The sequence below is a fragment of the Syngnathus typhle genome, linkage group LG3 (assembly GCF_033458585.1).
Source record: "Syngnathus typhle isolate RoL2023-S1 ecotype Sweden linkage group LG3, RoL_Styp_1.0, whole genome shotgun sequence".
NCBI classification, from domain to species: domain Eukaryota; kingdom Metazoa; phylum Chordata; class Actinopteri; order Syngnathiformes; family Syngnathidae; genus Syngnathus; species Syngnathus typhle.
The window spans coordinates 19908412-20196769 of NC_083740.1; the positions used below are offsets into that span (position 1 = coordinate 19908412).

Consider the following 288358-nt stretch of genomic DNA (forward strand, 5'->3'; position numbering starts at 1 on the left):
GAGGAAATCGCACACTGCGGGGAACAACACATTGCTATGACGATCCCATTAAACTACATAAAAACATAAAGTTTAAAACAAATCGGCCGCCTGCGGCATGTAAGGCTAGATGGCAGTGCTTGTCACCGCCTGAAAGCACTCCGCAGCAAGGTGCATCTTTGACTGACTGACTGACACAGGGGTGGGTCAAACATAACAGAGCTACATCTCCCCCTATTGAGGTAAAATAAAACTGATTGTCAAATCTCTGCATGAGATGCCAAAACCTGTGGATGAATTCAGTGAAACATGTAAGACCAAATATATGAATGCCTAATAGAATCCTAGAAGAATATCAACAACACTACTGACAATAAAATCAGCTTCAAAATGAAATGGCCGTTTTCCACCTTATCCATCCAACCAATCAGCAATTATCTTATGCTCACAAAAGTTGAGGTTGTGATGGTGTCTCGTCCAGCTATCCTTGGACGGTATAAGCTGGGTACACCCAGAACTGGTTGCTAGCCAATTGCAGATATATCTCACATTTAAAAATCAATAAAAGGTTCAAGATTCGAGAAGTTTATTGTCCATGTTTGGGCATGCCAAACAAGGAATTTGACTCCGGTAGATCTCAGGCTATGTTCAACATTTAGGTGACTAACAACATTCAGGACATGTGCGAAAATTGACAATTATTCTCAGACATTCCCTGATCTTAAACTCCCAGGAGGGCAAGGAAAAACTCAAAACTCCTACTAGGGGAAATAAAAAACTTTGAGAAGACACCACAGATGGGAAGATCCCTCTTCCAAGATGACCAGGCTGCAATGGATGCAGAAAGGACACATAGTACACGTAGTATAGACAATTCAAAGATAAAGCGTCGAGAGCAGGATGTTATTGCACAGCAATGACTCTGAGACTGTATGAGTGGTGTGAGTTTATCAGAGCGACAGCCTGGGGGAAGAAGCTGTGTCTGCTGGTTTTGGCGTACAGCGCTCTGTAGTCTGCCATTCGCCTGTTGTCAGCTGGGATACTCAAGCACCCCCAGCGATCCTGGACAGGGTAAGTGGTGCTGGACAGGATAAGCAGACAGGATAAGCCGTCCGACGCCGTCTGTGGTGAGTCTCCGGGCCAGGCAGCAAGCAGTACACACACAGTACGCGGCAAGCCTGCTTGCTTTGCGGCGTGCCGGCCCGCCAGTAAACTTTAGCTGCTGATTGACGGCGGGGGTCTGCGACACAAAGCCCCATGTCTGGCTGGTAATAAGTCAAAATCCTTCTGCTAATCTTGTTTTTTACATTCTCAGATTTTTTTTTGTCACTTACACACACATTCACACTGTGACTCACACACATTCATACCATCATACGTGGGAATCAACCTCACGGTGTTGGCACACAAGACAAGCATGTGTACCCCTACACCATCAGCCACTCCCTCACTCTCAGATTGAATTGGACTGTGCATTTCAGACACCTGATGAAAACATAAAAAAAGCAATTTTTTCTATAGGCTAGAATTCATCCCATCACTTGACTGACACACAGGTAAGCCTGTCGGGAGGCAATCACAGTGAACCGCACATGTACAATAGACAGTGACCACACCCCTTCACCGCAGCATGTTTGGCTTCGCATACACAAACCCGGCGCCAAAGCTAACAAGCTAATCAATGCATTACGCATCAACGCATGCACTCGCTTTTTTTTTTAACTAAAGAAAGTTTATGACCATCAAAAATGAGTGGGGTTGCTAGACCAAGTAAGAAGCTAAACCGTATCAATTTCATACGGAATGGGAGTTGGACTTTTTTTACCTCATTGACTGGGTTGACATTCCCTTTAGCACAACTCCATCTAGTAGATGCATGACGCAACCCTAGTCAACCCGAGTTTAATGCAATAGCTTCCATTCTATGCGCCTTTTAACCCGGTGCGCCCTATATATGAAACCATTTCTAAAACAAAAAAATCAAGGTCCGCCTTATAATCCAGTATGCCCTATAGTGCAGAAAATACTGTACTTTAATTCTGAACTGCTTATAAACACTTTTGCTCCTTTATTCCAGCTTGTTCCGGTGAAATACTGGGAAAACAAATGACATCTTGTCATGGACTGACACGATTACTCATGAACCTAAAACTGCTTAATTCTTTACATTTTATTTGATTATATTATTTCTTTATGCCTATATGAGATACAATATAATATAATGCTATTTTCCTTCTGGAAAACACATTGTAAATATTTCTGTTTTGGGGGGAAGCCTGGAACAAATTCATGGCATTTGCATTCATTGAAATTGAGAAAGATGATACAAGTAATTTGTTTTACAAGCATAGTCAAGGAAAAAATAAAACCCATATCTTAAGACACCTCTGTGGCACTGAAAACTGGAATGTAGAAAAATTGAGTAATGGAACTTGTAGGTTCCAGAAGACAAGCATAAATCAGATGAGATCCTCATCTTTCAGAGTTAACACAGACAAAATCAGTTGCCCCTCGCATGTGAGTTTTAACAAAATTTGCTTCAGAAAGTCTGTGTATGGTTTGCCTCATCACTCCAACACATAAAACACGTCTTATCAAAGTGTTTCAGTTGAGAGACTAAATTGTGTGCATGCTTCTATTTCATGACAGTGATGGAAGTCTCAGAGGAATTATCCTTTCATCAGCTTGTGAGTGTAGCAGAGTGTATTTGCATGTGTGTCTATCTCTCATCATCTCCCCATTTTACACCTTGCACCTACAGTTAGCTGGGATGAGCTCCAGCTCACCCGTGACGCTAAAAAGGACAAGGGACTGAAAATGGAACGAGTGACTAAATTCTACTTGTAGGCTGCTGGTTATTGTCAGTATCTGTTACTACCAAATTACTTTGCAGTCAGCAGCAGTTCTGGGCTGCTTTGATGCATTCCATAAACAAAATCTGCAGAAAATACCCTCTATGAACTATGGAATTAAATGATCAGCAGAATGCAAATGCACGGCTGAGAGTGTGCGTATGGTGCATTTCCATATCAAACAGAGATCAATTTTACAGCTTGGCTGGAAGTGAAATGTGGAAATACGAGTGTGTGTGCATCGGAGTGAAAATACGCAATAAATTGAATTGATACATCCTTTTTTTTTTTTCTGTGTCTCTATTAACTATAGATATAGAGCAACATTTGTGTCACCACAAAAAAAGGAACTGTGAAATAATGAGCAAAACATACTACAAAGGCTGGTAAATATCATACAATTAGAAGAGTAGTGTTTACTGTCTTCATTAGAATGTGAGTATATATATATGTATCGTATTTTCCGGACTATAAATCGCTCTGGAGTACCAGTCGCACCAGCCATAAAATAAAGTTAAAGTCCCAATGATCGTCACACACACATCTGGGTGTGGTGAGATTTGTCCTCTGCATTTACCGTTTTTTTCCATGTATAGTGCGCCCCCATGTATAGTACGCACCCCTAACAATGGCATGCTGATGCTGGAAAAAAGCTTGTACCCATGTATAATACGCACCCAATTTTTATGATTTTTTTTTAATTTTTTTTTTTTTTTTTTAAGTCCCAAAGATCGTCACACACGCAGGGAGGCAATGGGTCCCATTTTTAAAGTCTTTGGTATGGTCTTAACTAGGCTGGATGTCATTTTTTTTGTTGGCGTTGATTTCTCCGACTGCCCCTAAACGCACCACCGCGCTCCGTGCGCACACGGCGGCTCTGTATGGGAGAGACGTTGAAGAGGAATAAAAACACCCTTGGAAACCAAAACTTGCCCCTCGTCGTGACTCGGAGCCGCAACAAATGTTTCGGATTTGTGTAGGGTACATTGTGAGACAGCAAACGAGCAGGTGATCGAGCAAGCCTTGTCTGATACGAGAGCATTGCGGTCGTATGGAGCGTGTTTGAAATGAACAGCAGAGACGAAAGGAACAAGGCAAAGTGTTGTGAAATAAAATATTACCTGTAATACGCATTTTGTTATTTGCTGATTGAAACTGCTAATTAAACTGTGAATTGAAACTAATAGGTGGAGAACTGAACTCTCGCTCTTTATATAGCTGACGTGTCTTGCGCAACCGTTCTGCGCATCTGTAATGGCGGCCTCCGTATGACGTCCGGTCCGCGATGGAGATTAAAAAACAAACAATATTTGACAATAACACACCATCGAGGATTGCACCATCGCATCAAACGATGTGTCGTCAATTATGAATTTTACTAAGTGTGTTGGGCAGGATGGCTGAATGCGATGCGCGATTGACAACAAACAAGAAGAAAGGTGAGTTTTATTTCGGGGGAGATTTGTCATGTCTCGTCCCCAGTTTTGCTATGTGTCTTGGTTGCCATAGTTTCTGTTCGTGTCACCCCGCTCTTCCTGTGTCACCTCAATCGATGTAACGTGTTTTGTATTTAAGTCCTGTCTGCCCCTCGCTCACCGTTGGATCATTGCATGTGTTACTGTCATTCTGTTCCTGTCTTTGGTAGTCACCCTGTCTTTTTGTTCCACGACTTTGTCGGTCAGTCCTGCTGTTGGTTTTGTTGTACCATGACTTTATTTAAAAAAAAAAAAAAAAAAAAAAAAATTAAAAAAAAAAAAATTTAAATTTTTTTTTCTTTGTACCCATATATAATACGCACCCCAGATTTTAGGACAATAAATTAGTAAAATAATGCGCACTATACACGGAAAAAAACGGTAAGTCATCCCCGTGTGATTTTAATCCATCCCCTGGGTGAGAGGGGAACAGTGAGCAGCAGCGGTGCCGCGGTCGGGAATCATTTAGTGATCTAATCCCCCAATTCCAACCCGACGATCGGACAGACATTGAGGAGTATACTGACTCTGTTTCCTTCTACATCAGGAAGTGCATTGATGATGTGACTCACTCAAAATCCATCGTCACTCGGGCTATCCGGAAGCCATGGCTGACGGGGGCTGTCTTCAGGCTGCTGAGGGCCAGGGACAAAGCCTTTAGAGCGGGGGATGAGGCTGGCTTGAGGACTGCGAGGGCCGACCTGTCCCGGGGCATCAAAGAAGCGAAGAGGGCGTTCTCTTGCAAAATTACCGCCCACTTCAAGGACAGCATGGACACACGGAGCCTTTGGCAGGGCATTCAGACCATCACGGACTACAAGCCCGCGCCGCAGAGCTGTGAAGGAGACGTCCGTCTGCTCAATGACCTTAACCGCTTCTTTGCTCGCTTCGACGCTCAGAACAGCACTTGCCTGCTGAAGGCCACTCCCCCTTCACACGAGCTGCCCCTGTGCCTCTCCGCCGACAGCGTGAAGAGGGGGCTTGCCGCTATCAACATCCGTAAGGCGGCAGGGCCTGACAACATCCCGGGTCGAGCGCTGAAGGACTGCGCTGGTGAGCTGACGGATGTCTTCACGGACATCTTTAACACTTCCCTGCAGCAGGCCATCGTCCCGTCGTGTTTCGAAGCTGCCACCATCTTACCTGTGCCAAAGAAACCTGCTCCGTCCTGCTTCAATGACTACCGCCCCGTGGCACTTACGCCCATCATCATGAAGTGCTTTGAGCGGCTTGTCATGGAGCACATCCGTTCCGTTCTCCCCCCCACCATTGACCCCTTCCAGTTTGCGTACCGAGCCAAACGGTCCTCTGAGGATGCCATCTGCTTCGCCCTCCACTCGGCCCTCACCCACCTGGAGAGAAGGGACTCGTATGTGAGATTGCTGTTTGTGGACTTCAGTTCTGCCTTCAACACCATTGTGCCACAACGTCTCATCAGCAAACTTGACAAGCTGGGCCTCAGTACCTACCTCTGCAACTGGCTACTGGACTTCCTCTGTCAGAGGCCACAGGTGGTACGTGTTGGCGACAAAATCTCCGCCAGCATCATGCTGAGCACAGGGGCCCCCCAAGGCTGCATGCTCAGTCCGCTACTCTTCACCCTCCTGACGCATGACTGCACTGCAACCCACAGCATAGTGAAGTTTGCTGACGACACGACTCTGGTGGGTCTCATCACCAAGGGAGACGAGACTCAATACAGGCTGGAGGTTGACCTTCTGACCACGTGATGCAGGGACAACAACCTCCTGCTGAACGTCGACAAGACCAAGGAGATTGTTGTTGACTTCCGGAAGGGTCACACCCAACACCTGCCGCTGACCATCGACGGTGCTGTGGTGGAGAGAGTGAGCAGCGCCAGGTTCCTGGGGGTGCACAGTGAGGATCTCTCCTGGTCCACCAACACCGCATCACTGGCGAAGAAGGCCCAGCGCCGCCTGTACTTCTTGCGGAAACTCAGGCGAGCGAGCGCTCCTCCGGCCGTCATGACTACATTTTACCGTGGCACCATTGAGAGCGTCTTCTCCAGCTGTATTGCTGTTTGGGGTGGCGGCTGCACTGACTACAACTTGAAGGTCCTGCAGCGCATAGTGAACACGGCTGGTAAGATTATTGGTGCTTCACTCCCCTCCTTGAAAGACATTTACATCTCCCATCTCACCTGCAAGGCGACCACGATTGTGAGTGATGTGAGTCACCCCGCTCACTCTTTGTTTGATCTTCTGCCCTCTGGGAAGAGGTATAGGTGCCTGCGCTTCCGCACCACCAGACTCAACAACAGCTTCATACTCCAGGCTGTTAGGATCCTGAACTCGCTTCCCCTTTCTGCGTAGCGTCCTGTACGTTTGCGCTATGCTTACTGTCTGCTGTATGCACACTGGCTCCGTTTTGCTCCTCTTATTTATTGTGTTATCTGTTTATTTATTATTTATTCATCACTCTTATTATTTATTGTTTGTGCCTTCTTGTTTTTATATTGTGTTGTTTACTTGTATGTCTATCGGGTAATATGTCTCGTCACCGTGGGATAAAGAAAACGTAATTTCGGTTTCTTTGTGTGTCTTGACATGTGAAGAGATTGACAGATTGAAAGCTGACTTTGACTTTGACTTAACGCTGAGTGCCAAGCAGGGTGGCGAGGGGTCCCATTTTTATTGTCTTTGGTATGACCCGGCCGGGGCTTGAACCCACAACCTTCCAGTCTCACAGCGGACACTCTACCACTAGTCCACTGAGCTGGTGCACAATACGTAAAGAAAAAATAAAACATATGTCACACCTCAGTATGAATCGCATTTTGGGAGGAAATTTACTTGATAAAACCTAACACTAAAAACAGATATGTCATCTTGAAAGGCAATTTAAAATAAAAAAAGAATAGGCAATAACAGGCTGAAGGTAGGGCATACTAACGTTACATAAAAACATAAACAAGGAACTGAGAATGTACCTGACATAACATATTAAGAGTTATTCAAATAACTATAGCATACATAACATTCTAACAAGTTTATTGAACCATCCACGTCACTCCAAATCATTAAATCCAATGAAATCTTCATCCTCTGTGTCACTTATGAACAACTCCGCTAACCCCGGAAATAGAAGATGCAGCGGTTCCCCTTCTACGTGGCTTACGTCAGACTCATCGTCAGTTGCAGTTCCAATTATTCCACAGGCCTAGAGTGCCTTCATGCGGTTTAGTGTGAAAATAACATGTGAAATTATAATGTGTTAACAATTTCACACATAAGTGACACTTGAGTATAAGTCGCCCATAAAGACATCGTCTTTAGACGTCAACGTGCCGAAAATGTCACTTGACAAAAAAACGTGACATCACTACTTCACTCGACTGAATGTAGATTACGTCATCCCATGATGTCTCACTATTTATTCCATGTTCTAAAATGAAGGGTTCAGTCAGTTAGTAAAAAGGTGTTTTACCTTTTTTAACTTTGCTGTTTGTCAAAAACAAATTGTTTTGTTGAAGTTGCACCACAGCTGAAATAGTTGTGTTCATTAAGATCCAGTAAAACCACTTCTTCTGCAGCGTGTACAACCAACGTTAATACTATTATACTGCACTTCCAGCTTGAAAAGGCAAACATCTCTACTTCTTAGACGTCAACATACTGAAAACGCGACTTGGTCCCAAAATAAAAAACAAAAAATAACGGGACTTGGAGCATGAGTGACGGCACGACCACCAGCCGACGAGGAGTAGATGGCTTTTCTTATAGTACTTTACTGTTTAAGATCAAATCTTTTCCCTTTATTTCGTGTTCCAAAGTTGTTTGTTGTGTGCATATTAGGTGGTACTTAGCTGTGTTCTACCTTTTGTATTTTATTTTGTAGAACTTAGAATAAAAATCTTAAAACACCTAAAATAATGTTTGCTTCTTACTTCACTCTGGAGGATGGTGCTTGACACTAATTATCATTATGAGGGCCGAAGAGTAAACCTTCCTCATTATCCAGTTACAAGGCCAGGACATTGCAAAAGATTATGTGACTGACGGGAATAGAATGTACTTTGAAAGTAAGTCATTTCAAAACTCTGCGGCCGTCCTTTGGATCTGCTCCGATGACATACGGCCTGTGGCCCCACCCTGCTCCAGAGATGAATGCCAACTATCACCCAACTCACATGCTTTCCGGCCTTCGGATGTCGGACGAAATTCGGTTGTCGAACCTCGCGAGACGAGCCAAGAAGACCCGCATGTAAACTGACTCCGTTCGTTATTACATTCTCGTTACTCTGAGGATTGCATCAACTGCATCGGACAAAAATGCGCAAATGAAAACTTGGAACGGATTAAATTTTCTTGCATTTGTAATGGGAAAACATGATTCTGAATTCGAACAATTCACTTCTCGAACAACCTTCTGGAACGCATTGTGGTCAAAAACCGAGGCTCCACTGTATTCAGTTCCTTGATTTCTCTAAGGGTGGCACAGTGGAGCACTGGTTAGCATGTCGTCTCACAGTTCAGAGGTGCCGGGTTCTTTTACAGAAGGCCTACTTTTCTTCCATGTCTTCTGCACCCAGCCGTGCTCTCTGTTGTTACTATGATTTTTGTATACAAAGACTTTTATTTTTCAACTTCTGTGTTGTGTCTGCTTCTGGGTCTAAATCCTGCTCCACACGTGACAGGGTCCTCATTTTGAAATATTTCATAATATAGTTCCAATCAGTTAGAGCAGTATGATCATAACAAAAAGGTTTAAAACTATTGAGCTTAAAGTAAAAAAAATATAAAGAGAAGATATGTTTTGTGTTTTTTTTTAACAATGCAGCAGCGTCAATAAAGCACTGTAGTCTACTAATTTAAATTTTCATTTTTATGTTACACTTGTTATTGAAATACATACTGTATACTATTAACAGTTTGACATTCGGGATTTACAAATTAAATAATTAACATCAAGAACAAATATATATTAATATGAATAAATAATTACTGGCGCTATTTGCTCCACACACACCATATAAGTCTCCTCAGGTAGGCAAAACTAATACATTGCTTCTTATGACATGTGTCACCTTTCTTGATCATGCCATCATTGAAATGTTGGTATGGCTAGTAAAAATTACGATGTAATAAAAATAAAATTTATTGGCTATATGTTTAAAGAAAAGTTTCCTCTGGTTTGTAATAGAGTACACTATATGTCAGCACAGTCCAACATGCACAGGTAAAAAGCTAAAAAACACATTATTGTCCAACATTATTGAAAACAAATGTATGATGCAGCAGTAGTGGTGTTCCAGTCCATAAATTAGACGATGTACGAGGGTAATTCAGTGGAGAATTTCGCATGAACATGTGGTTTCTTACATCCTAGGGAAAACAAAGCAACAATGTCATTTTATCAAATGCAAAACTTTGCACACGCGATTAGGATTTTGGGGTGATATATTTTAGGGCACATGTGTCAAATTCAATTGATCAGCTCATCAGCAAGCTCTCCAGGAACTTGATCAAGTCTGTTGAAGAAGCGAAACATCTAAAACATGCAAGACAGGTCCTCGAGGACCAGATCAGGTGAAAGCTAGCACACAATAATATAACATCTTGGCAGCAGTGAGATTAATGAATACCTTTCATCAAAAAGACATTCTTTCAGGTTAACCACAGGTCTTTAGTTTAAAATGTTTAACACAATCTCCCAAAAGATGAATGAGTACATTGTACATCATATATAAGAACAACATTTGATTCATATATTTTTTTTATTAATTGTCATTTTGGGGAATTTCTAGATAAGAGAAATGGAGTGCCTGTTGTAATAGGGAAGCAACGGAGGCCAGGCCAAGCAAGGCCAAGTTCTACAGTATTTTGTTAATTCACAGAGATCTAGTTGTTGTTGTTGTTGTTTTTTAGGCATAGTAAATGAACTTAGACACCAAGATAGGTTTATTATCACACCCACCCTGACACTACGACAAGGGTTAATATAGTGTATGCATTGGTCAACTGTGAAAGAATGTGCTTTTTTAAAATTTTATTAAGGGCTGTATAAATAAATTTGACTTAACTTTGTTGATAGCAATGGTAACAGTAAATACATGCAATGTCTGATCATATTTATAAAGCGCAAAATAATCCATTGCTGAAAGAACTGTAGTTTTTGCCAAAACTTCTTATTGCCATAATATTTAATATTATTATTTTAGTTATTGACTTAAATATTGACAAAAAATGATTGGTGAGATGGCGATGGTAGAGAGAATATTAGCTCAATTTGATATATCTGAACTAAGGCGCTATATTCATAAATAGCACAGATGCGCTTGAGTGTAAAAACTGGCACATATTGATTTCGTGCAAGCCTCATGTAGTGTGTTTAGGAATCTGGCAGAAGGGTGGCATGCTTTGGGTTGCGATGTACCAAGGGTGTTTAATTTGACACGTTCCCATTGCAACTGAGAATTTGAAGGCTGAATGTAGACTAAACTTCACTCCTGCTGGTAGCAGATCTGAATATTGCTACAGGTAATGGATAGAAATTTGGATTCTGAAATGTTGGATTCTAAGAGGATACTGGATGTGTGGTGGATGTCATGGGATTTCATTCCTAAATATGACAACAACTTCGGAATCATCGTAGAAATAAATTAATTGAAAGCATTATTATTATAGTTACAGCAGTGATCTATGATTGGTTTAGCCAACTTTAAATCACCTGCTTGACAAGGTTTACTCACAGTTCCTTACAAACATACTTTGCATGCTTCTGCCTTTCGCAAATCAGTTTTTCTGCCATGTCAAGGATGGTGCGTCTTGTGCACTGATTTTATAGGTAATAAGAGGAGACATTTCAATTGGCTGCAAATCAAGTCAGCTATATTTACTCCCACAACGGTGCCAACTTCTTGCTTGCAAACGCATTAAGTTGTGACAATACCAACACTTGGTGGCGCTGCATATAATTAGACCTGTGCTGAGCACGAATATAAAGCTCTTAGGATTCACAGATGCATTGCTCATCATACTCATTTTGGTTTTACGTTTCCATGCACTGCTGGACTGGATCACTTAAGTTCTAATAAATAAATAAATACAAAAGTGAATTTCATGAGAGAATCTGTACACAATCACAGAGGTATGACAAATCCTTACAAAACTGAAACTCCATAAACATGTTTACCGATGAGCCGTGATTTAAACGCTGTGTCCAAAGTCTCCAAAGATTGAATCACGTCCTGCTGGGAGCTTGGCGTGGCTTTTGTTGGATTAGCTGGACTTATCATTTCTTGTTCCTTTTCGTTCTGCATCTGCGCATAGATGTTGAGGCCTGGGATCTTCCTTGAAAAAATATTTACATTGAGGCAAATGGATAAAGGGTGGAGGGCAACTGAAATAATAAAAGTGGGGCCACATCTCACATTTGCTGTGTGTTTTTGGGACTATGTCAGCAATTATCCGTAAAGGTGATAAGGTTTTCCTTTTGATTGTCTGACTTGTCATGATACCTACTGCCCTATTACTGTGCAACAACACATCTGTGAGAAGACGTTTAACATTTGAGAAAGGTTATCTGTCTACATTTAAAGGGCTTATTATCGATAAGCTATGACGACTGACTGACATTTATTTTGAAAAGAAAGACCAAATCAGACTTCCACAAAAGTTCAAAATGTGTGCGGTGAAGATTATTCATCTCCATCGAATTGTGCTTAAATTATCAACACAAAATGCAACCTCACAAGATGCTGTTTACATAGCTGTCAAATTCCACATCAACAAGCTGCAACACCTTTCTTCTCCTTCCCATGTGAACTCCTTATACTCAGGGCATTTCATGAATATTTTACCTCTTGAATTTATAGATGACAAATACAGCTAAACCCACAACCACAACTGATAGCAACATCAACATGGCAGGGGTACTGTGGTTCTCGCTGCTGTCCACAAGCGGTGCTGCGGAGGAAACATAACACGGAAGTAACCATCGTAAATGTCACGAAAAAAACAACTTCATTTCCATGCAACTAAATAATGTGTGACATTTCAATTCTGGAATAGCACTGATTCTAATACTTTAACTTGTCGAGTAGGGAGTTTATTTACTCTTACTAACTTCATCAGGCACAACAGTCACACTAAAGCCGAATAATACTAAATTTCTCCACATGATTGCTTCCCGTATAACCACAACCTGTCACAGGTCTCAGGTCACAACCAATCACGACTCACCAGTTTTTGGAAGCTGGGCTGTGGTTTGTTGTGACCTGAGACCTGGCAATTGTGATTTTTAGTCGACAGCAAGTAGCAAAATGGCCACCCCCTGAGATGGATAAAAATGTGTGTATTTTGTTGCTTGACTCATATTACACAAACACATTATTAATCAGAATGCTGTGACTAGGGAGGGCACATACAACATATTGTAACGAAAATTTTAGGGTTGACTTCTTTAATAAATAATGATGTTGGCATATATGTACTTATACATTATACAATCCATATCCACAAAATAATAGGTCAGACAGCTTCCCAAATGCTTTCTGTAAGTAGGCACCAAAAATGCTTAGTTCACACTTCATTGAAGGAAGGATCGGAAAAATAGTTTTACACTCATGGCTGTGTCATTACCTGCTGATAGGTGTGCTGCGTAGACTGTGACCTGGACTCCAGGCCGCAAGGTGAACTGAACCAGATTTTGATTCAAGGCACTTAGCATCATCTCGGAGAGCTGTTGGTACAAAGAATGAAATGTGGTTTGATTGCCTAACCCTAAAACAGTTTTGTATCATACATTCAATTTTTTTCACACGTTTTTTTCCACACCAGAACAATCTTTGTGTTCATGGAATTTTTATGTGGGACTGTCTGCATTGTGACTTTGTCAAAAAGATGGAATTACCTAAAGTACATGGTTTATTTCCTAAAAGGATTTTAAACAACAGTCTTTAAAATGATTTCCAATGGGGAAAATTGCGAACTCTTCCTTCCAAGATAGATAGATCTTTATTTGTCATTGTAACATCCATCCATCTATCTATTTTCTGAACCGCTTAGTCTCCACGGGGGTCGCGGGCGTCCTGGAGCCTATCCCAGCCGTCATCGGGCAGTAGGCGGGGGACACCCTGAACCGGTTGCCAGCCAATCGCAGGGCACACAGAGACAAACAACCATTTGTACTCACACTCACACCTAGGGACAATTTGTAGTCTTCAATCGGCCTACCAAGCATGTTTTTGGGATGTGGGAGGAAACTGGAGTGCCCGGAGAAAACCCACGCGGGCCCGGGGAGAACATGCAAACTCCACACAGGGAGGGCCGGAGGTGGAATCAAACCCGCACCCTCCTAACTGTGAGGCGGACGTGCTACCCAGTGCCCCACCGAGCCGCCCTTCATTGTAACATGTACAACGGAATTTAAAAAGTGCCAACCGATCCGCGCATGAGATAAAAAAATAAACACAATAAATATAATAAAAGATTTAAAAAATACAAGCTAAAACCCACAGAAGAAGAACATACACAGGCATAATCATTTACGTTTAGCTGCATTCAATGCAACTACTGCTGTAGGGTAAAAACAGCCTAATTGCTCTGTAGCGTCTGCCTGATGGCAACAGTTCGAAAAGGGAGTGGCCAGGGTGGGAAGTGTCCTTCAGAATGTTCTGTGTTTTTTTGAGACAGCGGGTTCTGTGTAGCTCTTCCAGTGTGGGGAGAGGGCAGCCAATGATCTTCTGTGCTGTGTTGATGACCCCTTGGAGTTTTTTCCTCTGAGCAGCAGTGCAGCTGGAGTACCAAACACATATGTATATGCAGTATGTTAAAGTGCTTTCTATGGAGCAGCGATAGAAGGACACCAGCAGTCTTTGTGTAATGCTGTGTCTCCTCAGCACCCTTAAGAAGTAAAGTCTCTGCTGGGCCTTTTTAAGCAGCTCAGAGGTGTTCACGCCCCAGGTGAAGTCCTCCTTGATGTGGACACCCAGGTAGCGGAAGGAGGACACCCTCTCCACACAGACCCCGTTGATGATAAGTGGTGGAATGTCCGTTTTATTTTTCCTCCTAAAATCAATGACCAGTTCTTGGGTTTTAGCCGTGTTTAGGAGCAGATTGTTCTCTCTGCACCACCCCGATAGCCGGACCACTTCGTCCCTGTAGGCAGACTCATCCCCCTTTGAGATGAGCCCCACCACGGTTGTGTCATCCGCAAATTTCACGATGGTGTTGCTGCGGGGGTGCATGCATGTGTGTAGAGCGTGTAAAGCAGTGGGCTCAGTACGCAGCCCTGTGGGGAGCCGGTACCAAGACTGAGAGGTGTGGATGTATGACGGCCCACTCTCACCCTCTGGCTGCGACCCGTCAGGAAGCTCTTAATCCACCTACAAGTATTGTGTGGAAATCCCAGGCCCTCCAGTATGTCTATCAGTCTGTGGGGGAGGATGGTGTTAAAAGCAGAGCTAAAGTCCACGAACAGCATCCGCACATAGCTCCCCGGCTGCTCCAGGTGGGACAGTGCAGCGTGGAGGGCTGTAGCTACTGCGTCCTCTGTGGATCTATTTGGCCTGTAGGCAAACTGGTGGGGGTCAAAACCTCTGAACAGGAGTGCTGTGATGTGACCCCGTACCAGCTTTTCAAAGGACTTCATGACCACCGGGGTGAGTGCGACTGGCCGGTAGTCATTAAGGCTGGTGATGTGACGTTTCTTGGGCAGGGGGACTATAGTGGAGGATTTTAAGCAGGATGGGACGGTGGACTCGGTAAGGGACTGGTTAAAATTTTTTGTGAAGACTCCAGCCAGCTGATCTGCGCAGTCCTTCAGAACACGCCCAGTGACGCCGTCAGGACCCGCAGCCTTCCTCGAGTTGATGGTCCGCAGCGTGCGCCTCACCTCGTGCTCCTTCACTGTGAAGGTGAAGCTGCTGCGTTCTGTGGGATGTGATGTGGCCGCTTCAGGTGGCTCGGACTCGAACCGGGCAAAGAAGGTATTGAGGACCTCTGCCAGTGAGGCGTCCCCTTCAGCAGCTCCAATGGTGGTTCTGTAGTTGGTGAGATGCTGAACTTCCTGCCACACCTGCTTGCTGTTGTTGCTGTCCAGGTGATCCTCAATCCTCTTTTTGTAGTCAAGCTGGGCCTCTCTGATGCCTCTCCTCAGGTTGGCTCTTGCTGTGCTGTAGAGCCCCGTCCTCAGACCTGAGGGACAGAGCGATGTCCCTCTCCTCCAGCAGCCGAAGGACCTCCCGGGTCATCCAGGGCTTCTGATTGGGGTATATCCGTATAGGCTTGTCCACTGTGACAGTGTCTGTGCAGTGCTTGATATAACACAGAACACTGTCTGTGAACACGTTCAAGTCCCGGTGTTCAAAGATGTCCCAGTTAGTCCTGTCGAAGCAGTCCTGCAACTGCTGAGAGGCGTCATCAGGCCAGGTTTTGACATCATCAACCAGGACCCCGCCATGTCTTGGTGTGTGGCTCTATTTGTTAATAAAAGTAGATGTTTTTAAAGGAATTTGTTGTTTCATTATTTTTCCAAAATGAATGGATAAAACACTCATTTTTTAACTTTTTTCAATTTCCTGCTAAAAAATAAATGCACTGGGCTAGTTAGTGAAAAATGAACCATTCTCGGTAAACCTTCCTTTAAAAATTAAGTGTGTCAAGTCACATGGTCCTCAAGAAATTGTTTCATTCCAATCCTCTTCAGGACATGGGAAAGCCAAAAGTGATTTCACAATTTTTGTGTACATACTGCACTGTACAGAATTATTAAGTGCGTATTTTGACCGTATGGTCATTTTTATTTATATTTTCCAACTCTATGCTGCTGTATAATCTTGAATGCTTACTTGATACAACCATATGAAGTGATGACGTGTATTTATATAATGAAAGATGGTAGGGCCTCAGCAGATCAAGATGCTATATATTCCAATCCTGCACCAGCGGACAAAGTTACATTCTCCACTGTCCTCATATACGTATGTCTGACTGGAAAGGGAGGGGCACATCTTGCGGCCTGGAGGGAGTGGGATGTGAAGTATCTCATTTGCAATTAAAGAGGCCGCACTAAAACGGCTTGCTCTGCACCTCAGACCAAGTATAAAAGAGGGACCTGTGACGCTATCAAAACAAGGAATTCAGACAAAAGCATCGCTTTTTCACTTTATATAGACTGCTGTAAAGATCACACAGGCCTACTTCCTATTATCTAACGCCTTTAAATCTGTGACGGAAATTCATTGAATCATTAGCGCTAAGGTTTACACGCTAGTCATTTAGCATCGTAGGGTCTGAAGTGGGTGAAACAGCAACGCGTACATATTTTGTTAAGTTAGACCAGGGGTCACCAACACGGTGCCTGCGGACACCAGGTGGCCCGTGAGGACCGCATGAGTCGCCCGCAGGACTGTTCTAAAATGAGCTCAAATAGCGGCACTTGTCAGTGAGTGCATCTAGTATTTATTTTACAGTCAAACCTCGGTTTTCAAACGTCCCGGTTCTCGAACAAATCGAGATTTTTTTGATTCCGTTGTCGAACAAAATTCGGAGTTCGAACCTTGTGAGATGAGCCAGGAGGACCCAAGAAAACCCGACCACGCGGCCCTATACGTTGTTATTGTATTTTCGTTACTTTGAGGATTGTATTAACCTGTAATCATGTCTCCAAAAAAAGCAAGTGGGAGCAGTAAAGCCATCCTAAAACACAAAGACGCCTTTAAAGCAATGCGACAGTGAGCGCCCGGCGCGCTGCGGTTGCGCGATCGAACCAAATTAAGCATTGTGCGCACTGAGGTCCACTTAAATTTTGGAAAGTACATCAGGACTTTAAAAATATTTTCTAAATTTTAGCAACGGCTTTGTCACAATAATGCGACCAGCGCTGTGCAGTTGCGCGGTCGGCGACGCACTATGGTTGCACGTTCGACGGTGCGCTGCAGTTGCACGATCGGACAAATATGCGCAAATGAAAAAAAAGCTTAAAAAAGGCGGGGGGTTTTGTCTTGAAACGGATTATTTTTTTTTCCATTATTTGCAATGGGAAAAATAGATTCGGAATTCGACCGATTCGCCTCTCGAATCGCCTTCTGGAACAAATTTTGGTAAAAAAACAAGGTTTGACTGTATTTTTCCTATTCTTGTTAAAATCACACTTACATGTGAACTGGAAATGACAATAACAACACATAGTGAAAGCCAAATTGAGCAAATTGGCTATTTCAGAAGTCTGTGTCAAACTGGTAGCCCTTTGCCTTAATCAGTACCAAGGAAGTAGCTCTTGGTTTAAGAAAGGTTGGTGACCCTTGAGTTAGACAAACTCGTACTTTTTCATGTTCATATGTGGGCAAATATTATTTTATATAAACATAACTGCTCAATCAGAACACAAATACAGCACACAGAACTGTGCAAACACACACACACGCACACGCGCGCACACACACGCACACACACAGGGTGGGTTACTCCACCACCCTCACAGGTACCAAATGGTCAGGTGACGCTTTCCTGCCTTTTCCGGACAGTATAAAACAAGCTGACCTGGAGAAGGGAACTGTTGTTTCATCTGCTGCCGTGCCTCGTGTACTGGCCGCCATTAAACAACCCAAGATCTTGCCAATAAAGAATCAACTCTTACTTCACATCTTTGTTTTCTTTGCTCAACAACAGACATCCCAAACAACATGCAACAGGTCCTTATATGTATCATCCATTTAGAATACAACTTGAAAACATATTTATGACACAATTGGGGTCCACGACCAAACCACATTCGATAGAAAGTCACGTTGGATCGAAGCGAGTAAAATCGAAATTAAGGTGCACAGTGATCTCTTGCAATTTCGCCCGTTCGCCTTTCGCGGCACCAGTGCATCGCGAGTTTTTAAGAATATTAAAAATTGCGGATATTTCGGTGCACCGCGCCTTGCAGCGTCACTTGGAGCTTTGCAGATTCCTATGCCCCTGTCTGCTTCGACGACACGCGCTCGCTGACCGCCTCGTCAGCTTGCCTCGTCATCCTGCTTTGCCGGCATTCCAGCCCTCCTTGTCTCTGTTTCTCTTTCCCCAAATAAAAAGCCTGTGTTGTGTTTGGTTGTCCTGCCTCGTTCGTGTCACTGTGGTTGTTGCTGCACAAAAAATGTATCGTCAACAGATCAAGAAGCTGACAGACTCCATGGATGGAAGTTGGTTAAAAACGGGTGGATTTTGCTGCTTAACTCGTATTCCACCAACAAAATGTTAATCATATCCCATGTTTAGACTATTGGGGACATATAGTTATAAAGAAACCTTTTTGGTTAGACACCCCAAGTAAAGAGCCTGTAAATTGAATTCATGTAGTGTTTCTAAAGACTATACATCTTTGAAAACGTGTGCTGAAAATGTGCAAAAACCAAGGAGTATGTCATCCTCAATTGAGGATATAATCAAAGTGTGACTTTAAACCCTGGCATGAGTCACTCTATTGAAGAAAAACCTAGACAATTTCATTTTCCTCTGTCGTTAACCTGCACAATCTGCGACTGGAATAGACCATAGAATAAAAATGCGGCATGTCTTTCCAGCGCAATAAACGACTGCGTCTCTCACAATGATGCATTACAACAAAATTACTGACCCTGTGTTGGGTTTTGAGATTCTGCGTACAATATAATAATACTTTTGTTATTTTCCGTGGAAGTGGAAGGCAAAAAAGCGAGCAAATGGTCTATAATTAAGAAGAGTGTGGATATTTTGAGAGGCCGTCGCCAATAATTAACATCCCATCCAATTGGCTTTCACTCCACAACAAAAAAATTTCACTTGAGAAGGAATTTTAACTGTTTGTGGTGGTGGTAGTAGTGGTGCATGCGTATGTGTGTGTGTGTGTGTGTGCGTGTGTGTGCGTGTGTGTGTGTGGAGGGGATGGTGGGTAATTAGAGACATATGCCGAGACAGACAAAAATTGAAAGTCTTTAACTAAACCTAACATTTTGGACCGATGTTCATCAGTCCCCCAATCAACTGATTTACTCTGCCCGTTCTGCCCCTGGCCTTCGTGCCAAATTTTGCATATTTCTCATATCTCACAAACAGTCAGATACAAACACAAAATTATTAAAAACAACTGAAAATAAGATCAATTTATTATGGTCACGTCACATCATGAATGTTCCCTCCATGCGCTGACCTAATGTTCTTGCGGATGTGCTTTGATGCTAACACTGTTTGGGACTGTGGGAGAAATTCAGAGTAACCAGAGAGAAGCACTCCAAACAAAACAATGAGCTGTATGCTTGAGCTATTTCTGCTGTGAGGCACCCTAAAGTAATAACATATTTGTTCTACTATACATTACTGTACTGATTAATTTCCATTATGTGTAAGCCACTTCTCTCATGTATCTCACGTAGTCATTAACGGTTCTTTGTAGATTAAATTGAGTTGCTTGGTCCCAGTGTCTAACAGTTAGTAAATGTATCTATGAATTTTAATAGATGGAGTCCCTTTATGATAAGAACATTGAATAAAGATTTATTGCTGGATAGAAAGGGGAAAATGACCTTTTCCACGTGATTGAGCACATGCAAGCGAACGAAATTGATTTCGTTTGCAATTTCATATATCACTCATTCATGGGAATTTTCCCACAGATAGCAGGAGATCAAAATTGATTACAATCAATTATTTGAATGTAGAACTCAAAGATTCTCTTATTCCCCCTTTAGCCAGAAATGATTCAGTGGTTTATCAATCAATCCGGACAATATCTATCTCCTTGTTTGGCTCCCACAAGATGTGCCAAAGTAGAGTTTCAAGATCATTCGCCCGGATAATTTTCAGATATATATCAGGTTTTATATCCATGAATATAATGAAGCGATTACTCAAGGATGGTCGCGCACTAGTGTATCAATCCTGACATCTACTGGAAAAAGACGGAAGTTATTTTTGCTTATTTTTCAGGACAGAATTGACCTACACAAATATTGTCAAGAACTAGAAAAAAAAAGGTCTGATCTGCAAACATGTTGACAGACAATGTACTCTACTAACAATCTTACATGATTTAAATGAGCAGATTTTTCCTTGTGTTCTTCTTCAATCAGCTGTCCGTCAAGCAGGAGGAAAAATTCTGCTGTTGTGGGCAAACCTGGGAGGACAGTTACCAGAAGATAATCCCCTTTCACACCTGTGGCCTGGCAGAGAACATATAGAAAATAAGTCAGGGTAATTCATAATGTGCAATTCCACTCTGTGTGTGTGTGTGTGTGTGTGTGTGTGTGTGTGTGTGTGCGTGTGTGTGTGTGTGTGTGTGTGTGTGCGTGTGTGTGTTATTTTAGTGTTGGTCTGTTGAGAGGAAACCGTACATGCATACTAATTAGATTTTCAACAAGAATGTATATTAATAATTTTCTATTGAATTTGAAAAAAGTATTACCGTAATTTTCGGACTATAAATCGCGTTTTTTTTTCCATAGTTTGGGTGGGGGGCGACTTATACTCAGGAGCAACTTATATACATATATATGCTTTTTTTTCACTTTTTTGGGCATTTTATGGCTGGTGCGATTTATACTCCGGTGCGATTTATAGTCCGAAAATTACGGTATTTGCAAAGGTTTCATTTAATCTAACCATTGTTAGCATCACACTGAGACTACAGAAAGATATATAAAACGGAGTTTCTAAATGTTGACGAACGGTGGGTTGATACAAACCTATCTGACCCACTGTAAAACAGTAATTGCTCCCGGAACCTAAAAGCGAGTTATGCCACAATAACTGAAATAAAATGTTTGCAATAATCGGTAATGATTCTTTCACACCTCTGTAGAGGAATTTCGGGGAACTTTTATTTGCAACGCTTGCATTTTGGATTTGCATATATTCAACTTCGCCATATTTTCTAGCATGAACTGTCCGTTTAAAGCAGGGGTGGGCAAACTACGGCCCGCGGGCCACATCCGGCCCACGGGACCGTTTAATCCGGCCCGGCAACCCTGAATAAATTGTATTAAACATTTTTTTGGGTCGTATTGCCAGCAATGACTGCGTTTCCCCAGTAGATGGGGAAGCGCTCGCCTGCGCATTTACTACCGGAAGCCGTGTCAGAAAACTCGGTGCACACTCACAAGTGCGTGTACGTACTCAGTAGGACGGACATGGCGCACTCGCGCTCTATTTGTATCAGTCCCGAATTTAGAGCGTGGGCTGTGACGAGAGCATTCTTGTAATTTGCGCGCTGAGCTTTCAGATGCAGTTTTGCGCTAAAGCCACCCACAAACCTTCCCCTGGAATCCTTCCATTAAAATGAGTCGCCCAAGGAAAAGCAAGGTGGACACAGTGCCGAGCGTTTAAAAGAGAGTGGCCAATTTGGCTCGACGTACGTGACGTGACGTTCAGCCACATGAACGTCAACATCAACCCGTCACAGATCGAGGTAAACGGACCAACACCTCGGATCTCTCCTAAGAATTGCCACAACAAATTTTACTCCAAACTATGACGCACTAGCAAAAAAGGGAGACCAACAACACTGTTCCCACTGAAAATGAAGGGGAGGCATTTTGAATATGATTTGTACGCATAGCAGGGATTGAAACTAGCGACCATTCTCATTCTCAAACAATGCAGGATGCTCAAGGACATTGATACACCACCTGTTTGCGACTAATCTTAACCTGTAAAGTTCTTAAGGCTTACTTTAAGGAAGTGTTTCCCGTTTCCTCACCTCTGTTACCAGGTGTTTGCGAGTTAAAACTCTGCTCTGATTTTCAGATACCCCTCACCGTGTTGCCGTTTTGATTACTTTATTTGGGTGTATGCTTTCACCGATTCTTCAAGATGATATATTTGGTCAGAATGTTTGCCGTTTGATGTGATCTCATAAGATAAACATCTTTCATTAATCTGACCTGCAGGCACTGAAGTGATGGAGACTGTTATTCATAATATGCCGTATTTTATGAGAATCACTGATAGCGTTTTTTTAGTGAATTATTTTTTTTTTTTTAATGCTGTTGATAAATGCATTTGTTTTCAAAAAAACTTGTTTGGAATATCCATGCTTTACTACCTACTAAAGGCCAAAATCTTTTATGCAATGACCTTTACAGGTCGCTTATATTACTACACACAAACGCATCTGCTCCTGGTTCGGCCCTCCGGCCCAAATTTAGAACCCATTTCGGCCCGCGAGTCAAAAAGTTTGCCCACCCCTGGTTTAAAGTCACCTCACAGCACCTTAATTGGATTTAAACCCGGACTTTGACTTGGCCACGATAAAACCTTAATTGTGATCTTTTTGAACCTCAGAATGGTTCAAAAAGATCAAAATTAAGTTTTTGGATCTTCTTGATCTTTTTGAACCATTCTGAGGTAGACTGCAATTTTATATATCCTTGGGTTTTCTCAGTGTGATATTGATATCAATATGATGAAATGAAAATGATGAAATGAAAATGATAAATATGCAAACAACATAGAAAACAGGAAGGGAGTGAATACTTTTTTCATAGCACTATTTATAACACATCAGACATACAATGTATACATAAAGTGGCAAAGTGAGCTGCATTATATGCCCAATGTCATTTAGATATTACAAACGATTGGATGTGTTTTATATATTGCAATCGACACGAGTGTTTTTACTCGTTCTGGTCATTGCACTCCAAATATTTACTCTTATGCAAGTTGCTGTCACGATCTGTCTCCGTTCGTTTCGTCGTTTTAGTGTTGTCATGGTTTCTGTAAGCGTGTCTGTGTGCTCGCCCCTCTACTCCTGTGTCTACTCACAATCTATGTACTAATCACAGTCACCTGCCTCTCGTTACCTGTCACGTATTTAAATCCTGTCTGTGTGTCACTCCCTTGTCGAATTATTTCACGTCTCTCGTCTTTCAGTCCTGTCTAGTCTTGTTTCTTTGTTTCAGTTGCTCTCGGTCTGTTTCTGTTTGCCGGTTCCTGTTCGTTTGTTCCCCTCATCTTCCCTTCCAACTCCCTTTTCCCTCAAAAAACCCTGGTCCAAGCTGCATTTGGTCGCCTTGCTCCATGACAGTTGCAGGTGTGTGTTTTTTTTTCATCTTGTCATATTTTTGATCAGATTTTTTTTTCCTAGCTGGAGGAGTCATGGAAACTGATGCTAATAATAAATAACAAAACTGACATAGCGGCTAGGAGAAGGAAATACTGTGCATAGCTTTTGGGCTCCAAGTGGATTTTTTTCAAGAAACCATGGGTAGGAATGATGCAAGATTATTACAATTATTTAAATGTATTGCAGATACAAGGATGTTGCAATAAGAAGACAATTAATAAGGCAAACTCTGTACTTACATGACTTAAGTTTGAACTACATCTCTTGCTTGACAAGCAGCAACAGCATTTAACTGCAACCGCCGCTTTGGGTATGAATTTTTTTATGCTGATGCCGATATTTAAAAGAAACTATTTGGAACATCCATCCATCCATCCATCCATCCATCCATCCATCCATCCATCCATCCATCCATCCATCCATCCACTCAGATGCCATTAAGCATGTACTGAGTGCGGACGGTTGTTGGGATAGGCTCCAGCGCACCCGCGACCCTCGTAAACAGAAAGCGATTCAGATTATGGATGGCTGGATGGACGGACAGACAGACAGACGGACGGATGGAATTGTTAGGATTTGTTTTGGATTTCTTTATTGTAGTGTTTAGTTAGTGGGTCTGGGTACAATTAGATGTCTTGTTTGTTGTTTTGGCCTGGTCTTACCCTGAAGCAGAGGTTCTTGTTGTGTCCTGTTTTGTATTGTTTTGTGTCTGTGGTATTAAATTCACTGCTCTCTTAACACAACAATGATTGTGTGTGTGGTCTCACTTTGTGTTGAGTTGCCTAACCCATGACTAGGCCATAACAGAGGGCAACACAAATGTTTTTAAACTATTAATCTCCCTTGCACTCTCTGTCTTGTGATCCATCATCATGAACGTCAAATTCACTTTCAAAGCCTCAGAGAGGTCATGCTGCAATTACAGACTGTGAGATATTCAGTCATGGTGACAGTAATAAACGCACCACTTTCCATGAAAGAAGCTAATAATTTTTACCTGGATAAGTGAATTCTTGATGACTCGGCTCACATCCAGCCTCCACTCTGGAACATCAGGGTTGTGGTCGTCCAAGTTTGAAGAAAAGGCCAGCAGATGAGATTGGAAATATTCTGTATGAAAAGAAAAAAAATACACCTTTACCTTTTCATTACAATTTTCAGATTCAATTAATCTGGATCCATTTTTCTTTTGTCTGGTTCCGCTCTTTAACAGGACAAGAGCCAGATTCTTATGTGAATAACTTGACTGAGTTCTTTACAGAATCAATCTTGTACTCCACTGTGATCTGCTTGGGAAATTGGGACAATTGAATATAATACTTCAAGCTGATTGGATGATGTGACGAATTGTGCAGCCTACCCAACTTTTGTTTTGACCAATCACGGTAACGGAAATCCTATTCTAGAATGTAAAGAAGCACAAATGTCTTTTCCAGATAAAAAAGCACACAAAACCTCTTACTGCTCTTCTTTCAAAAGGAAACTGTGAGTAACTCAGCGATAACGGAATTAATTACAGTGTCCATGCATTCGTCCACCGGTGTCGCTAGTTTGGTGGGTTTAAAGTGAGAATTCTGACTTTAAAGTTAGAACTCTGACTTTATTCTCAGAATTCTGACTTTAAAGTAGAAATTCTGACTTTATTCTCAGAATTCTGACTATAAAGAGGGAATTCTCACTTTAAAGTCAGAATTACGACTTTAAAGTGAGAATTCTGACTTTTTTTCTCAGAATTACAAACTGGGTTACAAACTGGTAAACAATTATTGAATGGCCGGCGCTAAAAAAAAAAAAGGGTGCATGTTTCATGCTGCAGGCCAAAACCCAACGGCTGTTTGGTGTGTTTTTCCTCCGTTGCCGGTATTCCTATCTCTTAAGCACAGCAGGACCAACATGTAGAAATGATGAGCAGAGCAATCATTGCAGGTTGCAAATATACTTTGAAAATTATATTAAAGACCTGACTTGATCCAGGCTGGCATGACATTGTTTCATGTTTCTTGTCATGTTTCCTACAACAACAGAATCTCACAAACAGTTAAAAAAGTTGTCTCACCATGGATGGAGATGGCCTTTCGCTCCTGCAGAATAGTATTCCCTGCAGACACCTGCACGGTGACTGTGCTGATGCCTTCCTGGGAAAATGTGCATGTCACACTTGCCTCAAGTGTGATTATGGGTTGCTGGGAAAATAAAGTCACAGAGAAAGTTGAAGAGATTTAAGAGAGAGTGAGAATCAGAACATTAGGGCTGCCATAGAAATGTCAGAGAACCTTATCAAAAGCTGGTTAACATCCCACACTGTTGTTTAAAATACAGACACGTCAGACACACAAACATGCACACCGCGGGCACAAACACACACTCGCACGCACACACACACGCACGGGCGGACACACGCCTAAAGCTATTCCCAAAATATAGCTCCCTCCGACGGGTAATCAAACCCCAGTTTTCCCTGTGATAGGCAGAGATACCGTCCACTATACTATCGAATACGGCTTTGTTGCAATGCCCGGTGGAAGTGGCAGTTACCCAGCAGGTAAAGGTACACTGCCACTGTCATACCAAAGAGTTCTCCAGTGTAGTTATCACATTCGCCTAACACGTGAAAGTGAAAATGGCACGGACGTCAGTCCGTGATGCCACTTTTTGCAAAATGCCTCTCCAAATTTAGCCAGGGCAGTTTCCATGGTGTAGTGGTTATCACGTTTGCCTCACATGCAAAACGTCCCAGGTCTGAAACTGCTTGGAAACAAGCCGGCTGTATCATTTTGTCAGCCCATTTGAAAAATTCGTCTCCGGCGCCAGTCCGTGATGCCAGTTTTTGGAAGACAGCTCCCATAACACAGAAAGGCAAGGTTCTATAGTGTAGTGGTTATCACGTTTGCCTCACATGTGAAAGGTCTGTGGTTTGAAACCAGTTGGAACCAAAGACTTTTTGAAAGACGGCTCTCGACCGATTATTTGGCAGTTTTCCATAGTGTAGTGGTTATTGCGTTCGCCCCACACGCGAAAGGTATCCAGTTTGAAACTGCATGATTCTTTTTGTCAGCCCATTTGAAAAATTCGTCTCCGGGGCCAGTCCATAATGCCGGTTTTTGGAAGACGCCCCTCATCCAACAGTCAAGCAAGTTTCCATAGTGTAGTGGTTATCACGTACACCTTACTTTTGTGTCAGCCCATTCAAAAAATGTCTCCAGGGCCAGTCCGTTATGCCACTTTTTGCAAGACGGCTCTGAGGTAACAGCCAGTCAAAATTCCATAGTGTAGTGGTTATCATGTTCGCCCAACACGAGCAAGGTTCCCTGATTTGAAACTGGGTGGAATCAAGCGTAACAAAAGTTTTTGTCAGCCCATTTGAGAAATTCGTCTGGCGCCAGTCCGTGATTGGACTTTTTACAAGACTACTACCGTGCAGCAATCAGACAAGTTTCCATAGTGTAATGGTTATCATGTGCACTTTTAATGCAAAAGGTCCCGGTTTTGAAACTAAGTGGAAAGAAGCAACATGAACTTTTTGTCAAGGGATCTCGTGACGTAACATGCAGGGACAATTCTTGATCCCTTTGTAGCCAACAGGCCGCTAGGGTGCACTTTGTCCATATGTAATTAACATTAACGAGGGGCTTACTCTGGAGTTGAGATGTAGCGTTGGGTTACAAATTTGATTTTGTAGCAAAATTGTGCAAATTGCCTTCAAGATTGATTGAAGATTGGGATGGAAAGAATCGCTATACATTTGATGTATTAAAAACAATTTGTAGCAAAAAAGGTGTAACCAAAATGTGTTTCATTTCATCAATACCGTTAGCCTCACATGGAGTGAATAATGTGTCTTTAAAAAAAGCAGGTGGTGTGGTATTAAATTAGAACTTTGAGATTTCTCTGAAATCTAAAGTGCGATATACTACTATTACTACTACTACTACTACTACTACTACTACTACTACTACTACTACTACTACTACTACTACTACTACTACTACTACTAGAAAACAGGGACAAATGTTTGCAATCTAACAGAGTGATACACATTTAATTTCCAACTACACATTTAGTTACCTATAATATTTCAATTTACCGTTTTTTTCCGTGTATAGTGCGCAATATTTTACTAATTTATTGTCCTAAAATCTGGGGTGCGTATTATACATGGGTACAAAGAAAAAAAAAAAAAAATTTTTTTTTTTTAATTTTTTTTTTTTTTTTTTTAAATAAAGTCATGGTACAACAAAACCAACAACAGGACTGACCGACAAAGTCGTGGAACAAAAAGACAGGGTGACATTACCAAAGACAGGAACAGAATGACAGTAACACATGCAATGATCCAACGGTGAGCGAGGGGCAGACAGGACTTAAATACAAAACACGTTACATCGATTGAGGTGACACAGGAAGAGCGGGGTGACACGAACAGAAACTATGGCAACCTAGACACATAGCAAAACTGGGGACGAGACATGACAAATCTCCCCCGAAATAAAACTCACCTTTCTTCCTGTTTGTTGTCAATCGCGCATCGCATTCAGCCATCCTGCCCAACACACTTAGTAGAATTCATAATTGACGACACATCGTTTGATGCGATGGTGCAATCCTCGATGGTGTGTTATTGTCAAATATTGTTTGTTTTTTAATCTCCATCGCGGACCGGACGTCATACGGAGGCCGCCATTACAGATGCGCAGAACGGTTGCGCAAGACACGTCAGCTATATAAAGAGCGAGAGTTCAGTTCTCCACCTATTAGTTTCAATTCACAGTTTAATTAGCAGTTTCAATCAGCAAATAACAAAATGCGTATTACAGGTAATATTTTATTTCACAACACTTTGCCTTGTTCCTTTCGTCTCTGCTGTTCACTTCAAACACGCTCCATGCGACCGCAATGCTCTCGTATCAGACAAGGCTTGCTCGATCACCTGCTCGTTTGCTGTCTCACAATGTACCCTACACAAATCCGAAACATTTGTTGCGGCTCCGAGTCACGACGAGGGGCAAGTTTTGGTTTCCAAGGTTGTTTTTATTCCTCTTCAACGTCTCTCCCATACAGAGCCGCCTTTTTCACGTCCGCAGCCCATGCGCGCACGGAGCGCGGTGGTGCGTTTAGGGGCAGTCGGAGAAATCAACGCCAACAAAAAAAATGACATCCAGCCTAGTTAAGACCATACCAAAGACTTTAAAAATGGGACCCATTGCCTCCCTGCGTGTGTGACGATCTTTGGGACTTAAAAAAAAAAAAAAAAAAAAAAAAATTAAAAAAAAATTCATAAAAATTGGGTGCGTATTATACATGGGTACAAGCTTTTTTCCAGCATCAGCATGCCATTGTTAGGGGTGCGTACTATACATGGGGGCGCACTATACATGGAAAAAAACGGTAATTAAAGCCACAGTGGCAATATCTTGCTGATCAATTGTCCTTTCATGCTTCTGCATCCATCCATCCATCCATCCATCCATCCATCCATCTTCTTCCGCTTATCCGGGGTCGGGTCGCGGGGGCGGCAGCTTCAGGAGGGACTCCCAGACTTCTCTCTCCCCAGCCACTTCATCCAGCTCATCCCGGGGGATCCCAAGGCGTTCCCAGGCCATCTGAGAGACATAGTCTCTCCAGCGCGTCCTGGGTCGTCCCCGGGGTCTCCTACCGGAAATGCGGACCAAACTCTGGCATCGGTGATACAGGGACCGAACCGCCTTCATCATTTGGCTCGGTACCCCGTACTCCTGAAGCACCCCCCACAGAACCTCTCGAGGGACACGGTCGAACGCCTTCTCCAAGTCCACAAAACACATGTGGACTGGTTGGGCGAACTCCCATTCACCCTCGAAGATCCTGCTGAGGATGAAGAGCTGGTCCACTGTTCCACGGCCAGGACGAAAGCCACACTGCTCCTCTTGAATCCGAGGTTCGACCTCGTGACGGACCCTCCTCTCCAGCACCCCTGAATAGACCTTACCAGGGAGGCTGAGGAGTGTAATTCCCCTGTAATTGGAACACACCCTCCGGTCCCCCTTCTTTAAGAGGGGAACCACGACCCCAGTCTGCTAATCCAAAGTCACTGTCCCCGATGTCCACGCAATGTTTTAGAGGGTTGTCAGCCATGACAGCCCCACAACATCCAGAGCCTTTAAGAACGCTGGGCGGATCTCATCCACCCCCGGGGCCTTGCCACCGAGGAGTTTTTTTAACTACCTCAGTGACTTCGACCCCAGAGATTGGAGAGTCCGCCTCAAAGTCCCCAGGCCCTGCTTCCACAATGGAAGGCGGCACACGACGTCCCGAGTCGAGGTCACCAGCACGCCATCCCCACTGTAAACGGTGTTGACGTTGCACTGCTTCCCCCTCCTGAGACGCCGGATGGTGGACCAGAATTTCCTCAAAGCTGTCCGGAAGTCATTCTCCATGGCCTCGCCAAACTCCTCCCACCCCCGGGTTTTTGCCTCAGCAACCGCCGAAGCCGCGTTCCGCTTGGCCATCCGGTACCTGTCAGCTGCCTCCGGAGTCCCGCAGGCCAAAACAGCCCGATAGGACTCCTTCTTCAGCTTGATGGGATCCCTTACCGCCGGTGTCCACCAGCGGCTTCGGGGATTGCCACTGCCACTGCAGTTACATAATAACTACTGCAGTGGTTTTTGTGTGACAGTTTGTGTTAACTGCAGGCACCCCAGTAACTAAATTATAAATTATAAATCACTCACTCCAGAGACTTCAACTAGTCCAAAACTCCGCTGCCCGCCTCCTTACCCACACCCGGTCCCGTGAACACATCACTCCTGTTCTCCACTCTCTTCACTGGCTCCCCATGAAGGAGCATATCATCTTCAAGATACTCCTTCTCACCTTCGAAGCACTTCACCACCTGGCTCCCACTTACCTATCCGACCTCCTTGTCCCCTACTGCCCCAACCGTCCCCTCCGATCCTCCAATACTTCACGTCTGACAGTCCCAAAATCCAAACTCAAATCCTTCGGTGACAGAGCCTTCTCCTGCACATCACCCCGACTCTGGAACTCTCTCCCCCAGTCTGTCTGTGACTCACCCACACTCCCCATATTGAAGTCCCGTCTAAAAACTTACCTCTTCTCCCAAGCGTATGACCTCCCCTACCCATAACTGGTTTCCTCTTCTTAAGTTTAGTCTGGCCCGGCCACCAGATGCTCGCCTTCGAGCCCCGCCTCCAGGCCTGGCTCCAGAGGGGGGCCCCGGTGACCCGCGTCCGGGCGAGGGAAAACGAGATCCATTTTTTTTATTCGTCATAAGGGGCTAGTGTGCTTTCATGCTTCTGGTTATCAAATTCAAGCGCATCAGTGGTTCTTAACCTACCACTACACGGCCGGTTCTAGTTAATTAAATGTGTTCCTCGTTAGTATAGTGGACAGTATCTCCGCCTGTCACGCGGAAGACCGGGGTTCGATTCCCCGACGGGGAGTTACTTTGTTTATGGGAACTATTGTTGGGTATGCTGTCTACCGAATGGTGTTAACCTGTGTTTGCAGTAGTTATGTAACTGCAGTGGTTTTTGTGTGACAGTTTGTGTTAACTGCAGGCACCCCAGTAACTAAATTATAACTCACTCACTCCAGAGACTTCAACTAGTCCAAAACTCCGCTGCCCGCCTCCTTATCCACACCCGCTCCCGTGAACACATCACTCCTGTTCTCCACTCTCTTCACTGGCTCCCCATGAAGGAGCATATCATCTTCAAGATACTCCTTCTCACCTTCGAAGCACTTCACCACCTGGCTCCCACTTACCTATCCGACCTCCTTGTCCCCTACTGCCCCAACCGTCCCCTCCGATCCTCCAATACTTCACGTCTGACAGTCCCAAAATCCAAACTCAAATCCTTCGGTGACAGAGCCTTCTCCTGCACATCACCCCGACTCTGGAACTCTCTCCCCCAGTCTGTCTGTGACTCACCCACACTCCCCATATTGAAGTCCCGTCTAAAAACTTACCTCTTCTCCCAAGCGTATGACCTCCCCTACCCATAACTGGTTTCCTCTTCTTAAGTTTAGTCTGGCCCGGCCACCAGATGCTCGCCTTCGAGCCCCGCCTCCAGGCCTGGCTCCAGAGGGGGGCCCCGGTGACCCGCGTCCGGGCGAGGGAAAACGAGATCCATTTTTTTTATTCGTCATAAGGGGCTAGTGTGCTTTCATGCTTCTGGTTATCAAATTCAAGCGCATCAGTGGTTCTTAACCTACCACTACACGGCCGGTTCTAGTTAATTAAATGTGTTCCTCGTTAGTATAGTGGACAGTATCTCCGTCTGTCACGCGGAAGACCGGGGTTCGATTCCCCGACGGGGAGTTACTTTGTTTATGGGAACTATTGTTGGGTATGCTGTCTACCGAATGGTGTTAACCTGTGTTTGCAGTAGTTATGTAACTGCAGTGGTTTTTGTGTGACAGTTTGTGTTAACTGCAGGCACCCCAGTAACTAAATTATAACTCACTCACTCCAGAGACTTCAACTAGTCCAAAACTCCGCTGCCCGCCTCCTTACCCACACCCGCTCCCGTGAACACATCACTCCTGTTCTCCACTCTCTTCACTGGCTCCCCATGAAGGAGCATATCATCTTCAAGATACTCCTTCTCACCTTCGAAGCACTTCACCACCTGGCTCCCACTTACCTATCCGACCTCCTTGTCCCCTACTGCCCCAACCGTCCCCTCCGATCCTCCAATACTTCACGTCTGACAGTCCCAAAATCCAAACTCAAATCCTTCGGTGACAGAGCCTTCTCCTGCACATCACCCCGACTCTGGAACTCTCTCCCCCAGTCTGTCTGTGACTCACCCACACTCCCCATATTGAAGTCCCGTCTAAAAACTTACCTCTTCTCCCAAGCGTATGACCTCCCCTACCCATAACTGGTTTCCTCTTCTTAAGTTTAGTCTGGCCCGGCCACCAGATGCTCGCCTTCGAGCCCCGCCTCCAGGCCTGGCTCCAGAGGGGGGCCCCGGTGACCCGCGTCCGGGCGAGGGAAAACGAGATCCATTTTTTTTATTCGTCATAAGGGGCTAGTGTGCTTTCATGCTTCTGGTTATCAAATTCAAGCGAATCAGTGGTTCTTAACCTACCACTACACGGCCGGTTCTAGTTAATTAAATGTGTTCCTCGTTAGTATAGTGGACAGTATCTCCGCCTGTCACGCGGAAGACCGGGGTTCGATTCCCCGACGGGGAGTTATTTTGTTTATGGGAACTATTGTTGGGTATGCTGTCTACCGAATGGTGTTAACCTGTGTTTGCAGTAGTTATGTAACTGCAGTGGTTTTTGTGTGACAGTTTGTGTTAACTGCAGGCACCCCAGTAACTAAATTATAACTCACTCACTCCAGAGACTTCAACTAGTCCAAAACTCCGCTGCCCGCCTCCTTACCCACACCCGCTCCCGTGAACACATCACTCCTGTTCTCCACTCTCTTCACTGGCTCCCCATGAAGGAGCATATCATCTTCAAGATACTCCTTCTCACCTTCGAAGCACTTCACCACCTGGCTCCCACTTACCTATCCGACCTCCTTGTCCCCTACTGCCCCAACCGTCCCCTCCGATCCTCCAATACTTCACGTCTGACAGTCCCAAAATCCAAACTCAAATCCTTCGGTGACAGAGCCTTCTCCTGCACATCACCCCGACTCTGGAACTCTCTCCCCCAGTCTGTCTGTGACTCACCCACACTCCCCATATTGAAGTCCCGTCTAAAAACTTACCTCTTCTCCCAAGCGTATGACCTCCCCTACCCATAACTGGTTTCCTCTTCTTAAGTTTAGTCTGGCCCGGCCACCAGATGCTCGCCTTCGAGCCCCGCCTCCAGGCCTGGCTCCAGAGGGGGGCCCCGGTGACCCGCGTCCGGGCGAGGGAAAACGAGATCCATTTTTTTTATTCGTCATAAGGGGCTAGTGTGCTTTCATGCTTCTGGTTATCAAATTCAAGCGCATCAGTGGTTCTTAACCTACCACTACACGGCCGGTTCTAGTTAATTAAATGTGTTCCTCGTTAGTATAGTGGACAGTATCTCCGCCTGTCACGCGGAAGACCGGGGTTCGATTCCCCGACGGGGAGTTACTTTGTTTATGGGAACTATTGTTGGGTATGCTGTCTATGAATGGTGTTAACCTGTGTTTGCAGTAGTTATGTAACTGCAGTGGTTTTTGTGTGACAGTTTGTGTTAACTGCAGGCACCCCAGTAACTAAATTATAACTCACTCACTCCAGAGACTTCAACTAGTCCAAAACTCCGCTGCCCGCCTCCTTACCCACACCCGCTCCCGTGAACACATCACTCCTGTTCTCCACTCTCTTCACTGGCTCCCCATGAAGGAGCATATCATCTTCAAGATACTCCTTCTCACCTTCGAAGCACTTCACCACCTGGCTCCCACTTACCTATCCGACCTCCTTGTCCCCTACTGCCCCAACCGTCCCCTCCGATCCTCCAATACTTCACGTCTGACAGTCCCAAAATCCAAACTCAAATCCTTCGGTGACAGAGCCTTCTCCTGCACATCACCCCGACTCTGGAACTCTCTCCCCCAGTCTGTCTGTGACTCACCCACACTCCCCATATTGAAGTCCCGTCTAAAAACTTACCTCTTCTCCCAAGCGTATGACCTCCCCTACCCATAACTGGTTTCCTCTTCTTAAGTTTAGTCTGGCCCGGCCACCAGATGCTCGCCTTCGAGCCCCGCCTCCAGGCCTGGCTCCAGAGGGGGGCCCCGGTGACCCGCGTCCGGGCGAGGGAAAACGAGATCCATTTTTTTTATTCGTCATAAGGGGCTAGTGTGCTTTCATGCTTCTGGTTATCAAATTCAAGCGAATCAGTGGTTCTTAACCTACCACTACACGGCCGGTTCTAGTTAATTAAATGTGTTCCTCGTTAGTATAGTGGACAGTATCTCCGCCTGTCACGCGGAAGACCGGGGTTCGATTCCCCGACGGGGAGTTATTTTGTTTATGGGAACTATTGTTGGGTATGCTGTCTACCGAATGGTGTTAACCTGTGTTTGCAGTAGTTATGTAACTGCAGTGGTTTTTGTGTGACAGTTTGTGTTAACTGCAGGCACCCCAGTAACTAAATTATAACTCACTCACTCCAGAGACTTCAACTAGTCCAAAACTCCGCTGCCCGCCTCCTTACCCACACCCGCTCCCGTGAACACATCACTCCTGTTCTCCACTCTCTTCACTGGCTCCCCATGAAGGAGCATATCATCTTCAAGATACTCCTTCTCACCTTCGAAGCACTTCACCACCTGGCTCCCACTTACCTATCCGACCTCCTTGTCCCCTACTGCCCCAACCGTCCCCTCCGATCCTCCAATACTTCACGTCTGACAGTCCCAAAATCCAAACTCAAATCCTTCGGTGACAGAGCCTTCTCCTGCACATCACCCCGACTCTGGAACACTCTCCCCCAGTCTGTCTGTGACTCACCCACACTCCCCATATTGAAGTCCCGTCTAAAAACTTACCTCTTCTCCCAAGCGTATGACCTCCCCTACCCATAACTGGTTTCCTCTTCTTAAGTTTAGTCCGGCCCGGCCACCAGATGCTCGCCTTCGAGCCCCGCCTCCAGGCCTGGCTCCAGAGGGGGGCCCCGGTGACCCGCGTCCGGGCGAGGGAAAACGAGATCCATTTTTTTTATTCGTCATAAGGGGCTAGTGTGCTTTCATGCTTCTGGTTATCAAATTCAAGCGAATCAGTGGTTCTTAACCTACCACTACACGGCCGGTTCTAGTTAATTAAATGTGTTCCTCGTTAGTATAGTGGACAGTATCTCCGCCTGTCACGCGGAAGACCGGGGTTCGATTCCCCGACGGGGAGTTATTTTGTTTATGGGAACTATTGTTGGGTATGCTGTCTACCGAATGGTGTTAACCTGTGTTTGCAGTAGTTATGTAACTGCAGTGGTTTTTGTGTGACAGTTTGTGTTAACTGCAGGCACCCCAGTAACTAAATTATAACTCACTCACTCCAGAGACTTCAACTAGTCCAAAACTCCGCTGCCCGCCTCCTTACCCACACCCGCTCCCGTGAACACATCACTCCTGTTCTCCACTCTCTTCACTGGCTCCCCATGAAGGAGCATATCATCTTCAAGATACTCCTTCTCACCTTCGAAGCACTTCACCACCTGGCTCCCACTTACCTATCCGACCTCCTTGTCCCCTACTGCCCCAACCGTCCCCTCCGATCCTCCAATACTTCACGTCTGACAGTCCCAAAATCCAAACTCAAATCCTTCGGTGACAGAGCCTTCTCCTGCACATCACCCCGACTCTGGAACTCTCTCCCCCAGTCTGTCTGTGACTCACCCACACTCCCCATATTGAAGTCCCGTCTAAAAACTTACCTCTTCTCCCAAGCGTATGACCTCCCCTACCCATAACTGGTTTCCTCTTCTTAAGTTTAGTCTGGCCCGGCCACCAGATGCTCGCCTTCGAGCCCCGCCTCCAGGCCTGGCTCCAGAGGGGGGCCCCGGTGACCCGCGTCCGGGCGAGGGAAAACGAGATCCATTTTTTTTATTCGTCATAAGGGGCTAGTGTGCTTTCATGCTTCTGGTTATCAAATTCAAGCGAATCAGTGGTTCTTAACCTACCACTACACGGCCGGTTCTAGTTAATTAAATGTGTTCCTCGTTAGTATAGTGGACAGTATCTCCGCCTGTCACGCGGAAGACCGGGGTTCGATTCCCCGACGGGGAGTTATTTTGTTTATGGGAACTATTGTTGGGTATGCTGTCTACCGAATGGTGTTAACCTGTGTTTGCAGTAGTTATGTAACTGCAGTGGTTTTTGTGTGACAGTTTGTGTTAACTGCAGGCACCCCAGTAACTAAATTATAACTCACTCACTCCAGAGACTTCAACTAGTCCAAAACTCCGCTGCCCGCCTCCTTACCCACACCCGCTCCCGTGAACACATCACTCCTGTTCTCCACTCTCTTCACTGGCTCCCCATGAAGGAGCATATCATCTTCAAGATACTCCTTCTCACCTTCGAAGCACTTCACCACCTGGCTCCCACTTACCTATCCGACCTCCTTGTCCCCTACTGCCCCAACCGTCCCCTCCGATCCTCCAATACTTCACGTCTGACAGTCCCAAAATCCAAACTCAAATCCTTCGGTGACAGAGCCTTCTCCTGCACATCACCCCGACTCTGGAACACTCTCCCCCAGTCTGTCTGTGACTCACCCACACTCCCCATATTGAAGTCCCGTCTAAAAACTTACCTCTTCTCCCAAGCGTATGACCTCCCCTACCCATAACTGGTTTCCTCTTCTTAAGTTTAGTCCGGCCCGGCCACCAGATGCTCGCCTTCGAGCCCCGCCTCCAGGCCTGGCTCCAGAGGGGGGCCCCGGTGACCCGCGTCCGGGCGAGGGAAAACGAGATCCATTTTTTTTATTCGTCATAAGGGGCTAGTGTGCTTTCATGCTTCTGGTTATCAAATTCAAGCGAATCAGTGGTTCTTAACCTACCACTACACGGCCGGTTCTAGTTAATTAAATGTGTTCCTCGTTAGTATAGTGGACAGTATCTCCGCCTGTCACGCGGAAGACCGGGGTTCGATTCCCCGACGGGGAGTTATTTTGTTTATGGGAACTATTGTTGGGTATGCTGTCTACCGAATGGTGTTAACCTGTGTTTGCAGTAGTTATGTAACTGCAGTGGTTTTTGTGTGACAGTTTGTGTTAACTGCAGGCACCCCAGTAACTAAATTATAACTCACTCACTCCAGAGACTTCAACTAGTCCAAAACTCCGCTGCCCGCCTCCTTACCCACACCCGCTCCCGTGAACACATCACTCCTGTTCTCCACTCTCTTCACTGGCTCCCCATGAAGGAGCATATCATCTTCAAGATACTCCTTCTCACCTTCGAAGCACTTCACCACCTGGCTCCCACTTACCTATCCGACCTCCTTGTCCCCTACTGCCCCAACCGTCCCCTCCGATCCTCCAATACTTCACGTCTGACAGTCCCAAAATCCAAACTCAAATCCTTCGGTGACAGAGCCTTCTCCTGCACATCACCCCGACTCTGGAACTCTCTCCCCCAGTCTGTCTGTGACTCACCCACACTCCCCATATTGAAGTCCCGTCTAAAAACTTACCTCTTCTCCCAAGCGTATGACCTCCCCTACCCATAACTGGTTTCCTCTTCTTAAGTTTAGTCTGGCCCGGCCACCAGATGCTCGCCTTCGAGCCCCGCCTCCAGGCCTGGCTCCAGAGGGGGGCCCCGGTGACCCGCGTCCGGGCGAGGGAAAACGAGATCCATTTTTTTTATTCGTCATAAGGGGCTAGTGTGCTTTCATGCTTCTGGTTATCAAATTCAAGCGCATCAGTGGTTCTTAACCTACCACTACACGGCCGGTTCTAGTTAATTAAATGTGTTCCTCGTTAGTATAGTGGACAGTATCTCCGCCTGTCACGCGGAAGACCGGGGTTCGATTCCCCGACGGGGAGTTACTTTGTTTATGGGAACTATTGTTGGGTATGCTGTCTACCGAATGGTGTTAACCTGTGTTTGCAGTAGTTATGTAACTGCAGTGGTTTTTGTGTGACAGTTTGTGTTAACTGCAGGCACCCCAGTAACTAAATTATAACTCACTCACTCCAGAGACTTCAACTAGTCCAAAACTCCGCTGCCCGCCTCCTTACCCACACCCGCTCCCGTGAACACATCACTCCTGTTCTCCACTCTCTTCACTGGCTCCCCATGAAGGAGCATATCATCTTCAAGATACTCCTTCTCACCTTCGAAGCACTTCACCACCTGGCTCCCACTTACCTATCCGACCTCCTTGTCCCCTACTGCCCCAACCGTCCCCTCCGATCCTCCAATACTTCACGTCTGACAGTCCCAAAATCCAAACTCAAATCCTTCGGTGACAGAGCCTTCTCCTGCACATCACCCCGACTCTGGAACTCTCTCCCCCAGTCTGTCTGTGACTCACCCACACTCCCCATATTGAAGTCCCGTCTAAAAACTTACCTCTTCTCCCAAGCGTATGACCTCCCCTACCCATAACTGGTTTCCTCTTCTTAAGTTTAGTCTGGCCCGGCCACCAGATGCTCGCCTTCGAGCCCCGCCTCCAGGCCTGGCTCCAGAGGGGGGCCCCGGTGACCCGCGTCCGGGCGAGGGAAAACGAGATCCATTTTTTTTATTCGTCATAAGGGGCTAGTGTGCTTTCATGCTTCTGGTTATCAAATTCAAGCGAATCAGTGGTTCTTAACCTACCACTACACGGCCGGTTCTAGTTAATTAAATGTGTTCCTCGTTAGTATAGTGGACAGTATCTCCGCCTGTCACGCGGAAGACCGGGGTTCGATTCCCCGACGGGGAGTTATTTTGTTTATGGGAACTATTGTTGGGTATGCTGTCTACCGAATGGTGTTAACCTGTGTTTGCAGTAGTTATGTAACTGCAGTGGTTTTTGTGTGACAGTTTGTGTTAACTGCAGGCACCCCAGTAACTAAATTATAACTCACTCACTCCAGAGACTTCAACTAGTCCAAAACTCCGCTGCCCGCCTCCTTACCCACACCCGCTCCCGTGAACACATCACTCCTGTTCTCCACTCTCTTCACTGGCTCCCCATGAAGGAGCATATCATCTTCAAGATACTCCTTCTCACCTTCGAAGCACTTCACCACCTGGCTCCCACTTACCTATCCGACCTCCTTGTCCCCTACTGCCCCAACCGTCCCCTCCGATCCTCCAATACTTCACGTCTGACAGTCCCAAAATCCAAACTCAAATCCTTCGGTGACAGAGCCTTCTCCTGCACATCACCCCGACTCTGGAACTCTCTCCCCCAGTCTGTCTGTGACTCACCCACACTCCCCATATTGAAGTCCCGTCTAAAAACTTACCTCTTCTCCCAAGCGTATGACCTCCCCTACCCATAACTGGTTTCCTCTTCTTAAGTTTAGTCTGGCCCGGCCACCAGATGCTCGCCTTCGAGCCCCGCCTCCAGGCCTGGCTCCAGAGGGGGGCCCCGGTGACCCGCGTCCGGGCGAGGGAAAACGAGATCCATTTTTTTTATTCGTCATAAGGGGCTAGTGTGCTTTCATGCTTCTGGTTATCAAATTCAAGCGAATCAGTGGTTCTTAACCTACCACTACACGGCCGGTTCTAGTTAAATAAATGTGTTCCTCGTTAGTATAGTGGACAGTATCTCCGCCTGTCACGCGGAAGACCGGGGTTCGATTCCCCGACGGGGAGTTATTTTGTTTATGGGAACTATTGTTGGGTATGCTGTCTACCGAATGGTGTTAACCTGTGTTTGCAGTAGTTATGTAACTGCAGTGGTTTTTGTGTGACAGTTTGTGTTAACTGCAGGCACCCCAGTAACTAAATTATAACTCACTCACTCCAGAGACTTCAACTAGTCCAAAACTCCGCTGCCCGCCTCCTTACCCACACCCGCTCCCGTGAACACATCACTCCTGTTCTCCACTCTCTTCACTGGCTCCCCATGAAGGAGCATATCATCTTCAAGATACTCCTTCTCACCTTCGAAGCACTTCACCACCTGGCTCCCACTTACCTATCCGACCTCCTTGTCCCCTACTGCCCCAACCGTCCCCTCCGATCCTCCAATACTTCACGTCTGACAGTCCCAAAATCCAAACTCAAATCCTTCGGTGACAGAGCCTTCTCCTGCACATCACCCCGACTCTGGAACACTCTCCCCCAGTCTGTCTGTGACTCACCCACACTCCCCATATTGAAGTCCCGTCTAAAAACTTACCTCTTCTCCCAAGCGTATGACCTCCCCTACCCATAACTGGTTTCCTCTTCTTAAGTTTAGTCCGGCCCGGCCACCAGATGCTCGCCTTCGAGCCCCGCCTCCAGGCCTGGCTCCAGAGGGGGGCCCCGGTGACCCGCGTCCGGGCGAGGGAAAACGAGATCCATTTTTTTTATTCGTCATAAGGGGCTAGTGTGCTTTCATGCTTCTGGTTATCAAATTCAAGCGAATCAGTGGTTCTTAACCTACCACTACACGGCCGGTTCTAGTTAATTAAATGTGTTCCTCGTTAGTATAGTGGACAGTATCTCCGCCTGTCACGCGGAAGACCGGGGTTCGATTCCCCGACGGGGAGTTATTTTGTTTATGGGAACTATTGTTGGGTATGCTGTCTACCGAATGGTGTTAACCTGTGTTTGCAGTAGTTATGTAACTGCAGTGGTTTTTGTGTGACAGTTTGTGTTAACTGCAGGCACCCCAGTAACTAAATTATAACTCACTCACTCCAGAGACTTCAACTAGTCCAAAACTCCGCTGCCCGCCTCCTTACCCACACCCGCTCCCGTGAACACATCACTCCTGTTCTCCACTCTCTTCACTGGCTCCCCATGAAGGAGCATATCATCTTCAAGATACTCCTTCTCACCTTCGAAGCACTTCACCACCTGGCTCCCACTTACCTATCCGACCTCCTTGTCCCCTACTGCCCCAACCGTCCCCTCCGATCCTCCAATACTTCACGTCTGACAGTCCCAAAATCCAAACTCAAATCCTTCGGTGACAGAGCCTTCTCCTGCACATCACCCCGACTCTGGAACTCTCTCCCCCAGTCTGTCTGTGACTCACCCACACTCCCCATATTGAAGTCCCGTCTAAAAACTTACCTCTTCTCCCAAGCGTATGACCTCCCCTACCCATAACTGGTTTCCTCTTCTTAAGTTTAGTCTGGCCCGGCCACCAGATGCTCGCCTTCGAGCCCCGCCTCCAGGCCTGGCTCCAGAGGGGGGCCCCGGTGACCCGCGTCCGGGCGAGGGAAAACGAGATCCATTTTTTTTATTCGTCATAAGGGGCTAGTGTGCTTTCATGCTTCTGGTTATCAAATTCAAGCGAATCAGTGGTTCTTAACCTACCACTACACGGCCGGTTCTAGTTAATTAAATGTGTTCCTCGTTAGTATAGTGGACAGTATCTCCGCCTGTCACGCGGAAGACCGGGGTTCGATTCCCCGACGGGGAGTTATTTTGTTTATGGGAACTATTGTTGGGTATGCTGTCTACCGAATGGTGTTAACCTGTGTTTGCAGTAGTTATGTAACTGCAGTGGTTTTTGTGTGACAGTTTGTGTTAACTGCAGGCACCCCAGTAACTAAATTATAACTCACTCACTCCAGAGACTTCAACTAGTCCAAAACTCCGCTGCCCGCCTCCTTACCCACACCCGCTCCCGTGAACACATCACTCCTGTTCTCCACTCTCTTCACTGGCTCCCCATGAAGGAGCATATCATCTTCAAGATACTCCTTCTCACCTTCGAAGCACTTCACCACCTGGCTCCCACTTACCTATCCGACCTCCTTGTCCCCTACTGCCCCAACCGTCCCCTCCGATCCTCCAATACTTCACGTCTGACAGTCCCAAAATCCAAACTCAAATCCTTCGGTGACAGAGCCTTCTCCTGCACATCACCCCGACTCTGGAACACTCTCCCCCAGTCTGTCTGTGACTCACCCACACTCCCCATATTGAAGTCCCGTCTAAAAACTTACCTCTTCTCCCAAGCGTATGACCTCCCCTACCCATAACTGGTTTCCTCTTCTTAAGTTTAGTCCGGCCCGGCCACCAGATGCTCGCCTTCGAGCCCCGCCTCCAGGCCTGGCTCCAGAGGGGGGCCCCGGTGACCCGCGTCCGGGCGAGGGAAAACGAGATCCATTTTTTTTATTCGTCATAAGGGGCTAGTGTGCTTTCATGCTTCTGGTTATCAAATTCAAGCGAATCAGTGGTTCTTAACCTACCACTACACGGCCGGTTCTAGTTAATTAAATGTGTTCCTCGTTAGTATAGTGGACAGTATCTCCGCCTGTCACGCGGAAGACCGGGGTTCGATTCCCCGACGGGGAGTTATTTTGTTTATGGGAACTATTGTTGGGTATGCTGTCTACCGAATGGTGTTAACCTGTGTTTGCAGTAGTTATGTAACTGCAGTGGTTTTTGTGTGACAGTTTGTGTTAACTGCAGGCACCCCAGTAACTAAATTATAACTCACTCACTCCAGAGACTTCAACTAGTCCAAAACTCCGCTGCCCGCCTCCTTACCCACACCCGCTCCCGTGAACACATCACTCCTGTTCTCCACTCTCTTCACTGGCTCCCCATGAAGGAGCATATCATCTTCAAGATACTCCTTCTCACCTTCGAAGCACTTCACCACCTGGCTCCCACTTACCTATCCGACCTCCTTGTCCCCTACTGCCCCAACCGTCCCCTCCGATCCTCCAATACTTCACGTCTGACAGTCCCAAAATCCAAACTCAAATCCTTCGGTGACAGAGCCTTCTCCTGCACATCACCCCGACTCTGGAACTCTCTCCCCCAGTCTGTCTGTGACTCACCCACACTCCCCATATTGAAGTCCCGTCTAAAAACTTACCTCTTCTCCCAAGCGTATGACCTCCCCTACCCATAACTGGTTTCCTCTTCTTAAGTTTAGTCTGGCCCGGCCACCAGATGCTCGCCTTCGAGCCCCGCCTCCAGGCCTGGCTCCAGAGGGGGGCCCCGGTGACCCGCGTCCGGGCGAGGGAAAACGAGATCCATTTTTTTTATTCGTCATAAGGGGCTAGTGTGCTTTCATGCTTCTGGTTATCAAATTCAAGCGCATCAGTGGTTCTTAACCTACCACTACACGGCCGGTTCTAGTTAATTAAATGTGTTCCTCGTTAGTATAGTGGACAGTATCTCCGCCTGTCACGCGGAAGACCGGGGTTCGATTCCCCGACGGGGAGTTACTTTGTTTATGGGAACTATTGTTGGGTATGCTGTCTACCGAATGGTGTTAACCTGTGTTTGCAGTAGTTATGTAACTGCAGTGGTTTTTGTGTGACAGTTTGTGTTAACTGCAGGCACCCCAGTAACTAAATTATAACTCACTCACTCCAGAGACTTCAACTAGTCCAAAACTCCGCTGCCCGCCTCCTTACCCACACCCGCTCCCGTGAACACATCACTCCTGTTCTCCACTCTCTTCACTGGCTCCCCATGAAGGAGCATATCATCTTCAAGATACTCCTTCTCACCTTCGAAGCACTTCACCACCTGGCTCCCACTTACCTATCCGACCTCCTTGTCCCCTACTGCCCCAACCGTCCCCTCCGATCCTCCAATACTTCACGTCTGACAGTCCCAAAATCCAAACTCAAATCCTTCGGTGACAGAGCCTTCTCCTGCACATCACCCCGACTCTGGAACTCTCTCCCCCAGTCTGTCTGTGACTCACCCACACTCCCCATATTGAAGTCCCGTCTAAAAACTTACCTCTTCTCCCAAGCGTATGACCTCCCCTACCCATAACTGGTTTCCTCTTCTTAAGTTTAGTCCGGCCCGGCCACCAGATGCTCGCCTTCGAGCCCCGCCTCCAGGCCTGGCTCCAGAGGGGGGCCCCGGTGACCCGCGTCCGGGCGAGGGAAAACGAGATCCATTTTTTTTATTCGTCATAAGGGGCTAGTGTGCTTTCATGCTTCTGGTTATCAAATTCAAGCGAATCAGTGGTTCTTAACCTACCACTACACGGCCGGTTCTAGTTAATTAAATGTGTTCCTCGTTAGTATAGTGGACAGTATCTCCGCCTGTCACGCGGAAGACCGGGGTTCGATTCCCCGACGGGGAGTTATTTTGTTTATGGGAACTATTGTTGGGTATGCTGTCTACCGAATGGTGTTAACCTGTGTTTGCAGTAGTTATGTAACTGCAGTGGTTTTTGTGTGACAGTTTGTGTTAACTGCAGGCACCCCAGTAACTAAATTATAACTCACTCACTCCAGAGACTTCAACTAGTCCAAAACTCCGCTGCCCGCCTCCTTATCCACACCCGCTCCCGTGAACACATCACTCCTGTTCTCCACTCTCTTCACTGGCTCCCCATGAAGGAGCATATCATCTTCAAGATACTCCTTCTCACCTTCGAAGCACTTCACCACCTGGCTCCCACTTACCTATCCGACCTCCTTGTCCCCTACTGCCCCAACCGTCCCCTCCGATCCTCCAATACTTCACGTCTGACAGTCCCAAAATCCAAACTCAAATCCTTCGGTGACAGAGCCTTCTCCTGCACATCACCCCGACTCTGGAACTATCTCCCCCAGTCTGTCTGTGACTCACCCACACTCCCCATATTGAAGTCCCGTCTAAAAACTTACCTCTTCTCCCAAGCGTATGACCTCCCCTACCCATAACTGGTTTCCTCTTCTTAAGTTTAGTCTGGCCCGGCCACCAGATGCTCGCCTTCGAGCCCCGCCTCCAGGCCTGGCTCCAGAGGGGGGCCCCGGTGACCCGCGTCCGGGCGAGGGAAAACGAGATCCATTTTTTTTATTCGTCATAAGGGGCTAGTGTGCTTTCATGCTTCTGGTTATCAAATTCAAGCGCATCAGTGGTTCTTAACCTACCACTACACGGCCGGTTCTAGTTAATTAAATGTGTTCCTCGTTACTATAGTGGACAGTATCTCCGCCTGTCACGCGGAAGACCGGGGTTCGATTCCCCGACGGGGAGTTATTTTGTTTATGGGAACTATTGTTGGGTATGCTGTCTACCGAATGGTGTTAACCTGTGTTTGCAGTAGTTATGTAACTGCAGTGGTTTTTGTGTGACAGTTTGTGTTAACTGCAGGCACCCCAGTAACTAAATTATAACTCACTCACTCCAGAGACTTCAACTAGTCCAAAACTCCGCTGCCCGCCTCCTTACCCACACCCGCTCCCGTGAACACATCACTCCTGTTCTCCACTCTCTTCACTGGCTCCCCATGAAGGAGCATATCATCTTCAAGATACTCCTTCTCACCTTCGAAGCACTTCACCACCTGGCTCCCACTTACCTATCCGACCTCCTTGTCCCCTACTGCCCCAACCGTCCCCTCCGATCCTCCAATACTTCACGTCTGACAGTCCCAAAATCCAAACTCAAATCCTTCGGTGACAGAGCCTTCTCCTGCACATCACCCCGACTCTGGAACTCTCTCCCCCAGTCTGTCTGTGACTCACCCACACTCCCCATATTGAAGTCCCGTCTAAAAACTTACCTCTTCTCCCAAGCGTATGACCTCCCCTACCCATAACTGGTTTCCTCTTCTTAAGTTTAGTCCGGCCCGGCCACCAGATGCTCGCCTTCGAGCCCCGCCTCCAGGCCTGGCTCCAGAGGGGGGCCCCGGTGACCCGCGTCCGGGCGAGGGAAAACGAGATCCATTTTTTTTATTCGTCATAAGGGGCTAGTGTGCTTTCATGCTTCTGGTTATCAAATTCAAGCGAATCAGTGGTTCTTAACCTACCACTACACGGCCGGTTCTAGTTAATTAAATGTGTTCCTCGTTAGTATAGTGGACAGTATCTCCGCCTGTCACGCGGAAGACCGGGGTTCGATTCCCCGACGGGGAGTTATTTTGTTTATGGGAACTATTGTTGGGTATGCTGTCTACCGAATGGTGTTAACCTGTGTTTGCAGTAGTTATGTAACTGCAGTGGTTTTTGTGTGACAGTTTGTGTTAACTGCAGGCACCCCAGTAACTAAATTATAACTCACTCACTCCAGAGACTTCAACTAGTCCAAAACTCCGCTGCCCGCCTCCTTATCCACACCCGCTCCCGTGAACACATCACTCCTGTTCTCCACTCTCTTCACTGGCTCCCCATGAAGGAGCATATCATCTTCAAGATACTCCTTCTCACCTTCGAAGCACTTCACCACCTGGCTCCCACTTACCTATCCGACCTCCTTGTCCCCTACTGCCCCAACCGTCCCCTCCGATCCTCCAATACTTCACGTCTGACAGTCCCAAAATCCAAACTCAAATCCTTCGGTGACAGAGCCTTCTCCTGCACATCACCCCGACTCTGGAACTATCTCCCCCAGTCTGTCTGTGACTCACCCACACTCCCCATATTGAAGTCCCGTCTAAAAACTTACCTCTTCTCCCAAGCGTATGACCTCCCCTACCCATAACTGGTTTCCTCTTCTTAAGTTTAGTCTGGCCCGGCCACCAGATGCTCGCCTTCGAGCCCCGCCTCCAGGCCTGGCTCCAGAGGGGGGCCCCGGTGACCCGCGTCCGGGCGAGGGAAAACGAGATCCATTTTTTTTATTCGTCATAAGGGGCTAGTGTGCTTTCATGCTTCTGGTTATCAAATTCAAGCGCATCAGTGGTTCTTAACCTACCACTACACGGCCGGTTCTAGTTAATTAAATGTGTTCCTCGTTACTATAGTGGACAGTATCTCCGCCTGTCACGCGGAAGACCGGGGTTCGATTCCCCGACGGGGAGTTATTTTGTTTATGGGAACTATTGTTGGGTATGCTGTCTACCGAATGGTGTTAACCTGTGTTTGCAGTAGTTATGTAACTGCAGTGGTTTTTGTGTGACAGTTTGTGTTAACTGCAGGCACCCCAGTAACTAAATTATAACTCACTCACTCCAGAGACTTCAACTAGTCCAAAACTCCGCTGCCCGCCTCCTTACCCACACCCGCTCCCGTGAACACATCACTCCTGTTCTCCACTCTCTTCACTGGCTCCCCATGAAGGAGCATATCATCTTCAAGATACTCCTTCTCACCTTCGAAGCACTTCACCACCTGGCTCCCACTTACCTATCCGACCTCCTTGTCCCCTACTGCCCCAACCGTCCCCTCCGATCCTCCAATACTTCACGTCTGACAGTCCCAAAATCCAAACTCAAATCCTTCGGTGACAGAGCCTTCTCCTGCACATCACCCCGACTCTGGAACTCTCTCCCCCAGTCTGTCTGTGACTCACCCACACTCCCCATATTGAAGTCCCGTCTAAAAACTTACCTCTTCTCCCAAGCGTATGACCTCCCCTACCCATAACTGGTTTCCTCTTCTTAAGTTTAGTCTGGCCCGGCCACCAGATGCTCGCCTTCGAGCCCCGCCTCCAGGCCTGGCTCCAGAGGGGGGCCCCGGTGACCCGCGTCCGGGCGAGGGAAAACGAGATCCATTTTTTTTATTCGTCATAAGGGGCTAGTGTGCTTTCATGCTTCTGGTTATCAAATTCAAGCGAATCAGTGGTTCTTAACCTACCACTACACGGCCGGTTCTAGTTAATTAAATGTGTTCCTCGTTAGTATAGTGGACAGTATCTCCGCCTGTCACGCGGAAGACCGGGGTTCGATTCCCCGACGGGGAGTTACTTTGTTTATGGGAACTATTGTTGGGTATGCTGTCTACCGAATGGTGTTAACCTGTGTTTGCAGTAGTTATGTAACTGCAGTGGTTTTTGTGTGACAGTTTGTGTTAACTGCAGGCACCCCAGTAACTAAATTATAACTCACTCACTCCAGAGACTTCAACTAGTCCAAAACTCCGCTGCCCGCCTCCTTACCCACACCCGCTCCCGTGAACACATCACTCCTGTTCTCCACTCTCTTCACTGGCTCCCCATGAAGGAGCATATCATCTTCAAGATACTCCTTCTCACCTTCGAAGCACTTCACCACCTGGCTCCCACTTACCTATCCGACCTCCTTGTCCCCTACTGCCCCAACCGTCCCCTCCGATCCTCCAATACTTCACGTCTGACAGTCCCAAAATCCAAACTCAAATCCTTCGGTGACAGAGCCTTCTCCTGCACATCACCCCGACTCTGGAACTCTCTCCCCCAGTCTGTCTGTGACTCACCCACACTCCCCATATTGAAGTCCCGTCTAAAAACTTACCTCTTCTCCCAAGCGTATGACCTCCCCTACCCATAACTGGTTTCCTCTTCTTAAGTTTAGTCTGGCCCGGCCACCAGATGCTCGCCTTCGAGCCCCGCCTCCAGGCCTGGCTCCAGAGGGGGGCCCCGGTGACCCGCGTCCGGGCGAGGGAAAACGAGATCCATTTTTTTTATTCGTCATAAGGGGCTAGTGTGCTTTCATGCTTCTGGTTATCAAATTCAAGCGAATCAGTGGTTCTTAACCTACCACTACACGGCCGGTTCTAGTTAATTAAATGTGTTCCTCGTTAGTATAGTGGACAGTATCTCCGCCTGTCACGCGGAAGACCGGGGTTCGATTCCCCGACGGGGAGTTACTTTGTTTATGGGAACTATTGTTGGGTATGCTGTCTACCGAATGGTGTTAACCTGTGTTTGCAGTAGTTATGTAACTGCAGTGGTTTTTGTGTGACAGTTTGTGTTAACTGCAGGCACCCCAGTAACTAAATTATAACTCACTCACTCCAGAGACTTCAACTAGTCCAAAACTCCGCTGCCCGCCTCCTTACCCACACCCGCTCCCGTGAACACATCACTCCTGTTCTCCACTCTCTTCACTGGCTCCCCATGAAGGAGCATATCATCTTCAAGATACTCCTTCTCACCTTCGAAGCACTTCACCACCTGGCTCCCACTTACCTATCCGACCTCCTTGTCCCCTACTGCCCCAACCGTCCCCTCCGATCCTCCAATACTTCACGTCTGACAGTCCCAAAATCCAAACTCAAATCCTTCGGTGACAGAGCCTTCTCCTGCACATCACCCCGACTCTGGAACTCTCTCCCCCAGTCTGTCTGTGACTCACCCACACTCCCCATATTGAAGTCCCGTCTAAAAACTTACCTCTTCTCCCAAGCGTATGACCTCCCCTACCCATAACTGGTTTCCTCTTCTTAAGTTTAGTCTGGCCCGGCCACCAGATGCTCGCCTTCGAGCCCCGCCTCCAGGCCTGGCTCCAGAGGGGGGCCCCGGTGACCCGCGTCCGGGCGAGGGAAAACGAGATCCATTTTTTTTATTCGTCATAAGGGGCTAGTGTGCTTTCATGCTTCTGGTTATCAAATTCAAGCGAATCAGTGGTTCTTAACCTACCACTACACGGCCGGTTCTAGTTAATTAAATGTGTTCCTCGTTAGTATAGTGGACAGTATCTCCGCCTGTCACGCGGAAGACCGGGGTTCGATTCCCCGACGGGGAGTTATTTTGTTTATGGGAACTATTGTTGGGTATGCTGTCTACCGAATGGTGTTAACCTGTGTTTGCAGTAGTTATGTAACTGCAGTGGTTTTTGTGTGACAGTTTGTGTTAACTGCAGGCACCCCAGTAACTAAATTATAACTCACTCACTCCAGAGACTTCAACTAGTCCAAAACTCCGCTGCCCGCCTCCTTACCCACACCCGCTCCCGTGAACACATCACTCCTGTTCTCCACTCTCTTCACTGGCTCCCCATGAAGGAGCATATCATCTTCAAGATACTCCTTCTCACCTTCGAAGCACTTCACCACCTGGCTCCCACTTACCTATCCGACCTCCTTGTCCCCTACTGCCCCAACCGTCCCCTCCGATCCTCCAATACTTCACGTCTGACAGTCCCAAAATCCAAACTCAAATACTTCGGTGACAGAGCCTTCTCCTGCACATCACCCCGACTCTGGAACTCTCTCCCCCAGTCTGTCTGTGACTCACCCACACTCCCCATATTGAAGTCCCGTCTAAAAACTTACCTCTTCTCCCAAGCGTATGACCTCCCCTACCCATAACTGGTTTCCTCTTCTTAAGTTTATCCGATTGTTTCCTCCCCGTCCCCCCCCCTCATGTATGTCTTTGCCTTGTTCCCTGTAAGCGTCTTTGGGTTCTTGAAAAGCGCTATACAAATTTAATGAATTATTATTATTATTATTATTATTATTTATTTTATTCATCATAAAGGGCTAGTGTGCTTTCATGCTTGTGGTTATCAAATACAAGCGCATGTGAAAATGCTATATAATTAAAGATCATGTTGGCACATCTGTTAAAAACAAACATCTAAATCAGTGGTTCTTAACCTACCACTACGCGGCCGGTTCTAGTGACAAGTGACAAAAGACCCTCTGTCAGGGTTTTCCAAAACTATCTTGATCATATGATTATGTTGGAATGTATGTAACCAGTAATGAATAACCTTGGTAGATTAGTTTTATGCTTATGTTGGTGTGTAACCAGTAATAAATAACCTAGCTTGTTCCATCCTACACAATGTCGTAAAACATCCCCTGCCCTGCTAATCTAGAGGTCAAGGGCCTTTTTTACTTTTCTATTCAGTCCACTGTCACCCCCACCCTTTTTCTCCTAATAAAGATGGTCTTGTGGGAAGCGAGAGTCAGACGTCATTCGATCATTGCTGTACGCACAGTGACGAATGGACTCTCCGCCTGCAGGTGCCCAAAACGACTAACTTGTCTCCGAGTGGTTCTTGCAAAATAAGTTAGAGTGAGCACCACCCTAACATTTTGGTGCCGAAACCCGGGACCCTCATACCCGCCATCTGACTGACGGAGGAAGACGTGCTGCATTGTCGACAAGCCAGCGTCCATTAGGAGGACCTGGAAAAGAAAGTCCTGGGAAGAGAACTTCTTCGCTGGGCCAGCATCTTAAGTCTGCCTTCGTCTGACAGAGGTGGTTGACGGGACCCGGAAATGCAACGAACCAGGGGTCAAGTGAGTTAAAGCCCTAAAGTTGTGTGATTGTGTTGTTGTGAAACGCGTAAAAGTGCACAGGAATAAAAATAGGCAAGACAGAGGATAAGAAGTCTTGTGGAAGGAGGGGGTGTTGTAGAGTCCCCCTCTGGATGAAGTGGCTCTTCTGGAGCAGTGGTTTTCAAAATATTTTGTCAAATCTCACGTACCTCCGTGTACCCTGATTTGACAACCACTGTTCTAAGGGGACAACTTCGCGTTGGCAGGGCTGGGTAACTGGACGGTTGTCTTTAGTTCCCAGGGAAGGAAGGGGTGTTGTAGAGTCCCCTCTCCGGATGAAGCAGCTCTTTTTATTTTTTTAAAAAGAGGACTTCGCGTTGGCAGGGCTGGGTAACTGGACGGTTGTCTTTAGTTCCCAGGGAAGGAAGGGGTGTTGTAGAGTCCCCTATCCGGATGAAGCAGCTCTTTTATTTTTAAAAGAGGACTTCGCGTTGGCAGGGATAAGAAATTTGTGTGGTTGAGAAAGTGTGACTGGTAGGATAAATTGACTAAATAGCAGTTCTAGCATTGATCCACGGAAATAATACAGGCTAGTAATTGTTCAAAGGTCAATTTAAACTTGCATTGAGGATCCTCAAAGAAAAAAAAAAATTAATAATAATAATAATAATAATAATAATTGTATAAACCTAAAATACCAAATTAAGATGGGAAATAAAAACGATAAATCTCTAGCTCTTGAAGGAGATGAGTTCATGGCGAGTAGATTTCTTGATTGTATGTAATACATGCTGAAGTGGAAAAAGAAAAGAGAGAGAGTTGAATTGTGCTAGACTGTGGTTGAAAGCTTCACAAGAGAGAAGAGAATAAATCCAAAAGACAGAAAGTTGAAAAGTGCTGCGACCATGTTTGTCAGGCCGGAAGACAATGAGGCCACAGTGCGCAGGCGCACTGTCCCGGCCACGGCTCCAGCCGCAGCTCAAGCAGGAGAGCAAGAGAGGCATTCCGCTCGTGTGCAAAACTTGTATACAACAACTATGCAGTGGGGCAGGCATGCTGAAAAAGTTATCCAAAAAGGCAAATGTTCTGATGTATTTCATCTAGATGATGATAATGATCTAAATGAAGATACAACGATCTTCTCCCAAAGTTCCCAAAGGGGAGAGGAAGAGAGAGAGACCAACAAGGCTGAAGGCCACCATATAATTCAAAACCCCCATCAGATTCTGACAACTGTTGGAACTGTGGGAAACGTGGACACTGGTCAAGAGAGTGTTTTAGAAAAAGAAAAACGGTGCCAGTCAAGGGGCAGAGGAAGAGGCAGAGGAAAAGTCACATTTACAGCATGACAAGCTTCCTCTCCTTTGACCCCTCATGCTAATACAGAGAAAGAAAGAATAGATGCCCATATGACAGCAAAACATGTCATTGTCAGATTATTGGAACATTTTTTGGATTATTAGAGCTCTTGTCCATGCAAGAAGTATGACAATGCTGTTTGTATGCCCAATGACAAATGACCAGAGATCAAATTGTGTGTGTACACTAAAGTTAGAATTTGCAAATCAAGTGGTAAATGAATGCAACTTGAAGATAAATAAAAAAAAAAAAATTAGAATGTACTGTCCTTGTGTGCGTGGGAGGGACTAGCTCATGATCGACCACAGGAAATGGCCAGCCTGTGACGAATCATTGGTGCTGGGACCTGCCCTACGCGCGCGAGAGCTGTGCATGTGTGTTAAAATGATGAAAATTGGCTAAACTTTCAGTGTGAAGAAATTTGTTAGACTGTGGTCTATCCAATTTGCACCGCAGAACAGAAACGATTTGGAAAGATAAAAATGAGAGGAAAAGAGAAAAATGTGTTTGCGAGCAGAAATTTATCCACACTAGTGCATGTTAAGTGTTGAGCCCTCATGAGAAATTTGAAAAAGAAACGACAGAACATGCTTTCAGGAATTGGAAGAAGCAAAATTGTGAATTTAAGACATTGCAATGCTACATTTAATAGGAATAATTGATTGATGGTGTTATAAAATTATATGCGAGCTAAATCGGAGAAATTGAGTTCTTTAAATTTAAAAACAAACGAAAAATTCAGATTAATTTGCCAGTAGTTTTTATGAGTTGAGTTTTTTTTTTGGATTGGTGGATTGTTCTATCAGGAACCTTGAGTTGAAAATGGTATATGGATGTTGTGTGGTGAGCTTGGATGAATTGAGACCAATGTGATGGTAAGACTCCTTTTTGGAGACTGTGTGTGAGATGCAAATGAGCATTGATGAATGATTGCCTTGAATGATAGGAAAATACAGGTTGAATGGTTGAAGCTGTTGGCGACTACTATGGAAAATTAGTAGAGCGACTTTGCTGAAAGAGTGGTTTTGAGTAAGTTGAATGCTAAAATGAAAAACATAGCTTTTGGATTAATGATTAACTAGAGAAAAAACTGGAGAACCAGTAACACATGCAGAAGATGTGTGAACTGGGAAATTGAGAAGCGTTTTGAAAAGAAAGTCAAATTAAATGATGGAATCATATGTAGTAAAGAACACGTTCTCCCAAAACGTTTGTCAAGGTGTGAGGCATGGGCGTTGTCAAGGAGGGAGTGAATAGGACAGATAGTGGAAGATAGTAATAATACAAACCTTTACGACATATGGATTTTCCAATACATTTAGTGTCATACTGTGGTAAAATTCTATTCTGGTATCATGCAATGTATATCTCACTAGTAAGCCTAAGTGTGACCGGGTCATGTTTCGGGTCAGGTTCGTGCGGGATTGTTTGGGCCTTGGTCCATGATCTCATTGGCACGAGACATCTGGTTTCCATTAACAACTGACAAGATATGCACCCGAGTGAGGAAAGGGAGGCTAACTCATAAATAATGAGGAGATATTGGGAGTAATCTGTTGGTCCTTTCTTTAAGACCCTTCCTGGTGCAGATAGGTTAGCAACAAGAGAGATTTAGAGGTTCAACAGAAAGACAGTTAAAAGAAAACAACATTATTAATTTGGATAGTTGCGGGCTAACAGGAGCATGAGAAAGAAGAGCTAAGAAGCGGGATCCAATTTGATCAGGGAGATTGGAAATTCACAACACCATATCCTAAGTCACATTTTTGAGCAAGCATGACACAGGTAATAACGTTTGAGAGGTCAAGACATAGATCAGGGCTAGATGTGGAACGCAGACCTCGTTGAGTTAATTTTAAATAATGATACCGAAGACAATGTACTGTCTCATTAAATAGGAACTATAGACGAAACGTAGCTCGATAATAGGATGAGTTGCAGGACTTACAATATAAAGACGAGATCGCTGTTACTAGGAGAATTTGAAGTTTGGTAAACAAACGTTACTAGCGAACTGATGGCAGCAGCTACATTTGGTTACAAGTTTGATGTCCCAGTCTGTCACTCTCAGTGCCAGGATCCCTGAAAACTCGATCCCGAGACTCTGCCTGCAACCATGGACGTCTACAAAACGGTGCCTGGCTTTGAGGCACCTTTGACCTTTGGCAAGGACAAAGAAAGACTGTTGTTGTACTTGTAGGGGGGCAAGTACACTCTGGAAGAAAGACGACATCCTCGGGGACGAAAAAAGACAGTGAGAAGTGGAGGAACTCACAATGTTGAAGAAAAAATGGACATTTGAACAATGGACTCATTCGAGAGTGATGGATGTGTTGACTCTGAAGCAACAACAAAAGAACACCATCTTGAGAGGGTGAGGTGCGGCAAAAGATATGGACTTGAAATGTCCAACGACCAAATCGCACTCCGTGCTGTGGCGGTGCTGAAACTTCGTGGGGCTTGGGGTAAAGTGGAAAGGAGCTTCATTGTGCACTGGGTTTGACAGAACTGAGGAGATTTGATAAAAAATTGAATAATGCGTAGAGCTACAGAGTAACGCATCATAATCGGAGACTGAACAGATTTGGATAGGACAAATAGGCTAAAACGGAGAGAAACAAGAGCGAGATCTGATGTTTTGGCTCATCAGGCATAAGAAGTAGAAATTGAGTTAGATACATTTTAGAATAGGACACTTGGACTAAAGTGAATTCAGTCAAGAGGAAGCTAGGTTGCTCAATGTACCTACTCAATAAAATAGTAAGTTCGTTGCACCACAGTGGAGTTTGGGTGGTCAAAAAGTTGGATACGTTCAATTTTTGACTTTCACACAATCATGCATAGGAGTCGCACAAGGCGACAGTTAACAAGACAATGACTGCAATAGGGATCGGTTACGACTGCACCGACATGGAAAAGTAGAAGCAAGGGAGTTGAGTAAGGGATTATATGCAGAACAGTCCGCTATACAGTTACCAATAGGAGGTTCTATCAAAAGAAGCTACATGAGAGATGTATAGAATCCCTTTGTCTGTGTTCTGTGTTTGTGCGTAATCTCTGTAAAGTTGTGTCAGGCTGTTGTCGTTTGTCTGAGCCTTGGGTGCGCGCTCGGTGTGTGTGTGAACGTGTTAGGAAGAAGACGGCATGGATAAGGGAATCTCCTTTAAGACAGGAGGCAATAAATGGGAAAGCCCCTGTCATGAACGGTCTTTGGTTAGGAGGAATCATTAGGAAGTGCTCAAACTCTTCTTTCAAACACTCCTATCTGCCTCGTTAAAAAGGGCATTACAATTGACTACAAGAGTTGCAAAAAGCAGATGAAGAACATAGGTAGCATGATCAGGGCCCTCAGGCTGAAGGATGTGTCAAATGCAAATTTACTGCCGCCTGATCTTTCCTCCTCACAGGTCGACAACCCCATCAATCCAGGAGACTGGGTCTACATCAAGGTCATCAAAAGAAAGAACTGGGCCAGCCATGGTGGGAGGGACCATTCCAAGTCTTGCTGACTATCCCCCTCCGCAGTGAAGATCGCTGAACGACCCAGCTGGATTCACCTTAGCCACTGCAAGCTACGAGGAGTGCTGGACCCCTCATTTCGGGACGGTGGCAAAGTCTGCGAACAACGATCCCAACTCCGCTAGGCGGGGGGATGTCTCGGTGTTCCAGTCATCTTGGTAGCAACGGGGCTCCACATGCCAGGTGGATCCTCTGCTGCGTTGTGGTTGGAGCATGCTATGGTCTATGGACACATCTGAACAGACCAAGTGATAATGTTGACCGTGGGAAACGATGGTCACACGATGAGAACTTTGAGGACTGGTCATGAGACCCCAGAAACCCATACGAAACCAACGCTTGGTACTGGTATGTGAAGGTCGCTGTGAGAGCGCACACACAGGAGGGATGTTATCTGTGTTTCCAAAAACTCCCCTTGCTCCACACAAGTTCACTTGGAGGCCAGAGCAATGAATGTCACTGAAGCGAAATGTATGGCATCCATGGGAGGAGATTGATATCAACACCGTACTGTCAGTCAGTGACGCTACCTCTACCGCCCTGGACTCGCAGGAATGAATCTGTGATCAAACTATTTTGGATTAATCCCAATGTGACTGTTGGAGGACGACAGATGCCACAAGTGGCCTAAACCAGGACGCTACCTGGAATGAACTACACGTGTTTCATCCAAGAAAACAAGACCCACGGATGCATCCACGACAACTGCTCTCCAGGAGGGAACTGGATGGGAGCTTTGGACATCACCGCTGTGTGCCAGGATGGGAGAGCCATTTCAAGGTGTAAGGGCTCTCCTGCCAACATGGCTGTACCATTGGACGGGTCCTACTTCATTCGGAACGGATCGTGACTTTATTTATATTTTCTTATTGATAGCATTCTGGTCGCCTAAGGCAGAGGGACCGTGTGAGACTTTTCCTGCGTATTAACATCGGCCAGCAGGTTTTTAGACCACACAATAAGTTTAATCTGGAGTATTGAGGAAAGTCCTCATCTTCACTGGAAGTTGTTGCTATCATTGTTTGTTGTTTTTGTCATGTTTCACCCTACACGCTCCCCAGCCCATTCGCTGTCATCTCAGTTTTTTTTATTGATTTTTTTATTATTGTTTTTACTATTCTTCTTTATATTTTCTTACTTATGTTTTATTGATCTGGTTCACATAATCGTATGATAAAACAGGAGGGAGATGTCAGGGTTTTCCAAAACTATCTTGATCATATGATTATGTTGGAATGTATGTAACCAGTAATGAATAACCTTGGTAGATTAGTTTTATGCTTATGTTGGTGTGTAACCAGTAATAAATAACCTAGCTTGTTCCATCCTACACAATGTCGTAAAACATCCCCTGCCCTGCTAATCTAGAGGTCAAGGGCCTTTTTTACTTTTCTATTCAGTCCACTGTCACCCCCACCCTTTTTCTCCTAATAAAGATGGTCTTGTGGGAAGCGAGAGTCAGACGTCATTCGATCATTGCTGTACGCACAGTGACGAATGGACTCTCCGCCTGCAGGTGCCCAAAACGACTAACTTGTCTCCGAGTGGTTCTTGCAAAATAAGTTAGAGTGAGCACCACCCTAACACCCTCTTTGCAAAATGTGTTCCTCCTTAGTATAGTGGACAGTATCTCCGCCTGTCACGTGGAAGACCAGGGTTCGATACCCCGACGGGGAGTTACTTTGTTTATGTGAACTAGCGTTGGGTATGGTGTTAACCTGTGTTTGCAGTTGTTATTATGTAACTGCAGTGGTTTTTGTGTGACAGTTTGTGTTAACTGCAGGCACCCCAGTAACTAAATTATAAATTAATTAGTTTGCTCATTTGTTACTCCATATTCGCAACAGAAATGGTGCCTCAACGGAATTGAAGTGAACTATGACGTTGGTAGATTTGGAGTTTGGAGAGCACACCGCACAGAGCTGGTTGAAACATCACAAATATACGTATCTGCAACTATCATAATTGTATGGGCTTTTCATAAAAAAATCTGAATATGTTTACAGCTCCGATCTATTTTAGCTTTTTAAACCGACGGCTTGGGTGACCCTACCAGGAGTGGGTCATGGAGATGCACAAAGTGCTTCACCACGATAAGGTGGTGTTCCCGTCGAGACACACACAGACACGCACGCACGCACGCTCGCGTTGTAGCAAACAGGCCGCTAAGGTGCACTTTGTCCATATGTAATTAACATTAACGAGGGGCTTACTCTGGAGTTGAGATGTAACGTTGGGTTACAAATTTGGTTTTGTAGCAAAATTGTGCAAATTGCCTTCAAGATTGATTGAAGATTGGGGTGGAAAGAATCGCTATACATTTGATGTATTAAAAAAAATTGTAACAAAAAAGGTGTAACCAAAATGTGTTTCATTTCATCAATACCGTTAGCCTCACATGGAGTGAATAATGTGTCTTTAAAAAAAGCAGGTGGTGTGGTATTAAATTAGAACTTTGAGATTTCTCTGAAATCTAAAGTGCGATATACTAACTACTATTACTACTACTACTACTACTACTACTACTTCTACTACTACTACTACTACTAGAAAACAGGGACAAATGTTTGCAATCTAACAGAGTGATACACATTTAATTTCCAACTACACATTTAGTTACCTGTAATATTTCAATTTAATTAAAGCCACAGTGGCAATATCTTGCTGATCAATTGCCCTTTCATGCTTCTGCATCCATCCATCCATCCATCCATCCATCCATCCATCCATCCATCCATCCATCCATCCATCCATCCATCCATCCATCCATCCATCCATCCATCCATCCATCCATCCATCCATCCATCCATCGGGGGCGGCAGCTTCAGGAGGGACTCCCAGACTTCTCTCTCCCCAGCCACTTCATCCAGCTCATCCCGGGGGATCCCATGGCGTTCCCAGGCCATCTGAGAGACATAGTCTCTCCAGCGCGTCCTGGGTCGTCCCCGGGGTCTCCTATCGGAAATGCGGACCAAACTCTGGCATCGGTGATACAGGGACCAAACCGCCTTTATCAGTTGGCTCGGTACCCCGTACTCCTGAAGCACCCCCCACAGAACCTCTCGAGGGACACGGTCGAACGCCTTCTCCAAGTCCACAAAACACATGTGGACTGGTTGGGCGAACTCCCATTCACCCTCGAAGATCCTGCTGAGGATGAAGAGCTGGTCCACTGTTCCACGGCCAGGACGAAAGCCACACTGCTCCTCTTGAATCCGAGGTTCGACCTCCTGACGGACCCTCCTCTCCAGCACCCCTGAATAGACCTTACCAGGGAGGCTGAGGAGTGTAATTCCCCTGTAATTGGAACACACCCTCCGGTCCCCCTTCTTTAAGAGGGGAACCACCACCCCAGTCTGCTAATCCAAAGTCACTGTCCCCGATGTCCGCGCAATGTTGTAGAGGGTTGTCAGCCATGACAGCCCCACAACATCCAGAGCCTTTAAGAACTCTGGGCGGATCTCATCCACCCCCGGGGCCTTGCCACCGAGGAGTTTTTTAACTACCTCAGTGACTTCGACCCCAGAGATTGGAGAGTCCGCCTCAAAGTCCCCAGGCCCTGCTTCCACAATGGAAGGCGACACACGACGTCCCGAGTCGAGGTCACCAGCACGCCATCCCCACTGTAAACAGTGTTGACGTTGCACTGCTTCCCCCTCCTGAGACGCCGGATGGTGGACCAGAATTTCCTCAAAGCTGTCCGGAAGTCATTCTCCATGGCCTCGCCAAACTCCTCCCACCCCCGGGTTTTTGCCTCAGCAACCGCCGAAGCCGCGTTCCGCTTGGCCATCCGGTACCTGTCAGCTGCCTCCGGAGTCCCGCAGGCCAAAACGGCCCGATAGGACTCCTTCTTCAGCTTGATGGCATCCCTTACCGCCGGTGTCCACCAGCGGCTTTGGGGATTGCCGCCACGACAGGCACCAATGACCTTACGGCCACAGCTCCGGTCGGCCGCCTCAACAATGGAGGCGTGGAACAAGGTCCACTCGGATTCAATGTCCCCCACCTCCCCCGGGACGTGGGAAAAGCTCTGCCGGAGGTGGGAGTTGAAGCTCTTTCTGACAGGGGATTCTGCCAGACGTTCCCAGCCGACCCTCACAGAGGGTTTGGGTCTGCCAGGTCGGACGGGCATCTTCCCCCACCATCGGAGCCAACCCACCACCAGACTACAAAGTCGATCATCAAACTGCGGCCTAGGGTGTCCTGGTGCCAAGTGCACACATGGGCACCCTTATGTTTGAACATGGTGTTCATTATAGAAAATCCGTGTCGAGCACAGAAGTCCAATAATAGAACACCGCTCGGATTCAGATCGGAGGGGCCGTTCCTCCCAATCACGCCCTTCCAGGTCTCACTGTCATTGCCCACGTGAGCATTGAAGTCACCCAGTAGAACGATGGAGTCCCCAGAAGGAGCGCTCTCCAGCACTTCCTCCAGGGACCCCAAGAAGGGTGGGTACTCTGAGGTGCCGTTTGGTGCATAGACACAAACAAGAGTCAGGACTCGTCCCCTCACCCGAAGGCGAAGGGAGGCTACCCTCTCATTCACCGGGGTAAACCCCAATGTGCAGGCGCCCAGCCGGGGGGGCAATAAGTATACCCACACCTGCTCGACGCCTCTCACCGTGGGCAACTCCAGAGTGGAAGAGTATCCAGCCCTTCTCGAGAGGGCTTGTACCGGAACCCAAACTGTGCGTGGAGGCAAGTCCGACTATGTCTAGTTGGAACTTTTCTGCCTCGCACACCAGCTCGGGCTCCTTTCCAGCCAGAGAGGTGACATTCCATGTCCCAAGAGCCGGCTTCTGCAGCCGGGGATCAGACCGCCAAGGTCCCTGCCTTTGGCTGCCGCCCAGCATACACTGCACCCGACCCCTTTGGCCCCTCCCACAGGTGGTGAGCCCATGGGAAGGGAGACCCACGTTTTCTTTTCGGGCTGGGACCGGCCGGACGCCGTGGGCGAAGTCCCGGCCACCAGATGCTCGCCTTCGAGCCCCGCCTCCAGGCCTGGCTCCAGAGGGGGGCCCCGGTCACCCGCGTCCGGGCGAGGGAAAACGAGATCCATTTATTTTATTCATCATAAGGGGCTAGTGTGCTTTCATGCTTCTGGTTATCAAATTCAAGCGCATGTGAAAATGCTATATAATTAAAGATCATGTTGGCACGTCTGTTAAAAACAAACATCTAAATCAGTGGTTCTTAACCTGAGACTACGCGGCCGGTTCTAGTGACAAGTCACAAAAGACCCTCTTTGCTAAATGTGTTCCTCGTTAGTATAGTGGACAGTATCTCTGCCTGTCACGCGGAAGACCGGGGTTCGATTCCCCGACGGGGAGTTCTTTTGTTTAAGTGAACTAGCGTTGGGTATGCTGTCTACCAAATGGTGTTAACCTGTGTTTGCAGTAGTTATTATGTAATTGCAGTGGTTTTTGTGTGACAGTTTGTGTTAACTGCAGGCACCCCAGTAACTAAATTATAACTCAATTATTTAATTAGTTTGCTCATTTGTTACACCATATTCGCAACAGAAATGGTGCACACACACAACACACTCTCAATCACGCACTCACACACAAAATCCTTTTTGTGACAAAAAATGTTCCGAATTTTTTTTTTACATTTCCTACCATAACTGATGACCTATGCACCTCAATTAATTTTCTTAAATAAATCTTTTGAACAAAGAAGTAAAAAAAAATCTAATAAATAAAACAAACAATAAACAAAGAAATAATAAACACAACAGAGGTGCCAACCAATAAAAACTCACTTCTTCAAAAGATTTATCTGAACTGTCATTTTTTATTAATTCTGTCAGGAATGTTAGAGCAGGACTCCGTGAGTGTGTTTTTTGGATTTGATCATATGACCTTTGTGAGTGAGCCATAATTGGTCATTGGCAAAGCTTTGAGCAACTGTGATGTCAATTCGGCAAGTGGCAAAAAGGCTGCTCCATGAGATGAATAGGAATTGGTGGATTTTGTTGAAAGAAGTTATGAACACAATTGGTGACAAAGGGAAACTTTGGCTGAGTCCAAACCTGGAAATGAATCTTACTGACTGCTGGCAATGTAATTGCACTAAACAAATGAGATGGAACAAGTAAACCATTATGCTGCAAAATATTATAGTATATGATCAGAGGATTCAGTACAGACATTGAAACTGACTGTAGGTACTAGGGGTGTAACGATTCATCGATACACATCGATTAATCGATATAATGCTCTACAATTTATTGGCATCGATGCTAAACGTAAACATCGATTTATATCGCCGTGTTTGATTTCGGACATTAGACGCAACTTTATTTTGAAATCCAGTTCATTGTTGCTTGCTTCCTCTTTCCGGGAGCAGTGCGCGGCGTTGTTGCGTTGTGAGCAGAGCAGGCACGTGAAAGGGGAGTCGACAACTAGTACGCGGCTCCTGGGCTGGTGCTATGGCTAGTATCCAAAGAGACGAGGAAATTTGCTCCCCTTTAGGCTTCCAGTCATTCGTTTGGAAGCACTTTGGATTCCAAAGAAAAAATGGCTCAACGGACAAGACACGTGCAGTTTGTAAATTCTGCCATGCGGTGATCAAATATTCAGGGAGCACAAATCTCGCCGCACATTTAAAGAAAAAACATGACATCAAAGTTCAGTGTTAAAGTAAGCACTTTGTATACTACAATACTCTTGTAATTTCCTAAATAAAGAGTTTGCAGTACCTTGTTGATTTTGTGTATGAATTGTTATAAATCAGGATATTGTTCTATATTTCTTATTAAAAAAAATATATATATAGATCGTAGAGCACTATATCGTGATATATCGTGAATGAATCGCAGCAGGCTTTAAGATATCGGCAAATATCGTATCGTAGTTCTTTGTATCGATATGATATCGTATCGGGACAAAACCCGCGATTTAAACCCCTAGTAGGTACACATTACCTCAGTGCTATTTCCAATCCACCAGATATACGTAACTGTTCCCACTTGGTTAGGCCACAGAATCGCTGTGAGGTTCACTTCCTTGTTCTTCACAGCTACAAAGGGAGCTGAGAGATGGATGGATTCCAGCGGACCTACTCAAAAACAAAAATAATTGTACATAAATAGATTAATTTTAGTCCAGATTTTTTTTAAATAAATATGTTGGTCAGTTCTGAGAATTATGTCTGTATTATTTATGATCAGCAGCATCCTTAGCCTGTGGTCTACCAGTGTGGATTTTCAGAATAGGTAGGTATTTTAAAGCATAAAGTAATATATTCAGTAGTTATTTTAAAAAATAAAAACTCGAGAGAAATTTAATTTACACACTTGTCAATATAAATATAAAATTCTGGATATCTCACAGATTATGTGTAGATAGAGAACCGCAGTCTCTGTTCCGAGTCTATTTTTTCCTGCTGCAGTCACCCGGTAGATCCCCACATTTTTGTAGATGTGTTTGATCCCATCCTCAATGGAGCTCAGATTGGAATATGTCAAAGCGTGACCATCTCCAAAGTCCAATGTGACGCTTGTTCGTGTAGCATCACCCTGGAAAGGAGACAAGAGACCCAAAGGTGTGTTCTGCAGTGTACAAAATTATACGCCATTTTAAGTATGATGTACAATTTTCTATGAGGTGATTGGTAGTTACCAAACATACCCAAAATGTTGGGGCAAGCCAAATTCTTGATTTTTTTTATCTTAATCACAATAATGCATCAGATTTATGTAGCACTTCCTGAGCACGACGTTAAACTGCTACCAAAGACTGACTCTCGGCAGGAAGCGCTGAGGAAACCCTCAGAGGTTCAACGGGCCGATCGGCGACACCAGCAAGCTTTGTGGAGCGCTGCGGGCTGGATGCATCACTCCATCCACTGCACCCAGCTCCATCTCCAGCCGTCTTGACTCTGTCTTACCACTGGATACAGGTGGACTCGGGCGAGAGAGTGAGGTTGGTGCTGCGCAACCCACCCTCACTTAAATCCAATACACCGCGCAAGTCATAACTTTACACACACAGGCACACGCACACGCACACACGCACACACACACTCCCCGCAATTGCTCCCCTTGCAAGTCAAGCGGCGTCGGGCAAGTGGCGAAGTGACTGGTGTGGACTTCACTGGAAGCTATAGTCACAAACTCGCACCCAGGCGGCTCGGGCCATAGGGTCGTTGTCCAGTGAACCGAGGCAGCACTGGATTCCGGCAGCCCCCCGAGCGACTAGGCAGCCCTATTTAGGTTTGCACTGCCTAGCTCCTGGCATGAGGAACAGGCTAAGAAAGGTGCCTCAAAAATTGCCTGCCTCACCTCTTACTGGCCAGCTGGCCGCGGCAGGTAGGAGTCCCAATACCAGTGGTAAGAAACAAGGAAACAGGACAAAGGTGACACCAATCACCCTTGGCGCATCGAATGCGCGCACACTTCTCGATAGGGCTGACACCACATCAAGACCTGAGAGAAGAACTGCCCTGATCGCGAGAGAGCTGGACCGGTATGGCATCCAGATCGCTGCCCTCAGCGAGGCCCGTCCAGCTGGAGAGGGTCGGTTGACAGAAGCTGGTGCTGGCTATACATTCTTCTGGATCGGTCGCACTGAGGCAGAGAGACGCGACGCAGGAGTCGGCTTTGCCATCAAATCCAACTTGGTCAATAAGCTGGCTGCGCTTCTCAAAGGCGTCAACGACCGTCTGATGACACTGCGCCTGCCTCTCCCTGGCAAACACTTTGCCACACTCATCAGCGCCTATGCCCCCACGTTGACTAACCCAGACGATGTGAAGGAGAGGTTCTACGAGGACCTGACAGCCACGATCACCGCATTGCCTAGGGCAGATAAGCTCATCATTCTTGGCGACTTTAATGCCAGAGTCGGCACCGACCACAACTCCTGGGAAGGGGTCCTCGGCAAAAATGGGATGGGCAGCTGTAACAGCAATGGCCCCCTCCTGCTGGACACCTGTGCGGCACATGAGCTACTGATCACCAAATCAGTCTTCTGCCTGCCAAAGCACAACAGGGCCTCCTCGATGCACCCCCGCTCAAGACATTGGCATCTACTGGACTATGTCATCGTCAAGCAACGGGTCAGGATGTCAGGGTCACTAAGGCAGTGAGTGGTGCAGAGTGCTGGACTGACCACAGGCTCCTGGTATCAAAGCTGAACATCAAGATCCACCCTCCCAGAAGGCCTCAAGGTTCCAAACCCCCAAAGCGTTTGAACGTCTCCAGGCTCGCCAACGCCTCTGTGAAGCAATCCCTGGATGAAGAGCTCGCCAGTGAACTGCAAGACCTGAAACCTTCAGGGAACGTGGAGTTGGACTGGGCTGCATTCAGAGACACTGTTCACACACTGTTGCCTTCAAAGCAGTAGGACCTCCAGTCTGCAGGCAGCAGGACTGGTTTGACGAGAATTATGACCACATCAAAGATCTTCTCCAGGAAAAACATCGCCTACACAGAGCACACCTCAGTAATCCAACATCCTCTCAAAAACAGTCTGCCCTCAAGAACATCAAACCAACCACCCAGCGGGAGCTACGTCAAATGCAGGACAACCGGCTTAGCAGGAAGGCTGATGAGATCCAGTCCTATGCAGACCAGAATGACAGCAAGAACTTCTACAGCGCTCGCAAAGCCATCTACGGTCCCACCTCTTCAGGATCTTCCCCTCTCCTCAGCTCACATGGCAACACCCTGGTCACAGACAGAGAGAAGATCCACAAGCGCTGGGCTGAGCACTTCAACGGCATCCTCAACCGCCCCTCAGTCATCACTGATGAAGCTATTGCGCGCCTCCCTCAAGTGCCAGTCAACACTGCTCTTGATGAGCCACCAACTGAAGCTGAAGTCACCACGCTGTGGCCCTCTTACATTTAGTAAATTAAATAATTAATTAAATGTCTGCGTAGCGTCCTGTACTTTGCGCTATGCTTACTGTCTGCTGTACGCACACTGGCTCAGTTTTGCTCCTCTTATTTATTGGGTTACTTATTAGTTGTTCATCACTCATTTTAATTATTTATTTATTATTATTTAGTGTCTGGGCGGCTCGGTGGCGCACTGGGTAGCACGTCCGCCTCACAGTTAGGAGGGTGTGGGTTCGATTCCACATCCAGCCCTCCCTGTGTGGAGTTTGCATGTTCTCCCCGGGCCCGCGTGGGTTTTGTCCGGGCACTCCGGTTTCCTCCCACATCCCAAAAACATGCTTGGTAGGCCGATTGAAGACTCCAAATTGTCCCTAGGTATGAGTGTGAGTGCAAATGGTTGTTTGTCTCTGTGTGCCCTGCGATTGGCTGGCAACCGGTTCAGGGTGTCCCCCGCCTGCTGCCCGATGACGGCTGGGATAGGCTCCAGCACGCCCGCGACCCCCGTGGGGACTAAGCGGTTCAGAAAATGATGGATGGATTATTTAGTGTCTGTGCCTTCTTGTTTTTATATTGTGTCGTTTACTTGTATGTCTATTGTCCAATATGTCTCGTCACCGTGGGATAGAGAAAACGTAATTTCGGTTTCTTTGTGTGTCTTGACATGTGAAGGAATTGACAATAAAGCTGACTTTGACTTTGACTTTGATATAGTGCGAGGAATAGAAAGGAAAACACAATAGGTATTTTTCTGGACTTATCTAAGGCATTTGACACGGTCAATCACCATATTCTATTGCAAAAACTGTCTCATATTGGAATAGAAAATAATGCGCTTCTCTAGTTCAAGACAGACAACAGTTTGTATCCTACAATGGAACCAATTCTGCAATCCGGAGTGCCTCAAGGATCAATTCTTGGGCCTTTGTTATTTTTGATATACATTAATGACCTGTCACATGTCTCAGATAAACTGTCCAAAATTTTATCTGCAGACGACACAAATGTCCTGTACTCTCACAAAGATCTCAACACCATTATAAGGGTCTTAAATGAGGAACTTGGTAAACTGTCCATTTGGTTTTGGTGAAACAAATTATCACTTAATATTAAAAAAAAAAAAACTTCATATGTTTTGGTCTCAAATCTTATATATTTAACAAATCACCAGCAATATATATTGATAACATCGCTATTACTAACGTGTGTTCTACACGATTCCTTGGCATTATGATTGATGGATCATTGTCCTGGAAATCTCATATCATGACTATTTCCACAAAATTGGCCAAGAGCCCACGGGACCGTTTAATCCGGCCCGCCAACCCTGAACAAATTGTATTATTAAACTGTTTTTTTTTTTTGGTCATTTTGCCTGCAATGACTGCATTTCCCCAGTAGATGGGGAAGCGCTCGCCTGCGCATTTACTACCGGAAGCCGTGTCAGAAAGCTCGGTGCACACTCACAAGTGCGTGTACGTACTCAGTAGTACGGATATGGCGCACTGGCGCTCTATTTGTATCAGTCCCGAATTTAGAGCGTGGGCTGTGATGACAGCATTCTTGTAATTCGCGCGCTGAGCTTTCAGATGCAGTTTTGCGCTAAAGCCAACCACAAACCTTCCCCTGGAATCCTTCCATTAAAATGAGTCGCCCAAGGAAAAGAAAGGTGGACACAGTGCCGAGCGTTTAAAAGAGAGTGGCCAATTTGGCTCGCCTTTTGCGACGTGACGTTCAGCCACATGAACGTCAACATCAACCCGTCACAGATCGAGGTAAACGGACCAACACCTCGGATCTCGCCTAAGAATTGCCACAACAAATTTTACTCCAGACTATGACGCACTAGCAAACTTTAACAAAAAAGACAGCGGTGTCTACAAGCCTACTGGAAACTACAAAATGATTATAAGGAAGGAACTTATAGAGAACTTTAAGAGACTGCTCATATGTGTCAGAGAGATTCTGCTCTGACAACTGAGCTGAACTTTTATCTGTTAAGATTGTGCATGGCACAACAGAAAGTTAATGTTCCATGGCTTTTTTTTCTATGAAGAACCCAGAGAGAGTTATTTAGTTATTATTTATTTCCTGTTTTTTCTGTGAAGAACTCAGAGAGGGTTATTTAGTTATTATTTATTTCATTAATAGTATTATTTGTTTCCTGACTTTTTTTCTGTAAAGAACCTGGAAAGGGTTACTAAATAACCGTTATTTGGTTATGTGTGGCTTTCTGGAAAACAATAAATTTTTTAAGCTCCCCTACGAACGCCACACTTTTTCTGTTACAAACTGAAAGAGAAGGGAAAGGTTACCGTTTTTTTCCGTGTATAATGCGCCCCCATGTATAATACGCACCCTAAAAATGGCATGTTGATGCTGGAAAAAAGCCTGTACCCATGTATAATACGCACCCAGATTTTGACTCCTACTCAAGTCCGTGAACGTAAAATTATTTCAGAAAAAAGATCATCTTTGGGAACAACCGGATGTTCTGCCGGTCAGTATCACTGCGCATGCGCTAGCATACTCAATAGGGAAGAAATGTTTCGGATTTGTGTAGGGAACATTGTGACAGCAAACGAGGTGATCTAGCAAGCGTCTGATACGAGAGCATTGTGTTCGTATGGAGTGTGTTTGAAGTGAACAGCAGAGAAGAAAGCACAACTGTAATGTATGATATCCGGATTTAAAAAAAAAATAATAATAATTTTGAGATTTTTTTTTTTTGTACCCATGTATAATGCGCACCCCAGATTTTAGGACAATAAATTAGCTAAATTTTGCGCATTATACATAACGGTATGTGGCCCTCACAGGAAAAAGTTTGGGCACCCCTGGGCTAGACCATACTTGAGCCTATGTATCTTCTGCAGAAACGAGCTCTAAGAGTAATATGTTGTGTACATCCAAAACATTCATCTCAGCCTCTTTTTACTCGGCTAGGTATCCTCACTGTTTTCCAAGTCAATCATCTTCAAATTGGTCTCTTTGTTGATGGCTCATTGGGGAGAACCCTTCCCCAATTTTTTCAAAACTTATTTAGACATAATTGTCAGGTCCAAAATTACCCCACACGCAGCTCAAATGACCTCAGACCACCAATAGCCCGTACAGCCCAAACTCAATTTAACATAGGCTACAGAGGGTCAACGATTTACAATTCGCTGCCACTATTTTTATGGGACTTGTCTTCTCACCAATTTAATAAAGCTCTGAAATCACTTCTCTTAGACACTACCGTTTTTTCCGTGTATAGTGCGCAAAATTTAACTAATTCATTGTCCTAAAATCCGGGGTGCGCATTATACATGGGTACAAAAAATGTTTAATTTTTTTTTTTTTTTTTAAAGAAAGTCATAGTACAACAAAACCAACAACAGGACTGACCGACAAAGTCGTGGAACAAAAAGACAGGGTGACATTACCAAAGACAGGAACAGAAACCACATCATGACAGTAAGACATGCAATGATCCGACGGTGCGCGAGGGGCAGACAGGACTTAAATAAAAAACACGTTACATCGATTGAGGTGACACAGGAAGAGAGGGGCGACGCGAACAGAAACTATGGCAACCTAGACACATAGCAAAACTGGGGACGAGACATGACAAATCTCCCTCGAAATAAAACTTGAAATCACCTTTCTTCTTGTTTGTTGTCAACCGCGCATCGCATTCAGCCATCCTGCCCAACACACTTAGTAAAATTCATAATTGACGACACATCGTTTGATGCGATGGTGCAATCCTTGATGGTGTGTTATTGTCAAATATTGTTTGTTTTTTAATCTCCATCGCGGACCGGACGTCATAAGGAGGCCGCCATTACAGATGCGCAAAACGGTTGCGCAAGACACGTCAGCTATGTAAAGAGCGAGAGTTCAGTTCTCCACCTATTAGTTTCAATTCACAGTTTAATTAGCAGTTTCAATCAGCAAATAACAAAATGCGTATTACAGGTAATATTTTATTTCACAACACTTTGTCTTGTTCCTTTGGTCTCTGCTGTTCATCCTAAAACACAAAGGCGCTCTTTAAGCAATGCGACAGCAAGCGCCCGGCGCGCTGCGGTTGCGCGACCGCACCAAATTAAGCTCCCTGCGCAGTGCGCACTGAGGTCCACTTAAATTTTAGAAAGTACATCAGGACTTTAAAAATATCTTCTAAATTTCAGCGACGGCTCTGTCACAATAATGCGACCAGCGCGGTGCAGTTGGGCGGTCGGCGGCGCGCTACGGTTGAGCGTTCTCTCTCGCACTCTCTCTCTCGCTCTCTCTCGCTCTCGCACACACGCGCACACACGCAAACCGGATATCATACGGAGGCCGACATTACAGATGCGCAGAACGGATGCGCAAGACACGTCAGCTATATAAAGAGCGAGAGTTCAGTTCTCTACCTAAATCCGTATTACAGGTAATATTTTATTTCACAACACTTTGCCTTGTTCCTTTCTTCTCTGCTGTTCACTTCAAACACGCTCCATGCGACCGCAATGCTCTCGTGTCAGACGCTTGCTCGATCACCTGCTCGTTTGCTGTCTGTCACAATGTACCCTACACAAATCCGAAACATTTGTTGCGGCTCCGAGTCACGACGAGGGGCAAGTTTTGGTTTCCAAGGGTGTTTTTATTCCTCTTCAACGTCTCTCCCATACAGAGCCGCCTTTTTCACGTCCGCACGCCTTTTTCTAATGTGCGCACTGAGCGCGGTGGTGCCTTTACGGGCAGTTGGGGAAATCAACGCCAACAAAGAAAAATACATCCAGCCTAGTTAAGACCATACCAAAGACTATAAAAATGGGACCCATTGCCTCCCTGCGTGTGTGACGATCATTGGGACTTAAAAAAAAAAAAAAAAAAAAATCAAAAAAAATCATAAAAATTGGTTGCGTATTATACATGGGTACAGGCTTTTTTCCAGCATCAGCATGCCATTTTTAGGGTGCGTATTATACATGGGGGCGCACTATACACGGAAAAAAACGGTAAATACTTTCCATATAGTATGCTAAATGAACCTGGATCCATTCATTATTCTCTTTGGTTACAGTTTCGATGTGTTTTTTCCCTATTGTTATATGTTGTATGCCTTATCCCTGTTATTAATTGTTCTTTTTTTTCATATGTATGACATGTATTAGGATGCATATTTCTCTATCCATTGAAATGTTACCTTAAATATATTCATATTTATAGAAAATGCCACTTCCCAAGACCCTGGAGGGTTTTTTAGACATTCAAAGTCAAAGTCAAAGTCAAAGTCTGGTTTATTGTCAATCTCTTCACATGCCAAGACACACAAAGAAATCGAGATTACGTTTCCACCATCCCACGGTGACAAGACAAAGTACACAACATACATACAAACAAACAACACAAAATAAAAACAATAAGGCACAACCAATGAATAATAAGAGTGATGAATAAATAATAAATAAACAAATAACACAATAAATAAATAAGAGGAGCAAAACGGAGCAAGTGTGCATACAGCAGACAGTCAGAATATAGCGCAAAAGTACAGGACGCTACGCAGAAGGGGGGAGAGAGTTGAGGATCCTAACAGCCTGGAGTATGAAGCTGTTGGTGAGTCTGGTGGTGAGGGAGCGCATGCGGTTGGTGCTGTAGGTCGCAGCGCAGTCATGCGTCAGCAGGGTGAGGAGCAGCGGACTGAGCACGCAGCCTTGGGGGGTCCCCAACACGTACCACCTGAGGTCTCTGACTGAGGAAGTCTAGTAGCCAGTTGCAGAGGTAGGTACTGAGGCCCAGCTTGGCGAGTTTGCAGATGAGTCGTTGGGGCACAATGGTGTTGAAGGCAGAACTGAAGTCCACAAACAGCAATCTCACATACGAGTCCCTACTCTCCAGGTGGGTGAGGGCCGAGTGGGGGGCAGAGCAGATGGCATCCTCAGAGGACCGTTTGGCGTGGTACGCAAACTGGAAGGGGTCTATGGTGGGGGCTAGAATGGATCTGATGTGCTCCATGACAAGCCGCTCAAAGCACTTCATGATGATGGGCGTCAGTGCCACGGGGCGGTAGTCATTGAAGCAGGACACGGCAGGTTTCTTCGGCACAGGTACGATGGTGGCAGCCTTGAAACACGAAGGGACGACGGCTTGCTGCAGGGAAATGATGAAGATGTCCGTGAAGACACCCGTCAGCTCCCCAGCGCAGTCCTTCAGCGCTCGACCCGGGATGTTGTCAGGGCCCGCCGCCTTACGAGTGTTGATAGCGGCAAGCGCCCTCCTCACGCTATCAGCAGAGAGGCACAGGGGCTGCTCTTGTGGGGAGGAGGAGGGGCCTTCAGCGGGCAAGTGCTGTTCTGAGCGTCGAAGCGAGCAAAGAAGCGATTGAGATCGTTGAGCAGACCGATGTCGCCCTCACAGCTCTGCGGCGCGGGCTTGTAGTCCGTGATGGTCTGAATGCCCTGCCAAAGGCTCCGTGCATCCTTGCTGTCCTTGAAGTGGGTGGTAATCCTGCAAGAGAATGCCCTATTCGCCTCCTTGATGCCCCGGGACAGGTCAGCCCTCGCTGCCCTCAAGCCAGCCTCATCCCCCGCTCTGAAGGCTTTCTCCATCACATTTATTTAATCTATGTACATTTTAAATGTTTTTGTATGTGAAAACAAACAAAAAACAAAACCATTCATTCATTGAACGATTCGTTTGAACGAATCTTTTGAGTGAACAGATTCTAAAGATTCAGTTCACCTAAAATAACTGGAATGCACATCACGAAGCAGAACTCTATGCAGCTGGTCGACCTCCCCTGGCCAAACATCTGACAGACCCTTTTTTTGCACCATGAGCCAAGGGAAGCTACCACAGGAGTTCAAAGATACCTCTATCGTCCACCTATACAAGCAAAAGGGCAACCGGCAGGACTGTAACAACCATCGTGGCATTGCTCTGCTGTCTGTAGCAGGCAAGATCCTGGCCAGAATTCTGCTGAACCGTCTGACAGAACATCTTGAGTATGACATCCTCCTCCCAGAGAGCCAGTATGGATTCAGGCAGGGTCGTAGAACTGTTGACATGATCCTTGCTGCTCGCCAACTCCAAGAGAAGTGTCGTGAACAGAACGTCAGTCTGTACTCCAGCTTTGTAGATCTGACAAAGACCTTCGACACTGTTTGACGTGAGCTCTGGAAGAGCATGTCAAAGTTTGGCTGTCCCAAAATCTTTATCCAGATGGTCCGCGAATTCCATGATGGAATGCAGGCATGAGTCCAAGACAACGGTGCATACTCTGAGCCCTTCCAGGTGAAAAACGGAGTCAAGCAGGGCTGTGTTCTGGCACCCACTCTGTTCAGCATGATGTTCTCAGCCATGCTGACAGACGCCTACCGTTTTAGGGACATGGGAATAGACCTGCGCTACAGCATCAATGGCAAGCTGTTGTACCTACAGAGACTACAGGCAAAAACTAGTGCAGACGACCACAGTCCGTGACTTCCTCTTCGCGGACGACTGCGCACTCAATGCATCCAGCCAGATGGAAATGCAGCAACTGAGCATGGACATCTTTGCCACAGCATGCTCTGACTTTGGCCTCACCATCAGTACAAAAAAGACAGAGGTGATGTACCAAGATGCTCCTGGAGCCCTTAACACTGAGCCCCTCATCAGCGTGAATGGTGAACATCTCAAGGCAGCTGAAAAGTTTGTCTACCTAGGTAGCACCCTGTCCCGTACGGCCAATATAGATGAGGAAGTCATCCACAGGGTGGCACATGAGAGTGCAGCCTTCGGCAGACTCTGCAGCTCTGCCTGGGAACGTAGAGGGCTCAGCCTGTAGACCAAACTGAAGGTCTACCGTGCTGTTTTCCTCCCCTGCCTGCTCTATGTCTGTGAGACATGGACCGTCTACAGCCGACATGCAAAGCAGCTCAATGCCTTCCACATGAGATGCCTCAGGAAGCTACTGAACATCAGATGGCACTGAGGTTCTCCACAGGGCAGAGATGGAAAGCATCTATGCCATCCTCAAGTACTCCCAGCTGAGATGGGCTGGTCATGTCTGCCGCATGCCAGACGAACGCCTTCCAAAAAGGCTTCTGTACAGCGAACTACACCTTGGCAAGCGCTCTTGTGGCGGCCAGCGGAAGCGGTACAAGGACACGCTAAAGGCCAGTCTCAAAAGCTGCGGTCTGGACCCAGAGACCTGGGAGGCCGATGCCCAACACCGACCAACTGGTGCTCTGCAGTCAAGCACGGCGTTGCAGACTTTGAAAAGCGACACATCCACGAAGCGGAACGTAAACGACAGCTTTGCAAAACCAAAGACAGTTTTGCCCTCCTACCCAACCAGCCCTCAACCCTAACCTGCCTCCACTGCAACATTCCGTGCAGGGATTGGCCTCATCAGCTATCTCCGCACACGTAAGACACTGTGAAGTCACATGGTCATCTTCGAAAGCGAAGGACGAACATTCATTCGATTGTTAGTTGCCAAACATACACAAAATGTTGGGACAAGCCAAATTCTTGATTTTTTTTATCTTAATAACAATAATGCATCAGATTTATGTAGCGCTTTTCTGGATACTCAAAGACGCTTTACTATGAATACATTATTCCTACACTCACATTATGGTGGTGGTAAAGTACGTAAGAACCCACAGCTGCCCTAGGGCAGGCTGACGGAGGCTTGGCTGCCAGTGTAGATTGATTGATTGATTGATTGATTGATTGATTGATTGATTCATTGATTCATTGAACAATTATTGATCCCCAGGGGTGGCTCTCATAAGGCTGCCACACAACGGCGCCACAAAGAAAGCCAGAAAGTGCGAAAGATAAAAGCCATCAAAGCAAAGCAAAGCAATAAGGCATAGGAAAAAAAGGAACAGCGGCCAACCAGCACCCCTCAATATCAGAGAACCCCCCAAAATACACAAAATAGCCTCCACAAGGTCCATAGACAGGTGTAAGGGCAGTCCAGTTCAACGGCGCCTAATGGATCATGGTCGTAAATCGGTGAAAACATCCCAAAGCAGGCAAACGTGTGAGCAGCGTCCTGGGCACTCATTCGGGGCACGTGCAGATGGTCACCACGGGGCTAGCGCGGCGAAGGTCGTTGGTTCCGACGAGCACGAGGGAGCGGACTCCCTACAGGGGTCGGGGCTGCGAAGCCAAGGCGAGGGACCCGGTCAGCACCGGCCGGATAAGCAGGAAGCCGTCATAGATTTATGCCGGTCTCGACCGATGTGCGCAGCCATCCCGGCCCCAGGGAAAAAAAATATTACTGCTCCCACTTGCTTCCTTTGGAGGCATGATTAGAGTTGAAGCAATCCTCAGAGTAACGAGAATGTAATAACAAACGGAGTCAGTTGGCATGCGGGTGCTCTCGCGAGGTTCGACAACCGAATTTCGTCTGACAGCCGATGTATATATATGTATATATATATATACACACTTATCTGTCAGGACAGCAAAGGCAGGGCAACCAAGTGCAGCACAATCCTTTATTGCCAAAAGGGGAAATGGAACGCCGGACCTGCGGTCGGGCTGGCGTGGCAGAGCGCAGCGCGTAGGAGTAGTCGGTGGCAGGCAGAAAGTCGAAGGACGAGCACGTTGTCAGGACAGGCGGCGAGCAGAAGCGTGGTCGAAGGGCGAGCTGGTTGTCAGGACAGGCGGCAAGCAGAAGCGTGGTCAAAGGGCACGGAAGCAGGTGGCTACAAAGCTCGGTTCGGGGAAAAAGGCAGGAGTATCACAGGCAGGGTAAGCAGACGAACTGACAACCACTGGCAGCACACCGAGAGGTTAAGTAGGGAACCTAACGAGCCGTAGCAGGTGCGGGTAATTCACTGAGTAGGGCTTGGCTGGAGGTCAGGTGACGCGGAGGCGTGACATTAACTCCAGCTCCACACTTATATATTATTATATACTGTATATGCACTTTTTTTGTCAAACGGCAACGATAATGTATCATCCTGTGCAAGCGTTCAGGAACTTGGCGTTGAATCACAACTTACTCTTGAAGAGAGTATTTCTGTTGTTTCAGTAATTTATTTGGGCTTTGCACCTTTACCTTTGTACTTTTATGTCCCACATTCGCAAGTGTATTTTAATCTTCATGTGTTTCCACACTTGAAAAGGAAGGATTTGACTAGACTGGGATTTCACTCTTTGTTCGGGTTTATTGAGCGAAACAGTCAAGGTGAAAAACTGGTACCGTTTTTTTCCGTGTATAGTGCGCCCCCATGTATAATACGCACCCTAAAAATGGCATGCTGATGCTGGAAAAAAGCCTGTACCCATGTATAATACGCACCCAATTTTAAAAAAAAATATTATTATTTTTTTTTTTGGACGAGGGGCAAGTTGTGGTTTCCAAGGGTGGTTTTATTCCTCTTCAACGTCTCTCCCATACAGAGCCGCCTTTTTCACGTCCGCACGCGTCTTTCCCGTGCGCGCACGGAGCGCGGTGGTGCGTTTACGGGCAGTCGGAGAAATCAACGCCAACAAAAAAAAATTACATCCAGCCTAGTTAAGACCATACCAAAGACTATAAAAATGGTACCCATTGCCTCCCTGCGTGTGTGACGGTCATTGGGACTTAAAAAAAAGAAAAATTAAAAAAAAAAAAAAAAAAATGTGTACCCATGTATAATGCGCACCCCAAATTTTAGGACAATAAATTAGTTAAGTTTTGCGCACTATACACGAAAAAAAACGGTACTCCCTTTGGTCTCCTCTTCCCATGAGTTTTTCTCCTTTATCCGTGGAGCTCAGTGCTGTTTGCTGCTGCTGCTGCTGTGTTGCTCACTGAACAAAAAGCTTGTGTTGTTTGCTGATGTACACTGGTGTGTGCGCGCTCCTAATCAGGAAAAATTGCGCTCAGCTGTTGAGGCGCTCTGTGGAGCTCTGCTGCGGGCTGCACGTTCACGTCACACACTTGCAGTGACCCCTTGTGGTCACATGCACCCACAGACAGGCGCGCACCTCCCAAGTTGCCGCAACACACATTCTAAATGTTCTCGTTTTTTGGGCAAACAAGACATAATACATTCACTAAAAACAAAAAAATAGTTAAGGCAAATATATGTTGTTGTTTTTTGTTTTTTTTTGTACGTTGAATGCTTCATTTGTACATGCTTCGTTTCCAACCTTAGTCTGGCACCTACAGCAGATATTTTGTGTTTGTACATTCTGGAGCAGAGTCATGTTTTGGTTTCAATTCACGATTCCAAGCAATTTTTTCTTGTATTTCAGAGTGTACGGTGATAGCACCTGGATACTAGTGTGAATGGACCATAATTGTGTAAATAATCGTGATTTCAATATTGAACAAAATATTCATGATTAGGATTTTTATCCATAATCGAGCAGCCCTAATTGAATTGACTGTTCATTAGATTTTATAGCGTAACGGGTTACGTTATAGAGCACATCCTGAAAAATCTAATGTGATCATACAAAATCAAATGCAAATTTTGCAGAGGCATTTCTTTTTCCCAGTAGATTAACAGTAAATTAACCCATCAGGTTAACTGGAATACGTGTTACAGTTCTGTTTTTTTGCCACTTGATGGCGACGTTGATCCATTTGTTAAATTAATAACTGTTTATTCAAGTATGGAATGAAATCTAACAATCAATCAATCTGCTTTATTTGTTTGGAACAGAAACCCCCATGCCAAAAAAGTTAATGTGGCAATTAACAACGCCCTCCGAACTATAACAGGATGCCTGAAACCGAGCCCTGTGTCCCTCCTGCCTGTCCTCGCAGGAATAGCGCCAGCCAACCTTCGGCGAGAGGCTGCCACCCTCGTTCTCGCCAGGAAGGCAAAAAAGAACAACTGGCACATCCTGCACAACACTGCAACAACTCCAGCTCCACCAAGCAGACTCAAGGCACGCCACCCCTACAACATGGCAGCACAAGAGATGCTCAATTCCATCCCTGAAGACATCTCCAGAGATGCCTGGCTGACAGCAGTTTGGAAGCAGGAGTGGGAGGCAGCTGGCCCCTCCCTCATGCACCGTTATGTCTGGGAACCAGGAGCTGGCGCCATAGGAGGAGACGAACTATCTCACCAGCAGTGGACCACACTGAACCGCTTAAGAACTGGTGTTGGGCGCTTCAACACGTCTATGCGGACAGTGCGGCATGCGAGTGTGGGGCCCCCGAGCAGACAGCCGACCACATCATCAACACCTGCCCCCTACATAGACCACCTTCAGAGGCCGACCTCTTCGACCTGGGGCCAGAGATGCTGGCGTAGCTCCACGGCACCAAGTTGGAGCTCTGATGTTACACAAGAGAGGTAATCTGCTTTATTGTTGTTACCAGGCAACAAGACATACCTAATATCTCAATTGGCACAAGAAACATGAAAAACAATGACCAAAAAGGGGAGACAATGCATACAGGCCTGCCGGAATTTGCCGCAACAGTGCTCCGAGATCTCAGAAAGAGAACACAAGAGAAGAGTTGGGGTTCAAACTACTCTCTTTGATGGAGAGTATTTTGAGTCCAGAAAAATCCTCACACACACAGCATACAATCAAGGATAAGTACAACAGATCTTGAGACAAAACATGTCATGGGCCGAGAAGGTGGAATGTTAGGGGCGTGACAGAATTGGGCTGATTAGCAGCTCAGAGCAGGAGCGCATTCGTAGCTCTGATTTTGTCCCGGGGGTCCAACAACGGCAGTGATGATAGAAGGGTAGTGTATGTGTGTGTATGTGCTCGTATCAGAGCGTCCACAGCTGCTTTGCCAGTCTTATCGTCTCGTTGTTGTGGAGACCTCATTGGCATGATAGTCTTGGACGGGAGATAGGGAGGAGCAGGAGCAGAGCAAGAAGCATCCGCCTTTGTTCAGAGCCAAGCAAGAAAATCCAGTACTGTACAGTGAATAAATTGTGTTAAATAACTGTTGGTGCTTCTGGTGTGTGTCGTGATGGTGGAGCTTCCGGTCCTACTACAGCCTTTTCCCATTGAGTTTTCATCCACTCTATTACGTACTGTCAGGATAATTTCCTTTCACCCCTTTTTTCCACAGTCGCCCAAGTTTTGTACACTGTGACTTCTGCCGCAAGTCTTTGGCAGTTGGAAAACATACCCAGGTATCTGAAGCAATAACCGCCTGTCACAGTTTTGCCCATCATGCCCCCCAGCATTGTCGCCATGGCCTGCAACGGGCAATACTGGGAATATAGTGTGGCCACAAGGCCACACAAATTGTTTATAAGTTTTTTAAGAATTAAAACAAGAACTGAAATCAACTTATTGTTAAAGCAAATATCTTATTGCTGTTGCTTTAACCACCTTACCAGATAGAATTTAGATAATGCAGTGTATCAGAATGCATGGTAGATTAACTGAAACCAGCAATAACTGTCCACTTCATCTGTTTCAAGTGAGCATCTGATTGCAATGTTGGAAACAAAATAAGAAGGACTGTTTGTACTATGTGTCCTCTCTGCATCCATTGCAGCCTGATCATCCTGGATAAGGGACCTTCCCATCTGTGGTCTCTTCTCAAGGTTTCTCATTTCCCCTGGCTGGAGTTTTGAGTTTTTCCTTGCCCTTTTGGGAGTTTAAGATCAGGGGATGTTTGAGAATATTTGCCATTTTCACATGTCCTGAGTGTTGTTAGTCACCTAAATGTTGAACAGAGGGTGTGATTTACCAAAGTCAAATTCCTAGTTTGGCACGCTCAAACATGGCGAATAAGAAACTCTTGAATCTCTTGAATCTTTAACATCCTCTTACAGACACATAAGACACACAGACGTACACAATTATGATAAATGGATAACATCAGAAATACTTTTTGGGATTATATTGCTAAACCAGGGGTGGGCAAAGTTTTTGACTCACGGGCCGAACTGGGTTCTAAATTTGGACCGGAGGGCCGAACCAGGAGCAGATGGACGTAGTGTTTGTGTGAAGTAATATAAGCGACCTGTAAAGGTCATTGCAAAAAAGATTTTGGCCTTTAGTAGGTAGTAAAGCATGGATATTCCAAACAAGTTTTTTGAAAACAAATGCATTTATTAACAGCATTAAAAAAATAATAATAACAATTCACTAAAAACTGCTATCAGTGATTCTCATAAAATACGACACTGCTATTATGAATATGAGTCTCCATCACTTCAGTGCCTGCAGGTCAGATTAATGAAAGATGTTTATTTTATGAGATCACATCAAACGGCAAACATCCATCCATCCATCCATTTTCTGTACCGCTTAGTCCCCACTGGGGTCGCGGGCGTGCTGGAGCCTATCCCAGCCGTCATCGGGCAGTAGGCGGGGGACACCCTGAACCGGTTGCCAGCCAATCGCAGGGCACACAGAGACAAACAACCATTTGCACTCGCACTCACACCTAGGGACAATTTGGAGTGTTCAATCGGCCTACCAAGCATGTTTTTGGGATGTGGGAGGAAACCGGAGTGCCCGGAGAAAACCCACGCGGGCCCGGGGAGAACATGCAAACTCCACACAGGGAGGGCCGGAGGTGGAATCGAACCCACACCCTCCTAACTGTGAGGCGGACGTGCTACCCAAGTGAACATTCTGACCAAATATATCATCTTGAAGAATTGGTGAAAGCATACATCCAAATAAAGTAATCAAAACAGCAACACGGTGAGGGGTATCTGAAAATCAGAGCAGAGTTTTAACTCACAAACACCTGGTAACAGAGGTGAGGAAACGGGAAACACTTCCTTAAAGTAAGCATTAAGAACTTTACAGGTTAAGATTAGTCGCAAACAGGTGGTGCATCAATGTCCTTGAGCATCCTGCATTGTTTGAAAATGAGAATGGTCGCTAGTTTCAATCCCTGCTATGTGTACAAATCATATTCAAAATGCCTCCCCTTCATTTTCAGTGGGAACAGTGTTGTTGGTCTCCCTTTTTTGCTAGTGCGTCATAGTCTGGAGTAAAATTTGTCGTGGCAATTCTTAGGAGAGATCCGAGGTGTTGGTCCGTTTACCTCGATCTGTGACGGGTTGATGTTGATGTTTATGTGGCTGAACGTCACGTCGCGTACGTCGAGCCAAATTGGCCACTCTTTTTTAAACACTCGGCACTGTGTCCACCTTGCTTTTCCTTGGGCGACTCATTTTAATAGAAGGATTCCAGGGGAAGGTTTGTGGGTGGCTTTAGCATAAAACTGTATCTGAAAGCTCAGCGCGCGAGTTACAAGAATGCTGTCGTCACAGCCCACGCTCTAAATTCGGGACTGATACAAACAGAGTGCGAGTGCGCCATGTCCGTACTACTGAGTACGTACACGCACTTGTGAGTGTGCGCCAAGCTTTCTGACACGGCTTCCGGTAGTAAATGCGCAGGCGAGCGGTTCCCCATCTACTGGGGAAACGCAGTCATTGCAGGCAAAATGACAAAAAAAAAGTTTAATAATCCAATTTATTCAGGGTTGGCGGGCCGGATTAAACGGTCCTGTGGGCCGGATGTGGCCCGCGGACCGTAGTTTGCGCACCCCTGTACTAAACCATTACGGTAATTGCTAAGCTTTACGATTGTCAGGACAGGGCATTGGGATAATTATCCTGACGTGAGAAATGAGCTTAACCTGATTTTATGGACAGGAAACGTTTTCAAGTCCTGACGAAGCTGGCTAAAGTTCTCGAGAGCAGTAGAAAAGAGGCCAACAACCAATCTGCATCCAAAGAGCTTCCTGTCAGGTTTCTGAGGGCAGGGTAAAGCAGCGGAGACACCAGCTGACGTGGCCAACGGACTGTGTCGTCCCAGGCAAGGGATGAGAACATGAGAGCCGACATCCTCAAACAGCTGTTCCCCCGTGAAATCACCACCACTTCACTACAGCCAGACATAGTGCTTTGGTCTGCTGCTACTGCTAAGTCTGCCATGCTCATAGAGCTCACCATCTCCTGGGAGGAGGGAATACAAGCTGCCTACGAGCATAAAGCAGCCAAATATACAGATCTGGCTGCCGAGTGTGAAGAGTCAGGTTGGTCCATCATCAGTAGAAGTGGGCTGTCGGGGCTACCGACGACACATCGACGACAAGGCTGCTTCGAGATGTGGGAACAACTGGCGCTAAACTCCGAAAGGTAATGAAGGCTTCTAGCTGTAGCTGAGGAGGAGGGATACAGATTGGGGGTCAAGGCAGTAAAATGGGTCAGCTGCAGGGGGTCGTCACTGCCACCGCTCCACCACCAGGTTACGTTCCGGGATTAAAGTGAGTGAAGCTCAGATGAGCGGTGGTCCCCGGATGACGACCCTGCAGCTGACCCAAGGCACAGTAGGAGGTGCAACAGGCATATGTGCCCTGCAGAAACAACCCCATACCTGTACAATCAATATATCTGACATCACCAAGGCCTGTGAGAGCAACTTAATGAAAGAAAAAAATCCGTCACATTCAAGGGATTTTCTCACAGCCCTGCTTCGCCTGCTACCAAGCCAGTAGTTTTCCCCTTGACGTCAGTCGTTAACAGCCACGCCCACGTAATTAGCTAACCACCTGTTCCTGCTTGTTAGATGGCGCTATTTAAACCCTGAGTTTGTCTGTGATGTCACTCGTAAGATAACTGTACTCTATCCGTCTGACTGTTGACAAATTATTTTGATCGTATGATTATGTTGGAATGTTGACTAGAATCATTAGCTTTGTTAAAACCTTCCACCTGCCCTTGACTCGTGGAAATTTTCCACATCTAGTTGTTGAAACTTTCCAAATGATTCAAAAACATTCTTTCTTAGTTAACTAAAATGCTCCACTAGTATCTTTTTCCACAACCTTATAAAATAAAGAGCTAAGACCTTCTGCACTGATTAACCAGTTTGCATTGGAGACCCCTGAAACATGTTCACGCGCACCCCCACCCAGCTTTCTCTCAAATATTCTCTTGCAAGAAGCGAAAGTCAGACTGTTTTCAAGCACTTCTGTATCCTATAAGGTGATGAAGGCTTTCTCCACTTCCAAGTGCTAAAAAGGGCAAACTGTCTCCAGTGTGGTTCTTGGAAGGAAGGTAGAGTGAGGAACACTCTTTCACTGACCCCGTTGCTAACCTTGTCTGTGCACTGACCTGATCGCAGCCCGTCCTGACCAGTTGCCCATTCTTGACCACGCTTTGCTCACTGCCCGCCCTGACCACTTCCCTGTTTTTGACCATGCTTTTCTCGCCGACTGTCCTGACGACTTGCCCGTCCTGACGGCTTGCCCCGTCCTTGACCACGTTCTGATCACCGCCCGTCCTGACCGCCCGCTCGGCCCTGACCACGATTACGCGTTGCGCCCCGCTGCCCTGCGCACTTGCTCTACTGCGCTCTCCGCCAGAATCGTTCCTCTTACCTGTCAGTTACTAATTACCGTCAGTCAAACGAGCCGAGTTTTCCACTTTCCCTCATTTCACTAAAGCTTGCATCATGCTGCACTTGGTTGTCCAGACCCGTTTGTCCTAGTTTGGGCCACTGTGAGACTCTTGCGATAGAGCCAAAGAATCAATCAACATGTCTAAAAAGGGTTGCTGCAGAACTTGCTTTGTTCAGTGTGTGAGAAGAGGTTATAGTTGTGCCAGGACATCTTTTGGCTTCTCACCATGTCAAAGCACCTGCTCAAAATACCCTGAGCATCCAACACTTCCTCTCTGAGAAGAACATTAGCTGCTGGAGCAACCTCGTTTGCAGTAGTGATAAACTGCACTGCACCAATATCCAGTATTCATTGAGTCTGTAAAGTTGAGAAAACAAAGTGTTACCTGCTCCAGAAAGACGAGAAAGGTGACATTGGTGCCCAGTACAGCTGACAGTGTACCCTCACTGGTGACCAGGTGAAGTCCTTTGGGGGCTTGCATGGGACAATACTGCCTTTTGGCTGTGTACTCCACAATGACCCCATCTGTACAATTGTTTGAGACCACCTTCCTGTAACTAGTTTTGGGAAAAATAAAAAATACAAACATGGGTATGACTAACACAATAAATGCCAGAGTAAATGCCAAATCATTCATACCATTCTGAAACTAAGCAAATTGGAGTCTAGATAAAAAAAAAGGGGTTGTATCTAAAAGAAAACAAAGTTGGCCTGATTTTCCGCACCATAGGGCGCACTTAAAAGCCTTTAATTTTCTCAAAAAACGAATGGACCGAATTCCAAAATCTGTAAATGTTGTGTGACTGCCGCCACACAGGGCCGTATTATGTAGACGTAATATGGTGACCCGATGAATCAATCAGAGGATATTACATTTTACGTAGATCGGGGTTGTAAACCAATCAGAGAACTTGTATGTACCTCTGCTGCAATTGTTAAATAAATACTAGGGGTGTAACGATACATCGATACACATCGATTAATCGATATAATGCTCTACGATTTATTGGCATCGATGCTAAACGTAAACATCGATTTATATCGCCGTGTTTGACCTCGGACATTAGACGCGACTTTATTTTGAAATCCAATTCATTGTTGCTTGCTTCCTTTTTCCGGGAGCAGTGCGCCCGGCGTTGTTGTGTTGTGAGCAGAGCAGCCACGTGAAAGGGGAGTCGACAACTCGTACGCGGCTCCTGGGCTGGTGCTATGGCTAGTGTCCAAAAAGACGAGGAAATTGGCTCCGCTTTAGGCTTCAAGTCATTCTTTGGAAGCACTTTGGATTCTAAAGAAAAGATGACTCAACGAACAAGACACGTGCAGTTTGTAAATCCTACCACGCGGTGATCGACGTCACTGACGTCAAAGTTCAGTGTTAAAATAAGCACTTTGTATACTACAATAGTCTTGTAATTTCCTTAATAAAGAGTTTGCAGTACCTTGTTGATTTTGCGTATGAATTGTTATAAATCAGGATATTGTTCTATATTTTTTATTTTAAAAAAAAAATCGATCGTAGAGCACTATATCGCGATATATCGTGAATGAATCGCAGCAGGCTTTAAGATATCGGCAAATATCGTATCGTAGTTCTTTATATCGATATTATATCGTATCGAGACAAAACCCGCGATTTACACCCCTAATAAATACTATTGGTTTGTGCAAAGCAAACAGCATTAGGACCCACTAAAATGGCATCAGCAGAGAGACATACTTACGAGGCACAAGTCAAGGTTTGGAAAGCCGGGATCATTGCCAAATATCAATGTGACAACGAGACAATTACAAGAGAGAACTTGTAATGTTTAATGACAAATTTTTCCAAGTGTTTAATTTGGATCCAGGAGATGACTTTGATGGATTTGCATCTGAATATCGTTTAACAATAATGTGAGTACAGTAGAGTACATGGTTAAATACTAGAACGAAGTAAAACCGCACTCACTGTTTATTTTTTTCTTTACCGTAAATTATAGCATACATGCACGCCATAATCCGGTGCGCCCTGTGTATGGATTAAATCCAAACGAGCCCCCGAAATTGAGTCTGCACCTTTTAAAGCAAAGCGCCTTATGATGCAGAAAATACGGTAAAATAAAAAAAAACTGCATTTATCTCACAAAATGCATTTAAAAATCCTTATGGAAAATATGAGTCTCAAATCCATAGAGCAAATGTGGAAAAAAGTTAAATCTACAAAGACTACAGGATAACAAGCTCATTGCTGTTGTCATCTTTCTGTGTGATTACAGAAAACATACATGAAAGCAATGGTTTCAAAACAAGATGACATCCAAAACATAAATATTCATTACATACAGAGCTGATTTAGTTTTATAAAAGATATATCCACAAAGCCAACATTTTGTAAATACAAGCATGCTAAAATAGGAGTAACAATAAATATAATTTTCTTTAAATAAAAATAGAAAATACGACCGTTTCTTTAATTAAATTGAGAATAAAGTGCCTTCAAATACTGCTGCAAGCTTCCATCTGCCAAATGAACAGTTGACTTCCTAAATCTTGCCTCGGGAATCTCATTGCTATGCTGACATGTTAATCGGTGAGCTTGTCCACGACCAGCTGGCACTCCTGGACGAAGTGAATGGCATAAAAGAATAAATGTAGCATTGAAGTAATATACAATTATTCTTATTATTATATGTATGGTGTATGGATGTATGGTTTTGTATTGACAATTATTTGAGACTAGGAAGGAATGTCCCATTACTACTGCTCGATTCTAAGGGCATCATCTCAAGTTTGGACTGCGAGAGGGAAAATGACATTTTAAAATATGAAGGGGTGCTACAATAAAAGTGTGTTTTTTTTACCAAAATAATAATTAAGTTAACATTTCGACCCAAACACACATATTTCACGCATTAGCTCCGGAGAGTCGGTTTGTCACAGCTAACCTGCTCACGCGCCCTCTGTGCTCAGGGGCACGCATCACCAGTACGTAACTGCGCGCGCTGATCACCTCCACCAGTCCCATGTTACCCGGTGATTAGGGCATGTATATAGCTCAGTCGTCGACGTTTCGTCTGTTTTGACACACGTATGCCTGCCACCTGATTCCTGCTTGCCTGTGACGCTGTGTAACGAAATGGACTCTGGGCCAACCTTCTGCCTGTCCCCGACCACAAGCTTTTTTTGCCCCTGTTTGCCGCACACGACGGGAGCTCTCTGACTTGCTCGACCCGGCTCGTCAGTCGCCTCGTACACCTGCTCTGCTGGTATTCCAGCCTCCCTTTTCCCTAAATGAAGAGTCCGTGTTGCACATGGCTGTCCTGTCTCATTCGTGACAGGCTGGCTGCCTCGCTTCTCGTCTTCAGTGATGCGCATTGCTCAGAAGTACGCCCCGCACAGCTGATATTTAAATGTTGTTTTCCCATCACTTATAAACCCTTAAAGTAGCAAATACGTGATAGATGAAGCGCAAAGTGGCGAGGGATCACTTTATAGCCCACAGCCCCCATATCCCTCAACTTGAATGTAGGTTGAGCAACACATTTAACAACAGCCTGTGAATCAGTTCGCAGCCTGTGTTTACCCAGTGCTGTTCAGGAAGGTCATCCCTGTGGGGCAACTCCGGGACATCGCTGATGGATAGAACCAAAAGGCAGGAGTACACTTGCCATCAGTTCGTCGGTCATAGCCATAATCACTGTAAGAATCCAAGCACAGACAACACCATTATCCAAAAAAGAGATTTCACAAACTTGTTGTAGTGTGTAAAAGGTCGGTTTAGGATAAGGGATGATGGAAATGCGTATTTGTTAAAAAACAAAAAAACAAACCCAACCCTTTTCGTGAACATAGCATAAGTTTCACTCGAATAACATTTTTTAATCACAATTTCGTTCAAAACGTTATATTTCGTTATAGCATCTTTCTGTATATGTTGCTACGTATATCAGGCTAATACTGCCAAATCAATGCTATTCGTTATGCTTTCGAGGTCGAATTAGCAGTAAGGCTGGTATCGGGTGTCAGTATCAGAGCATTTTTATGAGTACAAGCAGAGACAAAATATTGGCACCAGCATCAATAGTAGTATTGGTGCAGCCCTAGTTGTAGTAGCCATTGGTGTAACAGAGGCAGAATAACGGCAGCCACGTCCAAAGGGTGGAAAGTAATCATCACTATCGGCTGACATTGCCACATGACTGTACTTATCTCACCGTGATTTTCCATGCATAATACGCAAAATTTAATTGTCCTAAAATCTGGGGTGCGCATTATGCATGGGCACAACAATTTTTCAAGAAAATCTCCCTCGAAATAAAACTTTAAATCACCTTTCTTCTTGTTTGTTGTCAATCGCGCATCGCATTCAGCCATCCTGCCCAACACACTTAGTCAGTAAGATTCATAATTGACGACACATCGTTTGATGCGATGGTGCAATCCATGATGGTGTGTTATTGTCAAATATTGTTTGTTTTTTAATCTCCATCGCAGACCGGATATCATACGGAGGCAGTATCACTGCGCATGCGCACTATGGATCCGATGCGCAGAACGGATGTGCAAGACACGTCAACTATTTAAAGAGCGATAGTTCAGTTTAATTAGCAGTTTCATCAAAATGGTTAAGAGAGCAAGTTATAGTATAGCATTTCAAAATAAAGTCATTGAAGTGGCAGAAGAATTAGGCAATAGGGCAGCTGCGCGCCAATTTGATGTCAATGAATCAAACACAAGACTCTGGAGGAAGAAAAACAATAAATTTGATACAGCGAAGGCTTCAGCAAGAGCACCTGGAAGAGGAAAGAAAGCGGTTGTTCCCAAAGATGATCTTTTTTCTGAAATAATTTTACGTTTACGGACTTAAGTAAGAGTCAAAATTTGGCTGCGTATTATACATGGGTACAGGCTTTTTTCCAGCATCGACATGCCATTTTTAGGGTGCGTATTATGCATGGGGCATATTATACATGGAAAATTACGGTAATTGGTTAAGCTGCAACCGATGCATGAACCTGCACTTTTGACATGTATGGTGCGCTCTGTCTGAAATAAGTCTTCCTTCTGATATACCAATTTACAGGGAAGCCACTGTGAAAAGGGCTAGCTTTGTATTCCAAAAAGAGTACTTCCGATTTAGTATTCTGTTAGTATTGAAAAATCACAGGAAAAATGAAATATATAATTTGCGTTCATAAGTAATAAAATTACAGTCTGCACTTGTGTTGAGTAATAATCTAATGGTACAACAGCAGTCTTTCGCTAAAATGAAAAAGAATCGTCCTAATAATTTTGACGAGTACACAGATGCAAATGTGGTGTCATTCCAGATTTAAGTTATTGTGCTTTGTGATTAAAAAAAAGAAAGAAGAGAAAGAAACAAACAAAAATGGTGTGATGAGCAGCCTCAATCTGTGGACTTGCAGGCACAGGATGGAAGAAAAGAAGCTGGTTGAAAATGTTTTACTTTTGCTTCAAACAAAGCTACAGTTAGTAATGACATCTTGGACATGGGCAGCTGACGAAAAGCGGAGCTACAGAACCCAAGTGAACTAGTCACCAGTCAATTTGTGATGAGGTGTTGGGTGTGAATTAAGGCAAAATAATTGGCAACCAGTTCAGGGTGTCCCCCACCTACTGCCCGATGACTGCTGGGATAGGCTCTAGCACGCCCGCGACCCCCGTGGGCACAAGCGTTATAGAAAATGGATGGACGGATGAATTTTAAGGAAAGAATTGCATTGCCATTTTTCTGCCAAATATTACAATTTAGTTGTGATTTTCTTGAACTCAAGCTTCAATTCATTATTCATAATGCGGAGTAACTTCGAAACATGACAGACAAGGACATCATACCATTAAAAATGTTAAAATCTATGACTAGACGTAAAAGTAGTTCCAAGTAAATCCATAGGTCCGGGTTAAAGGCAAGCGCAGAATTATTTGAGTCAAACGCCATAACTCCATAACTACTTGTAATTGCTCCACAAAAGCCTAGTTGCTTCCAATTTCTTTTCCACTACTACTGCTGTGAATAGTAAAAAAAATGAAGAATAACAATAACATTTTCAAGAAAATGAATTATTCATCAAAAAGCTTACCATTCAAAGTCAGCCTCTGTGCAGTCACAAGGACCTGATGACATTGAGACCGAGTACAGTTTTCCCATAACACACCTGGATGTGGGCTTCAACTTTCTATAGATTCTTTTCACTCCCATCAGGCAGGGCTCTCCCTGTGGGTCAAAAGAAATGCCAAGGTGAAAGATGCATAAAAGAGGTTTTCAACTGTCACATCTGTCGTAAAACCTTTGAGGAAAACATTCATGTACACCATGAGGAATTGCACATTTGCATCGTTAATATTCACTGTAGAATGGCTTGCATATCTGTTTTGGGATTATGCTGTGCTATGCTAAACATCTGTACACACCTCTTGTGCCTCATTCTGCAAAGTGCTTTGTTAGGGCAACAGCTGTTGTGAAAGTGATTTTTAAATAAAGATGTATTGCATTTTGAGTTACAGTATTTTTGTGCATTTTTTTCCATTGCACAGCTTTCTTTAAGCACAACATTCTGCTAAGTGTGATTGACTGAAAGTCAATGTAAAAGAAAGGTATTGGTTTAAATCTGTTCTGTGTTACATTTCAAATCATTAGCAATCTGATCATGTGGATGCCTCGTTTAAAAAGAGCTAACTATAGAGAAGGAAAACAAGTATCCGGTTAGGCTTCAGGTGTGATCAGGTTGATGGCTTCCTGTGTATACAGAAAAAATATTTTAAATGGAGCACATATCAGATGTGACTGTATGCATGTTTAGCGTTTAGAGAGCTCAACATCGGAAATCACAGTCCAGGGTATCTTTCTACATTGTGAGTGTTGATGGTGAAATGTTTAGCAACACACTGCTTTGTATTTTTTCCATTTTAAAAAGTGAAGACAGTTCCTAAATTTCACTGGATCTCCATTGCCTAATACTATTATGAAAAGCTTTCAATCAGACCTAAAATGATCTGTGTCTGAACAGTATATTGCATCTCTCACAAGATTACAATCACAAAAGTCACAGAATTGATCAAATGTCTTTAATTTTATTTGATTGTACAGGTCTACAATGTGTAGCAGTCAGTGAGTGTTTGTTTTCTCAAACTCAGTTACTGTCTAAAAGTATTGTAACCTATCCAATCAAATCCTATCCTATCCAGTGTATCTTATTTCAAGAATTATTCTCTTGATTGATGCATTTAACCCAATTCAATTCCTTAATGAATGTCTCTTGTAATAAAAGAGAAAGCATTGAACCCCCCCCCCCCAAAAAAAAAGATGGCTTTTACGTTCCTGAAGAACCTGTGATAAAGAGGCCTAAACGCTAGAGATCAATTGTCTACCCTAAAAATCACACTACAGTCTCTACCTTGTTTTTTAGGTCCCACAATTTGGTTGAGAATCGGTAGAGTACGTGAACAAAATGCAAAATTGCTTTTCTTTCGGGTGAGCAGGAATAAATTCAAAGACAATAAAATACAAATTGCTAGCAATACATTGACACTGAATTTGAAATTGACACAATATTGTAGACAAGAAACTGCAAATATCACAAAAAACATGTAAGTGTATATTGTATTACAGATTATTTTCAAGAAATTAACCATCTACGAAAGTGGACAATCTGAGGTATTACATGCACACATTTGAATGCATTTGTTACTGCTTTAGCATGATCTTGAAAGCCCGGGTGAGTTGAGAACATGTACTATGACTCTGCTATGCATGATTACACGACTATAAATCAGTATTCCTGTGCTGGTATGATACCTGATCGTGAAGGTGCCACGTTTGATAATCTGCCTCTGAGCATCTCCTGTTGAAAATAGACCTGAAGTCTATTTTAACCAACTGCCACTCCGAGCGATGACTGACGTGGCCAAATATCCTGTGAGAATAAAAAAACTGTATATAAAAAGTATCTTCTTTCCCACTGTTACAGACTCTGACAATAGTGGTATTGGGCAGATAATTAGGTAGATACTATCTACTAGATACACGATGATGTCCATTACTTTAAGACAAAATAAACTACTTCAAGATGTGAGTGATCAGCAATAAATCCCATTCGAATGACATATTTTTCGAGCATTCGATTAATATGCCCATCGCTAAAATTGCAAATAATAAATGACATCCTATTTAAGTGTAGTTCCTAGGACAGTCTTGAGCTAAAGACTCCTATTTTATATTTGAGTGATTAACCCTATGGTTACGTATTCCCTTGAGAAACCTGACTACTCTTGTCATGCTCAAGTATTTAGATTTAAAATTTGAAGAAAAAAAAGAAAACGTAAACAAAAATTAGAAAACATTTAAGCAGTTAACAACCAAACAAATAGTTACTGAAATGTAAATGGACCTTATCATGTGTGTGTCCCCATCCAGACTAAAACTAGATTAAGAATAAGATAACAGAGGCTGATAGATTAATTATACATTTGTGTGTTTTTGTTTTCGGAGAAGAGAAACCGCTGGAAAACCATTTTCAGTTGAAACCCAGCAAATTGTCACCACCTGTGTTTTCTCCATGATTAGAATGTGGGACATTTTCTGTTTGTTCACTCCAGTTGTGCCCTGCCAAGTCTTCTGTGATGCTCTTATACATTGACGTCATATCATTAGAATCCCAGCCAGATTTTGCCTTTCTGCAATCTACAATGTTCTACAATGCCATACAGCACACTCACACACTGGCTATTGTAATATTGTGAAAGAACACAAAAGGAAGGGTCGCAAATGTAGTTTCGAATGCAGTAAGTCGTTGCCTCAGAGCTACCCTCTTTTTCATGCAGTCAAAACCTTTTAAAGGAAATTTTGTAGGACCACATCAATGACTTTTGTGTGGGTTTCAAATGTACATTTGTGCTGTTGCTGTTTGTCATTGCTTGGGTCCCTTGTGAACATAAACTGGGACAGTTTCGAAGTTGCCAAGACCTTGAGAGGAACCTTATTTCTTTTGAAAAGAGAACAGTGAGGAATGATGGGTGTCGTGGAAACAGATGCAAACATCTTATTGGGGGTTAATACATAGGACAAGCATGTTTGTAGTTTGTTGTGATGTGTGGTGGATTGATTTCTGTGATGACAAATTTCCACTCACGTCATGATTAGAGTCTCTTCCCCTGGCTCTCCCAGCACACCATCGACGAACAGAGGAGTACTGGTGAAGCTGTACTTGTTCCACTGCCGTCCTTCATCAAAGCTTAACCTGGGAGCACAAACATCAATTACATTTGGGACCCACACTGTATGCACAAGCTAATGACCCTGAAAGTTGTCTAATCACTTTATTCCCAATTCTGCACGGGGCTCAGGTGGTACGCCCAAATGAAGATTGATCAGGGGTAGTTAGATTCGAGAAATTTGAAGACAGGAAGGTGCAATCAAATGATTGTCCAATGCAGATTACCTAGTCTAGAGCCTTGAAAGGTGTTCACTCTATTAAAATAAGGTCTCCTGGTTAGACGATAAACTAATTATTTTTTGTTTGATGAACTTAATACTTTATAGGAATGAGTCATGGTAGATCTTCTCTCACTATGACTCACCACAAGTGCCTGATGGGAAGTGGAGTATGCCTTATTGCAACTAAGGCTCCTCCTTGGTCAAGGTACAAGACTGCATACTCCCCATTGAAGATCTACAGGCCAAGACAAAAATTGGGAAGAACGAGTCAAATTCTGAAGTATTTTTTTAACCACTTGCAATCCTAACAAAGTACTAAACGTGCTCTGATCTGACTCTCATCTGTTACAAAAAAACCTTAAAAAACTAAATTCAATGGAAATAAGTCCCGGTTAAAGGAGCCATATCATACTGACTCAACTACCGTAATTTTAGTTATAGTTTGAGTGGGGCGACTTATACTCAGGAGCGACTTATATATGTTTATTTTTCAAAAGAAAAAAAAAAAAAAGTGAGACCGCGATAAACGAACCGCAATGTAGCAAGAGATTACTGTAATTTGAATTTCAAGTGACGACAGCAGCGCAACGTCGCGTCAGCAGCAGCTCGTCGAGTCAATCTTTGTCCTTTATGTAAACAACCGCCGCGCTGCTGACGCAGCGTCGCAACAACAGGCTAAACAATAGGTATGCTAACGTGACATAGACACAAACTAAGAGCTGAGAACGGCCCTGACGTAAAATTCAGAGTTATTCATAAAACTATTACATAAATAACACGTTAATAAAACCATCTGCGTCACTCCAATTCATTAATCCATCAATCGTCCTTTGTCAACAATGCGTGCGCGCCGCTGACGGCTCTTGCACTTCAAAATATTCCACAGGCCCATATAACGATATATAAATTATATATCAAATAACTATTACATAAGCAATAATGTTATCAAACTGCGCACTCTAAATCATTAAATCCATCGACCAAATTCCTCGTCCTTTGTCAACATCGCCGTGCGTGCGCCCTGACGTCAGCCTCGTTGTTATTCCACAGATCTACTATATAACTATATTGTAGCGTTAACAAAGTTAAAGACGTGGGTTTGATAAACGGCTCTTTATTTAACAAAACAAACTTACAGGCAATTTTGTTGCAACTACTAACAAACCGATCTTTGACTTCCAAACCAAAGCACCAGCTACTCTGTCATTCCCTGTTCGTCTCGGTGCATTAGCAGTGTAAAAACAAATATAATGTAGTTGAGTATGTCTCCTAAGACTATCAATATAAAACTCGAAATCATAAAGGAGCATGGCAAAGGCATGTGTATCGTCAAGTACGGCCGGTGTAGGTATCCCCATGAAAATTCCCTGCTGTAGGAGCAGGCACGCATTGAGTGAAAGGCGGAAGCTATTTCCGTGCGGCAGAGAGAACCAGCTTGTTTACAATAAAAACATGAAGAACACACTTTTATGTTTGTCAATTTCCATCTTTAAAAGCTAGTTTCTCCTTACAAACCCGATCGTAGAAGTTTGTAAGTAGAGGTACAAAAAGCTCTTATCTACCTTAGATTTCAGTTAAATCCAAGTACAGGTCCAGCCTTACTAATGAGCATCTTCAAGCCCTACTAAGGGTCTCAACTGCTTCCTCCCTCACACCAAACGTGGCTCAGCTATGCGAGAGGAAGCGCTGCCGGGTCTCTAGCAGCAAGAAGTAGGCAGAAGCCATGTTCAGAACAATGTTCCTTCCAAGGTTAAAGAACTGCTAATACCGACATGTGAATGTAAATAATAATACATTTCTCTAGTCAGCAACTGCTGTAATTTCTGGACTATAAACTGCACCTGATTATAAGCCGCACCAGCAAAAATTGTATTCATGCACAAAGCGCTAAGTTACATTCAACTAGCGAGCTACACTTATAACTCCAGAGTAGACGTGACCAGGAAATAAATAAAGATAAAGGGTGACGCAACGAGATGTCATCAACAATAGCCCAGTGCCCCCTAGTGACCGGAAGTAACCTCTACAGTGGATGAGCAGCTGTAGTTCCTATGTTAAGAGCCAAATCGACTGCCTTTAACTTAAATGCGGCATGATATGCATTTTTTTTGCCCCCCATAATGAGGGTTTGTGTCTAAAAGCTTCCTTTCATCAGTAATGTGCGTCTTGATCTCGTTCTGTCTCTTCTTTGTGTCAATTACACGGCACTATTTGCCTGGCGGATGGACACGCGATCAAACACTACCCTTCTCCCCAGTCAAACACCACTCATATCCCTCCGTCCAGCAAAGCGGTGGCGGACAACAGCGGTCCACAGCCTTTTTTACGAGTGTATAAAAGTGATAAATTCATCACAAAAAACACGAAGAATCCATAGGTACGCTGCACCGGATGACAAGCCGCAGGGTTAAAAACTTGAGCAAAAAGTAGCGGCTTATAGTCCAGAAATTATGGTTTATGCGGTTTCTTCAATTTTCTATGGCTGCTGTATTAATATTGTTTTCATTATTCTAATTGTATTTATTTATTACTGTTTGATAATTATTTTTCTTGCATATGATAACGTTAAAAGTTTTTGGTCAAGCATGAAAAAAACCAATGCGGCCCAGCCTCACGCCAGACTCTACCTCCAGTGGCCCCTAGGTAAATTGAGTTTGAGACCCTTGATATGTAAACATGCCTATAACATGCTTATAATTTACTGTGGAAAGCTTAAAATAGCATGATGCAGTTCCTTGAAATGAACAGCTCTTTTAAATGATCAATAGAGCTCCAAGCTCCCGACCGACACTGAACAAAGTTACTCCTCCAATTTAAATTGCTTGTGGAATTCAGATGAACACCAATGAAAAAGTTAATGGATCAAAACAAGATTGAGTGTGACAATGTGGGCTAATTTTTCATCTAGCAATGATCGACATGTGATTGAGATAATTTACATGGTATGTCGTGCACTGGTTATTTGACTTTCTCGAGGTTGTTGCTCAACAGAATTTTGTCTTGCTTGACTGATCACTGATTTGGGCTCTTCTGACATAACCAAAGTTAGGATTTACATAGTTTTCTGATTTGGGCTAATAATGACTTTTCATGGCCAGTCCTACGTGTCTTTCTAATTGCTGGCTTCGTTCTAAATATTATGTCTGCAACCACAAAAGCTTGTCTCATTTTTCTGTAATAGTGTTCCAGCATAAGATTAGTCTATCATCTCAATTCCTCTTGACAGGTTTTGACCGGTGTTGAATTGTTTTGACCCCCCCGTTCCCCCCGAATTGTTTTTAACTTTTTACCTGTAACTTACCAGAGTAAGCTGTCGTCATATTTATCTACAACCACCACAAAATACATAATGCATAACAATGTTGCATAATAGCAATGTGTGTGTACGCCCACCTGTCTCCATGTGTTTCCTGCATCCGAGGTTATGTACACACTGACATTGCTGGTGGTCAGCTCAGAACCAGAGGAACCTTTAATGCAAGCAAATGGCAAAGTGTGAACAGAGAATGCTTGCAAAAGTGTTCAACAAATTCAGTTAAATGCGGTGAGGAGACAATAACAATGTGCAATTGTGAGCACTGCTGCATGGTGCTGCAGATTTAAAGATAAATATAGCATATACGTATGTAAGATTGTACAGGACATTTACTCTGCTAAATATCAAATAAATCCTGAGTAATACATCTGTCTTTCAAAGTGGTTTCAATGTGCATTCCCAAATATGTAGACTGCCCTAATCCATATTAATTCTCAATACTGTTGTGAAATGTATACATTAGCTAAGTAACAGCTGGCATTACACTTGAAAGACTATAATATGTTCCGATTACTGTTATCTACATCCCTATTCGAGGTTAGGTCATTGCTACAGACTATGGACTGAGAGAAACAGAGTGTTTTTGTTTAGTTTTTTTTACAAGATAAGCAGTTAAAAATGTGACAAGATTAGGGAGATGCTGAATAACATTTTTGCTCATGATTAGCGACGCCAGGACGTACCCCTGCAGCCCACAGGTCGCTCAAAGGGCCAAATTTGACATGCTTGCGCATTGACTTTTCAGTCGTTATAACGTTAATTTTTATAGTGCAACCATGTGACGCACTGTTTAGCACATTCACCACACAGTTCAGAGCTTGCGGGTTCGATTCCACTCCCTCCCTGTGTTGAGTTTGCATGTTCTCCCCGTGCCTGCATGGGTTTTCTACGGGTTCTCCAGTCGCCTCCCACATCCCAAAAACATGCATGGTAGGCTGATTGAGCACTCCAAATTGCCCATAGGTGTGAGTGCGACCGCGGATGATTGTTCGTCTCTGTGTGCTCTGCGATTGGCTGGCAACTGGTTCAGGGTGTCCTCCGGCTACTATCCGATGACTGCTGAGATAGGCTCCAGCACCCCCGTGGTACAGAAAATGGATGGATGGATATATATATATATATATATATATTAACATTATATATTAACATTATATATTAACATTTAAGAGTATGGACTGGAAGCCCCAAGTTCAAAGTGGGAAGCACCCCCTAAGGTGACAGAGAATGGGCGAGCCAAGATCCTGTGGGACTTCCAGATCCAGACTGACAAGAAGGTGATGGCGAACCAACCGGACATTGTGGTGGTGGATAAACAACAGAAGAAGGCCGTGGTAGTGGATGTAGCAATACCAAGCGATGGCAACATCAGGAAAAAACAACTTGAGAAGCTAGAGAAATACCAGGGCCTCAAAGAAGAGCTTGAGAAGGCCTGGAAAGTGAAGGCCTCGGTGGTGCCCGTGGTCATTGGGGCACTTGGGGCAGTGACCCCCAAACTGGAGGAGTGGCTACAGCAGATTCCAGGAACAACATCAGACATCTCAGTCCAGAAGAGTGCAGTGCTAGGAACAGCCAAAATACTGCGCAGAACCCTCAAGCTCCCAGGCCTCTGGTAGAGGACCCGAGCTTGGAGTAGGGAGACCACCCGCGGAGGGTGAGAGGGGAATTTTTTTTTTTTTTATATATATATATATATCTATATATATATATATATTTTTTTTTTTTTTGTTTGTTTTCATGTGCACATATATGTTAGCATTCAAACTGACTCTGGGGGAAGGCGGTTACTTGATTATTGGATGGAAAAGTTGTTAGGGTAATAGATTTTAAAAGCGACCCTCATAAAAAGTATACAAAGATTAAAATGTAGTTTTTATCTCCACTTACATATTTCTTACACTTATTTGAGTTAAGGTTCATACAACCGCACTTTTGAAGAAAACTTGGCCATCTCCAGACACCTGCGGCATGTGCTGCTGAGTTATTGACACTGAGGATTCATGTGGGAGTAAATATCACAGAGTTGTGAATTCACCCGGGGGGTTGGTAGTCTCATTTTCTGGTAGTTTTTACTTTTTTTCCACAGTGAGACACTGAGTATTTCCTTTCCTTTTTTTTCTGGCAGAAAACAGGGTGAAACATTGCTGGTCTGAGGCAGAAATGAAATGACGGTGAGGTGTCACGTGTTGCAATGTACATGTTATATTCTCTCAAATAATATACAGCAAGTTAGTGGCTATGATAGTGCTGAGGTGTGGCGCTAAAAGTTAAGGTGACAGACAGACCGACAGACAGACAAACACAGACAGGAGGCTGGGTACACACTGAAGTGGTTGGCAGCCAATCGTAGGGCACATATAGATGGACAACCACTCACCTCGGAACAATTTTGGAGTTAGCGAGATGATTTTGGAGTAAGCGAGGTGTAAATTTATCAATTTATTATCAGCCACCAGGGCTGATTAGATACAAAAGTGAGTTCAGAGTTTATGTCTCCTTCTTTAAAATTGTGTATAACATAATACAAGTATGTAAAGGTAAAATTCACATTTATATCTCTGTGTTTTTCCCATAAAACTCACTGAAGCGGTACATTTTTATGTTCGTGTGGGTGTTCACAGAGCAGCTGGCTTCCTGCAAATACGATATATTCAGGAATTGCCAGGAGGGCTAGTAAAACCTGGGTGGATAAAGTCCTCCCTATTTTTTGCTCCTACCTTCCGCTGCAACTCAAGCAAGTTCAGGCACTCAAAGGGATAACTTTTAAAGGACTCAATCACAACAGGATAATCTACAGTGGTTTGTACTTGTGGGAAGAGCAATGGCCTTGCTGTCACCCTCTGGACACTGAACATTACCGTTGCAAGAAAACGATCTAAACGTGAATCGACCAACATTGCTTCATTTACTCAATGAGTATATTACCTGACTTTGTATTTTGGGTATTTTTTACTTATGTTTTTATGGGTTTTTATTTGGTGTTTTTTTAGTTTAGTTTTCTATTGCTTGATAGTATTAGAGAAACAGAGTCAAAAGGAAAATGCTTCGGGAACTCACCTGATGCCACAATGATCCCAGGTGCTGACTCCCTACTTGCTATGCTTCCTGATGTGTAGGGATTTGCAGAGACATGAAGATGAAGATGCAATGAACAATAGGGCTGTGTAAACAAACAAAAAATAGTCACAACCTCAATTATTCAAAGTACCGTAATTTTCGAACTACGAGTCACGCTTTTTTTCATAGTTTGGGTGGGGGTGGGCGGTTTATACTCAAGAGCGACTTATATAAGTTTTTTTTTCACAAATTTTTACTTGATCATTAAGACATCACTTACTTACAAGTATAGTTGACCACTTCACATGTTATTTTTAGTATAGTTGATCACTTCACATGCTTTGATATCTTTATCTTGAACATATTCAAAACATGAAAAATAGAGAGAAAAAATCAAATAAAGTAATTAACACTTTAAAGCGCCATATCCTCTGGACACGTCCTCTGTCACCAGGATGACATAAAGGACGATAAATTTGATCAATGGACTTAATGATTTGGAGTGACACAAATGGTTTGATAATATTGTTGTTTATGTGATAGTTATTTAAAATATAGTTTATATATCGTTGTATGGGCCTGTGGAATAATTTGAACTGCGATCGATGGATTTAATGAATTGGAGTGACAAAGATGGTTTTATAAACGTGTTATTTATGTGATAGTTTTTTTTAAATAACTGAATGTTACGTCAGGCCCGTTCTCAGCTCCTCGTTTGTGTTTGTCACGGTAGCACACCGTATCGTTTAGCCTGTTGTTGCTCGTTCATGTCTGTTCTTGGTGTTGGATTTTGTCGAATAAATTGCCAAATTATGGCTGGTGCGATTTATACTCCGGTGCGACTTATAGTCCGAAAATTACGGTATTAGGCCCAACCAAAATCAAAAAAAAAAAATCCCAACAGATGAAGCAACACTTTGGCTGTGCAACCCTCACATTCAATGTATCGCACATGCCTTTTCTCTATTGGCTCGGCGCACCATTAGTTTTGATTCGGTTAACCTTTAACGGCACAATTCTCATCACGACTGAGCAAAATGCCGGTGATGCAGGCTATGAGGTGACAGGCTGTTCAGGGGTTTATTAAAGCGTTGACATTTCCTGACAAATTGCTGTATAATATGGGTAGAAAGAAGGCAAGACATGCTACATAATGGCAGGCTTAAGAAAAAATACTTTTGGTGTATGAGGCCATGTTTACAAAAGATTTGCAAACACATAAGTTCATCAATGATATCCAATTATATGTATATACCATTTTTCGCTGTGGTCTGAGAATGCCGAATAAAACACATCAGAGTTAAATTGCTTATAATCAAATATTTCCCATTTGCTGAAATGTAAATGTAAAAAATGTAAAAAAAAAACTGATTTATTACTTAGACTTGATTTATTTTCTAGCTATTTTTTTTAAATCATTTACCCATCCAAATCATGTCAAATGTAGCCGACATTGCCAAAATAGACATACAGATGCAAATAAATAGCCTGTATGAGTCTATCCTCCTTCAGTGCAGAATAAAATAATATTCCGCCAAAGCAGTGGTCCCCGAGTTGCTTATTGGTTATAATGGTGGTCCCATGGATAAAACCAGTTCAAAGCTCCTGGCTCAGTCTACCCTCACACCCACCTTCCAGCCGGTCACTCCTGTTGCTTTGATGGCCCCTCCAGACCATAGGAAACTAAAATCTTTTGAACTATATGCAAAGGTTGCTATGTTATATATATACTTTATATGTTGTACTGTATACATGTTAGGTGTGGAACTGTTCAAACCTTTTAGTTCAGTTTGTCTGTGTACTGATTGGTCTGTTCACAAAACTCTTCTGTTTTTCCTAAGAAACACTCCAAGATGGTGGCACACATGGTTACGACGCGTCATAATTAACACTAAAGTTTAAGGGAGGACATGCTGTGAGTCATAATATCCTTCCAGCAACGCGGCAGACAATCTTATTGCAGCAGCGCCAGCACAACCAAGTCTCCCACTCTCTCCCTCTCTCCCTCCCTCCGTGTGTGTGTGTGTACGTGCATGTGTGTGCATGTGTGTGCGCGCGCGTGCGTGTCACACACACTCTGGTACAACTTTGAATTTCAACTCACTGGAAAACGTTTTTTAGGTTCCATACCGATTATTACCGTATTTTCCGGACTATAAGTCTCAGTTTTTTTTCATAGTTTGGCCCGGGGTGTGACTTATTCTCAGGAGTGACTTCCATGCATCTTCTTCCGCTTATCCGGGGTCAGGTCGCTCCAGCGCTTCCTGGGTCGTCCCCGGGGTCTCCTACCGGTGGGACATGCCCGGAACACCTCCCCAGGGAGGCGTCCAGGAGGCATCCTGATGAGATGCCCGAGCCACCTCATCTGGCTCCTCTCAACGTGGAGGAGCAGCGACTCTACTCCGAGTCTCTCCCGGATGACCGAACTTCTCACCCTATCTCTAACGGAGAGCCCGGACATCCTGCGGAGAAAACTCATTTCGGCCGCTTGTATCCGGGATCTCAATCTTTCGGTCACGACCCATAGCTCGTGACCATAGGTGAGGGTAGGAGCGTAAATCGACCGGTAAATTGAGAGCTTTGCCTTTTGGCTCAGCTCTCTCTTTACCATGACGGACCGGTACAGAGTCCGCATTACTGCCGACGCTGCACCGATCCGCCTGTCGATCTCGCGCTCCATCCTCCCCTCACTCATGAACAAGACCCCAAGATACTTAAACTCCTCCACTTGGGGCAGGATCTCATCCCCGATCCGGAGAGGGCATTCCACCCTTTTCCGATCGAGGACCATGGACTCGGATTTGGAGGTGCTGACCCTCATCCCGACCGCTTTACACTCGGCTGCGAACCGCTCCAGTGAGAGCTGGAGATCACGGCCTGAAGAAGCCAACAGCACCACGTCGTCTGCAAAAAGCAGAGACGCGATGCTGAGGTCCCCAAACCAGACACCCTCAACATCTCGGCTGCGCCTAGAAATTCTGTCCATAAAAATTATGAACAGAATCGGTGACAAAGGGCAGCCTTGGTGGAGTCCAACCCTCACTGGGAACGAATCCGACTTACTGCCGGAAATGCGGACCAAACTCTGGCATCGGTGATACAGGGACCGAACCGCCCTTATCAGTTGGCTCGGTACCCCATACTCCTAAAGCACCCCCCACAGAACCTCCCGAGGGACACGGTCGAACGCCTTCTCCAAGTCCACAAAACACATGTGGACTGGTTGGGCGAACGCCCATGCACCCTCGAGGATCCTGCTGAGGGTGAAGAGCTAGTCCACTGTTCCACGGCCAGGACGAAAGCCACACTGTTCCTCCTGAATCCGAGGTTCGACCTCCTGACAGACCCTCCTCTCCAGCACCCCTGAATAGACCTTACCAGGGAGGCTGAGAAGTGTAATTCCCCTGTAATTGGAACACACCCTCCGGTCCCCCTTCTTAAAGAGGGGAACCACCACCCCAGTCTGCCCACCAGAGGCACTGTCCCCGATGTCCACGCGATGTTGTTGAGACGTGTCAGCCATGACAGCCCCAGAACATCCAGAGCCCTTAAGAAATCCGGGCGGATCTCATCCTTGCCATCGAGGAGTTTTTTAACTACCTCAGTGACTTCGACCACAGAGATAGGAGAGGCCGCCTCAGAGTCCCCAGGCCCTGCTTCCACAATGGAAGGCGTGTCGGGGGAATTGAGGAGGTCTTCGAAGTATTCTCCCCAACGACACACGACGTCCCGAGTCGGGGTCAGCAGCACGCCATCTCCACTGTAAACAGTGTTGACGTTGCACTGCTTCCCCCTCCTGAGACGCCGGATGGTTGACCAGAATTTTCTCGAAGGCTTCCGGAAGTCATTCTCCATGGCCTCACCAAACTCCTCCCACATCCGGGTTTTTGCCTCAGCAACCGCCGAAGCTGCATTCCGCTTGGCCATCCGATACCTGTCAGCTGCCTCCGGAGTCCCTCAGGCCAAAACGGCCCGATAGGACTCCTCCTTCAGCTTGACGGCATCTCTTACCGCCGGTGTCCACCAGCGCGTTCGGGGATTGCCGCCACGACAGGCACCAATGACCTTACGGCCACAGCTCCGGTTGGCCGCCTCAACAATGGAGGCGCGAAACAAGGTCCACTTGGACTCAATGTCCCCCGCCTCCCCCGGGACGTGGGAAAAGCTCTGCCAGAGGTGGGAGTTGAAGCTCTTCCTGACAGGGGATTCCGCCAGACGTTCCCAGCAGACCCTCACAGAGCGTTTGGGTCTGCCAGGTCGGACCGGCATCTTCCCCCACCATCGGAGCCAACCCACCACCAGGTGGTGATCAGTTGACAGCTCCGCCCCTCTCTTCGCCCGAGTGTCCAAAACATGCGGCCGCAAATCCGATGACACGACTACAAAGTCGATCATCGAACTGTGGCCTAGGGTGTCCTAGTGCCATGTGCACACATGGACACCCTTATGTTTGAACATGGTGTTCATTATAGAAAATCCGTGTCGAGCACAGAAGTCCAATAATAGAACACCGCTCGGGTTCAGATCGGGGGGGCCGTTCCTCCCAATCACGCCCTTCCAGGTCTGACTCTCATTGCCCACGTGAGCATTGAAGTCACCCAGTAGAACGATGGAGTCCCCAGAAGGAGCGCTCTCCAGCACTTCCTCCAGGACTCCAAGAAGGGTGGGTATTCTGAGCTGCCGTTTGGTGCATAGACACAAACAACAGTCAGGACCCGTCCCCCCACCCGAAGGCGGAGGGAGGCTACCCTCTCGTTCACCGGGGTGAACCCCAATGTGCAGGCGCCCAGCCGGGGGGCAATAAGTATACCCACACCTGCTCGACGCCTCTCACCCTGGGCAACTCCAGAGTGGAAGAGAGTCCAGCCCCTCTCGAGAGGGCTTGAACCGGGACCCAAACTTTGCGTGGAGGCAAGTCCGACTATATCTAGTCGGAACCTTTCTGCCTCCTACACCAGCTCGGGCTCCTTTCCAGCCAGAGAAGTGACATTCCATGTCCCAAGAGCCAGCTTCTGCAGCCGGGGATCAGACCGCCAAGGTCCCTGCCTTTGGCCGCCACCCAGCTTGCACTGCACCCGACCCCTTTGGCCCTTCCCACAGGTGGTGAGCCCATGGGAAGAGGGACCCACATTTCCTTTTCGGGCTGTGCCCGGCCAGGCCCCATGGGCGAAGGCCCGGCCACCAGACGCTCGCTTTCGAGCCCCGCCTCCAGCCCTGGCTCCAGAGGGGGGCCCCGGTGACCCACGTCCAGGCGAGGGAAATCTGTGTACATATATCTTTTTCATCATCAGGGGCTTTTTGAGTCGTGCTTTGTCTGGCCCCTCACCTAGGACTCGTTTGCCATGGGTGACCCTACCAGGGGCATGAAGCCCCAGACAACATGGCTCCTAGGATCATAGGGGCACGCAAACCCCTCCACCACGATAAGGTGACGACTCACCGAGGAGTGACTTAAGTGTGAAAATATTAACACATTATTTTATCATTTCACACATTATTTTATCATTTCACTTGTTATTTTCACACTAAACCGCAAGAGGGCGCTCTAGGCCTGTGGAGTCTGATGTAAGCGACGTAGAAGCGGAAGCACTGCATCTTCTACTTTGGAGTTGGTGGAGTTGTTTTAAAGTGACAGAGGATGAAGATTTCATTGGATTTAGTGATTTGGATTGACATGGATGGCTTGGTAAACTTGTTAGCATGTGATTTGTGCTATAGATATGGGAATAACTCTTAATATGTTACGTCAGGCACGTTCTCAGTTCGTTTTTTATGTGTCATGTAATGTTAGCACACCGTACAATTATTCAGCCTCTTGTTGGATTTTGTGAATTGGAGCGACACGTTTGGTTTGGTATTAGGGGTGTAACGATACATCGATACACATCGATTAATCGATATAATGCTCTACGATTTATTGGCATCGATGCTAAAGGTAAACATCGATTTATATCGCCGTGTTTGACCTCGGACATTAGACGCGACTTTATTTTGAAATCCAGTTCATTGTTGCTTGCTTCCTCTCTCCGGGAGCAGTGCGCCCGGCGTTGTTGTGTTGTGAGGAGAGCACGCACGTGAAAGGGGGAGGCGACAACTAGTACGCGGCTCCTGGGCTGGTGCTATGGCTAGTGTCCAAAGAGACGAGGAAATTTGCTCCCCTTTAGGCTTCAAGTCATTCGTTTGGAAGCACTATGGATTCCAAAGAAAAGATGGCTCAACGGACAATACACGTGCAGTTTGTAAATCCTGCCACGCGGTGATCAAATATTCAGGGAGCACAAATCTCGCCGCACATTTAAAGAAAAAACACGACATCAAAGTTCAGTGTTAAAGTAAGCAATTTGTATACTACAATACTCTTGTAATTTCCTAAATAAAGAGTTTGCAGTACCTTGTTGATTTTGCGTATGAATTGTTATAAATCAGGATATTGTTCTATATTTTTTATTTAAAAAAAAAAAAATCGATCGTAGAGCACTATATCGCGATATATCGTGAATGAATCGCAGCAGGCTTTAAGATATCGGCAAATATCGTATCGTAGTTCTTTATATCGATATTATATCGTATCGTGACAAAACCCGCGATTTACACCCCTAATTTTTACATCAAACGTATGCCTAAACTACAGTATGGCTTGTACCGTTTACATTTACACACTGTATCATGCAACTGAAGGAGAAAACTTTGTTTCAGTCGAAACCCGCGATTTACACCCCTATTTGGTATACTTGTTAGCATTATATTTATGCTATAGTTATTTGAAGAACTCTTAATTATGTTAACATACCAGGCACGTTCTCAGTTCATTATTTATGTGTCACGTAATGTTAGGATACCGTACAATTATTCACCCAGTTGTTGCTCTAATGCCATATTTAATTAATGAATGAAACATGTATTTAGCCAGACATCTATTATTATTTTTTATTTAATTAATGGCAGTTGTAATTAAACATTTCATGGTGTAATTATTTATTTAATTTTTACACTTTTGGTCCTATATAGAGCTGAGCTAATTCACACGGTTATTATCAAATAAATAGTAATAACAAGCACAATAATGACATTTGTAATTAAACATTTCATGGTGTATTTATTTATTTAATTCCAACACTTTTAGTCCTCCATAGAGCTGAGCTAATTCACATATAACTATTATCAAATAAATAGTAATAATATGCACAATAATTATTCTAGGCCAGGGGTGGGCAAACTTTTTGACTCGCGGGCCGAACTGGGTTCTAAATTTGGACCGGAGGGCCGGACCAGGAGCAGATGGACGTAGGCGTTGTGTGAAGTCATATAAGCGACCTGTAAAGGTCATTGCATAAAAGATCTTGGCCTTTAGTAGGTAGTAAAGCATGGATATTCCAAACAATTTTTTTGAAAACAAATGGATTTATTAACAGCATTAAAAAAATAATAATTCACTAAAAAACTGCTATCAGTGATTCTCATAAAATATGACACTGTTATTATGAATAACAATCTCCATCACTTCAGTGCCTGCAGGTCAGATTAATGAAAGATGTTTATCTTATGAGATCACATCAAACGGCAAACATTCTGACCAAATATATCATCTTGAAGAATCGGTGAAAGCATACATCCAAATAAAGTAATCAAAACAGCAACACGGTGAGGGTATCTGAAAATCAGAGCAGAGTTTTAACTCGCAAACACCTGGTAACAGAGGTGAGGAAACGGGAAACACCTCCTTAAAGTAAGCCTTAAGAACTTTACAGGTTAAGATTAGTCGCAAATAGGTGGTGCATCAATGTCCTTGAGCATCCTGCATTGTTTGAAAATGAGAATGGTCGCTAGTTTCAATCCCTGCTATGTGTACAAATCATATTCAAAATGCATTTTTTTACAATAAACTTGAGAGCCTCCCGTTCATTTTCAGTGGGAACAGTGTTGTTGGTCTCCCTTTTTTGCTAGTGCGTCATAGTCTGGAGTAAAATTTGTTGTGGCAATTCTTAGGCGAGCTCCGAGGTGTTGGTCCGTTTACCTTGATCTGTGACGGGTTGATGTTGATGTGGATGAACGTAAGTCGCGTACGTCGAGCCAAATTGGCCACTCTTTTTTAACATTCGGCACTCACTTCTTTTTTTTCAGGCCACTCATTTTAATGGAAGGATTCCAGGGGAAGGTTTGTGGGTGGCTTTAGCGTAAAACTGCATCTGAAAGCTCAGCGCGCGAATTACAAGAACGCTGTCGTCACAGCCCACGCTCTAAATTCGAGACTGATACAAATAGAGCGCGAGTGCGCCATGTCCGTACTACTGAGTACGTACACGCACTTGTGAGTGTGCACCGAGCTTTCTGACACGGCTTCCGGTAATAAATGCGCAGGCGAGCGCTTCGCCATCTACTGGGAAAACGCAGTCATTGCAGGCAAAATGACCACAAAAAAAAAGTTTAATAATACAATTTGTTCAGGGTTGGCGGGCCGGATTAAACGGTCCCGTGGGCCGGATGTGGCCCGCGGGCCGTAGTTTGCCCACCCCTGATCTAGGCCAATATGGATTATGATATATCTCAGTCTAGTGGCATCATACAAGGCTTATTGGGAGAGTGATTATGATAAGATCCGTGTTTGACAACCTGCTGAGCCAAGGCACCTATTTTACATAAGAGAAACCTCACAGCCAACCTTCAAACGAAAATATCCTAAAAATAATGGATTTAAAAAATATCTTGTCTCAATTTAGCCAAAGATGTACCAATTTAATGTGAAAATACAAAAGGTGAAATATTTGCATGGAACCATGATTTACTGTGTCTTGTCATTTATTTGTTATGAGAGATAAATATATATATATATATATATATATATATATATATATATATATATATATATATATATATATATATATATATATATATATATATATATATATATATATATATATATATATATATATATATATATGACACAATAATATTAATTGTTGGTCTGTATAGAAATGCGTATTGTATTGTATTGTATTGTATTGTATTGTATTGTATTGTATTGAATTGAGGGACAAGTACGGAAGATGTATTGTAGTGTGTTGTATTGTATTGTAATACTGTAAAAATATGCTTTCACTTAGAACAGTGTTTGTACAGGTGTTTGTGAAGTTGTCAACTGACTGGCAACATGTCCAAGGTGTACTTTGCTTCTCGGTCTTTCTAAAGACAGAGTGGAATACGAAATAGATAGGTCGATAAATAAATGCAGACACTCACTGGCATACAGTGTATGCTATTGCCTCGCAGATCTTTATTTGGTGCCTGTAATAACCTCCAGTCTCTGCCTCTGTTGTAGGTAATATGTGTTTTCACTTGCTTATCTGTCTTTTTGTTGGCCAAGAACATGCCTTTTATTCCTGCCACCTGTAAAGACAGAAAAAAACACTCAGAAACAACATCAACAACAAGTACAAGTGCTTAAACATTATTTCCCTCAGTCACACTAATAAAAATGAAAACTACCAAAAATGACAATCTCCAAAGTAACACAATCACATCTGCTTCGCTCTTTTATATTTCCAATAAGACTAAACATAGCTACAAACACAGAGGGGCAAATGATTGACTAGCTGGGCATTTGTAAGTGTGTTTCAAAACTATTTTAGACTGCTGGTTCAAGGAGGGGTAGGAAGTGAGCCAGAGGCAGTTTCATCAGACAATGTAACACCGCGTTCATAAATGGCATGTGCTGCAATCTGTCCCAGAGGAAGGATTTTGAATATCCTACAATCTGGGTGGTGACCCCAATCAAGAGTAGATTTGATTCCTTAGCCCAGGCCAAAGTAAGATATGAGCAGTATCCTCAGCTGCTTAATTATTTCATTCATGTGGCATTTGAGACCCAAATAAGCAATAACTTTAAATTAAGTTTTTGGATTAGATTATGCTTGGTGTAAAAAATAGCATTTTTACTAGGGGTGTAATGATACATCGATACACATCGATTAATCGATATAATGCTCTACGATTTATTGGCATCGATGCTAAACGTAAACATCGATTTATATCGCCGTGTTTGACCTCGGACATTAGACGCGACTTTATTTTGAAATCCAGTTCATTGTTGCTTGGTTCCTTTTTCCGGGAGCGCACTGCGCGTGAGGTGTTGTGAGCAGAGCACGCAAGTGAAAGGAGAGTCGACAACTAGTACGCGGCTCCTGGGCTGGTGCTATGGCTAGTGTCCAAAAAGACGAGGAAATTTGCTCCCCTTTAGGCTTCAAGTCATTCGTTTGGAAGCACTTTGGATTCCAAAGAAAAGATGGCTCAATGGACAAGACACGTGCAGTTTGTAAATCCTGCCATGCGGTGATCAAATATTCAGGGAGCACAAATCTCGCCGCACATTTAAAGAAAAAACACGACATCAAAGTTCAGTGTTAAAATAAGCACTTTGTATACTACAATATTCTTGTGATTTCCTAAATAAAGAGTTTGCAGTACCTTGTTGATTTTGCGTATGAATTGTTATAAATCAGGTTATTGTTCTATATTTTTTATTTTTAAAAAAAAATCGATCGTAGAGCACTATATCGCGATATATCGTGAATGAATCGCAGCAGGCTTTAAGATATCGGCAAATATCGTATCGTAGTTCTTTGTATCGATATTATATCGTATCGTGACAAAACCCGCGATTTACACCCCTAATTTTTACATCAAACGTATGCCTAAACTACAGTATGGCTTGTACCGTTTACATTTACACACTGTATCATGCAACTGAAGGAGAAAACTTTGTTTCAGTCTGAACTGTGCTATAAACAGAGAGTGTGTATGATTAACATCTAGGAGTGAAATACTAGAATGCAATGATACTATGGTGCCATGCATTCTTAACAATGCTGGGTTAAAAACAATACAAATTGGGTTAAAAACTGGACTGGCCTAGGAAGATAGCCATATCAACTCAAGTGTCTCATTAAACCTCAGACATCTGAAAAAAAAATAAACCTGCTATAGTAAGTCTGAATATCACTAATGTTCAGGGCTTTGTTCCTTATATTTAAAGTTTAAATGACCGTGTGTAATGTTCTCGCTAGCACGCACTGGTTCACTCTGACTGTTGGGAAACTAAGAGTGTTGCTCAAATTTGTTGATTATTCACAGTACACCAAAAATAGAGTGCCAGTTCGTGCATGAGGCACTCAGCTTCGGAAACAGCGCAATAATGCTAGCTTCATTTGGAATTTATTGGGAGCGGAGCGGAGCGCACGCTGCCTTTAGGAACACAAGCACTGGGATAGACGACTAACTAAACTCTGGAGACATAATGCAATATCCTGATGTTTGTAGTTTTTGATTAAAAAACAAAAGCTTGACTTCAATGTCTGACATCGTGAAAGCGGCGCACATGGATTCAAAGTGATCTCTTTTAATCACTTCCACAACTACTTTTTTGTGCATGAATTACACGAGCCACCACCACTTCCTGTTTTAATTATTTGTGCCAAAATAGGGAAAGATTTTCACAATATGAATCGCTTTTGATTCATAGGAGTGTCATTATTTTATGGTAAATGTGAGTTCCATAGTATATGAAAGGGAAGTTTACTCTCTTTTTACTATTTATATTTTTCAAAGAAACATGTATTTTTCCATCCATCCATCCATCCATCCATCCATTTTCTGAATCGCTTAGTCCCCACGGGGGTCGCGGGCGTGCTGGAGCCTATCCCAGCCGTCATCGGGCAGTAGGCGGGGAACACCCTGAACCGGTTGCCAGCCAATCGCAGGGCACACAGAGACAAACAACCATTTGCACTCGCACTCATACCTAGGGACAATTTGGAGTCTTCAATCAGCCTGCCAAGCATGTTTGGGATTGCATGCTAAAGCCCACATGCGAAATATCCCATATAATGTTGATGAACACAATTGTACTAAATTAACGACCTAAAGAAACTGCTTACCTCATATAGATCAACCATGACGTTTCCTTCAAGGCCCATGCTACTGACAACATCCTCCAAAGCCAGAGTATAATAGACACCTGATGTGTCAGACACATACAAATTATAGGTTTCATTCTGGTTCCACTCCTGTACTGCTGCCACAACACGATTTTCATCCGTACTGATGACATGCAAGTCCTGCAAGAAAGGTAAAGTCATTAAATGTTATGCCTTTTTTCATTCCATTTATGTTTCTATTAAAGTGATAAATGTTACGATAACAAATGCCTTAAATTTACTGCATATGTATGTAGGTATAACGAGTGATATAATTGAAACATTCGGCTTGGAGTAACTTTTTTGATTGATAGTGTATATTAAAAAAATATCATTAGACACTATAAACCAAATACATACATGAGTGAACATTATTGTTATGTTTATTTAATATATAGTTTATGTATAGTTATACAGGTGGTGGCTCCTTTTGGCTTTTCCCCTCAGGGGTCACCACAGCAAACCATCAGGTTTTTTTGTCCAGGTCGTTCGCATGAGATGTTTTTGTCACAGTTTTTATGCCGGATGCCCTTCCTGACGCAACCCGCTGCGTTTGTTCAGGCTTGGGACTGGCATACTGACATGTGCCTTATGGTTGCATATGGTTCTCTGACCCAGAATCGGACCCAGGCCATGGCGGTGAAAGCGCCGCATCCTAACCACTGGACCGTCAGGGATGTAGTATGTAGTTATATAGGCCTGTGGAATAATCGGAACTGCAACTGACGATTAGTCTGACGCCAGCGCAGCATTTACTGCCGGCGTCAGTGGAGTTGTTTATAAGTGACACAGAGGACGAAGATTTCAATGGATTTAATGATTTGGAATGACACGGATGGTTTGATCAATTTGTTATCTATGTTATACTTATTTAAATAACTGTTAATATTTTACGTCAGGCACGTTCTCAGTTCCTCGTTTGTGTTTATGTAACGTTAGCATAACGTAGCTTGTTGTTGCCTATTCATGTCTGTTTTTGGTGTTGTATTTTGTCAACTGAAGTTACCCCTAAAATGCGACTTATCCTCCGGTGCGACTTATATATGTTTTTTTCTTCTTTATTATGTATTTTATGGCTGGCGCGACCTGTACTCCGGAGCGACTTCTAGTCCGGAAAAAAAGGCAGATGTCTTTTAAATATCATTAAAGCTATGTTGATTGTAGGATTGGAACCCCACCAAAATTGATTGAATTTGTTGTGATCCCCAGTATCGGTAAGCAGAGATGAGGGGTAACAAAGTGCAAGTACTTTGTTGTACAAAAGTTTATAATTATTATTATCATTATTTTTTTTTACTTACTTATCAGACTAGGGGGACCCGATCCGATATTCTTATTGGATATCGGTCCTATATCAGCCAAATAAATAGAACCGTCTACATCCAAAATCTCAGATATTAGTACTGTGGTATGATAATTTTTCGGGCAATATTGGTATAGGGGAGAACACCCTTATACCAGACTACTTTTACTTTTACTTGTCACATTTTAAAACCAATATTTCTACTTTTTACTGAGTATGTTTCTTTAACTTTTAATGCCTGACAACAATTAAAATAATGATTACACCTGAAAGAAAATGCTCTCATCCCTGTCCCTTGGCTACGACAATCATTTGAATCTGTTGAGCTACGACATGATACATATCCAAGTGGCTCGTAAAACATAGACACACTACACAGTTTCTGTAGGCAGCAGTGAGTTGAGTTGAATTAAACACAGCATGCTCCTGCTGGTCCACTGCAGTGTGTGGAGCTAATTTTTCTAAAACTTTGGATGAAGAGGGTCGGCAGCACTGCCAACTTAACTTGACGATCCGGCAGATGGATTTTTCGTTGGAATATCATCATTCTTTTAATTGAAATATTGTAATTACTTTATTAATCATCAGGAAATGTTGATTACCTTGGGCAAAGTGTACTTCGGCAGTTTCATTGGTGTAAAGACATCTCTCTTTGCAGAAACATAGTAGATTGGCTTCCCTGTAGTCGACACCTATAAGTGATAATTGCGTGAACAGGACACAAAAGAAAAACAGATATAAATTACCGTATTGCCCCAAATATAAGACGGCCCTGATTATAAAACGCCCCCCTCTTTTTCAAGACTCAAGTTTGAAAAAAGACTTTTTGAACACCAAATTTAATTTTTCTGGAGAAAATTATTACAGTACATCTGAAACAAATGATTATAACAATATATTTGAGAGAAAAACTGTGTTATTTTGCCTCATTCAAATCATGCAAAAACTCTATCACATCTTAATATCTTCGTACTACCGCTATTTTTATTTTTATTCTTCGTGACAGGGGTTCGTTTTGGCCTGGGGAACTAAGTTCAGCATTCGCTTTTAAGATATCTGGCGCCATCTAGCGTTGTGAATCGGTATACTTTCTAGACCCCGAATAAAAGACGACCCCCACTTTTTCAGTCTTATTTCAATGCAAAAGACACCGTCTTATGTTTGGGCCAATACAGTAATTTAGATAATTGTCACGTGCTTACGCCACCTGCTACTCGACCACGCCCATTCTATCAACGGAATCGCCGCCACCTGTCGCATGCTCATTGAGTGCGCTATATTAGCGCAGCCAGCGCAAACCCGCTTGTCAGCCTGTCTTGTGATGCCGCTTAGCTCACCCGTCCCTGACTACCCTTGCCATTTTGGTCCACTCTTTGATCTGTCTGTCTAGTGACTAGTCCGTCTGTCCGTGCTGCCGGTTACTCTTTTCCTAGGAGTCTGCCAGTCCGGAGCCAACCCGTTCCAGTGAGAAGCCCAGCAGAGTGCTCTTCCACCAGGTTCGCCATTCAGCAACTCTCGCTTGACAACCACACCCCACAATAAAGTCTTTGTCGCTCAGCATTTGGCTGTACTGTCTGTTTCATTACAATGACTTTAGAATGTCTAAATCTTCACATCTTTCACCACTAAAATATTTTCATTGTGATGCTGAACTTGAAAATCACCCACCTGGACAAACACATACTCATCTTGAACCACCAGAGAATTGGCGTCAATGTAGCCAGGGAATGGTTTTCCCTTGTTGGCATCTGTGCAGTTCTGCAGCTTGCAGGTGACATACAGTGCCTCTGCTCCCAAACACACACACAAACAGACACACAAACACACATAGAGACATCAGTCTTGGTGCTAACCAATGAAGATAGACAACCTTTCCATGAAGCCAGAAGGCTTTTTCGACCTTTCCATATTACTTGTGTCAATAAAGTGGTTTCACTAATCTTGATGCTAGTTGGAGGTGAAGATAAATGACCAAAGAGGCCAATTGCGTTCTTTGCCTTCAATTGGATTCCGTGGAGAGAGTCGGGCGCCAAAAGCGATCTACCGAATATGCGCTGGCTCTCTCCACATGCACATGATCAATAGTGATAGTCTCTAGTCTCTGATTGGAATATCAGACATAATAAATGTTGTAAGTTGGGCTTGTATTATTGGCTTTTCTCTGTTGTGCTGATGTCAAAAGAGGCATTGATTCCTTGTTCGATAATGCTTCAAGCAATATTTTCACCTCACTTGAAAACATTGTAAATATTCCAGAGTTGTAGGAAACTTGGACAATTTTATCAAAAACATAATTAAATTAAAATGAATTAAATTAGAAATTGCACATGTAATGTACCGTTTTTTTTCGTGTATAGTGCGCCCCCATGTATAATACGCACCCTAAAAATGGCATGCTGATGCTGGAAAAAAGCCTGTACCCATGTATAATAAGCACCCAATTTTTATGAATTTCTTTTAATTTTTCTTTCTTTTTTTTTTTTTTAAGTCCCAATGATCGTCACACACGCAGGGAGGCAATGGGTCCCATTTTTATAGTCTTTGGTATGGTCTTAACTAGGCTGGATGTAATTTTTTTTGTTAGCGTTGATTTCTCCGACTGCCCGTAAACGCACCACCGCGCTCCGTGCGCGCATGTGAAAAAGGCGTGCGGACGTGAAAAAGGTGGCTCTGTATGGGAGAGACGTTGAAGAGGAATAAAAACACCCTTGGAAACCAAAACTTGACCCTCGTCGTGACTCGGAGCTGCAACAAATGTTTCGGATTTGTGTAGGGTACATTGTGACAGACAGCAAACGAGCAGGTGATCGAGCAAGCTTTGTCTGATACGAGAGCATTGCGGTCGTATGGAGCGTGTTTGAAGTGAACAGCAGAGACAAAGGGAACAAGGCAAAGTGTTGTGAAATAAAATATTACCTGTAATACGCATTTTGTTATTTGCTGATTGAAACTGCAAATTACCGTTTTTTTCCGTGTATAGTGCGCCCCCATGTATAATACGCACCCTAAAAATGGCATGCTGATGCTGGAAAAAAGCCTGTACCCATGTATAATACGCACCCAATTTTTATGAATTTTTTTATTTATTTTTTTTAAGTCCCAATGATCGTCACACACGCAGGGAGGCAATGGGTCCCATTTTTATAGTCTTTGGTATGGTCTTAACTAGGCTGGATGTAATTTTTTTTGTTGGTGTTGATTTCTCCGACTGCCCGTAAACGCACCACCGCGAGAGTTCAGTTCTCTACCTAAATCCGTATTACAGGTAATATTTTATTTCACAACACTTTGCCTTGTTCCTTTCTTCTCTGCTGTTCACTTCAAACACGCTCCATGCGACCGCAATGCTCTCGTATCAGACGCTTGCTCGATCACCTGCTCGTTTGCTGTCCCGTGCGCGCACGGAGCGCGGTGGTGCGTTTACGGGCAGTCGGAGAAATCAACGCCAACAAAAGAAATTACATCCAGCCTAGTTAAGACCATACCAAAGACTATAAAAATGGGACCCATTGCCTCCCTGCGTGTGTGACGATCATTGGGACTTAAAAAAAAAAAAAAAAAATTAAAAAAAAAAAATTAAAAATTTTTTTGTACCCATGTATAATGCGCACCCCAGATTTTAGGACAATAAATTAGTTAAATTTTGCGCACTATACACGGAAAAAAATGGTAAACTGTGAATTGAAACTAATAAGTGGAGAACTGAACTCTCGCTCTTTATATAGCTGACGTGTCTTGCGCATCCATTCTGCGCATCTGTAATGGCGGCCTCCGTATGACGTCCGGTCCGCGATGGAGATTAAAAAACAAACAATATTTGACAATAACACACCATCAAGGATTGCACCATCGCATCAAACGATGTGTCGTCAATTATGAATTTTACTAAGTGTGTTGGGCAGGATGGCTGAATGCGATGCGCGATTGACAACAAACAAGAAGAAAGGTGATTTCAAGTTTTATTTCGAGGGAGATTTGTCATGTCTCGTCCCCAGTTTTGCTATGTGTCTAGGTTGCCATAGTTTCTGTTCGCGTCGCCCCTCTCTTCCTGTGTCACCTCAATCGATGTAACGTGTTTTGTATTAAAGTCCTGTCTGCCCCTCGCTCACCGTCGGATCATTGCATGTGTTACTGTCATGATGTCTGTCTGGTTTCTGTTCCTGTCTTTGGTAATGTCACCTTGTCTTTTTGTTCCACGACTTTGTCGGTCAGTCCTGTTGTTGGTTTTGTTGTACCATGACTTTCTTTAAAAAAAAAGAAAAAAATTAAAAAAAAAAAAAAATTTGTACCCATGTATAATGCGCACCCCAGATTTTAGGACAATAAATTAGTTAAATTTTGCGCACTATACACGGAAAAAAACGGTATGCATATTGAGCAGCACGTCCGCCTCACAGTTCAGAGGTTGTGGGTTTGATTCAAAGTTCAAAGTCAGCTTTATTGTCAATCCCTTCATATGTCAGACACACAAAGAAACCGAAATTCCGTTTCCTCCATCCCACGGTGACGAGACACAATACACGATAAACATACAAGTAGACGACACAAAATAAAAACAAGAAGGCACAAACAATAACTAATAAATAATAAATAAATAAAATGAGTGATGAATAAATAATAAACAAATAACCCAATAAATAAGAGGAGCAAAACTGAGCCAGTGTGCGCACAGCAGACAGTAAGCATAGCGCAAAGTACAGGACGCTACGCAGAAAGGCGGGGCGAGTTCAGGATCCTAACAGCCTGGAGTATGAAGCTGTTGGAGAGTCTGGTGGTGCGGGAGCGCAGGCTCCTGTACCTCTTCCCAGAGGGCAGAAGCTCCCACAAAGAGTGAGCGGGGTGACTCACATCACTCACAATCGTGGTCGCCTTGCGGGTGAGATGGGAGGTGTAAAATTCCACCTCCCTCCCTGTGTGGAGTTTGCATGTTCTCCCCGTGCCTGCGTGGATTTTCTCCGGGCACTCCAGTTTTCTCCCACATCCCAAAAACCTGCATGGTAGGTGTGAGTGTGAGTGCGGATGGTTGTTAGTCACTGTGTGGCCTGCGATTGCCTGGCAACCAGTTCAGGATGCCCCCCACCTAATGTCCGATGACTGCTAGGATAGGCTCCAGCATGCCCGTGGCCCCGTGGGGACAAGCAACACAAAAAATGGATGGATGGATGCATATGTACAGTCAAACCTTGGTTTTCGACCACAATCCGTTCCAGAAGGCGGTTCGAGAAGTGAATCGTTCGAATTCCGAATCTATTTTTCCCATTACAGATAACGGATTTTTTTTTAATCCGTTCCAAGACAAAACCCCCCACATTTTTTAAGCATTTTTTCATTTGCGCAGCCGAACGCACAACTGTAGCGCCCCGCCGACCATGCAACTGTACTGCGCTGGTCGCACTATTGTGACAGAGCCGTCGCTGAAATTTAGAAAATATTTTTAAACTCCTGATGTACTTTCCAAAATTTAAGTGGACCTCATTGCGCAGGGAGCTTAATTTGGTCCGATCGCGCAATCGCAGCGGGCCGGGCGCTCACTGTCGCATTGCTTTAAGAGCGTCTTTGTGTTTTAGGATGGCTTTACTGCTCCCATTTGCTTTCTTTGGAGGCATAATTAGGGGTTAATACAATCCTCGGAGTAACGGAAATACAATAACAATGAACAGAGTCAGTCGGCATCCGGGCCGTGCGGTCGGGTTTTCTCGGATCCTCTCGGCTCATCTAGCGAGGTTCGACCTCCGAATTTTTGTTCGACAACCGAAGCAAAAAAATTTAAATTTTTCGTTCGAATTCCGATTTGTTCGAGAACCGGGACGTTCGAAAACCGAGGTTTGACTGTATTTGTAATTAAACTATTACTCTCATTAGTTGAGTGGACCAAAAAGAAACAAAAAAAAGGCAAAATCTTTGCCCCGCGGTTTTGTAAATTCATACTGTCCATGTTATGTGGCCTGCTTCGTGCAGGAATCATTTCTCCATTTTTCCAGACCGTTATTGTACTCACACTACTCTGTGTAAAACGAAGAGGGTGCGTTGAGAGAGCAGAGAACCTATTCATAAAAGAGCAGGATCTTCGCCTCAACACAGGGTGGCAGATGATGGGAGCTAGTCAGCTAGTGAGCTCCAAAGAATACAGCTGCTGTCAGCTGGTGCCAGGCAATGATAATGAGTGAAAAAGCTACTCGGGCTTTACTGCTGTCCTGGGTATGATTAGGGTTCCTGGTTAAAGGAAACCAGTACAATTCCATGCCAGCCATTTGTTTACCCTACTTTACTTACTAAATAAAGTATACATATATATACATATATATATATGAACATTTGTATATGTATATACGTATATAAACATTTTTATATGTACATATACCTAGAAATATATAGTGAACGGATGAACTCGGATACTGAGTGCTAATATACAGCGTATATTCTCTCAAAGCCCTCTCAACCAAACAAACAAACAAAAAACAAACAAACAAAGTCCAGGCAGATGGCATATATATATATATATAAAAATTATATATATAGAGTTGATATACACTTCAGCAACAGTGATCCTGGAGATGCTTGGTTACAAGAGCAATATCAAGCATGAGATACAAGACCCACCATGGAAAAGAAGGTTGGAGGCTAAGATCAAGACAGTGCGGAGAGACGTGAGCCAACTATCAGAGATCCAGAAAGGTGCAATGAAGAAACCAACACCCAAGAATTACAGCCAGATGAGCGTACCTGAAGCACTGGAGACTGCCAAACAGAGGCTCCTAGCCCTGTCCAGCCGCCTAAAGAGATACACAAGAGAAAGTGAAGCCAGGCGAATAAACAGGCTCTTCACAACCCAACCAGGAAAAGTGTACTCTCAATGGCAGTGTAACAACAGCAGAACGGACCCACCAAGGCTGGAGACTGTGCAATACTGGAAGGGCATATGGGAGAAGGACACATCACACAACAGTGAGGCACAATGGCTAGTCTCTCTAAGAGAAGATCACAGCAACCACCCTGAGCAGAACCCAGTTACCATCACTGTGGCAGACATCCAAGAGAGAGTCTCAGGTATGAAGAACTGGACAGCACCCGGGCCAGATATGATCCATGCCTACTGGATTAAGAAGCTCACTGCACTCCATGAGCGCCTAGCAGAACAAATGAACCAGCTACTAAAAGTTGGAACTCACCCTGAATGGTTAACTGAAGGACGCACAATCCTGATCCTGAAGGATCCCGCAAAGGGTACAGACCCATCCAACTATCGGCCAATAACCTGTCTCCCTACAACATGGAAGATCATGTCAGGCATCATAGCGGCTAAGATAAGTGTACACATGGCTCAATACATGAGCACAACACAGAAAGGCATAGGCAGCAATACCAGAGGAGCCAAACACCAGCTGCTGGTTGACGGAACAGTCGCCCGAGACTGCAAGACTCGACACACCAACCTGTGCACTGCCTGGATTGATTACAAGAAAGCCTACGACTCCATGCCACACTCATGGATCACTGAATGCTTGGAACTGTACAACATCAACAGGAACCTGAGAGCCTTCATTGCAAACTCAATGGGACTGTGGAAAACAACCCTTGAGGCCAATTACAAGCCAATTGCACAAGTCTCCATCAAATGTGGCATATACCAAGGAGATGCTCTGTCCCCACTGCTGTTCTGCATAGGTCTGAACCCCCTCAGCCAAATAATCAACAAGACTGGCTACGGATACCGACTCAAAAATGGGGCCACCATCAGTCACCTCCTATACATGGATGACATAAAGTTGTATGCCAAGAGCGAACGAGACATCGATTCACTGATCCACACAACCAGGATCTACAGCACAGACATTGGAATGTCATTCGGACTAGAGAAGTGCGGTCGCATGGTGACAAAGAGAGGGAAGGTAGTCCATACAGAAGGGGTCTCACTCCCAGAAGGAACAATAACAGACATTGAGGACAGCTACAAGTACCTTGGTATCCAACAAGCAAATGGCAACCTCGATGAAGCCACAAGGAGAGGAGCCACAGCCAAATACCTACAACGAGTAAGGCAAGTCCTCAGAAGTCAGCTAAATGGCAAGAACAAGATCCGGGCAATAAACAGCTACGCCCTGCCAGTCATCAGATACCCTGCAGGAATAATAAGCTGGCCAAAGGAAGAGACGCAGACCACAGATGTCAAGACACGGAAGCTCCTAACCATGCACGGAGGGTTCCACCCTAAGTCCAGCACCCTGAGACTGTACACTAGCCGTAAAGAAGGAGGCCGAGGACTACTGAGTGTGAGAGCCACTGTTCGGGATGAAACAGCCAAGATCCATGAGTACATCAAGGAAAAGGCCCGAACGGATGACGTGCTCAGTGAATGTCTCAGACAATGGCAAACAGAGGAAGAGTGGCTAGAGACACCATCATGGGAGGACAAACCCCTACATGGGATGTACCATCGGCAGATAAGTGAAGTGGCTGACATCAAGAAATCCTACCAATGGCTGGAAAAAGCTGGACTGAAGGACAGCACAGAGGCACTCATCATGGCTGCACAGGAACAGGCTCTGAACACCAGAGCAATAGAGGCCAAGATCTACCACACCAGACAAGACCCAAGGTGTAGGCTGTGCAAAGAGGCCCCTGAGACAGTCCAGCACATAACAGCAGGGTGTAAGATGCTAGCAGGGAAAGCATACATGGAACGTCATAACCAAGTGGCTGGCATAGTGTACAGGAACATCTGTGCAGAGTATGGACTGGAAGCCCCAAGGTCAAAGTGGGAAGCACCCCCTAAGGTGGCAGAGAACGGGCGAGCCAAGATCCTGTGGGACTTCCAGATCCAGACTGACAAGATGGTGATGGCGAACCAACCGGACATTGTGGTGGTGGACAAACAGCAGAAGAAGGCCGTTGTAGTGGATGTAGCAATACCAAGCGAAGCTAGAGAAATACCAGGGCCTCAAAGAAGAGCTTGAGAAGGCCTGGAAAGTGAAGGCCTCGGTGGTGCCCGTGGTCATTGGGGCACTTGGGGCAGTGACCCCCAAACTGGAGGAGTGGCTACAGCAGATTCCAGGAACAACATCAGACATCTCAGTCCAGAAGAGTGCAGTGCTAGGAACAGCCAGAATACTGCGCAGAACCCTCAAGCTCCCAGGCCTCTGGTAGAGGACCCGAGCTTGGAGTGGAAAAACCACCCGCGGAGGGTGAGAGGGGAATTTTATATATATATATATATATATATATATATATATATATATATATATATATATATAAACCGCAATATATGTATATATATATATATCACTACATCGCGGATTTTTTTTGCAAATTAAAAAAAAAATTAAATTCAAAATTAAATTATGGCACGAAAGTTGCCCACACGCCAGCAGAAGGCAGGGAGTGCCCACACAATTGCAGTGCGTACACTTGTGACTTTTTAGTTATAATAATAAGAGTTCTAAAAACATATTTACAGTGTTGTACATTGTTATAGAAAATTTGTTATAATAATAAAATAGTTCTAAAAACATATTTACAGTGTGTACAGTTGTACCATATTAAAGAAAAAGTTATAATGATAAAAAATGTTTTAAAAACATATATACAGTATGTGTTAAGAATTCTCCATGTTATGTTATTCAATCGTGCGTTGATTTGAGGTAGGGGGCTTTATTTTGAAAGCCGTTTTCAGGCGATACCACTTCCTTTTTCACGTTCTCGTACATACATGTTACAGTGGTACAGCAGTCATTGACGATGTAAGTGGGCCTCATAACAAGAGAAACGAACAATCACAAATGTCTAACCTTTAGGACAATTTAGTATTGCTCCAAATGTTGTTTTACAGTCCTGGAGGTCCGTTTTTGCGTGTTAGCACGATCGCGAATTCTTTTTGCTAACTCGTTAGCCTGCCCAGTACTTCTTAACATGTTACACGCACATGTATAATATTTATATTTTCAATATTTATACAAAATTTCCTGTATGTTATTTATACTATTAATGTATTATTTACATGTTTGAAACAATTATTTAATGTTTTAATAATAAAATATGCATTTAAATGGTTTCATATACATTTATTGACACGCAAAAAATGTACAAATGAGCCAATTATCCGCGATATAGTATATATATATATATACTCTGTCGCGTCAATAAATGTATATGAAACCATATATATATATATTAGATTTAGGTGTAAATCGCAGGTTTTGTCACGATACGATATCATATCGATAAAGAACTACGATACGATATTTGCCGATATCTTAAAGCCTGCTGCGATTCATTCACGATATAGTGCTCTACGATCGATATTATTATTTTTTTAAATAAAAAATATAGAACAATATCCTGATTTATGAAAATTCATACGCAAAATCAACAAGGAACTGCAAACTCTTTATTTAGGAAATTACAAGAGTATTGTAGTATACAAAGTGCGGATATTAACACTGAACTTTGATGTGTTTTTTCTTTAAATGTGCGGCGAGATTTGTGCTCCCTGAATATTTGATCACCGCATGGCAGGATTTACAAACTGCACGTGTCTTGTCCGTTGAGCCATCTTTTCTTTGGAATCCAAAGTGCTTCCAAACGATTGACTTGAAGCCTAAAGGGGAGCAAATTTCCTCGTCTTTTTGGACACTAGCCATAGCACCAGCCCAGGAGCCGCGTACTAGTTGTCGACTCCCCTTTCACGTGCCTGCTCTGCTCACAACACAACGCCGCGCGCACTGCTCCCGGAAAGAGGAAGCAAGCAACAATGAACTGGATTTCAAAATAAAGTCGCGTCTAATGTCCGAGGTCAAACACGGCGATATAAATCGATGTTTACGTTTAGCATCGATGCCAATAAATCGTAGAGCATTATATCGATTAATCGATGTGTATGGATGAATCGTTACACCCCTAATATATATATATAAAATTAAGTTCCTGGGATTGACTGCCTGGACCCTTATGGGTTGATGAGTTCAACTAAAAAGAAAAACATTTCCACAGGCCGCCAAAAACACACCTGCGTATCCTCCTTCGGGTTCAATAGCAACTTCTCGTTGGTTCGACGATGATATGTCTTTGCTTCAAAATAGGAGTAACAATTTTAGTTAGTTAGTTAGTTAGTTAGTTAGTTAGTTAGTTAGTTAGTTAGTTAGTTTGACAGGGCTTTGAGAAAATATACACTGTACATCAGCAGAGTATCTGAGTTCATCCATTTACTCATTCATTTTAATTCATACATTTATTCATTGTAATGTTTTTCTTTTTTCACCACATGAAGGGGACTGCATTGTTCCCCTTGGTTTACATAACATTGTACATCCAAACTACGGCCCGCGGGCCACCAGTTTTTATTGGCCCGCAGCATATTCTGAAAACATAATTGAATATGGCCCGCACAAGAAGCTTGAGCTCAACTCTGTTGCGCTTCTCAGTTTCAACACTAGATGGAGCCCGCAACACAAACGAAATCAAGCGAAGAAAAACTTTTACCACGAGTCCCCAGAAATGGCTGCACCGAAGAAACGCAAAATAGCAAGTCAAGTCAAGTCAAGTCAAGTCAAGTTTATTTGTATAGCCCCAAATCACAAGCAGTCTCAAAGGGCTTCACATAGACAGAAATTGACAATTATTCTCAAAGCATCCCCTGATCTTAAGCTCCCAAAAGGGCAAGGAAAAACTTAAAAACCCCTAGCAGGGGAAAATGAGAAACCTTGAGAAGGGACCACAGATGGAAGGATCCCCCTTTCAGGATCACCAGGTTGAAATGGATGCAGAGCAAGTGAGTGTAGAATATTTCAAACACGTTGGGAAAATGAGTATTTCTTCAAAGAAATCAACAGAGAGTGTGTCTGTTTGATTTGTAATGATGTTGCTGTGATGAAAGAGTATAACTTCCGCGCATTTACTCTCGGGAGCCGTGTCAGAAAGCTCGGTGCACACTCACAAGTGCGTGTGCGTACTCAGTAGTACGTAGTAATTTCATCTATCAGTGCCGAATTTCGAGTGTCGGCTGTGACGTCAATATTCTCGTAATTTGCGCGCTGAGTTTTCAGATACAGTTTTACGCTAATGCCACCCACAAACCTTCCCCTGGAATCCTTCCATTAAAATGAGTGGCCCGAAGAAAAGAAAGGTGGACACTGATCCTGATTGGCTGATGGCTCTGTGACGTCACTTGGACACTTCATTAGGTACACACCCATTTTCAGGTGTACCTCCTGATTGGCTGTTGAATATGTGACGTCACTCGGACACTCCATTAGGTACACAGGCTTCAGGTTTACCTAATTTTTTTTTTTTCTTAAATAACAGGCCACTTGATTAGGGAAAAGTCACGATCAAAGCTTAAGTGAAAGTGCCAATTTTAAACTCATGTAAATGTAAGGTATTTCAAACAGTTTGTTCAATGTTATCTGACTTGTCAGATATGAATGAGAGGCAGAATTTGTGTTTTTAGAGTTGTTCACCCCCTCCGTGAGTCGTCACCTTATCGTGGTGGAGGGGTTTGCGTGCCCCTATGATCCTAGGAGCCATGTTGTCTGGGGCTTCATGCCCCTGGTAGGGTCACCCATGGCAAACGGGTCCTAGGTGAGGGGCCAGACAAAGCACGGCTCACATTACCCCTTATGATGAAAATAATTATTGAATCACGTTTTCCCTCGCCCGGACGCGGGTCACCGGCGCCCCCCTCTGGAGCCAGGCCTGGAGACGGGGCTCAAAGGCGAGCGTCTGGTGGCCGGGCCTTTGCCCATGGGGCCCGGCCGGGCTCAGCCCGAAAAGGAAACGTGGGTTCCCCTTCCCATGGGCTCACCACCTGTGGGAGGGGCCAAAGGGGTCGGGTACATTGCAAGCTGGGCGGCGGCCAAAGGCAGGGACCTTGGCGGTCTGATCCCCGGCTGCAGAAGCTGGCTCTTGGGACATGGAATGTCACCTCTCTGGCTGGAAAGGAACCTGAGCTGGTGTGCGAGGCAGAAAAGTTCCGACTAGATATAGTCGGACTTGCCTCCACGCACAGTTTGGGTTCCGGTACAAGCCCTCTCGAGAGGGGCTGGACTCTCATCCACTCTGGAGTTGCCCACGGTGAGAGGCGTCGAGCAGGTGTGGGAATACTTATTGCCCCCCGGCTGGGCGCCTGCACATTGGGGTTCACCCCGGTGAACGAGAGGGTAGCCTCCCTCCGCCTTCGGGTGAGGGGACGGGTCCTGACTGTTGTTTGTGCCTATGCACCAAACGGCAGTTCAGAGTACCCACCCTTCTTGGAGTCCTTGGAGGAGGTGCTGGAGAGCGCTCCTTCTGGGGACTCCATCGTTCTACTGGGTGACTTCAATGCTCACGTGGGCAATGACAGTGAGACCTGGAAGGGCACCCTAGGCCGCAGTTCGATGATCGACTTTGTAGTCGTTTCATCGGATTTGCGGCCGCATGTTTTGGACACTCGGGCGAAGAGAGGGGCGGAGCTGTCAACTGATCACCACCTGGTGGTGGGTTGGCTCCGATGGTGGGGGAAGATGCCGGTCCGACCTGGCAGACCCAAACGCTCTGTGAGGGTCTGCTGGGAACGTCTGGCGGAATCCCCTGTCAGGAAGAGCTTCAACTCCCACCTCTGGCAGAGCTTTTCCTACGTCCCGGGGGAGGCGGGGGACATTGAGTCCAAGTGGACCTTGTTTCGCGCCTCCATTGTTGAGGCGGCCAACCGGAGCTGTGGCCGTAAGATCATTGGTGCCTGTCGTGGCGGCAATCCCCGAACCCGCTGGTGGACACCGGCGGTAAGGGATGCCGTCAAGCTGAAGAAGGAGTCCTATCGGGCCGTTTTGGCCTGTGGGACTCCCGAGGCAGGTGACAGGTACCGGATGGCCAAGCGGAACGCGGCTTCGGCGGTTGCTGAGTCAAAAACCCGGACGTGGGAGGAGTTTGGCGAGGCCATGGAGAATGACTTCCGGACGGCTTCGAGGAAATTCTGGTCCACCATCCTGCGTCTCAGGAGGGGGAAGCAGTGCAACGTCAACACTGTTTACATTGGAGATGGTGTGCTGCTGACCTCGACTCGGGACGTTGTGTGTCGGTGGGGAGAATACTTCGAAGACCTCCTCAATTCCACCGACATGCCTTCCATTGTGGAGGCAGGGTCTGGGGACTCTGAGGCGGACTCTCCAACCTCTGGGGTTGAAGTCACTGAGGCAGTTAAAAAACTCCTCAGTGGATGAGATCCGCCCGGATTTCTTAAGGGCTCTGGATGTTGTGGGGCTGTCATAGCTGACGCGTCTCTACAGCATCGCGTGGACGTCGGGGACAGTGCCTCTGGATTGGCAGACTGGGGTGGTGGTTCCCCTCTTTAAGAAGGGGGACCGGAGGGTGTCTTCCAATTACAGGGGAATTACACTCCTCAGCCTCCCTGGTAAGGTCTATTCAGGGATGCTGGAGAGGAGGGTCCGTCGGGAGGTCGAACCTCGGATTCAGGAGGAACAGTGTGGCTTTCGTCCTGGCCGTGGAACAGTGGACCAGCTCTTCACCCTCAGCAGGATCATCGAGGGTGCATGGGAGTTCGCCAAACCAGTCCACATGTGTTTTGTGGACTTGGAGAAGGCGTTCGACCGTGTCCCTCGGGAGGTCCTGTGGGGGGTGCTTCGGGAGTACGGGGTACCGAGCCAACTGATAAGGGCGGTTCGGTCCCTGTATTACCGATGCCAGAGTTTGGTCCGCATTTCCGGCAGTAAGTCGGATTCGTTCCCAGTGAGGGTTGGACTCCGCCAAGGCTGCCCTTTGTCACCGATTCTGTTTTTTTATGGATAGGAATTCTAGGAGCAGCCGAGGCGTTGAGGGTGTCCGGTTTGGGGACCTCAGCATTGTGTCTCTGCTTTTTGCAGACAACGTGGTGCTGTTGGCTTCTTCAGGCCGTGATCTCAGCTCTCACTGGAGCGGTTTGTAGCCGAGTGTGAAGCGGTTGGGATGAGGGTCAGCACCTCCAAATCCGAGTCCATAGTCCACGATCGGAAAAGGGTGAAATGCCCTCTCCAGATCCAGGAGTTTAAGTATCTTGGGGTCTTGTTCACGAGTGAGGGGAGGATGGAGCGCGAGATCGACAGGCGGATCGGTGCAGCATCGGCAGTAATGCGGACTCTGTACCGGTCTGTCGTGGTAAAGAGAGAGCTGAGCCAAAAGGCAAAGCTCTCAATTTACCGGTCGATTTACGCTCCTACCCTCACCTATGGTCACAAGCTATGGGTCGTGACCGAAAGAACGAGATCCCGGATACAAGCGGCCGAAATGAGTTTTCTCCGCAGGATGTCCGTGCTCTCCCTTAGAGATAGGGTGAGAAGTTCGGTCATCCGGGAGAGACTCGAAGTAGAGTCGCTACTCCTCCACGTTGAAAGGAGCCAGATGAGGTGGCTCGGGCATCTCATCAGGATGCCTCCTGGACGCCTCCCTGGGGAGGTGTTCCGGGCATGTCCCACCGGTAGGAGACCCCGGGGACGACCCAGGACGCGCTGGAGAGACTATGTCTCTCAGCTGGCCTGGGAACGCCTTGGGATCCCCTGGGATGAGCTAGATGAAGTGGCTGGGGAGAGGGAAGTCTGGGAGTCCCTCCTGAAGCTGCTGCCCCCGCGACCCGACCCCGGATAAGCGGAAGAAGATGGATGAATGGATGGATTGTTCACATCTGCCTGAATGGCTTATATTTGGTTATTTTGTCATTTGAAAAACAAAGAAAATTGTGACAATGAAATTTGTTTTATAACAGTGTGTATTTGCATGAAATGTTTGTAGTTAAAAAATGTCTAAAAAAACCATTGGCCCCCGGGCCCCTTCACTTTACTAAATCTGGCCCTCATTGCAAAAAGTTTGGACACCCCTGTTGTAATGCAAACTACTTTTTCTACTCCATTTTCATTTCGTGATCCATACTCATTCAATCACCCTTCAAATTATTTCTCCACGCAACTTCAATTTATCTTATTTTAATTAATCTCACAATACATTACAGACATTAGAGAATGGAGTGCCAAACAAAAGTAAATTACTCACGTCCTTCACCGATGGTGGTTTCCAGGTGAATCAAACCTGGCTCCTTGTCCAAACCCATTTTTGACCTGAAAGGTGGAAAATTGTGTTTTAACAAGGCTGAGGGCAGCTTTACCCTCGCTGTGCAATTTTAACATAACATGCTTCCATATGAGAAAAATATTTATATCAGGGATGAGAATTTTCCCCGGATCCGCGGATTTCCGTGTTTTTTTTCTGTTGAAAGTATCATTTTCGTGAATCGTGTAAATCTACAGCTTGTTCTTCCCAGCCTGATCGCCGATCCAGCGCCAGCTCCAGCTACTCCCACCTTACCCCACGCCTGCAATAAAGTCTCTATCGCTACGCACTTGGCTGTACTGTCCAATCCCTTACATATATGTATATATATATATATATTTATTAATACAACAAACGATCAGTGATTAATTTGGACCTGGGTTGGGGATTAATAGTATCTCTAATGACTATTGTACTTTTTTAGCTGTAGTTACATTAAGAGTAAGTAATGTTGCATTTTAATTTTGAATGACAGGGTTCATGATTAAATTACTGCACAACAAGCCCAGACTAGTGTCACCAGTGTGGCAGCTTGATGTTTATTTCAGGTCTTGCAAGATCACGTGTTATTGGTTTTCTACGGCAACAATACGTGAAAAGTGTACACATTTTATCAGGCCAAATTGAGCTTTAATCACGCGATTTAAAAAACTAAAAATATAAATGAAAAATAAAAAAAATAAAAATGGCGTTAAAAGGTGGGTCGATTCATCGCGTTAACGCGTTAAACTGACAACACTTTCAAAAGATTACGTGAAAATGTTCCTTTTTACTGCAATTTAATATTCACTTAGAATAACAGTTATCAGCCTTTTTAACCAATAATAATCGTTATCGGCCCTAAAAAGAAAACCCATATCGGTCTATCACTATGTTTATGACACATGTTTTTCTTACTGTGACGAGAACTGATGAAATAATAATCATGATTACAATATACTCATGATTATTTGTTGCACAATACAAAATACAGTAATGTCATAATCATTAAAGTCCTTTAAGTCCAAAAGTATTTTTGAGAAGGGGGAAAAAAGGTGTTTAACTTTGCTATTCAGAGTTAAATTCTCAAAAAGCTACGGCATTTTGAACCGCCCACAACTTTTTTGACGCAAATCTCAGCACTTACCAGTAAAATCGATTTGGAGTCACTTTCTCGTGAACCAGTTGCCACCTCCTCCCAAACTCCACTGAGCTATAGAGCTGTATTCAACACAAAACACATTTCAAAGGTAGGGCAAACCTGAGCAAACAGGTGATGGAACAGCAAAGGGAAGACATGACGTCAGAAAAGCAACATGTTCAAGTCGTGGGAAGCAAAGTGAAAATGTCTTCTTTTAAAAAAATGCTTCCAATGCCAATAGCTGCTGGGGTTTTATAATGACAAACCCGTCTGGTCATTCAAAACCGAGTTTAATGCTGAATGAAACACCCATTGTCCCGTCAGTCCGTCATTTTGAATAGATGGACTTCCGCCACCAAAAAGTGATGATTCTCACGAAGAATATGTCATAGAAAATAAACGAATTTGTTTGCACGGTTTGTTTGGAGTCAAGGGTGGGCTACCATGATGAAACAAAGTGGGTTTGGGTTGCCAGGCTTGGTATCTTGTTGTAATATTATATTTAACAGAAGTACCTTCTGAAAGTGTTTTGGGATAGCAGGGTACCTACTAGTAACTTGTAAAAGTATTTTCAGAAAGTAACCTTTTCCAAAAGGTCATAAATAAGTGAGTAACAAGTTCCATGTGGGATTCAATGGGGTGTGGGGAATCACATTTGGTTGATATGTTAATTGACAGGAATGCACAATCTGTTTTAAACTTCGAGTGTTCGCAGAAAGTTTTTTATGGGAATATATGAATATGGTTGACCCTTGTCAGGTACAAAATAATGTACACTGTATGACATCACAGTAGGTGCATGCTTGGTTTATAGTTCTGAGGTCCGGAGTTTGAGTCTCAAATACAGATTTCCAATGCAGAGTTTGTCTGCATGTTCTTCCTGTGCTATCCATTCTGTATGGGTAGTCCAGCTTCCTCCAAAATTCCAAAACATACATGTTAGACAAGACCTGAGTAAAATATGGCCCTTTGTGCGTCTCTGTCCGGCCCGCATGAGGCCAATAATTAATTACATTTGATTACAACTTAATTTTAGAAAAGATCTGTGTTATGCGTTCAATACAACTGTGCTGCTTTTATTTTGAAAGGTGTTGCACTTCCGTGTAGCGTACGTGTATGTGAGCTGTGGGGGGCAATGGATCAGCGTTCTCGTCGCGCGCCCCCTATCAGTACCCGGGCTTGCGCAGGGAAGCAAATGATCCCACCAGCAGACTAAATTCCAAGAGACGATGCCTGAGAGCCAAGTCAAAGAATCCTAGTCAAAGTCCCAAACCCGACAGCAAACAGCCTCAAGAGCACCTCGCTGTGGGACCTGCCGTTTGAATACTACAACTAAATGTCGAAGGCCTTTCTGCAGCCAAGCGAAGCCTTATTGAAGTCCTCGCCTTCCAACACTCGATTGACGTTATCTGCCTCTAAGAGACTCACATTGGCGCAGAGGAAGCAGGCCGCTTCACCATCAAAGGCTTTGACCTCCTGTGCTACACCCCACATGCCAAACATGGACGGGCCACCTATGTATGTGCGCTCTTGACAATTCTCATGGCTTTTGCGCTATTGCCTGGGAATTTCTCCCGTCTTTGCAGTGCATCTGCTAATGTTAACTGCTGTGTAGGTCCACCTCCCGCTCCCTTTGATCTGCTCAACTGCTGGAACTCTTGGTGCTCCGTTGCGTGGTGTTACTGGAGATGCTTAATTAAATTGGTAGTACTATAACTGGCAGTACTACCACCACCCCTGGCAACATTAGCTTTGCAGACATTACAAACTGCCGTCGAGCTAGTTGGCGTGTTCAGTTTAAAGTAACTCCACACAGCTGACTCTTTCGTTCGCTCCATGTTTGCGTTTGTTTAGAAAACTCTTGTGGCATGCGGCACACGTGCTGCTGACGTATGACGTAGCCCGCGTCCCAATAGATAAAGGAAAGGATCGGCTCACAGATCGGCTGCATTTTCCGATACCCGATCCATCTATTTTGTTGATATCGGGGCCGATATCCGATCCAGATATCGGATCGGTGCATCTCTAATACCCAGCAGCGGATAGCGATGGGGAGGCACTTTCAGACTGGGCATCTAGAAATGACCATGCTCTGATACACGATCCCAAACAGAAGAGCCTTCCACTCTGCCAGGTGGAAAACTACTCTCCTGACCTGTGTTGGGTTAGCTCTTTGAATGGAAGGCCCTGCTCAGATCCTCATCCTTGACGACTGTCTACACAGTCAACACCGCCCCTTGCTCGTACAAGTTGGCCTACAGCTCCCAGTCATAAACAGCCCAGGGAAGATGCATTGGAACATCCGCAAAGCCTACTGGAAGAAATACAGTGAAACTTTGGATAGGAGTGTTGCCACATCCCACTCCACACCATCACTGTAGATGAAGCCTACAACTGCTTCTGCAGCACTATCTACAAAGCTGCCTACTCAGCCATCCCACAAGGCTACCGACCCCTGTACAACCCATGCCTGGATGAAGAAAGTGCTGCACTCCTACAAGCCTACAAAACATCAAGGGACCCTGAGATAGCAGACCATCTCATTGAATCGCTAACTACAGCTCGGTGAAGAAAATGGGAGGAAACAGTAGCTGACCTGAGCTTTACACACTCTAGCAGGAAATGCTGGAGCCTCATCCGCCGTCTAGGAGCTGCACAAAAGCCCCCCAGCCAAAACCGAGCATCCGTCACACCCAATCAAATTGCATCCTACCTACTGGCAAAAGTAACTCAAGACAAACCCACAAGAAGAGCAGTTTCATCTGAGCTAAAGAAACACTAACAAGTGCTCAGAGAGGATAGAATTCCCGAGCCTTTTGAGGTTGATGAACCTGAGAAAGTCCTGCAGGGCCTGAAATGTGGAAAGGCAGCAGGATATGACAACATCTCTCCAGAGTTTATGAAACACTTTGGCCCCTGAGCTCAAACCTGACTGACACAAACTCGATCCCAAAGAAATGGCGGACAGCAAAATTTATTACCATACCAAAACCTGGCAAAGACCACAAACTGCCAGCCAGCTACCACCTAATTTCTCTACACAGCATTCCTATCAAAATCTTGGAACGACTAATTTTACAACGTATTTCGTCAGGAATAGAGGAACTTCTTTGTGTGGATCAGGCAGGTTTCCGCAAGGACCACAGCACAGGAGAACAAGTACTGGCCCTATCCACCTTCATCGAAAATGGTTTCGAGAGCAGACTGAAGACAGGGACCGTGTTTCTCGATCTCACAGACGCCTATGATACTGTCTGGCACAAAGGCCTCCTACTCAAACTCACAAAAGCGCTCCCTGCCTGGGCAACGGCAATAATACAAACTCTGCTGACAAACAGAAGATTCAGAGTTCACCTCGGTCAGAACACGAGTGCATGGAGATGGCAGACAAACGGGCTGCCACAAGGCTCAGTTCTAGCTCCAACGTTCAATCTCTACACAAATGACCTACCCACCACCAAATCCCGGAAATGTATCTATGCAGATGATATCTTTCTGGCATTTCAAGCACCAGACTTTGATCAACTGGAACGGGTGCATCCAGACGACCAATTTGGAAGAACATCCTACCAACCGACTTCACCATCCAGTTGGTTTGGAAAACAGAATGGGAGTCCAAGGAGGTCCCAAACAAACACTTGGTGCCAGACTCCAACCAACAGGTCCCTGGCACTAACCTCACAAGATAAAAGTGGTCCACACTCAATCGTTTCAGGACTGGACATGGCCCCTGTTTTGCCAGCCTTCACAAATGGGGCAGTAATCCCACCCCACTGTGTGCTTGTGGAGAGGAGCAAACCATGAAACACATCATAGAAGTTTGTTCTCTTCAGACTTAAAGGACGGTTAGTCACCCTCCATACAGCAGACCAGGAGACAACTGCTTGGCTTAGGGACTTTGCATTCGCTAAATAAATAAATGTGAGCTGTGTGTGAAGCTGAACAGCGCGAAGTAATGCTGCCCTCAAAATGTGTGCTGACGCTAAGAAAAGAAAAGTTGACAAGGAGTGCCGTGTTTTCAACAAGACATGGACTGCCAAGTATTTCTTTACAGAAATGAAAGGTAAAGCCGTGTGCCTGATTTATATAATTTGAAATATAATTTGAGTCGCCACTACACAACCAAGCATGAGGAAAAATACAGAAATCTATCTCATAAAGATTACAGATAAAGAAACATTAAAACATTTTTTGTTGTATTGATGTGTTTCTATAAATGTGTTATAATTCACAGTTTGAGGAAAAGTTAAAGAAGTTAAGAATAAATCGTACTGATTAATACTTTTTTTAAATTTGACCTATACAGCACAATTTCACATAGCTTAATATAAATATAAACAGAATAATTGTAATCTTCTAATTACCAGTACCAGCTATTTAAAATAAATAATTTAGTGCATTTTACAGTGGAAGAAAATTGAGCAGGTTTAAGTTATCGTTGGTATGGCCCTCTGACACGACTCAGGTTTTTCATGTGGCCCCTTGTAAAAATTAATTGCCCACCCCTGTGTTAGACAATTTGAATACTCTATGTTGTTTATCGGTGTGAATCAGTCGAAGATGATTGTCTATACATATATGCCCTGGGATTGATCACTCCTTGCTAAAGTCAGGCAAGAAAGTCAAGCAAACTAAGCTTTCCACCAGATCGTAGAGCCATCACTTGTTGTGAAAGTACTTCGAAAATTGTTTGTAAATCAAGTTGTCTAAAATGGCTCATTTGCTTTCAATAACTAATTTCAACAGATTTGCTCTAACGCGTTAGAGAATTTGATGTACAACCCCTCTTCCCACCAAAAATAGTGTGAAGGGTGCTGTGCAGTGGTTGACTGGTTATTCGGTCCACAGTGCAGAGGTTGTGGGTTCAATTACCGCTCCAGCCTTTCTGTTTGGAGTTTGCATTTTCTCCCTGTGCCTGCGTGGGTTTCCTCTGGATTCGCCGGTTTCCTCCCGCGTTCAGAAAACATGCATGGTAGGCCGATGGAGTACTCCAAATTGCCCATAGGTGTGAGTGCAAATTCGTTACTGTGCGCCACCCAATTGGCTGGCAATCAATTCAGGGTGCCCCCCGCCGACTACCCAAAGTCAACTGGGAAAGCCTCCAGCATGCCTGCGACCCTTGTGAAGAGAAGCAGTTCAGAAAATGGATGAAGTTGAAGGTGTTGCTGGTTAATATGGATTACAGTTCTTTGGATAAACCAAGTTTGTTGATTGAAAATGGTACATAGTCTGCTCAGATCAACAACTTTCTTACAGCAAAACACTTGATTTTTTTTAAACTAAAGTTGTGATATTCTATGAACAATCATGTACCAATCGGTTTACTTTGCAGCTTACAGTTTTAATGTGGTCCTTAATTGCACAATTCGTATAATTTTCCCTTTGAAAGCATGAGCACCTATGCATAATGTGTATACAACTATTAATTTGTGGGTGCCTCCCCATTTTATTTTGGAATAGAATGCCCTTTATTCACTAACCATTTTTTGAAAACTTTCTAAACTTTAGATGCTTTAGTTATCAATGCTTTTTAATTTTTTTTTTCTTGCTTTATTTTAAATTAGATAAAAGTACCCTAATTTAACATTTTCTTATATTTTTCAAAAGAAAAGAATACAACAGAATGTCGGCTACACGGCTCTGTAAAAAAATGTAAAGTGTGAAGTGTGCACGTCTCTGAAACTTAGTAGCAATTAGTATTTAGCATTTGTTAGGGTTTGCAGAATATCTTCATCGTATGATTATGTTGGAATGTAACCTGTAATAATTTAACTAGCTTGTCCTGTCTTAACAAAAGTAGTAGACCAAAGTGCTAAGATCTTTTCAACTTATTGACTAGCTGCAGAGGAAGCAATCAAAGTTGCTTTGTTTACAGAACGTCGTAAAAGGTCCCCTGCTATGCTTTGATCAGCAGGGGACCGTCTTCACCTTATCCTGTGTGTTCCCACACCCCCACTTTCAACCCCACTCTGTTTCTCTCAATAAATAAGCACCTGACGAGGCCTGAGTCAGACTTCATTCGACCATCGCTGTAAGCACAGCGACGAGTGAACTCTCCGCCTGCAGGTGTCTAAAATGACTTGCTCGACTCCTGTGTGGTTCTTGCAAAATAAGTTAGAGTGAGCACCACCCTAACAGCATTTTACTTCTCTTAGTTTTAAATTATTTCAATGTTGGTTTGTATTTCTTAAACAAAGCAATACTTTTATCCATTTGTGTAGCTTACGTGATGTCATTACAGGAATGCAAAGCTGTATCAAGCAAGAAGGCTGAGAGGCTGGGCGGGTCGGAAATCACTTTTGCTAATTATTTTTGTGGAAAGAATAACTGGGTGGTAAAGCAAGTGACAGCAACTTGACAGAGAGCATGATATTGAGTAAACAAAAGAGTGACAATTTTACAACCTAACTATCTGAGAGGGTCCTCCAATCAACAAATGCACCATCACTGCTAAAAAAAAGGGTGAGGACAATGAAAGGGAAGCAGTTTTTGGGTGACCTGGCGAAATAGGAGTGAATATTTTAACTATAGCAACTTAATAACAATTTGTGGCTGTTTTCCATCAGTGATGAATAGGGGTGTAAATCGCGGGTTTTGTCACGATACGATATCATATCCATACAAAGAACTACGATACGATATTTGCCGATATCTTAAAGCCTGCTGCGATTCATTCACGATATATCACGATATAGTGCTCTACGATCAATATATATATTTTTTAAAATAAAAAATATAGAACAATATCCTGATTTATAACAATTCATACGCAAAATCAACAAGGTACTGCAAACTCTTTATTTAGGAAATTACAAGAGTATTGTAGTATACAAAGTGCTTATTTTAACACTGAACTTTGATGTCGTGTTTTTTCTTTAAATGTGCGGCGAGATTTGTGCTCCCTGAATATTTGATCACCGCATGGCAGGATTTACAAACTGCACGTGTCTTGTCCGTTGAGCCATCTTTTCTTTGGAATCCAAAGTGCTTCCAAACGAATGACTTGAAGCCTAAAGGGGAGCAAATTTCCTCGTCTTTTTGGACACTAGCCATAGCACCAGCCCAGGAGCCGCGTACTAGTTGTCGACTCCCCTTTCACGTTCCTGCTCTGCTCACAACACAACGCCGCGCACTGCTCCCGGAAAGAGGAAGCAAGCAACAATGAGCTGGATTTCAAAATAAAGTCGCGTCTAATGTCCGAGGTCAAACACGGCGATATAAATCGATGTTTACGTTTAGTATCGATGCCAATAAATCGTAGAGCATTATATCGATTAATCGATGTGTATCGATGAATCGTTACACCCCTAATGATGAACTATGTGTTTTTAGATGTGAATACACCGTGGTAACATTAATTAGGTTAAAGGTAACCTCAAAGATTTTAGTATGGCCCTTAGATTAATGAGCCTGGTTTTAATAGAAGTTCACCAATGATAGTGGTCGCTAACTAATACTAATTAGCACTGTTTTATAGAACGAAACAACATTTGTCCAACTGAGTATGAGGAACAAAACCTGAAGCCTTTTTCTTCTTGTTGAGAATGTGAAAGAAGCCTAAACCAATTCCCTTACCTTTTGTTCATGACTGTAAGCCAGAATCCAGTCCTCTTGCTCGGGATGGAAAAGTAAGCTGAGGATGTAGAAGTTCAGTCGATACTTTTGGTATGTTGCACCTTCATCAGAACTGATCAGAATACTGTTCTCCACTTCGGTGTCCGTTAAGAGCATAATCTTTGGAAAGAATAAGATACGTAAAACAAAAATTGAAAGTTAACAGCATAATCTTTGGAAAGAATAAGATATGTAAAACAAAAATTGAAGGTATCCATCCATCCATCCATCCATCCATCCATCCATCCATCCATCCATCCATCCATCCATCCATCCATCCATCCATCCATCCATCCATCCATCCATCCATCCATCCATCCATCCATCCATCCATCCATCCATCCATCCACCCACCCAGCCCCACTTTCTACTGATTATCCGTAGTTGGGTTGTGGCTCAGCAACTTTAGCATGGACATACGTACATAGTACATACATACGTACATACATACATACATCCACCCACCCATACACCTATCTATCCACCCAACTCATCCATTCAACCATCCAACCAGCCATCCATTCAACCATCTACTCACTTTCTACTGGTTATCTACTGGACATAGTCTCTCCAGCGTGTCTTGGATCGTAAGACAATTTTTATTTTTATTTTAATTGGGAGGAAGCGGGCGGGGTAGGGAGGGATCCTGCTTTACACGTTCGGCACTCAGCTTCATATGCATCACGACCCACATTTTGGCGTTTCAGTCTCCACTCGCTGGCAAGCACTCGCCTACTTCCTCCTCATGTACACACACAAACACACACAGACACGCACACACACAATCAGCAAGGTGGCTAGATTTGAGGAGAAGGGCGTGACTTATTTGCAAACGATTACAGAGAAACCTGGAATAGAGTGAAATGGAACGAAGTGGCAATTCTATTGACAATGTACTGTACATGTGAGGCAGTCGAAAAAAATCCCGGACAGTTTTGGAAATTTCCTCAGGCAGATTTTTGGGGCTGGAAAGTAGGACATGTCCGGGGAAAAGAGGACGTCTGGTCACTCTACTTCGTGCACCTGTTCTGCTGGCATTGCAGCCTCCCTTTAATCAGGCATTTGTAGAATTAAAACACAAAGTGCATACTGTAGTTGTACATTCATTTTGGTTATACTTATTTTGATTAGACCGTATTTTTTGTTATATTACTTGAATACACAATTATACATCACAGTGTTTTTTGTAAAAAACAATACACCTCCTAACAGTTTGTCTTGGTAGATGTCGTTCTATGATTACCCTTGTTTATAAAAGCAAGTGGCAGGGCGGCACGGTGGTGCACTGGTTAGCACGTCCGCCTCACAGGTGGTGGGTGGTAGATTTACATGTTTTCTCCATGCTTGCGTGGGTTTCCGTTTTCCCCCACATTCTAAAAACCTGCATGATAGGTAGGGATGGGCGATACCAATGATTTTGGAATCGATCCGATACCAAGTATTTCCTACCCAAAATACCCGATATTCGATCCGATATCGATACCGGAAGTGTAATTTCCCGCCAAAAAAACAATTTAAATGCAGTGGCATTCTTGCTCTTGGAGAGTCATCTATTGAATTTTGTAGAAAAAAGTATTACGTCATGTACATGTATTATTAACCTTTTTAGACATTAGTGCATTAGTGGAAGATGCATATTAATAGTATAACTTTAATAAAAAGGAGCTATTCTTTACTTTTTTCTCTCTCTCTCTCTGTTGTTGGTACCAACAGAGATGCAGGGCTTAATCGTCATGAGCAGCAAAACTATCAATTTGTAAAGCCACTGGATACTTACATTTAATATTGTAATACTTTAGTGTTGTTTATAGGAAGTGGAGTTACAAATAAAACGTATGGCGTTCGACCACAACTTGAAAAGGGGAAAACTTTATTTATAAATGACTGACTAAAGCGTAGTAATTATTGCTTCAAATAGCACATCAACCACAAATGCTTACGATTTTTGGTTAGCACCTGATACCTGGATATGTCTTGCCTTTCTGAAACTCTAAGGTACTTTGGTACCTTAGCCTCGGTGTGGCTGCAGGGTTTTCCGTCGCTGCCTTAGTGTCTGCGGCACGTTTCAACTGCAGCTCTTCATGAACCGTGGGGTGAATTTTGCTTAAATGTTTTGTCAAGTTTGTGGTGTTGCCACAATATTTAATTGTTTTGTGACATATTTCACATTTTGCCTCGTTGTTATTAAGTAAAATATAATATCCCCAAACCAGACTTCTCTTGCGTTCGGACTGGGCCGCCGCCGTGGCCATGCTTGTTTGTGTTTGTTTGGATTGGAACGGGGGGCGGAGGAGGAGGGCTTGGCTTGTGAGAAAAGGGGGCGGGAGCAGAGCAGAGCAGGACACGCCGGTGCAGCAGACGGAAGGAAAAGTAGTGCTAGCATGAGTGCAAGTCGTCAAATTGGAGCAGAAAAAAATGAGGAAAAATATAATTAAATAATTGTTAGTATCGATATTTTAGCTAGGGAGATCGATACTCAAAAATAAGCAGCCTGGATCGATATATCGATATTTTGGTATCGATCCGCCCATCCCTAATGATAGGCTGATTGAGCATTCCAAATTGCCTGTAGGTGTGTGTATGTGCGCGTGTGCGTGTGTGCCCGACTCGCAATTGACTGTCTCCCGCCAACTGTCCGTCGACAGCTCCAGCACGCCTGTGACCTTCATGAGGATAAGTGGTTAAGAAAATTGATGTATTCACACAAAGAAAACTCAAATAAAACAACAATAATTCCATAAAATTCATTAATACATATAAAACTGAATCACGCCTGCGACCCTCATGAGGATAAGTGGTCAGGAAAATGGATGTATTTACACAAAGAAAACTAAAATAAAACAACAATAATTCCATGAAATTTAACATATATATGAAATTGAATCATATTAAATGTTAGTAATACATAAAATGAAGAAAGTTGCAGAATTAGTAATTGGCTACCTGTACTCCTGTATTAGAGGATGGGCATCTGTGTAGTCATGTGGAACAAACTTCCTCAAAGTTTTTGTTTCTTACTTTCTTCTTTATTAATTGACAGCATATCATAAATAAGAGTATGGCTACTTGCTGCACTGAATATTCATTTAACACAAGGTAACTCTGCCATTCTGTGTGCCTGTAAATCTAGCACATGAAAGCAAAAGCAGTTGACACACTCATCAGAATTATGACTTGGTTTATTTCTGCTGCATCGGTGAGGTGCTACCAGATGTTTGATCCAGTGGATGAAACAAACGCAGCTCTTTTGATGTGAGGCATTTACTGTCAGGGCTCATGGAACACTGACTTGACATTTTAGCTCACCCAGACCCCTAACAGACCTGACAGACTTAGTTCCTGCCTTTCCCTTTAATTGGCTTCCTTTCTCATTTTGAACACACTTGTATGTAATGCAGGGATAGTGCTACACTGGTTTGATAGCCCCAACAAAACCTGTTTAGTCTCAGTTAAGCCGCTCCAGCATTTTGTTTGATATTATAAAATCAGAGTTAGAGTCAGCTTTATTGTCAATTCCTTCATGCCAAGACACACAAAGAAATCGAAATTACGTTTCCTCCATCCCACGGTGACGAGACACAGTACACGAGTAACATACAAGTAAACAACGGGGGAGAGAGTTCAGGACCCCAAAAGCCTGGAGATCACAAACTTCGCCAGAGGCGAGCAGTGCTTGCATCCCACTACAGAGTCCCAGCACCATTCGTCACGGATGTAGATGCGCATTCCACCTCCTCGCAATGTTCCCCCTCGTACAATGGCCCGGTCCGCCCGATAGCACGCTTGCCGCTCCAGATGCACAGCAGTTACGCACTGTCCGGTTTGTAGATCTCAGCAGGCACGTTGATGCCCAGCGATCGAACGTTCGCCAGAAGAAAGGAAGGCACGGCCGGGCGAGCTGGGTTTATGAATTACTTTATGAGCCCCCTTGTGTATCGGTCAAGCCCCCTTTTAGCCCCGGGAGAGAGAGAGACATAATCTGGAGCCGTTCCTCATGTACCATGTTTTTCCATGCATAATGCGCAAAATGTAACTAATTTATTGTCCTAAAATCTGGGGTGCGCATTATGCATGGGTTGTTTTAGGAAACAAATTAATTTATTAACAGCATTAAAAAAAATATTTCACCGAAAAACTACTATCAGTGATTCTCATTAAATAAGACACTGTTATTATGAATAACAGTTTCCATGACTTCAGCGCCTGTAGGTCTGACTTATGAAAGATGTTTATCTAATGAGGTGAAATCACATCAAACGGCAAACATTCTGACCAAATAAATCATCTTGAAAAATCAGTGAAAGAATAGAAGTTTGGGTGGGGGGGGGCGACTTATATTCAGGAGCGACTTATATATGTTTTTTTTTTACAAATTTTTACTTGATCATTAACACATCACTTACTTACAAGTATAGTTGACCACCTTACGTTATTTTTAGTATAGTTGATCACTTCACATGCTTTGATATCTTTATCTTGAACATTTGGATTTTGTCGAATAAATTGCCCCCCAAAATGCGACTTATACTCCGGAGCGACTTATATGTTTTTTTTCACATTTTTGGGCATTTTATGGCTGGTGCGATTTATACTCCGGAGCGATTTATAGTCCGAAAATTAAGGTAATATAGAAATTACTAATAAAGAAATCAAAAAGGCAACACGGTGACAGATTTACTGAAAATCAGAGCAGAGCGTTAACTCACAAACACCTGGTGACAGAGGTGAGGAAATGGGAAACGCTTCCTTAAAGTCGGCCTTAAAAACTTTAAAAGTTAAGATTAGTCGAAAATAGATGGTCCATCATAAACTTGCCCCTGTACTTGACTTTTGATCCGCAGTTTGTCGGTGAAAAAAGTTTTGCTGAGTCTTCAAATTAGCTGTCAACCGCTCCACTGTAGCCGCTCGTTCATGTGTTGACTCCTAGCATTGTTAGCATGCTTCGTAGCAAAGTGACGGATAATATTGTACTCATTGCAACCGTTTCTTGGCATATCAGACATAACGGCATTGATCGGACTTCAACGAAAAAATATTTTGTTGTCAACTCTTTTATAAACACTCGGCACTCAGTGTCAACCTTTCTTTTCCCTGAGCCACTCATTTTGATGGAGGGATTCCAGGGGAACGTTTGTGGGTGGCTTTGGCGTAAAACTGTATCTGAAAGCTCAGTGCGTGAATTACAAGAATGCTGACGTCACAGCCCACACTCGAAATTCGGCACTGATAGAAATACAGCGCGGAGTGTGCCGCGTTTCTCTATCTATTGGGGAAATGCAGTCATTGAAGGGAAAATGACCCAAAACAATGTATAATAATACAATTTATTCAGGTTTAGCGGGCCTTAGTTTGCCCATGTCTGATCTAGACCATTGAGTCTGGAAATACACAATTATTCTTATTATTATTGTACATCCAACCATTATCAGTATCGCTTGTCCCCAGAAGGGTCGCAGGCGTGTTGGAGCCTATCCTAGCGGGCGGTAGTCGGGAGACAACCACCCTGGTTGCCAGCCAATTGCAGGGCACACAGGACAACCATCCACACTCGTCCTCACATCTTTGTGAAATTTAGATTTCCAATTTCCATTATCTACCGCTTATCTGGGATCGGGTAGTGGAGGCAGCAGCTACAACAGGAAATCCGAACCCTCCCTCTCCCCAGCCAGGCCAGCCGATAAACATAGTCCCTTCAGTGTGTCTTGGGTTGTCCCCTGAGTCTCCTTCCGGTGGGACATGGCCAGAATACCTCACCAGGGAGGCATCCTAATTAGATGCTCGAGACACCTCATCTAGCTCCAATCAGATGCAGTGGACGGGGGGGTGGAGGCTTTCACATCACATGCAAATCTCACTAGTGTGTTTGGAACCGTAAGAGTTTATTTGGCAATTGATTTGGTCTGCACCATGGTGTTAATCCCTGACCAACTGACTGCATTAAGAAGGATATAAGTGATGGTTTAAATTAATATGAAGTAAAGTTTTTTTTGTGGAAAATGTCCTCCTGTAGTGCAGTGCAGTGTTGCCACTGCATTGCACACTGTTTTTAAATATGAATGATATGCAAGAATACATTTTTATTCATAATGTCCTTCAAAGTCGGTGAACAGGAATACATTTTAGAGTACCTCCCTTTCCACAGTCTTGAACCCTACGCAATAGATGGCTGAATGTAAGCTATTTGGTGCTCCAGGCAGGTGAGATACTGTACATCTGATTGGCAAGTACAATATTGTAATCAGTCGGCACAATTCTATTCTGCAGTCATCTGCCAGTTGGGGTCGGCTTTCTGCTGGGGTGGACATGTCGGGAAACTCCCCAAATTCCCAACGGCCACCACACCCCTGTTGACCTGAGATGCATGATCAGTATGGGCAAACAAGGGAAATGTACAGCAGTCCACACAGTACACCTCATCATCAATCTTTTTATTTTTTGATGTAATAATGAAAAACGCATCCCCTTGTAAGAGCAGTTCCATTTCTTATTCACTGGATGACTATCAAAGAGAGAGGTGGCATCGAAAGCGCTGTTCTATGATTTATAGTTTTAGGTCATTTATTGTATCGAGATCCCCTTTTACTGAAAAATCAATGTGCAGTCATTCTTGACATGATGTTTCTTATCGTTTGATCATAAGAGCGGATGAGGATGACATATCTACTGAACTAACGTGCCGCTGCCTTGGTGTTTGGCAAGAATATAGACTCCTTTGAAAAGAATCATAGACTGAATTCACTCATTCATTTATCTTCCGAACCGTGAGGCCCAATACAAAAAAATATATACATATCTAAGCAAATTGTGTAAAGTGAGTAAGTGTAAAAATGAGAATTTAAAACTTGGGAAAACACTCAATGAAGCTGAGGCTAAAAGGCCCAACTTCAATCATTTGTTGCAGTTTATGTTTTTTTTATAACTAAATCAGTTGACTTTGCAAGTCATTTTAATCATTTTTTAATCAATAAAGTACCGTAGTTTCTGGACTATAAACTTAAGTATCAGCCAAACCATCTAAGATTCAGGGAAAATACTGTTTTGTTCATATATAAGCCGCACTGGAGTATAAGCCACAGTTTTTTAATTTTAAATTTCCATATGTAAGAGGATATTCACAAACTATAGAATATCATCAAAATCATGATAAATACATAGATAAGCCGCACTGGACTATAAGCCCCAGGGTTCAAAGCTTGTGCAAAGAGTAGCGGCTTATGGTCTGGAAAATATGGTAACCACAATTAGAAATCATATTTCCTGTTAGTGGTATGATTTCAAATTGCATTGCAAAAAATAAGATTACCAAAGACAAGGCATGTATCTTTTATGAAGATAGAAGACGAATTTATGAAGTTGTGCCACGTGGGTAAATGGCCTACCAGCAATGCACCTTTTCGTGTACTTCCTGAGCATGCAAATTGTTGAATTGCCATGTTGCCTTTAGACTTTTGTCCCAGAAGTCCTGGGTCATACCTCTGTATTACTACTTTACTCATGATTCACTTTCTTAATGCATATTCAGTAATTGCCTTTTTACTGTATTTGCTGTCTCCCCATTTTCTTGAATGACTTACTTCATTCTCTTGTTCTTCTTTTACTTATCTGTCTTCTCTATCTGCCAATGCCCTTCAGCACTTTTCTCCCTCAATCCCCAGCAGCAACAGAAACCTAATTTACTTGCACTACATTGGCTCAATAGAGACTTTTGTTTGCCAACAGCAGCGGTCACATGGTATCACGTTCAGGGTCAGAGAACATGCAGGGTTGGAAGTTTTGAGGAGCTATTTCGAGTTTAGAGTGTATTTTTGCTGTTGGTTCATCGAAACCTATCTGAACAATTTGCATATAAATGGGATTTAGAGATGGAGTGGAATAATTTTGATTATATTTACAAGAGGTAAGGTTTTAATTAAAAAAATGTTGACTGTACAATCAAGAAGTTACAGACATTTTATGAAGCTCACAATACTTACATTCATAGGGGGTTAAAAGTATTTGGACAAAGTGACAGCTATTAATATAATGCATTTCTTATTACTTGGATGAAATCCTTTGCTGGTTAAGCTCCGGAACCTATAGATACAAACAAATTCAGAATTTTCTTCCAACATATGCTTTGTCCGGTTTTCCATTCCGTATGTACATCAATTTGCTTAAAGTGTCAACTATTTTGTTATACACTAAAACTAAAAGTTCATAAGCTAAGGTGACCACATACAATACTTGAATGTTATTAAACAAGATAGCAGGAACATTTAGAGGCCATTAAACGCACTATCCATGTTCAAGTGGTCCTGTGTAGGTGGTGGGCAATGATCATGTTCTCGGTGACTCATGATGTAACATTGAATCTTGAGTGTGACATTTTTTTTAAACCCCAATTGGTAGGAGCACAACTGATTTTTGATTGGCATTTTTAGGACTATTGAGATCCTGAGGTGCCACCAGCATACTCTCTGAAGGCGCTTGTGTTGCTGGCCAAGAAATAACAATAAAATGCATTGCTTGATATTGTGAAATCTAGTTACAGTATTTAAACAAAGTATGTAATAAATGTGCAGTGTTACCTTTCTTTTGTTGTTTGGGCTCACGTACAAATAACTGAGTATTGTCTTTGCTCCAACTTTGTCATTCAGTTTCTGGTATGTTGCTCCATAGTCAGTTGACCTGAAATTTGATCAGAAAGGTCTGGTGAACATTTGAAATATGACTTGCTGCAATTAAAAGTGATAGTAGGGTTTGACATGGATTAAGGCACTGATATAATTAAGTCCCTATTGAGCTGAATACATCAACAGGCTCTCCCCCAGGATTGCAATGCTCACGTTACAATGGCCACAGTACTGTCTTTCTCTGTTTCATTATTACATACATAATGTGCCCTGCATTTGAGATTTGAATTAATGTTACATAAATTCTGAGAAATAATAACGCTAGTGGGGAAAAAAAAATACATGCATGTAGTTTGAGCACGAATTGAGGTTTATGCAGACATTTGTGTTCTTTATCTCACATTCAGCTATAAAGGCCTCTACGCTAAAGTAAAGGAAAACCTAAAAAACAAAATGGGTTTGAGTCAAAAAAATTTATAACGGAACAATAAGTCTGTCTGTAAGTATGTGTGTCTGTCTCTCCGTCCATCCGTCTGTCCGTCCGTCCGTCCATCTGTCCATCCATCCATCCATCCATCCATCTCCAGCTCCATCCAAGCCATCATAGTATATTCCTTGGTATACAAGTATTGTATTGTCTACACCCCCAACCGTACGTCCCCACCCTTTTTATTCCCTGTAAAGCGTCTTTGGGTCATTGAAAAGCTGTTAGAATAATTAGTTTTGCTGAAGCGCTGGTCGGCCTGAAACCGGAGGTCACATATCTTCGCTCAGGTCAACATGTGCCAGCTAGCCTTGGGGAGTCCTTATACTCCCTTCCTTGTCTTATCTGTGAGAGGCCCTCACTAGTTAGGAACAGAAAGAACATCTTTGTTCTTTGTTCTTTGTTAGTTCAAGAGAAGTCCTTTCTCTTTTGATTGTTTTTGTCCAAGACAGTTTTTTAGTTATCCCATATTTACTCAATGTTTGTTTAAGTAGACTTCATGCAAGTTATCTCACATCTACTTAACGTTTACTGGAGTGTATGCACAAGAGGGACACGGCATCCAGGTTTGGAGATTGCAGCCGGGAACGAGGCTGCCAACCATCTAAGAACAGACTCTGCATTCCTGGGGTCACGGATCGGCCAAGGCCATGCGGCCTCGCACCACACAACATTATTAGCTAGCTGAACAGCGTTGCTACAGTCACTCTCTCCCCTCCCTTTAGTGTAGCAACGCCTCTTGTAACCAGGGCAACCCAATATAAAAAGAGGAGATGACGGTAGGGCAGGGCAGAATTGGTGGAGGACTGTGAACTGGGCCCTCTACCTAATTCTCCTCGCGAGCAAAAGAATACTGGTTGTCTTCTCCTCTTTGTTTCCAGTTTGTAAATAAATGTCTGATGGTATTTAGACCTGACAAGAGCGCTATATAATTTACCGTTTTTTTCCGTGTATAGTGCGCCCCCATGTATAGTACGCACCCCTAACAATGGCATGCTGATGCTGGAAAAAAGCTTGTACCCATGTATAATACGCACCCAATTTTTATGAATTTATTTAAAAAAAAAATTTAATTTTTTTTTTTTTTTTTTTAAGTCCCAAAGATCGTCACACACGCAGGGAGGCAATGGGTCCCATTTTTAAAGTCTTTGGTATGGTCTTAACTAGGCTGGATGTCATTTTTTTTGTTGGCGTTGATTTCTCCGACTGCCCCTAAACGCACCACCGCGCTCCGTGCGCACACGGCGGCTCTGTATGGGAGAGACGTTGAAGAGGAATAAAAACACCCTTGGAAACCAAAACTTGCCCCTCGTCGTGACTCGGAGCCGCAACAAATGTTTCGGATTTGTGTAGGGTACATTGTGACAGACGGCAAACTAGCAGGTGATCGAGCGAGCGTCTGATACAAGAGCATTGCGGTCGTATGGAGCGTGTTTGAAATGAACAGCAGAGACGAAAGGAACAAGGCAAAGTGTTGTGAAATAAAATATTACCTGTAATACGCATTTTGTTATTTGCTGATTGAAACTGCTAATTAAACTGTGAATTGAAACTAATAGGTGGAGAACTGAACTCTCGCTCTTTATATAGCTGACGTGTCTTGCGCAACCGTTCTGCGCATCTGTAATGGCGGCCTCCGTATGACGTCCGGTCCGCGATGGAGATTAAAAAACAAACAATATTTGACAATAACACACCATCGAGGATTGCACCATCGCATCAAACGATGTGTCGTCAATTATGAATTTTACTAAGTGTGTTGGGCAGGATGGCTGAATGCGATGCGCGATTGACAACAAACAAGAAGAAAGGTGAGTTTTATTTCGGGGGAGATTTGTCATGTCTCGTCCCCAGTTTTGCTATGTGTCTAGGTTGTCATAGTTTCTGTTCGTGTCACCCCGCTCTTCCTGTGTCACCTCAATCGATGTAACGTGTTTTGTATTTAAGTCCTGTCTGCCCCTCGCTCACCGTTGGATCATTGCATGTGTTACTGTCATTCTGTTCCTGTCTTTGGTAATGTCACCCTGTCTTTTTGTTCCACGACTTTGTCGGTCAGTCCTGTTGTTGGTTTTGTTGCACCATGACTTTATTTAAAAAAAAAAAAAAAAAAAAAAAAAAAAAATTAATTTTTTTTTCTTTGTACCCATGTATAATACGCACCCCAGATTTTAGGACAATAAATTAGTAAAATATTGCGCACTATACACGAAAAAAAACGGTAAATGAATTATTATTATTATTCCTTGACTACAAAAGTAAGAGTCAGTTGTATAAACATTCCAATTGAGTTTGACTCTAGTTTTAAATTAGACTGAAGGACTGTTAGAGAGACCCCTGAATGCAAAAGAGAAATATCCATGCCGTGCTTGCGAATTTACTGTCCCTTTGTATATATCACTGCCTGGTTTGTGGGTTCCATGGTAAGGATTCAATTTCCTCAGGGTGCACTATTCCGCATGACTCCAGAATCATCAACCCTCTGGTCCATGGGATAGTGACATCGGGTTATTGATCTGCTCTTCAGAGGCTTCTTTAGACGAACCATTGAAGGTATGACTTATTTTCAGTGTCACAGCGACTTTCACAGTTGACCAATAAAACAGTCCAAACTCATCAGATTACAAGATGATGAAAGATGCAATAAATAATAAATTATAGTTTCTAAGGGAGAATGATCCCGACTGATAGGTATCCACCTAGCAAGCGACTCTTTATTTACTGCTCACAGATGTGTGAAGTTGGACTGTGACTCAGATATAATCTTGTGAAATGGAAGTTAATGAAATTGATATCCGGTAATGTGATTTGGATCTCAGAGGAAAATGTAATTACTGTATATTTTAAAAAGAGACAAACATTCTATTGCTCATACACTTGCGGTGTAAACTGAGCTCAGTCCTTGCTCTAGCTGAAATCTTAAATAAAAAGAAGACCACTGAAGACTATTAAGCCATTACAGAATAGTTATTGGTATTAGTATAGTATCTATAGTACTCCACAAAAAATACATCCATCCATCCATTTTCTGAACCGCTTAGTCCCCACGGGGGTCGCGGGAGTGCTGGAGCCTATCCCAGCCGTCATCGGGCAGTAGGCGGGGGACACCCTGAACCAGTTGCCAGCCGATCGCAGGGCACACGGAGACAAACAACCATTCGCACTCGCAATCACACCTAGGGACAATTTGGAGTCTTCAATCGGCCTACCAAGCATGTTTTTGGGATGTGGGAGGAAACCGGAGTGCCCGGAGAAAACCCACGCGGGCCCGGGGTAGAACATGCAAACTCCACACAGGGAAGGCCGGAGGTGGAATTGAACCCGCACCCTCCTAACTGCGAGGCGGACGTGCTACCCAGTGCCCCACCGAGCCAAACAATACAGATTATCTGTAATCTGGATATTGTTTCTTTTAGAAGTAGTAATCAAAACAAAAAAAATAAAGCACAATGCAATTGGTTTGAACATCACATTTTCTTCATTTGATCATTTAATAGTTTGCATCTTAGTATATATTTTTTTATTTAACACCAAGAGAAGGATCACACAACACACTAAAAATACTGACTTGTGGTATTGTTTTATATCAACCACACGAGGGAACCCTTTATTTTTTATACAACCTGTCATGCGTTTTCTTCCATTTATCCGGGGTTGAGTCACAGAGGCAGCAACCCAAACAAAGAAGCTGAGACTTTTCTCTCCACAGCCAATGCATCCAGCTCTTCTCGAGACATTCCCAAACCAGCCATGAGACCAGAGCCTTAAATTTGGCACAGGGTGTGTTCTAAATATATGCAAAATTGGGTTGGACCGGGTGTAATTTTTGCAAATGCATGCAAATCGGCGTATTCAAGAAAGAGTACGCTCATTAAACTCAGAATGCTGGCAACCTAAATATGTCTGTGGACCTTTGACGGTGTCATAGCAGGCATACATATGCCTTGGAGCATTTCTCAAATTGGAATCTGCTGGACATAAGTATCTTCAAGGATTTTACATGCTAAATTGGCAAACAGGCATAGTGAGATTTGGGGCTTGTACTGAGGTCAATATATGTCAGCTTTTCCGCATGTGCCGTCTATGAAAATACAGTCTGTTTAGTATGTTCTCTGTCTTGCCCAGGAGGATATGTGTACTAAACACCTCACCACTAAGGAAGCATCGGAAGCCATTTCATTTGGCTCCTCTCAATGGCGGAGAGTGGTTCTACTCTGTACACCTCCCAGATGATCCAACTTCTCACCCTATTGAAAGAGAGAGCCCAGACACGTGATAGGGAAATGCATTTCAACTGGGTGTATCTGCAATCTCATTTTATATTTTGTTCACAACCCAGAGCTCGTGAATATTAAGGAGAGTAGGAACAATGATAAACCGGTGAATTGAGAGCTTTGCTTTTCAACATTGCTCCTTCTTCACCAGGAGAGACCAAAATGTGGACTACATCACAGAAGACACTGCACTCGCATTTCCCCCCTCACTCATTTTCAGACGCAAAATACTTGAGTCCCTCCGCTTGGGACAAGATCTTATTCCTATACATTGGGTTGTTACACTGCTCAAAATTGGATGGCCACTGGCTAAATGCTGGCCTTTATCCCGCAGATCAGATGCTCAGCGTCTCTTGAGGTCTGTGAGGCAGTAGGCTGTTCTGCATGATGAATCTGACTGAAGCCCAGCTGAGCTTCCCCACATTTGAATTACCAGCAGCCTCCACTCCTGCTGGTGCTGCTACCAGAGCACCGTGAAGAAACCCATAGAGATGTTTGTAAAACCTTATTCAGGCCGTCACAAAATTATAATACCATTTTTTTCCGTGTATAATGCGCAAAATTTAACTAATTTATTGTCCTAAAATCTGGGGTGCGCATTACACATGGGTACAAATTTAATAAAAAAATAATAATAATATTTATTTATTTATTATTATTATTTTTTTAAGAAAATCATGGTACAACAAAACCAACAACAGGACTGACCGACAAAGACGTGGAACAAAAAGACAGGGTGACATTACCAAAGACAGGAACAGAAACCAAACAGACATCATGACAGTAACATGCAACGATCCGACGGTGAGCGAGGGGCAGACAGGACTTAAATACAAAACACGTTACATTGATTGAGGTGACACAGGAAGGGAGGGGCGACGCGAACAGAAACTATGGCAACCTAGACACATAGCAAAACTGGGGACGAGACACGACAAATCTCCCTCGAAATAAAACTTGAAATCACCTTTCTTCTTGTTTGTTGTCAATTGCGCATCGCATTCAGCCATCAGGCCCAACACACTTAGTCAGTAAAATTCATAATTGACGACACATCGTTTGATGCGATAGTGCAATCCTTGATGGTGTGTTATTGTCAAATATTGTTTGGTTTTTAATCTCCATCGCAAACCGGATATCATACGGAGGCCGCCATTACAGATGCGCAGAACGGATGCACAAGACACGTCAGCTATATAAAGAGTGAGAAATCAGTTTTCTTCCCATTAGTTTCAATTCACAGTTTAATTAGCAGTTTCAATCAGCAAATAACAAAATGCGTATTACAGGTAATATTTTATTTCACAACACTTTGCCTTGTTACTTTCTTCTCTGCTGTTCACTTCAAACGCGCTCCATACGAACGCAATGCTCTCGTATCAGACGCTTGCTTGATCATTTGCTCGTTTGCTGTCACAATGTACCCTACACAAATCCGAAACATTTGTTGCGGCTCCGAGTCACGACGAGGGGCAAGTTTTGGTTTCCAAGGGTGTTTTTATTCCTCTTCAACGTCTCTCTCATACAGAGCCGCCTTTTTCACATGTCCGCACGTCACTTTCCTCTCTTTTCATCTGATCGCGGTGGTGCCTTTACGGGCAGTCGGAGAAATCAATGCCAACAAAAAGAATTACATCCAGCCTAGTTAAGACCATACCAAAGACTATAAAAATGGGACCCATTGCCTCCCTGCGTGTGTGACGATCATTGGGACTTTAAAAAAAATAAAAATAATTGGGTGCGTGTTATACCGTTTTTTTCCGTGTATAGTGCGCAAAATTTAACAAATTTATTGTCCTAAAAACTGGGGTGCGCATTATACATGGGTACAAAGTTATTATTATTTTTTTTATTTTTATTTATTTATTTTTTTTTAAAGAAAGTCATGGTACAACATACGACCGCAATGCTCTCGTATCAGACGCTTGCTCGATCACCTGCTCGTTTGCTGTCTGTCACAATGTACCCTACACAAATCCGAAACATTTGTTGCGGCTCCGAGTCACGACGAGGGGCAAGTTTTGGTTTCCAAGGGTGTTTTTATTCCTCTTCAACGTCTCTCCCATACAGAGCCGCCTTTTTTACATGCGCGCACGGAGCGCGGTGGTGCGTTTAGGGGCAGTCGGAGAAATCAACGCCAACAAAAAAAATTACATCCAGCCTAGTTAAGACCATACCAAAGACTATAAAAATGGGACCCATTGCCTCCCTGCGTGTGTGACGATCATTGGGACTTAAAAAAAAAAAAAAAAATTTAAAAAAATCATAAAAATTGGGTGCGTATGATACATGGGTACAGGCTTTTTTCCAGCATCAGCATGCCATTTTTAGGGTGCGTATTATACATGGGGGCGCATTATACACAGAAAAAAACGGTAATTCAAAACTAGTGACATTATTCTTAACCCCTCTCAAACTATTTGCCTTTCTGTGAAATTCTGAACTTTTTCATTGATAAGTCAAAGTCAAAGTCTGCTTTATTGTCAACGTCTTCACATGCCAAGACACACAAAGAGATCGAAATTACGTTTTCTCTATCCCACGGTGACAAGACCTATTACACAATAGACATACAAGTAAACGACACAATATAAAAAACAAGAAGGCACAAACAATAACTAATAAAAGTAACAATAAATAATAAATAAACAGATAACACAACAAATAAGAGCCAGTGTGCATACAGACAGTAAAAGTACAGGACGCTACGCAGAATGGGGAAGCGAGTTCAGGATCCTAACAGCCTGGAGTATGAAGCTGTTTGAGAGTCTGGTGGTGCGGGAGCGCAGGTTTATGTACCTCTTCCCAGCGGGCAGAAGCTCGAACAAAGAGTGAGCGGGGTGTCTCACATCACTCACAATCGCGGTCGCCTTGCTGGTGAGATGGGAGGTTGAAATTTCCTTCAAGGAGGGGAGCGAAGCACCAATAATCTTACCAGCCGTGTTCACTATGCGCTGCAGGGCCTTCAAGTTGTAGTCAGTGCAGCCGCCACCCCAAACAGCAATACAGCTGGAGAGGACGCTCTCAATAGTGCCGCGGTAAAATGTAGTCATGACGGCCGGAGGAGCGCTCGCTCGCCTGAGTTTCCGCAGGAAGTACAGGCGGCGCTGGGCTTTCTTTGCCAGTGATGCGGTGTTGGTGGACCAGGAGAGATCCTCACTGATGTGCACCCCCAGGAACTTGGCGCTGCTCACCCTCTCCACCACAGCACCGTCGATGGTCAGCGGCAGGTGTTGGGTGTGACCCTTCTGGAAGTCCACAACAATCTCCTTGGTCTTGTCGACGTTCAACAGGAGAATGTTGTCCCTGCACCACGTGGTCAGAAGGTCAACCTCCAGCTTGTATTGAGTCTCGTCTCCCTTGGTGATGAGACCCACCAGAGTCGTGTCGTCAGCAAACTTCACTATACGGTTGTCGCTGTAGGTTGCAGTGCAGTCATGCGTCAGGAGGGTGAAGAGCAACGGACTGAGCACGCAGCCTTGGGGGGCCCCCCTGCTCAGCGTGATGCTGGCGGAGATTTTGTCGCCAACACGTACTACCTGTGGCCTCTGACAGAGGAAGTCCAGTAGCCAGTTGCAGAGGTAGGTACTGAGACCCAGCGTTTCAAGTTTGCTGATGAGGCGTTGTGGCACAATGGTGTTGAAGGCAGAACTGAAGTCCACAAACAGCAATCTCACATACGAGTCCCTTCTCTCCAGGTGGGTGAGGGCCGAGTGGAGGGCAGAGCAGATGGCATCCTCAGAGGACGGTTTGGCTCGGTACGCAAACTGGAAGGGGTCAATGGTGGGGGGGAGAATGGATCGGATGTGCTCCATGACAAGCCGCTCATAGCACTTCATGATGATGGGCGTAAGTGCCACGGGGCGGTAGTCATTGAAGCGATGGTGGCAGCTTTGAAACATGACGGGACGATGGCCTGCTGCAGGGTAGTGTTAAAGATGTCTGTGAAGACATCCGTCAGCTCACCAGCGCAGTCCTTCAGCGCTCGACCCGGGATGTTGTCAGGGCCCGCCGCCTTACGGATGTTGATAGCGGCAAGCGCCCTCCTCACGCTGTCAGCGGAGAGGCACAGGGGCAGCTCGTGTGAAAGGGGAGTGGCCTTCAGCGGGCAAGTGCTGTTCTGAGCGTCGAAGCGAGCAAAGAAGCGGTTGAGGTCATTGAGCAGACGGACGTCGCCTTCACAGCTCTGCGGCGCGGGCTTGTAATCCGTGATGGTCTGAATGCCCTGCCAAAGGCTCCGTGCGTCCCTGCTGTCCTTGAAGTAGGCGGTAATTTTGAAATTGCTAACGCTCGTGCACCCTTTTCAAACTATTTGACCTCTTGGTTGACAGTGTTAAATTCTTTTGAAACTGTTTCCTTGATGTTTTTAAAGGACATGGCTTGACAGATTAAGACGTCCGACTACCCTCATGACTCCGTAAGGAGGTCCTGTCGAGTATTGGTCAAAGGGTTTGGGCCATTAACAGCAGTCTGTATCCTAAACATTAAAGGACCCAAAACTGAACCTTGTGGAACTCCTAATGTAACATGACACCAGGGGGATTGAGCACCACTGACAACTCGCTATCTGTGATTAGATAAGTATGACGCAAGCCACTTTAAGAAGTTGCCATGAAATCCGTAAGACACTCTTCACAAGGTTCGTGGGCGGGCTTGAGCCTATCCCAGCAGTCTTTGGGTGGAAGGCGGAGGACACCCTGATCTGGTCGCAAGACAATCGCAGGGCACACATAGACATCCAATCATCCATACTCACAATCATGCCTATGAACATTATAAAGTGGTCAATGGGCCTACCATACATGTTTTTGGAACGTGGGAGGAATGAATGGATGTCTAAAACGATTCTGAAGAATTGGCCGATACAGTTTCTATACTTATGATTGAAATAAGATGACATGCAACACGCACATTTCACTGAGCGCTGAATCTGTCTTCTTGCGCCTCAATCAAATCCACCAAAATCATATTATGAAAATCTGTGCCACTACTGCTTTTTGCCACTTTAAAATCTAGTCTACTTTTTGTCACCAAGTTTCCACATGACCTTTCCACCTTGTAAATTTGCGTAGTTTTGGATAAACTAAAAAATTTCAAACAGTTTAAAGATTTTCTCAATATTTATTTACAATAACGATGTTTATTTACAATCACGTTGTACTCTACAGGGCATTTTTACATTGCACAGAACTACAAAATATTTTTATACGTATGGGGTGTTTTTAGACCTTTTTTTTTTTCTTAAATCTAGATTCCACTCTATGTGCAAATACTTTCCTTGCAGTATCTGACATTTCTTTCAGTATTGTCACTAAGTATTGTCTTGACATTGCCTAACGTTTGCCTTCTTATCCCTGGAATCATTTTTTGTTTTGGGGGTCAAACTCTTCAGTCTACTGAATGCATGAATGATGAGTGTTTCAATCTGAAGAATACTGTTGTAGTCAGTATGCCCAATGGTTTTGCAATCATTTTTCGGGGGGGCGTTGGTCTGGAATACGTAATTTTAAAGTTCCATCATTGGCACTTGAAAATATAAATAGCTTACCTCCATAGAGAGCTCTCAGTAACACTGTTGAGGTTGAAGTCAAATAATTTGGTCAGCATCAAAATCACCTGCAAAAGATGACATAAATAGATTATTTAAATATTTTGAACACTGGAGTGATTAGTTCTACCATAGTCAATTGTCTGTTATTATTCAATATATAATATGGATCAATATTCTTGTTGAAGGTGAGAGCTACCTCTTTGTGATTTTTTGTGATCCATATTTTATGGCAATGTGATTCATATTTTTTGTTTAGAGATCATTTTCATCATTACTTCACTGCAATATAAATACAGTAATCTGTAGTTTATCGCAGATAATTGGTTCCAAGACCACCCGCGATAGGTGAAAATCCCCGATGTAGAGAAAAATATTGTTACAATATCCATTAAAGACTTTTATGAACCTTTATTGTAGTTTATGTATTTATAAGCACTGTATATTGTACTTTTAAATGCTTTTTGTATTTTCAAACACTTCAGTAAACATTCTAAAGTCAAACTGATTTTCATAAACATTATTTAAATAAATAGAAAAAAAATGAGTAAATACATTGTTACAATATCCGCACAAGACTTTTATGAAACATTATTGTAGTTTTATACACTATTGTTTTTTTAAAAAAATGTTTATTTCAAACTGACGTGAAGAAACATTCGTATTTATTTAAATCAATAAGAAAATAAACATGAGTACCGTAATTTTCGGACTTTAAGTCGCACCGGAGTATAAGTCGCACCAGCCATAAAATGCCCAAAAAAGTGGAAAAAAAAACATATATGTATAAGTCGCTCCTGAGTATAAGTCGCCCCCCCACCCAAACTATGAAAAAAAAAACGTGACTTATAGTCCGAAAATTACGGTAAATATATTGTTACAATATCCACACAAGACTTTTATGAACCATTTTTGAAGTGTAAATGTGTCTGGCTCCTCTCTGCTCGTGCTGGCCGACTGCTGGCATCCGCACAAGACTTTTATAATTTTATAAAGTGGCACCGCAAAAAGCCGCGACGCAACGGGGAGTCGCTGATGGTGTAGGGGTGCACTTGGCTGTCTTGTGTATTTCATTTCATATGACGGTGTGAATGTGTGTGTGTGTGAGACTCCGCGATGCACCAAATCTATCCCCAATTTAAAAAGAAAAACGTGATGGACCGCGGCCACGATAGGTGAACCGCAAAGTAGCAAGGGATTACTGTATACAACCTTAACACTTCAAGCACAAAAAAATGTCACATGGCATATGTAGCTGTAAACAATTAGTCACTGTATTTATACAAAAATAAGCATGGTAATCCAATCTATCCCCTATCATTCATGTGTGCCCTTTCCAGGAGCTGTTTGTAATTGGAGTAGTTGAGAAAGTGTGTGACTTAAGTGACTTTGTTAGAGATTTCCACCAGCATGTCATTCCTGTGAGTACAAGCTTAACAGATGCACCTCGGGTGGAATTTCATTGCTTGGGGCCTGTGTGATATCGCTTATTAAGCATGAGGTAACATCTGCAGTCCTCAAAATACTCAAATCGTGCAGTGCATTTGGCCAGCTTTGGGCTATTAAAATGTGCAGAGGAAAATAACCACGAGGATAACAGCATTAGTAAAGAGTGTTTATTAAGAGTGATTTAGGAAGAGCATGTTGTCGGTGTAGTGGAGAATTGGCCTGGGGAATGAATAACCTTAAATGTCTAGACTAGACTAGACCTTTGCATGCTAATGACTGAACAAATGCTTTCAGCTGCCCAGCTGGAGGCTAAATTGACACTTGCTCCACACAGCTTTTCACTTCCACTGGATTTATTCACTTCCTCCTCCACATTCTTTTTTGAAGTTAAGCTGATGTAAACTGACATACAGTCAAATAATTCGTCAAATGTTCTCAAGGTCATCCAATTAGGAATTTGACCTGGATTGTCCACCAAACATCTAAAGCAGGGGTGTCCAAACTACGGCCCGCGGGCCAACTGTTTTTATTGGCCCGCAGCAAATTCTGAAAACATAATTGAATATGGCCCGCACAAGAAGCTTGAGCTCAACAGCTTGAGCACTTCTCAGTTTCAACACTAGATGGAGCCCGCCACACAAATGAAATCAAGCGAAGAAAAACTTTTACCGCGAGTCCCCAGAAATGGCTGCACCGCCCCCCCGGAAGAGAAGCAAACACGCAGCGTTTGACGTCCCATTAACCACCACCCCCCCCCCCCCCCACCGGAAGAGAAGCGAACACGCAGCATTTGGCACCCGGGCATCTTCACGTTACTAAATCTGGCCCCTGATCTAAAGCCTGCATTTAAAGTTGCAGAAACCTCTAGAGTTCAAACCAAAGTCTCACATGACCTCACACATGCTGTTAGTGTAATAACAAAACTTTACCTCAGTGAGCAATAATGGGTCACCTTTAAGGGTTTATTCTGGCGAAATCATCTAAAATGATCCATTCAAACAAGTAAAAAAAAAACTATTTACATTGAGAACTCATATATGTATGTAAATCATCTTTTCCATGTTGTTTTCAATAAAAAGATGAAGAACTCACGTTTGCGTCAGTCAATTTTAATTTTTATAAAGGATTATTCCCATTTTATGTCTTTAAATTCATCCGCGTTCTGCCATTGAAGCGGGGTGATTGATGACTGATGCCAAAGTCTAACAACCTTTTTTTTCTTTTCATTTTTGATCTCACTGTCATCTTTGTGGGTGATGTCACCAGACTGTATGGTAAATGACTATACATAGTACAGTTTTTTTCCGTGTATAATGCGCCCCCATGTATAATACGCACCCTAAAATGGCATGTTGATGCTGGAAAAAAGCCTGTACCCATGTATAATACGCACCCAATTTATTTATTTTTTTTAATTCCCCAAAAGTCCCAATGATCGTCACACACGCAGGGAGGCAGTGGGTCCCATTTTTATAGTGTTTGGTATGGTCTTAACTAGGCTGGATGTATTTTTTTTTGTTGCCGTTGATTTCTCCGACTGCCCGTAAAGGCACCACCGCGATCAGTGCGGACATGTGAAAAAGGCGGGTCTGTATGAGAGAGACGTTGAAGAGGAATAAAAACACCCTTGGAAACCAAAACTTGCCCCTCGTCGTGACTCGGAGCCGCAACAAATGTTTCGGATTTGTGTCGGATACATTGTGACAGAAAACGAGCAGGTGATCGAGCAAGCGTCTGATACGAGAGCATTGCGTTCGTATGGAGCGTGTTTGAAGTGAACAGCAGAGACGAAAGGAACAAGGCAAAGTGTTGTGAAATAAAATATTACCTGTAATACGCATTTTGTTATTTGCTGATTGTATTAAACTATCACATTCATCGCTCATTAGTAAATAGCTGACGTGTCTTGCGCATCCGTTCTGCGCAGCTGTCCCATAGTGCGCATGCGCAGTTATACTGCCTCGGTATGACGTCCGGTCCGCGATAGAGATTAAAAAACAAACCATATTTGACAATAACACACCATCAAGGATTGCACCATCGCATCAAATGTGTTGTCAATTATGAATTTTACTGACTAAGTGTGTTGGGCAGGATGGCTGAATGCGATGCGCAAGAAGAAAGGTGATTTCAAGTTTGATTTCGAGGGAGATTTGTCATGTCTCGTCCCCAGTTTTGCTATGTGTCTAGGTTGCCATAGTTTCTGTTCGCGTCGCCCCTCTCTTCCTGTGTCACCTCAATCGATGTAACGTGTTTTGTATTTAAGTCCTGTCTGCCCCTCGCTCACCGTCGGATCATTGCATGTGTTACTGTCATGATGTCTGTTTGGTTTCTATTCCTGTCTTTGGTAATGTCACCCTGTCTTTTTGTTCCACGACTTTGTCGGTCAGTCCTGTTGTTGGTTTTGTTGTACCATGATTTTCTTAAAAAAAAAAAAAAAAAAAATGTGTACCCATGTATAATGCGCACCCCAGATTTTAGGGCAATAAATTACCGTATTTTCCACCCTATAAGGCGCACCTAAAAACCTACATTTTTATCAAAAGTCAACAGTGCGCCTTATATGTGGATCAAGTGTTACCAGCTCAGTGGCCTCGTGGTTAGAGTGATGTTAGAGTGTCCGCCCTGAGACTGGAAGGTTGTGTTCAAACCCCGGCCGGGTCATACCAAAGACTGTAAAAATGGGACCCTCCCTGCTTGGCACTCAGCATTAAGAGTTGGAATCAGGGGTTAGAAGGAGTGGAGCTCTTTACAAGCCCTAGGCTTTGTCTCCCTCCTTGCAGTTATTGATGTAATAATATGTGCTAAACAATAAACTAAACTAAATCCATCGATCGTCCTTTGTCAACAATGGGTGCACGCTGCTGACGGCGCTTGCACTTCAAAATATTCCACAGGCCCATATAACGATAAATAAATTAGATATGGCGGCGTGGACTTCCTGCCACGGAGGTGGAAGAGAGATCCATAGAATAGGACCGGGCGTGCGTAAAAGCCATGATCGAGCCCCATCCACCGTCCCCTGACAGCCACCCGGCCGAGCGCCGGCCCCCGACTTCTATCCACGGAGGTGAAAGAGTGCTCCGTAGAGTAGGACCGGGCGTGCGTAAAAGCCATAACAGTTTTTCAAACCTTCTGTGTCACTCCAAATCCTTAAATCCTTGCAACTCTTCATCCTCCGTGTCACTTAAAAACAAAGCCGCTAATGATGCCGGTAGTACGTGGGGCCCTTCGTCATCTTCGGCATCCCGTGATCAATCTTTGTCCTTTTTGTAAACAACCGCCGCGCCACACCGCGTCGCGCTGCTGACGTCACTTGAAATTCAAATTACAGTAATCCCTTGCTACATCGCGGTTTGTTTATTGCGGTTTCACTTTTTTCTTTTTTTTTTTTTTAATTTTAGAAAAAAAACACATAAGTCGCTCCTTATAATTCCCCACCCCACCCAAACTACGGTATTACGGTAAAATTAAGGTATTTTAGATTTTGGGTAATACCGTAATTTTCGGACTATAAATCACGTTTTTTTTCATAGTTTGGATTTATTCTCAGTAGCGACTTATATATGTTTTTTTTCACAAATTTTTACTTCATCATTAACACATCACTTACAAGTATAACTGACCACTTCACATGTTATTTTTAGTATAGTTGATCACTTCACATGCTTTGATATCTTTATCTTGAAGATATTCAAAACATGAAAAATAGAGAGAAAGAATTAAATAAAGTAATTAACACTTTAAAGCGCCATATCCTCTGGACATGTCCTCTGTCACCAGGATGACATAAAGGATGAGAAATTTGATCGATGGATTTAAAGAATTGGAGTGACACAGATGGTTTTATAAACATGTTATTTATGTTATAGTTTTTATTAAATAACTGAATGTTACGTCACACCCGTTCTCAGCTCCTCGTTTGTGTTTGTCACGTTAGCATACCGTATCGTTTAGCCTGTTGTTGCTCGTTTATGTCTGTTCTTGGTGTTGGATTTTGTCGAATAAATAGCCCCCCAAAATGCGATTTATACTCCGGAGCGACTTATATATGTTTGTTTTTTTTAATTTTTGGGCATTTTATGGCTGGTGCGACTTATACTCCGGAGCGACTCATAGTCCGAAAATTACGGTAACAAAACATTTTTGTATGACAATTATAAGATGATACAATATATGGGATATATTATCAATATAAATGAATAAATCAGGTTGTAACAGTATTTTTTATTATGGTTTTATAAAAATTGCTCAATATTAATATTAAGAATTACCTCTGGGCATAAAGGATTTTTTATGGTGTCAATTTGACCTTATTTCTATTTCTATAATTTCCTTTGTGAAAATGCGCTCCAAAATCCGAAAGATCAGAGATTATTCAGCACACAGGAATGGGCTGTATTCATTAATTTATTAATTAATTAATTCATTCATTCATTCATGATTTTGAGTCTCGAGATAAAAGTGACAAAGCAATCACTGCATTTCAATGTGCACAAAGATGGGGCTTTTGCGGCCCTCATGTCCCTTGTGGCTAATATATTGTACTCAATGCTTGAGTGAAAATAGTTGAGTACGTGTCTGTACACTGTACAGGAAAGAGCTGTAAAACCAACTAATAGGTGGAGGTATAAGTCTCGGCTTCATTAGTTGAAGGGCAGTGTGCATATGGGGCCTTCTGTCTCACACATATGGAGACAATGTGGGCAGTCCTCAGTGAGAGGTCCTGTCAGTTGGACTCCCACTGGAAAGTGCATATGCTCCATCACAGTCCATGCCAATTAGGCTTATGGGCTTTTCCTACTGTAAATACAACAAAGTCAGGGCCAGCAGAGATGGCCTGCTGTCAGAGCTACCCTCTCCAATGTGACGCATTTGGTGAGATTTTATTTGGCACATTTCATTTCTTCATTTGGAATTTACAGTGCATATGCATAAACGGAAACTGAATAGTGTTGTTTCAAATCAGTCTTCAATTCATAAATACGTAACACCCGCTTTTTGAATAAAATGATTTAAAAGATTATTAGCGTTATTATGTTTTAAATATTGCCGATTGGCTGGCAACCGGTTCAGGGTGTCCCCCGCCAACTGCCCGATGACCGCTGGGATAGGCTCCAGCACACCTGCGACCCCCGTGGGGACAAGCGGTATAGAAAATGGATGGATGGATGGATGGATGGATGGATGGATGGATGGATGGATGGATGGATGGATGGATGGATGGATGGAAGTATAAAAATTAAAAACCCTCTCTGTGTGTCGTCACCTTATTGTGGTGGAGGGGTTTGCGTGTCCTAATGATCCTAGGAGCCATGTTGTTTGGGGCTTCATGCCCCTGGTAGGGTCACCCATGGCAAAAGGGTCCTAGGTGAGGCACCAGACAAAGCACGGCTCACAAGAACCCCTTATAATGAATACAATAAATGGACCTCGTTTTCCCTCGCCCGGACGTGTGTCACCGGGGCCCCATCTGGAGCAAGGCCTGGAGGTGGGGCTCGAGGGCGAGCGTCTGGTGGTCGGGCCTTCACCCATGGGGCCCGGCCGGGCACAGCCCGAAAAGGAGACGTGGGTCCCCCTTCCCATGGGCTGACCACCTGTAGGATGGGCCAAAGGGGTTGTGTGCAGTGAGCTGTGCAGTGGCCAAAGGCGGGGACCTTGGCGGTCCGATCGCCGGCTGTAGAAACTGGCTCTTGGGACATGGAATGTCACCTCTCTGGCTGGAAAGGAACCCGAGCTGCTGTACGAGGCAGAAATGTTCCGACTAGACATAGTCGGACTTGCGTCCACACACAGTTTGGGCTCTGATACAAGCCCTCTGGAATTGCCCACGGTGAGAGGCGTCGGGGAGGTGTGGGCATACTTGTTGCCCCCCGGCTGGGTGCCTGCACATTGGGGTTCACTCCGGTGAACGAGAGGGTAGTCTCCCTCCGCCTTCGGGTGGGGGGACCGGTCCTGACTGTTGTTTGTGTCTATGCACCAAATGGCAGCTCAGAGTACCCACCATTTTTGTAGTCCTTGAAAGAAGTGCTGGAGAGCGCTCCTTCTGGGGACTCCATCGTTCTGCTGGGTGACTTCAATGCTCACATGGGCAATGAAAGTGAGTCTTGGAGGAGCGTGATTGGGAGGAACGGCTCCCCCCGATCTGAACCCGAGCAGTGTTCTATTATTGGACTTCTACACTCGACACGGATTGTCTATAATGAACACCATGTTCAAGCATAAGGGTGTCAATGTGTGCACTTGGCAACAGGACACCCTAGACAACAGTTCGATGATCGACTTTTTAGTCGGGTCATCGAATTTGCGGCCGCATGTTTTGGACACTCGGGTGAAGAGAGGGTCGGAGCTTTCAACTGATCACCACCTGGTGGTGGGTTGGCTCCGATGGTGGGGGAAGATGACGGTCCGACCTGGCTGACCCAAACACTCTGTGAGGGTCTGCCTGAAACGTCTGACAGAATCCCCTGTCAGGAAGAGCTTCAACTCCCACCTCCGGTAGAACTTCTCCCACGTCCCGGAGGAGGCCGTCGACTTTGAGTCCAAGGGGACCATGTTCCGTGCCTCCATTGTTGAGGCAGCCGACCGGATCTGTGGCTGTAAGGTGGTCGGTGCCTGTCGTGGCGGCAACCCACAAACCCGCTGGTGGACACCGGCAGTAAGGGATGGCTTCAAGCTGAAGAAGGAGTCCTATCGGGCCGTACTGGCATGTGGCTGCCTGAGCGGTGTGGTTGCCTGAGGCAACCGATGTGATTTTCGGATGGCCAAGTGTAACGCGGCTTCGGCGATTGCTGAGGCAAAAACCCGGGCGTGGGAGGAGTTTGGCGAGGCCATGGAGAATGACTTCCGGACAGCTTCAAGGAAATTCTGGTCCACCATCCTGCGTCTCAGGAGGGGGAAGCAGTGCAACGTCAACACTGTTTACAGTGGAGATGGCGTGCTGCTGACCTCGACTCGGGACGTCGTGAGTCAGCAGGTAGAATACTTTGAAGACCATTTTTATAATTATTAGCATTATTATTTTTGTTGTTTACTCACTTCCGCTCCACGCTTAGGATAAAAATACATTTATCACCAAAACAACACTGGCAAAAACAGGTTGTTCTGATGACACAAGAAAAAACACGAGAGGCACATGCCGCCAACCGAAAGACTACCTAAATTCAAAGGCTCGTGTATTTTAGCCTTATAACATCTACATTTATACTAGTAGCAGTGACAACCACGGCGAGGTAAAGTGACACTTTGTCGCTAGATTATTATGTCCACTAATACTCGGACAATACAGTGGAAGCAAGAGTATTTATTTAGCCACCGATTGTGCAATTTCTCCCACTTAAAATTATGACAGAGGTCTGTAATTTTCATTATTTGTAGCCTACACTTCAACTGTAAGAGACAGGATAGGAAAAAACTGAATGAGTGAATTAATGAATTTATACTGAATTCCAAATACCGTTTTTTCCCATGTATAATGCGCAAAAATTATTAAATTTATTGTCCTAAAATCTGGGGTGTGCATTATACATGGGTACAAAAACATTTTTTTTTTTTTTTTTTTTAATCCGGATATGATACGGAGGCCGCCATTACAGATGCGCTTTCTTCCCTGCTGTTTACTTCAAACACGCTTCATACGAACACAATGCTCTCGTATCAGACGTTTGCTCGATCACCTGCTCGTTTGGTAATAAAATATTACCTGTAATACGCATTTTGTTATTTGCTGATTGTATTAAACTATCACATTCATTGTCAGTCAAGAAGAGGACTATTCGCAATCGGATCCATAGTGCGCATGCGCAGTGATACTGCCTCGGTATGACGTCCGGTCCGCGATGGAGATTAAAAAACAAACAATATTTGACAATAACACACCATCAAGGATTGCACCATCGCATCAAACGATGTGTCGTCAATTATGGATTTTACTGACTAAGTGTGTTGGGCAGGATGGCTGAATGCGATGCGCAAGAAGAAAGGTGATTTCAAGTTTGATTTCGAGGGAGCTTTGTCATGTCTCGTCCCCAGTTTTGCTATGTGTCTAGGTTGCCATAGTTTCTGTTCGCGTCGCCCCTCTCTTCCTGTGTCACCTCAATCAATGTAACGTGTTTTGTATTTAAGTCCTGTCTGCCCCTCGCTCACCGTCGGATCGTTGCATGTGTTACTGTCATGATGTGGTTTCTGTTCCTGTCTTTGGTAATATCACCCTGTCTTTTTGTTCCACGACTTTGTCGGTCAGTCCTGTTGTTGGTTTTGTTGTACCATGACTTTCTTTAAAAAAAAAAAAAATAAATAAAAAATAAAAAATAAAAAATGTTGTACCTATGTATAATGCGCACCCCAGATTTTAGGACAATAAATTAGTTAAATTTTGCGCACTATACACGGAAAAAAACGGTATTTGACAATTACTGAAATCATAGAAATAAATGTAAAGGATTGATCTGTTTGGTATTGATGCACTTGGCTCAATCTGCACAGCCTGAAAGAGAATCTGGTTTAGGGTGAAGTGGAATGTTCTGAATTCTGAGGCACACAAATATCTGTTCAGGGTTGGGCTTATCTAAGTACTATACATGTAAAATGCAATATTGTTAGAAGAGGCCTTTCTGGCACATGTGATTAGCTAGGTAGCTTGAGCTATGCCAGGGGTGGGCAAACTTTTTGACTCGCGGGCCGAACTGGGTTCTAAATTTGGACCGGAGGGCCGAACCAGGAGCAGATGGACGTAGTGTTTGTGTGAAGTAATATAAGCGACCTGTAAAGGTCATTGCATAAAATTTTGGTAGGTAGTAAAGCATGGATATTCCAAACAAGTTTTTTTTAAAACAAATGCATTTATTAACAGCATTAAAATAATAATAATAATAATAATTCACTAAAAAACTGCTATCGGTGATTCTCATAAAATACGACACTGTTATTATGAATAACAGTCTCCATCACTTCAGTGCCTGCAGGTCAGATTAATGCAATGCTTCTCAAATAGTGGGGCGCGCCCCCCTTGGGGGGCGCAGTGCTATTCCTGGGGGGGCGCGTGTGACCCTTGGGAACAGGCTTTTTTTTTGGCAGTACTAGAATAAAGTGTAATTCCGCGTTTACTACAGCAGGGGGCAGTGGCGCTCTCATTGTTACTTCTGTCACGTTTGCGACAGTGCAACATTTTACGACTTACAAGACAAGTTAGGATAGTCACGGTGGGGAGGGGGGGCGCGAATAGATTTCTTCTTGCTAGGGGGGGGGGGGGGGCGTAACAGAAAATAATTGAGAAGCACTGGATTAATGAAAGATGTTTATCTTATGAGATCACATCAAACGGCAAACATTCTGACCAAATATATCATCTTGAAGAATCGGTGAAAGCATACACCCAAATAAAGTACCGTTTTTTTCCGTGTATAGTGCGCAATATTTTACTAATTTATTGTCCTAAAATCTGGGGTGCGTATTATACATGGGTACAAAGAAAAAAAAAATTATTTTTTTTTTTTTTAAATTTTTTTTTTTTTTTTTTTTTTTTATAAAGTCATGGTACAACAAAACCAACAACAGGACTGACCGACAAAGTCGTGGAACAAAAAGACAGGGTGACATTACCAAAGACAGGAACAGAATGACAGTAACACATGCAATGATCCAACGGTGAGCGAGGGGCAGACAGGACTTAAATACAAAACACGTTACATCGATTGAGGTGACACAGGAAGAGCGGGGTGACACGAACAGAAACTATGGCAACCTAGACACATAGCAAAACTGGGGACGAGACATGACAAATCTCCCCCGAAATAAAACTCACCTTTCTTCTTGTTTGTTGTCAATCGCGCATCGCATTCAGCCATCCTGCCCAACACACTTAGTAAAATTCATAATTGACGACACATCGTTTGATGCGATGGTGCAATCCTCGATGGTGTGTTATTGTCAAATATTGTTTGTTTTTTAATCTCCATCGCGGACCGGACGTCATACGGAGGCCGCCATTACAGATGCGCAGAACGGTTGCGCAAGACACGTCAGCTATATAAAGAGCGAGAGTTCAGTTCTCCACCTATTAGTTTCAATTCACAGTTTAATTAGCAGTTTCAATCAGCAAATAACAAAATGCGTATTACAGGTAATATTTTATTTCACAACACTTTGCCTTGTTCCTTTCGTCTCTGCTGTTCATTTCAAACACGCTCCATACGACCGCAATGCTCTTGTATCAGACGCTCGCTCGATCACCTGCTAGTTTGCCGTCTGTCACAATGTACCCTACACAAATCCGAAACATTTGTTGCGGCTCCGAGTCACGACGAGGGGCAAGTTTTGGTTTCCAAGGTTGTTTTTATTCCTCTTCAACGTATCTCCCATACAGAGCCGCCTCATTCCCCTGCGCACGGAGCGCGGTGGTGCGTTTAGGGGCAGTCGGAGAAATCAACGCCAACAAAAAAAATGACATCCAGCCTAGTTAAGACCATACCAAAGACTTTAAAAATGGGACCCATTGCCTCCCTGCGTGTGTGACGATCTTTGGGACTTAAAAAAAAAAAAAAAAAAAAAAAATTAATTTTTTTTTTAAAAAATTCATAAAAATTGGGTGCGTATTATACATGGGTACAAGCTTTTTTCCAGCATCAGCATGCCATTGTTAGGGGTGCGTACTATACATGGGGGCGCACTATACACGGAAAAAAACGGTAATCAAAACGGCAACACGGTGAGGGGTATCTGAAAATCAGAGCAGAGTTTTAACTCACAAACACTTGGTAACAGAGGTGAGGAAACGGGAAACACTTCCTTAAAGTAAGCCTTAAGAACTTTACAGGTTAAGATTAATCGCAAACAGGTGGTGCATCAATGTCCTTGAGCATCCTGCATTGTTTGAAAATGAGAATGGTCGCTAGTTTCAATCCCTGCTATGTGTACAAATCATATTCAAAATGCCTCCCCTTCATTTTCAGTGGGAACAGTGTTGTTGGTCTCCCTTTTTTGCTAGTGCGTCATAGTCTGGAGTAAAATTAGTTGTGGCAATTCTTAGGCGAGATCCGAGGTGTTGGTCCATTTACCTCGATCTGTGACGGGTTGATGTTGACGTTCATGTGGCTGAACGTCACGTCGCGTACGTCGAGCCAAATTGGCCACTCTCTTTTAAACGCTCGGCACTGTGTCCATCTTGCTTTTCCTTGGGCGACTCATTTTAATGGAAGGATTCCAGGGCAAGGTTTGTGGGTGGCTTTAGCGCAAAACTGCATCTGAAAGCTCAGCGCGCGAATTACAAGAATGCTGTCGTCACAGCCCACGCTCTAAATTCGGGACTGGTACAAATAAAGAGCGAGTGCGCCATGTCCGTACTGCTGAGTACGTACACGCACTTGTGAGTGTGCACCGAGCTTTCTGACACGGCTTCCGGTAGTAACTGCGCAGGCGAGCGCTTCCCCATCTACTGGGGAAACGCAATCATTGCAGGCAAAATGACCAAAAAAAAAAGTTTAATGATACAATTTGTTCAGGGTTGGCGGGCCGGATTAAACGGTCCCGTGGGCCGGATGTGGCCCGCGGGCCGTAGTTTGCCCACCCCTGAGCTATGCCGTTATCTTGCTGTGAGCCTTCTCTTGCTTTCAGTGGTTTTCCCTTTTCTATGACACTCTTTGCACACATGTTGATCTCAGTTAAGACTGCACGGTCATACATTATCCCACAGGCTAGGCAGACTCGCCCCCTTGCAGGTGGGCACCCAAGTGTAGTATAAGAGTCGGGATCTTGGACCTTGCTCCATAATCATGAAGAGAAGGCTCCACAGTTGTGTCTCGATCTTTCTACCATGCATTTAATAGTTAAACGGAGAAGACAGCCTCCTGGTAATTATTATTAGCATAGCATTAAAGATAAAGAACTGGGACAAAATATAACAATACTACTGGTAAAAACCTTGTTTTGTAATAAGATGATCAAGAACCACCACCCTGGGAGTCTGGTGTTTGCAAAATAAATAGTACACGACTGCCCCCAAATAGTGCTCAAATCAAAAGCTCTCCTAATATGCGGTGGTACTGTTAAGAATCAAAAGTACAACGTAATGAGGTACTGCTACACAGCAGCAACAGCAATCAGTCAGAAGAGTTGAAACAAAGCCGTCAGACTCAACACACTGCTGCTCCATTAAGCGATTGGTATATTTCCATCACCTCATGATACTGATCTTGATGAGGATACAACACAGCTCATTCAAGAAGATGCTGCACAACATTCTATAGTGTTTGGCTTGTATGAACAAGGTGAGGCAGATGGCTGTATGCTCCCAATTGAAACAATATATTCATAAGCAAATGAGCAATCCGGAAAAGGCTGAAAGGAGAGCATGTGATTAAAAGACGTTGGGAAACTTCCTTCTTTGCCTTTTGTGCGGGTATTGTCAAAAGCATTGGGAAAAAAAAAACACACTGCCCTGCATCAAATTGTTTTCCAGGAAATCCCCTTCGATGGAGTTGTGAATAATTAAATACCCCTCAACAGCATAATAAGATATTTTTGACTAAAAATGTATTTTCAGAGGAAATGAGTTTGAAACATGTTTGCAGAGTGAATTTCTTATAATTGAGTGAGGGGCATTTCACACTGCACTTGCTCAGAGTGGAAACATTCGTGCAGCGGTCCTGCACAGGGGTCCTAACTGCAAGAAGAAACAAGAGAAGCTTTTTGTCAAGGTTTGAGCAAAATGGTAGCATTGTTGTAAAATAATAACATGGTTTGACTATTTTAAGGATGAGAAAGAGACGTGCAGAAGAATTAAACAGGGAATGGCTGTGTCTCATAATAATGCCATGGTAGAAACTTGGAGAATTTAATAACCTCACCACATTGTTTGGGGCTTCCTTCATTTTCATCATACCATTTGATGTAAAAGTACACCAAAATAGCACTCGGCAGCAGCTTCTTGCCGTGCCGTGCTGTGACTCGACACAGCTTTGCACAGTACTGCACTGTTAAGTGCAGTGTGAAAAGGCTATCTGAAATGCAGAGCTCAAGGTAAGGTATTCAGGGGCATTTACGACAATGTGACATTTTCGAGAATGCAAGCATTTTTCATGTGTATTGACAGCCAAATTCAACCACATCAGTCTCTTATCGAACAAGGCTATTGTTTTGTATTTCAGTAAAAAATAAAAATGCCAATTTCCACTTGTCCTCGAAGTGACAGACCTCTCTGTCAACCTTCCTTTTCTTCGTTACAATTCCGTTTTAGAAATGGGCTGGAAATGGCCACACAAAAGGTATGCGGCGAAGGTTCTGTTTGACACCTAACACAACTTTGAGAGTGGTGTGTTCGGGTAGGCTGAAAGCACCCAAAAGCACGGCCACAGGTCTGCTGCCATTTTTGGTCGGAAAAAAAAAGAAGTTTATTTCCTGCAGCGGTCAACAGTGCTGATGGGCCACACATGATTAATGTTAAGCAAGAGCCTCTGGGCTGTTGGAAATTTGAAAACAGAGTGTATTTGGCTAACGAGCCTGATTTTGGATGAGGAAAATGGATGGAGAGCAAATATTGTATTATTACTGTCATAACAGTCATTAATACCTTTTGGAATACAAACGGCTGTGGATCGTTGGAATGCAGCAATACTGAGAGATAATTTTATTCATCTATTTTGGTCCTTGAGAATGTATTCTGTCCATCCATCCGTCCGTCCGTCCGTCCGTCCGTCCGTCCGTCCATCCATCCATCCATCCATCCATCCATCCATCCATCCATCCATCCATCCATCCATCCATTTTCTATACCACTTGGCCCCACGGGGGTCCCGGGCATGCTGGAGCCTACCCCAGCGGTCATCGGGCAGTAGGCAGGGGACACCCTAAACCGGTTGCCAGCCAAATCCCAATATTTAAAATATAATAACGCTAATAATCTTTGAAATCATTTTATTCCAAAAGTGGGTGCAATTTATGAATTGAAGACTGATTTGAAACAATACTATTCAGTTTCCATCCATCCATCCATCCATCCATCCATCCATCCATCCATCCATCCATCCATTTGTCCATCTATCAATCTGCACCCTTGCCTGAACTTGCCAAAACTGTATATCATCGAAACACGAGAAATGGTGAATTAAAATGTTTTTACCAAAAGCTACTAAACTAAAAGCTAAGCTTAGAAAACTGACTTTGAAAGATCGGTATAAAAACATCATCTTTCGGGATTTACGATGTGAAATAATAGTATGAAATCATTACATAGTAATATTAAATTCCTCTTGAAGGAGTAAAACTACTCTGGTGGACAAGTCTCTTTGTTTTATTACAATTAAGTAAACAATCTGAGCATATTGATATTCCCTTCATAGGCAAGGCAAATCTTGGAAGCATCCCCTAACACTCCATTATGTCACAAAAACAGCACAAGATGATGCGTAATTAGATGTCTCCAAGGTGAAAAATGCCTCAGCAGCTAGAAAAACAGCTGGCAAATGTGATTATAAAAGTATCAAGGTGCAGGAAATCTGAATTAGTTTAGGGATGTTTTTGGAGGCACAACAGATGTTATTTATAGTGGAGAAAATGGGGAGGGTCCTAATGATACAAATGAACGTACTGATCCAGCGTCAACAGGATCCTCCTGCTTCAAATAGCGCAATCTAATTATCCCAATCTCATACATGGGACACAATGACAATGACACCTAGTGATGGGTGCAACCAACGATTATTTTAATAGTGAATTACCGTAATTTTCGGACTATAAGATGCGCCGGACTATAAGCCGCACCAGCTAAAATTCGGGGATGTTTTAGAATTTGTCTTGTACAAGTCGCACCGGACTATAAACTGCACGTGCCCACGAGTTATTTACAAAGAAAGACAGGACACAGAAAACATTTTTAAAGTTTTAATAACATACTTTAACATGTCTTTCTAAATGCTGCCTGTGACGCAGCAGTAGTACCGCAGCAACACGGAAGTGTGCACGCGAGTTATTTACAAAGAAAGACGGTACACAGAAAGCTTTTTAATGTTTTAATAACATACCTTAACAGTTCTATCCAAACACTGCCTGTGACGCGGCAGCAACACAGAAGCAACACAGAAGCAACACAGCACTGATAGGCCTGGATTAAAAAATATACTCCGGTAAAAGTCACTGAGACGCGGCGGTAACACAACAGCAACACGGTAGCACAGCACTAACAGGGCTGGTTAAAAAAGCATACCAGTAAAAGTAAAAAAAAAGAGCTTCATCGTCTTCATCTTCCTCCTGTGCAGTAAAACCATCAAAGTCTTTCTCCTCAGTGTCCGATTGGAATAGCGTTAGATATCCTTCGCCACGCACTTTCTCAGTCTCTCTTTCATCGTCGCTTTTATGCATTTCTTCTAGCATTTTCCATGATGAGGGTCTGTTCATGCTAATTTTATGAATGCACGAAGCGCTAAATTACATTAAACTAGCGAGCGACACGTATAGCTCCAGAGTAGACGTGACCGGGAAATAAAGAAAAGGGTGACGCAACACAATGTCATCAACATCGACTGCCTTTAACTTAAAAGCGGCATCATATGCATTTCTTTAGTCCCCCATAATCACGGTTTGTGTATAAAAGCTTCCTTTCAGTCATGTCCATCTTGATCTCGTTTTTTTCTCTTCTTTGTGTGAATTATTTGCCTGGCAGATGGACTAGCGATCAACACGCATTTCTCCCCGGTGACCATGTCATATAAGCCTCCGCCCAGCAGAGCGGTCCGGCACAACAGTGGTAGACAGCCTTTTTACGAGTGTATAAAAGTGATCAAGTCATCACAAATCACGGAATAAAATCCTATATAAGCGCCCCATAATGACGGTTTGTGTATAAAAGCTTCCTTTCAGTAATGTCCATCTTGATCTCGTTCTGTCTCTTCTTTGTGTGAATTATACGGCACTATTTGCCTGGCGGATAGACATGCGATCAACACACCACTTTTTTAGCCAGTGACCGTGTCACATATCTGTGTGTTTAAAAGTGATCAAGTCATCACAAAAATCACGGAAAAAATCCTATATAAGCCGCAGGGTTCAAAATTTCAGAAAAGAGTCGCGGCTTATAGTCCGGAATTATGGTAGTCTGTTAATTATTGTCAATTAATCAAAATTTTTAAAAACGTTTTGATTTTCCTATTTTTAGTCAAAAACGGGACATTCATTTTTTTCAAATTGACAGTGAAGAAAATACATGTCAATTAATTAAGATTCATTCCCTGGTTTGGTTCCTAACATGTGAGAAAATTGCAAAAATGTTCTCAGTAAAAGCGTATGTTTGCAAATGTCTTATTTGGGGGGGGGGGGGGGTCGGAGTATGAATCTATCGGCTACTCTTGTGGCAATGTCCATCCATCCGTTTTCTATACCGCTTGTCCCCACAGGGGTCGCGGGCGTGCCGGAGCCTATCCCAGCAGTCATCGGGCAGTAGGCGGGGTACACCCTGAACCGGTTGCAAGCCAATCGCAGGGTACACAGAATGTGACAAGTTTTAAATCAATAATTACAAATACAGTGATCCCTCATTTTTCGCGGGAGATGCATTCAGAACCACCCGCTACGCTAAATACAGAATTCCGTTAAGTTGAAACGTTATATACATTATTTAGAAATTTAAACACTACTGTGCTAAAATGTCCAACACGTAGTGTTTCTTGTTGGCCGCGAGTGGGCATGGAAGTATTGTAAGTTAATTAAAAGCTTGCAAAGCAATGCAAAGTGTCCATCTTCAGAATTGCCACACTACATTAACCCGAGGGACATCAAGCATTGCGAAACCAATGTGTGTCACGGTTGCACATGAATCTCCTGTCTTGTCACTTATAAATCCGCAAAGTAGCGCATTCGCGGAAGGTGAACCGCGAAGTGGGAAGAAATCTCTGTACAACTCGAGCTGCGAGCAGCTATAAAGGTCCCAAAGTGAGATGAGTTTTTGCCTAGGTTAAGACCCTCAAAAATGACATCATTTTTCTATGGACACAGCACATTGCCATGGCAAACACATACGACAAAACCAAAGCTTCCAATAACTTTTCATCCTAAACATGTTTGGATAAAACAAAGTTTGAAAACTATCGTCTGAAACCTTTAAGAGCAGGTTGTCAAAATATGACCTCTATAAAAGGCCAAAAATGCTGCCCAATTGCAGAATAAAACCAACATTTCAGACTTCTTGTTAGCTTGTTACAAAATAATTATTTGTAGATCTTGGGCTGTTATTCATTCATCCTCCGATTCATCTTATCCTCACTAGGGTCGTGGACGTGCTGGAGCATATCCTTGCTGACTTAGAGAACTTGACCACTTGCCCATTTCTGACTACGCTCTGATTCCCGCCCGCCCCGACCACCTGCTTGGCCCTGACCACGATTACCCGCTGCGTTCTGCTGTGCTGCGCGCTTGCTCTGCTGTTTTCCCCGCTAGGTTGGTTCCAGCTATCTGCCAGCCAGTTACACCGTGGACAGCAACCAGTCGCTGCACTGCCGCCCTCACCAACCAGTCGCGTCCCAGCAACGCTGTCGCATGAGCCCAGACAGATCTCCAGCACTCCACATCCCTTTTTCCCCAAAACAATATAGTCTGCATCATGCTGCAAGTGGTTGTCCTGTCCTGTATGTCAGACCTTTAGTTTGATTTTAATGTTGTTAAACAATATCTTCCAACTGTAAAAGAGTGCACGGGAAAAAAAACTACCGAAATCTCTGGACTATAAATCGCACCAGCTAAAATTAGGGGAAAATCAAATTTTGTTCATATACGTATATGACGCACCAGATTATAAAACACAGGTGTTTTAAATTAAATGTCCTCATTTCTATTGCATTTTTTACCAAAATAAATCAGTATAAGATGCAGGATTCAAAGCTTAGACAAAAAGTATAATTTTATAGTCTGGAAATGAGCATGGATATGCAGTATTGTAGTATCGTAGGAGGCGGCTCAGTGGCGCACTGGGTAGCACGTCTGCCTCACAGGAGGGTGCGGGTTCGATTCCACCTCCGGCCCTCCCTGTGCGGAGTTTGCATGTTCTCCCAGGGCCCGCGTGGGTTTTCTCCGGGCACTCCAGTTTCCTCCCACATCCCCAAAACATGCTTGTTAGGCCGATTGGAGACTCCAAATTGTCCCTCGGTGTGAGTGCGGGTGCAAGTCGTTGTTTGTCTCTGTATGCCCTGCGATTGGCTGGCAACCGGTTCAGGGTGTCCCCCGCCTACTGCCCGATGACGGCTGGGATAGGCTCCAGCACGCCTGCGACCCCCGTGGGGACTAAGCGGTTCAAGAAATGGATGGATGGATAGTATCCTAGGACAGCAAAACATACCTGTAAGTCACAGGTTCAAATACTCTAATTGGGTGGATTCAAATACTAAAAGGTGTTCATCATAGAAGTGTGTTCTAGTGTTAAAGTGTTAAAAATCCTTTAAGTTGCTTTTAGCGCAAGTAGAACAGAAAAACTACCACTTAACATTTCCATTGGTAGAGGATTACGTTTTCCGAATATTAAAAAACACAAATTTAGAAGAAGAACATTAGTGCAGCCATTAGTACGTGTTAATGCCAGTAGCTTTTTAACCACTCCATCCCACCTGAAGAACTCCATTACTGTCAGCAAATCTCCGAGCATTTAAATCTAGGTAGGTAGGTAGGTAGGTAGGTAGGTAGGTAGGTAGGTAGGTAGGTAGGTAGGGAGGGAGGTAGGGGGGAGGGAGGGAGGGAGGGAGGGAGGGAGGGAGGGAGGGAGGGATGGAGGGATGGATGGATGGATGGATGGATGGATGGATGGATGGATGGATGGATGGATGGATGGATGGATGGATGGATGGATGGACAGGTGGACGGATGGACAGATAGATAGATAGATAGATAGATAGATAGATAGATAGATAGATAGATAGATAGATAGATAGATAGATAGATAGATAGATAGATAGATAGATAGATAGATAGATAGATAGATAGATAGATAGATAGATAGATAGATAGATAGATAGATAGATAGATAGATAGATAGATAGATAGATAGATAGATAGATAGATAGATAGATAGATAGATAGATAGATAGATAGATAGATAGATAGATAGGTAGGTAGGTAGATAGATAGATAGATAGATAGATAGATAGATAGATAGATAGATAGATAGATAGATAGATAGATAGATAGATAGATAGATAGATAGATAGATAGATGGATGGATAGATAGATGGATCGATAGACAAACAAACACTGCCACATGTCTTGATCACATGCCAGCTTTAACAGAAAAACAAATGCTTAATAAAAACAGCAAATTGACAGGGTTTCCATTAGTCACATCAAATTGTTAGACACCGTGACTAGTTCCACCTATTATGGCTATGAGCTGCACTTAGTTATTTCTTCCGTGATTACTCACTTTGAAAACTTTGCTTCTATGTGGGGCTACAGTTATTTTAAGCCTGATTTCTGATCGTTGTCACAAGGCACACAAAAACAGATGTGGAAGCTGATCTATTGTCAGGCCGACTATCTCCGAACTGCTCTGCTTGTGCGCGTGTCTGTGTGTGTGTGTGCGTACGTGCGAATGTGTGTGTCACTCTCTCTCTTTGCAAATTGGAGGCGCAACTCAACAGCTGCAGCTCATTGGTTCAAAAACAGCTGCCCTCTTCAAGATGGATTTGGATATCTCTATGCTGCCAGAACTTATACATACACTCGCACTCAAGTCACTTGTTTTGTACAAAAAATCCTGGTAGATTTCAAGATAGTATTAATCCTGTCCATCCGTCATCATCAGCTCTGGGTGGCTTCCTGCCTTTGTTTTGTCGGACGTTTACCTTGCACCAATCTCTTGACCTCAGACCAGACCCAGACCAATACCAGCATAAGAGTGCTGTGGCGTTTTCCTTAAAATATTCATTTACATAAACGTATAGGCCCGAATATATGACGACCCTGATTATAAGACGACTCCCTCTTTTTCAAGACTCAAGTTTGAAAAAATACTTTTTGAACACCAAATTGTATTTTTAGACAGAAAATAATTACAGTACATCTGAAACAAATGATTATAACAATATATTCAAGAAAAAAAGCATGTTATTTTCCCCCATTCAAATCATGCAAAAATGGTCTATCACATCTTAATATCTGAAGATTTAAATATGTAAACTAAAGTGCAATCACATTTGTAAATGAATGGCTTCTGGTTTTTGAAATGTAAATAAACCAATCTACTGTGATAAAACAACAAAATTGCAATAACTGCATTAACCATCAAAGTGAAGTCTAACTGTGACTGTAGTCTTGAAACAAATCTGAAAAAATGTAAGACGACCCCCACTTTTCAGTCTTATTTCAAAGCAAAATACACCGTCTTATATTCGGGCCAATACGCTATTATCTTTTTTTTCCGTTTCTTAATACCGTAATTTTCGGACTATAAGTCGCGTTTTTTTTCATAGTTTGGGTGGGGGGGCGACTTATACTCAGGAGCGACTTATATATGTTTTTTTTCACAAATTTTTACTTGATCATTGACACATCTCACCAACAGAAACCAGTTCATCTCTCTCTCCGGTCACACGTCCATCCTCTCCCCAGTTACACAAGGGGTCCCCCAAGGCTCAGTTCTTGGCCCCCTCCTATTCATCTGTTACCTCTTTCCCCTTGGTACTGTCATCCGCAAACTCAATCTGGACTTCCACTGCTACGCTGATGACACCCAGCTCTATATACGTACCACACCAACCCGTAACCCTTCCCTCACCCACTTTAAAACCTGCATCTCTACAATAAACATGGCTGACTCACAACTTTCTCAAACTCAACAGTGACAAAACAGAGCTCCTCCTCATAGGCACTAAATCCTCCCTTAATAAAACTGGATCCATCACACTCACCATTGACTCCTCAAACATCACTCCCTCCCCTCTGGCACGCAACCTTGGCGTTATTTTTGACCCCACACTCTCCTTCCGCCCTCATGTTAGCTCAGTTGTCAAGACCTCCTACTTCCACCTCCGACGCATCGCCAAAATCCGGCACTGCCTCTCTCTCCCTGCCGCTGAACCCCTCATCCATGCCTTCATCTCATCCCGGCTTGACTACTGCAACTCCCTTCTCACTGGAATCACAGCTCACTCACTCCATAGACTTCAACTAGTACAAAAATCTGCTGCCCGCCTCCTTACCCACACCCGGTCCCGTGAACTCATCACTCCTGTTCTCCACTCTCTTCACTGGCTCCCCATTAAGGAGCGTATCATTTTCAAGATACTCCTCCTCACCTTCAAAGCCCTTCACCACCTGGCTCCCACTTACCTATCCGACCTCCTTGTCCCCTACTGCCCTAACTGTCCCCTCCGATCCTCCAATACTTCACATCTGACAGTCCCAAAATCTAAACTAAAATTCTTCAGTGACAGAGCCTTCTCCTGCGCATCACCCCGACTCTGGAACTCTCTCCCTCAGTCTGTCTGTGACTCACCCACACTCCCCATATTTAAGTCCCGTCTAAAAACTTACCTCTTCTCCCAAGCTCATGACCTTCCCTACCCATAACTGGTTTCCTCTTCTTAATTTTATCCGATTGTTTCTTCCCCGTCCCCCTCCCCTCATGTATGTCTTTGCTTGTTCCCTGTAAGCGTCTTTGGGTTTTTGAAAAGCGCTATACAAATTTAATGAATTATTATTATTATTATTTGTCCTTAATCTTTGTCTTCTTTTTTACTTCAAAGTTAAATGTTGTGTCAATGTCATACCCTGAACAACCAAATGTTTTGCATCGACACACACCATGTAGTAATTTCACCAAGAACACAACAAATTACGATCCAAAAGATCTGCAGAGAAGTACAAGCAATATTGATCATTGTGAGAAGAGAGTGCTGAGTGTCCAACAACACCAAAAAAATAAATAATATGTGAGCATTTGAAAGAGCCTGCAGGAAGTTGTGATATTTTAACAGTGCTCCTGTGGTGGTGCAAAATCAATGTGGACAAATTAATGGGCAACTTTATAAAGCATGCAGCACACTCTAACAAGGGGGTAGGGGAATGACAATCCAGTAAACATTTTTATTCTCATAAATTATTTATGAAGCATCTTATCCAACCAAAGCTATAACAAATTGAAAAGCCACTCAATTGGTTGTCTTTGACAATCCAAACACACATGCCAAGCTCTGCTTCTGAGATTTACCCTTTGAAATCTGTAGGATAGAGGAATGAAATAAATGAAAAACTATCAACTCCTTGGTGAGGATATTCAGAGAATTGAGCACCAATTAATAATAAAATAGTCTCTCTTTCTGTTATTTACAGATCCAATTGCACTATTGTGATATGGTGCCATACATTAAATTCCATCTCATTTGACCTTACTTTTAATACTCACATCATTACATACTTACATGCAATAATTGGTGTATTTGGGTTCTTGTGCAAATCAACAGGTGTTTTAAAGTTGGGACACAAGTTGGGAAAAAATGTAGGATGACTCAAACCTTAATGCTACACCTCTAACTAGAAAAACTAAAGTAAGCCCTAACCAATTAAGATGGTTGGTTTCACTGCTTGTAAACCGTGAGTTCCAAGCAGTCGCTTGTGTGTCTGTCTGTCTGTCTGTCTGTCATGAGTTCAGCAATCTACTGTGAGTTGCTGGTAAAACAACAACAGAGTGAGAGGGAAGGATCTGTCGTCATTACTGCTGACAAATGAAAGGACTGGGGATCCAGAGTAATATATCTCTGGCTGAATGATCCGCTTCAAACACCAATACCGAAGACACAAAGAAGTTTTGAATTCATGTTACTGACATTCACAAAAGTCATGACTCAATCGTAGGGTAAGATGGTAAAGTAAAAAAACGTTTGTTAAAAACAATGTTTACTGCATTAATTCTCAAGAGCTATCAGTAGTATATGTATCAAAAATGAATGCACAAAAAACTAATGACGGTTATGATCTCCCATCAGGATTTCCTTGATTGTAAAATGGATCTCCAACAAATGTACAGTGCAGTGCTTTTGTGTGTTTACGTGTAGGCTGTTATTTTTCCATGTGTCACTGATATGTTGTACTTGTGTCAGTTATATTGCATTATCATCAGAGATGGTGCTACAAACCTTTGGGACCACGGCTTTTTATTTGATATCCTAAAATATACTTATAAATTATTTTCTCAGCCCAATTATTTATCAGTCCAGCCTCCCTTTAATCCTGCAGCCATCTCTGGTTATCATATCAGTTTCTTCAGGAGATTACTTCAGGATTGAAGTTCTATTTTAATTCTGTTAGTTCAACAAATGAACGTGTGACTGAAAAGGGCAAGTTGTCATTTTACTGTTAAAATAAGCAAAACAAGAATCAGTGAATATCAATTACCACTTTGAAAAATTACCATCACATGGCCATAAATGTTGTCCTTATTTTGAAAATAAAATCACTATTTGAGGATAACATTAAACTAATCAGGAATACACTCTATACATTGTGGCAAATTACTATTCTAGCTGCCAACGTCTGGTTTTTAAAGCAATAGCTACATAGGTGTATAGAGGCCAATTTTTGGCAACCATCCCTTCAGTGTTAGAAAGCTAATGATTAGAAAACCTTTGTGCAATTATGTTAGTTCTCATGAAGAACACTAAATTGAACCCTAAAAACTTTTGAACGGTAGTGTACTTTCATGTGAAGATGCTTAATGCTCACATTGCATGCAAGCTGAATTCTTGCGGTATTCGGGAGTTCACAGGGTCCCGAGCACCCATCAGATCACAGTGGAGTGGTCCCAAATTGATACAGCTAAGCCTTGAATTTAGGTGGACTTTGGGGTCCAGAATTTGGGAATAGTGTTAAAAACCCGAAATTGCGTTATTTAGAAAGTCTTAGAAGGGGAAAAAAATTCAGAGCCATGCATTCGAGTGTATCGGGAAATTGAAGTAAGGAAATACGTACTAAGATATACCTTAATTTTCGGACTATAAGTCGCACCGGAGTATAAGTCGCACCAGCCATAAAATGCCCAAAAAAGTGAAAAAAACAAACATATATATGTATACAAGTTGCTCCTGAGTATAAGTCGCCCCCCCACCCAAACTATGAAAAAAAGCACGACTTATAGTACGTAAATTACGGTACGTGTTTGCATTTGGATAAAACATTACTGTTGTGGGTGAAAATTAATACAATATAATTGGCCACATAGTTTTTGTTACCCTGCCTCTGCTTACTTTGTTCCATTGTGCTAATGTATAACTTTGATGTTATTGCTGTGGTCCCTTTAAGAGAACTGGACGAGAGTGTCGCAGTGCCATGGTACTGTGGAACATGGAACAAATGACATGCTGTTGTGTTTTCAAAAGTAGGAACTGCCTCGTTCGTGTCTTTTCACATGGCAATTTCTACAATAACGTCCATTAAAAATATGAAGAAAACAAATAGGGTCCATGACCAAACTACGTTAGATTGAAGGTCATGTAGAATGAAAGCACGTAAAATCAAGAGTTGTACCATGAATAACTCTTTCCAGTGATTCATGTACCGATCTGGCTTTTGTCAAGTTAAATTAATCCAAAACCTATTCAAATATACAGGGTTTTTTTCGAATTAGAAAAAAAACCAATGTCTCTTGTCCCTAAGAAGCACAGAAGCGATGTGCCTTTGTTTTCTGATCTCAACTGTCCAATGTCCTATCTACTGACAGCAGATTTAACCGAAGCCAATAATGGTGTGTCTCCTGGACAGTCAGTGACAGATTTAAAAAAAATGACAGCTCAAGATACTGAAACTCAGGTCTTCATTTTGCTTGATCCATGCTCTTTGGGAAGAGAAACAGCCATGCACTAATATCCAATGGTCTTCAGACTGTCTAGTCCTGTCAATCGAGTTAAATCATGTGATATGGTTTCTTTCTTTTTATTTGGCAAGAGTGCAACAAATAAATATAAAATAATAGAAGCAGAACAAAAGCATCAGCCGGTACTTTTCCCATGTATGATACGTTACGTTTAGTCAACATATTTGAAACAATTACTTCTCTGGTTCTTCTATATCAAACACATTTGTTTTAGGTTCATTTACCTGACATGTTTCGGTGGAATCTTCCGCCTTCATCATTTTCGGACCCGAATCGCGAAAATTCGGCCTCTCCACCACGGATGATGAAGGCGGAAGATTCCACCGAAACATGTCAGGTAAATGAACCTAAAACAAATTTGTTTGATATAGAAGAACCAGAGAAGTAATTGAAAAAGAAAAAAACAAGATGAACCTAGTACAACCAATATTTGAAACAAATTTTGCTTGACATCACCTCTTTCACTCCGAAGATGGATACATAGAAAATGGCTGATTCACCAGGTGTTCTGTCATTTTCCTACTTAGAAGTTGAAACCTTTCCATTTTGGGACTCTTCATGAGCACACTAGTCTTCAGGCTGACCATCTCCTTATAAGGGTCATGAAAGATTTATTATTCCTCAAAATATGATAGCTTCATAAATACAGTCTACAGCAGGGGTGGGCAAACTATGGCCTGCGGGCCACATCCGGCCCACGGGACCGTTTAATCCGATCCGCCAACCCTGAATAAATTGTATTATTAAACTTTTTTTTTTGGTCATTTTGCCTGCAATGACTATGTTTCCCCAGTAGATGGGGAACCGCTCGCCTGCGCATTTACTACCCGAAGCTGTGTCAGAAAGCTTGGTGCACACTCACAAGTGCATGTACGTACTCAGTAGTACGGACATGGCGCACTTGTGCTCTATTTGTATCAGTCCCGAATTTAGAGCGTGGGCTGTGACAACAGCATTCTTGTAATTCCCGCGCTGAGCTTTCAGATACAGTTTTACGCTAAAGCCACCCACAAACCTTCCCCTGGAATCCTTGTATTAAAATGAGTCGCCCAAGGAAAAGCAAGGTCGACACAGTGCCGAGTGTTTAAAAAAAGAGTGGCCAATTTGGCTCGACGTTCAGCCACATCAACATCAACCCGTCACATATCGAGGTAAAAGGACCAACACCTCGGATCTCCCCTAAGAATTGCCACAACAATTTGTACTCCAGACTATGACGCACTAGCAAAAAAGGGAGACCAACAACACTGTTCCCACTGAAAATGAAGGGGAGGCTCTCAAGTTTGTCGTAAAAAATGCATTTTGAATATGATTTGTACACATAGCAGGGATTGAAACTAGCGACCATTCTCTCAAGTTTATTGTAAAGAAATTCTCATTTTCAAACAATGCAGGATGCTCAAGGACATTGATGCACCACCTGTTTGCGACTAATCTTAACCTGTAAAGTTCTTAAGGCTTACTTTAAGGAAGTGTTTCCCGTTTCGTCACCTCTGTTACCAGGTGTTTGTGAGTTAAAACTCTGCTCTGATTTTCAGATACCCCTCACCGTGTTGCCGTTTTGATTACTGTAATTTTCAGACTATAAATCACGGTTTTCTTCATAGTTTGGGTGAGGGGGGCGACTTATACTTTTTTTCACTTTTTTTGGGCATTTTATGGCTGGTGCAACTTATACTCCGGTGCGACTTATAGTCCGAAAATTACGGTACTTTATTTGGATGTATGCTTTTACCGATTCTTCAAGATGATACATTTGGTCAGAATGTTTGCCGTTTGATGTGATCTCATAAGATCTTTCATTAATCTGACCTGCAGGCACTGAAGTGATGGAGACTGTTATTCATAATAACAGTGTCGTATTTTATGAGAATCACTGATAGCAGTTTTTTAGTGAATTACTATTATTTTTTTTAATGCTGTTAATAAATGCATTTGTTTTCAAAAAACTTGTTTGGAATATCCATGCTTTACTACCTACTAAAGGCCAAAATCTTTTATGCAATGACCTTTACAGATCGCTTATATTACTTCACACAAACACTATGTCCATCTGCTCCTGGTTCAGCCCTCCGAACCAAATTTAGAACCCAGTTCGGCCCGCGAGTCAAAAAGTTTGCCCGCCCCTTTAGGGTGTTGTTCAACTTCACTGCCATAGTCTAAGATTAATTTTAACTGCTGGTAGTGAATGAGTGAATGAGTTATATCCCTGCCACAATAACAATCATTTTTAATACTGAATTACGCGTTAAAAAAATCCTCTTTTCAATGAAAATTTGCAGAATTATAATGGGCCATTTTCCATCAGTAGGGTTAGAGCACGGTGGGGCACTGGTTAGCACGTTAGATTGGTGCGGGTTCAATACCACCTCCGGCCCTCTCTGTGCAGAGTTTACATGTTCTCCCTGTGCCCGCGTGGGTTTTGTCCAGGCACTCCAGTTTCCTCCCACATCCCAAAAACATGCTTGATAGGCCAATTGAGCATTCCAAATTGCCCCTAGGTACGAGTGCGGATGGTTGTATGTCTGTGTGCCTTGCGATTGGCTGGCAACCGGTTCAGGGTGTCACCCGCCTACGGCCCGATGACTGCTGGGATAGGCTCCAGCATGCCCGCGACCCCCGTTGGGACAAGCGGTATAGAAAATGGATGGATGGACGGACGGACGGACGGACGGACGGACGGATGGATGGATGGATGGATGGATGGATGGATGGATGGATGGATGGATGGATGGATGGATGGATGGATGGATGGATGGATGGATGGATGGATGGATGGATGGATGGAATTTTCCATCAGTGCTTCAAAGAAGATAAAATGATTACTCCGAGATTCAATAGTTGTGGACTTTTGGACAGCACAAAGTATTTACATAAATTAAGAATGGAGTAATTTTAATTCAATTAGTCAGGTCAAAATTTAAAATCAGGTTATGTTAAGGTTCCAGTCAGTCTGATAGAAAAATATTGTCATTATACCAGAATATTCAACTTAATATCCATCTCTTTCGACCTAGACAACTATATATTTTTTGTAGTGTTGTACGAAATACAAGCACCAGTACAGTAACGTGAATTTTAACTGGTAAAAATGCCATGAGACCCGCACCCGTTCAAGACGGACAAAGATGAAGGGAATTTTTTTTTTAATGCTGTTAATAAATGCATTTGTTTTCAAAAAACTTGTTTGGAATATCCATGCTTTACTACCTACTAAAGGCCAAAATCTTTTATGCAATGACCTTTACAGGTCGCTTATATTTCTTCACACAAACACTACGTCCATCTGCTCCTGGTTCGGCCCTCCGGTCCAAATTTAGAACCGAGTTCGGCCCGCGAGTCAAAAAGTTTGCCCACCCCTGCTCTAGACATTATACCATTCACAACGCTAGATGGCGCCAGATATCTTTAAAGTGAATGCTGAACTTAACTCTCCACCTGTTACCTTTGTCACAAAGAATAAAAATAAAATCAGCAGTAACAGTTTGCATTGTTTTATTGCTACGTTTTTTCTTATTCAGATTTGTTTCAAGACTACAGTTACAGTAAGACTCCACTTTGATGGTTAATGCAGTTATTGCAATTTTGTTGTTTTATCACAGTAGATTGCTTTATTTACATTTCAAAAACCAGAAGCCATTCAGTTACAAATGTGATTGCACTTTAGTTTACATATTTAAAGCTTCAGATATTAAGATGTGAAAGACCGTTTTTGCATGATTTGGATGACCTTTTTTGTGACACGGTTAGGTGTCGGACAAATTTTACCGGGTGGGGGTGGGTGACGTCAGTGCATCCCCAGTCATTAACCTAACCGCACGTCACTGATTGGCACCCAGGCATAGACCAGCGTTGAGCGGCACTGGAGGCAAGGTGTTTTGCAAAGTGTTTCGCCCAAAGACACGACACGTGATTCGGACAGAGCGTGATTCAAAAAGCCGGCCTGTTCTACTGCCTGAGCGGTTTGATTGCGGATCACGGCAGCTACTTTTTCCTGCCCTAACCTCAGAGACAACGTATTATGCGTCAGGCTTGTACTATGCAGTATGGACAAAATTCCTAATCTCTGTAAAGGCGAGTTTTACATCTTTATATAGAGTATTTTTCCTTAAAATACCTTAAATGAATGGTGATTTCTGTTTACCTTTTCTCCATTTATTTACAAAACACATTCTATAAATTAGCATTGTTTTTTTCCAGAAAGCCCTGGTTTACTCGACCGTGGCTGTCTCAGTCTGAACAAAAGAGCTACCATGTAGAAAAGAGTAGCTAGAGAAGGGATATGATACGAAAGAGAAGGTAGTGTCGTGTAATTATACAACTGGATGTATGGATGCCATTTTGGTTCTGTGCGCTGAGCAGTAAATAAAGAATAAAAATATGAGACTGCTTCTTGACATTACCATACTGACCAAACTCATAGCAGTGGATTTCTCATCTCGTGCATTGATGAAGAATGCAGCAAGCTCAGAGAAATAATGTGAATTAATCATTGCAGAATACATTGATCACAGGCACTTCAAATGCACCTTGTGGCACTGGCTCAGCAGGGAACCCGTCCGTTCGCCGGGTATCACTGCCGGTTTTCCAGGGAGTCGTTATGCAATCCGCTGCAGCCTGTTGGCGGAGTCTACTCTCTGCTTAGCATATGGCAAGGGAAATGTAAAATGTAATTTGAACAATAGAGGGTGTTATCATATGGTAAATATAAATAAATTTCATTACGATGTAAATTATTACAATGCACAGCTCTGGCTACAACATGCTGTCGTCATGCAGTGTTGCAGTGACACAATTTTTGACGCACTGCAATTAAAATGTTAACTTGGGTACGAAGGGTTCAGCCAGAGTGCTTTTATACATTATTCACGCATGATTCTATCCCAGTTTACATCCGCTTCCACACACATCAAAGCCGATCACTTGATCATGCCAAGGTCATGTTGTTCATACTTGCACAACTTCACACATCCTACGAGCTCGTTAACATCAACCACACTGAAGGTCCAAACATAAATCTTCAGAAAGTGTCCAAAATTATAAGTGGTGTGCATTTATATTGCACACTTTATAAGCACAAGGCACTAAAAGTGCTTTAACCACATTGCATCATTCATTCTTTCACACTTTAATGAAGCTACTATGGAAGAACAGTGACAAGCTTGACAAGATCAGTAACAACAGAGCGTGTCTGGCACATGGCTGACACTCTCTGACACTGAACTATTGGACATCTTTGAAGTGTGAGTGCACTTCTGTCAATCTTTTTCATCGGAGTCAGATGTTTGACTGCTACTAACTGCCCTGTGCATGTTGTTCCATGACATCAAGATGTAAGGAGGACACCTTTTGTGTCACACAGACACAAAACCTGAAAAGGAGGACCTTTTGTGTGTGTGTGGGGGGGGGGGGGAGGTACCGATGAAATAACACAAATGACATGGTGTCTCAATTGCATTTATCGGCCTGAATAACACAAAACAATATATGTACAATCACGAAAACATATTTACACTAACAAAAACATTGTACACTGAGATTTTTGAGTTTTATAGTGGTACACTAAGTAAAAAAAGACACAAAAAAACATGGCCATTGGTGCAGCATTTGAAAAAAAAGGGGCTCTTCTTCAGTCCTCCTCTTATTTGTCAGAAGACTCCATCTCTTTCAGCAGTTTACATATGAAACTGTATGAACTGTAACTGTCTGAAATGCATAGCTACCTTCTGCTGCAGTGACGGCTACACTCGCGGACTTCGTCACAAAGAAATCCGTGACTTTGGATGATGAGCTCTCGCCCCTTGCTGCTTTTGTGTGCTTGGCCGAATTTCTGTGTGACTGCAGGCCATTGGCACCTTTATCTGCCATGGACAAGTAAGTGCCTGCCTTACATGTCAAACACTCAGCTTCATAAGGATCAGGACCCTGGTGAAAGCACGGGTATTTTTTATTCAACTCCTCCGTGAAAATGCATTTTCGTTTTGGCATTGCTTGTAAACATGTTTGGCCATGTCACAAGACACACTTCCCTGTCAAAGACCATCCTACAAGGGACAGTAGAGGGAAAGCGGAGAAGAGGCAGACTGATAAAATCCTGGATGGAAAACATTAAGGAATGGACAGGCTGCAGCTTCCAAACCCTGTTACGAACAGCAGAAGAATGTGAGTGCTGGAGATCCCTGACGGCCCAAGAATCCACCATGGCACGCCTACGGCCCCCTAGGCCATGGGATGAGTGAGTGAGTGAGTGAGTGAGTGAGTGAGTGAGTGAGTGAGTGAGTGAGTGAGTGAGTGAGTGAGTGAGTGAGTGAGTGAGTGAGTGAGTGAGTGAGTGAGTGAGTGTCTACACCTGATGCTTACTCAGCATCAAAACTGAGTCCTCCATATAAGCCTTTTTTTGTTTCAACTTAAAATAACTTGTTTACAAGACAGATTTATATTTTGTTTCATATTCATTTATTTATATTTAAACTATCACACCATGACACCTTAAACACCACCTATTTTAATGTTCATGCCCAATATGTTCTACATAAACAGCCTTTGTAGTAGCCCCAAAAGTTTTTTTGAATTTTTTGCAATAGTTAACAAACTGAGGAAACATTCATATTTATAATCCCAAAATATAAATGTTATTATCAGTGTGCAGCTATCTTCTGCTGAAAGATATTTTTTGTATATGTGTATTTTTTTACTGTAGTGAGCAGTATTGACGGGGCACATACGTAACCCTTAATCTCGATTTTATTCACTTCGATCCTACACTACTTTCTGTCTAACCCGGTTTGGTCATAGACCCCAATAAATAAATGTGAAATGGATAAGACGAGAACCGTACGAAGCTAAATGACTAGCGCGTAATCCTTAACGGTTGTCATGCCTCGTCCCCAGTTTTGGTTATGTGTCATCGTTATTCGCCCCTCCCTTCCTGTGTGCCCTTGATTAGTGTAATCACACTCACCTGCCTCTTGTTGCCTGTATTGTATTTAAGTTCTGTTTGTGTGCCACTCGATGTCGGAGCTGGGCATGCTGTTGCTGCTGTCATGGAATGCCACTCTGTCCGTTTTGTCTCACGTGGCTGTTCGGTTCCTGTTATTGATTTTGCCAGTAAGTTATGCTAGTTGCCGAGTATGTCTTTTGAGTTTGCCCAAGTGCGGTTCGGTTCCCCAAGTCGCCGCCCGAGTGCGGTTCGGTTCCCCAAGTCGCTGCCCGAGTGCGGTTCGGTTCCCCTCGTCGCCGCCCGAGTGCGGTTCGGTTCCCTAAGTCGCCACCCGAGTGCGGTTCGGTTCCCCAAGTCGCCGCCCGTGTGCGGTTCGGTTCCCCAAGTCGCCGCCCGAGTGCGGTTCGGTTCCCCTTGTCGCCGCCCGAGTGCGGTGCGGTTCGGTTCCCCAAGTCGCCGGCCGTGTGCGGTGCGGTTCGGTTCCCCAAGTCGCCACCCGTGTGCGGTGCGGTTCCCCAAGTCGCCGACCGTGTGCGGTGCGGTTCGGTTTTCCCAAGTCGCCGCCCGTGTGCGGTTCGGTTCCCCAAGTCGCCGCCCGTGTGCGGTGCGGTTCGGTTCCCCAAGTCGCCGCCCGTGTGCGGTGCGGTTCGGTTCCCCAAGTCGCCGCCCGTGTGCGGTGGGGTTTGGTGCCCCAAGTCGCCTCCCGTGTGCGGTGCGGTTCGGTTCCCCAAGTCGCCGCCCGTGTGCGGTGCGGTTCGGTTCCCCAAGTCGCCGCCCGTGTGCGGTGCGGTTCAGTTCCCCAAGTCGCCGCCCGTGTGCGGTGCGGTTCGGTGCCCCAAGTCGCCGCCCGTGTGCGGTGCGGTTCGGTGCCCCAAGTCGCCGCCCGTGTGCGGTGCGGTTCTGTGCCCCAAGTCGCTGCCGAGTGCGGTTGTTTCCCCAGTCGCCGTCATGCGCGGTCCAGGCTATTTTAGAGACCAGTAGGGTCGTCTGAACTGGTGCGCTGCCCCCCCCCCCTTCCCCCCGTCAGGGGCCGTCCCTTGTGGGGGGGTTCTGTCATGCCTCGTCCCTAGTTTTGGTTATGTGTCATCTTTGCTCGCCCCTCCCTTCCTGTGTGCCCTTGATTAGTGTAATCACACTCACCTGCCTCTTGTTGCCTGTATTGTATTTAAGTTCTGTTTGTGTGCCACTCGATGTCGGAGCATTGTGCTGTCATTGTCATGGAATGCTACCCTGTCCGTTTCGTCTCACGTCGCTGTTCGGTTCCTGCTATTGATTTTGTCAGTAAGTTATGTTAGTTGCCGAGTATGTCTTTTGAGTTCCTGCAATAAACCCTGGTCCAAGCTGCACTTGGTCGCCTCGCTCCATTTCCACACTCCGAATCCTGACAACGGTAGTGATTTGATGAATTTGACCTCAATTAACATAAAGAAGAGCCCCTTCGGCCGTCTAAAAACATGCCTTTCGGGGTTAATGTGATTCCCAAATTCCGCGTAAATTCGAGATTAAGGTGTATTAGTCACTTAATGCCAGAGGCTACAGGTCAGTGTAAATTTGAACACCGGTCTCAATTGCCCCACGGGCTAGACTTTGGACAGACTTGCCTAAGAGACTGAATTATACATATCAACTAGCATAGCACATCATCTATGTGGTGCATTCAACAGACACATTTGAGAATATGCCAATTATCAGAAGCTAACACCAGTAGCGTTTTTCTAATGCGAACACCGCAGCTCTGGTTACCTTTCATCATGTTTTAAACTGACACTCCAGAGAACTATGTGTATACACGTGCCGAAATACAAACGATCCGTAACACTGTTCATCCAATATGGATCAGAGAACGTGATTTTAAATATTGATTGAAAGCTAGGTAATGTACACTCTTACTGTAACAGTCTTTTTGTCACGTGCCGTGCAAGAGCACGCTCGGCCGGCAACTTCCTTCAGCCACACCCCTTTCGTTACCGTAATGTCTGTCACCTGCTCCCTCTCGTTGTCTCATGTATTTAAACCCCGCCCATGTGTTTCTACCTGTCGGTGTCTACTAGGGGTGTAACGATACATCGATACACATCAATTAATCGATATAATGCTCTACGATTTATTGGCATCGATGCTAAAGGTAAACATCAATTTATATCGCCGTGTTTGACCTCGGACATTAGACGCGACTTTATTTTGAAATCCAGTTCATTGTTGCTTGCTTCCTCTCTCCGGGAGCAGTGCGCCCGGCGTTGTTGTGTTGTGAGGAGAGCACGCACGTGAAAGGGGGAGGCGACAACTAGTACGCGGCTCCTGGGCTGGTGCTATGGCTAGTGTCCAAAGAGACGAGGAAATTTGCTCCCCTTTAGGCTTCAAGTCATTCGTTTGGAAGCACTATGGATTCCAAAGAAAAGATGGCTCAACGGACAAGACACGTGCAGTTTGTAAATCCTGCCACGCGGTGATCAAATATTCAGGGAGCACAAATCTCGCCGCACATTTAAAGAAAAAACACGACATCAAAGTTCAGTGTTAAAGTAAGCAATTTGTATACTACAATACTCTTGTAATTTCCTAAATAAAGAGTTTGCAGTACCTTGTTGATTTTGCGTATGAATTGTTATAAATCAGGATATTGTTCTATATTTTTTATTAAAAAAAAAAAAAAATCGATCGTAGAGCACTATATCGCGATATATCGTGAATGAATCGCAGCAGGCTTTAAGATATCGGCAAATATCGTATCGTAGTTCTTTATATCGATATTATATCGTATCGTGACGAAACCCGCGATTTACACCCCTAGTGTCTACTGTTGTTTTCGGTTCCTGTCCGCGCCCAGTGTTCCTGTCGTTTGGTTTCCCCCCGGTCTTGTCTGGAGGCTCACGGTCAGAATTTTATCCTTGTCCAAGTGGACTTCTGTCTGTCGGTCTGTCTGTTTGCTGGCCGTGAGTCTCTATCCCGTCTGTGTCTTCGTTGCCCACCTTCCTCCCTTCCAACTTCACAAAAAACTCCCTTTTCCCTTCAATAAACCATGGTCCAAGCTGCATTTGGTCGCCCTTCTTCTTCTTCTTTCGTGTAACATCAAATGTCCAACTCGGTGTCGCGTAGCCATGCCCGCATCTCTGGACCTAGGTCGAAGAGGCTGGCTTCCGAGGGTGGTCCATATAAGGGGCAGATGTTGATTATATGGTCGGCGGTCTGCTCAGGGTCACCACACTCGCATGCCGCACTGTCCGCCAAGCCCCACGTCTTCATTGATGACCCAAAGCGACCGACCCCAGTCCGTAGGCGGTTCAGCGTGGTCCATTGCCGGACTCGGGAGGGTCCGGCCGACTCCCACTCCTGCTTCCAAGCTGCTGCCAACCATGCATCTCTGGAGATGTCCTCAGAGGTGGAGTTGAGCATCTCTTGTGCTGCCTTGTTGTAGGGGTGGCGGGACTTGAGTCTGCTTGGAGGTGCTGGTGTTATTGTGGTGTTGTGAAAGATGTGCCAGTCATATTTTTGTGCCTTCCTGGCCAGGGCGAGGGTGGCAGCCTCCCGTCGGAGGCCGGCCGGTGCTATTCCCGCGAGGACCGGCAAGAGAGACACAGGAGTAGGTTTCAAGCATCCAGTTATTATCCGGAGGGAGGTATTAATAGCCACGTCGACCTTTCTCGCATGCGGGCTTCTGCTCCAGACTGGGCTGCAGTATTCTGCTGCAGAGAAGACCAGGGCTTGGGTGGATATTCGCAGCGTCTTAGTCGCCCTGGCTCAAAAGTTAAGTTAAAGTCTCAAGGCTCAACGCATTTCCTGACATTTTTAATGGAATAATTACGAGGACCTTTGTTGTGAAGGGTCAAAAGTAATGTTTTTGTTGAGAGTTGCATTCATTCGATCAGCATTTATTGATGGCACTCATCCCAAAGCTCTGTAATGCATTATGATGTAGTAGAAAAAGACAATTTCCATGTCCCTTCTTTATTAAGTGATAAGTCAAATGGAAATGAATGAAGATTTTCTACACTTGATATAATTCATCAACTACAAAAAAAACAAATTCATTTTCCTTTGATATAATTCGAAATTACACAGCTGAGCCTAACTTGTTGAAAAGGCAGGCAGCATTAGAAAAGGAGACTGATGGTGACATGAATCACTGAAATTAACAATTCCATGATGGATAGTAATGAAACTACCGCAATATTTATCCCCTGTGAATTAGCCAGGTTCAACAACCTCATAGATGCTGGAAAGAGGTTTTAACAGTGTAGTTATCTTAACAAATCAGGCAGAAACTCAAGGAATGTGGATCTGGCATATATTGCTTCGCTGGTTATGAAAACAGCAGACTGACAGAGAAAATATGCCGTACCAGCTGTCTAAGTGCTTCTCAAAAGTGCCACGAGCCAAAATAAAAACGTAAGAGTGCAACAAAACGGGATTTTATTACTGAAAGAGGCAAACTTTGAAAAAGCTAACTTGTTTATGCTTAGGACTTATTTTCCATCATGTACAGGAAATAATTCTTCTTTCATTGGCATGTACTGAATATTATCAAAGGAATCCTGATAAGATTTTCTCCTGTTGTGTTTTGATTATAAATATGCATCCCCTCAGCCTCACTAAGTCCCCAAAGTTGTGAGAAAAACGACCAATGTTTTCCTTGCCTGTGGCTGTTTGTATCAACATAGCTCAAACACTACTGGCAAATGGGGTGTTTAGCAGATCGGTTTTATACGTCACTAACCCCACCTTTTTTTAGATTTATGTCACTAACCCAGAGCGAACTCCTAAGTTTCAACACAAACAACAGCGCAGTTACAACACGGCAACATGAACGCCAGATAAACACATAGGAAATGTTCCATACCACAGTGCACCAAACCCTCTTTCTTCTCCCTTTATCTGAGCCACAGGAAGACTTGTGGTTGGTCTCTATTTATGCACAAAATATGACTTCCAAAACGTGTTTGTGGGAAACATTTTACTAACAACTGGTTCAGGAATTTGAGACAATGCAAATGTGGATAAGCTGGAGATCTTTCTCTTACTCTGGAATCGATACAAACTCTCTCTGGAACAATAAGTAATAAGTAATTTTTTTCAGTATGTGATACATCGTTGCCTTCTTTGAGTCAACGAACAGTCCGTTTGATGTAACATCAGTGCTAGTTCAAAGCATATGGGAAAGTAATACATAGCCATTGTAAGAAGGACAACATGTACCAAGTGTAAATATCAGAGTGGTATAATCAATTAATTTAATTTAATTGCAAAGCTGTACGACAAAGTCCGAGTTCTTAATGCGCCACTTTGTCATGACGCGCGGTGCTCACCTGATATACGAGGAAGAGAAAAGGCTGTCTGGCTGTCTGAATTGCCAAACAGAATGAGGTAACTACTTTCTTGTGCCATGTATTCTGCGGAACTATAAGCGTGGACAATCAGACGCAGCCATTGTGTCAACAGAAACACGTGGAACAGGCAAGCCTCCACCACGCCCACCAAAATCAGCTCGTTTAACAATAGAGCTTCTTAGTGGAATCTAATTTTACAGGGCAGAATTTTGCAGAAAAAAAGGTGTTTCGAAAAGCAGTAGCGTGTGCAGAAAATGTTTTTTGTCGTTGCAAAGCTCATGACAGGCCCAATTTAAAGTAGCTCTGATTATTACTAAAGATGATGATTGGACGGTGGAGTGGTGAGCGGTTCAGTTCAGAGATTTTGGGCTTCAAATCTTTTATAACTCTAGCCTACCTGTATGCAGTTCTCATTTTTTCCAAGGTACTTGAAAAAATTAATTAATTCATTCATTCTCCCTCAAAATATGCTTATGTTCATTGAAAATGTAATTTTGCATAATTTTACATTGGTATAAATGGTTGTTTATATGTGCCCTGCTATTGGCACCTTAACCACAACACTAATGAGGCTGAGCAGTCTAGAAATGGATGGATGACAGATCATTATTAAGAGGGTAGAAAATGTTTAATGCTTTTAGTAACACTAAGACACGTTCATGCATCATTGTGACCTGATCTTTTGTTCAGAAGCAATTAAAGACTGAAAATACTGGCAGTCACAGTGTGCCCCCACTGCTCATCATTTAAGTCGAACTTTTTACTTGTCAGATCAATTCATCAGTGCACTTCTGAGGGATCAGAAAGGGTAAGATTTGCCGAAGGTATGAATTCAAAGGAGGTCTCCACTTTAAGGATCTTGGAAAGAGAGATGCTCAGGGGAATCTCAGCTGACACAATAGATTTCTTCCCTGCTGCCTTACTACAATGCAAAGAATCCAAGCAGTGACGTTTAAGCAAAATGAAAGAAAACGCAGAATCCTGACAAAACAGGGCATCCTGCTTAGCTCGCTGATGCATAAAAAAAAAAAAACACCCTTTAGAAAAAGTGCAAAACTGAATATTTTGCGTGTGTTAGCTAATTCAGTCTCCTGCAGTGCTGCAAGTTTTCAGAAAAGGGAACATAAGATGTACGGTTTAATGATGCTTAGGATGTGAAATGCTGGAGATTATTATAGCTGACATCGGGAAAAAAAATTCTGAACTGGTCGCCAGCCAATTACAGGGCACATATAGAGACAAACAACTACTCACACCAACATAAACACCCTTACTGAGTGGGAATTGATCTCACGCTTCCTACACACAAGTTAGTCAACTGCACCCCGACACTACCAGCAACTGTATATGTACGTATATCACTTGTGCCCAAATGCTTATATTACAAGCACACAGTAACCTAACTATCACTAACACTAATGATGAACTATCACCTCCCATTATCTTGATATAGGAGTTTGCATCCCAATGGTCCAGTGCTTCTCAATTATTTTCTGTTACGACCCCCCTTAGCAAGAAGAAAACTATTCGCGCCCCCCCTTAGCAAGAAGAAAACTATTCGCGCCCCCCCCCTCCCCACCGTGACTATCCTAACTTGTCTTGTAAGTCGTAAAATGTTGCACTGTCGCAAACGTCACAGAAGTAACAATGAGAGCGCCACTGCCCCCTGCTGGGAAGATGCGCAATTACACTTTATTCTAGTACTGCAAAAAAAAAGGCTGTTCCCCAGGGTCACACGCGCCCCCCCAGGTATAGCACGGCGCCCCCCAAGGGGGGCGCGCCCCACTATTTGAGAAGCACTGCAATGGTCCAAGAAGTTGTCTGGTAGTACTTAAAAGCCTGGTTGGGTCACACAGGGCAAAAAGATGAGCATGTGTCAATGATGATGACAATAAGTGTGCACAACATTATGTCCATAATGGTCGATTTTTCATATGTTGCATAATTTACTACACAAATTATGAAATAGTAATTTTTTTTTTAAGTTCTGAAATCAAATTTCTTCAGTTATTGTTGCTGACCTGCATCGAGCTGTGTACAAGTTAGCCTTTGTTTCCCCCTCGAGTGTCGGGAAGAAAGTTTGTGCATTTCGAAAATCCACATAGAAATAAACATTCTCATTTCCATCAGCGGTGTTTGTGTTTCTGCACCTCCCATTCCTAACCTGATTCAGTCAACATCTGACAGTAGAGTGAGATGGAGAAAGGAACAGTCGAAGGGAAGATGTAAGTAAGCACCCCCACATAAATATTGTTCCCTGTTTTCCACTGCCACTAGAGAAATATACTTTATTGTGCATGCCATCACAAAATAATGTGGTTAACTGTAGACTCACTTTTTGGCCTTGCTGCTGCTGCTGCTGGTGATGTTGGTAATGATAATGATCCATCCATCCAATTTCTGAACCGCTTAGTCCCCACGGGGGTCACGGGTGTGCTGGAGCCTATCTCAGCCGCCAACGGGTAGTAGGCGGGGGACACCCTCAACCGGTTGCCAGCCAATCACCGGGCACACAGAGACAAACAACCATTTGCACTCGCACTCACACCTAGGGACAATTTGGAGTGCTCAATCAGCCTACCAAGCATGTTTTTGGGATGTGGGAGGAAACCGGAGTGCCCGGATAAAACCCACGCGGGCCCGGGGAGAACATGTAAACTCTGCACAGAGAGGGCCAGAGGTGGTATTGAACCCGCACCCTCCTAACTGTGAGGCGGACGTGCTACCCAGTGCTCCACTGAGCCACGTGAAAATAACATGTGAAATGATATGTGTAAATAATTTCACACAGGTCGCTCCGGAGTATAAGTCGCACCCACTACCAAACTATGAAAAACCCTGCGATTTATAGTCAGAAAATAGATTATTATTATAATTATTATTATTAATTTTATTATTATTATTATTATTATTATTATTATTATTATTACTACCGTATTTTCCGGACTATAAGGCGCACCGGATTATAAGGCGCACCTTCAGTGAATAGCCCATTTTAAAACTTTGTCTTTATATAAGCCGCACCGGACTATAAGGCGCACCATTAATGCATCATGTCAGATTTTTAATCCAAATCAAATCATTCTCCATTTTTTTCTTTTTATTTCAACTTCAGACGCAACAAATGACTTTATAATCACAAAATAAAGATCCATTGTCTTTTTGAGTCATGATTCATAGTCTTCAGTTCACTTATGATTGATTTCATGACACAATGCTTCGAGCCAGTTTCTATTTAGGAATTTGGTCCATATATAAGGCGCACCGGACTATAAGGCGCACGGTCGGATTTTGAGAAAATTCTATGTTTTTAGGTGCTTCCTTAGTCCGGAAAATACGGTATCATTATTGTGGAGCAGACCCACTAGTGGCAGCAACAGGCACTTCCCAATCGAATCACGAGCTATGGAACTCCTTAGCTGGGTCTTCAGTGCAATCGACCAGACCATCTACTTGCGACGTGCTAGAGCTGGAGAGCCGGAATGACACCCCCCCCCCCCCTTCGGTACCGCTCTCACATGGTACACAATGGCTAGTTGGAGCAAGTGCCGTGTCATATGCCTTAATGTTTTGCACACGGAAGATGTGGAAGATCTGTACATCTTCATCCTCATCGCCATCGGGTTCCTCGCTCTGAGCCTCATGGGGCTGTACCTGCACGAAAAGCTGGACCAGAGGACAAAAATCAGAGATGAAATGCTCTGTCGTGAGATGGCTGGTCTCAATGTGACAATGGTCAAAGTACAGCACGCTAATGCGGGAGACGATTATGTAGCCGTGTGATCGATTGGTGCAAGTGCTGCCTGTTTGCGGGGATGATAGCCAGGGTGCCTTCGGAATAGTGGCCAGGGTGCCTTCGGGAAAGGGACTCGTTTAAAGACACATTTCTATGACATGGCCTTTAACTAACCTGTACTGGCCGATTCGGCTGGAGTTTGTTTTCTCTCCCTCTCCACCCCCTCCCTCCCCCCTCCCCGGCCGGGGAGGTGGTTAGGTGGCACCCATGCTGACAGCGGCTATCTGGATTCTCGTGGGCCAAATCAGGATGGGGGAACTGCAGCTCAACCTCCTCGAAGACACTGCCAGGACAATTGAGGGCTCCTTCGGCAGCCCTCTGCTATGACATGGACATCCACTTTTTATTTAATTGATTTTCATGTTGTATCATTTGTGCCCTCTCTGCATCCATTTCAACCTGGTGATCCTGAAAGGGGGATCCTTCCATCTGTGGTCCCTTCTCAAGTTTTTCCTTGCCCTTTTGGGAGCTTAAGATCAGGGGATGCTTTGAGAATAATTGTCAATTTCTGTCTATGTGAAGCCCTTTGAGACTGCTTGTGATTTAGGGCTATACAAATAAACTTGACTTGACTTGACTTGACTTGACTCAAACTCTCTTGAAATTAATTAAATGTTACTGCTGCATTCAAATCATGCTCAAACTCCAGTTTGCTTTTGAAATTACTGTATTCATTCATATATATGTATTCATATCATTATAAATTGTTACTGTTGTATACAAATTATTTCTGTATACAGATAATTTTTCTAACTCCAGACTATTGTTTATTATATACTGTTATTGTCACTGATGTAAGCCAAATCCTGTTATCTTGGTCAAAATTCTGTGTTCTTGTGATTCTTTTTTTTGGTCATGTTTGTATTAGCACCATAGATAAAACATAATGTAGATTGTGTGTCAGATATTGAAACCCTGGTTGAAGTTGAGATGGCAAATTTCTTCCACCCACTTCCCTTTTCGACAAATCATGTCAAATGTGAAATGGAACTGTAATAAATGTGTTGTGTACTTGCCGAAATAAACAAATCAAATTAACCAGTTCAGGGTGTCCCTGCCTACTGCCTGATGACAGCTGGGATGGGCTCCAGCATACCCGTGACCCCCGTGGGAACAAGCGGTACAGATAATGGATGGATTATTATTATCATTATTATTATTATTATTATTATTATTATTATTATTATTATTATTATTATTATTATTATTATTATTATTATTATTATTATTATTATTATTATCATCACTGCATAATTATGTTTGTGAGTCCCAGATGCAAATCATTGCAGGTTTTGGAAATTCATTGTACATTGTGCCAGGCAACTACTTGTTTCAGACGAGTGATGGGCGATACCAGAAAATTTTGATTTAATGATACTGAGAATTAGTTGGGAATTTTTTTGCAATACCAATACTTTGTGGGAGTTTATGTTTATTTCATTTTTTCAACCCAACAAAACACGACTATCACTGAAAATTCAACGTGATTCGTTCATAACATACAGTATTAGTCACAAGAAATGGTCAATTGTCTTACAATACTTTTCCAGCTTTTAAGGTCCTCACGGCACTTTGAACTTACTCATCTCATTCACCTATTAATGAAGCAGCATCAGGAGTGCTAGGTTTTGCTCGAGGATACTTTGACATGATCACAAGGGCCAGAGATCAAACTCGCAACCCCCAAGACACTGACTTTTCTTGAACTTCAGGCCGGCCTCTATTACATTAAAAAGTGAGAAGTATTAATAATGAATATATGTACAAATAAGTCATTAACATAAAATTGTTTGAAAGAAAATATGTACAAATTAAATAAATTATACCCTTGGTATTAAGCAAAACAAATGTCCTGACAGGAAAGTAAATAAATAATGCTTATGTTATATATAAATAAATACCTAGTACTGCTAAAGGTACATTTTGTTTGGACCAAAATATCAATGATATCAAAAATAGCTCATAAAAGCTGGTCATGACATTTTCCAAAGTTTTTTTTTTTTTATAATAACCGAAAGTACTTCGCAAATTCTTACAACAAGAGCTGTGGCAATGTACTGCCAAAAATTCTCCTTTTGCTGTCTTTTATGTCAGTTACTCACTTGATAAACACACTCACACACACTCGCGCGCACGCACACATACACACACACTCACACTCACTCCTAGAGGTTTTTCTGAAATAGTTTCCTGACAAATCACGTTCATTCCTGTACTGTTACACTTTCTTCTGCAAGTAACTTTGACCTTGTATGCATCTGCAGGAGGTAGTGCACATTTTGAAGAGAAAGTGCCCAGCCGCAGCTTTTCTCAGCATGGTTTTCTGCAACGCAGTTCATACTTTAAACCATTGATTGCTCCTGTCTGGGTTCACAGCAATCAAGGCTGCATGGCCCACAGCTCAGGAAGACATTAAGGGACTTTTCTGTTATGATGGGCTGTACAGTTTCTAGAAATTGTGTACTTTTACTTTGAATTAACAGTCTAAATGAAATGGGAAAAAAACAAATATGTTCTTTACTGTATTATTGATTCAAAAGCCGTTTTTCATTAGACAGAGTAAAAGAAAACGAAAATTGAGGTGATAGGATTACAAATGTCCTCTTTTAGGAACAATTAAGGTTAAGCCCAGAATTTTAATTCCAAGAATTACCTCTTTTTTCCTGCTATTTTTGGTATACGAATGGACAAGCAGATGGATCCACGTTTGTGCAAGCCAACTCTATCCGGTGTAAGGGTTGTCAAAGATGGGTACACCGAAGATGCAGCGGAGTAAAAGGCAGCCTACTAGCTGCAAGTGAGACCTTCCAATGCAAGCGGTGTAGGGGAGAAGTCGCCCAAGCAGACGCAGCTGAGCAAGAGGGGCTCGTGGTAGATGGGGAGATGTACGAGGTGGTGGACAGCTTCTGCTACCTTGGAGACATGCTTAACGCTGATGGGGGGGTGGACCTAGCAGTGACCACAAGGGTGAGAAGTGGGTGGAAGAAATTCAGGGAACTCATGCCCTTCTTAACATCTAAGGCCCCATCCCTGAAGATGAGAGGCCAAGTGTACTCAGCCTGTGTCAGAAGTAGTATGACGTACGGAAGTGAGGCATGGGCCCTGAAAACAGAACACGAAGACAAACTAAACAGAGCAGAAATGAGGATGATCAGATGGATGTGTGGTGTGTCAATGAGGAAGGAAAAGACCAGTGCAGAGCTGAGAAAGAAGATGGGAGTGGAGGCCATAGTGGATGTGGTGAGGAGAGGCAGACTGCGATGGTACGGACATGTAGTGAGAAAGGACGAGAACGACTGAATGAAGAAAGTTATGTCGTGTAGAGGGAACAAGACCCAGTGGCCGACCTAAAAAGACCTGGCTGATGACCGTGGCAGCCGACATGAAGGCACTCGGCATCAACCACGAGATGGCCATGGACCGTTCCCGGTGGAAGAAGGCCATGTCGAGAACCCAGTCCAACCCAGCGGCGCCTGGAAAGCGGACTTTAAACCGATGATGATGATGAGGAGGAGTGGTTTTCTTTTAAAAGCGTGTCTCTTGAAAGGCTTACACAATTGATTAGTGTGGCTAAACCAGTGCTTCTCAATTATTTTCTGTTACGCCCCCCCCTAGCAAGGAGAAAACTATTCGCGCCCCCCCTCCCCACCGTGACTATCCTAACTTGTCTTGTAAGTCGTAAAATGTTGCACTGTCGCAAACGTGACAGAAGTAACAATGAGAGCGCCACTGCCCCCTGCTGTAGTAAACGCGCAATTACACTTTATTCTAGTACTGCCAAAAAAAAAGCCTGTTCCCCAGGGTCACACGCGCCCCCCCAGGAATAGCACCGCGCCCCCCAAGGGGGGTGCGCCCCACTATTTGAGAAGCACTGGGCTAAACAAACAACATGTTTACTCGACCCTCTTCCAGCCAAACTACTTAAAGAATTATTTCAAATTTTAGGACCGTCCGTCTTAAATATAATCAATCTGTCTGTCTCCTCTGGGATAGTGCCAACAGCCTTTAAAACCGCTATCATTAAACCGTTACTTAAGCGACCAAATCTTGACCCGGACTGTCTCAGTAATTATAGGCCAGTTTCAAACCTCCCATTCATAGCAAAACTTCTTGAAAAAGTAGTAGCGCAGCAGCTTATTGATTACATGGTCGCCAATAATCGATGTGACACTTTTCAGTCTGGTTTTAGAGCTAATCATTCCACTGAGACAGCACTTGCTTAAGTGATTAACGATCTCATAGCTATGGATTCAAACACTTCGTCTGTACTGTTACTACTCGATCTTAGTGCTGCCTTCGACACTGTAGACTTCTATATTTTATTAGGGCGTCTTAAAAGTTGTGTTGGTATTTCAGGGTCAGCACTAGGCTGGTTCCATTCCTATCTATCAAACAGGACGCACCGAGTGGTCCATGGCAATGCGTCCGCGGAGCTCTATAATGTTACGTGTGGTGTCTCACAGGGATCGGTTCTCGGACCAATTTTTTAAAATATTTTTATGATTCCGCTTGGGGACATAATACGTAAATATAATATTAATTTTCAATGCTATGCGGATGACACCCAATTATATATGCCGTTGTCGATGACAGATCCGCGGGATTGTTGTAATCTTTAAGTGTGCCTTGCGGAGATCAAGCAATGAATGTCTCTCAACTTCCTTCGTCTTAACCCAGATAAAACTGAGATGTTGATAATTGGTCCAATTCGTTATCAACACTTATTCAAGGAAACCGTTATAACTATAGATAACCGTACTATCACTCAAAAGTCAAAGTCAAAGTCTGCTTTATTGTCAACTTCTTCACGTGCCGAGACACACAAAGAGATCAAAATTACGTTTTCTCTATCCCACGGTGACAAGACATATTACACGATAGACATACATATAAACGACGCAATATATGTAATAAACAAGAAGGCACAAACAATAAATAATAAGAGTAATAATAAATAATAAATAAACAGATAACACAACGAATAAGAGCCAGTGTGCATACAGACAGTAAAAGTACAGGACGCTACGCAGAACGGGGAAGCGAGTTCAGGATCCTAACAGCCTGGAGTATGAAGCTGTTGGAGAGTCTGGTGGTGCGGGAGCGCAGGCTTCTGTACCTCTTCCCAGAGGGCAGAAGCTCGAACAAAGAGTGAGCGGGGTGACTCACATCACTCACAATCGTGGTCGCCTTGCGAGTGAGATGGGAGGTGTAAATGTCCTTCAAGGAGGGGAGCGAAGCACCAATAATCTTACCAGCCGTGTTCACCATGTGCTGCAGGGCCTTCAAGTTGTAGTCAGTGCAGCCACCACCCCAAACAGCAATACAGCTGGAGAGGACGCTCTCAATGGTGCCGCGGTAAAATGTAGTCATGACGGCCGGAGGAGCGCTCGCTCCCCTGAGTTTCCGCAGGAAGTACAGGCGGCGCTGGGCTTTCTTTGCCAGTGATGCGGTGTTGGTGGACCAGGAGAGATCCTCACTGATGTGCACCCCCAGGAACTTGGCGCTGCTCACTCTCTCCACAACAGCACCGTCGATGGTCAGCGGCAGGTGTTGGGTGTGACCCTTCCGGAAGTCCACAACAATCTCCTTAGGTCTTGTCGACGTTCAGCAGGAGGTTGTTGTCCCTGCACCACGTGGTCAGAAGGTCAACCTCCAGCCTGTATTGAGTCTCGTCTCCCTTGGTGATGAGACCCACCAGAGTCGTGTCGTCAGCAAACTTCACTATACGGTTGTCGCTGTAGGTTGCAGTGCAGTCATACGTCAGGAGGGTGAAGAGCAGCGGACTGAGCACGCAGCCTTGGCGGGCCCCCGTGCTCAGCGCGATGCTGGCGGAGATTTTGTCGCCAACACGTACTACCTGTGGCCTCTGACAGAGGAAGTCCAGTAGCCAGTTGCAGAGGTAGGTACTGAGGCCCAGCGTGTCAAGTTTGCTGATGAGGCGTTGTGGCACAATGGTGTTGAAGGCAGAACTGAAGTCCACAAACAGCAATCTCACATACGAGTCCCTTCTCTCCAGGCGGGTGAGGGCCGAGTGGAGGGCAGAGCAGATGGCATCCTCAGAGGACCGTTTGGCTCGGTACGCAAACTGGAAGGGGTCAATGGTGGGGAGGAGAACGGATCGGATGTGCTCTATGACAAGCCGCTCAAAGCACTTCATGATGATGGGCGTAAGTGCCACGGGGCGGTAGTCATTGAAGCAGGACGGAGCGGGTTTCTTCGGCACAGGTACGATGGTGGCAGCTTTGAAACACGACGGGACGATGGCCTGCTGCAGGGAAGTGTTAAAGATGTCTGTGAAGACATCTGTCAGCTCACCAGCGCAGTCCTTCAGCGCTCGACCCGGGATGTTGTCAGGGCCCGCCGCCTTACGGATGTTGATAGCGGCAAGCGCCCTCCTCACGCTGTCGGCGGAGAGGCACAGGGGCAGCTCGTGTGAAGGGGGAGTGGCCTTTAGCGGGCAAGTGCTGTTCTGAGCGTCGAAGCGAGCAAAGAAGCGGTTGAGGTTATTGAGCAGACGGACATCGCCTTCACAGCTCTGCGGCTGTCAGGTTTATTTCGCTGACTGAATAAGTGAATAGAAGAGCAACAGCAAACAAACCACAAGTGAGACAGACTAACAGCGACGCGGGCTTGTAATCCGTGATGGTCTGAATGCCCTGCCAAAGGATCCGTGCGTCCCTGCTGTCCTTGAAGTGGCCGGTAATTTTGCACGAGAACGCCCTCTTTGCATCTTTGATGCCCCGGGACAGGCAGCCCTCGCAGTCCTCAAGCCAGCCTCATCCCCCGCTCTAAAGGCTTTGTCCCTGGCCCTCAGCAGCCTGAAGACAGCACCTGTCAGCCACGGCTTCCGGTTAGCCCGAGTGACGATGGATTTTGAGAGAGTCACATCATCAATGCACTTCCTGATGTAGGAGGAAACAGAGTCAGTATACTCCTCAATGTCTGTCCGATCGTCGCAAGTGGCAGCCCTCCTAAACATGTCCCAGTCAAAGCGATACTGTAACTAATCTCGGGGTAATATTTGACCAAACTCTCTCCTTTCAAAAGCACATTAAGAATATAACCAGAATTGCGTTTTTCCACCTTCGTAATATTGCAAAGATTCGTCCAATCCTCTCGACCGGTGATGCGGAAACTATTATACATGCGTTCGTCACGTCGCGCCTGGACTACTGTAATGTACTATTTTCGGGTCTTCCGCATCAAAAGTCTACAGTTAGTACAAAATGGTGCTGCAAGGCTGCTCTCTCGGGCAAGAAAATTAGATCACATTACCCCAATACTAGCCAACTTACATTGGCTCCCGGTCCATTTAAGATGTGACTTCAAGGTTCTTCTATTAACCTATAAATCACTGCATGGCTTAGCGCCTTCATATCTCGTCGACCTAGTTATTCCTTATGTTCCGTCTCGTAACCTTCTTTCGCAAAACGCTACCCTTTTAGCGACACCGAGGGCCAAGAAAATGTCTGCAGGCTTTAGAGCATTTTCTATTCGGGCTCCAGATCTTTGGAATGCCCTACCAATGGATATTAGGACTGCTACCTCAGTAGAAACATTTAAGACACGTTTAAAGACACATTTCTATGACATGGCCTTTAACTAACCTGTAGTGGCCGATTCGGCTGGAGTTTGTTTTCTCTCCCTCTCCACCCCCTCCCTCCCCCGTCCCCGGCAGGGGAGATGGTTAGGTGGCACCCATGCTGACAGCGGCTATCTGGATTCTCGTGGGCTAATTCAGGATGGGGGAACTGCAGCTCAACCTCCTCGAAGACACTGCCAGGACAATTGAGGGCTCCTTCGGCAGCCCTCTGCTCTGACATGGACATCCACTTTTTATTTCATTGATGTTCATGTTGTATCATTTGTGCCCTCTCTGCATCCATTTCAACCTGGTGATCCTGAAAGGGGGATCCTTGCATCTGTGGTCCCTTCTCAAGGTTTCTCATTTTCCCCCGGTAGGGTTTTTTAAGTTTTTCCTTGCACTTTTGGGAGCTTAAGATCAGGGAATGCTTTGAGAATAATTGTCAATTTCTGTCTATGTGAAGCCCTTTGAGACTGCTTGTGATTTAGGGCTATACAAATAAACTTGACTTGACTTGACTTCTGCTTTGCCACCTTACTCAGCTCATCTCACATGAAGATGAAAGATCCTTATGATTGTTCTCATTTGGAGCATGATTTGATTTCTTCACAATTTATTCATTTGCCATGTATGTCCTCGGAATTAACCGACAAAACTCCAGATTAACTGATTTAATAATTCCTGGATGGATCTAATTGCATGTAACATTTTGATTGTCACTACGAAATTACCAGGTAATCAACACAATGATCACCACAGACAGATAAATCAGATTTGTGAAGACCACACATAACGTACAGTATGTTCCTGGCTTAATGTTTATAAATGGGTCCTGTGCTCACAGCCTGGTAGTATGCAGCCTAATTAGCATTTGCCAGAAAACACAAAAATTGATACTCACCATTGTAATCCTATTTTTTTCCAAGATAAAATCAGATTAACACTGAGCATATGCCAGACACAAGAAGGAATGGAGCTAAAGAGAATGTTTTGCTGCTGCAACATCCTCGAGCATGAACCTTTGGGGTGTGGTCAATCTCTCTCTCTCTCTCTCTCTCTCTCTCTCTCTCTCTCTCTCTCTCTCTCTCTCTCTCTCTCTCTCTCTCTCTCTCTCTCTCTCTCTCTCTCTCTCTCTCTCTCTCTCTCTCTCTCTCTCTCTCTCTCTCTCTCTCTCTCTCTCTCTCTCTCTCTCTCTCTCTCTCTCTCTCGATAAACATACAAGTAAACAACGCAAAATAAAAACAAGAAGGCACAAACAATGAACAATAAGAGTGATGAATAAATAATAAACAAATAACACAGTAAATAAGAGGAGCAAAACAGAGCAAGAGTGCACAGCAGACAGTCAGAAAGCGCAAAAGTACACCACGCCACGCAGAAGGGGGGGGAGAGTTCAGGACCCTAACATCTCTCTCTCTCTCTCTCTCTCTCTCTCTCTCTCTCTCTCTCTCTCTCTCTCTCTCTCTCTCTCTCTCTCTCTCTCTCTCTCTCTCTCTCTCTCTCTCTCTCTCTCTCTCTCTCTCTCTCTCTCTCTCTCTCTCTCTCTCTCTCTCTCTCTCTCTCTCTCTCTCTCTCTCTCTCTCTCTCTCTCTCTCTCTCTCTCTCTCTACCAACCAATTTTCCACTGGGAATCAATGAAGTATCTATTTTCTACCTACTTCTCTTCCTACCTACCTAACCACCTACCTACCCGCCCAGGTAGGTAGGTAGGTAGGTAGGTAGGTAGGTAGGTAGGTAGGTAGATATACACATACAAACATAAACACACATAATATATAGATACGTATATACACACGCATACACATACTAAAAGGTCTTTAGGTATTTTCCAGGAAGACTGGGGGATGTAGGCCCAAAGGAGGACCATCTGTCCTGAAAATGTATACAGTACTTGACTTGGCCCTTAAACTCATCGGGCCACTGGCACCTGGCATAGAATGTACTGGCAGTGTGCCAGATGCAGAGACAACACTCTGATTTTGAGGGTTGTGCTCAGCATGGAAGTCATCTGGCTGGAAGATAACCAAATGGAATCATGAAAGTTAAAAGAGCATCTCTGCTGGATGCTGCACATTTTATTCATGTTTAAAAAAGAATGGACACTTCTGAAATCTACCTTTCTTCAGATAGTGTCACACTATATAGTTAAAATAACATTTTTTGTGCAGAGCATTTAAACTTTTTATTACATGATAGTCAATGTCGATTGTTAAATTTGGAATTTTCCACTGTGGTTATTCTAAAACGTTTCTTCATCCAAACTTGCAAATTGTACAAAATTCATAAAATACTTGGTTGAAACATTTCATTCAAACAGTACAAACATGTTAAATGTGAAAAGGTTCTATACACCATGAATGGCATGGGAAAAAAAAATCGGTGATTTGATTTGAATGATGATTTTTAAAACTGGGCTTTTATCTGATTTTGGAAAGGAGTCCTTCAAATGTAATTCAACTAAGCTATAAAGCAATGGTTCTCAAATAGAAGTACCAGTCCCCGCGGGGTTATATTTCAAGGCACTTCAGGGGTATTTCAAATTTTAAAATATCCTTAAATGAGTATTTAGAGTAGCATCAATGTAAAGAAAAGAGCAGTTGCATCCCCGTCATTGAGAACGAAGATCCTTAGGGAGGCACAAGCCCAAGTGTCTCACTAAAATGTCACAAAATGCCTCTTTGCGTTTTCAGTTTAGTGCAACGGTGCAATGTTCAGTGTTGACACTTGGTAATGTTGGGATGAAATAGATATCTACAGATATTTACAGAATTTGAGACGATCAGCATGTGGAAGATAAACAGACAGTAAATTTAAACGTAATGACTGTGACAAACCCACCGAGGCGCCTAGAGAAGCCAATTGGAAAGACCGACTGGTCTGTTTGTGCACCCCTGTATCTACAATATGTACCGTAATTTTCGGACTAAAAGTCGCTCCGGAATATAGGTCGCATGTGCCATAAAATGCACAATAGCGTGAAAAGAAACATATATAAGTCGCTCCGGAGTACAAGTCGCGTTTTGGGGGAAATTTATTCGACAAAATCCAACACCAAGAACAGATATGAACGAGGAACAACAGGCTAAACAATAGGTATGCTAACGTGACATAAACACAAACGAGAGCTGAGAACGGGCCTGTCGTAACATTCAGAGTTATTTAAAAAAAACTATTACATAAATAACACGTTTATAAAACCATCTGTGTCACTCCAATTCATTAAATCCATCGATCGTCTTTTATGGAAACGATGCCGCGTATGCGCCGCGGACGTCTGAATATTCCAAATATTCCACAGACCCATATAACGATATATAAAGTATATATATCAAATAACTATCAGATAAACAACAATATTATCAAAACCATTTGTGTCACTCCAAATCATTAAATTAATCAATCAAATCCCTTGTCCTTTGTCAAGAACGCCGCGCGTGCGCCCTGACGTCAGCCTCGTCGTTATTCCACAGATCTAGTATATAACTATATTATAGCGTTAACAAAGTACAAGGAAAGACATGGGTTTGGTAAACGTCTCTTTATTTAACAAAACAAGAGTTCAACGAGGCGACAAGTACTGAACTGTAACGATAGAAACATATACAAGTTGCTATACGAAATCAAATGTATCAAATAACTATAACATAAATAGTTCACCACCACACGGCCCCAAGCAACGGCGTGGACTTCCAGGTGTGCGGCGGCGTGGACTTCCATCCCCGGAGGTGGCACTTCCAGCCACGGAGGTGGAAGAGAGCTGTATAGAATAGGACCGGTGCGTGAAAGCCATGTCCGAGCCCCATCCACCGTCCCCGCACAGCCACCCGGCCGAGCGCCGGCCCCCGACTTCCATCCACGGAGGTGAAAGAGAATTCCGTACAGTAGGACCGGGCGTGCGTAAAAGCCATAATAGTTTTTCAAACCTTCTGTGTCACTCCAAATCATTAAAACCTTCAAACTCTTCGTCCTCCGTGTCACTTACAAACAAAGCCGCTAATGATGCCGGTAGTACGTGGGGCCCTTCGTCATCCCGTGATCGAATCTTTGTCCTTTATGTAAACAACCACCGCGCCGAACAACTGACATCACTTGAAATTCAAATTACAGTAATCCCTTGCTACATCACGGTTCGTTTATCGCAGTTTAACTTTTTTTTTCTTTTTTTTTGAATTATGAAGATTTTTGAAAAAATTCACATAAGTCGCTCCTCAGTATAAGTCGGCCCCCCCCACCCAAACTATGAAAAAACCCGCGATTTATGGTTCCGAAAATTACGGTATGTGCAATCTCAACACTGCAGCACAACAGCTTTTGAGATAGGGATTCTTGAGGTCTCAAGAAAAACTTTTCAATCTTTCTTCCCTGATCTTTAAAGTTAAGTTAATGATTTGTTTTGAACAACAGATCCTTAGTATGACCCTTTATATCAGTGGTCACCAAACTACGGCCCGCGGGCCGGATACGGCCCACGGGACCGTTTAATCCGGCCCGCCAACCCTGAACAAATTGTATTATTAAACTTTTTGTTTTGGTCATTTTGCCTGAAATGACTGCGTTTCCCCAGTAGATGGGGAAGCGCTCGCCTGCGCATTTACTACCGGAAGCCGTGTCAGGAAGCTCGGTGCACACTCACAAGTGCGTGTACGGACATGGCGCACTCGCACTCTATTTGTATCAGTCCCGAATTTAGAGCGTGGGCTGTGACGACAGCATTCTTGTAATTCGCGCGCTGAGCTTTCAGATGCAGTTTTGCGCTAAAGCCACCCACATACCTTCCCCTGGAATCCTTCCATTAAAATGAGTCGCCCAAGGAAAAGCAAGGTGGACACAGTGACGAGCGTTTAAAAGAGAGTGGCCAATTTGGCTCGATGTACGCGACGTCACGTTCAGCCACATGAATGTCAACATCAACCCGTCACAGATCGAGGTAAACGGACCAACGTCTCGGATCTCGCCTAAGAATTGCCACAACAAGTTTTACTCCAGACTATGACGCACTAGCAAACTTTAACAAAAAAGACAGCGGTGTCTACAAGCCTACTGAAACCTACAAAAGGATTATAAGGAAGGAACACAAGAACTTTAAGAGACTGCTCATATATGTCAGAGAGATTCTGCTCTGACAACTGAGCTGAACTTTTATCTGTTAAGATTGTGCATCGCACAACAGAAAGTTAATTTTCCATGGCTTTTTTTTTCTATGAAGAACCCAGAGAGAGTTATTTAGTTATTATTTATTTCCTGTTTTTTCTGTGAAGAACTCAGAGAGGGTTATTTAGTTATTATTTATTTCATTAATAGTGTTATTATTTGTTTCCTGACTTTTTTTCTGTAAAGAACCTGGAAAGGGTTATTAAATAACCGTTATTTGGTTATGTGTGGCTTTCTGGAAAACATTTTTTTTTTTAAGCTCCCCTACGATCGTCACACTTTTTCTGTTACAAACTGACACCGGCCCCCCATCAGAGAAGGGAAAGGTTATGTGGCCCTCACAGGCAAAAGTTTGGGGACCCCTGCTTTATATGGGTAATTATTTTATTTATGCAAAGTAAAGTTACTTAATTTCTAATTTGAGTTATATCTTTTGATTCCCAAATAGTCTAGAGGAGTTTCAAAGTTTAATAAATCATACTCTGATGTCACCAAACCCTTATTTTTAGTATTTTTTATCCCAAAATGGTTTGCGCTGGTTAGGTGGGTACCGAAAAAAATATATTTCAAGAACATAAATGAAAAAAGGTTGAGAACCACTGCTATAATGGAACAGAGTCATATTAACTGATTGAGGTAACCTTTGATTACACAGTCAATCAGTTTTTTCAGAACTATTTAATGAGCTTGTTTTACAAAAATCACCAAGTATTATGTGTGATTCACTCAACTGTCGTTTTACATTACTGCCAGTCTTTGTTGGATGATATAATTAATAAAATTCCCTTAATTTTCAGAAGAATGCCGTTTGCTGAGTCCCTCATCAGTCCTCTCATTCGCCTCCTACCATCACACGCCTCCACACTGAACCACTCGAGCATGTGTCGAGTTAAATATATAAAGTGGCTACCACCCCTCACACAGCAATCATCACTTAGATCAAATGCTGAACTGGAGCATGACTTAGCTTTAGCTTAATCAGGGATGCAAAATGGGACTGTGCGATCAGCTGGCGACCACTTTCTTGGTGTTGTTAGGGATCGGACAGTACAGCCAACTGCGTTGCGACAGAGACTTTATTGCGGGCGGGGGTACGGTGGGAGTAGCTGGAGCTGGCGCTGGAGCGGCGATCGGGCTGGGGAAAACTTCAAGGAAGTCAGTTTGTCGTGGACCGGAGAGCGAAGCAACATCACGGGACAGACTGACACCCGGGTCTGCGCTGGCGGCGTTGATATAGCGCTGTCCATGAGCCTGTAGCAGGTGGCAGCGATTCCACTGATAGGGGAAGACGTGGTCCTGTCACAGGTGGCGCCAGTACGTGACAGGTGTACCTCGCCTATCGACCAAAGACTCCTGGGATACGCTCCAGTACACCCACAACCCTCGTGAGGATAAGCGGTTTGGATAATGAATAAATGAATGAATGAGGGGCACTTGAAAAATCTTATCCATGCTGCTGATAAACTAAGAAGATTCTATTGTTTCAAACCATTTTTTTTGAAGGACTTTCTACAGATTTTGTCAACTCCAAAAGCACAATTCAAGGCTCGAAATAAGCAGTTACGCATCACTGTTTTGCACCTTGAATAGCAAAACTGTAGTAAGGGCGTGGTCCTGTCACAGGTGGCGCCAGTACGTGACAGGTGTACCTCGCCTATCGACCAAACACTCCTGGGATACGCTCCAGTACACCCACAACCCTCGTGAGGATAAGCGATTTGGATAATGAATGAATGAATGAATGAATGAATGAATGAATGAATGAATGAATGAATGAATGAATGAATGAATGAATGAATGAATGAATGAATGAATGAGGGGCACTTGAAAAATCTTATCCATGCTGCTAAGAAGATTCTATTGTTTCAAAGCATTTTTTTTTTGAAGGACTTTCTACAGATTTTGTCAACTCCAAAAGCACAATTCAAGGCTCGAAATAAAGTCAAAGTCAAAGTCTGCTTTATTGTCAACAAGCAGTTACGCATCACTGTTTTGCACCTTATTATTATATATTGAATAGCAAAACTGTAGTAATGTGTATTCGGAGCTGTTTTCATATTCACTTAAAAGAGCCAGCGCAAGATTGTCAATTACAAATTGTCAATTAGTCACTGACTGCATGAGCCAAGTCTGCAAAAGCTTACAGAGAAAACAGACAGCAGAAAAAGGAGATGGATCCGGACACACAGATCAGCTGTTCAAAGCATTGGCACTATTTCCTTCACATTTTTCTCATTGCTTAACTCTCGAAAAGTTATCAAGATTCTGTTAATTTGTTTGTTCAGGTGCATTGTACTCTTTTTTTTTTTTTGTAACTCTATGGGGAGAAAATAAATAAATTTGAATAGATTATATTTTAAACAATTCCCTTACAGCAGAGCTTTTTTAAATCAGTGTAGCATCATTTCTAGATAGTCATTCTCATTGCTTAAAGGAGCTATATCATGCTATATTGTACTGTAAGCTAAGGCATAGACTGTACATGATGTGACATTTAATTCGGTTTTCTGAGATGTGATAGCAGATGAATTGTTTCTGAATTTGATCCAAAGTGATGACTTGTCAACAAGCTAGTTTTACTTGTTGATAGGCTTTGATAACTTCCAGGCTGTGACGCATGGGGGTCAGATGATCAAAGCTTCACCTGAGGGATACGTGGTAATTTAACTTGGTAATGACAAGGTTGAACTAAATGTGTTGTGACATTAGCACATGTGCCAAGTTCTAGTTCTCCAGATGCCTGCACCTGTCCTATTTCAAGCAAGGACGTGCCTCCCCTGCCATCATGAGAAGAGGAAAAAACTAATTCAATTGTTTTTATTATAAAGTCGTTTTCCTGTTGATTTCAGTAGTTTTGTATCATTTTGAACCAAAATTGCTGACATTTTATAGTTATGCTAAAACTGAAGACGAGTCGCTCGGTGGAGGCAACTTCCTGCCTTGCCTCCTCTGAGGATTGCATAATCACGCGGCTGCCTATGCTGACAGGCTATGCAGTTAGACTGAACTGCTGTCTGTCTCTATGTCGCTGTTTAAGTGTTCAAACATTGTGGCTATATTAACTCATTTCCGTAGTTAAGCTGATGTATATAATATCTAGTGTTTTTTGTCATCTGTATGTAACGTCGTGTTTCTTTAGATGAACAAAACGGCTTTGAAAAGCAACCTTACGGAGACAACGAAAAAAAGTTCTCCAGCCTTATGGCAGGGAGCGCGAGTGATTCCCGGATGCTTCATGCATAAGTATGAATAAGTGATCTCCAGTTCAAATTTACAGTGAACAACTGAGGAGCAGTCGTCGATTTATTTCGTTTTATATTCGTTTTTTTGCTTTGTTTTTTTTTTTTCGTCTTGCAGTGGACGATTACATATGCAAACTCAAACGATTTTTAACTATGGATTTTCGGTCGAAACAGGAGGTCATCAGTAAAGGAAGACCAACTCCGGAGTTAAAAGGTTTGATTCGGACAACGGGACTTCGGAGCATGTCTTGTCAAATAGAGCGGTACGCATGATCGAAAACAAGTTTTTGATTTCATATGCCTTATTGAGTGTTTTTATGTGTGAAGACTGCTGATATGGGATTTGATATGGGGGGGGAGGGGACGTCAATGCCTCTCCAGTCATGAACCTCACCACACGTCACTGATTTCAAGGTATAGTAAAATGACAGATGGGGCCTACCCAATGAGTAGGAGATTATTTCTCTTTCTGGCTAAGTCATCCCATGTTTCGACTCTTGGAGGGTATGACCTCACATTCAAACAGATATTTTCAAACTGTATATTATTCCCCCTGTTTTCAGTAATCCCCCCCCCCCACACACACACACACACACACACACTGTTCATGGGGAATGGGCAAGAATGAGCCCCGCACCAAGTAACGGACCCCTTTTGAAAATGTGTAAGATTGTTTCTCAGTTCAAATGTGTCACATCAACATAATTACCTGGCACCAAGATGGGGATTTTGGCAGTATTCTTGTCGCATTTTAAGGCATTTGAAGATAGCACAAATACAATGAAAAGGCAAGTTTTTCAGCAAATAACTGCAGGATAAATTCCCCAAAAGCTGTGAATAAGTGAGTTCTTGCGTGGCAAATAAGTTGTGTTTCATAACACAGTCTATCAATTAACGCTTTCTCACGGGGTCAGTACTGAGCAGTGCTGCTGATTTAACATACATTTAAGAATGAAAGGGTTAGAATGAGCGACTGAGTCTGCTGATGTACACAAAACCTTCCCCGGGACATCTACTTTACGGATATGTTCAGTCAGGCACGTGGTTACGGACTGTGTTCCGAGTTATACGATGACGCAGCTCTCGAGCCATGCCCATCTGAAGCAGTTCTTGATCCCGTTCGAGTAAATAACTCCTCTACAAGTGATGAAAACCCAATCGCAAATTCACATTGTGGCGGTGTAAATACAGTTCTTCGTGTAAGTTAAGTCAACAAGTGGAAATGATGTGACGAAAGTAGCGCCAAAATGCTACCGAAAATAAGGCGGATGTTGTCACATCACTGCTGCCAGTGAGTTAGGTTTACAGAGGGAACCCGATTTCCATACTCACAATTTAACTAATTTTGTTTTGAGATGTGCCTAAAGATGGCGTTGCGGCGGGTCGCCGAGGCTAATGCAATATATATACGAAAAATATTTTTCTCAACGGATTTACACGATTCACTGCTATTTAGTTAGGACCTGAAAAGCGACCGCTGCAATGTCCCTATTGTTTTTGTAGGAGTTCTTCTTCTTCTACTCCTATTACAACATGCATTAGCCATCAAAGTCATCATCTAGCCTAGCCTAACCTCAGCGTTCTCGCTGGCCAGCTGCAACATTGCGAAGCGTAACCCTGGTTTTGGACATAAAATACAAAGTGGCCACTGGGGAGTACACCATGGAAAGCCACAATTATATCACTGGTATACTGAATTCCAACGAATTCAAAGGAGGGTATTTGTTCGGGTTGAGAGACTGCATGGTGGCAAGAGTGTCTGTTGCCCATGAGTGCTTGTGCACTGTGAACGAAGTTAGAGCAGACATGTTTGACAGCTGAATGTGCAAGGCCTTGAGTGCATCCAGCAGACACGCCTGCAGCATCTCAAAATTGGGAGGTCTCTTTTTTTCAAGACTGGACAATTATTTGCCCTCCCCAGTTGTAGACAAACAGTAATTCTGCTCGGATTCATAGGTTGCAAATACAGATTTCCTGTTTGACTCCATGCCCCTGATATGTGCTCAAATGTCAAAACAGGAACATATTCTGAAAATATGACAAGTCATTTGAGAATTGCTGGAGACCCATTTATTAACTTAAAGGAGGAACAGTCAGACGCTGGCATAAAAAAGTAGGTGTTGCATGCAGCAAGTCATAAATATAGCCTAGACAGTGCAACCACAGTGGTATATGCTGTGATTTTTTTTATATCACAGCATAGACTCACGACTAGTGCCTAATTAATTGGTGCCAGAATCTTACTTTGTTACAAGAGTGAAAGAGCTGTTTTCAAATTGTCAATAGGTCAGCAAGAAACCATTTTTTGACTGCCATTCATAAAGGAAAATATTGTCCCAATACATGGTTATAATCCATCAGAACAATATGCCACATACTCCACAGAAAGCATGCCACCCACACCCCTAAACCTTATTATAGGAATATGAATGTTTACATAACATACACTTGTCTAATCGAGCATTTGCTGTCCCGTAAAGTTCATGTTGCAAAAACACAATAATGAGTCAATTGCCACAACACAAACACAAAGTTTCATTTAATTTTTTGAGACACTTATCCGCAATGGATGACTTTGCTGAGGAGAAAAATAGATGAAAATATCCAGGTTACTGATAAAAGACTAACATCTGAAGCATAAATGACTGCAGCATTTTTTGTCCAGCATGATTGAGCTCGGTGACGCACTGGGTAGCACGTCCGCCTCACAGTTAGGAGGGTCCGGCCCTCCCTGTGTGGAGTTTGCATGTTCTCCCCGGGCCAGCGCGGGCTTTCTCCGGGCACTCCGGTTTCCTCCCACATCCCAAAAACATGATTGGTAGGCCGATTGAAGACTCCAAATTGTCCCTAGGTGTGAGTGCAAATAGTTGTTTGTCTCTGTGTGCCCTGCAATTGGCTGGCAACCGGTTCAGGGTGTCCCCCGCCTACTGCCCGATGACGGCTGGGATAGGCTCCAGCACTCCCGCAACCCCCGTGGGGACTAAGCGGTTCGGAAAATGGATGGATGGATGATTGAGTTTTTCTGTGTTATAAGAAAGATCATTGACAGATACGCTGTGGATGACCGTTGTTTCTCGTCAGCTATATTCAAAGCTATTACTTGTTTTGTTGTGTAGGTTTATGTTTTATTCAGCCCCATTTGCTGGATATGAGCATCTGCCATCATATTGAGCAGCTTTTTTTCCTCCCAAAGGATGCTGATTTGAATCATTGTGACTAGTGTTGTGAATTTGATGTGTGCGATGTTTAACAAAAAGGAGTACAAAGTGAAGATAATGAAGGCTACGTAACATCATTGCACTAACTTGTTTAGCAATTTGTGTTAAAGAACGACAAGTGTGATGTGCAACAGTGACACCAAGTTTATTACCACTCCATCAACTATTTGAATGCTATTAGAATTTGATTCAAGATCCCTATACATTTGTCAAACTAGTAACAGGAGATGTTGCAGCCATAAATGTGATCAATATTGGTGATAATCTTTGTTTAATTTATTTCTAAAATAATGATTTTGATTCAACAAAAATCATTGCGCGACATTTGTTTATTACACTTCAACACATGTACAGATAGAGAACAACCTATTGAACATACCGTGATCAGTATGTATGGTATGAAGAAACTGATCGACTCAGGATATATTACTAGGGATGCACCGAAACCGCTTTTTAAAAAAGTGATACGAGTATTTTGAATACAGTGCTTGCCGATACAGAGTACTGATACGAGTATGAGTTGCATTGTCCTTGAAAATACGGAAAGTATAATTCAACCAAAATTAAAGGTTATTTGTATTTTCCAATTCAACAAGCAGCAAATGTTACGGTTGTAAACTATTTTAACAGTTAACAGTCTACATTACCGTTTTTTTCCGTGTATAGTGCGCAAAATTTAACGAATTTATTGTCCTAAAATCTGGGGTGCGCATTATACATGGGTACAAAAATTTTTATTTATTTATTTATTTATTTATTTATTTTTTTTTAGAAAACAAAACCAACAACAGGACTGACTGACAAAGTCGTGGAACAAAAAGACAGGGTGACATTACCAAAGACAGGAACAGAAAGCAAACAGACATCATGACAGTAACACATGCAATGATCCGACGGTGAGCGAGGGGCAGACAGGACTTAAATACAAAACACGTTACATCGATTGAGGTGACACAGGAAGAGAGGGGCGACGCGAACAGAAACTACGGCAACCTAGACACATAGCAAAACTGGGGACGAGACGTGACAAATGTCCCTCGAAACGAAACTTGAAATCACCAAGTTTTGGTTTCCAAGGGTGTTTTTATTCCTCTTCAACGTCTCTCCCATACAGAGCCGCCTTTTACACGTCCGCACGCCTCTTTCCCGTGCGCGCACGGAGCGCGGTGGTGCGTTTATGGGCAGTCGGAGAAATCAACGCCAACAAAAAAAATTACATCCAGCCTAGTTAAGACCATACCAAAGACTATAAAAATGGGACCCATTGCCTCCCTGCGTGTGTGACGATGATTGGGACTTGATCGGCAAAACAACAAAAAAAAATTCATAAAAAAAAATTCATAAAAATTGGGTGCGTATTATACATGGGTACAGGCTTTTTTCCAGCATCAGCATGCCATTTTTAGGGTGCGTATTATACATGGGGGCGCACTATACACGGAAAAAAACGCTAAATGTTTCACTTTTCTATTACTTTCAAATTCTTCAAAAAGTACAAAAATATTTTAAGAACACCTCTTCTACGTAAATAACTTAAATTCTTGAGTTGAAGTTTACCAGCAAAATAATAAATACAGCTGTGTCCATATTTACGGATTTGATTTAAACACGTGAAAAGTTAACATGGCAATGAAGCTTTAATTAATTAACAGACAATGCAATTTTAATGAGAGAAGCAAAGAATAGAAGACAAAGTGATTCTCCTGTGATTGGAAAAATTACCAAAAGTTAAAAAGTTTAAGCCTCATGGAAGTCAATACTGCTGTAATGAAAGTTGAGTCACCATAAACCATAGGTGTCAAACTCAAGGCTCGTGGGCCAGATACGGCCCACCACATCATTTTTATGTGGCCCGCAAAGACAGATTGTGCATCAACTTCATGTGTCAATGCTAAAATTACAAATTGTCTTCACGCTTAAAAAATAGAGATATCGCTAAAAATGTGCATAACCATTCATCTTTGGAAAATATTTGAAGAGTTTTTACTAGTCTTTGATTTAAAAACTAGTTATTCATTAACTGTGTAGGCCAGTCATAATACCCCACCAAAGGAAACTATGACTATGATGCGACTCACGACATAAATGAGTTTGACACAACTGCCATAAACCAATCGCTGCCGATATCACCGTCATTCTTTTCAGTACTGCCTTATAGCAATCTGTACTGACTAACGATGTCCAGCAGATACAGAGAATTCATGAAGAACAGCAATTATATCAACAACAAGCACAATCTCAGCTTTTACGTTTTACTACTTTAGAAACCAAGTGGATGGATATGGGCTTGGTGACATGATGGGCTTTGCACCCAGAAGAAAACCATACTCGCACCATGTGCTTGCCATTGGAGCAGCCAGGTAATGTTTGCACAAATTAGCCAAATGAGTTAACTTGTTCTCATTCTGGGGTCACCATTGAAGTGGGTTATGCATAGTTTATGTTTGCAAACAATTGCCCTGGAACACTTTGTGTGTGTTTAACTGTTTCTGCCCAATCCTTTCATTGTACTGTACTAGTAAGTTTTCAGAAAGCTTTTCAAAACCCTGTTCAAGCCTGCGTTCCCACCTTAACTGGTGTGCGCTCACTTGCCAAAGCTGTGCATTCACACATTTAAGACAATTTAACTCACTTAAGGTGGTGAACTAATTTGACTCAGCGCTCTCATCAGTTTCTGCAAGTAGCCCTGCCTCCTCCACAAGCCACAAACACCTTATTAATGACCAGTCGACAACACGCTGTAATCATCATTGTGTCGTAAAGGCGAAAAATCGACCAGTCTGAAGTTTGCAGTACACATAGGCTGTCATTTTAATGCTATTGGTTTTTCATTCCCTTTCCCTTTAAAAAAGTAACAGTATGAACATGTAAATCCACATGGTAGAAACACAGTAAATATTCAAAGAAATTTTCTTTGCTGCCATGTGCTGCATCAAAAAAAAGAGATGCGATAGGAAGACAATGAGAAAAGTTTGTTCTGTTATTAGAACAGAACCGGAATCCTTAACATGTTACAGAGAGAAGGACCCGCCATAAAGGGCTGTCATTGGACAACATGAACCGAACCACCCAGTCTATGACGTAGAAATTATGCAGTGGAGCATGTTTCCTGACAGACTGCTGTCTCTGTCATGCACATCTGATAGACTTAGGAAATTGTTCCATGAGGTGGTAGGGGTAGGGGAGTGGCGCCAATTCCATTGGAAGTATTAAAAAGTACCACATTAGCACTTTGTATTGCACATACATGAAAAGAGCATTACGATTTGTACAATTAACGTTTCAAGTGTACTTCCTATTTCATTCATTGTATTTAGTAATTACTACTCCCACATGTCTTTTATTGATTGCAGTTTACTGCCCTCAAGTTTTAGTCTTTTTTAGGTTTTTGTAGCAAGTCGCTGATGCTGTAAGGGTACACTTGCCTGAGGCAGCGTGGGACTGATTCCCATTCAGTGACAGTGTGTATGTGGGTGTGGCTGGTTGTTTGTCTCTATATGTGCCCTGCGTCTGGCTGGCGACCAGTTCAGGGTATAGTCTACCTTTCGTCCCTTGCCGGCTGGGATAGGCTCCAGCGCCTCCCGCGACCCTAAACAGGATAAGCGGTGTTTAAAATGGATGGATGGAGGTTTTTGTTCCTATGACTGCAGAGGAAGGGAATTTTCTGCAGGCTAAATAGTTTCTGCCTACATACTGTACCAATTTTGTACCCAAAGCATTCAACAGAACAGACATTTACCTAGAAAAACTTGATAAATAAACCACAGTGTGTATGTTTGTCTCATTCTGTTTCTTTTCTAAGAATTGGTCGATGGTATTTCCCGGGATATGTTTTTTATTAGTCCGTGTATCATTTAAAGTGAGAACTTTATGAGCTGCACATATACGTAATTACACAAAATTGTTCTGAGCACATCATGATTCAACCATTCATCAGTGTATCCCTGTCATCTTCTGCTATTAGGTAATAAATTGCACATAGTCTATTAGGTGTTCTTCTATATTCGTAGTCCATTTGTGTCATGCGCTCGGGGCTGTTAAACTTAAATCACTGTCATTAGTGTCTCAATTTCATCTGGAAGATATACAACCTCAAACATCCCAAGACAATGGGCCACAGGTTATTTTCAACATCAGCAAAACCATATCGTGATTCTTTACATAGTATGTGGCAGTAGTAACTCATCTGTTTGTTTCTACATCTCCAGTGGTGAGGACTTCTGCTTCCAAAAAAACATTAGTTCTGCATCAGCTTTGCATATCAAAGTCAAAGTTAAAGTCAAAGTCAGCTTTATTGTCAATCTCTCCACGTCACAACACACAAAGAGACCGAAATTACGTTATTCTCTATCCCACGGTGACGAGACACATAACACGATAGACATACAAGTACGCGACACAATATAAAAACAAGAAGGCTACTAAATTGTTTTCATCATCCAAAAGAATAGGGACAGATTGTTTATTGAATAGCTTTGATTCACATTATAAAATCAAACATTTTTGCCAGCCATGGCAGGTCAAATTTGTTAAAAGCTGAAATAATGTGTCGGTTGCAAGGAAAGGAAGTCATGGGAAAAGTGGTGGATGTGAAAATTGGTAGTACGAGTTTGAGTATAACTAGTTTGGTACAGATTTGTGTGGAGCACTGGAACAAAAAAATTATATTGACTTGTGGAAGCCAATTACAGAAGAAAAATTCAAACCTTCACATAAAAACAAAAGAAGTGATTCGTTATTTCAATTTGTATTTCGACTGTGGAAAAAAGCAGCTGTCGAGCCATTGGTTCTGCAGCAAAAATATACATTGACACCATGCTCCCCAAGGACATCTTTTTCCCATGTTAATTGAAGTTTTGAGAAATAATAACAAATTGTATTGAGTTATGTAAATAAGAGGACAACAAAAAAGCACTTACAATAACTGGTGTTCATATTCAGTTTTGCTGTTTTTTTTCTTTGTTTTTGTTTTCATTTTGCATTCAATTTGGTGTTATGGACAAATACAGTACTGTGCATCGACAAAGGTTTCAGGCTGTTCTTATATGGAGGCTTTGTTCAATTTATGAATTATGAATAAAAAACTGAGAAATGGGCCAATATATAAAATTAAAACTGTGACAACGTGATACATTTCTCGGGTCGCCTTTCACTCGCATTCATTAATCCAACATGAATCACAATGGTAAAGAGTGCTAAATAGTTACAGTTGTAATATCATGTCTAAATTGGAATAAAAGTGTTCGTGCTCTTTTAAATGCAAACAAATATTTGATGGTATCAGTCCTGTATGTGGCAATTTATTTGACAATTTATTAATCCTCTTATGCTCATTATGTGTTCCTAATGGACACAAATCCACTCAGGATGAATTACTGTACGTTCCATTAAATGTATTTGTACTCATCTGGAAACAATTGGTCCATTATAGTGTATTAGACAGCAGCAATACTGTTGCTGGGTGTTATGAGTGCAACTCCAACCCGAGACTCTCCATAATATACAGGTCAGAGGGCAAACCATTTCCCAAATGAATCAAAGAAACAAAATCTCTAGTCACACCCCCAATAACACATTTTTGGCCCTTTGCAGAAACATTCGTTCACTTTCAGATCATTACCGTGGAGTGATGTGCCCCGCCTGATTTGGCCAGCATGAGTTAATAATGTATAGAGGTGTTGGTCATCGAAAGGAGAAATCACTTACGCTGCTGTTCTGGCCAGACCAGTGCACCATAGCTTGGTTGTGAGATGAATCCCCGGTCAAGGCAAACGTGGAGCTGTTAAGTTTGAGCTCGTCCTGCCTGGAGCCCCCGACTCGCCTCTCTTCGCTTCTCCAGCGCAGTTCTGAGCGCGTCACTCTCCTTCCAGAATTCGGGCGTCCAAGACTGCGGTCATCGCTGCTTCTGCTGCCGCGCGTTCTTTTTGCACCGCCAGTGGCGTTGTATTGTGCTGAAAAGCGGCTGTCACCGACTTCATTTGAGCGCAGAGTTTCTGTACTCCGTGTCAGTCTCAACGCCTCTGCCCGATCAGGAGCGCGTTCAGCGGAAAAAGATGTGCGACGGAGCCTTGGAGTTCCGACACTTGCTGCTCGGGATCTCCCAGCCTCATCGCTGTGACCGTCAACTTCTTTAAATTGTGTCACACTTTCGTTTGTGAAAAATGTCAGTAACATTTGCCGGGCAAGCACCGTATTTCCAACCTGACATGACCTGCAAGTTATCTCGGGTCTGGCGCCTTGCAATATCAAGAACATCAGCACAATTTCAAACCAAAGCGCGCTGTGCCACTTCGGGAAAAATAGCATCTCCCTTCCCATTGTCGACGGCAGAAAAATGCTGCTGCAGCTGCTGGTGTAGATTGCGTCCGTATGCTGCCTTTTCGATGCGCCAATTGCTTTTGCGTTTTGAAGATGCCACGCGCTGCTTAAGTTGTAGGGTCGCCCAATTGCAGCGTACTAAAAAGTGCTATGGAGACAAACTGATGCAAGTTGAAGAATTTGATTATTTGAAGCCTCGCACGCTGGGGGGGAGGAGCTGCGGATTCAGTGACAGATAATGTCCCTCCTGTCTTCTCCATGTATTGTCCAGTGTCCACTAATATGCTTCACTCAAAGGATCTATCTGTTGCGTGTTTATTTCTTATTCAATAAAAATTAGTAAAATAAAATTTTTGGAAATGTAATGGAAAAAAGTATTTTGTCACTTTGTGTGATTTCCATCAGGAATATTGAAAAAGTTTCCAAGCATCCATCTTACCCTCACTACCGGGGACACAAGTGAGCTTCCTTTTAAATGTCGTTTTATTGATTTTCAGATCGACAACGACAAATGACACCAAATAAAATATATTTTACTATTGTAGTTCTTATCACAAAACAAATCCCTTCGACAGCAGCCCACATATGCGCATGCACAAGGACACACACACACACACACACATCCATTTTCTGTACCGCTTTGTCCCTTCGGGGGTCACGGGCCAATCGCAGGGCACACAGAGAAGAACCATCCGGACTCACACCTACGGGCAATTTTGAGTGCTCAATCCGCCCACCATGCCTGTTGTTGGAATGTGGGGGGCAACCGGAAAACCTGCCATCCAGCCACTCCTTTCCCTCAACATTATCACTCTCAGCCATGCCCCCAATCAAGCCAATCACCAGCACCTGCCACTGCTCGTTAGGTCAACCCTACTTAAACCCCATGAACCCATCCAGTCATTGTTGGTTCGCCCTCTTACCCTGCCTGTGACGGCACCACTGTGCTCTGCCAGACCGATCCCGTGACATTGCCGACTCGTCTTCCTCGCTTCCCGTCCTGACCACTTGCCTGTCCTTGACTACACTCTAATCGCCGCCCGCCTCAACCACCTAATTGCTGACCATGACTACGTGCTGCATTCTTCCACCCAGCGCGCTTGCTCTGCTGCGCTCTCCACCAGGTTGGTTCCTGCCATCAGCTAGCTTGTCGCTCCGAGGCCAGCAGCACTCCAGCAGTCCAGCCTTCCACTTTCCCCTTTTCCAATAAAGATCTGTGCTGCATTTAGTCGCCCTGCCTTGTTCTTGACAGAACGAACCGACCATTGTACGACCAGTGCATGGACCCAGTGGCAGGTGCTTGATTGGGGGCGTGGCAGGAAGACAGGTGAAGAAGGCATGTGACAGTGGTCAGGTTGAGTTTGGAAAAATTATTCTAAGTGACAATGCAGTAAGCCATAATAAGTGGTATCACTAAATGTGCATTCATGTTAAGATTATGGTAAATGGTATTGCCCACAGTGCCAAACGTTTAGGTTATGGCAATATGTATGTGTACAACTTGCACAGCTTAATCTTTGAGACAAGTATAATGCCACTGTCAGGATTACCCAGGACGCTGTTGAGTTAGGGGTGGTCTGCCTGGCAGGCAGAGGGAGCCCAATGGGTGGGCGGCTAGCCCGAAGAGACACAAAGATTTTTACCGCATCACTGCAATTTAATTTTCAGAAAGAAGCCAATGCTGTGGAGTGGGCCAACCATCCATCCTGGTTAAAATTAGCCATTTCATTTTGTACTCTGACCAAAACACTTCATCTTCAAAGTCAGAACATTTTAAATAATTGCTGGAAATGACAAGTCTTTAACTTACTGTCCCATTTGTTTTATTTTGCTTAATTCCTCAACTATCACAAGAAAATGAAACCCAGCAATGAAGGAAATACCAATTGACGTGCGTTGTTTTCGAGGCGCACACAGGCACACCAACATTTTCTGCTGAGTTTTGCTGCAAAATCAGGCAAAAAGCTCCACACACTGACCGCGTTAGCCAGCTACCGCCAGATAGGCAGCCAGGATCATCTTGTTCAGCGGTTGCAGGCACCAACCATCTATCCAGTCGAGCAGGAGATGCGACGGCTATGCTGTGCTGCCAGTCCTTGCCTGCCTTCATTATCAGTTTCAGATAAAAAACTGCAATACAACCCCCAGGGGTCACCTTGTCGAAGTGTAAATGTTTGACATGGGAAAGATTAGGAGCACACGAATTGGCAAGGATGCTGTCTATCAAAGACAACCCTGTCCACCCACTGTACCGCACCGTCACTGGGCGGAGGAGTAGCTTCAGTGACAGGCTGATGACACCGTCTTGCTCCATGGAAAGGCTGAGGGGTTCATTTCTTCCCCATGGCGTGAGACTTTAACTCATCACGGGGCTTAGGGGCGCGTTCACGGTCATGATGCTTTTTATTGTTTGTTTATTTCATCTATTCAATTAATTAATATTATTAACCTATCTAATAAGATCTATTGCCTTCCTCTTTTGTCGGTTTTGTCGTGTCTGATGTTTATTATCTATGTATTTACCTGCTGGCAACTGAATTTCCCCTTTTTTTTTGTGTGAGTTCTGCAATTTCCAAGGGATTAGTTATTTCATTATTCCTCCAAAACGAATGGCTAAAAGAAAATACCCCGCCCACTCATCACTTCACCCATCACTTCCCTGTCAGTTTGTCCCCGGATGCTACCCGCTCGTTCCCGTGCTGTGTGACTTGTGACCTGCTTTGGTTCCCAGTTGCTGACCTCGCTTTGTGTGCTGCCCTGACCAACTGCCCGTCCACCGACCACGTCTGAACAACGCCAGCCATGAACAACCGCCCGTCCATCGACCAAGCCTGAACGCCGCCTGCCCCGATCGAACGCTTGATCACCGACCACGTCTCAGCCTCGCCCCCAGAGATCCCCAAGCTCGATCTTCCCTGATCCCCCAATAAACAGTGTGCAGCATTTGGTCGCCCCGCTCGTCTGTCTTGATAGAACTTAAATGAAGCAGCCATTAATATTAGATGTTTGGCATTAAGATGAAGATGACTTTGTGAGTGTGTTATTGTGTGCATATAAAAACATGTTCTGAGTCAGCAAAGACACTTGGACATTTAAGATCAGGAAACCCTTTCCCAAAGTTTTTATTGACAAATCAATTCCTCTTTTGGTTGTGTTGTACATTTTATTGCACTTACTACCAATATAGCTCCCAAATATGACAGTGACCTTTAGCACTTGGTAATTATGTTGTGTCATAGAGTGGTCCAGAGAAAAAATAGCAGACACTGCACTACTGTGATCAAGTCTCTGAGCTTGAAGCTGTAAATGCCATCACATTAACATTGTCTCCAGGGTCGAAACAGTGCCCTGCATTACGATGTAGTATTGTTGAATAGTGATCAGATCACTTACGTATGTTACGTGACTCTGGTTGCCATAATGACTAATCTAGGGTAGTGATTGTGTGATAGTCTCTGTCTTCTAATTACTGTAATGAACTTAAAAAATACTTATCGTACCACTGCTGAAGCATTTTACCCCTTGACCCGATGCCACTTCAAGGACGGTCTATAGGGGTCAGGTGTAGAGAGACCTGGGCGGTGGCCAGAAGGCGGGGACCAGTCCAATCCCTGGCTACAGAAGCTAGCTTTAGAGACATGGAATGTCACCTCTCTGGCAGGGAAGGAGCCCCGAGCTGGTGTGCAAGGCAGAAAACTTTATTTTATTTTAGTTTAGTTTATTTAAAGGAAAGTTCGACATGTAACATCCAAGTTTCATGGACTGGCCTGACTCAGTTCAAGAACTGTCGGCCCCTCGCTCACCGTCGGATCATTGCATGTGTTACTGTCATGATGTTTGTTTGGTTTCTGTTCCTGTCTTTGGTAATGTCACCCTGTCTTTTTGTTCCACGTCTTTGTCGGTCAGTCCTGTTGTTGGTTTTGTTGTACCATGATTTTCTTAAAAAGAAAATGTTTTTTTAAATTGTACCCATGTATAATGCGCACCCCAGATTTTAGGACAATAAATTAGTTAAGTTTTGCGCATTATACACGGAAAAAAAAACGGTATGTGTTATTGTTTGTGGTTGATTTAGTTTACATTTACATTTAGTCAACCTCCTCGTAGACATTGCCAGGACAATTGAGGGCTCCTTCGGCAGCCCTCTGCTCTGACATGGACATCCACTTTTTATTTCATTGATGTTCATGTTGTATCATTTGTGCCCTCTCTGCATCCATGCCAACCTGGTGATCCTGAAAGGGGGATCCTTCCATCTGTGGTCCCTTCTCAAGGTTTCTTATTTTCCCCCAGTGGGGGTTTTTAAGTTTTTCCTTGCCCTTTTGGGAGCTTAAGATCAGGGGATGCTTTGAGAATAATTGTCAATTTCTGTCTATGTGAAGCCCTTTGAGACTGCTTGTGATTTAGGGCTATACAAATAAACTTGACTTGACTTGACTTGACATTTGTATGAAAGCTAAATTTTGGTAGGTTCTTATTACTGCAATAGAGTCAGCTTCCAATCCACCACCTTTATTCAGGTGTTCATGCAGCAAAAAATGTTAATATGAAACCAAGATGAGGACCACAAAACATGTCTTTTCATTGCAACGGCACCCTTCCATATCTATGCTCGAATACAACCTTCATGCATCTGGTGCTTCAATATCTGCTCAACATACTCTGTAATGGAGATGTTGTAGGATGATGGAAATGAAATAGTGGACCCATTCTTACTGAGTTGAACGAAGGCTATTGTGCGTGAATCATACATTTCTTAAACCACATGAATGAAAACACTGTGTGTAAAATGCCTTTGGCGATTACCAATGGAATTTCTCCCTTTTGTTTTTTCTGTCATTTGAGCATAATACTCTATTCATTGAGGTTTTTTTTTACCAAAGTTTCAAAACAACAACCACAACATTATATCTATTTGTGCATCTGTTTCAAAATGTTCTATATTGCTTGACTCATTGCCTGACATAGTGGTGGTGGATAAACACTAGAGAACCGTAGTCGTGATAGATGTAGCAATACCGAATGATAGCAACATCAGGAAATCTGTGGTCATGAAATCCTTTGAGAGGCTACTGTTGAGCCACCTGAAGGACAAGACGGGCCCCCTGCTCGACCCCCTGCAGTTTGGCTACCATGGCAACAGGTCGGTAGATAATGGGGTCAACAAACTACACTACATCCTGCGCCACCGAGACACCCCAGGGACGTACGCCAGGATCCTGTTTGTGGACCAGCTCGGGGTTCAACACCATCGCTCCTGACATCCTCCACCAGAAGCTCATCCAGCTCACGGAGCCTGCCTCCACCTGTCAGTGAATCACCAGCTTCCTGACCAACAGGATACAGCATGTGAGGGTGGGGTCCATCACATCCGACACCCGGACCACCAGCACTGGCGCCCCCCAGGGGTGCGTCCTTTTTTTGAAGTGGACAATGGTCTGCATGGTTTTGGACGCAGCCATGGGGAGAACATGCAAACGCCACACGGGAAGGCTAGAGGTGGAATCGATCCATCCATCAATTGGTCTGTCTGTCTATATATATATATATATATATATACCGTTTTTTTCCGTGTATAGTGCGCGAAATTTAACTAATTTATTGTCCTAAAATCTGGGGTGCGCATTATACATGGAGGTAAACTTTAAGCTCGCCTCTTTCAGTCCAGGTTTTTTTAAACGCGCACCTTGAAAGTGAATTTTTAATCATTGTCTGATATCATTTTTGATCATTAATCAAGCTTATGTGCACATAGAGCTCAACTAAGCAGAAGAGACACGCATAGTAGGTGAACCTAGGGGTGTAACGATACATCGATACACATCGATTAATCGATATAATGCTCTACGATTTATTGGCATCGATGCTAAAGGTAAACATCGATTTATATCGCCGTGTTTGACCTCGGACATTAGACGCGACTTTATTTTGAAATCTAGTTCATTGTTGCTTGCTTCCTCTTTCCGGGAGCAGGGAGCAGTGCGCGGCGTTGTTGTGTTGTGAGCAGAGCAGGCACGTGAAAGGGGAGTCGACAACTAGTACGCGGCTCCTGGGCTGGTGCTATGGCTAGTGTCCAAAAAGACGAGGAAATTTGCTCCCCTTTAGGCTTCAAGTCATTCGTTTGGAAGCACTTTGGATTCCAAAGAAAAGATGGCTCAACGGACAAGACACGTGCAGTTTGTAAATCCTGCCATGCGGTGATCAAATATTCAGGGACCACAAATCTCGCAAAATTTTAGAAAGTACATCAGGACTTTAAAAATATCTTCTAAATTTCAGCGACGGCTCTGTCACAATAATGGACCAGCGCGGTGCAGTTGGGCGGTCGGCGGCGCGCTACGGTTGAGCGTTCTCTCTCGCGCTCTCGCTCTCGCACACACGCGCGCACACGCACACGCGCACGCACGCAAACCAGATATCATACGGAGGCCGCCATTACAGATGCGCAGAACGGATGCGCAAGACACGTCAGCTATATAAAGAGCGAGAGTTCAGTTCTCTACCTAAATCCGTATTACAGGTAATATTTTATTTCACAACACTGCCTTGTTCCTTTCTTCTCTGCTGATCACTTCAAACACGCTCTATGCGACCGCAATGCTCTCGTATCAGACAAGGCTTGCTCCATCACCTGCTCGTTTGCTGTCTGTCACAATGTACCCTACACAAATCCGAAACATTTGTTGCGGCTCCGAGTCACAACGAGGGGCAAGTTTTGGTTTCCAAGGGTGTTTTTATTCCTCTTCAACGTCTCTCCCATACAGAGCCGCCTTTTTCACGTCCGCACGCCTTTTTCACATGCGCGCACGGAGCGCGGTGGTGCGTTTACTGGCAGTCGGAGAAATCAACGTCAACAAAAAAAATTACATCCAGCCTAGTTAAGACCATACCAAAGACTATAAAAATGGGACCCATTGCCTCCCTGCGTGTGTGACGATCATTGGGACTTAAAAAAAAAATAATAATAAAATTTTTAAAAAATTCATAAAAATTGGGTGCGTATTATACGTACATGGGTACAGGCTTTTTTCCAGCATCAGCATGCCATTTTTAGGGTGCGTATTATACATGGGGGCGCATTATACACGGAAAAAAACAGTACTTCAATTTAATAATGAAAAATGATATCGAGCATATGTCCACCTCCACTTTCTCTGCAGGCAGTCATCCGATCGTTAATTAACGCTAACTCTTTTGCAGACGTCCCTGTCGATTTCACCGATTACCTGTTGAATTTCCATCTTCAGTTCGGTAATCGTTTGAGGTTTGTTCACGTAAACTTGTGACTTTACATATCCCCATAAAAAGAAGTCACAAGGTGTGAGGTCACATGACCTCGGAGGCCATTCTTGGTCGCCGCCGCGAAGTGAGATCAGACGCTCAGGGAATTACGGTTTCGACCAGGCGATTTTCTGGTTGCAACTGACCCACATTCTTCGAATTTCTGTACCAACCTCGAAACTGTTGTTGCGGTCGGGGCATTGTCACGTCCAAAGATCGAAGTTTACGGACAGTCTCTGCGTAGCACTCCCCGTTTTTGTAATGAGTTTTTACAATAAGAATGCGTTGCTCGATACTGAACCGCTCCATGGCTAAAAAATGGAAAAACGACAAATGGTCTTCTAATCAGAGCTGACAATCTTCAAACAAAAAATCCCGCGCAATTAAAAAACTGCGTACTTTATGAAACACCCTATATATATATACATATATACATATATATACGTATATTCACTGCTTTACTTCTTCTCTGCTGGGTGACTGGTTCACCTAGGGGTGTAAATCGCGGGTTTTGTCACGATACGATATAATATCGATACAAAGAACTACGATACGATATTTGCCGATATCTTAAAGCCTGCTGCGATTCATTCACGATATATCGCGATATAGTGCTCTACGATCGATATATTTTTTTTAATAAAAAATGTAGAACAATAACCTGATTTATAACAATTCATACGCAAAATCAACAAGGTACTGCAAACTCTTTATTTAGGAAATTACAAGAGTATTGTAGTATACAAAGTGCTTATTTTAACACTGAACTTTGATTTTGTGTTTTTTCTTTAAATGTGCGGCGAGATTTGTGGTCCCTGAATATTTGATCACCGCATGGCAGGATTTACAAACTGCACGTGTCTTGTCCGTTGAGCCATCTTTTCTTTGGAATCCAAAGTGCTTCCAAACGAATGACTTGAAGCCTAAAGGGGAGCAAATTTCCTCGTCTTTTTGGACACTAGCCATAGCACCAGCCCAGGAGCCGCGTACTAGTTGTCGACTCCCCTTTCACGTGCCTGCTCTGCTCACAACACAACAACGCCGCGCACTGCTCCCTGCTCCCGGAAAGAGGAAGCAAGCAACAATGAACTAGATTTCAAAATAAAGTCGCGTCTAATGTCCGAGGTCAAACACGGCGATATAAATCGATGTTTACCTTTAGCATCGATGCCAATAAATCGTAGAGCATTATATCGATTAATCGATGTGTATCGATGTATCGTTACACCCCTAGGTTCACCTACTATGCGTGTCTCTTCTGCTTAGTTGAGCTCTATGTGCACATAAGCTTGATTAATGATCAAAAATGATATCAGACAATGATTAAAAATTCACTTTCAAGGTGCGCGTTTAAAAAAACCTGGACTGAAAGAGGCGAGCTTAAAGTTTACCTCCAGAGGTCCAAAAATTAAGGTCTTGCTCGGAAGAGGAAGCAATAATGTAAAGTGTGGTCACTATCTGGTGTTCCCGTTTTTTGTGTCTAGTCTTGTATTTGCCAAAATAATCACGCTCTCTATGTTCCCTCTCTCTCCATGTTGTAATGGGTGACGCCATGACGTTGACCTTTCACCCACCACCTGCTATTGAGTGGGTAGCCAGATTGCTTACCTATAGATGGAAATGTTTTTTTTTTCCACTGGGTGACTTTCATATTTTCACTAGGTGACTTTAATAAGCCGCCATATGCTCTGCTGCCTTGCACGCTTGCTCTGCTCCTCTCTCTGCTGCTCTCTCTGGTAGGTTGGTTCCTACTCCCTGTCAGTTTGCTGCTCCGCAGTCAGCAACCAGCTTTGGCTCTGTCATCTGATGTTCCCCACTCAGTTACCCAGCTACACCAGCCAAGCAAGCATCCAGCTTTCCACTTCCCCTTTCCCTCCTTTCAATAAAGATCCGTGCTGCACATGGTCCTTCTTGACAAAAACAGTTAAGAACATGGAATAACATATTGTTTGAGCCTTAAGTCCCCGATGCAGACTTAATTGGCAATCTTTATCCAGCATTAATGTACTATTCACCCATGCACACAGTAATGTCTGTTACAAGTACCGTTTTTTTCCGTGTATAGTGCGCAAAATTTTACTAATTTATTGTCCTAAAATCCGGGGTGCGCATTATACATGGGTACAAAAAAAAAAAAAAAAAAATTTTTTTTTTTTTAAAAATTTTTTTTTTGTTTTTTTTTTTTAAGTCCCAATGATCGTCACACACGCAGGGAGGCAATGGGTCCCATTTTTATAGTCTTTGGTATGGTCTTAACTAGGCTGGATGTAATTTTTTTTGTTGGCGTTGATTTCTCCGACTGCCCGTAAACGCACCACCGCGCTTCGTGCGCGCACGGGACAGCAAACGAGCAGGTGATCGAGCAAGCGTCTGATACGAGAGCATTGCGGTCGCATGGAGCGTGTTTGAAGTGAACAGCAGAGAAGAAAGGCAAAGTGTTGTGAAATAAAATGCACAGAACGGATGCGCAAGACACGTCAGCTATATAAAGAGCGAGAGTTGTTTTCTTCCTATTAGTTTCAATTCACAGTTTAATTAGCAGTTTCAATCAGCAAATAACAAAATGCGTATTACAGGTAATATTTTATTTCACAACACTTTGCCTTGTTCCTTTGGTCTCTGCTGTTCATCCTAAAACACAAAGGCGCTCTTTAAGCAATGCCACAGTGAGCGCCCGGCGTGCTGCACCAAATTAAGCTCCCTGCGCAGTGCGCACTGAGGTCCACTTAAATTTTAGAAAGTACATCAGGACTTTAAAAATATCTTCTAAATTTCAGCGACGGCTCTGTCACAATAATCGGCCAGCCCGGTGCAGTTGGGCGGTCGGCGGCGCGCTACGGTTGAGCGTTCTCTCGCACGCTCTCTCTCTCACTCTCTCTCGCTCTCGCACACACGCAAACCGGATATCATACGGAGGCCGCCATTACAGATGCGCAGAACGGATGAGCAAGACACGTCAGCTATATAAAGAGCGAGAGTTCAGTTCTCTACCTTAATCCGTATTACAGGTAATATTTTATTTCACAACACTTTGCCTTGTTCCTTTCTTCTCTGCTGTTCACTTCAAACACGCTCCATGCGCACGGAGCGCGGTGGTGCGTTTACGGGCAGTCGGAGAAATCAACGCCAACAAAAAAAATTACATCCAGCCTAGTTAAGACTATACCAAAGACTATAAAAATGGGACCCATTGCCTCCCTGCGTGTGTGACGATCATTGGGACTTAAAAAAAAAAAAAAAAAAAAATTAAATTTTTTTTAAAAAAAAATTCATAAAAATTCGGTGCGTATTATACATGGGTACAAGCTTTTTTCCAGCATCAGCATGCCATTTTTAGGGGTGCGTACTATACATGGGGGCGCACTATACACGGAAAAAAACGGTAAGTAGGTCAAGTAGGTCAACCATAAAGAAAGGGCTTGAATTAATTTGATTTGTTTACACTTGGGAAACAACATATTAGGCTCATCAGGGAGATTTTGCTATGAAAGTCATAATGGGTTTTCTCAAACTCAAAGTTCTTGTAATTTATCTGGACATTTTTAGGCAGACGCTGATGACAACGAATTACACAGGTAACAAATATAACAAATTAATAATAGATAAAATATAATAGGTAAACATAGAATGTGAGGTCTGCGGTCTTCTGCCTTCTCTGTCAGCGAGCCACTCATTGTTTCCTTCGGGGTTTCTGTCATCCTTTACATAATGAGTAACTGATCATTTCCGTGCGGAGCCACGGAGACTTTATTTGCGGTCATGTGATTGTCTGAGTCAGTTTGCTTGGTGTAATGGAGTCCAAGGCACAAGTCTCTCTGAGAAGCTAGAACAAATAGATCACGTAAGCCAGTGGTTCTTAACCTTTTTCCTTGTTCGCACCCCATTCAATTCACCAACCAGTTCTCGCACCCCTAACCCCAAATAATTATTATAATAATAATTGGTTTACTTACAGCTATAAGGCTTAATTAGCATTATCCCTAATGCCAATTAACACAATGACTTTTTGATTTCCCGAATTTTTCACTTTTTTCGGTTACCCCACCATTATCCCCGAAAAATTGTAAATTTTCCCCAGGGTATCCTCGCACGCCCTAGGAAGCATTCTCGCACCCCCGGTTAAGAACCACTGACGTAAGCAATAATTAATAACTGCAGAAGTTAGCTGAACTATCTCAAAGTAATGGAGTAAAATATAGTTTCTTCAAAAAATACACACTTCAAAATGAAAAATATATTGGCTCAAAAGTACTTTGATAAATACAATTTATTCCAAAAGTTACTATATGTATAAATGCACCTGAAAAATTGGTGCACATTACTATACTTCATGCTAATTTGTGTAGCTTGCATAAAGTAGCTCATTTTGCAACTTTACCCAAGCTACTCAACTGCGAATCAGTGTGAACCGTTGCAATCGAGCATAATCTTCTCTCTGAATGTGCTGGATTAGTGTTTCAATGCCAGCGTGGTATTGAGTAGAATAATACACCCTGGAGGATTTCCAAGGTGTCCCCCGCCTACTGCCCAAACTCATCTGAAAGAGGCTCTGCAATCCTCGTGAGGAAAAGTGGTTCAGGAAATGGATGGATAGATGGATGTAATGTGAGGTCATGTTCATTAGGCTAAGTTGTTTGAGACTGACGAGTGAGACTAGTGCAATTTAATTCAAGATTCATGGTCTCATGGAGTCTCAGTTTGATATATGTAGGATTTTTTATTTTTGGCGTTATATTAGTGATAGGGCGGCACGGTGGCACACGTCCACCTCAAAGCAGTGCAGATAATGGATGTATGGATACTAGTCATATATGTTGCGGTACAGTCTTCCGTTGTTATTGCCACCTGCCAGCATCTTCTGCAGTGAACTACAGAGCAGTCAGCTGCTAAGGAATTCTGTGACAATTTTTATATCAATTTGTGCAACTAAATGCTCAGCAGCAATCACTAGTCATTACCACCAGTCATTAGGCAGAACACTGCAAGACGAATGAACTTACAACCTTGCTATTTACACTAGTTACACTGACTCCTGGAGTCTAAGACACTCTGGATGCTTGTCAACACATACACCTACATTAATGGCGAGCGTAGAAACATGTAAACATTCGTCAAACTCTTTGAACTCACCGCCGTGTTTGTTTAATGAATACAGAATAATAGACAACGTTATCTTTCAGACAAGCAGCTGACATGTAAATGTAGTCAAAGGTCTTTCCTTTTACATATAATAGAGTTGGTCGCAGTCTAGAAACAACTGTTTTATACCCTTATTTTGTTGTACAACCACTAAAAAGTGGACAGACAGAACAGAGGTGAAATTACAAAGTACAATAAAACATACTGGAATTATGAAATTTGAGATGTGAATTATGAAACAAATGATTTATATAGAAAATAAATACACTAAAAAAAAACAATAACATTCAATTATGAAAGACAATTATATTAGAACTCTTCATATTTATTTATATGATATACATAGTCCAACATATTGGGTTAAAGTGAATTTTTATTTGAGTGTGTGTGTGTGTGTGTGTGTGTGTGTGTGTGTGTGTGTGTGTGTGTGTGTGTGTGTGAGTGTGTGTGCGTGCGTGCGTGCGTGCGTGCGTGCGTGCGTGCATGCGTGTGTGCGTGCGTGCGTTTGCATATGTATGTATGTATGTATTGGATGGATGGATGGATGGATGGATGGATGGATGGATGGATGGATGGATGGATGGATGGTTGGATGGATGGATGGATGGACGGACAGACCGATCGATCAATAGATATACACATCATAACGCTACCACCCTTTGGTCCTTCCCTGTCTCTCTTGAACATAATATATCCAGGGGTATTGAGTGCTGCAGGTGGAGTATTTTTATTAAAACAAAAACAACTAAATTTAAGTAAAACAAAGTATATTATATTTGGAAACCGTCCGACTAACACAGACAAAATTCTTACAATAAATAATATAGAAATAGAAAGAGTACATGAAATAAAGTTTCCTGGAGTGCTTATAGATAATAAATTAAGTTGGAAACCACATGTAATGTATATCAAATCAAACATTTCAAAATCATTAGCAGTAGTATATAAAGTAAAATACCTTATAAATCATCATTATATGCCTTGGACTGCTTCTTCATACTCTCATACATTATTTACTGTGTGGAGGTGTGAGGCAATACATACAAAACAAACACAGATCCAATCTTTATTCTTAAAAAAAAAAGTAATACGACTTGTAAATAATGCTGATTATAGATCTAACCCCTCCATCTAATCCTCTCTTTATTAAACTGAACTCACTGAAATACAATGACCTAGTCGACTTTAAAACCATCCAACTCATGTACAAGATCAAAATTAATCAATTGCCAAACAGTATCCAGAGGTTGTTTGAGTGGAGGGAAAGTACCTATTATTTAAGAGGAACACTTATGTTCAAAAGAGATTTGTTGAGAACAAACTTAAAGTTACATTGTATAACAGTTAAAGGTGTGGAATTATGGGACACCAGCAGTGAAGAACTAAAGAACTGTAGTATCTTACCTAAGTTTAAAAAAATGTATAAGGACAAAATACTGACGGGATACTGTGAAGTTGTTTAAGTTGCGTTTGTATATTTATTTATTTATTTATTTATTTATTTATTTATTTATTTATTTATTTATTTATTTATTTATTTATTTATTTATTTATTTATTTATTTATTTATTTATTCATTTATTTATTATTTTTTAAAATATATTTGACTATGGTCCAATCTTGACAGAATCAAAGAGAAACATATGTAGTTACAAGTAGTAGAGTCAGATAAGCTTAGGCTTCCTTCTACTCCCTTTTGAACAAATATGAATTTACTATAAAGGGAAAATTATAATGCAATATCATTTTTTCTTTTTTTTATGTTCTATTGTACTATGGAGCTGTACAGTTTACATTGTAGCAAAGTTTCTTTTATTCAGTGTTGTCCCATTAACAGATAAAATTATGTTTTAGTCCAAAAACAATTAGTTTTACAACATATCTGATATTTGTTTGAAAATCTTTGTCAAAAAGCAATTTGTACATGAACAAGGTTGTTTGTGAACTGAGTTTACACTGTTAGTGCAACTGAATATCACTCTTGATGATTAAAACTCCATTTACAAGTGGGATTTAGGTTGATGCTGAATGCTCAAACTGTCACTCTCTCTTTCTCACACACACACACGCACGCACACACACACACACACACACACACACACACACACACACACTCTCTTCTTCTTTCACATCTTTCTGTCTTACTCTTGTCTGATGTCTTCCCACAGCATCTTCTCAGGCCCCCTCTGCTCTCTTTCAGCCTAATTACGTCTAGTTTCTTTTCCTTTTTCATTCTCTCATCTCCTTCCACCACTCCTAATTCCTCTGTGTAAAATGTCCTGTCAGACTGTTGGAAAAAGGTATGTCTTTAATTGCTCACACTTTCCCTGGTTAGCTTCCCTTGATTTCACCAGACAAGGAGCAAGACTATGTCATTACTGTTGAGAAAATAATTGGCCCAAATTTTGTGACATTGATCAACCACATAAGTAAGACCACTTACAACGCTTGGTCTAATGAGATCCATTGCATAGCTGTGTCCAACATTCAGCCTTTGCACCAATAACAAGGCAGCAATTTGATTGACAGTTTTTGAGAGGATTTTGTAATGGAAAGCATTATACAGTTTACGGTAAAACTTTGCCGTGGATACCTCGGCATTATGTAAGCATTATGGAGCTCATTTCACTCCGGAATGTTATCAGGGGTCAATGATGGAGCATCTTGGCTTCAAAACTAAGAAAGTACCATTTAAAATGACACTTTCGAAGTACCCAAAGTTAAACTTACCAAAGAAAAAACACAACAAATAAAACTTACACAAGAAGCGCCATAAGGTGGCACTTGACAGCTGTCAGTGACAAATGCAAAATGTAAACAAGGACCATATGAAAATTAGGTCAATGCAATCTCCGGTTAGAATATCTTATTTTTTTCCATTTTGCGCGTAGGTATTAACAAGTAGAATAGTTTTAAATTATTCACAATTATTTAGGCAGTTAATTATGGGATATTTTGTTACGAACCAGTTAGTATTTCCAAGCTGATCCCCATTTTACTGACCATGGCCCTGCCCACGACCACGATGATCACCATTTTCGGTTTGATTTGCTCCCGCTGGGGTACTTCACACCAGTTCAAGTTGGTACCCTTGCACCCCAGGAAAGAATTCCTCCTCTTTTTCATTTTTTTTTCAAAAAGTCAAAGTCAAAGTCAGCTTTATTGTCAATCTCTTCACATGTCAAGACACACAAAGAAACCGAAATTACGTTTTCTCTATCCCGCGGTGACGAGACATATTACACGATAGACATACAAGTAAACAACACAATATAAAAACAAGAAGGCACAAACAATAAATAATAAGAGTGATGAATAAATAATAAATAAACAGACAACACAATAAATAAGAGGAGCAAAAAAAAGCCAGTGTGCATACAGCAGACAGTAAGTATAGCGCAAAAGTACAGGACGCTACGCAGAAAGGGGAAGCGAGTTCAGGATCCTAACAGCCTGGAGTATGAAGCTGTTGTTGAGTCTGGTGTTGCGGGAGCGCAGGCTCCTATACCTCTTCCCAGAGGGCAGAAGATCAAACAAAGAGTGAGCGGGGTGACTCACATCACTCACAATCGTAGTCGCCTTCATCTGAAGGTGAAGAATCATCTGAGGGAGATTCGTCAGATGGCATCGTTTCCGCTGCGGTATCCGTCATTAGGTTTACATGTGCTAAGTAACTCGGCAACACTCGGCGACCTATAATCTACGTCACAGTCACTTTGGCAATATCCAAGATGAACTTCAACGATCACATACAAACCGTTGATTTTTCATCGATTACTCCTCAATTCGCAATTGTATTCAAAAATTAACAACAGTTTCCTAAAATACAAGTCCATTTTTATCAAATACATTTTGGGACCCCATAGTGTCTTTACATGCCCTTTAAGGTGCCGGATAATGTAAATGTTATAGACAACACAAATGTACAGCATATGTTAGCTGATGGAACATTCCATTTGTAACAAAGTTATGCACCAAGGTCCATAAATAGTTAGAGTATATTAAAGAAGTTTTGAGTTGCTTTTGCCAACCTGTCTCAAAAGATGAATTGGTCATAGTGGTGGGTCAATTCTGAAAGGTTACATGCTGGGACAGGCTGAGACTCAAAAATAACCCAATTTTTTTCCTCAGACTTGCCAACAATAGTCCCTTGATTTGCAGCTTGATGACCTAAAGAATTATGGGAAACGTTTAGCGCAATGATCAATGCATAGCGCAATTTCGTTGCCTCACAATTATGCTATGATTTCGATCCCAGGTGAAGTATATAGGAAATATGTTTTATAATGACGTACTTTTAAACTAAAAATTTATTGGACTTTATTTCCATTTTTGCACATCAAATTTCAATGCATTGGGTTAGGTAATTCAGGCAAAAATTATTAACCATCATGTTTTTCCAAACAGAAGAATTTGCATAGAATTAATTCAGACATTTTATATTAAATCACTTGAATTTTTAAATCTATTAACTATTTCCACAATACCTTGTGAGTGAATAGTTTCCAAAGCTAGAGAAATGGCAGAAAAAAGGAAGCACTTTAACATGAACAGACTGGAGAAACAATATTTTAAGATAAAAATGTAAATAGGAAATACAATTTTAAGAACGCTGTTCTTGAAAAACAAGTAGGCCTACATACACAAAATTAATTGACAATCACAACACTACGATTTGGAACGTTCACACTTATTGACTGTGTCCAGAATTTCAAAGATATTTTAAACTTGGATTAAAATAGAACCTGGCTAATATAAAATGAGATGTGAATATAACTAACAATATTACTTCTGAAATCAAATCTGAAAATGTGCACTACCTGGCCAATTCTGCTTCCTTGAATGTATGTTTGGTTCAAGTTAAATAAAGAAAAAAATAATTCAAAAGTTTGGAATCATTTTAATATATGGGAGAAGAGGCTTGGTATGACGTGTCCTGACTGAACCAGTTTCAGTATGACAGATAAATGCATCAGAACAATAACAACATTGATAAATACTGTACAGTAAATACATCCATCCATTTTCTGTACCGCTTTATCCCCACGGGGGTTGCGGACTTGCCGGAGCCTATCCCAGGTTGCCAGCCAATAGCAGGGCACACAGAGAAGAACAACCATCCGCACACACACTCACACCTAGGGGCAATTTGGAGCGCTCGATCGGCCTACCAAGCATGTTTTTGGGGATGTGGGAAGAAACCGGAGTGCCCGGAGAAAACCCACGGGGAGAACATGCAAACCCCACACAGGGAGGGCCGGAGGTGGAATCGAACCCGCACCCTCGTTACTGTGAGGCGGACGTGCTACCCAGCGCCCCACCGACCCGCCTAATTGTAGTAGTAGTAGTAGTAGTAGTAATGATAAATATTGAGGTAAAAAAACAATAGTACAAAATAGTAGAAGAACAAAGAGAGAGAAAACGTAGGTTGAGTTGACAATTGAAAAGAAAACAAAAATAGAAATATTAAACAACAAAAACGGGATCATTTCATGAACGTTTTGTATTCCCTACTCTTCAGGAGTGTTTGGGTGTGTTGTGTTTTTGTGTTCCTTTTCATGTTGGTCAGTTTTGTTACTTTTGGGGGGAATTATTCATACAATGCACTCTGTCTTCTTTAAGGTCCAAACTTTGGCAAATCTTTACATGAAAGGCCAAAAGAGTTTAGAGGCTATATCCATGTCCTTTCTCCTTTAATAAGACAAGAAGAATGCCTATTATGAGCCCTTTGTTGTGGACCCAACTCCCAGGCCTGCCCTTTGAATTGGATGCTTGAGCTGTCAGTTAGTACAGAATGCAGACCCAGTCGTGCACATCAACATGTTTCATAGAAAAGGTTGGAAGGAAGTAGCTTTTGCAGGCAGACCTGCTTTCAATTGGAAGCTGAGAGCAAAATGTTGGTTCAATTTCCACTGTCAAGGGCTTTGAGAGCAATGTGTATTGTTACAAGAGAGCAGGTAATAAATACCGTATTTTCCGCCCTATAAGGCGCACCTAAAAACCTAAATTTTTATCAAAAGTCAACAGTGCGCCTTATAGCCCGGTGCGCCTTATATATGGATCAAGTGATGAATTTGTTGATCCATACTGGTTGTACACAGTGCTCTGCCAAAATGTTTTAGTACGTTTTTGTTGGCAGAGTAGCCATACAGCAGCAGGTACATGCGAGGAATCCAATCACAGCAAACTCAGTGGAATAAAATAAAGAAAGACGAGGAGGCCGATCAACTCCGTTGGACACCATTCACTGCGACTACTGCGGCGTTGGCTTGCAGGGACCCAACTGTGCAGCATGCAGGAAGGCTTTTTATTACACACGCCCACTTAACAGCTCTTCACAGGTGGTTCCAATCATACAATAATCAAGATACTATCATAAGAAAATAACACTATTTAAACATATGACAAAACATACAATAGAAAATGTATAATTGGGAGCATCTCTCAACACCCCCACTTGCTCTCACATTATAAACCTAAAGAAAAGAGTACCTTGACATTTTAGTCAGAAAACAAGTCCATTTTCCTTTAGTTAGACCCAAACATAAATCCAGCAAATTTTGCCAACTTAAATTTTGTTGCAGGCTTGGTCATATTAGCTGTAGGAGAAAATGTCTCCCCATAATCCACACCCATCTTCTGGCTATATCCCTTAGCAACATATCGGGCCTTGTACTTCTCAGAACCATCAACATCTGTTTTAATGGCATACACCCATCTACCCCCCACTGCTTTCTTGCCCTCTGGCAAATTGGTCAGGGTAAATGTGTTGTTTTCTTTAAGTGAATGCATTTCCTCATCCATGGCTTTAACCCACTCTTTGGCCTTATCTGAGGCTACAGCTCCTGAAAATGACACAGGTATGTTAAAATTTACACGATAACAGTAATCAATGTTACTCTGGACTTGATCAGTCTCTTCATCATCAGACACATATTTGGACACATTACAATCTGTGTATCTGTCTGGCTGCCTTCTCTCTCTGGTAGGGTAACGGCTACCATCAGGCTCACGTTTGATCTCAGCTCTTTCTTGTTGTGGTTGGTGGTGGCTGACTTCAGGTTTTTGTTCTCCGAACACAAGATTTGGACTTCTTGGTTTGGTTTTTACAAAGTCATCATCCTCATCTGTGACATTAGTCTGTGTTTGTTGTTCTACACCTGATTTTGCCACAAACTTTACCAATCTGTGCTTTTGCACTTTCTTACTGACAGGGGAATATACAATGTATGCAGGACTGGTTTTATCATACCCAATAAAAACACATTTTTCACACCTTGGATCAAGCTTTCTCTTGTCTTGTTTATAGGCATAACACTCTGAACCAAACCTCTGCATCCTAGACAAATTTGGTCTTCTTCCTGTCAACATCTGGATGGCTGTCTGCCCTGTTCTTTTGTTAAAACACCTGTTCCGGATCACAGCAGCAGTTTGGACTGCATAGGTCCATAGTTGTTTTGGCAAACCACTATCAATGAGCATACACTTTGCCATGTCAAAAAGTGTTCGCCAATTGCGCTCAGCAGTACCATTTTGATGAGGAGAGTACGGTGCTGATGTCTGATGTTTAATCACGTTTTTAGTGAGCAAAGTCTGGTAATATTTACTTGTAAATTCAGTACCATTATCAGATCGGATACATTTTACTTTGCCATATGGGGCTACATCAGCCAGAAACCTTTCTGTAGCTTGAACAGTGTCACTTTTGTTCTTTAAGAAATACACAAAAACAGTGCTGGAAAAATCATCAGTAAATGAAACTGCATATCTGTAACCCTCTTTAGATTCTGGATGGATTGGCCCTGCCAAATCTGTGTGAACTAGTTCTAGAGGGGTCTTTGCCCTCACATCAGGATCTTTGTTCCTGGTTTGGAAAAACTTTCCTTTAGTACACACTTCACAATGTTGAGGTTTGCTTATTGACCCCTTAATTTTCATGCCATCAACAACATTTTGTAATTTCTGAATGTCTTTATAGTTGCAGTGTCCCAGTATCTCATGCCACGTCTGAATATCATGATATCCTTTACACTGATCATGATCGCAATCATCATCATCATGTACTGTATGCAAATAATATAGTCTATCACGTACGTGGATGGGGAATTTCGTACCGTCTTGGTAGATGAGGACGTTCTTCTCCTCCTTGAAGACCACAGTGGCTCCCCTGGCAGTAGCTGCTTTCACGGATAGGATGTCTTGTGGGTAGGATGGGATGTACAGCGCCTGCCTCAGCGTTGCGTTCAGGTGTCTACCTGTGCTGTCGATCAGGCAGACTTCTGCATCACCTCGGCGCTCCGCGACGCCCTTGCACCGCGTGCCGTCCGCCAGCTCCACGCAGTGTGTCTCGGCCTGGAACCCGTCATCAAACCGCTTGAATTTCGCCAGGTCTGTTATGATGTGCGAGGTAGCCCCGCAGTCAACCATCAGGCCTCTCACGTCGACTCTTGCTGCCCCCTCGCTCACTCGGAAGAAGTACTCGTCTCGGTCCTGGTCTTCCGTCACCCCGTGGACCCTCCGTGCGTCGTCCCGGTTGCCGCCCTGCTTCTGCCTGCAGGTCGCGTCCCGGTGTGTGCTGCTCTTGCAATGACTGCACCACAGTTTACGTCGGCAGGCCCTGGCCATGTGGCCCTTCAGGCCGCACTTGAAGCACACCACCTCCGCGGCGCTCCTCTCGGCTCCCCGGTCAGCTGGTCTGTCAGGTCTCGCTCTCCTCTGCCGTACGTTCATTACGTTGTCATCTGCTTCAGCCCGCATCTTCTCTGTGTCCTCGTAACTGCGCATCTTTGTTTTGAATTCAGAGAACTGCATCGTCTCATCACGTTGTGTGACATGGATTGCAAATGGTTTAAAGGACTCCGGCAGACCTTTTAACACCATTGCTACCAATAGTCCATCACTTAATGTCTCACCGGCATTTCTTAGCGCTGTGATTGCGGTCTCTGCCCGGATCACATACTCGGTCACACTCTCACTCTCAGACTTCTGTAGTGATGTCAGTTCTGTGTAGAGACTTATGATGCGTGGCTTGCCTTTGCCTTGATAGTAGTTTCTTCGGATCTGTAGGGCCCCTCGCCCGTCATCTGCAGCATCGCGCATCACCAGCGACAAACTTTTGTCATCCAAAAACTGAATGAGTTCTGCATACGCTTCCTCATTCTTTCCAGCGTCTTGCTGTAGTTCGTCTTCTTCCTCGGTTGTGGGCTCGTTTAAGATAACGTCTTTCAAATCCTGCAATCGCAGGTGGCCCAAAAACTTTGCCTCCCATAATTCGTAATTCTTTTCATCACCGTCGAACATTAACCGCGACCAGCGGCTAGAAAAACTGTTCCTCTCTGCAGCCCGTCCGCTCATGGTGCTCACAGCGTGCTATCATCACCAGTACGTCGGTGGGAACATGCGGTGTTGGATTTACCTGGGCCCATAACCTGTTGGCAGAGTAGCCATACAGCAGCAGGTACATGCGAGGAATCCAATCACAGCAAACTCGGTGGAATAAAATAAAGAAAGACTAGGAGGCCGATCAACTCCGTTGGACACCATTCACTGCGACTACTGCGGCGTTGGCTTGCAGGGACCCAACTGTGCAGCATGCAGGAAGGCTTTTTATTACACACGCCCACTTAACAGCTCTTCACAGGTGGTTCCAATCATACAATAATCAAGATACTATCATAAGAAAATAACACTATTTAAACATATGACAAAACATACAATAGAAAATGTATAATTGGGAGCATCTCTCAACAGTTTTAGTACGACTAGTAAATTACAAGGTCGCATCGCTTCCCAGCATTACGGTAACTGTAGTCAGGGGGCGTCACCGAATAGCTGTTGTACCCGGGAGGCTATTTCATTTCAAAATAGGCTGCTCCGTTAATGTTTCGAGTAAATCTACGGATCGATATGGAAGGGAAACATAGGTAAGTAGTACCAACGCGTTAGATCGAACTTTAGTCAGTTCTGATCATTTTATAGGAGATCGTTTGAGAGACGCGATTGTTTGTTTACACTTTGCTCAGGCTCATGGGAGATTGCAAGCTGAGGGTCATGTTTTTTTGCGGATGGCTAATGCTATAACGATAGCTGCTATACGCGCGAGGCTATTTCATGTCAAAATAGGCTGCTCTGTTAATGTTTCGAGTAAATCTACGGATCGATATGGAAGGGAAACATAGGTAAGTAGTACCAATGCGTTAGATCGAACTTTAGTCAGTTCTGATCATTTTATAGGAGATCGTTTGAGAGACGCGATTGTTTACACTTTGCTGACGCTCATGGGAGATTGCGAGCTGAGGCTCATAGGAAATTGCGGATGGCTAATGCTATAACGATAGCTGCTATACGCGCGAGGCTATTTCATGTCAAAATAGGCCGCTCTGTTCATGTTTCGAGTAAATCTACGGATCGATATGGAAGGGAAACATAGGTAAGTAGTACCAATGCGTTAGATCGAACTTTAGTCAGTTCTGATCATTTTATAGGAGCTCGTTTGAGAGACGCGATTGTTTGTTTACACTTTTCTGACGCTCATGGGAGATTGCGAGCTGAGGCTCATAGGAAATTGCGGCTGGCTAATGCTATAACGATAGCTGCTATACGCGCGAGGCTATTTCATGTCAAAATAGGCTGCTCTGTTAATGTTTCGAGTAATTCTACGGATCGATATGGAAGGGAAACATAGGTAAGTAGTACCAATGCGTTAGATCGAACTTTAGTCAGTTCTGATCATTTTATAGGAGCTCGTTTGAGAGACGCGATTGTTTACACTTTGCTGAGGCTCATGGGAGATTGCGAGCTGAGGCTCATAGGAAATCGCGGATGGCTAATGCTATAACGATAGCTGCTATACGCGCGAGGCTATTTCATGTCAAAATAGGCCGCGCTGTTAATGTTTCGAGTAAATCTACGGATCGATATGGAAGGGAAACATAGGTAAGTAGTACCAATGCGTTAGATTGAACTTTAGTCAGTTCCAATCATTTTATAGGAGATTGTTTGAGAAACGCGATTGTTTACAGAAGGCTCGTTGGTTATTGGCTAGTGGGTGCAGACCGCAACCCTAGTCAACCTCAGTTTGTTGCAGTAAAGCTTCTATTTTATGCGCCTTATAGGCCGGTGCGCCTTATATATGGACAAAGTTTTAAAATGGGCCGTTCATTGAAGGTGCGCCTTATACCCCGGTGCGCCTTATAGGGCGGAAAATACGGTACTTGTGCTAATGGCATAAAGTAGACACAAATAGAGCAGAGAGAAAAAGCTTGAAATCTCATCACAGACATAATCAAAAATTTTTAGCGGCATTTAATGTGACTACCGCTGTAGGGTAAAAACTGTTGGCCAATCTGCTAGTCCTTGATCTAATTGATCTGTAGCGTCTGCCTGATGGCAACAGTTCGAAAAGAGAGCTCCAGGTGAAGTCCTCCTCGGTGATATACTGTATTGGCCCGAATATAAGACGACCCTGATTATAAGACAACCCCCTCTTTTTCAAGACTCAAGTTTGAAATATGACTTTTTGAAACCCAAATTTGATTTTTATCCAAAAAATGATTACATCTGAAACAAATGATTATAACGTTATCTTGGCTCAGTCAAATCATGAAAAAAATTTCTATCACATCTTAATATCTGAACATTTAAATATGTAAACTAAAGTGGAATCACCTTTGTAAATGAATGGCTTCTGGTCTTTGAAATGTAAATAAACCAATCTACTGTGATAAAACAACAAAATTGCAATAACTGCATTAACAATCAAAGTAAAGTCTAACTGTAACTGTCGTCTTGAAACAAATCTGAATAAGAAAAAACATTGCAATAAAATAATGCAAACTGCTACCGCTATTGTTGGAGAGACTGAGCCATAACTCGGATGGTTATGCTCTTTTCGCCCCCGGGTGTCGGTCAGAACACAGGAGGGAAGACGTTGTTCAGTTTTGATTGCTTTACTGAATTATTGGCAAAAAATAATAATAAATAACCATAAGTGAAATACTTGCGGAGATACACCAAACATAAGTCATTGATCGAGACAACAAAATACGTTTGCTGGCGACCGTTAGTCACCGTGCTACTGCGTAACGGCTACTCATAAGATGCGAGGCAAACTTAAGGGAGCGCGCCGGAGCTGTCAATCAAACGGCGTGCACACGAACCGGCACAACAGTGGACAGTAGTAATAATGAAATGTATATCCTCACTTTGTGTCAAAGACGCACACAATCACAGCAACAGACTCAGTCAATACCAGCAACCTTTAACTTACCGCTGCGCACAAGTGAATGGGTATATTGTCTAGACCCCAAATGTAGACGACCCCCACTTTTACAGTCTTATTTCAATGCAAAAAACATTGTCTTATATTCGGAATAATACGGTACTAACAAATGTGTTTGTTTGTTTGTTATTCTATTTTTATAAGAGTAACTATGTAAATTGAAAAGAATTCCAAACATGTTTTCTGTGGGTTTGTAAAGATTAAATTGACTAAATTAAAGGTAAACAGCTTGCGTATCACTGCCTTGTCTTTCATCTAAGATTTGTCACCATTTCTTTATTCCAAGACTTTAGGCTCTATTTGAAATTGTCTTTTTATACTATGACTCATGAATGACATTCAAAATAATTCTGTTACAATCGTTTGAATCATGTCTGTTTACTACATTCTACCATATGAGAATAGTCAAGTCAAGTTTATTTATATAGTCCTTAATCACAGACGAGTCTCAAAGGGCTTCACGTAGTTGACAAGTTGACAATTATTCTCAACATCCCCTGATCTTAATTCCCAGGAAGGCAAGGAAAAACCCGCAAAACCCCAACTGGGGAAAAATGAGAAACCTTGAGAAGAGATCACAAATGGGAGGATCCCCCTTCCAGGATCACCCGGCTGCAATGGATAAAGAATGGGCAACATTGAACACACAATATAAAACAATCCAAAGAAAAACTAGATGTCCTTATTCAAAATGAAGAGCTGCAGGAAAGTGCCCTCAATTGTCATGACAGTGTCTGCAAGGAGGGTAATACTCAGATCCCTCGTCCCAATTGGTCAACATGGAGGTAGCAGTTCTGATACCTGTCGATATGGCATTCCAAAGCTCTAGAGCCCGAATAGAGAATGTGATCTACATCAGGGTCTAGACCAGGGGTGGGCAAACTTTTTGACTCGCGGGCCAAACTGGGTTCTACATTTGGACCGGAGGGCCGAACCAGGAGCAGATGGACGTAGGCTTTGTGTGAAGTCATATAAGAGACCTGTAAATGACATTACATAAAAGATTTTGGCCTTTAGTAGGTAGTAAAGCATGGACATTCCAAACAAGTTTTTTGAAAACAAACGCATTAACAGCGTTAATTTTTTTTTAATAATAATTCACTAAAAAACTGCTATCACTATCAGTGATTCTCATAAAATACGACACTGTTATTATGAATAACAGTCTCCATCACTTCAATGCCTGCAGGTCAGATTAATGAAAGATGTTTATTTTATGAGATCACATCAAACGGCAAACATTCTGACCAAATATATCATCTTGAAGAATCGGTGAAAGCATACATCCAAATAAAGTAATCAAAACAGCAACACGGTGAGGGGTATCTGAAAATCAGAGCAGAGTTTTAACTCGCAAACACCTGGTAACAGAGGTGAGGAAACGGGAAACACTTCCTTAAAGTAAGCCTTAAGAACTTTACAGGTTAAGATTAGTCGCAAATAGGTGGTGCATCAATGTCCTTGAGCATCGGCACTGTGTCCACCTTGCTTTTCCTTGGGCGACTCATTTTAATGGAAGGATTCCAGGGGAAGGTTTGTGGGTGGCTTTAGCGCAAAACTGCATCTGAAAGCTAAGCGCGCGAATTACAAGAATGCTGTCGTCAAAGCCCACGCTCTAAATTCGGGACTGATACGAATAGAGCGAGAGTGCGCCATGTCCGTACTACTGACTACGTACACGCACTTGTGAGTGTGCACCGAGCTTTCTAACACGGCTTCCGGTAGTAAATGCGCAGGCGAGCGCTTTGCCATCTACTGGGGAAACGCAGTCATTGCAGGCAAAATGACCAAAAAAAAAAAGTTTAATAATACAATTTGTTCAGGGTTGGCGGGCCGGATTAAACGGTCCCGTGGGCCGGATGTGGCCCGCGGGCCGTAGTTTGCCCACCCCTGGTCTAGACCAAAACTCTGTGTTCTGACCCCGGGGCCAAAAGACTCTAGAGTCTAGACCCGGCAAACTTCTTTTTGGCCCTGGGGTCACTAAAAGGCCAGCGTTATGCGAACGAAGGTTTTGGGACAGAATGTAAGGTACAACCAGGTCGACGAGATAGGAAGGCGCTAAGCCATGCAATGTTTCATAGGTTAGTAAGAGAATCTTGCAATTGCATCGCAAGTAGACCGGGAGCCAATGCAAGTTGGCTAGTATCGGGGTACAATGATCACGTTTTCTCGTCCTTGCGAGCAGTCTCGCCGCAGCATGTTCTACCAACTGTAGACTTTTAATAGTAGCTTTAGGAAGACCAGAGAACGATATGTTACAGTAATCGAGGCGTGACATAACAAATGCATGTATAATAATTTCCGCATCACGTGTTGAAAGAATCAGATGAATCTTAGCAATATAACGGAGGTGAAAAAACACGGTTCTAGTTATGTTCTTAATATGTTTTAGAAAGGAGAGAGTTTGGTTCAATATAACACCAATGTAACAATATGATCTATTGTTAGCCAACTGGGAACTGTTGAGGGAAGGGAAACCTTTTAAGAGCGGACACTTCCGGTTACAGGGTTAGACTAGCAGTACTGCGTAAGTGTACCAGGAGACAGAAATAAAAGTTACAACCACGTTGGGTTGAATTGAGACCAGAGTGTGTGCCTTGTTTCTGATAACACCATACATTAAACAACCGAGATTACTCAAGATTACAGTTTTGTCGAGTTCTGGACTTTGATGCGGGAACATCAAAGGAGCTCGGACTGCTACGTCCTGAAGCGTCGCCGGGCTCGTCTGCTATTCCTCCCCCGGTTGGGAAGCGTCGAAAGCGGTGTGCGAGGAGGCTGAAGAGGGGCAAACGCGGGGGCGTCCGGGCCAGGCTGGCGGCCAGCCCTGCTCGCCCGGCCGTGCCTTCCATTCTTCTGGCGAATGTTCGATCGCTGGACAACAAAATGGATTACATTCGCCTGCTGCAATCTACAAACCGGACAGTGCGGGACTGCTGTGTGCTCGTGTTCACTGAGACTTGGTTGACTGTCAACATTCCGGACTCTGCCGTACATCTGGAGCGGCTAGCGTGCTATCGGGCGGACCGGGCCATTGTACAAGGGGGGAAATCTCGTGGAGGTGGAATATGCGTCTACATCCGTGACGAATGGTGCCGGGACTCTGTAGTGGTATGCAAGCACTGCTCGCCACTGGCGGAGTTCGTGATCATTAAGTGCCGTCCTTTTTACCTGCCAAGGGAATTTACCGCGATTCTGCTAGTCGCGGTTTACAGCCCGCCTTCCAACATCGAAGGCGACAGGGTCGCGGCTCTTAGTGAACTGTACCAGGCTGTCAGTGACCAACAGACAGCGCACCCTGACGGTTTCACCATCTTCGCTGGGGATTTTAATCATGCTAACCTGAAGTCTGTTTTTCCGAGGCTTCACCAGCATGTTAATTTTCCTACGCGTGGCGACAGCTTCCTGGACCGGGTCTACTCTTCGCATAAAGGAGCTTTCAAAGCTGCCCCCCTCCCCCATCTTGGACTTTCTGACCATATCACTGTTATGCTTTTGCCCGCATACAGACAAATGGTGAGAGCGTCCAGGCCGGTTCGCAAGCAGGTACGGGTGTGGCCTGAGGGTGCCTCTGATGCACTGCGTGACTGCTTTGGCTCTACTGACTGGGACATGTTTAGGAGGGCTGCCACTTGCGACGATCGGACAGACATTGAGGAGTATACTGACTCTGTTTCCTCCTACATCAGGAAGTGTATTGATGATGTGACTCTCTCAAAATCCATCGTCACTCGGGCTAACCGGAAGCCATGGCTGACAGGGGCTGTCTTCAGGCTGCTGAGGGCCAGGGACAAAGCCTTTAGAGCAGGGGATGAGGCTGGCTTGAGGACTGCGAGGGCCGACCTGTCCCGGGGCATCAAAGAAGCGAAGAGGGCGTTCTCGTGCAAAATTACCGCCCACTTCAAGGACAGCAGGGACGCACGGAGCCTTTGGCAGGGCATTCAGACCATCACGGATTACAAGCCCGCGCCGCAGAGCTGTGAAGGCGACGTCCGTCTGCTCAATGACCTCAACCGCTTCTTTGCTCGCTTCGACGCTCAGAACAGCACTTGCCCGCTGAAGGCCACTCCCCCTTCACACGAGCTGCCCCTGTGCCTCTCCGCCGACAGCGTGAGGAGGGCGCTTGCCGCCATCAACATCCGTAAGGCGGCGGGCCCTGACGACATCCCGGGTTGGGCGCTGAAGGACTGCGCTGGTGAGCTGACGGATGTCTTCACGGACATCTTTAACACTTCCCTGCAGCAGGCCATCGTCCCGTCGTGTTTCAAAGCTGCCACCATCGTACCTGTGCCGAAGAAACCCGCTCCGTCCTGCTTCAATGACTACCGCCCCGTGGCACTTACGCCCATCATCATGAAGTGCTTTGAGCGGCTTGTCATGGAGCACATCCGATCCGTTCTCCCCCCCACCACTGACCCCTTCCAGTTTGCGTACCGAGCCAAGCGGTCTTCTGAGGATGCCATCTGCTCTGCCCTCCACTCGGCCCTCACCCACCTGGAGAGGAGGGACTCGTATGTGAGATTGCTGTTTGTGGACTTCAGTTCTGCCTTCAACACCATTGTGCCACAACGCCTCATCAGCAAACTTGACGCGCTGGGCCTCAGTACCTACCTCTGCAACTGGCTACTGGACTTCCTCTGTCAGAGGCCACAGGTAGTACGTGTTGGCGACAAAATCTCCGCCAGCATCACGCTGAGCACGGGGGCCCCCCAAGGCTGCGTGCTCAGTCCGCTGCTCTTCACCCTCCTGACTAGAGATGCACCGATCCGATATCTGGATCGGATATCGGCCCCGATATCAACAAAATAGATGGATCGGGTATCGGAAAATACAGCCGATCTGTGAGCCGATACTTTCCTTAATCTATTGGGACGCGGGCTACGTCATACGCCAGCAGCACGTGTGCCGCATGCCACGAGAGTTTTCTAAACAAACGCAAACATGGAGCGAACGGTCGCTTCTCTTCCCCGGGTTGCTAAGCGGACGTCAAACCCTGCGCGTTCGCTTCTCTTCGGGTTGCTAATGGGACGTCAAAGGCTGCGCGTTCGCTTCTCTCCCGAATGGGGGGGGGGGGGGGGGGGCGGAGGCTAATCGGATGTGAAACGCTGCGTGTTCGCTTCTCTTCCGGGGGGGTGTTAATGGGACGTCAAACGCTTTGTGTGGCGGGCTCCATCTAGTGTGGAAACTGAGAAGCTGAGCTCAAGCTTCTTGTGCGGGCCATATTCAATTATGTTTTCAGAATTTGCTGCGGGCCAATAAAAACTGGACCGTTAGTTTGGACACCCCTAATTTAGAGCAAAGAACTGTGTAGTCTGCCTGATGCCATTGCCTTTGGTCTTTTCTGTTCCACATGTAGAGTTATGTAGCTTGTTAAGTCAACCATAATATCGGATCGGTATCGGGTATCGACCGATACGCAAAGCCACGGCATCGGTATCGGTATCGGAACTGAAAAAGTCGGATCGGTGCATCTCTACTCCTGACGCATGACTGCACTGCAACCTACAGCGACAACCGTATCGTGAAGTTTGCTGACGACACGACTCTGGTGGGTCTCATCACCAAGGGAGACGAGACTCAATACAGGCTGGAGGTTGACCTTCTGACCACGTGGTGCAGGGACAACAACCTCCTGCTGAACGTCGACAAGACCAAGGAGATTGTTGTGGACTTCCGGAAGGGTCACACCCAACACCTGCCGCTGACCATCGACGGTGCTGTGGTGGAGCGAGTGAGCAGCGCCAAGTTCCTGGGGGTGCACATCAGTGAGGATCTCTCCTGGTCCACCACCACCGCGTCACTGGCAAAGAAAGCCCAGCGCCGCCTGTACTTCCTGCTGAAACTCAGGCGAGCGAGCGCTCCTCCGGCCGTCATGACTGCATTTTACCGCGGCACCATTGAGAGCGTCCTCTCCAGCTGTATTGCTGTTTGGGGTGGCGGCTGCACTGACTACAACTTGAAGGCCCTGCAGCGCATAGTGAACACTGCTGGTAAGATTGCTGGTGCTTCGCTCCCCTCCTTGAAGGACATTTACACCTCCCATCTCACCCGCAAGCTGACCACGATTGTGAGTGATGCGAGTCACCCCGCTCACTCTTTGTTCGAGCTTCTGCCCTCTGGGAAGAGGTACAGAAGCCTGCGCTCCCGCACCTCCAGACTCTCAAACAGCTTCATACTCCAGGCTGTTAGGATCCTGAACTCGCTCCCCCGTTTTGCGTAGCGTCCTGTACTTTTACTGTCTGAACTGTCTGAATGCACACTGGCTCTTATTATTTATTATTTGTTATTACTCTTATTTATTGTTTGTGCCTTTTTGTTTATGATGTTTTTTATTTTTGCGCTATGCTTGCTGGCTCCGTTATTTATTGTGTTATCTGTTTATTTATTATTTATTCATCACTCTTCCTATTGATTGTTTGAATTTTTGCCTTTTTGTTTTTATATTGTGTCGCGTACATGTATGTCTATCGTGTTATGTGTCTCGTCACCGTGGGATAGAGAAAAACGTAATTTCGGTCTCTTTGTGTGTTGTGACATGTGGAGAGATTGACAATAAAGCTGACTTTGACTTTGACTTTGATCCCACGGATTTGTCATTGCTACGGCATATACCGTTTTGGCCTGAATATAAAACAATATTTTTTGCATTGAAATAAGATTGAAAAAGTGGGGGTCGTCTTATATTCGAGGTCTAGACATGATAACCATTTTCACTTGTGCGCAGCGGTAAATTAAAGGTTGCTGGTATAGATTGAGTATGTTGCTGTGATCGTGTGTGTCTATGACACAAAGTGGGTAGGCTATATACATTTCATTGTTACTACTGTCCACTTTTGTGCCGTTTGTCCGATCGCGGTTTGCTTCGTGTGCGCGCTGTTTGATTGACAGCTCCGGCAGGCTCCCTTAAGTTTGCCTTGCATCTTATGAGTAGCCGTTACGCAGTGGCACAGTGACTAACGGTCGCCAGCAAACGTATTTTGTTGTCTCGATCGATGACTGATGTTTGGTGTGTCGCCGCGAGTATTTCTTTTATGGTTATTTATTATTTTTTTGCCAATAATTCAGTAAAGCAATCAAAACTGAATGTTTGTGCGTAATATATGTATTGATATGAATGAGACCCAAGACGACAGTTGTTGTTCCAGTCACTCTCTGTATTCAACTGCCACGGCTCGCCTCATGACGTCACACAACACAGCATCACATCCCTAACATCTCCCCTTTCATAGATGGCAACTTATACATGAATATCAAAGTTAAATTCCCACAACGTGTCTCCCCCTCTTGTCTTTACGAATCAGCAAACACTTAAACAACTCCTAACTCACATTTTTAAAGAACAGTGTACATATAACTCTCATTTCAAAGAGCAGTGTACAAAATATAATACTTTTTTTTTTTTTACACAATCGTTTCCATCAACAACCCAATTGACCGCGAGGCCCCTCAGTACCCACACAGCTCACAAGTCCAGTCTCTTCGGCGTTCTTATAATCCTGCCACTGGCCGTCCTGCGCCCTGGCACAGGTGTATGTAGAGGCGATCCATTCTGAGGCTGGTGGACCTCACTCTGCCCCTGCAGTGCGACCTCCAGGGCGACTGTGTCAGTGTCGCCCGTAGTGTCAATCGCGGTGCCAGGTGGATCCCCGGGTTTGTCAGCCGGTGGGCTGATGTGCTGCACTCCGTGCTGCCCCGGCATTGCAGCGTTACTCTCCACAGGTCGCAGATCCACCCTGTTACGGCGGTACAGTGTCCCTTCGACGTCCACCAGGTATGACCTGGGGCCCACCAGCTGTAAGCATACTCCCCTCCGCCACCTGCCCGTCCTGTCCCCAGGTAGGGGCTTCATCCTTATGTCCTGTCCGATACACAACTCGGGCAGATCTCTGGCCGATTTGGCATACCAGAGTTTGGCTGTCTGGTGTTTTACTCGCAGCCTGTCCGGAACCCCCCCCACCACACTCGGCTCCAAAAGTGTGTCAGCAACCGGGAGTGGCGTTCTGAGTCTGCGAGACATCAACCTCTGCGCGGGGCTGCTCAGCATGCATTCCATAGGCGTCTTCCTCCACTGCAAGATGGCCAGCCAAGGGTCGGTCCCCGCCCTTGCTGCCCTCTTGCACAGGCTCTTGACAATCTTCACGGCTGACTCAGCCTTCCCATTTGATTTTGGGTACCTGGGAGAGGATTTGACATGGTCAAAGCCCCAGTCTTTCGCAAACCTCCTGAACGTTTCGCAGTCGAACTGGGCACCACAGTCTGTAATTACCCGATCAGGCTGACCGTGCCGTGCAAACTGGGCCTTGCACCTCAGCACCGTGGTCTCAGCTGAAAGATCTGGGAGCAACTCTACTTCCCAGAAGCCAAGTCCCTTCTGACTCGCGTCACTCTGTATGGTGACTGGCTTGGTCACATCGTAGTATCGGAGGATCCGGGCCGACGTGACGAGTCGCTTAATTTCCTCGACCGCTGCGTCGTGTTTTGGCGGCCAATGCCATGGGACATCTTTGTCCAACAATCACCGTAGTGGCTCACACACCTCAGAGAGGCGAGGCATGAACCTTGCGAGGTAGGTCACAAAACCAATGAATCGCTGCACGGCCTTGGCGTCCTCGGGGTGTGGCATGTCCCGGACCGCTCTGATTTTCTCCGGGTCTGCTCTAAGGCCCTCCGCTGATAGGATGTGTCCGTGAAAGTTGACCTCTCTGACCCTGAACACTAGTTTCTTTAAACTCAGTCTCAGCTTTACCTCCCTGCATCTTTGCATGAGCGCTAACAGCTTTGCATCATGGTCCCGTGTGGCTATCTCATCTGTCCCCCCACACCCCACAATCAATATGTCATCTGCTATAGGTTCCACCCCATCTAACCCTGCCAGTAGCTCATGCTGCTTTCGCAGGTAAATCTCTGGAGCCACAGACACTCCAAACGGCAGCTTTAACCACCGCTTCCTGCCCCACGGCGTCCAGAACGTGGTGGTGTAACTGCTCTCTTCGTCTGATCTGCACTGTAGAAAGGCATCTCTTGCATCTACTAGTGTAAAGATGCGGGCCCTGGGCAGCTTGTGCAACACATCTTCAAGTGTTGGCATAATGTAGTGGGACCTCTTTAGAGCCTGATTTAATGACTTGGGATCTATGCAAATTCTCAACTTTTCTGCCTGCCTGACAATCACCATGTTGCTAATCCACTCAGTAGGCTCAGACACTGACGTTAGGTGGCCATCAGCCTTATACCTATCTAACTGGGCCTTGACTGCCTCCCTGAAGGCCACTGGGACGTTGCGTGGGGAAGCCTGCACCGGGGGTACATTACTATCTAGCACAAAATGAACATCCCCTGGGAGTGCCTCAACTGGATCGTTGAAAACATCTGCGTACGTCTGTACAAGATGTTGTCTGGTTGATGGCCCTGAGCTGCTGTGTCTCACCATAAGAAGTTCTTCTGGGATGGTGAAGTGCACCAATCCTAGCCACACACTCGTTTCGCCTGACAACAGAGGTCTCTGCCCACTTCTCACTATTTCGAACCGTAGCCTGTGTACTCTACCCCTCACTACGCACGTTGTGCGGAATATGCCCGCGGATTGCATGGATTGGCCTGAATACAATACTAGCCTGGTCTGGCTAGGTAGTAGCTTTGTCTTCTCATGTCTTTTATGCTCATGACATCACATGTGGCCCCCGAATCTATCTGGCACCTCTGAAACCCACCATGCATTTTCAAGTTAACAAACTATTTCTTCCCTCGCCCCTGAACTGCCCCTATGCTCTCCGCTGTGTAAATGTATGCTTCCATGTCAGACCTGGCCATGTCCTCGGGTACTTCACCGTCTGCCGCGTGTAGCTGTCTTGTGGCTTGGCCCCTCTTCATGCAAACCTTGGCAAAATGATTTGCGGTCCCACAGCTCCTACAGTTCTTTCTAAAGGCCGGGCAAAAATCACGCCCACGCCTGTGCGTGTTGCCGCAGAATCTGCACATAGCGCTGTCATATGTGTTAGGTGTCTGATTTCGAATTCTGTCTGCTAATGGGACGTCCAACGCTTTGTGTGGTGGGCTCCATCTAGTGTGGAAGGTGAGAAGTTGAGCTCAAGCTTCTTGTGCGGGCCATATTCAATTATGTTTTCAGAATTTGCTGCGGGCCGATAAAAACTGGCCCGCGGGCCGCAGTTGGCCCGCGGGCCGTAGTTTGGACACCCCTTTCTATAGCTAAGAGGAGATCATTGGTCACTTTAGCAAGAGCTGTCTCAGTAGAATAGTTGCGTGAGATCATTGTTGACAAAGTCAATATCATGTACTAGAGATGCACCGATCCGATATCTGGATCGGATATCGGCACCGATATCAACAAAATAGATGGATCGGGTATCGGAAAATGCAGCCGATCTGTGAGCCGATACTTTCCTTAATCTATTAGGACGCGGGCTACGTCATACGTCAGCAGCACGTGTGCCGCATGCAACGAGAGTTTTTTAAACAAACGCAAACATGGAGCGAACGTTCGCTTCTCTTCCCCGGGTTGCTAAGCGGACGTCAAACCCTGCGCGTTCGCTTCTCTTCGGGTTGCTAATGGGACGTCAAACCCTGCGCGTTCGCTTCTCTTCGGGTTGCTAATGGGACGTCAAAGGCTGCGCGTTCGCTTCTCTCCCGAATGGGGAGGGGGGGGCGGTGCGGGAGGCTAATCGGATGTCAAACGCTGCGTGTTCGCTTCTCTTCCGGGGGGGTGTTAATGGGACGTTAAACGCTTTGTGTGGCGGGCTCCATCTAGTGTGGAAACTGAGAAGCTGAGCTCAAGCTTCTTGTGCGGGCCATATTCAATTATGTTTTCAGAATTTGCTGCGGGCCAATAAAAACTGGACCGTTAGTTTGGACACCCCTAATTTAGAGCAAAGAACTGTGTAGTCTGCCTGATGCCATTGCCTTTGGTCTTTTCTGTTAGGGTGGTGCTCACTCTAACTTATTTTGCAAGAACCACACTGGAGTCAAGCAAGTCATTTTAGACACCTGCAGGCGGAGAGTTCACTCGTTGCTGTGCTTACAGCGATGGTCGAATGAAGTCTGACTCAGGCCTCGTCAGGTGCTTATTTATTGAGAGAAACAGAGCGGGGTTGAAAGTGGGGGTTGAAAGTGGGGGTGTGGGAACACACAGGATAAGGTGAAGACGGTCCCCTTCTGATCAAAGCATAGCAGGGGACCTTTTACGACGTTCTGTAGACAAAGCAACTTTGATTGCTTCCTCTAGAGCTAGTCAATAAGTTGAAAAGATCTTAGCACTTTGGTAAACTAATTTTGTCTAGACAGGACAAACTAGTTAAATTATTACAGGTTATATTCCAACATAATCATACGATGAAGATATTCTGCAAACCCTAACATTTTCTGTTCCACATGTAGAGTTATGTAGCTTGTTAAGTCAACCATAATATCGGATCGGTATCGGGTATCGACCGATACGCGAAGTCACTGCATCGGTATCGGTATCGAAACTGAAAAAGTCGGATCGGTGCATCTCTATCATGTACCATTATTTTGTATTTAACATTCTGCTTTTCCATGATTGTAAAACCCTCACCGAAGAAGCACATGTGAAAAGGTCGGGATGAAAATCAGCACCTCCAAATCTCGGACCATTGTGCTAAATTAGTCAAGGCTGGAGTTTACCCACTCCTGGTCGGGGATAAGAACCTGCCCCTAGTGGCAGAGTTCATGTATCTTGTGGTTTTGTACAAAAGTGAGGTGAGGATGGAGTGGGAGATGGACAATCGCATCGATGCAGCAATGCTGTCTGTCGTGATGAAGACTGATTTTCTGATTTATTTACATACATTCCGAACCTCACATATTGTCAGATTGAGAAAACCAAAAAATGTTAGCAAAACATACAGAGGATACTGGGTTCACAAACTTATTGTAAATTGTTCATTGACCCTATTCTGAACCAAAACATTGTTTCCCATTAAACTGAATGGAAATCACATCGAAACATTCGGCTCCAGAACCAAGTAGCTTGCGGACAACGCAGATGGAAAGAGCGGAAAGCGGAGCAGAGAAGAACAAACCGCCTTCCTAAGTACTATAATTATTAAAATTGTGAAACAGTGCCAACTCCCAAGGTAGAACTTCTATGCATGATTCTATGCATGTGACATATAATATGTGGCATAATTGATAATTGGATGGACAGATTGATGGATGCATGAATGGATGGATGGGTTATTGGATGTTTAATAAAGGCAAAAATATCTATTGATAAAGACAGCTACAGCTAGAAAAAGCAAAAACCCAATTCAAAGTTCATCGATCCATCTACCCTCTCATCTTCTTCCTACTGCCTGGAGTTAGCGTGAACAACAACCTCACCTTCATTAAAGTGTCAAAATAGCTTTTCATCACCTCAGAAATATCGCCCGTATCTTTCCACTCTACAGTTGAAACCCTTATCCATGCTTTTATATCATCTCGCATTGACAACTCGAATACCATGTGCTACGCCGGCACACCTTCAAATCTCCTCAACAAACTTTAAAACTCTGCAACCTGTACCCATGACCACATTACCAGTTTTTCAGAATCTCGACTTACTTCCGATAACTTAGCACATCAAATTCAAAATTCGCCTTCTCACCCAAAAGGCCTCCACAGCGAGCCTGCTAATGATATTAATGACTCGCTTCACTCTTAAACCCCTTCCCGTATGCTCCGTTCATCTGACAATAAGCTCTTCATTATCCCAAGAATGCAACGCTGTACTTGGGGCGACAGAGCAATCGTTGTTGTTGTGTGCGTGTACGTGTGTACGTGTGTGCGTGTGTGCGTGTGTGCGTGTGTACGTGTGTGCGTGTGTGCGCGTGTGCGCGTGTGCATGTGTGCATGTGTGCATGTGTGCATGTGTGCATGTGTGCATGTGTGCATGTGTGTGTCTAAACATAAATTACAAAGACATACAGTATGTGGCATTCAAACCGATAAACTTTATTGTTTATAACAAATAATCATTAACTTTGACATGTTCCAAAAAAGCTGGGAGGGGGTAAAGTTTACCACTGTGTTGCATCCCTTTTTCTTTTAAGAAAATTCAATAAAAGTTTGGAAACTGATTGTCAGGGTTTTCCAAACTATCTTGATCTATGATTATCTTGGAATGTATATAACCGGTAATAAATAACTTAGGTGGATTAGTTTTACGCTTACGTTGGTATGTAACCGGTAATAAACCACCTAACTCTGTCCCATCCTAAACAATGTCGTAAAACATCCCCTGCTCTGTTTACCTAGAGGTCAAGCAAGAGCTTTAACTTGTTCATTCAGTCTACTGTCACCCCCACCCTTTTTCTCTTAATAAAGATGGTCTTGTGGGAAGCGAGAGTCAGACGTCATTCGATCATTGCTGTACGCACAGTGACGAATGGACTCTCCGCCTGCAGGTGCCCAAAACGACTAACTTGTCTCCGAGTGGTTCTTGCAAAATAAGTTAGAGTGAGCACCACTCTAACACTGATTACACTAAATGTTGAAGCTTTGTAGGTGAGATTTTCCCCCCAATTTTTTTTAAAATTTATTATTCTATTGAGCCCATTACTTTGCTGGACAAGGCTGCAATGGGCAAAGCCCACTTGAAGTGGCAGAGTTGATTGAGGCTGTGGTGGGCTAGACATTTTGGCAGCTGCAAAATGTATGGTGGGTAGCCACTACAGCATTTGCACAGTGGCAACAATGATAACGGTCTGATTTGGCCCATCCAACCTTACATCTGTACATCTAATAGTCTGCAAAATATAAGGACATTCGACCACTGTGCCACCCAGGTTTTTACGGTGTGACCAATAAGACATTCTTCAGGGGAATTCTGAGTTCAGTAATGTTATTACCGTTTTTTTCCGTGTATAGTGCGCAAAATTTAACTAATTTATTGTCCTAAAATCCGGGGTGCGCATTATACATGGGTACAAACATTTTTTAATTTTTTTTTTTTTTTTTTTTAAGTCCCAATGATCGTCACACACGCAGGGAGGCAATGGGTCCCATTTTTATAGTCTTTGGTATGGTCTTAACTAGGCTGGATGTAATTTTTGTGTTGGCGTTGATTGCTCCGACTGCCCGTAAACGCATCACCGCGCTCTGTGCGCGCACGGGAAAGAGGCGGCTCTGTATGGGAGAGACGTTGAAGAGGAATATGAACACCCTTGGAAACCAAAACTTGCCCCTCGTCGTGACTCGGAGCCGCAACAAATGTTTCGGATTTGTGTAGGGTACATTGTGACAGACAGCAAACGAGCAGGTGATCGAGCAAGCCTTGTCTGATACGAGAGCATTGCGGTCGCATGGAGCGTGTTTGAAGTGAACAGCAGAGAAGAAAGGAACAAGGCAAAGTGTGAAATAAAATATTACCTGTAATACGGATTTAGGTAGAGAACTGAACTCTCGCTCTTTATATAGCTGACGTGTCTTGCGCATCCGTTCTGCGCATCTGTAATGGCGGCCTCCGTATGATATCCGGTTTGCGTGTGTGCGAGAGCGAGAGAGAGCGAGAGAGAGAGCGCGAGAGAGAACGCTCAACCGTAGCGCGCCGCCGACCGCCCAACTGCACCGCGCTGGTCGCATTAGTGTGACGGAGCCGTCGCTGAAATTTAGAAGATATTTTTAAAGTCCTGATGTACTTTCTAAAATTTAAGTGGACCTCAGTGCGCACTGCGCAGGGGGCTTAATTTGGTGCGGTCGCGCAACCGCAGCGCGCCGGGCGCTCACTGTCGCATTGCTTAAAGAGCGCCTTTGTGTTTTAGGATGAACAGCAGAGACCAAAGGAACAAGGCAAACTGTTGTGAAATAAAATATTACCTGTAATACGCATTTTGTTATTTGCTGATTGAAACTGCTAATTAAACTGTGAATTGAAACTAATAGGAAGAAAACAACTCTCGCTCTTTATATAGCTGACGTGTCTTGCGCATCCATTCTGTGCATTTTATTTCACTACACTTTGCCTTGTTCCTTTCTTCTCTGCTGTTCACTTCAAACACGCTCCATGCGACCGCAATGCTCTCGTATCAGACGCTTGCTCGATCACCTGCTCGTTTGCTGTCTGTCACAATGTACCCTACACAAATCCGAAACATTTGTTGCGGCTCCGAGTCACGACGAGGGGCAAGTTTTGGTTTCCAAGGGTGTTTTTATTCCTCTTCAACGTCTCTCCCATACAGAGCTGCCTCTTTCCCGTGCGCGCACGGAGCGCGGTGGTGCGTTTATGGGCAGTCGGAGAAATCATCGCCAACAAATAAATTACATCCAGCCTAGTTAAGACCATACCAAAGACTATAAAAATGGGACCCATTGCCTCCCTGCGTGTGTGACGATCATTGGGACTTAAAAAAAAAAAAAAAAAAATTAAAAAAAAATTCATAAAAATTGGGTACGTATTATACATGGGTACAAGCTTTTTTCCAGCATCAGCATGCCATTTTTAGGGTGCGTATTATACAAGGGGGCGCACTATACACGGAAAAAAACGGTACATGTGGTGTCACTATCAATTTTGCCAGTCCATCTCCCATCCTTCATCTGTCACCTGGGAACCATTCCGTCCTCATCTGTCCATCTTTATTCATAACATAGCATGATTGTGCATTGTCCCCCCACGTATAAACAAATTTTAAAAAAGAACAAAGCAAAAGAGTTCATTGTCCTACAGATGAGAAAACCAATCTTTGGCAGACTTGCACGTTAGTTTGCCGAGCTTCGTTGGACGGACTGAGTTTATTTAGCACTTGGCACGGAGAGGGACAATTACTCAGATGGACAAAATCCGACTTGTCAGTCCTCATTCCGTCCTTTTTTTTAACTTTGTCGTCCCTTGTCCTTCATATGTTAAATGTCCGTTTGAGATGAAATGCCCACCTCCGCTTTTTATTTTTTTATTGAGTATTTTTTTTATACGAAGAAACTGTACTTTTCCTCCTTCACGGAAAACGGCTGCTCATCCAGGTGGGCTCCTTGCTTCACAGGCTTGGCGGATTACGTGAAGGATGAGATGATCTCCTATGACCGTCCCCGTACTTTCAAGGACGCCATGGACCTGGAGGCATGCTTAGACCGGCGTATCCGGACATGACAACGCGAGATGGAAAGGAGGAACCCTTTCCTGCTCCGCAGCTGTACCAATGGGGCCGCCAACTCGCCTGCCTTTGACTATCACAGACATCCAGCTGGGATCGACAAAGCCAATCATTGTGTCGTGACGTGTCCGTTGAAAGGCCAGTGCTCACACGACATTGGTGAATCCACGTGAGCTTGGCCAGAACAGTCTCCCCAGCAAGTAACAAGCTGCTACTGCAGGCCCATCTGCTCCTCTTGAATGGCACCCTGACGCAGGCTGCCCTGGTTGACTCCGGGGCTGAAACCAACATTATGGACATTGAACTCGCCCGCCAGTGGAACATTGCCAGCCACTCTCTGTTGCCTCTCGTTCCGGCTCAGGATTTGATCTGATCCGTGAGGTGACTATAGGAGTCACGTGATGTTACATTTGTGTATCTCCTCATGACTGGACAGTATCTGTTTTATTGTTTTATTGTTTTCCCATAAAAAGAGCAATGCGGTACAGCATAGAAAGCAAGAAAACTTAGCTTTCCGAGATGGACACGCTATTTATGAAAGAAGGTTCTGAGACAACTTCTGTCGACAAGGCTGTCAAAAATAAATGAAGATGGGGATGGCTCACAGAAACGGGGGACAATGGACAGTTAGTGTTGCAAAAAAGTGAATGTCACTTGCCTGCTCCACCAGCAGTCTGGTTAGCACCTCGTTTCTGTTTACATTGGTCACAGCCACTCCCCCAGCACAATCAGCGCTCCTTGTTACTAATCACCACACCTGCTCCCAGCTCATCAACTGCGTTATTTAAATCTCACACCCCAGCCAGTCTTTGTCAGTTTGTTAAGTATGCCACCCGTTTGTTCCTCATGCTTGGTCCTTTGTGCTTGCTTCCAGTTCCCGACCTTGTTTCAGCCCACACTGACTGACCATGTCCGCTCACCGCCTTGCCCGACCAACCGCCCGTCAGCACTAGGCTGGTTCCATTCCTATCTATCAAACAGGACGCACCGAGTGGTCCATGGCAATGCGTCCTCGTAGCTCTATAATGTTACGTGTGGTGTCCCACAGGGATCGGTTCTCAGACCAATTCTTTTTAATATTTATATGATTCCGCTTGGGGACATAATACGTAAATATAATATTAGTTTTCAATGCTATGCGGATGACACCCAATTATATATGCCGTTGTCGATGACAGATCCGCGGGATTGTTGTGATCTTGAAGCGTGCCTTGCGGAGATCAAGCAATGGATGTCTCTCAACTTCCTTCGTCTTAACCCAGATAAAACTGAGATGTTGATAATTGGTCCAACTCGTCATCAACACTTATTCAAGGAAACCGTTATAACTATAGATAACCGTACTACCACTCAGAGCGATACTGTAACTAATCTCGGGGTAATATTTGACCAAACTCTCTCCTTTCAAAAGCACATTAAGAATATAACCAGAATTGCGTTTTTTCACCTTCGTAATATTGCAAAGATTCGTCCGATCCTCTCGACCGGTGATGCGGAAACTATTATACATGCGTTCGTCACGTCGCGCCTGGACTACTGTAATGTACTATTTTCGGGTCTTCCTAAGTCCCGCATCAAAAGTCTAGTTAGTGCAAAATGCTGCTGCAAGGCTGCTCTCTCGGGAAAGAAAATTTGATCACATTACCCCAATACTAGCCAACTTACATTGGCTCCCGGTTCATTTAAGATGTGACTTCAAGGTTCTTCTATTAACCTATAAATCACTGCATGGCTTAGCGCCGTCATATCTCGTCGACCTAGTTATTCCTTATGTTCCGTCTCGTAACCTTCGTTCGCAAAACACTACCCTTTTAGCAACACCGAGGGCCAAGAAAATGTCTGCAGGCTCTAGAGCATTTTCTATTCGGGCTCCAGAGCTTTGGAATGCCCTACCAATGGATATTAGGACTGCTACCTCAGTAGAATCATTTAAGACACGTTTAAAGACACATTTCTATGACATGGCCTTAAACTAACCTGTAGTGGCCGATTCAGCTGGAGTTTGTTTTCTCTCCCTCTCCACCCCTTCCCTCCCCCCTCCCCGGCCGGGGAGATGGTTAGGTGGCACCCATGCTGACAGCGGCTATCTGGATTCTCGTGGGCCAATTCAGGATGGGGGAACTGCAGCTCAACCTCCTCAAAGACACTGCCAGGACAATTGAGGGCTCCTTCGGCAGCCCTCTGCTCTGACATGGACATCCACTTTTTATTTCATTGATTTTCATGTTGTATCATTTGTGCCCTCTCTGCATCCATTTCAACCTGGTGATCCTGAAAGGGGGATCCTTCCATCTGTGGTCCCTTCTCAAGGTTTCTCATTTTCCCCCGGTAGGGGTTTTTAAGTATTTCCTTGCCCTTTTGGGAGCTTAAGATCAGGGGATGCTTTGAGAATAATTGTCAATTTCTGTCTATGTGAAGTCCTTTGAGACTGCCTGTGATTTAGGGCTATACAAATAAACTTGACTTGACTTGCGAGCACACAGACATGATCGGGGACGAGTCGTGACACACTATACTCCTGTTTACATGAAAAGTTTCGAGAAGCGACTGTGTGGCAAAAAAGGAACTGGTGTCAATGTGTTTCATAGCTCTTAAATAAACTGGGGAATATAATTTGGCCCAAAAAAAATTCAGTATTTTATTTTTTATTTTTTTTACTTTAATCCATGTTGTCATGTCTGGTAGAGAAATAAACGGCTACGTCATCTCTGTCGGGTGTGCCTATTGTTTAGTTTCATGAATCTAAACCACCTTAAATTGAAATGACCTTGAACAGGATAAGCAGTGTTGAAAATGGATGAATGGATGGAAGTCTAAACCAGTGTTTCGTGGCACATTAGTGCGCTGGGAGAGATCAGGTTTTTCGCAGGATGTCAATCAACTATGTTGACAAAAATGTTTATATTTTCTAATTACAATTACATATTTGGTCTGTCAGTTAACAATTTTAATAGGATAATGATTTCAGAGGTAGTTAATAAATTAACAAATTGAATAACAGCCAAGCCCTTGTTAAACCTGGTGCATAAAAATGTGGTCTCAATGTTTCCTATTCAGTCAGCAGCAGTAATTGCATTTCTAATCTCATTAGCTACCCCAGACTATTTTCACTTTTACTTTGTGTGGAAGAGTTAAAGCATATTCAAATTGGAACTACTGATTCAGACAGTGAGAAGCCTTTAATACTGTAGCACAGCTATTCCACCTCTCTAGGGGAAAATGATAAAGCACATAAAATATCACAGAGAATAATAACCATTTCCCCTTCACTAGAGTTTAAGAGGTGAAAGATGTTGCCTCGAAGGAGTTTTTCAGAAGGATTTCATATGCATGACAACATGAGACTGCATGGAAAATCATACTGAGGGTGTCCTCTAAAAGTACACACACTTTTTTTTAATTTGCTTAGCTTCAGGCATAGAAAATGTCTTTGTTTATTGGAACCATCTGAATTGTAACAAAGATGGGTTAATTAATGCCTCGTATTTATGATTGGTTTTTAAATACTGGTCATGGAAATAAGTAAAACGCCCACAGCATTTAATTACTTTGAGGAAAAAGGATTTATAATTGTCTGCAACACTATAATATTATTTATTTCAAAAATTCAGATGCACAAGGACTTGGAGGATTTGAATAGTTTGTGAAATGGCTCTGATTTGTGTAAGAGAAGGGGAAGCAAAAGCAGTAAATGATGAGGAATATGCTAAGCCATTGAGAAAGCTGGAAATCATAGCACTCGTTAGTACCATTGATAACAAAAAATCTTCGCTTTGTCCTGGATTACTTAGGTTGCATTATTGAACAATTATGTCTAAAGACCACTCTACGAAGAAAAATACAAAAGGACGGTTATTTTTAAAAGCAGCTGTCCTTTGTTCTATTATTAATTGTTTTGCAGCGTGTATGCTCCCAATGAACAAGACACCGATACTACATCTATCATTGATGCTTCGAACAAAACATTAAAGATAGGCTGGAGTTAAATATGAGAATAGTCAAATTTATCAAAGCCAATTTGTGAATTTGTCATGAATCCATCTTTGCCTTGATCATACAAGAGAACCACAGAAGTGGACATGATATGATTACTGTAAATCACATTGACTTCTTTGTATGACGTGTACAGGACATAATGCAACGATGCAAATGGGTTTTAAATGAATGCTGGTTGATTTGATTTTTCTGGCCACTTTGTCACTGGGCAAGCTCTATTTCAGCAGCCATCAACATTTGGACAAAATGTTTAATAATGAAAATTGATTTGTGGCTTTTGGATAAGAAAAGGGCAATTTAGCGAGGTCTAAGACGTTAAACTTAAGCCTTGTGAAGAAACACTGTGGGGCCCAACCCTTTGGACTCCTTTTTTTTGTGTGCGTGTGTGTGTTGTGAGCGATGTCCGATGTTGAGCCAGAAAAACAAAGATGTGGAGTATAGAGTTGGTTCTTTATTGGCAAGATGTTGGGTTGTTTAATGGCGGCCAGTACACATGGCAAGGCGGCACATAAACAACAACTTCCTTCTCCAGGTCAGCTTGTTTTATACTGTCCGGAAAAGGCGGGGAAATGTCCCATGACCATTTGGTATCTGTGAGTGTGGGGGGCGTCACCCCCCTATGTGTGTGCGTGTGTATGTGTTTATGTGTGTGTTGTATTCGTGTTCTGATTGAGCAGTTATGTTTATATAAACTATTGAAAAGAATTGGACACATATAAACATTAACATATATATTAACATGACTACATTTTACCGCGGCACCATTGAGAGCGTCCTCTCCAGCTGTATTGCTGTTTGGGGTGGCGGCTACACTGACTACAACTTGAAGGGTTAGGGTTATTCATCACTCATTTTATTTATTTATTATTTATTGGTTATTGTTTGTGCCTTCTTGTTTGTTTTTTTGTGTCGTCTACTTGTATGTTTATCGTGTACTGTGTCTCGTCACCGTGGGATGGAGGAAACGGAATTTCGGTTTCTTTGTGTGTCTTGACATATGAAGGGATTGACAATAAAGTGACTTTGAACTTGAACTAAAACGTACATGAGATTGTCTAACCTATCAGAATACGTACGTGCTGTTGCTCTCTTTTCAGTGTATAGATAAATGATAACTAATTTTTGCATGGCTTCTTTCCACTCCCTTGTGAATGTCTAAACTGTTTTGAATTATGATATTAATTTATTTTATTTTCTTATTTTCAAACTTTTAACCTTTTAAGTAAGGTGATTATGTGTTAATAACAAATCAAATTCAAAAAAGTTATTTCATAGGATTTTTTTTCCTATCATTAGTGCTAAAGTTTGATTACCGTATTTCCGCCCTATTAGGCGCACCGGGATATAAGGCGCACCTTCAATGAACGGCCCATTTTAAAACTTTGTCCATATATAAGGCGCACCGGCCTGTAAGGCGCATGAAATAGAAGCTTTACTGCAACAAACTGAGGTTGACTAGGGTTGCGGTATCCACCCACTATATAACACCCAATAACCAACGAGCCCTCTGTAAACAATTGCGTTTCTAAAACGATCTCCTATAAAATGATTGGAACTGACTAAAGTTCAATCTAACGCATTGGTACTACTTACCTATGTTTCCCTTCCATATCGATCTGTAGATTTACTCGAAACATGAACAGAGCAGCCTATTTTGACATGAAATAGCCTCGCGCGTATAGCAGCTATCGTTATAGCATTAGCCATCCGCAAAAACCCATGACCCTCAGCTCACAATCTCCCATGAGCCTCAGCAAAGTGTAAACAATCGCGTCTCTCAAACGAGCTCCTATAAAATGATCAGAACTGACTAAAGTTTGATCTAACGCATTGGTACTACTTACCTATGCTTCCCTTCCATATCGATCCGTAGATTTACTCGAAACATTAACAGAGCAGCCTATTTTGACATGAAATAGCCTCGCGCGTATAGCAGCTATCGTTATAGCATTAGCCATCCGCAAAAACCCATGACCCTCAGCTCGCAATCTCCCATGAGCCTCAGCAAAGTGGAAACAATCGCGTCTCTCAAACGAGCTCCTATAAAATGATCAGAACTGACTAAAGTTCGATCTAACGCATTGGTACTACTTACCTATGTTTCCCTTCCATATCGATCCGTAGATTTACTCGAAACATTAACAGAGCAGCCTATTTTGACATGAAATAGCCTCGCGCGTATAGCAGCTATCGTTATAGCATTAGCCATCCGCAAAAACCCATGACCCTCAGCTCGCAATCTCCCATGAGCCTCAGCAAAGTGTAAACAATCGCGTCTCTCAAACGAGCTCCTATAAAATGATCAGAACTGACTAAAGTTCGATCTAACGCATTGGTACTACTTACCTATGTTTCCCTTCCATATCGATCCGTAGATTTACTCAAAACATTAACGGAGCAGCCTATTTTGAAATGAAATAGCCTCGCGGGTACAACAGCTATTCGGTGACGCCCCCTGACTACAGTTACCGTAATGCTGGGAAGCGATGCGACCTTGTAATTTACTAGTCGTACTAAAATGTACTAAAACATTTTGGCAGAGCACTGTGTACAACCAGTATGGATCAACAAATTCATCACTTGATCCATATATAAGACGCACCGGACTATAAGGCGCACTGTTGACTTTGATAAAAATTTAGGTTTTTAGGTGCGCCTTATAGGGCGGAAAATACGGTACTTTATTATTAGCTTGTCGATTATTTGTTTTACTCTTAATCTACTTACTGCGATCAATTACTCCAATCAACTTGACAAATTGTTGAACTCAAACCGACTTTTTGATAAATTCCAATCATGTCTCTAAGCTCTCGATTAGTGTGTAATCGTAGTAGTGCCTTTTCGTCTAAAAACTTATCCTGGAAGGCTTACTCCATGGTACACAGATGAAACCTGTACACTTAAACAATCATGCAGAACGCTTAATCGCAAATGGCGTGTAACTAAACATGAGGTTTTCCGTCAGGCATGTTGTGACAGCCTAATGAAATACAAAGAAGCGCTCGTTAAGCAAAAACAAATTATTTCTCTTCAAATATCGGTCTCAATGAAAACATCCCTAGTAAATACTTGTTTGATACTGTGGCAAAGCTAACACAACAGCATCCTCATCAACCAACCAAGACAAGATCTGAGGTAGACCACCTCCTCACAGGGACCGCCATGACATTTGGGGGCATCTTTCTGCAGCTCTTCATTTTGACTATGGACATCCATTCTACTTTTTCCATCTATCCATCCGTTTTCTATACCGCTTGTCCCCACGGGGGTCACGGGCGTGCTGGGGCCTATCTCAGCGGTCATCAGGCAGTAGGCGGGGGACACCCTCAACTGGTTGCCAGCCAATCGCAGAGAGACGAACAACCATTCGCACTCACACCTAGGGTCAATTTGGAGTGCTCAATCAGCCTACCAAGCATGTTTTTGGGATGTAGGAGGAAACCAGAGTTCCCGGAGAAAACCCACGCGGGCACGAGGAGAACATGCAAACTCCACACAGGGAGGGTTGGAGGTGGAATCGAACCCGCACCCTCCTAACTGTGATGCGGACGTGCTAACCAGTGCTCAACTGTGCTGCCTACATGTAACGAATGTGAAGTAATTAATGGATCTAGTATATTATCAAACTTGCGCTATCAATAAATAGGACTCAACGCTTGACATGTAGCTGACTCAGTTACTCAGTCGCCTAGAAAAGACGTTTTCTTTGGCTTATTGTGTTCAATGTTGCCCACTCGGCATCCATTGCAGCTTGGTTGTCCTGGAAGCGGAATCGTCCCATCTGCGGTCCCTTCTCAAGTTTTCTCATTTTTCCCAAGTTGGGGTTTTGTGAGTTTTTCCTTGCCCTCTTGGCACTTAAGGTAAGGGGATGTCGAGAATAAGTGTCCACTGTGGCCATGTGAAGGGTTAGGATTTGAGACATGTTTGTGATCAAGGGCTGTATAAATAAAATTAACTTGACTTTACTTTATTGCTACTCAGTAAATTTTGCTGCTCATTCAGAAACAATATCCATCTTTGAAAATCTAAATCTCTGATCAATCTATAACATAAATGAATATAGAATCTGCATGTTTGATGCCATCGTCCTGTTTCAGTCTTCAGTTATCTTTTTTTTTTTTCAGTTCAACAGAGACTTTCATTTGCTCAATACAATATCAAATCATCTACTGTATATTGTCTGTTGTGCCATGTGGTACTTCGTTAGTTTTTAGTAGGATATACGTAGGTGTGTCCAGCTATAGGACAAATCTCCCAAAAAGCCAATCATCAATATCAGATCAGCCAACTTTAGTACATAGGAGTACCGTAATTTTCGGACTATAAGTCGCGGTTTTTTTTCATAGTTTGGGTGGGGGGGCGATTTATACTCAGGAGCGACTTATATATGGTTTTTTTCACAAATTTGTACTTGATCATTAACACATCACTTACTTACAAGTATAGTTGACCACTTCACATGTTATTTTTAGTATAGTTGATAACTTCACATGCTGATATGATATCTTTATCTTGAACATATTCAAAACATGAAAAATAGAGAGAAAAAATCAAATAAAGTAATTAACACTTTAAAGTGCCATATCCTCTGGACATGTCCTCATGTAAACGACATAAACGACGAGAAATCTGATCGACGGATTTAATGATTTGGAGTGACACAAATAGTTTGATAATATTGTTGTTTATGTGATAGTTATTTAAAATATAGTTTATATATCGTTGTATGGGCCTGTGGAATAATTTGAACTGCGGCGCGGCACACGGCATTGTTGACAAAGGACGATCGATGGATTTAATGATTTGGAGTGACACAGATGGTTTTATAAACGTGTTATTTATGTGATAGTTTTTTTTAAATAACTGAATGTTACGTCAGGCCCGTTCTCAGCTCCTCGTTTGTGTTTGTCACGGTAGCACACCGTATCGTTTAGCCTGTTGTTGCTCGTTCATGTCTGTTCTTGGTGTTGGATTTTGTCGAATAAATTGCCCCCCAAAATGCGACTTATATTCCGGAGCGACTTATATATGTTTTTTTTTCACATTTTTGGGCATTTTATGGCTTGTGCGACTTATACTCCGGAGCGACTTATAGTCCGAAAATTACGGTATATTCTCCCGGGTGCGTAAAAGGCCCACTTCTATTCACTTTTTGAGCTGCGCAGATTCTCCCATCAACTTGATAGCATCAGATGAGCGCCTTAATGAAGTGCACACACTCTGAGTGGGGTGACGTTTAAATTAGGACGTTCTGTCAAATTTAGCGGTGCCTAAGCACTAGCGCCTCTTGAAGGTGAAACATTCACATTACATGTTTTGTTTCAATGAATTGGTTTCATGCTCAGCTGGAGACAGTCGCGTGACCGACCGAGTGGCTGCTTTTGTGCTAGTGGCTTGTAGTAATATTGTCTGTAAGAGGCCTGGACCACGTACAAGAGGCATTTAAAAACCTTATAGGTATATCACCAGAGATGCTTCCGAAACTCCTCAGGTTCAGTTGGAAAGATTGACGCACTAACACCAGCGTCCTGGAGGAAGCTGACATCCCTACCATCACTGCCACCATCGCACAACAGCAGCTCTGGACTGGTCATGTTGCCCGCATGACTGATCTTCGACTTCCAAAACAAGTTCTCTACTCCCAGCTTGCTGAAGGAAAACGTGCCCCAGGAGGCCAGACGATTAGGTATAAGAACAACATTAAAACAAAGCTCAAAAGGTTCCACAAAGACCTTAAAACCTGGGAAGACATGGCAAAAATAGGTTGACATGGAGAAACCTTGTCCATGAGGGTGCTGCACTTTATAATGCTGACCACTGTACTGCAGAAGACAAGCGCAGACTCAGAAAGAAGAGAGCATCCACCAAAGAGGCCCAACCCAACCCCGCCACCACATTCAACTGCCCACACTGCACAAGAACAATTGGGTCCAGGATCGGCCTTCATGCCCATCTGAAGACCCACAAGGACCAAGACGGGGGACAGTCATACTTGACCACGGGTGACGGCCGATAACGATGATGATTGTCTGTAAGCACAGCTTACAAAAATAGTACCGTTTTTTTCCGTGTATAATGGGCCCCCATGTATAGTACGCACCCTAAAAATGGCATGTTGATGCTGTAAAAAAGCCTGTACTGATGTATAATACGCATCCATTTTTATTTATTTATTTTTTAAAGTCCCAATGATCGTCACACACGCAGGGAGGCAATGGGTCCCATTTCTATAGTCTTTGGTATGGTCCTAACTAGGCTGGATGTATTTTTTTTTTTGTTGGCGTTGATTTCTCCGACTGCCCGTAAAGGCACCACCGCGATCAGATGAAAAGAGAGAAAAGTGACGTGCAGACATGTGAAAAAGGCGGCTCTGTATGGGAGAGACGTTGAAGAGGAATAAAAACACCCTTGGAAACCAAAACTTGCCACTCGTCGTGACTCGGAGCCGCAACAAATGTTTCGGATTTGTGTAGGGTACATTGTGACAGCAAATGAGCAGGTGATCGAGCAAGCGTCTGACACGAGAGCATTGCGTTCGTATGGAGCGTGTTTGAAGTGAACAGCAGAGAAGAAAGGAACAAGGCAAAGTGTTGTGAAATAAAATATTACCTGTAATATGCATTTTGTTATTTGCTGATTGAAACTGCTAATTAAACTATGAATTGAAACTAATGGGAAGAAAACTGATTTCTCACTCTTTATATAGCTGACGTGTCTTGTGCATCCGTTCTGCGCATCTGTAATGGCGGCCTCCGTATGATATCCGGTTTGCGATGGACATTTAAAACCAAACAATATTTGACAATAACAGACCATCAAGGATTGCACCATCGCATCAAACGATGTGTTGTCAATTATGAATTTTACTGACTGTGTTGGGCAGGATGGCTGAATGCGATGCGCGATTGACAACAAACAAGAAGAAAGGTGATTTCAAGTTTTATTTCGAGGGAGATTTGTCACGTCTCGTCCCCAGTTTTGCTATGTGTCTAGGTCAGGGGTGGACCGTTTAATCCGGCCCGCCAACCCTGAACAAATTGTATTATTAAACTTTTTATTTTGGGTCATTTTGCCTGCAATGACTGCGTTTTCCCAGTAGATGGCGAAGCGCTCGCCTGCGCATTTACTACCGGAAGCCGTGTCAGAAAGCTCGGTGTACACTCACAAGTGCGTGTACGTACTCGGTAGTACGGACTTGGCGCACTCTCGTTCTATTCGTATCAGTCCCGAATTTAGAGCGTGGGCTTTGACGACAGCATTCTTATAATTCGCGCGCTGAGCTTTCAGATGCAGTTTTGCGCTAAAGCCACCCACAAACCTTCCCCTGGAATCCTTCCATTAAAATGAGTGGCCCGAAAAAAAGAAGTGAGTGCCGAGTGTTTAAAAAAGAGTGGCCAATTTGGCTCGACGTACGCGACGTGACGTTCAGCCACATCAACATCAACCCGTCACAGATCAAGGTAAACGGACCAACACCTCGGATCTCGCCTAAGAATTGCCACAACAAATTTTACTGCAGACTATGACGCACTAGCAAAAAAGGGACACCAACAACACTGTTCCCACTGAAAATGAACGGGAGGCTCTCAAGTTTATTGTAAAAAAATGCATTTTGAATATGATTTGTACACATAGCAGGGATTGAAACTAGCGACCATTCTCATTTTCAAACAATGCAGGATGCTCAAGGACATTGATGCACCACCTATTTGCGACTAATCTTAACCCGTAAAGTTCTTAAGGCTTACTTTAAGGAAGTGTTTCCCGTTTCCTCACCTCTGTTACCAGGTGTTTGCGAGTTAAAACTCTGCTCTGATTTTCAGATACCCCTCACCGTGTTGCTGTTTTGATGACTTTATTTGGATGTATGCTTTCACCGATTCTTCAAGATGATACGTATATTTGGTCAGAATGTTTGCCGTTTAATGTGATCTCATAAGATAAACATCTTTCATTAATCTGACCTGCAGGCATTGAAGTGATCGAGATTGTTATTCATAATAACAGTGTCGTATTTTATGAGAATCACTGATAGCAGTTTTTTAGTGAATTATTATTTTTTTAATGCTGTTAATAAATGCATTTGTTTTCAAAAAACTTGTTTGGAATATCCATGCTTTACTACCTACTAAAGGCCAAGATCTTTTATGCAATGACCTTGACGGGTCGCTTACATGACTTCACACAACGCCTACGTCCATCTGCTCCTGGTCCGGCCCTCCGGTCCAAATTTAGAACCCAGTTTGGCCCGCGAGTCAAAAAGTTTGCCCACCCCTGGTCTAGGTTGCCATAGTTTCTGTTCGCGTCGCCCCTCCCTTCCTGTGTCACCTCAATCAATGTAACGTGTTTTGTATTTAAGTCCTGTCTGCCCCTCGCTCACCGTCGGATCATTGCATGTGTTACTGTCATGATGTCTGTTTGGTTTCTGTTCCTGTCTTTGGTAATGTCACCCTGTCTTTTTGTTCCACGTCTTTGTCGGTACCATGATTTTCTTAAAAAATAAAAAAAATTAAAAACAATTTAAAAAAAATTAAATTTGTACCCATGTATAATGCGCACCCCAGATTTTAGGACAATAAATTAGTTAAATTTTGCGCATTATACGGTAGTAATTCTAATGGTGGAAATGAATTAGATTCTGAAACGTTTGTTTTTATTAACATATGTGGGTCGTGAAATCCATAGAAATGCTCATATGTGTGCCAGGAAGAGTTTCTTGGTAACACTTAAACAACATCCATCATTTTTGGTTTTTCAATCAATGGAACAGCCCCTCCAATTAAGTTCATTGATTCATTCGTCTTCCGAACCTCTTATCCTCACGGGGGTCAAGGACGTACTGGAGCCTACTGCACCAGTCTTAGGGAGATAGGTGGGGTAGACCCTGCACTGGCCGCCAGCCAATCGCAGAGCACACATAGACAAAGTAACATTCACACACATATTCACACTTACGGGCAATTTGGAGTGGTTAATCACCTCCTCATGAATGTGTTTGGAATAGAGGAGTCCATTAACCTCTACCAAAGCTCTGGAAAGGCCAATGGAGTAACAAAGGATACGCTTCTGATCCAAAACACACACTGACTGACTGACTTGGCTCCTACCCACAAAGTACGATATGTCAGGCTGGTGAAGTGATTTCAGTGTCATAGTAATGAAGCACTTTTGCAGATTTGTTCAAGTACAGATGTGATCTCTGCACCAATTGGTTCAGAGGCTGAACCTTTTGAAAATAATTCAAAAGAGTGGTGTCCGGCAGTTTTTTTGGTTCATCTCGTCGTACTGAGCCGTGCTACAAGTACGGCAGGCAGGTTCTGCTTGACATCGGCCAAAGCGAGTTTTGTCGAGTTCTGGACTTTGATGCGGGAACATTAAAGGAGCTCGGACTGCTACATCCTGAAGCGTCGCCGGGCTCGTCTGCTATTCCTCCCCCGGTTGGGAAGCGTCGAAAACGGTGTGCGAGGAGGCTGAAGAGGGGCAAACGCAGGGGCGTCCGGGCCAGGCTGGCGGCCAACCCTGCTCGCCCGGCCGTGCCTTCCATTCTTCTGGCGAATGTTCGATCGCTGGACAACAAAATGGATTACATTCGCTTGCTGCAATCTACAAACCGGACAGTGCGGGACTGCTGTGTGCTCGTGTTCACTGAGACTTGGTTGACTGTCAACATTCCGGACTCTGCCGTACATCTGGAGCGGCTAGCGTGCTACCGGGCGGACCGGGCCATTGTACAAGGGGGGAAATCTCGTGGAGGTGGAATATGCGTCTACATCCGTGACGAATGGTGCCGGGACTCTGTAGTGGTATGCAAGCACTGCTCGCCACTGGCGGAGTTCGTGATCATTAAGTGCCGTCCTTTTTACCTGCCAAGGGAATTTACCGCGATTCTGCTAGTCGCGGTTTACATCCCGCCTTCCATCATCGAAGGCGACAGGATCGCGGCTCTTAGTGAACTGTACTAGGCTGTCAGTGAACAACAGACAGCGCACCCTGACGGTTTCACCATCTTCGCTGGGGATTTTAATCATGCTAACCTGAAGTCTATTTTTCCGAGGCTTCACCAGCATATTAATTTTCCTGCGCGTGGCGACAGCTTCCTGGACCTGGTCTACTCTTCGCATAAAGGAGCTTTCAAAGCCGCCCCTCTCCCCCATCTTGGACTTTCTGACCATATCACTGTTATGCTTTTGCCCGCATACAGACAAATGGTGAGAGCGTCCAGGCCAGTTCGCAAGCAGGTACGGGTGTGGCCTGAGGGTGCCTCTGATGCACTGCGTGACTGCTTTGGCTCTACTGACTGGGACATGTTTAGGAGGGCTGCCACTTGCGACCATCGGACAGACATTGAGGAGTATACTGACTCTGTTTCCTCCTACATCAGGAAGTGCATTGATGATGTGACTCTCTCAAAATCCATCGTCACTCGGGCTAACCGGAAGCCATGGCTGACAGGTGCTGTTTTCAGGCTGGTGAGGGCCAGGGACAAAGCCTTTAGAGCGGGGGATGAGGCTGGCTGGAGGACTGCGAGGGCTGACCTGTCCCGGGGCATCAAAGATGCTAAGAGGGCGTTCTCGTGCAAAATTACCGCCCACTTCAAGGACAGCAGGGACGCACGGAGCCTTTGGCAGGGCATTCAGACCATCACGGATTACAAGCCCGCGCCGCAGAGCTGTGAAGGCGACGTCCGTCTACTCAATGACCTCAACCGCTTCTTTGCTCGCTTCGACGTTTAGAACAGCACTTGCCCGCGAAAGGCCACTCCCCCTTCACACGAGCTGCCCCTGTGCCTCTCCGCCGACAGCGTGAGGAGGGCGCTAGCCGCTATCAACATCTGTAAGGCGGCGGGCCCTGACAACATCCCGGGTCGAGCGCTGAAGGACTGCGCTGGTGAGCTGACGGATGTCTTCACAGACATCTTTAACACTTCCCTACAGCAGGCCATCGTCCCGTCGTGTTTCAAAGCTGCCACCATCGTACCTGTGCCGAAGAAACCCGCTCCGTCCTGATTCAATGACTACTGCCCCGTGGCACTTACGCCCATCATCATGAAGTGCTTTGAGCGGCTTGTCATGGAGCACATCCGATCCGTTCTCCCCCCCACCCTTGACCCCTTCCAGTTTGCGTACCGAGCCAAACGGTCCTCTGAGGATGCCATCTGCTCTGCCCTCCACTCGACCCTCACCCACCTGGAGAGAAGGGACTCGTATGTGAGATTGCTGTTTGTGGACTTCAGTTCTGCCTTCAACACCATTGTGCCACAACGCCTCATCAGCAAACTTGACACGCTGGGCCTCAGTACCTACCTCTGCAACTGGCTACTGGACTTCCTCTGTCAGAGGCCACAGGTGGTACGTGTTGGCGACAAAATCTCCGCCAACACGGGGGCCCGCCAAGGCTGCGTGCTCAGTCCGCTGCTCTTCACCCTCCTGACGCATGACTGCACTGCAACCTACAGCGACAACCGTATAGTAAAGTTTGCTGACGACACGACTCTGGTGGGTCTCATCACCAAGGGAGACGAGACTCAATACAGGCTGGAGGTTGACCTTCTGACCACGTGGTGCAGGAACAACAACCTCCTGCTGAACGTCGACAAGACCAAGGAGATTGTTGTGGACGGAAGGGTCACACCCAACACCTGCCGCTGACCATCGACGGTGCTGTGGTGGAGAGAGTGAGCAGCGCCAGGTTCCTGGGCGTGCACATCAGTGAGGATCTCTCCTGGTCCACCAACACCGCATCACTGGCAAAGAAGGCCCAGCGCCGCCTGTACTTCCTGCGGAAACTCAGGCGAGCGACCGCTCCTCCGGCCATCGTGACTACATTATACCGCGGCACCATTGAGAGCGTCCTCTCCAGCTGTATTGCTGTTTGGGGTGGCGGCTGCACTGACTACAACTTGAAGGCCCTGCAGCGCATAGTGAACACGGCTGGTAAGATTATTGGTGCTTCGCTCCCCTCCTTGAAGGACATTTACACCTCCCATCTCACCCGCAAGGCGACCACGATTGTGAGTGATGTGAGTCACCCCGCTCACTCTTTGTTCGAGCTTCTGCCCTCTGGGAAGAGTTACAGAAGCCTGCGCTCCCGCACCACCAGACTCTCCAACAGCTTCATACTCCAGGCTGTTAGGATCCTGAACTCGCTTCCCCGTTCTTCGTAGCGTCCTGTACTTTTACTGTCTGTATGCACACTGGCTCTTATTTGTTGTGTTATCTGTTTATTTATTATTTATTATTACTCTTATTATTTATTGTTTGTGCCTTCTTGTTTTTTATATTGCGTCGTTTACTTGTATGTCTATCGTGTAATATGTCTTGTCACTGTGGGATAGAGAAAACGTAATTTCGATCTCTTTGTGTGTCTCGGCATGTGAAGACGTTGACAATAAAGCAGACTTTGACTTTGACTTTATCAAACACAACACTGCTAATCACCTAATGGCAATGAAGTAAAGCAGTGGCGCCCTCATGCTGAGGAGGTTTTCTTCAGATGGAATTGAGGCCTCGGTCATGGTGAAGGGAAATATGAACAGTCTAGTCAGTGTTAGCACAAAACATTCAGGGGAAGTAAAAAAAAATGTCAGGGAAAAACTACCAAAGCAGCTGAACATTACTTAGACAGTTGCACTCAACGCACTTGTGTTCTTACTTGCGTTTAATATGACTTTGATCGGATTGGTAGTTAATTCAGAACATAGCCACATCACAGTCCGATGGACGTCTGGGATGCCAGGTGCACAGGGTGCACAGAAAAACACACAGAGTGTTCTGTAGGAGGTTTGAGAGACAGCCGCAGGACGTGTGGCACCAGAGTGGGGTCAAGAGGCGTCTGTAGGGCCTGTGCCACCAGGGCAGAATCAGCAGACTGATTCAAACCCAAATCATTTCTCCTGTGAGGTAGACATACAAACAACTACACTACACAGAGGCGTAACCAGGAATTTTTCCAGTAGGGGCGCGCGCCCACAGGAAAAAGAATCGAACATCACCCACGCCGTTCGCTGATCGCTAAAACAACATCCGGGTCCAGGAGGCAAACGGTGAATGGATAACATCGCGCACATAGAATAGCGCAAGCACATTCGCGCAAGACCGAAAGGAAAAAACGCCATGAAAATGAAGAATCGAAAAAGCTCGATTTTTTTCAACCGGGGCGCAGGGAGTCCTAACCGGGGCGCCGCCCTGGCTCGCCCCGGCTTGGCTACGCCTCTGACACTACAGTAACTACCAAAAGAATGGTAAAATTAGCAGATGTTAAATCTCACACTATATGCAATACAACTGTTTTAAATGTCTTTGGAAAACCTGCCCTGGATATCTTCTCGCTGTAGAGTGAAGTGTTGAGGTAATCAGGTTGTGGAATTGACAGTTGCCCAGTGAGAGTCAAACATAAGTGAACAAGCTTTGGGATCGATAAAAGTCAGTGATTGCACACAGCCAAAGGTTTTTTAATTGCAGGGTGCACTAAGTGAAATCAATGGCTTATCAGATGACAGTTAACCTTTACACCACAGAGGATTCATAAACAAGTCAGAAAGATGGCTGAGCAGCAGGCATTCTACAGGCTCTCCACAATTATTTACTGATTCAGCATCTGTGCTTTTCTTTGCTGATTCACACTTTCCAAGATGCCTAAAGGGCCATTCAATGAGATTCCGTTGCAAAATCAATAAAGCTGGGGTACTAACATTCTAGGTTTAATGGCGGTTCTGCTGTATGTGTTGTATAACCAATAAAATCATTGAGGATTTTAAAAAATGGATAAAAGGTTTGTGTACAAGTCAATAGTGTACGTCAAAGGTCCTTGTGCTTGTAGCTGATTTATACACAAAGGAAATGGTGTTAACAAAGACTAAAATTGAGATTCCATTTATATAGATGTGCCCATTAAACGGAATTGAATTGACATGAATGAAGCATCCTATGCCGATGACCATTTAAGTAGCAAAGCATAAAAATAGTATATATCACAACATGCAGTCACAAACAAGAATTCTAGAAGCATCATATGGTTAGGATACTGAACAGTTTAGTAGTGCAATCTGGTGAATGATTATTAGATTTTCTCAGACCACACCAAGGTAGAGTGACTTTACAGTATACGATAGTAGTGCCTATTGGCCGCCCACAGCTGTACTTCCATTATTCAGTAAAGATTTTGGATAAGAGTCCTTCTAATCTTTAAATGAAAATTAGTAGAACAGATTTGTGACTTTTAGTCCGAAAAATACGGTAGTTCCATAAATCCATCAAGTCATATACTCTGAATTTGACTTATTCAATGATTGATTTATACCAATGGTTCCCAAACTTTTGCAGGCTGGCGCCCCCTTGGCTCCTCAGTGAATTCCTAGCGCCCCCCACACACACAGACACATATGGAAACAAACACCTCTTTCTTGATATTTGGTATGCTGCAATTTGAAAAGAGAAAGGTTAAACACAAATGTGTATTTCACAAATAAAACCCAATTTAGTAAACCAATTTATTTTTTAGCAGTTTTAACTGTTTCAGCAACATAGAATGGTAAATAATAGGGGTGTAAATCGGGGGTTTTGTCACGATACGATGTAATATCGATACAAAGAACTACGATACGATATTTGCCGATATCTTAAAGCCTGCTGCGATTCATTCACAATATATCGCGATATAGTGCTCTACGATCGATATATATATATTTTTTTAATAAAAAATATAAAACAATATCCTGATTTATAACAATTCATACGCAAAATCAACAAGGTACTGCAAACTCTTTATTTAGGAAATTACAAGAGTATTGCAGTATACAAAGTGCTTATTTTAACACTGAACTTTGATGTCGTGTTTTTTCTTTAAATGTGCGGCGAGATTTGTGCTCCCTGAATATTTGATCACTGCATGGCAGGATTTACAAACTGCACGTGTCTTGCCCGTTGAGCCATCTTTTCTTTGGAATCCAAAGTGCTTCCAAACGAATGACTTGAAGCCTAAAGGGGAGCAAATTTCCTCGTCTTTTTGGGCACTAGCCATAGCACCAGCCCAGGAGCCGCGTACTAGTTGTCGACTCCCCTTTCACGTGCAGCAACGCCACGCACTGCTCCCTGCTCCCGGAAAGAGGAAGCAAGCAACAATGAACTGGATTTCAAAATAAAGTCGCGTCTAATGTCCGAGGTCAAACACAGCGATATAAATCGATGTTTACGTTTAGCATCGATGCCAATAAATCGTAGAGCATTATATCGATTAATCGATGTGTATCGATGTATCGTTACACCCCTAGTAAATAAACATTCAACTTCTGACTTCGGACTGCCGCCCCCCTACCGCCCCTTTCTTCCTCACCGCCCCCCCAGATCTTTCCACCGCCTCCAGGGGGGCGGTAGCGCCCACTTTGGGAACCACTGATTTATACCATATAATAATGATGTAAATACACTGGTGTATTTATTTGATGTTGCTTTGGAGATAAAAAAAAATTCTAACATTCTAATGTTGCATTACAAATTCTCAGAATAGAAATCCAATTATACTGATCTGGTTTTACTTGAAAATTAAGAATGCCTGTGCACACCAGTGTCCTTTTCTTTATCATCTCAAGCTAAGTAATGTGTCGTTAGTACTAAGTTATATTGTGAAAAACAAAAACAACTGTTACCTAGTGATATGTAGCTTTCCTTAAAATCTCCAAAATGAGGATATGTATAACATGTTAAAATAATTTGATGGTCTATGTCTAATTTAAAACCAGAGTGGTGCATCTGTATTTGAATAAGGCTTTGATTCATGCATAGACACACTCCCCAATCCCCCTGCTAATCCCCCCATTGGCAGGGGACAAGGACATGTTGACAATTTAAGACCTCTTTCCTAAAACTCCCTAAATAATTTTGTTGACCGATTACAACACCATCACCAGGATTTTGACAAAAGTTTTTAATTAAGGCAGACCCAAAAGGGTAAATATCTTATGAAAATATTGAACTATCTCCCAAATAGTATAACGTTTATATTCCAGTGTATAATACCGTATTTTTCGAACCATAAGTCACACTTTTTTTTCATAGTTTGGTTGGGGGGGCGACTTATACTGAGGAGCGGCTTATATGTGAATTTTTTCATAAATTTTCAAAATAAAATAAAAAAAGTGAACCCGCGATAAACAAACCGCCATGTAGCAAGGGATTACTGTAATTCGAATTTCGAGTGACGTCAGCAGCGCGGCGCGGCGGTTGTTTACATAAAGGACAAAGATTTGATCACCGGATGACGAAGATGACGAAGGGCCCGATGTACTACCGGCATCATTAGCGGCTTTCTTTGTAAGTGACATGGAGGACGAAGAGTTTGAAGGATACAATGATTTGGAGTAACACAGAAGGTTTGAAAAACTATTATGGCTTTTACGCACGCCCGGTCCTACTCTACGGAGCTCTCTTTCACCTCCGTGGACGGAAGTCGGGGGCCGGCGCTTCGCCGGGTGGCTGTCCGGGGACGGTGGATGGGGCTCGGACATGGCTTTTACGCACGCCCGGTCCTATTCTATGGAGCTCTCTTCCACCTCTGTGGCTGGAAGTGCCACCTTCGGGGATGGAAGTCCACGCCACCACACGCCTGGAAGTCCACGCCGGTGCTTGGGGCCGTGTGGCGGGTAACTATTTACGTTATAGTAATTTGATATATTTTATTTTGTGTCACAACTTGTATATGTTTTTATCATTACAGTTCAGTAGTTGTTGGCTCGTTAAACTCTTGTTTTGTTAATTAAAGAGCCGTTTGCCAAACCCACGTCTTTCCTTGTACTTTGTTAACGCTACAATATACTAGTTAAATCAGTCAGGGCACACGCGCGGCGTTGTTGACAAATGACGAGGAATTTGATCGATAGATTTCATGATTTGGATTGACACATGGTTTGATAATATGATTGCTTATATAATAGTTATTTGATATATAATTTATATATCGTTATATGGGCTTGTGAAATATTTTGAAGTGCAAGCGTCGTCAGCGGCGCGCACCCATTGTTGACATAAAGGACGATCGATGGATTTAAAGAATCGGAGTGACACAGATGGTTTTATAAACGTGTTATTTATGTAATAGTTTTTTTTAATAACTCTGTATGTTACGTCAGGCCCGTTCTCAGCTCTTTGTTTGTGTTTATGTCACGTTAGCATACCTATCGTTTAGCCCAGGGGTGGGCAAACTTTTTGACTCGCGGGCCGAACTGGGTTCTAAATTTGGACCGGAGGGCCGGACAAGGAGCAGATGGACGTAGGCGTTGTGTGAAGTCATATAAGCGACCTGTAAAGGTCATTGCATAAAAGATCTTGGCCTTTAGTAGGTAGTAAAGCATGGATATTCCAAACAATTTTTTTGAAAACAAATGCATTTATTAACAGCATTAAAAAAGTAATAATTCACTAAAAAACTGCTATCTGTGATTCTCATAAAATACGACACTGTTATTATGAATAACAATCTCCATCACTTCAGTGCCTGCAGGTCAGATTAATGAAAGATGTTTATCTTATGAGATCACATCAAACGGCAAACATTCTGACCAAATATATCATCTTGAAGAATCGGTGAAAGCATACATCCAAATGAAGTAATCAAAACAGCAACACGGTGAGGGGTATCTGAAAATCAGAGCAGAGTTTTAACTCGCAAACACCTGGTAACAGAGGTGAGGAAACGGGAAACACCTCCTTAAAGTAAGCCTTAAGAACTTTACAGGTTAAGATTAGTCGCAAATAGGTGGTGCATCAATGTCCTTGAGCATCCTGCATTGTTTGAAAATGAGAATGGTCGCTAGTTTCAATCCCTGCTATGTGTACAAATCATATTCAAAATGCATTTTTTTACAATAAACTTGAGAGCCTCCCGTTCATTTTCAGTGGGAACAGTGTTGTTGGTCTCCCTTTTTTGCTAGTGCGTCATAGTCTGGAGTAAAATTTGTTGTGGCAATTCTTAGGCGAGATCCGAGGTGTTGGTCCGTTTACCTTGATCTGTGACGGGTTGATGTTGATGTGGCTGAACGTCACGTCGCGTACGTCGAGCCAAATTGTCCACTCTTTTTTAACATTCGGCACTCACTTCTTTTTTTCGGGCCACTCATTTTAATGGAAGGATTCCAGGGGAAGGTTTGTGGGTGGCTTTAGCGCAAAACTGCATCTGAAAGCTCAGCGCGCGAATTATAAGAATGCTGTCGTCAAAGCCCACGCTCTAAATTCGGGACTGATACGAATAGAGCGAGAGTGCGCCAAGTCCGTACTACTGAGTACGTACACGCACTTGTGAGTGTGCACCGAGCTTTCTGACACGGCTTCCGGTAGTAAATGCGCAGGCGAGCGCTTCGCCATCTACTGGGAAAACGCAGTCATTGCAGGCAAAATGACCAAAAAAAAAAAGTTTAATAATACAATTTGTTCAGGGTTGGCGGGCCGGATTAAACGGTCCCGTGGGCCGGATGTGGCCCGCGGGCCGTAGTTTGCCCACCCCTGGTTTAGCCTGTTGTTGCTCGTTTATGTCTGTTCTTGATGTCGGATTTTTAAAAATATATTTTCCCCAAAATGCGACTTATACTCCGGAGCGACTTATATATGTTTTTTTTTACGTTATTGTGCATTTTATGGCTAATGCGACCTATATTCCGGAGCGACTTTTAGTCCGAAAAATACGGTAGTTCCATAAATCCATCAAGTCATCCAGACAGCCAGTCATCTTGTATATCTGTATTAGAGAATCAGTGAAGGAACATCTATGTCGTTATCACTTATGGAAAATGTACATCAGTAACAGGTACACAGGGATGGTCAGTATTCATTTTAAGTGCCCCAATAAACCCTCACAATGTGGTCCAGATGATGCTGTTCTTTTATTTATCTATTCACATACAGTGAAACATTAAATGACGGATGTATGTTTTGGCAGGATGCTTGCCACCCTCCAAATGTTGAAAAATCTACATTGGAAAAAAGTGAATCACAATCATTTGTTTTCAAGGTCAAAGTGTTGCCATAATTAAACATTAACTGAACAGCCAATATGATTTATCACATCATACACATGTAAGTATAGGTTAACCATTGTATTGCTTATGCATTAAAACAATACATTTCCTTTAAATGTGCTTAAGTTAATGACAAATGAAGAGGCCATTAAAAAGGCATTGTAGCTCTTGATTTGGGATAAGTAAAAAAAAAAACACACACAAGCACAGAATTCTAACTTGGAACCTCTCAACTGTTAGGCGGAAGTGCTAACCATCATGCTGACCTGTGGCGGTGGACAAAAATGGAGGGACCGCCACCAAAAGGGTGGGCTTCACAGGCATCTTGGTCTTACTGCTTAGTAAGAAGTTTTTCCAAGAGGCCATGTGAGGAACTGAAATGTTTCTCAGTGGCTTCACCAACATGTTAACATCAATTAAAATAAACGAGTTTAATGGCATTTTATAAAGCAGTGAATTTTGTTTCAATAACTTGCAGCTTGTATCTATAGTTTATGCCATTAGTAATTAGGAAAAAAATATGCATTTGCATTAAATTGCCAATGAGTACATATTCACAATTAATCACTCTTTAATCAATACAAACGAAATTTTATTTAATGGACCCGTAACTGACAGTCTCCGGATATAACTGACAGAAAATAGTATCCGGTCCACTCAAACCGCTTCTTTGTGCAGTGGTTGTTAAAGTCTGTTCGTTCCGGAACTGCCCACTCTTGTCTCCTGGCGCTGTCGAGCAATAACACACAGATTTGTATGCGTGTTGTGCCGATGCTGTCACAGATGTTCAGAACAGACTAGAGAAGACTAACAGATGTGCCTACGTGGCGGCCATGTCAGCAGGGGTGACGTTCCCATCAGGCAATGCATGATTACTAGAGCACATGCACATAAATGATTTGTCCGTCAACAGGACTTTAATATGGGGCTAGGAAAAATTTGACCAAGTTGAATTCAAAACACGGTCCATGCATTTAAAAAAAAAAAAAAAAAAAAAGTTGCCACAAGGCATTTCTGGGCTTCGCTTGCATTGAGTGTGATGCGACGTGGATTCTAGAAAATGTGTACAACAAAAATAA

At 43.9% G+C, this 288358-nt stretch overlaps 3 protein-coding genes and 21 non-coding genes across 26 annotated transcripts; 22 read left to right on the forward strand and 2 right to left on the reverse strand.

Annotated features, from left to right (window-relative positions):
- Window positions 1-9165: 9165 nt before the first annotated feature.
- LOC133151487 (VPS10 domain-containing receptor SorCS1) lies at window positions 9166-223620 on the reverse strand. Of its 2 annotated transcripts, none has more exons than XR_009713916.1 (27): window positions 222863-223620; window positions 155617-155684; window positions 145269-145368; window positions 136663-136821; window positions 129094-129167; window positions 127911-127975; window positions 113571-113689; window positions 112505-112594; window positions 110561-110740; window positions 107868-108014; window positions 98631-98733; window positions 95654-95730; window positions 92404-92495; window positions 91956-92063; window positions 90623-90740; window positions 88908-89041; window positions 86390-86503; window positions 83213-83384; window positions 62991-63177; window positions 62584-62717; window positions 25410-25536; window positions 24351-24463; window positions 20316-20450; window positions 12910-13009; window positions 12129-12234; window positions 11462-11615; window positions 9166-9651 (listed from the first exon to the last, which is right to left on the reverse strand). XR_009713916.1 is itself a non-coding variant. In XM_061274566.1 (27 exons), exons 1-27 carry the CDS (start codon window positions 223472-223474, stop codon window positions 9590-9592), a joined length of 3654 nt encoding a protein of 1217 aa, XP_061130550.1. In that variant the 5' UTR covers window positions 223475-223620; the 3' UTR covers window positions 9166-9589. The 2 variants fall into 2 exon arrangements, 1 of the variants encoding a protein (XP_061130550.1); XM_061274566.1 differs by having other exon boundaries at window positions 11462-11619.
- On the forward strand, window positions 30721-30792 carry trnad-guc (transfer RNA aspartic acid (anticodon GUC)). The gene has a single exon. It is a non-coding gene; the product is annotated as a tRNA-Asp (tRNA).
- Window positions 31602-31673, forward strand: trnad-guc (transfer RNA aspartic acid (anticodon GUC)). The gene has a single exon. It is a non-coding gene; the product is annotated as a tRNA-Asp (tRNA).
- On the forward strand, window positions 32483-32554 carry trnad-guc (transfer RNA aspartic acid (anticodon GUC)). Its single transcript has one exon. It is a non-coding gene; the product is annotated as a tRNA-Asp (tRNA).
- trnad-guc (transfer RNA aspartic acid (anticodon GUC)) lies at window positions 33364-33435 on the forward strand. Its single transcript has one exon. It is a non-coding gene; the product is annotated as a tRNA-Asp (tRNA).
- Window positions 34244-34315, forward strand: trnad-guc (transfer RNA aspartic acid (anticodon GUC)). Its single transcript has one exon. It is a non-coding gene; the product is annotated as a tRNA-Asp (tRNA).
- On the forward strand, window positions 35125-35196 carry trnad-guc (transfer RNA aspartic acid (anticodon GUC)). Its single transcript has one exon. It is a non-coding gene; the product is annotated as a tRNA-Asp (tRNA).
- Window positions 36006-36077, forward strand: trnad-guc (transfer RNA aspartic acid (anticodon GUC)). The gene has a single exon. It is a non-coding gene; the product is annotated as a tRNA-Asp (tRNA).
- trnad-guc (transfer RNA aspartic acid (anticodon GUC)) lies at window positions 36887-36958 on the forward strand. The gene has a single exon. It is a non-coding gene; the product is annotated as a tRNA-Asp (tRNA).
- On the forward strand, window positions 37768-37839 carry trnad-guc (transfer RNA aspartic acid (anticodon GUC)). The gene has a single exon. It is a non-coding gene; the product is annotated as a tRNA-Asp (tRNA).
- trnad-guc (transfer RNA aspartic acid (anticodon GUC)) lies at window positions 38649-38720 on the forward strand. The gene has a single exon. It is a non-coding gene; the product is annotated as a tRNA-Asp (tRNA).
- trnad-guc (transfer RNA aspartic acid (anticodon GUC)) lies at window positions 39530-39601 on the forward strand. The gene has a single exon. It is a non-coding gene; the product is annotated as a tRNA-Asp (tRNA).
- On the forward strand, window positions 40411-40482 carry trnad-guc (transfer RNA aspartic acid (anticodon GUC)). The gene has a single exon. It is a non-coding gene; the product is annotated as a tRNA-Asp (tRNA).
- trnad-guc (transfer RNA aspartic acid (anticodon GUC)) lies at window positions 41292-41363 on the forward strand. Its single transcript has one exon. It is a non-coding gene; the product is annotated as a tRNA-Asp (tRNA).
- Window positions 42173-42244, forward strand: trnad-guc (transfer RNA aspartic acid (anticodon GUC)). Its single transcript has one exon. It is a non-coding gene; the product is annotated as a tRNA-Asp (tRNA).
- trnad-guc (transfer RNA aspartic acid (anticodon GUC)) lies at window positions 43054-43125 on the forward strand. Its single transcript has one exon. It is a non-coding gene; the product is annotated as a tRNA-Asp (tRNA).
- Window positions 43935-44006, forward strand: trnad-guc (transfer RNA aspartic acid (anticodon GUC)). The gene has a single exon. It is a non-coding gene; the product is annotated as a tRNA-Asp (tRNA).
- On the forward strand, window positions 45697-45768 carry trnad-guc (transfer RNA aspartic acid (anticodon GUC)). The gene has a single exon. It is a non-coding gene; the product is annotated as a tRNA-Asp (tRNA).
- On the forward strand, window positions 47459-47530 carry trnad-guc (transfer RNA aspartic acid (anticodon GUC)). The gene has a single exon. It is a non-coding gene; the product is annotated as a tRNA-Asp (tRNA).
- trnad-guc (transfer RNA aspartic acid (anticodon GUC)) lies at window positions 48340-48411 on the forward strand. Its single transcript has one exon. It is a non-coding gene; the product is annotated as a tRNA-Asp (tRNA).
- On the forward strand, window positions 49221-49292 carry trnad-guc (transfer RNA aspartic acid (anticodon GUC)). The gene has a single exon. It is a non-coding gene; the product is annotated as a tRNA-Asp (tRNA).
- On the forward strand, window positions 60914-60985 carry trnad-guc (transfer RNA aspartic acid (anticodon GUC)). Its single transcript has one exon. It is a non-coding gene; the product is annotated as a tRNA-Asp (tRNA).
- On the forward strand, window positions 81262-113462 carry LOC133151488 (uncharacterized). The gene is made up of 2 exons (XM_061274568.1): window positions 81262-81562; window positions 113336-113462. The coding sequence occupies exons 1-2, from the start codon at window positions 81357-81359 to the stop codon at window positions 113442-113444; spliced, it is 315 nt and encodes a 104-aa protein (XP_061130552.1). The 5' UTR covers window positions 81262-81356; the 3' UTR covers window positions 113445-113462.
- An 18657-nt stretch (window positions 223621-242277) lies between the features above and the next one.
- Window positions 242278-245637, reverse strand: LOC133152005 (uncharacterized). 2 transcript variants are annotated; one of them, XM_061275470.1, is made up of 3 exons: window positions 245609-245637; window positions 244009-245086; window positions 242290-242739 (listed from the first exon to the last, which is right to left on the reverse strand). In XM_061275470.1, the coding sequence occupies exons 2-3, from the start codon at window positions 244991-244993 to the stop codon at window positions 242423-242425; spliced, it is 1302 nt and encodes a 433-aa protein (XP_061131454.1). In that variant the 5' UTR covers window positions 244994-245086; window positions 245609-245637; the 3' UTR covers window positions 242290-242422. The 2 variants fall into 2 exon arrangements, with proteins under 2 accessions (XP_061131453.1, XP_061131454.1); XM_061275469.1 differs by lacking the exon at window positions 245609-245637 and having other exon boundaries at window positions 242278-242739; window positions 244009-245376.
- Window positions 245638-288358: the final 42721 nt, after the last annotated feature.

Coding starts and splice junctions, on each gene's coding strand:
- LOC133151488 (XM_061274568.1), top strand. CDS start 81,357: ATGCTCATAGAGCTCACCATCTCCTGGGAGGAGGGAATACAAGCTGCC. Junction 81,563..113,335: donor CTGGCGCTAAACTCCGAAAG/GTAATGAAGGCT, acceptor CTCTTTTCCTAG/GAGTCTGCCAGTCCGGAGCC.
- LOC133151487 (XM_061274566.1), bottom strand. CDS start 223,474: ATGGGAAGGGAGATGCTATTTTTCCCGAAGTGGCACAGCGCGCTTTGG. Junction 89,042..90,622: donor CGTGGCACCTTCACGATCAG/GTATCATACCAG, acceptor TTTGACCCACAG/GGAGAGCCCTGCCTGATGGG. Junction 9,652..11,461: donor GTTTAAATCACGGCTCATCG/GTAAACATGTTT, acceptor TGTTTTCCCTAG/GATGTAAGAAACCACATGTT.
- LOC133152005 (XM_061275469.1), bottom strand. CDS start 245,248: ATGAGCGGACGGGCTGCAGAGAGGAACAGTTTTTCTAGCCGCTGGTCG. Junction 242,740..244,008: donor CGTCCTCATCTACCAAGACG/GTACGAAATTCC, acceptor TGTCATTTTCAG/GAGCTGTAGCCTCAGATAAG.